The sequence below is a fragment of the Coturnix japonica genome, chromosome 7 (genome assembly GCF_001577835.2).
Source record: "Coturnix japonica isolate 7356 chromosome 7, Coturnix japonica 2.1, whole genome shotgun sequence".
Classification (NCBI taxonomy): Eukaryota; Metazoa; Chordata; class Aves; order Galliformes; family Phasianidae; genus Coturnix; species Coturnix japonica.
This window is the reverse complement of record NC_029522.1, coordinates 23043560-23307633: the sequence shown is the minus strand read 5'-3', so window position 1 is coordinate 23307633 and position 264074 is coordinate 23043560. Positions and strand designations below refer to the sequence as shown.

At 41.4% G+C, this 264074-nt stretch overlaps 7 protein-coding genes and 2 long non-coding RNA genes across 25 annotated transcripts; 6 read left to right on the top strand and 3 right to left on the bottom strand.

Moving 5' to 3' along the window:
• Positions 1–20719: 20719 nt before the first annotated feature.
• XRCC5 (X-ray repair cross complementing 5) lies at positions 20720–62653 on the bottom strand. The gene is made up of 21 exons (XM_015868686.2): positions 62563–62653; positions 61954–62067; positions 61675–61858; positions 60699–60747; positions 59705–59827; positions 58676–58864; positions 56012–56126; positions 54152–54290; positions 52084–52196; positions 48767–48829; positions 47378–47515; positions 45943–46033; positions 44511–44644; positions 42357–42553; positions 39017–39107; positions 37515–37584; positions 30351–30460; positions 29760–29856; positions 27708–27775; positions 22995–23066; positions 20720–22215 (listed from the first exon to the last, which is right to left on the bottom strand). The coding sequence occupies exons 1-21, from the start codon at positions 62578–62580 to the stop codon at positions 22201–22203; spliced, it is 2190 nt and encodes a 729-aa protein (XP_015724172.1). The 5' UTR covers positions 62581–62653; the 3' UTR covers positions 20720–22200.
• An 87-nt stretch (positions 62654–62740) lies between these two features.
• Positions 62741–77361, top strand: LOC107316803. 2 transcript variants are annotated; one of them, XR_001556588.2, is made up of 4 exons: positions 62741–62855; positions 64041–64141; positions 76279–76382; positions 76552–77361. It is a non-coding gene; the product is annotated as an uncharacterized LOC107316803 (long non-coding RNA). The 2 variants fall into 2 exon arrangements; XR_001556589.2 differs by lacking the exons at positions 76279–76382; positions 76552–77361 and adding an exon at positions 72308–72415.
• TMEM169 (transmembrane protein 169) lies at positions 68667–83096 on the bottom strand. The gene is made up of 3 exons (XM_015868694.2): positions 82993–83096; positions 74095–74529; positions 68667–72466 (listed from the first exon to the last, which is right to left on the bottom strand). Exons 2-3 carry the CDS (start codon positions 74396–74398, stop codon positions 71847–71849), a joined length of 924 nt encoding a protein of 307 aa, XP_015724180.1. The 5' UTR covers positions 74399–74529; positions 82993–83096; the 3' UTR covers positions 68667–71846.
• PECR (peroxisomal trans-2-enoyl-CoA reductase) lies at positions 82689–93932 on the top strand. Of its 2 annotated transcripts, none has more exons than XM_015868696.2 (8): positions 82689–82857; positions 85186–85319; positions 87520–87685; positions 88352–88433; positions 89904–90000; positions 91987–92097; positions 92563–92674; positions 92791–93932. In XM_015868696.2, the coding sequence occupies exons 1-8, from the start codon at positions 82818–82820 to the stop codon at positions 92877–92879; spliced, it is 831 nt and encodes a 276-aa protein (XP_015724182.1). In that variant the 5' UTR covers positions 82689–82817; the 3' UTR covers positions 92880–93932. The 2 variants fall into 2 exon arrangements, with proteins under 2 accessions (XP_015724182.1, XP_015724181.1); XM_015868695.2 differs by lacking the exon at positions 82689–82857 and adding an exon at positions 83141–83283.
• A 235-nt stretch (positions 93933–94167) lies between these two features.
• On the top strand, positions 94168–132628 carry MAP3K2 (mitogen-activated protein kinase kinase kinase 2). 6 transcript variants are annotated; one of them, XM_015868689.2, is made up of 18 exons: positions 94168–94736; positions 94815–94974; positions 108640–108709; positions 111334–111452; positions 113143–113183; positions 115180–115279; positions 115927–116040; positions 116636–116735; positions 117468–117601; positions 120127–120206; positions 120732–120799; positions 122044–122139; positions 123052–123258; positions 123924–124072; positions 124298–124429; positions 124824–124953; positions 125940–126117; positions 126697–132628. In XM_015868689.2, the coding sequence occupies exons 3-18, from the start codon at positions 108706–108708 to the stop codon at positions 126920–126922; spliced, it is 1878 nt and encodes a 625-aa protein (XP_015724175.1). In that variant the 5' UTR covers positions 94168–94736; positions 94815–94974; positions 108640–108705; the 3' UTR covers positions 126923–132628. The 6 variants fall into 6 exon arrangements, with proteins under 6 accessions (XP_015724175.1, XP_015724174.1, XP_015724178.1 ...); XM_015868688.2 differs by having other exon boundaries at positions 94168–94974; XM_015868692.2 differs by lacking the exons at positions 94168–94736; positions 94815–94974 and adding an exon at positions 96855–97206 and having other exon boundaries at positions 117471–117601; positions 122047–122139.
• A 663-nt stretch (positions 132629–133291) lies between these two features.
• On the top strand, positions 133292–146618 carry ERCC3 (ERCC excision repair 3, TFIIH core complex helicase subunit). Its single transcript, XM_015868685.2, has 15 exons — positions 133292–133385; positions 133465–133670; positions 133788–134024; positions 134242–134291; positions 135095–135230; positions 135422–135586; positions 136596–136800; positions 137603–137917; positions 138723–138907; positions 139042–139244; positions 140915–141011; positions 141254–141371; positions 142812–142930; positions 145353–145505; positions 145866–146618. The coding sequence occupies exons 1-15, from the start codon at positions 133367–133369 to the stop codon at positions 145998–146000; spliced, it is 2343 nt and encodes a 780-aa protein (XP_015724171.1). The 5' UTR covers positions 133292–133366; the 3' UTR covers positions 146001–146618.
• On the bottom strand, positions 138266–154673 carry LOC116653672. The gene is made up of 4 exons (XR_004307944.1): positions 154428–154673; positions 153772–154328; positions 147670–147782; positions 138266–140323 (listed from the first exon to the last, which is right to left on the bottom strand). It is a non-coding gene; the product is annotated as an uncharacterized LOC116653672 (long non-coding RNA).
• On the top strand, positions 147781–168012 carry LOC107316860 (cytochrome P450 27C1). The gene is made up of 9 exons (XM_015868842.2): positions 147781–154008; positions 157708–157898; positions 158217–158416; positions 160501–160710; positions 161739–161902; positions 163987–164153; positions 164925–165003; positions 165371–165574; positions 165899–168012. Exons 1-9 carry the CDS (start codon positions 153706–153708, stop codon positions 166013–166015), a joined length of 1635 nt encoding a protein of 544 aa, XP_015724328.1. The 5' UTR covers positions 147781–153705; the 3' UTR covers positions 166016–168012.
• Positions 168013–177969: 9957 nt separating this feature from the next.
• On the top strand, positions 177970–254225 carry BIN1 (bridging integrator 1). Of its 10 annotated transcripts, XM_015868791.2 has the most exons (18): positions 177975–178159; positions 206423–206503; positions 212252–212306; positions 213100–213194; positions 215036–215131; positions 218492–218599; positions 220746–220838; positions 224781–224866; positions 225337–225412; positions 227292–227374; positions 234226–234376; positions 236806–236934; positions 239671–239778; positions 241300–241323; positions 244178–244270; positions 245048–245158; positions 245868–245969; positions 248975–254225. In XM_015868791.2, the coding sequence occupies exons 1-18, from the start codon at positions 178076–178078 to the stop codon at positions 249080–249082; spliced, it is 1683 nt and encodes a 560-aa protein (XP_015724277.1). In that variant the 5' UTR covers positions 177975–178075; the 3' UTR covers positions 249083–254225. The 10 variants fall into 10 exon arrangements, with proteins under 10 accessions (XP_015724276.1, XP_015724267.1, XP_015724277.1 ...); XM_015868781.1 differs by lacking the exons at positions 236806–236934; positions 239671–239778; positions 241300–241323 and adding an exon at positions 229352–229402 and having other exon boundaries at positions 177974–178159; positions 220731–220838; XM_015868784.2 differs by lacking the exons at positions 236806–236934; positions 239671–239778; positions 241300–241323; positions 248975–254225 and adding exons at positions 229352–229402; positions 247057–247143 and having other exon boundaries at positions 177976–178159; positions 220731–220838.
• The last annotated feature ends 9849 nt before the right edge of the window (positions 254226–264074 follow it).

Genomic DNA, 264074 nt, shown 5'->3' with positions numbered 1-264074 from the left:
TGGGTGTTTAAGGTTGTTTTCTAATGAAAATATCCATAATAAAAAAAAAAAAAGAAAAAAAAAGAAAAAAAAAAAAATGAAAGGCTCTTGTTAATCTTTTCCTCTCCTTCTCTGTTAATCTGTACTGCACTGTGAAGTTTACCTCCTTCTTGTTTGCTTACTGCCATTCCTGGTCAATAAAAATGTCTTTCTTTCTGGTTACAATCTGCACAGGGCCGCATACAGTAAGCTTTCATCTCCTGCCTACACATCAGCAGTCAAGGCTCCATGTAAAGAATGTGGAAAAAAAAACCCTGTGGCTTAGCACCACAGCACAATGCCTTCGCACTTTGACTTCACATTCATTTATGTCATTAAACAGCAAATGTTGTTTACTAAACATTGCTAGAAGGTTCATACATAGTGCATACCCCCATGTGCAGGGAGAAGCTCAGCCATGGTAAGTATGTGCAGTACTGAAAAACATGCTGCTATTTTTGGAGCACCACTCTGCTATCATGGTACGTGGTTTTATCATCTACAAATTGCTGTGAGGGCTTCAAGTCACAGGGAGGGCTCAGAGTAAATACATACTGAGAAAGTGAGGCTGAAGGAAGCGCCAGCACAGGCTGCCCAAAGAAGCTGTGGATGCCTCATCCCTGGAGGTGGTCAAGGCCAGGTTGGATGTGTCCTAGGCAGCCTAATCTGATGGGTGGCAACCAGTCCATTGCAGGTGGTTGGAACTGGATGATCTTTAAGGTCTTTTTCAACCCAAACCATTCTATGAAGCAACCATCAACATCACAGCAGGAAGAGATTGGTAAAGAGCTAGGCTAGAGCTGCAGCTCCTCAAATGAATACCAGATACATGACAGCAAGATGTACTTTTCTTGTCCTGAATGTATTTTCTTGTTTTGGCAGTGCCTAGTAAATGCCAAATACACCACTTCTATACGACGTGCCCTAAAGTCCATTGCCACTAGCTGCACGTTTCCCATGGCAGGAGGAAAGCAGGGACAATGCTTTCTCAGTCTGACACAGGGCACACAAAAGACACAGGACAAGAAGCATTGAAAACTCTTATGCTGAAGGGTTAGTGAGCTTCCTCCATGGTTGGATATGCAACAATCCTGCTGTGGAAGCTGACAGACTTTATACCTCATCTTTCCCCTATCTGATCCAAGGTCTATTCCAGTAAGTCTGTGATAAAACACAGAAAGACAGAGAGAAAAAGGAACAAAAAGGATAAAAAGAAATTGGAAATGTAAGAATCTGATTGGAGAAAAACAGCTGTGCTAATCAGAAAAAAGGAACATACAGAGGACAGAAATGACAAGGAGAGGGAATGTGACAACAGGAGCAGGGACAGGGCTGTAATGTGGCTGGTGGCATCTATTGATTACTGAGCAATAACACTGATAGTTTGGAGAAAATAGGGCATGACAGGCTTCAGAGAATCCTTGAGAAAAGGAGGAAGGAGCTGTGGAGCACCAGCTTCATGAAGTCCAGTCCAGCCAACCTGTCTGTAAGTCCAGAACTAAATTGGGGTATTTCACACATTGCAGCCTGGTTTGTTTTATGCTGTGCACACACCATAACATGGCCTGCATCTGCTCAGACCAAAATTTCCTACACCAGCCAGTCAGAAATATGCCGAATTGTAGCAGCTGTAACACACTGGTCTTTGCCAACTCAGAAGAACTGGAATACTGAATTGCCAATTTGCTCTAAAGAGATAGAAGGTTGTGTGTAAAACAAGGAGGTTTGAGTGATTCTGCAGCCTGGATTCTCTCACACACAGGCAAGAGTGTTGCCAAAACATTGAGATCTGAGCTCAAACTGCAAAATTCACAGCAGAATTGAAAAAAAATAAAATAAAAAAATCACAGACTTGAGAGTTAAAAGAACTTCAGGTAAGGTGGCAGCATTAAGGGAATGTGAAACTATGTTAGTCTGGATACGGATGAACAATTCAAAACGTAACCTACAGTGATCACAGGTATATCTGCAAGGGGGATATATTTGCACGTGGCAGTGAGGCACTGGCACAGGCTGCTCAGAGAAGCTGTGGATGCCCCATCCCTGCAGGTGCTCATGGCCAGGTTGGATGGGGCCCTGGGCAGCCTGTTTTAGTGGGTGCCAACCAGCTCACTGCAGGGGCTTGGAACTGGATGATCTTTGAGGTCCCCTTCCAACTCATTCTATGATACTTACTTGAATCTTAAAGTGAAAATAATCTGGTTTGAGAATTTCAAGCAGTGAAAATCTTCCATCCAGAAGTGACACAACAGCCTTCTGCTCAATGTCCAGAGAACAACAGCCCCTGAAGAGGATGGCAAACAATTGTGTACAACTTCAGTGATACATTTCCCACTGTAATATAAGTCTATTAGGAAGTGGTTTATTAATTTTGAAGGAGATTGCCTAAGGGCCTGAAACAAACTTGGATGAAACCAGCAGGATTCCTCCTCAGACTGCAGTGGCTGAATAGAGCCAAGTGTGTGCCCTTATAGACACATTGTGCTCCTAAGTCCTCAGTACTCACATCCTCTGCTCTTACACCCCTCAGGGTTCATTAACTGAAACACTGTGTTCATAACCAAGATTGGTTACTTACACATACCCATAACCAAGCACAAGCCTCCTCAGAAGAAGCCTCATGCTTCAGTGCAAGGCACAGTCACTAAGCTGTACGTCTTATAAACAATAATTAAAGTATTCCCCTCCCTCTCATTTTGAACTTGGCTGGGAGTGAGAAACACTGGTTATTTGATGCAAACAATACCCTGCTTATTCAATGCACTAAATAACAACAGGCAAGTATAAACTCTCTTCTTTCTTCTTCACTTTTCCTCCAATTCCCCATGCCTTCTCTAGTTTGTGAATGCCACGAACTTCATTGTATTACTGAACTCTCCACAGAATCTCAGGGGTTGAAATGCACCTCAAGAGATCACTAAGCCCAACCCCGCTGCTAAAGCAGGTGCTGTACAAAGTCTCGTCAGTCTCAGGTCCAAGCACAATGTCTCATTTTCAAGGCTACATGCAAAACAAAAAGAGGGGAAATCACCAGATTCCCACTTTCCCTTACAGCCATGAAAGAAGTCTGATCTGGAGTTGTTTTAGCTCATAGCATTTAGAGTGACCCTCAAACCTACATCTGTCCTCAACCTCCAGTAAACACCCTCATGAGATGAGCGATACTTGGGCCATATGCACAAGGACGTATCTCAGCCTACTTAAAGAGGCATTTAACCTGAGCATCTAAAGATACATCTCACCAAACTGCGTGCATATAAAGGGCACTTGTCAATTTCTAAGCTGCCTTAGCAATCTTCAGAGAAAAATAGGTACCTCCAAGGAATTATTCATCCCAATTGTATTCAGCACCAAGCTGCCTACACAGTTGTCTAGTATGATTTGAGATGCTTGACTGGCCTCCAGTGTTTCAGTTTTAAACTGACACCCATCCCTAAAGTTAGGAAGAAAGCACCCACCTCTCTTCTGAAAGTACTGAGGAACCAGCAGTCAAACCAGGTGTCCTTCCCTTGAGTTTATTAGGAAATCAGTTCAGCTGTTAATCACAGATGTAAGTCATGCTGAACTTAAGATGCAGTCCCCAAAACACAAGTTCCTTCGATCACCTTGTTGAAAAGGGGAGAAGGAGAGCAAAAGGATTTGTGAGGTTCTCCTTCCATCTGCAGACTACAGCCACAGAACATTGTTACCCTGCAATTAACTGTGCTAATGGCCTGCAGCTCATGAAGCATTGCTTGCAGCCAACCTCCTTCTTTCAACTTTTGTTCTGAATTTGCAAAAAAAGATGCTTGATTTCAGGGATTCTTTTTAAAGGACGATCCCAGAAAGATGCTGTTCAACTTGTCCTAAAAATAAAAAATAAATGAAACCCTTGGCAAAAGTGAGGGTCCTCAAATTACTGCTGCCTCCTAGAAATTTAGGCCTGGATTTCTAAACAAAAAAGTGGAGAAGCAGCATATTTCAAACAGCAAACTCTGCAATGCTGTGAATGAAATCTGGCAAGAAGCCGTTTCTCTGAACAGTTCTGTGGCTGTCACAGTCTGTGACTCGTGATACTGCAGAGAGCTCTCATCATTACGGCGCATCTTGTGTCAAAAGCATCTTTTGGAGCTTTGGGGAATTGTTTGTTTGCTTGTTTGAAGGCTGCAGTAGGAGAAGAAAAAACCAAAACCTTGACAAAAGGGAGGAGGGATGGTTGAGCTCTCAGGCAGAATGGGGCAACTGCAGCCACCGCAGTCAGCTAACTGGCCTCATGCCTTCTATGATGCCTTTTTCCAAGAGAGCCCCTGGAATAAAAAGATCCCTGGAAGTGTTTAACTAAGCTATCTGCCTGCTAGTCAAGGCAAGCAAGAAGCATCTGAGGATGTACTGAGGCTTTAAAAGCATTCGGAAGGCTGGAAGAGGGGTTTAACAAGTCAGAGCTATCCACAGGTACTGTATATCTCAGAGCAGTGGATGTGTGATAGGGAATTGCCCACACCCTCACACAATTAACAATTAAAGACACTGACCTGCTAATAAGGGTCCTCTAAACAAGGAGGAAGGCCTTGAAGAGGGACAGTCCCACACCTGGATGACATCCCTTGGCTCACTGGTCTCACTACCCACACAGCAGGGCTCCTTTCCCATTGCTTGATCTTCAGCCTCCCATTCTGAAAAGCCAAAGATTTTCTGCTCTTCTGCGGAGCAGGTGTCCCTAGCTTCCAATTACCATCCCACCCCTACCTGCAAATGGGCCACAGGGCCTGAGCCCATAAGCGCCGGCACCACCCCTACAGTTCATATGCGCACATCTAAGGGGCTCAGCAGTCCTGTTCCTTTTCCTAGGCTTGTCTTGAACGTATCACGTTAGGCTCAAATTACAGCCCAATGGGCATTTGAAATGTTCACAGTACTTCCCTAAGCGCAGTGTTTATAAGCATGTCTAAAATAAAAATCCCATTGCTTTACCTCTCCAGAAAATAAAACTCTACTGTTGCCTTCGGCATCTGTCTCCACACTTCTTCCACACTTTTCTCTGGGCTCTGGAATTTGCTGCTGTTACTGAGATGCATGAGATTATGCAACTGTCTAGCATTTTGATTTAATCAGCTAGGGGAAAAAAAACTGTTCCAAATTCTATTAATAACCAGCAGCCAGCTCCCTCCCTCCCTCCCCACATTCCCACAGAAGGAGATCACAGTCAGATCCCTGCAAACACAAACTAGCAGCCTGACTGGATCAATACCATCCATGGATCCAATTCTGCACTGAATTCTGGGTAATTAATCTGCCAGGGGAAGAGAATCTTAATTAAGAAAAGCCAAGCTGTTCTTTTCCCCAACCTTTTGATTAATAAAGCTGCAGCATTGATTTGGCTGAGGATTTTGACTTAAATTTTCACAGTTTTTCTGTTCCCACTAAATGGTTTTGAAAATAAGGGAGTGGGAGAATCTTCAAGCAGCAGAAATGTAAATTATTTGCTTTGGTTTCCTCACACCACATTGATGATGAACATTCTCGTTATTCAGAATGATATCAGCGCTGGGGAGAAGCAATAATTCCACATCTTGGATGGACAGCATCACTGAGGGGCTGCCCCATCCTCATATAAAGGGGCTGCAGCTGGGATAAGACTGGGACCTTTCCTCCCTTTCTTCCCAGGAAGGGCATCCAGGACAAAAGGTTATCTTCAGAAGGCCAAAGCTTTCACATCTCGTTCATGAAATCCTGGAAATTCCTGGGAAAAGATCCTGAAGTGGCTGTCATTGGGAAGCCATCATAAATCCTCCCAGAAACACATGAAGTTTTAGGAATATGGGATATATTTCAGAGACAATGAGGTTGGAGTACTTTGTTCTTTTTCTTCTGCTTCTTCAGATTCCCCGTTACATGATGTGTAGTAAATGCCTTAGCAACACCTATCCCAGCACACTCAGGACCATCCTCTGGTGATAATGCTAACAGGTACAACCTCACGTGAGCCCAAATTCCTATTTTGCAGGGCAACAGAGGCCAAAGGGCACCACGGAGCAATTGCCTATTCCTTCAGGTCTGCATTTGTTCTTGAACCGCGCTGGGTACTCTTTGGGCCAAAAATACATCAAAAACTATGCTAACAACATAACAAAACAGCTCTGTGACTCTTCCCTGATATGGGTAGAGCCTGCATTACTTAGCCTGATGGGAAGCAAAGGCCATTATCTCATGGTGATATAAAGATATTTATGAACCCTTACTGTTTATCACGATTCATAGCAAAGGACATGTCTCAAACCACTTTGGCACAGCACATTCAGAAGGACACAAACTCCACCCGAAGTAGAGTTATTCCCCAGCAAAGACTTGATTAGCTGCAAGCAAAACCCTCCTGCATCAATTTGCGCACACAGTTCTGAGGGACTAAGAATATGTTTCTTCTTTTTATTTCCCCAAGATAAGAAGACTAGTCTGTGAAAAAATGTGATAATTGATTACATTTCTATTCTGACACAGTTCAAAGAGCCAGGAGAGCAGACAGCTCAATGAACTGGGTATTTTTGGAGGCCCTAGATGAGCTGGGTGAACACCAAGTGAACTCAGCTTCCAGCAGCCCCATTTATCTTTAAGGTCAAACTCCACTCACCTGTCTGAAGCCAAGGAAGGACTCACATACTTACTGCCAAAAATTAGCATTTTCCTTATTGGTATCCTAGATACAGGATAATTATGGTAAAGACTGATGAAAATCACTTAACTCCTGCTAAGGGGAAAGCATTATGGCAGCTAGATTAAAGATGTCCTTTATAAACCGTCACAGAGCAAGAGAACGTGATAATGAATGAGTTAATTACACCAGCATTTGGGGTTGATACTACCCATCTGCTGCTTTGATTAATTAAAAGTCTGACAGATGACAATGAGGCCTTCTCAGGTCTGAAAGTAATTAATTGCCAAAGTCCTCAATAAATCTAACGGTGTCACTGAATGAACTGGCAGAAGGGACCACTTTGAACAGCTCTCAAACAGAGGCAGCAAAGCAGATTATGGAGTTTGAAGTATCCTTAGCATGATGTAATACCGAGAGCTGTGGCATAGCAACTTATAATTTCTTGCTTAAACTCATCCTCAACTACTTTTCTCTCCTCCCAAGACTGATAAAGGAGTCTCACTAATAGATATGAACTTCTCAGGTGGTTGGTAAGAAGACACTGGCCCTTTCTGGCCTTTGTTCAGACTCTGTAAGCTATGGTGAATGGGTTCCAGTTTTTCCTCTTGAATGCCTGTTTCCTTAAACCAATTGAAATGAGTCCTCACAAAGAAATACTTTGGACCTAGGGGTACTGGTGATGTGAAGCTGGACATGAGCCAGCACTGCACCTTCAGAGCATAGAAAGCCAAATATATCATGGGCTGCATCAAAAGCACCATAGCCAGCAGGTCTGGGAGGTGACACTGCTCTGCACCATGAAACCTCACCTGGAGTACTGTGTCCTGATGTAGAGTCCTCAGTACGAGAGAGACATGGATGGAGTATGTCTAGAGGAGGGCCACAAAAATGACCCAAGGGACAGAACACCTTCCCTACAATGACAGGCTGAGAGCTGAGGCTGTTGTGCTCAGAGAAGGTTCTGGGGAGAACTAAGAGTGGCCTTTCATTATCTTAAGGGGAGCTGTTAGAAAGAAGGGGACAGAGCCCGTTGTGATAGAACAAGAGGAAATGAATTCAAATTCTAAGAGGAAAATTCAGATTGGGTATAAGAAAGAAGTGTTTTATGATAAGGGTGGTGAGACACTGGCACACATTGCCCAGAGAAGTGATGGATGCCCTGTCCCTGGAGATACTCAAGGTCAGGCTGGAAGGGCTCTGAACAACCCGACTGAACTGTAGGTGTCCCTGCTTACTGCAGGGAGTTGGACCTGGTGGCTTTTAAGGGCTCCTTCCAACTCAAGTGATTCTATGAAGTGGAATGGAGAGCAGAACTCTTCCAATGCTTTTCCTGTCTGTCATCCAAAGGATCCAAAAAGCAGCAGCAGTTACCCAGAAACTGGTGGCAAATCAATACTGCTGTTTGAAAAGGCCTAGGAGAGACTCAGCACTGAACTGGAACCTGAGGAACCAGGACATAGATGTGGGGACCAGGAACAAAGGCAGCTCACAAGGAACAGAAGAAGCCACTAATCAAAGAGTAAAACATATTGTCAACTAATCATAGGAAAAACTGGCCACAACCAGCAGAGAGGGGAGGAAGCAGTGCTTTTCACTCTTTGTCTACGCTGGACATCAGTCTTGCAAAATAAACCCAGCTGGAGCACAATGGTATTTTGAAGCAACACCATGAAAGACCACTAGCTCTCTTTTGCAGCAAATGGTGTTAGAGGACAACAGACCACCTTCAGAGCCAGTAGAGCTCAAACAAGTAGCCTGGAGCCCTTGCACTGTAAGGTGCTGCTTTTCCAGAGAGATGGGAGAAGATAAAAGTATTTCATATTTCCTTCCCTTTTTATCTTACTTATGCAGTGTTAAGCAGCTCTCACATATCACCTCAAACAGTCACAATTGAAGAACTAAAGATTCTTCATACCACAGATCCAAGACAATGATTAATAACAATTACCAGCAGTGATTAGCTAATACGACCATAATATAACAATCCCACTGCCTGCCAGTCATTTGCAGGCATCAGCACATTGACACATGACAGCTGTTCTTACTAAACACTGCCTTGTTCCTGAGGACATGACAAGAATCCTCTTTGCAGCAGCACCCTCAGCTGAATGTGAAGGAGGATGCAACTTCCCATTCTGGAATGGGATAGGAAAGTGTGAGCTTAGAGATGTTGAGCTCAGCACAAACATATTTATAATCACATTGGAGATAGGGATAAGTATATTATGGCATGCCTGTTTTATGTGTTTTTTGATGGCTCTTTGGTTCAGCAATCGAAAAAAGAACCACAAACCCTCAGTATAAAATGGTAAATGGGTAACTATGCAGAGGACAACAAAAAAGCTTTATTTACAGTATGTCTACTATAAATGACAGAAGCTGTTTCTCAGATGACTGCAAAAGTGTTTGCTAAGGAAAGGAAAGGAACTTCTAACATGCGAGTTAAATAAACAACAGACCAGCATTCCAGTTAGTGGAGAATACAACACTAATCCAGGAAAGAAATGGACCTGAAAGGGTGGCAATAGGAAGGCAGACAAAATGGACTCTTTGTCTCCATATAAACAAAGGAGAGTGAGAGACAGATGCCACATACATTACCTACATTTCCCAGGAGAAGAATGGAAGAGAAATTAGGGCAGAGCAGATGTTCCAGGAATTAAAATTTTCAAGAGTAACTCAAACAGAGAAGGAGCTGTTACTGCTCAGGTGAGCTCCAGCTGCCTCAAGGTATGACTATATCATGCAGTACAGAAGCAGGTGGATGTGCCCTGTGCACCTCAAAAAAGCCATTTAGGTTGAAGCCATACAAGCAGAGCCCAGAGGGCAAGAGCAGCTCATGTTCTGCCAGTCCGTTTTTAGGAAGCAGATAAGAAGGCAAGTCTCTGCAGATCATTTGATGACAGATAAGTATGGACGTGTGCATCCACTGCAGAGTGAATCCATCATTCAACCTATGATTTGGGTCAGGTTTTCTGACTCTAACTGAGACTTAACTGAAGACCACTCAAATAAAACAAACAAACAAACAAAACAATCCAAACCAGGGATGGGGGATAGAAAGAGGTGGCTGTTTTCACGCATTTTTGCTTTCTAACCTTTCCAACGACCACATATTTAACTCATGTTACCATCCAGAAATCCCTCCCCTGTTGCCAACAGAAGAACACATTTCAAGAAGGGACTTGAGAAACTATTCTTCAAGGGCAGGATATTTTTGTGAGCCTCAAGGCTATGCCCATTTTGCTTTTAATGTTAAATACATAGTTCTCTCCCTAAAAATAAATAAATAAAAATCAATTTAGAACATCAACATAAGAAAACAGCATTAAGACCTCACGTGACACTGTAAGAGAACCCATTGATCCAAGCTCCCTGCCATTTTTTTTTTTTTTTTTTTTTTTGGTCATTGCAAGGGAACATGGGGATTCAAGATCATAGAATCACACAATCACTTGAGCTGGAAGGGGCCCTTTGAAGTCACCTTAAAAGTCCACCTCCACAGATCCACAGAATCGTTTTAAGATAAGCCCCAATGTTATTATTTTTTCCACTGCACAGACCATGTGCTACAGAAGTTCCTGGTGTAACCTGACGCACTGTAAAACAAGTGTCACATTGAATTAGCAATTCTCTACCACACTTCTATCCCGTTATTTCACAAACAAGCACGTGGTAAAAGTGTAACCAAATACACGTATCTCTTTCTCCTATCTTATAGGGCAGTGAAGACCTCCCGTAGTACTATTGTCATGGATTGTAAAGAAAATCACTAATTAGGTTAGCGCATTAGATACTTGTTAATTGCAATCTTGGCTCTCAATGTCAGCAATCTCTCATTTGTACATTTATAAGCAATGAAAGGAAGAAGGATCCATCCTGGGGGGGGGGGGGGGGTAAAGAAAAACAGCTGTTTCTTGATACTGTGTAGTTTACAATGCATTACAACTAATCAGTGATTCTACCCTAACAAAAATCAGATGCTTTCTCTTTCTCTATTAATTGCAAGGAGGAAACATTTCAAGAGTCTGCATCAGCCACTGCCAGCCCATTCCAATGCTCTCTCTTAGTCAAGATACCTGAGGCAAAACAAACTGCTTAGCAACTGCCAGCTGCCTTCTTCCATGTTCAAACATACAAAGGAAAGTGTGGAAAGCTGCAGATCGCTAGCATGAGAACTAAAAGTTGGGTTTCACCTCTCCCAGGCCCCTTAGTTCCTTTGGCTAATAGCTTATTTCCAATAAAAACATCCACAGCATTGATCTTCAGAAAAATCCGTCCATCTCCTCAGTATTTTGGTCTGAATTATCAGAGTCCAGAATCTACCCTCTCTAGTTCTGCTGCCTTTGCTTCTTGAAATTACACGTCCTGAAGCGAAGCATTTAACTGCACATTACAAACCTCAAATCGAGAGCACAAAGACTCCTACCAGCCCACCAAAGCACAGTGAGATCACAGAAGTATTTCCAATTAAAAGGAAGTTGTGTAGAAATCAAACATTGTCTGCAAAGGGGATCAAAAATTAAAGGCGTTACTACAAACACATGTGACTGGAATCAACAATTCTCTGGCAACATCAACTGTCTCTCATGGTTGCATCCTTTATTCAGCTGGGGAGGCAGCAAGACGTGCTTACTTTTGAAGTGCATTTTGTGAGAGAATTTGCTATGCCATCCCCATGAGAAGATGAGTCGGTAGGAAAAAAAACGGGCTTAAATTAGGCTCAATAACATTAGATTAGAGAGCTATTAAAGGCTGGAATGTGACAGATGACAGGAGAATACTAGTCTCAGCGCAGGCACATTTTGAACCCACAGACACACATTCTGCTACCAGGAACAGCAAGGGTATTTTTGGAGTCACTCAGGATCTGCCTCGTAGCATGTCTTGTCACCCTTCTCTTCACCCTCCCACACTTTCTCTACCTTTCCTCCAAACCTGCAGTGCAGAGAAAGTTTGGGTTTTTGCATTGCTTACATCTGTAAAGGCACAAGACTTTCCAGTTGCCCCTTCCTGCAGCTTCCAAGTGACAAACCAGCACTGAAAAGGATTTGCCAGTAAGAGAAAGCCTGCTACCAAGCATCATCACCAAGGAGGAAGAATTCCAGTTCTTCTCTAAAGCTTTGGGTCCTGAAAGCTGACTTGGGTGACACCTTTTCCTTCCTCCTGCTGATCTGCAGATCTATATGAACCTCTTTATTGATCTAATTATGGCTGCAAGGGGCTTTTTGCAACTCAAGTGCATTTGTCTCCCTGTGATGTTAATACAATCAGGCACAAAGATCACTTCATTACAAGATCATCTATGCTTGATCTTATTTGAGCTATTAAAAAAACACCACTCCTACATTGTACAAACTGTGCACAGAAAGCACAGAGCTGCATGACTGCAGTTAGCCAGAGGAGCAGAGCTCAGCTCCCAAGAGCAGCTGGAAGAGGAGCTGCCACCCAGTTAACGTAACACTCCCACAATGATTGGGATGGAGCCGCAGACACCACACTCCAAGCCCCTGCCAGCTTCGTGCGAGGCTTCAGCTCACCACTACCCTGGCACTGTTCAATCACTAGCTGAAGACACTGGAACATGGTTTAGTGGGCACGATGATGACAGGTAAATGGTTGGACTAGGTTATCTTTGTGGTCTTTTCCAACCTCAGTGATTCCCAACACATATCCCTTCTGAAACGCACACTGTGGGTTTGCACAGTCGAACACTGTCCTCAGAGCAAAAGGGGCTCTAAGTAGCTGGTGGCCCAGACAGGATGATGTTGGCAAAGGAGGCTAAGAATGCCCCAGTAAACACAGCTCCATGTCTGTACTTTATGTCATCTGAGAAATGTGGCTCCCAGCACATCACCCAGTGGACACTTATATAAAAGAGCGTATCTTCAGCAGTGAAGAAGACTAAGAGTCCAAATTAACAAGCAAAAAGAATCAGGCAGAAGAAGGATTTCACTTTGAGACTTCAATATAGTCAGAAAAGACTTTAACCTCTTGGCTAGAGGAGGCATTACAGGAATAAAGGAGCAGCACAACCAGCCTGTCTTCACTAGTTTGTTTTCAGATCTACTCTATTTTTGCAGACATCATCTGAGGACATCCACCCCTTGGGCCTGTGAGCAAGGAACACTTTATTTGTGAACTCTGCAAAGAAAGCAATGCACCCTCGGGACATGAATGGCCGACCACGTGCACAAGCACAACACACATAGCCTTTGCTACTGTGTTCCCAGTCTGAAAAGGGACACCTACAAAATCCTTCAGTGAAACCATCTTGCCACGTCAACATATTTTTAATAATACTGACCTATTTATGTGGCTCACCTCAGGATCAAAGTAAGCTTACAGCGCTTTCTGTACTATTAAGTTTATTAATAAGGTCAGAAAACCCCAAAATCTTTTAAACCAGTTCTTGCATGCTCACCTCCCCTAAAACCACCATGCCTTCACTTCCTGTTGATAGCGAGACAGTGATGTTTACACTACAAACATCCACACTCCCAGCCTTTGGCAATTCACAGCCCACTCACTGCTTCTTATCCCAAATCACTGCAGCAAGCCTCAGCCAGGTCCAGTTCTGTGAGGAAAAACAGCACAAATGCCAAATAAAATAACCTCACATACTGTACAGGATTTGCCATCACTTTGATTTTTATATGGGCATGTTCCACCAAACACTCGCTCTGTCATTCATTCCACCTGATCCCTTTTAGCATCTTTTATAGAGGACTAACGCTACTTGTCCCCCAAGAGTGAGGGTAGGAAGAGCTCTACATTCTCAAGCATACACATGCAGAAACAGTGTGACAGCTACTGGCCTCAGGTGCTGATGGTAACAGACATGAAGCAATGGTAAGGGAAGAAAGAGAACCCATTAGATACTACCAACCCACCTCTGACAGTATGGAACGACGGTACTTTCCTGTCTTTTTGCATTAAAGCCTAGAGCTGTTCAAATACCAACCAGCAAAGGCACTCACTCAACACGTTGTCTTTTCCCTTCAAATATCCTCCAGCTGAAGTGGTAGCTTTGTTGCTTGTTCATTGTGTAAAATGCTAAATCTGTGAGCACACTTTGTGCCCAAAGGTCTGCTGAACTTGAGATAAGTGAGACTGCCTCTCCTGAGCTCTGCCTGTAAATATAAACTATGCATTTGCTGCCTGGGTACTAACAGTCAGCTGGTCAACAGAGAGCCCTATAAGGACCCGAGGGCACAAATGAAAGATAAAATCATACACTAACAGTATGGCACCTCAGAAATTACATAAATTACAGTAGCATGCAAAGAGAATGAAGGGATATAAATCATCTGTTCAGCATTTCAGAAATTGATCACAGGTTAGTTAGTGTTTCTGCTCTGTACTGTTATGGAGCTGTGTGCTTCTATAGGAACACTTGACATGTGTGCACCTGTCTCCACATGATCATTGCCATCACAGAGGCAACCTTTCCAAAGGAAATGAAGAGGAAACTAAGAATCTGATCCTGGGTTGTCAGTAAGTTTCTACCCTAATGAACTCAGAAGGAATAACATCAGCATTCTCATAAAGCATCTGCTCTATTCATTTCAAACAAGGACAACCACGTTGGGTACAGCATGACATCAGCATCATGACACAACACTTTGGGGTTCCTCAACACCAGTCCCCCAACCCTGGATCCCCACACCTGTATACACACTGGTCAGGCTTCTACAGTAATGCCAGCAGAAGTGATGAACTTGCCTTAAATTAGCCAAGTGAATAAAAGCAAGACAACTCATCTGTCTGGTCTAGGAAGTATGACTGCTCAAGAAAAGGTTGATGTAGTACAGAAACTGCATATTTCTGTACTGTCACTTCTTTGCAAAATGCCCTCGGTAAGCAACCCAAGCCAAGTAATCATTGTTAAAAGCATCCCATTAAGGGACTGCAGCTGTAGGACACATGGATGTTATCTACAAATAGCTAATGTGCATTAATACAGATTGGTTTATACATTACAAGTATTGACATGCTCCATGCACAGTAGCTACAACAACTCTCAGTTATCAAGCAGTACTTTAAGTTGATGATACACACAGCTAAATCCTGACAGCCATGCAAAGGGCAGGAAAGAACATATTTTTTTTTCCTAAAGTACAGTGCTCCTTAGGGCCTCCACTGGAGTGCATCCATTTAAATGAATCCTAAGGGAGTACACTTGCTTGGATGATTTGGTCACATACAATAGTAAATATTATGCTCTCATCTCCTCAAATTTTCAGCAGTTAAACCTAAGATAAAGACAACGTCATTTGAGAACTCAACATCTGCTCCTTTATGTAGCTGGGACATTGTCTCTACCACACTGGGTACTGTTCTGCCACGCAGAACTAGATTCTGCAAAGTAACCTTCCCACAAAGAATTAACAGCTGTCCAGAAGGTGAAGCTGGTCCTGCTTTCTGGCACACAGTCACTCTGTTATACACACGCAATGATTTAGTTCCCTTAATTTCCACTGGTCCAACTTGGTATGTGTATCAGTCCTGCTGTGTTTCAAGTTACAGTGACTTGTTGCAGGAAATCCTACAAGTTTTTTTCTTTGTACTGGCTTCTTCTCATGGCCTTGATCCCACTGCAGTTCTGATATCTGAGTCATCAGCAGCATTGTGCTAATGGCGATTATACACAATCTCACTTGTAAACCTTGAGGGGGAGAGACATTCAAATGCTCAAGCCCAATTGCTCCTATCTCCAGAGGACTGCAGAGAAAGCTCTCCCGGACAAGCTACAACCCAATTACATGATATTGTCTTTCTGGGCTAACCCTATTCCTTCTACAATGATTTTGTCACTGCCTGAAGGGAACTTTGTACATATTTGCATTTTTAAATAGGTCAGTGTGTGCGTCCAGAAGAAGAGTAAGTGGATGTTCATCGTGTAAAACAGCTCATTCTTTCCTGATCGTGAAAGAGATATAGAAAGTATATTCTTTCAGATAATAAGCTTTGAAACCTCATTTGTTTCCTGTCCTTGCTTTCCAAAGTCATTAAGTGAAATAACCGATTGTTACTTCTCAATAATACCTCAGTCTTGTCTCTTTAATGTCTGTCTCTTATACATTCCTTCTGCTTGTGAGACACTGGAATTCCCTCTGCTCCACTTCTCTAGACTAATGATCACATTCTCTTTCCATGCTCCCAGGAAGCATCAGAATAACTAGATGGTTTTTTGTCTTCAATTACTTCCTCCCCCACCTCTTTCTCCATTAACCTTTAGCACTTATATATCACTCCATATGAAGACTTTACTCAACCCAAGTCTCTCAAAAGTCTTTGAACTCTGTTCTCTAGGAGACAGCATGAATAAAAAACCCTCTCCTCATTTGCAGAGGAAAGATAATCGAGAGGTTGAATAAGTGGCCCCAGATGAGTCTTGGGTGGAGCTGGGATTAAAATCCTAATGTTGCTGTCCTCCACAAGTGAACCAGATTCTGTCTCTAACCTCTTTATGAAGTCGAGGAAATTTTTTTACTGATACAAATGGACAGGCATAATGCATTTCCCTTATTCTTCAAAGATTCCATCTGTAATATACATTGTCTAGACCACCTTTAAGTTCAACTAGCCCAGCCACCAGAACTCAAGTTTCAAATCATCCCTTTTGATCTGTCTTTTAACAGACCCACAGACTCCTCAGAATAAAAGTTAAAAAAAAAAACAAACCCTATCAGCTCAGTGATATGTATGGTCATTGCAAGAGCAAATCTCACCAAGCTTTCTTGTTTGCTAGGGAATACTCAAGTCTTGAAAGCTTCCCAGCTCTGTTCATGCTTGTCTCTAAAAGCCACGTTACTATCAGACTGGAGCATGGAATAACAATGGCTTAATAATCTATAGAACATACTGATACATCTGGTGTTTCAAATGGTAGAACACAAGCCAGCAGTTCACGAATCATGCAATTTCTACATCACCAAAAATGCTTTCCTTCCCAAAAATCCTTGCCACCCTTACTTTTCCTCAGGTATAATAATATGCCTGCTGACTGTTATATTTGATAAATTTCCTAACAAGAAAATAAAGTGAAGAAGCAAGCCTGGATTCTGGAGGATGATCAGAATGTAGATCCAAGGTGTAATTCTAGTGATAAATAAATTTCTACGCTGTCCAGATTGGTTTCATGAAAGGCAAATCAATACTATTTATACTAATCCTGGATAGCATACAGCCTTCTAAATATAAGGGCTGAACTGCAATGTGGAATTACTCTGACTGGTAACAGCTGAAAACCACTTCCTAAGAAGAAATTTTAAGGCGGATGCCCTATAAAAGAGATGTTCCAAGTCATGATTACTACTTACACTGTGGTGTCATTTCTTCAAGATCCAAGTCAGTTGAGCAGGTCTGCACGGCACAGAAGGGACTGCAAAATGGCAAATGTCCAAAGAAAAAAAAAAAACAACCAAAAAAAAACATTCACAATGAGAGTTAAAAGACACATTTTGAGGTTGAAGTAGGGTAAGGAACCCGCATCTCAAAATCACTAAGAAAGAAGGTCATGTTATTTCTTATCTCACATTTGCTGCTGAGCCGTTTTTTATTCTACGTAGGAAGACCAGTGCCATCTCATAAGAATTCAGGAATGCTGTGGGCTAGAAGATGGTATTTACATAGGATTCACACATGGTATTAAGGCATGACAAGGAAAAGCTTTTGGCTCACTCTTACACATTCAGATCAGGGCTTTCCATAATAACCTGCTTGATACCAAGTAAAACTTTTCCCCTCTCCATTTGAATACGTAAAATGTCCCTAAACATCCTGAATGAGTTGCTCTAATTCTTGGAAAAAGCTAACACTACGCAGAGGGCTATATGCTGTTTCTTCATGCTGGAGATATACCTCACTCACGTATCTCACCTCACGGAGTGAAAATATTTGACTGCTTGCACTATCTGATTTGAGAAGAGATTCGCACACATCCAAACTATATACAACTCCAACAAGCAAGTGCTTACAGCTACTTTATTTTACCTAGCATTATTTCTGATCCACATGCTTCAGGCAAAAATTCTTGCATCACAGTTGGTCTCCTCAGGGGTTTGTGTAGAAAATGTCTCTAGCTATACTCCACACTGCAGATATTTCTGCTTTCTGTTATATCTTGAAACCTGCAATATTTACTCCCTTCTGGAGGAAAAGGAAATGACAGTTATTGGTTGCTGTCCATCAAATTAGGAAGAATATGTTAAGACAGGAGTATAATTTAGTAAATATAAGCAAGAAGAAAAATCCTTTGGTTTGATAAATTTGATAAATAGAAAGCAATAGTAAATGTATGTCTATGGTCACTTCACCAATTCCACCACAGACTTTCTCAACTGTCCGTCATATGAGTCTATATAGCTGACTTGGTGTATACAGATTGGTTCTAAGAATTAGTAAACCAGAAAATGTACACATGATGAAATTTAAGTGTTATTGAATAACACCTTGTTCCATAACAGCAAAAATCAGATTATCTTATTTGCTGTAGAGCACATGAGCTTAGGTTACCTGGGCTGGAACTATTCATTTTGTGAAGCTACCTGTTTGTCAGTGTGATTCTAAGCACAGAGCCCAGCTCATCTCTACTTGGAGCAACATATCACAGCAAAGAGCCTCTATTTAAAAGGAGACTCTTTCTGACTGCTCTTCTGCAGGTACTTTAGGATGCTAACAGGGGGGATAGGGGGGATGCTTTTGAGAATCAATAGCTGAGAATGGTAAAGTGAGGCACCAGTAGAAACAGGACTTGTTGCACTGTCTCCTTTATATTGGCTTCACAAACTTACTGGGAAGCAGCAGCAGATTAATTTCTGCTCAACTCAAATCATGATTTAAAGTAAATGCTCAAAAAAAGAAGCAAGATGAATGAACTATTTTAAGGCATTCTTAGCTCAGAAATGCACTACATTTATGCACAGTCTATAAAAACAAGAAGAGACAGGTTTTATCAGAACTTACTAATTGGAAAAATACGGTTTAATTTTAACATAAGATGTATACCAAAGTTTTCTAAGTTTCTGGTGCACGTATACAAGAACACAGAACTACCAAAGCTGCTTGGCAGTATGCTTAGCTCACACAAGGGACAATTCTGTCTTCCAAACAGCACATAGAAATGCTACATATGTGAACTCCACACTCAAGAAGACGCGCAGCCTCTTGAATGAAGACACCTTGGCAAAAGGATCAACGCTAAAAGCTTAGTGGAAATGAGTTTTCCTCTTTCATAAACAAACAGCTAAAATTAACTGCTTACTACTTCCCACAGGAAAAAACAAAGCAAAACAAAAACAAAGAAACAAAAACACTGCTCATAAGCAATATGGGAACATCCACTGGTCTATCTGTTAGCTTAACAAAATACAGTTCAGCACTTCTCCAGTCTTCCCCAGACAATGGTGAATCTCCATCCTAATTATCTGACTCCAAAAAACCTGCCCCAGCACCAAACAGAACATTGTGCCAAAACCAAAGCACCACAAAAGTTACCAAGCAGAAAATTTGCCCTGTCACAGTAGAATGAGATCTCTTCATATCAGAAGTGCTTCGATAGCACACGTCATACTTTCATGCCACATTGTAAGGACAGATGAAACCTTAATGCTAGAACTCTCTAGGCAGGCTGATACTATACTGTTGACCCAATAATACATTCCAAGCCAATCCAGTCCCAGATGAATCAAGTCTCCAAACATGGAACAGTTTGGAAATTACCTTCCATTGCTTCTGTGACACTTTTACAACTGCCTCAAGCACAAAATGGATTTCTGAGCATTGAGTGAAAGAAAACTGCATTGCCAAATCTTCAGACCCCACATCTCAATGACAGAGTAAACTGCAGCAAGAGTATAGCCTGGCTGCTTAAAGATTAACATCCCATTCCTGTTGCACTGCTACTGGAAGAGCTTCACTTTTCCTCTGACACTCCCCAAAACACTATTTTGGTTGTTCCGTAAAGTACTCACGTGTCTATGCTGCACCCCCAGGTTCTATCTTATAAGTGATGCATTCCAATATATCACTTCCTGGCATACCTCTAGATGCTTTCCTCATTCTAAAGTCCTGCAAAATATCTTTTCCTGTCCAAGTCCTTCATCTAACCGGAGAAAAGAAAGACAGTAGCTTCTGACAAGGTAATGTATGTTATTGCTGATGCAACAGGATGATTAACCTGCTGACTGATCATTTCAGCTGCAAGAACAGCCAAACAGGGAGTAGGGGCTAAGAAATTCATTTCTCTCCCTTTTCAACCTCTTCACAGCATTAACTTTCATAAAAAAACTTTCAGAACACAATGCAGAAATCACCGCTTCTCCATCAAAGATAACATCCAATGAGTTAGAACAATATTATAGTAGTAGACAAATAGAAAGGCATAGACAATACATAAGCAAGCTTCAATCGCTCGGCTAAAAAAGGCTAACCAATATTGTTCATCCACATTGTTAGCACCAGAAGAGCTTTCCAGAGAGGTACCTTTTAAAAGGAAAAAAAAGAATTATATCAGTGATATAAAACAAAACCACAGCCATTAGTTTCCCTTGTTGGTTTTTTGTTCTTTTGTTTAAGAACACCTTGATAATCCCCTTCAGAAGTTGCAGTGCTTGCAAGAACACAAAATTGTATGGTGCATTACACGTGTTTGGTTTTACTTCTGAAGCAAAACCTATATAGGTATTGAGACACATAAAATATTGTGCACAATCCTAAAGGCTATTGTTTGACAGAAGCAGTACACACTAAAAACATGGCCAGATGGTTTGGAACAAATGGAAACCCCCAACCCTTACTTAGATTTGCAAAGTAATTATGTACCGTGTATGGTCATAAATGAAACTTACCTCTGCAGAACAGTAAAAATTATTTTATTTGGAGTGTTGTGAAAGTTTGTGTTTGTAAAGTACAGATAAAGTAATAACACCCAGCTTCTGTAGAGGGCTTTCTATGTTCAGTGTTTGCATTGTATGCCCAGAAAAGGGTTTTTTGATAGTCCTTCCAAAGTACTACATAGGTAGTTAATCATCTAACTGTAGCAAGAAAAGTTCCAAAGAAAACAAAAGCTATCCATTAAATCTTTTATTAATCAAAACAAATAAGAAAATGTATATTAAAAAAAAAAAAGCCAGTATTACACTCAATAAATTGGTCTATTGTACAATTCAGAAGAATACCGTTGTGTAACACAAATGCTCTGAAGACCTACAAATTCTACCTATTCCCTGCCACCTGCACTCAGGAAACCTCTTAAAAGGCTGCATGAACTCAATCAAGACAGGACAAAAGAGAGGAGAAAGCAGGTCTCTGTGTAGGGAGGTGAGGGAAAACACAATTGCTGTTTCCAACACAGGAACTGTACTGCACAGTCAGTCCATAGATACTCTTCAGCATAGATATCCTTTTTAATTACAGCTCATTGATCACTTATTTTTTGTGATATTATTACCACTTTGCACAGTATGTTTAAACACAATAACAAAATAATAGCTTTTAAAGGAATGAATCTGGCTGTAACAAATAAGCATCTGTGAAGGTGCCATTATTGTCCCTTCATATCTGTAAAACAAATCTGAGCATCTATTTCTGAGCAGTATCTGATTACTTCAGATTGCCTTGCATAGGTAGTAGCCTGTTTTGGTTATCAGTGTTCATCTGGATCATCAGGATCATCAATTATCTGTCACGGGTGTCGGCATATAGCTCTCATGGATTCCTTTGCTCTGCACTAGCAGTCACCTGCAGTGTAATGGGGATATAAATGATTCATTCATTCTTTTAGCAGCAGGAGCATATCTCCAGGAACCATAGTAGTTAAGAGTATTAAAACAAACACAACAGAATTCCCAGCATATGAAAGAGGAAAACATGTAACAGAGACAGAAATTTTTAGGAAATTAACTCTCTGTTGAGCTAACAGAAAAGAGAACCCACAGCACAGAAAGATGACCGTCAGTGCTAATTTGGGGACAGCGCAGCAAAATCAGCACACGTGATTTTGCTGTGTGCTTCAGATTCTGTCATTTCAACCAATTACTTTGTGACTCCCTGGCTTGGAATGATGGTTTGCTTGGTTTTTCTCCTCTTTTTTTTTTTTCCTCTAGGGAAAAGCATGAAAATACATTTGTTTTTCTTCCATAACTCCAAAATGCTATGGAGTTACATCCATTAAAAATTCTACATTACCTGGTAACCTCACTGTGACATTTCTATCTTTCTCATACAACATAAGAAGAATTGCAGGAGTCAACATCGGCTCTCAATAATTTTGTGGTTTTTAGATGAAAGAAGTATCAAGGATATGACTGAAAGAAAAAAGAGATTCCTTAAAGCTATCATTACTTCACAAATACTTTCAATCTTCTGTTCTGCTATTGAGAAATCAGATGACATTTATACCGACTGGAAATGTCTCTAGGACTTCTGATCTCATTCACAAAAATAAAGAAGATTTACTGCCTTCCCAGCAGCATCCCCTTTTGCATCCCATCTCAAACAGGGAGATCTCTTCCAAAACTTGGCAGGCATAGTCACCAAGCATTACTCGATCACATCATGTCCAGCTGAAATAGAAGCAACAGATTTAGAAGAGGCATTGAATGGGAAGAGGCATTGAATGCAAGTTATTTCTTATCTATGTTTAGTGCTTAGAAAATAAAAGAAATTCAGAAATCCCTACATAAGATAAGTGGAATTAATACCTGAGTTCTAATGTATTATTCAAATTTAACACTAAGTTGTTAAGTACAAAAACAAACATTAAATCCCATTTTTAGATAATATGTGCAATTCATAGATCCAAAAAATACACTCCAAAAGTAGAGATCTGCCTGCAGTTAAAACTTTATTAGAACTGTCTACACAACCAGCTTAAGTATCAGAGATAGATTTGTAATGGTTCAACTTGTAAAAAAGAAAAAAAACACCACCTAAAATCCTTATTAAAAATCCCTTGAAATCCTTGAAATACATCAAGCTTGTGTAAGAGAAAGTTAATTGAGAAGATTAAAATGCCTTTTTAAAAATGACTTTTAGTTTTCAACCCACATAAATAACTATTCTAGATTTACAATCTTTGTTAAATGCTATTATAGTAAACTACAGTCTGCTCCCAAAGAAGCAGCCGCATTGGCTCTTTTGAAATACAGAAGAGGACAGAATTAATCTGTGTAAGATTAAGGATGAAGCTAAGTAATTTCACATGGCACTTTGACTCAGTTCCTCAGGTGTTTTCTAAGCCATGCACTATAATCTACTGCTTGAAGATGAAGAAGCTCTCACTCTCTCCAGCCTTCAGCTAAAATTGAGTTCAAAAGGCACATTCTGTCTTTACAGTACTCACCAAGTCATCAACATCACCACCTTCATCTGTGTCAGGCAGAGTTTCATTATTCTTTTCTTTTGGAGCCAAGAACTGAAAATACAACGGTACAATACTTATGCTGCTGATGAAACTCAGGTCCTTAACATTAAATGAACAGAATATTAATACTAGCATCTTGTAATTAAATATCATGAATCAAATTTGTTCTGGTTTCCATCCTCCAAAACCATCCTAAAACAAAGGAAACTTCCAAATGCTTGCTTTTATAGGATTTTGTGGAGTCTGCTTAATGAAATAGACAAAGAATGTGGTTCTTCAGACAACAAACTCCAGCTGTAGAATGCCATGTAATGCTGCAAATATTAGTTCGTGGAGTCAAGAGGAGATGTGGAAAGCATATGGAAGAGAAATCCTTTGAAGACTACATCCGAAGAAGCCCCTCACGAACAGCAAGTACTGGAGATGTCAGTGGCTGAGCCAGGGACTGTATGCTTCTCCCGGCTCATCTGTTATAATCTGCTGACAACAAGGCGATTCTGGACTAGATGGAAACTTGTCTGTGTGAGTACAGCCAATTTTTGTGTTCTTAAAAATGTAACTAGAAGTAATAGATGACTACAAACTGCCAGAGGACAAAAAAATCATCTTTTCTATTAATACATATATAAGTTGACCAACACCTCGTTTAGTAAAGATCTTCAGTATGACATTGTAGCTCTCAGTAGAACTCAGTAAAGTTTCCCATTTAATTCAATGAACATTTAACAAATGAACAAAGACAGGAATTTGAAAAAAAAACAAAACACTCAAACATGCAAGATGGTTAGAATGCTGCTCTTCAAAAATAGAACATTCATTATGTAAAATTCTACTGCAATAGCTGCTCATACCAACTCGCCATATGCCCTCCACATAAAGTATGGCATCATTCAACAGAGGATAATGCTAACTTATTCACATACTGTAACTACTGAAATCAAACACAGCAACAACACAGTACAACCACCTACAAATTATTTTTCTCAGCCTAATATAGTGGGGGAAAAGAAGCGTCTCATCTGCAGTGGTAGAAAAAAAAATATATATATATGACTGAGTTTTAGTTACAGACTCTAACAATATAGAAACTACTAAACGTCTGAGTAGAAAATATTATTAAACACACATTAAGTACTTGTTAAGAGTTTAGGTCATTTTTTTTCCTGCTAACAGTTGACTTCTGAAAGCCAACTAAAGCTTTCCTGAGACTTTCAGGCTTATACAGCCATGCAGATCATGTAAAAAGCCATGGAATAGCTATCAGAGTGCTATCTACCCCCAAGATAATATACTTGCAGGGTAGCAAGCTCAAATGTTATGATCCTTTTCTAGAATAACAGTGGCATCTTTAAACAATGAGTAGAACACCAAGAAGTTGCCTGCTGCATTCTCCCACTGTATCAAGAAGTGATCTTATATTTTAATGTCTGAGGTTACAATTTAAAATCACTGAAAAAGGCACTCCATCAAATTCCTTCCACTAAGTAGAGCATCGATAAGTTAATTTTGTAGGAAAGTACTAAATCTAATATCCAAAAGGATGAAGAGCAAATATACAGTGGCTAACATCACTGACAATGCATGCAGCCAGGCTCTGCCTAGATGTCTCAACAGCCAAAGGTCAAACATTTCCTACATTCTGAAGAGCAACATCCAAGAGCAATGTAGAAAACCTACTCCACAGACAGCATTCATGTTTTACCATGTTAACATCCATGTTAACATCAACTTGACTTAGAAATATTTTAGATGCAAAAGACAAAGGTGACAGGGGCAGAACAAATTAGAATTTCAAGATGTTGCACACTTGTCTTTTTTTCTGCTGAAAAAGTTCTCAATCTGGTAGGAACACAAAGCACATAATATAAAACTAAAAGCTAATGACACTGCCAGCTCTGAAAGGCTTTTTTGTGCCAGATCGAATTTCCTTTTATGCAGTTAAGAGTTGAATGCTATTTACAAAAGTAGCACATTTTTTTGAAGCTTTCAAAATTAGCTTTCCAGTGCTAAATTAAGTAGAAAAAGCTGAAAGCTAAAGAAACATAAGATGAACTTTTGCAGCAAACTGCAACCTGAAGCTTCCATAAAATTCCAAACACCCCAAATTATTTTTTCCTAAACCTGTTTCCATTTACGCAAAAGCAAATTACATATAATAGTAGTGCCGAAATCCATTATCTTCCCCAAAGTAACCGGGAAAAGTACTTGACATTTGTGCTCTTTTAGCTTACCACTCTTACATCTAAAACAAGCATCTCTATTACAAGAAAAAGAAACCACCAAAACAAAAACACCTACATGAAACCATTTTTCTCAATGACAGAAAGTAAAGTATGCATGGATAACCTGCTCAGCCAAAAAAACAACGAAGAAACTTGTACATGCTGCCTGTCTAACCGACTGCCATACAAAGCTTCCCCTCCCCAAAGGACAGTTCTATGAACTTGGAATCGTATATCCAAAACAGTCCTGAAAATGCAACCAGCCAGAGATCTGCATATAAGAGAAAAGGCTTCTGTATCACACAGGGCCACAGGGACAGCCAATCCCTTGACCTCTAGAATTGCAATTATGACCATACAACCTAATATGGAGGTGAAGAAAACTTGTACTGCACTACTTGCTATTTTAAAAGATCCAGCACAACCCATCAGATACTGGTATCACTTTCATTATAGAAAATAAACAAACTTTTGCAACCTATTATAAACTGAAGAAAATGCTGGCCTGCCACACCAAAGGAAAAATGCATCACAGCTCAACTGGACCAGAGACTACATTTCTTATCAGCCCCATAAACTCACAACAAAATTTTAGTTTCTGCAGATCTTACTCCAACAACAGAGCTCTTCAGTTCCTTCTGTAAAAAGCCATGCAAACCTTTGACAGTGGCAACTCCACAAATCAAGATTCTGGTTTTCGATCTGGAGAGCAGGGAGGTTATCTAGTGTGCATCTGGGATTGCCAACAGCCTAGTTGCCAGAGAGATGCAACTCATTTATCTTGAAATGCAAGGTTAACTGTCACATTAGTGAACTCTTGTGCTCTCAGCAGCCCAGAGCTGATTCCACAGTCTTTGTTATTCCCCTAGTTACAGCTGTCAAAAGACCTTCAATCAATCACAAAAGAACTTCTTCCTTTACTGCAAAACCTGGCTGACTGCAGGATGATGGTAAAAAGAAAAGTCACTCTTAAGTCAGTCTACAAACATTTTGCAGATCCATCTTATCCTGTAACTCTACTCCTTGCTACTCTTCATAATTTCTGCTTCATCCTTACAAAACATTCCTTTGTCACCACGAGCTCATACTTAGGAGAAATGTAAACTCTAAGATCTTCACGGCTAGTAGAGATTTCCTTAAGAAACAGAGACTAATTCACACAGCTTTATCACTCTTTGAATGCCAACAACGGTTTCAGACTAAAAAGTGAAGCTATCAAGAACAAATTGCCCTATGAAATTCCCAAATAAATACGTAGCATTTGGAATTTATAACATTTTTATATTTAAAACCACTGCTAGGGAAAAAAAAGATTACTCTATAAATTTATGGGTGATGAGAAACAACCAGTAGGTCCTTCACGCTCACAAAACGATATTCTGATATTTGTACACAGGCTCAGCTTTTTTTGGACTCTTAGGAGCTTGCTTGTATTTTTATTTTCATGACACTTCTGTGCCATCTTTACCTTGAGATAAATTGTTATAGATTAAAAAAGCAGTTTCAAAAATACAACCTTTAACCTACAAATTAATTAATCTACAGAGAACCCACTTCAATCTCCTTAGGGTTATTGCTCATGTAGGTCTGGAAGTAACAAAAATCAATGTGGCATCTTGCAGAGAAGCAGCTTTGCTGAAAAGTACTTAGTGATTCTAGGTACAGGTTTACCTTGAGGGATCTGCAATACAAAGACTTCCCTTCTGAACAATTTAAAGTTATGGTGCTCAGCAACCTGATTCAAGGCTACCCATTCCTGATCCTCAATGCACAAATACAATTTTTGACAGCAAATCTGAATTCTGCCTTCTTTCAAACAGAAGGCATCATTATAATTAACTCCTTTTGTAACTATGACATCCTTCATTCATTCCAGCAAACACTTATTATAGTGCTTTATTTCCATAAAAAGAATATGTGCAAGTACTCTGATTTTTTTCTGTCTGAAAACAGGTGATATGATCACTGATAATAACATCAGCATAATCTACGATGCCCATCACTCCACAAGACTGATATGAAGTAGAAATTACTGATACGGCTAATTTTCATTATATATGCAGAGATAACTTTATATTGCTAGTTAGTTAAGTCTTTAGTGAAAAAAAGGCATGCTGGTTTTTGAACTGGCATGTTAACAATGAGAATACAGTTCTTTTTATGAGGTTCAAATAGCAGTCTTGAGTATATAATTTATTGCTGCTAAACTGAGTTCCTGAAATTCCTGTTCTTTGTAGGGGGTATTTTCAGATAATTATGTCAAATATGCTACTTCCTAAAGACTAATTAAGATGTACTGCTGCAGTACACACTAGGACATTATTTTTGCTCTGGATTGAGGCAATATTAATTCTATGGCAAAGGAACACTATCATTTCTTATATCCTATTTCATTTATACACATTATAAGTAATCTTCTGTGCCACAGCAAGGAATCTATACAAATAAATACCAATTAAAACTATGATACCTTTTGAGCTTCTTCACTAGTCACAGAACTTCCCTCTGCTTCATCTTTAGTGATCAAAGAAATTCTGTCTAAAAAAAAACATATAAAAATATCATAAGAAGGCTTCCCAAAAACACACCAAATTCCAACTTTGGCATGTGTCATCATCATCACCAAAAATAAAATAAAATGCTCAAGGGAAAATGTGACTTGCATAAATGAGTCAAATATGATTTAAAAATAAATTAATGAGAATATTCATATGCTTGTGGAAGTATCCATTTAGGAAACTGTTAATATTATGACAATCAAAAACTAATGAGACACTGAAATCACAGATGAAATGCTGGAAGTCTATCAGAAATTACACTTATAGTCATTCACAGCATGCTCGTCAGTCCTTAATAGCCTTAGAAATATTAACTCTTACCATACAAATACTGATGCTGTGGTTCTACAGTATGATCACCAGCACTGATTCTGCTTTTACGGGACAACTATCTTTTTGCACCTGCACCACCATTCTATGCAGCAACATTACTCCTCCCCTCTCCTGGCCCCAAAAGAAATTAAAATAAAAAATCCAACCACCACCTCTCAATTACATTTCCTGCCTAGCTCATCACTTGGCTACACGAAAGCTTGTGCCTATATAAAGAATTTGTGGGTATGAGAGGAAAGAACTGCATGCTCAGGAAGGTTGCAGCAGCAGTTCAATTTTAATTGTACGTTAATGTGTCTCAAGAATCATCAACACACTGACTCACATTACTCATCTTCTGGTGATTGCTCATGACAAGGCCCAATGCTATGGTAGAATAGAGGGCATAGGTCATGTCAAGAGAAGCAGGGAAAAGAGGACTTCTATGCTTGGTAGTAGCAAGTGAAAAGCTGTTTCAGCTACCCCATAGGGTCAACCTATTCTGATTGTGCATCGAGCATCATGATTTTATCATCTTCTCAGAAGATAATAAATTGTGTATTAAAATACCATCTTTGTTTGCTTTTTTTTTTTTTTTTTTCTTTTTTCTCTCTCAGAAACAGTCCAGTTCATTGAAAATTATGGTTTAAATCAATTAAAAATATTACAGTTCCATTCTCACATGGCTTTGGAAGATCCAAGTTTCCTAACTCCAAAGAGTTCTCTTGGTTGTTGTTAGGGTTTTTTGTTTTGAATCTTCTGAGAAGCCCCCCTACTACTATATAACAGTCCTTGAGAGTTGCCTTGTGTTGCTGCTTTGGACTACTAAGCCCATTCCAATCCTGTATTTTTAAACATTTGGGTAAAGCAGTCATTACACAGTTTGGAGTCCTCCATTATGAAAGGCACATATCATTGCATTCTATAGCATGCAGCCTCAAAATAGAAGGTTGGGTTCTTAACAGATTTCCCTAGTTCTAGTTCCAATTAAACACAAGGGTATGATGTAAAATGTGTTTTTTTATAGTCCACTATGTTTCAGATTTGTGAAAACATTCCTCTATTTATTGCCTGTGTAAATCTGAAGCTCTTCTAGAATTGCACTCCCTTCATCTCCCAGTTAAATCACAGGTAGATGTCATAACACCACATATTCTGTACTTCAGGTTACTTAAATCCAAAATGATCGGTGACATATTTCAATGCTATCCATGCCTTTTCTGAGGCTTAATTTGGAAATATTGTAAGCTGCATGAGTGTTTTTTTCATTTAGTTTAAAATTCATCTGAAATTGTACCTCCTTATCCTTTCCCTGTAACATTTAATTTGTCTCCTCTTACACAATTCATTTAACGTTTCAACAAGACCTGGCAAGGCACTATTAAATATTACTGGTTAGAAACTATTAGGGCAAAAAAGAAAGTTAGACAGTGTAAAAGAAAAGGGTTTTTTCTGTCGCTTGGGGTTTTTTTTTCTTTTTCTTTTTTTTTTTTTTTTGTGGTGGTAGTGTGTTTTTTTCATGTGTTTTTTTATTTTTTAAAATATTTTATATAGGCTACAGGAATGATCTGCATCAAAATGCTTTTCAGTGTCCCACTGCTCATGTAAGGTTTTATCTTACATAATGGATAAAAAGTCAAATGGAATCATACCTTGTACCACAATCTCCCAGAAATCAGCTAAGGCTTTATCTTCCACCTTTGATTTCAAGGCCTGCAGAAAATCATTAAAGCACTGCACCTTGGATAGCTGAAAGAAATAACAGCAATGATTATAGGGAAATATTAAAGTAGCTGTGAGCTTAATTCTTCATAAAGTCATCTAAAATGATGAATATGAAAGTCATTATATATTTTGACTGTATTAAAATCAAGAGTTCTAAGGAAAGGTGAACCACAAAAAAAAAATAAAAATCGAGATTTCCTCACAACTATCTTAAAGAAGGAATCTGCAGAATAGCTTATTTTTTTTCTTATAAATACTAAGTCACAAGTTTTGTGTGTTTATGCTTACAAGCATCAAAACAACAGTTAGTAACACCACAGAATTTTTGAGTTCAAAAGCAAGTTCTCATTCAGTTAAGAATAAAGAAAACACAAAATGGAAACATTTCTAAACTTTCCAACTGCATGAGATTCAAATCTATTAAATCTACTACTCCCAAAGCAATGAATACTTGTTCTTAATATGGTGAACAACCCCATCATGTCTTCAGTTAGGAAGTTTTCACATATTACAGTTACCTTCACAGCCTCCGCTCTGAAAACTCTAATACAATTGATGCCTTTCATGTAGTACTGTGAACTTCTGTTTTCCAGAAACTGGTCAATACGGTTTATCAGCTGCTGACTCACTGAAAGACAAGGAGAAATAAATAAGCAAACCAAAGAATCCATATTTTCTAGGAAAAAAATCCTTTAGATCTCTCTCCCTATTGCACCTTGACAAGAATCAAGAGTTAATCATACCCACATTGACTTAAATAAATCACTCACTTTGATAACTGAGTATGTAAGTGACTCTAGAACGAATAGCCTACAAACACCCTTTGAAATATAAGCTTATTCCAACGAAAGAGTTAAATTCACAGTGACAGTGTAATAACATCAAAATAATATCTGTAGGGTGATTGTAGTTCAGAGACCACCTTGTTATTGACATCACAGTGGATACTGTCTCTGCAGCAGTAGATTGATGATTTTTCAAGAGGTCAGTGCTGCTTGTCATCATGGAGACAAATACAATGAACTGGTTTTGCCTAACAGAAAAACAGTGGTGGCAAACAATGAGGCTTTGCTGACAAGAAGGGGAAACAACAGCTTTATCCTTGATTCTGAATTGCTTACAAAAGGTAGGTGGCTATAAAGCACTGCAAAATACAACTGAGAACATCAAGATGTGCTCTGAAAACCCAAATAAATTATCTGGGATTTTAGTCCTTTACTTTGTGTCTAATTACAGGTAATAAACCATTCAATTTTGCTTTCTGTTGGATACCCCAGCCTAGGAAAATATGCTTTTGCAGCTATTTCAGCTATGGAAACATCAGTGAAAATCATCTGCTACAAAGATGGGAAATAATGGAAAAGACGAGCATAAACATACAGACAGAAGATGACATCATACAAACACTACTTCCATTCTGCATTCAGCATAAGTACAAGCTGTTATAGCCACATTCTGTGACGTGCTTAGCTGAACTAATCTGAATGGAGTGAAACAGGAATTGTTTGATTCTCCCACCAACTTTTGACTCCTCCAATGGGTTTCAACAAAAGGAGGTCAGGAGTGGTCCCGTGCAACAGCAGCTGGCACACAAGAAGGTACGTTAGTGCCACTGCTCCAGAGGAGATCAGCTCACTCTTCATTTATATTACTGGAAGCTGACAAACTAAACTGAGGTCTTTCTACTTACGCTCCTCAAGTTAAGTCAGTCCATTTTTTCCATGGTTAACGATTTTCTCATTAAATGTTCTAATTTCTTAGGAATTGAATTAATAAAAGCAAGTCCTGCTGGTATTTTCAGTGGTGGTGGTGATGGTTTGTTTCTCTTGAGTTCTGTTTTTTGTTTTTCTTTTTAAATACTGCCTTTTTCATTGATGTGTTAAATTAAGACCCCAGGCAGTACAAGGGTGCAATAAAAGTCTTCATTGTCAGATTGACTCTAGCAAACTGCTTGGAATTATCACATACTGTATTTCTTACACTTTTTTTTTACTTAAGAAAAACCTTTTTCACTTGATTACCCTAGCAGGCATCAGAAAAACATTTTTTCTTGCTAATGACTGCAAATTCACTCTTCCTGAAATTTGTTTCCAAATCTGAAACAAATAAAGCCTCACACTGTTTTAACGGGCAAGAAAATATTATAATTACGCAGAAAACAAGTTACATGCTACAATATAGGAAGTCAAGATTCTTTTCATATCTTGAAATAGCTTGGCTAAAATTGGGTCTGTCCATTGGGTTTCCATTAAATGACAGATCAATGATTCACGAATCTAAAATAGATACAATGCTTTTGGTCCCCTGATGTAATTTGCTAGTCTAATCAGAACAGAGACTATACCAGAGACAGCAAAAAAGGATTTTAACTGGAAGTATAATCCACAGAAATTGGACTTTGTACACTTTGTAGGTCTGAGAATTTTTTCTCTTTTCTATCCATCATCTGCCTTGTCATGAATATGAATATTTGGTTCTGTAAGCTGCAAAAAGCAGATCTGTCCAGGTTTGCTAAAACACACGTTCTGCAAGAAGACACACCTCATTTGTGCACAGAAGCCTCAGTCAAATCTGAAGTTCTAAAGAGCAAGTCCTAGTGATGTGAACTGATTGCCTATTCAGAACACTACCATGCAATAGCCAACTTCTTCTCTTACAGCCCTCTGCACCTCCCTCCCACATCTAAGGAAATGAACTAATGAATTTCCATATTAGGCCTATGCTAAGAGTTCCAACACCCCTAATCAACATCTCATTCTACAGATCACCCCAAGAATTGCTGATCTTCTGTTTCCTCCTTCTACTGCATCTGATTGGCTATGCAACAAATAGAGCAATTATAGACTGGAGAACTACAAGTAAAAATGTTTCAATAAAAGATCCTATCCCCACTGGCATTGAGGTACATTTCCTACTCTAAAATGCATTCATCAGTGCTGCCACTTCTTGTGAAATGTGTCATGAACAATTATATTCACTTGTTATCTCTGAATAGTTGCAGTACAAAACCGTAGTTATATTTTCCTGTTTGTTCAGTTCAGTCCTAAGTCTTGATTACTATGCCAAACAGATGACACTTTAATAATAGTTGAGACTGTCTCATGGTCCAAGTTCAATTCCTTTCAGATAATTTTTTTTCCCTAAAAAAAAGTAATACTAAAAATACAGCTCCTTCTACAAACAAATGAATCCTATTCTTAGCAATCTTCTGACTTATCCAGTGGCAGTGATAATAAGTTACATTAATGGACGGTGCTTACAGCAAGAGCCACAGACAGAACAGTTCAACTACCTGACAATGGATTTTAAACTGTTGCTCTGCAAGGATGATCTCTTTGTAACTGACAAGAAGGAGCAGATCATAAACTCTGCCCTATTTTTAAGGACTTTATCAAGTCAAGAAATAAGAATTTTATCAAGAATTACTAAGCTACTCTGGTGTGCTGTGAGGGGCTGCTCAGTTTTGAAATGCTCTTTCCAAATGGTCATTGACAGTGGGTATGGCTCAGAATGATTTAAGACTAGATGTTGAAGGTATTCCGGTACAAATACCATTCAAATCGGGATCATGCTGAACCACGTGGTGTAGTGCTCTAAGCACTTCAGTATCAAAAAGCTCCAAATATAGAGAGTCTCCAAGTTCTCTGGGCCACTCTTCCTATGTTTGACTACCATAACTGTGATTTTTTTTTCCCCCCCCCATAATATCTAATTCAAAATTCTGTTTGTTGTGTCTGACCCAACTGCTATGCTCTTCAAAAGAGTCTGGCTTTATCCTTTCTGTGAAGTAGACACAGAAAACTTCAAAGCGATTTTTTTTTTTTTAATACTCAAGTATTTGGTTTGCAAATACTATTCTAATGATTGAATCATCTTCACCAAACCTGTCATCGCATTTGGCCTATGAAGCAAGAGTAGCAATACTCCCCAATACACACAAAGATATCCAGTAAGATAAAAACATAGACGCATATCTTTGCTGCTTGCCTGTAAAAAGTGAAAATAAATACTGGTTTAAAAGAATTATATTTATATATCTCTAGATAACTACACATTTCTAGAGAAAATCTAGCAATAAAATACCCATTTTGTCACAATCAGTACATTTTCATTGCATATCTGTCATACACAATTCTTTTATGCACATGAAGCATCCAGTGCAAAACAGCCTTGTTAGACATTTTATTTATGTGATCTACATGCCGTGGAAAAATTCAGTCACCTCAAGCAAGACAGAAAATTGACTGAAATCTACACATGCAATTATTGACTCTCTTAACCTTATTCTTCCAGAAACGCCTAGGAATAAAGATATTGACAAATATAAGTATAAAAAGTGGGTGTTCAATGCAGTTTGTCTTTGAACATTTTTTCTACTGCCCACAAACTGTAGAGCTATCATTGCAGGCTTATCTCTACACAGACGATCAGTACAAATTTTAAAAGGCCTATTTCAACTACAGGACTTCAGACACCATATTGTCAGACAAGAGCCCTGCAGGATGCGATGAAATCTGGAATACAGCTTCCACAGAACACATACAAATAATATGCATGTGTGTGTATATGTATGTATATATATGTGTGTGTATATATATGTGTGTGTGTATATATATATATATACATACACATACACTTTTTTTTTTACCACCTCCCATGAAGCTTTCCTGTCTTATACAGAATTACATGCAAGTTCTATACCCTAAATTGGACATTATCTCTCTAGATACACAGGCATGAATGGAAATCCATATCAATTGCACATGATGTAATGGTGGTTGTGTGGCTACTCCTCTGGCATAAAAGGATGGCAAACAGCCACTGTATTTGAGTCCTCTCTGCAGCCACATCACTGAAAAAGCTCATTGTGCAGCCTTGGGAATAACGATTAGATTCTACTTAGGGTAAATAATCTATTTTATTTGCATTCATTGGCAAAAATGTCAGAAGCTGTTATGAGAAGGCTGCTCTTTGTGATGACTGTGCACTTGTAACCTGCTCAAGACGAGACCTGCATAAACTGACATCTCTGCTGCATCGAATGCAAACAAGAAAGTAAACGTGTCTAGAGAGGAAACATAATATTAGTTATAAGAACAATGAATATTAATTTGCAAGTGTGCACCCTCACACACAACTGATCATGCGAACTGTAAGTACATCCCTACTGTAATAAACGGCACAGATGTCAATTAAAAATGAAGTCAATTACTATTTCAGGATTTGAGCTGCCAGTCTCAGAGAACCTATCCTTAACACCCTTGACAATCTGAAACTCTTAGATATATTTTTAGAAGAACTTGTTTACATATTAGCAGGTCAGTTCTTCCTAGGAGTAAATACATTATCTGTCTTGCTCCAGTCTGCTATGGAATTAGGTATGTAGACAGACCCTGCAGGTGCTCAAGGCCCTGGGAAACCTGATCAGGTAGGTGGCAGCCCTGTCCATGGCAGGGGGTTGGAACTGGTTGATTTTTGAGGTCCCTTCGCACCCAAACCATCCTCTGATTTTGTGATTCTAAGCTGCACACAAGGCTTCTATGAACAGCAAAAATCCCAGTCATCAAATGCCTATAAGGCCATTGCTAGGATGCCTTAATACTCATCTTTGTTGATTAATATACAGTTGGGACTTGCTACAGTTCATTATTATTATTTACTTTATCCCTCTTGCCATACTTTAAATAACTTTTTCATTTTGCTAAGAGACTTGTGGACTGGAAAGGATGTGTGTTAGTAAACTCACATCTTAATTATAAACTGTCACTCTTTAACAGCTCTTCCTATTGCTACAACAACAGTAACCCACCTCCGAGCAAACAGCTGAAGGAGGAAGGAACTGCTGCCTTCTTTCAATGAGAATGTAGGCTCTGTTCAGTTTGTAATTCAGCTCTGGATCTTTTTTATATCAGAAAGGAGAAAGACAGGATACAACCCAGTAGTTCTTGTCTGCATTTTGACATATAAAATGTTATTTTTTTCAATAAACTACTGGAATACTACAGATTATCTTTCCCTGCAAAGACATTTTTCATGTTCTAGCAAGGCCAAAAAAAAAAGTTTCCTCATTAAATATGATATAAAGCTATTTTTAAGAAAAACCTTTACGATTACTGAATAGTTTAAATACAGAATCTTCTACTTAGACAATGAGAATGCAATACAGCAAATCATTATAAACGTGCCTGCAATATTTTACGTACTGAACTAACTACAAGGCTCTAAAGCAGAAAAACAACTATGCAAAGGGGAAAAATATGCAAAGCGTGTTTTGATTTAGAGTGGCTTCTCTCATTCCTTTACATGGGTAACTGCACTATACTGTCTAGCTACACCTTATAATTACAGAGCAGATCATACATAAAAGCAGATTGTTCAGTTTCAGAAGCCACCCCAGCATGCACTGCAGTTATCTCCACAACAGCTAACAAGTGGACGTATTTAAGCACTTTTCACTTAAATGAAGGGTAAACACTATACTTACTTCTGCTTTAAATCCTTCCTACACGATAAAACCAATTACCATAACAAAGTAGTCAATCGTTTCACAGTTTCAGCATTCAAGTATATTGTACAATGTTTTTTACTGCAGCTTAAGATACCTGAGACTTGGGAACACAATTCTCAATATTTTTTCAATAAACAGAGCTTGTTCTGTATCTAACACAAAATCCACGTAAGTAACTGGCTAGCTGTCCAACAGCTCTAGAAAATCTGAAGAGAAATAGCCATATAGGCTTTAACAGATGATCAGAAATCAATACACTACCTAACACACTCCTAAAACCATGCCCAGAAGCTTAAGCCTGGCTGAAATAGCCAGCATTTCTCTTGAAAAACACTTGAAAATATTCCTTCGGGGGAGGGGGGAACGACAAAAAAACTCCACGCTACATTAGCAGCTACCAAGTAGGTGAAGCTTATCTTGCCAAAACACTGATGAAGGGCCCCGTTCATCTTGTGCAACCTTCTTAAGATGCCTTTACATTACATACACAATAACTACTTGCATTTTCTGACTTAGAGCATACCAGACCAATCAGACAGTGACTGACCTGTGCTTTGTATTTTCTTCCTCACCTCTCCATCAAAACCTTGACTATTTTTTTGTGCTGAGTGATAAATTCAGCACACACACAACCCACTTACACCTTGTGAGGTGCTTGTTGGTTACTGCAATTCAGCTTTACAAATTTTACCCATGCTTTCTTTTGCTCATAACAAGCTGTAAGAAATTATCTTTGCTTATAAATATTCAGATTTCAGGCATTTAATTCTTATTTCTTCGTAAGACAAAGTAAGTATGCAACAGAAGACAGGTTTCTCATACAGTTCCTATGCAATAAGGCTCTACTTCAAGCTAGAAAGATCGTATACAGCTGGACAAGAAGCTGATAAACAGCTTGAAGAAAGTAGCCAGCGCTGACAAGAGACCTTCTGATAGAAAACAGAAGCTGTTTGTTACTCAGATACCTCAGTGTCATTGTCTAGTGCCATCTTACATAAACCAGGGTGTCTGAGACAAGTCACATCCATCCTTGCTTTATGACAATGGAAACTAGGCAATATGCTACTACAGAGCATCTCACAACACTAGAAACTTGTGTTTAGGAAAATAGATCACTTTCACTGAGCCCTGAAGATGCTGGTAAATATAACGAAGATGGATACAGGTCACTTACCATCTCTGAAGTCAGCATTTTTCTGCCTCACCAGAATTTTGAAGTCTTCTGCTGGGTTAACACTGCCAACCTACAAAAGGTACAAAAATGACAGAATTGTCTGCCAGTATCCATTCCTCTTGGGAGGCAACAGAAATCTTTACATTTCTATTGATTTTAATATGGAAACAGAACTGGTACACTTCTTCACATGCGGATGCCGAAAACTTGAATTTTACAGTGTGTTGATGTACAGTAGTCCTAGCAAAGGTTAGTCATGGCATGCACAAGATGAATTCACTCTTACTACACAGCATTCTTATAAGCCAACTATATTCTCTGGGGTCTAAAGGTCAGAAGCATGGTAGTTCAAGCTATCTGCTAGTTCAGCTTTGAGACCTGCAGCACAGACCTCTCACAAATCTTGACAGACACTTGATGAGAAATGGGAGCTCCCAGGCATGGGGATACAGAAACATTGATTTGCCAAGCCAACAGGAAGCTCAAAATTAAAAGCTCATACTCAGTATATCTACTCCTTCTGGAGCAGACTGACATCTTAAAGGCTAAGTTCTATATTTGCATATAAGCGCAGAAACCTTAAAAAGGAAATAAAACCAGATCAGATATCAAAGTTTACTGAAAAGTGGATGCAATAGCCTTAGAAATAAAATTCACATTTTACTGTTTCCTTTCAGAAACCGAAACTTCTCTATTTTTATTTGAAAAGTTTATGTTCTGCTGTTAACATAACTCTTAGAAAGATCTTTCAGTAAACTTAGTTGGTCTCCTAGTGTTTCTTTTAAATCAGACAGTGTCATTTTTCTGCTAATTGCAGAAACTGATTATTAGGAGTACAGAATATTGGGCACAGCTCCACACCTTCCTTAAAACTCAACCATTCCTTACAATAATTAACTTAAAAGGGCAGCACACTTGAAAACAAGGGCAGTTATCTTCATTAATATTAAATCACTTATCCCATGAGATAAAAATAATCTGAAAAATTTATGATACAGGCTTTACCTACCCATTTATACAACACTTGAAATTAAGATAAAAACCTAGCTTAACATTAAGATGAAGATAAATAATTTTTTTTAGTATCCCAGCCAATGCAAAGAGCAGTCTCCAAAATAAAGTAAGACCTCTGATTAAGTATACAGAAGTAACTTTTATGTGGCAGAATACACGAAAGAAGAATAAAACTCCAGTACTGAACCACAGCTCTGTGATACCGCTTTCATCATATCCACAGGTCCTTATTTAGTTCTCAGCTTTGGGGGAGAATTTTGCCCTAAAATATCCAAGGTTGATGGAAACCCATGCTAACATTGACCTAAAGGCAGAGAAAGTTTGCTTTACAATATTTAGCAGAGTCAAATGTACAAGCAGAAAAAATTCAGTCATATCTATTTCAGCTAGAATTCCACGCTTCATCAGGAGTCCTGTTTACTGTCTACAATACACTTACAAAAATTGATGTTCCCTTTTTATAATAAGAGTTTTAAAACTTGACTTACAGAGGTGACATTGCCTTCAGCAAGTTTCATGATGCTAAAGCTGTCTTCCTCATCTTCAATTTTTCTTCTCTTAGCATTGGGTCCTTCTTCACTGAAGAAAATGAAGAGGACAAAAATGAACAAACACTAAATCAATTCCTGCCTGCTGAGCAGGGAGTCAGTAAGTTAACAAAAATTACACTGAAGACTGGATAAAAACTTCATTATAGAGAATCACAGAACTGTCCCCAACTTAACAGTAAACAACATTTCATTTTTCATCATCTTCACAAAGCACAGTAGAAACAGAAACCATTCATGTTATTCGTGCACTTCTTTTACAAATTTCAGAATACAGGCCTTCTCCAGTTATTTTATTTCAAACCTGTACATTGAGTTAACTTTGCTATTTGCTGCATACTGTAATCACATATTACATGATGCTTGGTATTCAGCTGCCTTTTAAATCTTCCTTGCAAATTCATGCTTAACACTTAAGCAGGAAATCCATTTACTCTTTAAAAGTTACTTGAAAGTTCCTGTTTTGGAACTGCTACTACATGTCTTGTTTACACAGTGACTTTTGAGTCCAATAACCCACATACAGAGAATCATAGAATGGTTTGGGTTGAAAGGGACCCTTAAGATCATCTAGTCCCAAACCTTCTGCTACAGGCAGGGACACCTTCCTCTAGACCAGGCTGCTCACAGCCCCATCCAGCCTGGCCTTGAGTGCTTCCAGGGAGAGGCATCCATAGCCTCTATGGGCAACCTGTTCCAGCATCTCACCACACACTCACAGTAAAAAAATTCTTCCTAATATGTAGAGTAAATCTACCCTCTTCCAGTTTAAAAGCATTTTCCTTTGTCCTGTCACTACATCTTCTAAAAAGTTCCTTTGCTCTCCATCAGCACACAAAGGGCTTTACATAATTGCACTTAGAGCAGTTAAAACATGCTAGACAAACCTCAACTAAGTAAAGATTATCCTAGGACAACCTTAAGCTACACCTAAATAGGCTTTCAAAATATTAGGGTATTTTTAAAGCATTATTTGTGGTTTCAGGCTATTACCTTTCTACCTTCACCCTCACAGAGAGCATAGCAAGGTTCATCCAAACCAGGAACTTAAACGCCAAACTCACAGGATTTTAGATCACATCTTGGCAACAGAATAAATCCAGATAATCACAAAAGAGAAGAGAAATCAGACACTGTGTCTTGTACCGTTTAATGTGACAGGCTACTGATATAGAAGAATCAATTTCAGTGTAAGAAAGGCCGAAGGCTACTCAGTGATCTGAATTGCAGTATTTGCCTTCAAGGAATCCCAAAACTAAACAAAGGTATTCTGAAAAATTCCAGTATGTCAATGAGGAAAAGAAACTGAAAATTTGGGACAAAAAACAGCGGTCAGTGACTGGGCCCCTTTTTGCATTCTTCAAGGTTACATCTGATTTTAAAACGTGAATTGCCTGCTGCCGAAGTTATAAGAAAGTTATAAGACTGCCTTCCTTCCTTTCTGTAGCACAGTCCTCCCTGCTTTGCAATCAGTGTCCATCCCATTTTGCTTCTGTGGTCTTCTCTGTTCTTTTACTTAATTTTGTCACTCCTGAAATGAAAATCCATCTCCTCAGCAACTCCTGTCATCCATCATAACTTTACATATCACTCCAGGTGAAGTGATGACTTTGGATAAGCCTCAGCACAAGGACAGCAGGACAGCCTGCTTTGTTCCCAGCTCTGCTCTTTTTGGCTGACCTTGAACAAGTTACTTTATTGTATTGGACAGCCAATATCCCCTCCATAAAATGGAGAAAGTGCTCCTTATCTAACACCAGTGAGTTCAGAACATCCACGTGAACACAAGTACTTGTGTGCATTGAGATGGTTTGACCTCAAAAACTGCTTTGTGATCCCTCGCAATGTCTTGAAATACAATATTTTGTATTTTCACTGATTCAAAATGCTTTGGGGCTAGATATAGGAAGACAACATAAATAATAATATGTATGTGTTTAAGTCCTGATCTACAACCATCATTAAGCAGAACAGTACAGCCAAAAATCATGAATCCAACCCATTTTATACCAACCAAGGATCTGACATTTAAAACGTGCTGCTGACAACGCACTGATTAGCAGCGTTTTCTTTAAATGTGAGACACGCAGCAACTCTGAGAATAGTTAATAAAATAGAAGATCAACTCAAAATATCTGGTTCTATGCTCAGATAGACGCCTCCCACATAATGCAAAACCAGGCAAGAGAACAGCCTCTCCAAAGTCTAACTAAGAAGAAAAATACATTTTACATAGAATTTAGGAAGTAAAAGTGAAGCACATTAATGCTGTCTGATAAAATTTATATTAAGATATCATGGATAAATTTATGGTGTTTAGCATTTCCTTACCCATGTTGTAGTGAATTATTTTCTCATTAAGTGATTTAATTCACTCAGCTTTTCCCAAACACAGATACAGTTACACAGCTTAGTCTCTCTCCTTCTGCTTACCTTACAGACCCTGCTCTTTTTCCTAAATCATTCTAAATGCCCCCACCAATTTGTAACTAAATTCTTTTTATAGTTGCTTTCATCTCCCCTCTAAATCAAATCATTTTTAAACCAAAACAGCTTCCCTTCCTGCTTGACAAATTGAAGCCTTTGGGGCAGTCCATTTTTCAGCAGCTGCCAGTAACACATCACAGCTTTTTGTGTCATGTTCCAGAAAGAATCCAGAATATTTTGAGACATCCGCATTTACTGCGCAGCAGATAATAATTAAGCTTTATTTCTTTTGATTTGGTATTCAAAATGAAAGCTGTAGAACAGTTAAATAGTGTATGCTGGTAGAAATACTTATCCTTACAGGTAGCTAAAAGTAAGGAACTGAACTCTCTGATTCCCCTATTTGATCTATTTTATAAATGTCAGTAGGACAAACTTCTTGATCACTATGCAATCAAGCACAGTAAAGGGCTTCCCCAAAAGTTTGTGCAGTCTCCATCATTGGATTTTCAAGACAGGATTGGAAGGAGTCTCGAGTTACTTGTTTAGATCTCATAGAAGGCTCTGCCTTGAGCAACAGGTAGAACTTCCTGAGACCTTTTCCAACCTCATGGACTCTGTGATTTTGTTACAAGTATAGATATGCAGACTGAATCCCAGCATGCCTTGTCCAACAGCAGTAGGACCACCACTACTCTCTGAACACCCCAGACATGCTGTGTTACCACAGTGTTCACTGTGCATCATGATTTTTTTCAGTTTATAATTTCTTATGCAAAATGTCTGGGCCTGCTACATTCAGCAAGAATAATTTAAAGTGCAAAAAAGTTTTTAAGAAAATCTTTCAACTCACTCATCTTTAAAGATATCTTGAGCAGTCTTCTCTTCTTTTTTCTTGCCAGCATCCTTTAGAGGGAAAAGTGCCTTTACTTTTTCAAGTGGACCTTTGCACCTTTCTTTTACCACATGGGGCACCTCCAACATTTCCAAAAGGTGTTGTTCAATTGGTGGCAATGGCTCATTGGGGTGAAAAGCCTTATGCTGCAAACACTGCAAGAAACAATTTAAGGAAAGAAACCTTTCAGATTACGTACTTTTAATGTAATACACTTGTATAGCATATACCTAGTATCAAATGATACATAAGCATTTTCTTTCATATTAAAGAAAATACCTTCCCATTGATAAGAAATATCTAGTTCACAATTGGACTGAAAAATCATGTGATCAGATGTAAGTAATAAAACTAAATGAGAACACTGATGCTGTAATATGTTCTAAGAATAGTAGAAAAACCCCAAGAAAAAGTCACATGAGAAACAGTCTTGCTTGCTTGGCAGCAAGACATACAGGACATACAATACAACTCAGTCTTGCATTCAAGTTGTTGTCACAGTTTCTTGTTCCTCAAAGGAAATATTTCTTCTTGGTCAAAAAAAAAAAAACACCAAACAAACACTAAACTTCATGCATATAATGATTAACTTTTACTTGTTTAAGAGCAAGTAGCAAGAGAGAAGTTGAAAACACGCAGGTAAGGCACTGAACACAAGTGTGTTTTCCTAACAGCTTTGAAAAGAGTGATGGAATGAAGAGGCCTTACAGAGGAACATAAAAGTTGAAACAGATGGCAGGAGCAACAGGGAGGGCTCTTGGGTACCCCTGTGTGTTTAGCTATACAAAATTAACACACACACAGATACCAATACATGCAAACACATGCATAGAAATACATTGGAGAATCTTTTTCCCAAGTACGTTGCACTGGGTGTATTAGATGCAAGTGTAGAGGTAAGTACCCAGTAAATTGGAACAACAGGAGAGATTTGCTCCCTCGCTGACTGTCAGACATGACCTCACATTAAAAACAAAACAAACTTCTATTTATGCCAAAAAGCTGCCATCAAAGAACATCCAGACCATATGCTGCACATCAATACTGATGTGCTTTCATGCTGCCATTAAGATTCCAAACCACATTAGAGCATATTTTCAAAAAGAGGCAGTGGTACAAGGCTACTGATTTGGAAACACTTGCAATGATTTAAAGCATAATTATTTTGAAAGAGAGTAAAAATCTTGCTGGAAGCTGCAATAACAGCTCCTGTGAGACAACAACAACAAAAAATAAACAAGAAAACTCACAGATGATTTGACAATATTAAAACAGCATTAGTATGAATGTTTGCTACAGGCTTTTGCATCTCAAATATCTACATATGTAGCTGCAAGAGCTGAGCAGCCTGTAGCCACAACCATCACTTGTTCCAGCTTTACAGAGTAGAACGTGACTTCAGAAGCCTGAGAAATACCAAGGTATAAAACCAAGATGAAGTTGAACCAATTGAACCTGAAGCTTTTTTTCTATGAAGATTTGAATTCCAAGTCATTATTTTCTCATCCTCACAGTTGCAAAGAAAATCTTCACGATATGAAAGGAATTTAAATCAAAACGTAGACAGCTTGAAACAGTAAATTCAAGAAGCGTGAATTGTTCTGCTTACCCATACAATAAATCAGACACCCCAATGCAGTACTTGAAATATCAACCACAGTCATTTATTACCTCAGACTGGTCTGTTTTGGAATCACTGCTCAATGAAATAATGAATAGAGAAGTGACTCTGCACAAGTCTCTCACTTTTCATTGCATTTCTCCTTTGCCCAAAACCTCAAGACTGATTTTTTGCCTACATCATCATCTTCCCAATACAGTGCTGAGAATCCCAATCGCGTTTTAACTTGTCTGGTCTAGGTACCTCTGAGTATTTGTGATGCTGTTGTGGACTTCCCAGCACAGATGTAATTCCCCTTTTTTCCTGGACATCTGACATTTTTAGGAATAAAATTTATATCAATGACAATAAGGAAATCTATACTTAAATATAAAAGCTTTTATTATTGGACTCTTCACCATGCACATCATCCTAATGTGAATTAGGGAGACAGAAAAACAAAAAGATGTAAGAAAATGCTTCTTAAGATGTTATATAATTCATGGCCTCACCTGATATAGCCTTTGAAAATGAGGGTTTGGGATTTTGCTGGGCTTAAACAGGTCCCCAAAAGTTTCTCCATCATCATCTTCATAAACCAAATTCATAGAATCGATCAAGGAGTCAATTGCAGACAACTGATCCGCTAATGGTCAAGTACAAAGAAGGATTAAATGCACTTGCAGATGGATGCATTTCTTGAAACAATTTACAAATGAAGATTCACTTCAGAATGTGAAACTCTGACCAAGTAATTAAATGCCATAGAACACTGCACATACAAGAAAAGCCCAAAATGAATATGGGTGGCAGACAGTAATAAAAACTCTGCTTTGTTTAAGGACTACAATGTAAAGTCATAAAGCTTATAGGGTTTTGCTTGGCTGGCTTTTGTGTTCTTTCTTTCCTTTGGAAGACCTCATTACTGATGCCTTTCTGCTTCCATTTTTCTTTTTCAAGTTGTTTTTATTTGCAACAGAAGGTTTATAGGACACTTAGAAAACGAAGAGAAAATTCACTTGAAGAACTAGACTAAGTAATAAAAATTGTAGAAGTTAGGTTTGCAAATTAACTTGGTTCACAATAGTCAACTATTACTCTGGTAAAACAAGTTTGAGATCTGTTCTCAAAACTGCTGGTTACAGGCAAGTAAATAGAAAATGTTTCAGAAACAACCCAATCATGCTATAAAACCCTGATGTGCAGATGCCCATTCAATGGATCACACCACAAACTGAAGTAAAAGTGGATTTCAAACTGCATCCATTTATGCTCATTGCTGTGAAAATTCACAGAACACTGAGTCAAGCTTTGCATGGCTGCATATTGTATAGTTCTTCAAAGATGCTCTCCCTTGAATCTGGACACAAGTAAGTAAACACTTCAAAAAAACTAAAAAAAAAAAAATTTAAAAAAAATTTTAAAAAAAAATACCAGAGCATATAAAAAACAGTTCAGATAGCAACCGAAGAACCACCTTGCTTAGAGCTATTCCTCCATTCTAGTCATAACTAACCAATCACACACTGTAGATCCCGCACAATTTGGCCATTTAGTCTCCCAAACAAGCTCAAGGGTCGTGGAGCACTAACTCTCAAATGTCTGCCACAGAAATCCTGTGAGACTAATGATTGTAAAATCTGAGTCAGAATTCATTCAACAAGACAGCTTTGAAAGACAGTCCACAAACCTCTCTAGTCTGCTCAGCCTGCAACTGAACTGCTGTAATTTAGACACTTGTTGCACACTTCAAGGTGGCAACACTAGAACTTATTTTAAAAGGGCTGTTGTAGTGGCTTTTTTTTTTCCCCTGCATCAAAAAAAAAAAAAAAATGACAAAGCATTCAATTTCATCAGAAAGCCAAGTATTCCAGCTGTTTTAACGTGTCTTAATCAAAGAGTATTATAGTATTTGTCCAGCTGCCCAAGAAAGGATTACCTTACCAGTAGGAGTGCATTTCTTATTGTTTTTCAAGGATGAAAACATGTACTGTCGAACATCTTCCATGTATGGTAGTTGCACATAGAAGAGACACTGAGACAGAAAACAGAAGAAAAATCCAAAAAGAAAAAAAAAGAGCACGAAGTTAAAAATATATATACATGAAGTACCCCAAAGTGATTCATTAGGGCAATAAAAACACAGATCCCTTACTGTGTAAAAATCAGTAAAATGCAGATTTTAAGCAGTAAAAACACAGGATTACTTCGGAATACAATGATGGCTACACTTCTTAACTTACTAAGGGCTGAATAAAGACCCCTGAGGTCATCCAACACCTTTTTCTTGCACAAGGTTCCATCCAGCCACGTTTTAAATACCCCATATGCTGAAGCTTTGGGTGGTTTTATCACAGCTCACTGTATTAAAAAGTAAGGGTTTTTTTGTTGTTCCCCCCCCCCCCCCGGACATTCTCATGCTAATTTTCCCTTTATTCAAATACCTCCTCCAGTGTATACTACCCTAAATAACTCCTTTCCATCCTTTATGTTTATAGCCTTCATAAGCCTGAAGACTTATGTCCGCCCCCACCTTAGTCATTGCTTAGCCATGCTACATATATTTAGCTCTTTCAGTCGTCTCTCAAGAAAGATCCATGGAAACATACATAGCAAAAATTCTAACTAACTCTGTCTTTTTGGGTCTTACAAAACTTAAAAAAAAAAAAAAAAAAAAATAAAAAAAATTCAGATATGGTGTGTTTCCTTTTTTTAATTAAAAAAAATAAATAGAAGTTTTATCTTTTTTCATCATCTTTAAGTATCTGTTTAAGTATTTTATGTAATTGCCTTCCTGACTCTCAACTTTAAGAAGCAGCTTGAAGAGCTGTTAGTTCCTCCCCTCAGTCCCAGTTGACTTAGAATTCTAATGACACCAGAGTAACTGGACTTGCTTGAAATGCCAAGTACATGCCTAAACTCTGCATTACTAAGCATTACTAACCTGGAAATAAACATGCAGTTAGCGTCAGAGAAGGAATCTAATACAACTTTGAACAGTACACAGCAAGAAAACAGTGGTAACTTGTCTAAATACCTGATTACGCCTCTTCTAGATATCAACAGACTGAGATTTCAAAAATAACAAAATGAAATAATTACTATTAAAAAACAGATTGATTTTATTCAAATCTTTAATGCAGAGAATGCTATTAGAAATATATATTACTTTTCTGTTTAATGTTCTCCAAAGACACTTACTTAAAACTATTTGTCACCTCCTTGTCCTAAGACTTGGCGTTATGTCATAAGAACACTAGTGTTTTCGTCTGGTATTATACAACACTGCAAATTCGCATGGTTCAATTATAATCATTTATTAACTGGTATTAGCATCTCTAAAGAATGTCTCTAAAAAAAGGTAAAGGTGAAAAGTTACCTCATATGTATCCTTAATGCATGGAAAAGCTACGCCAATTTGTGGGTTACATCTTCTATCATAGGCGTAACGCACTATAGCTACTACATTCAACTCATCCAGTGCTTGAACAAGGGCAGAAAAAGCAACTGCTGCATTCTGGAAAACAAACAAACAAACACAAAACCATACAAGTTCCTATTAGTATATTGAAAGATACCTTCCACAGTGAATTCAATTGCACTTTCAACTACAACTTCATGTTCACAAAACTTTTTTTTTTTAAAACATGAAAATTTTGAAAAAGAAACAAAGATCAAATCCTATCATGAGTGGGTCCATTCAAAGCCGAGCATCAGCTTTAGATTGAGCATGTACCACCATTCACACTATGCATGAAGAGTTCCCAGAAACATTATGAGACAAATGGAGAACAAGTCAGATCCTGAATCAAATACATCAAAGTACTACAGTGATGCTCTTACTTCTCACATTTAAAATAATTTGGAGGTCTGTTCTAAACAGCAGGATGGTCTGTGTGAAAATGAACTTAGTCACCAACTCCAAGTTCCCTGTGCCTCTGCACAAACAATATTTACAGGTTTCTCATTATTTATAAGACACAGTATTTATTTGAGGTACAAACTACTTTTCATTTTAATGGACAATGGTACAAGACAGCAAGTTGCATTAAGAATGCTTCAGTTTTACCAGTGCAGAAGGAACAATTTCAAGCACCACTGCTTTCTTTTGTATTCCATGGCAAACTAACCAAGAAGGTGAAGGACATCCTGGCTTGTATTACAAACAGTGTAGCCAGCAAGAGCAGGGAGGTAATCATTCCCCCTCTGGTGGGGCAGCATCTTCAATACAGAGTTCAGTTTTGGGCCCCTCACTGTAAGAAAGACATTGAGGCCCTAGAGCATGTCCAGAGAAGGACAGCAAAGCTGGTGAGGGGTCTGAAGCACAAGCTTTATGAGGAATGGCTGAGGGAACTGGGATTATTTAGTATAGAAAAGAGGAGGCTCAGGGGAGACCCTACTGCACTATACAGCTACCTGAAAGGAGGATATGGTGAGGTGAGGGTTGGCCTCTTCTCCCAGGTAACTAGTGGCAAGACAAGAGGCTTCAAGCTGCACCAGGAGAGGTTTGGGTTCAATATCAGGAAAAACCACTTCCCTGAAAGAGTAGTCGGGCACTGTAACGGGCTGCCCAAGGAGGTGGTTGATTCACCATCCCTGGAGGCATTCAAGAAACATGTAGACACAGTACCGAAGGGACATGGTTTGGTGGGCAATATCAGTAGTAGGTGGATGGTTGAACTAGATGATCTTAAGATGGTTTTTCCAGCCTTAATGATTCTATGATTCTTTGAAATCACTTTCAGTATTAAACTGGAGTTCATCTCACCTCATCACCTTTCGCTGCAAAGACCTTGAGAACCTGGTTGCCCATGTAACAGTGCCTCTGGATCTACAGATTGAAACAGTCAGAGGTTAGCTTGATGTAAAACAAATGTACCCAGACCAAGTAAATTACTGAACAACCAAAACATTACTCAAACAAGAAGCCAAAGAACCTAACCACTGTGCATAGAGGTTAAGGCTTTGTGTATATTCCATATTTCCATTTTTCACTCATTGTGGATATTCAGCCATATTCCACAAAATATTCCCATGTTCTTCCTGTCAATAGCAGGAATAAGAGGCTGTAGTAACTATAGTTATTGTGAGTCTGGATAACATCCAATAATAAGTCAGTGTGGAAAGCCGCAGTAGTTAATAAAACACATAACCTTACTGGCACTATGCTACTTCTATCAAAATTTTGCTAGCAAAAATAAACGAAAAAGGAACTGAAGAAAGTCACATCCTTAATTAATAAAGGTAGTTTAAGAACATTGTGTAGTATTTACAACTGTAACGGCAAAGCAGCACTTCTGTTAGCAGAGTGTGTGCTGCTCATGAACATGGCTGACTGAAAAAAGAAGTGTCACTACTGGGCATCGCTCCAATAACCAGAGCTGCAGAGGCTGAGACACGCTCAGAGAAACAGTGCAATAGTGCAACAGTTGTCAAAGAAAGCATATTGCACTTGTGAAAATGACCTTTCCTTGTTAAAGAAAATCTCACCAAATTATATTAGCTCCAAACTACACAGTTTCATTATTTAGCAAATTAGCATAATGCTGCTGAACTCAGTGACAACTTGGATCACAGCACATCTGTTTAACATGTTACAGCACAATTCTTGAACTCAATTTACTCTGCCTTCAATTATTCTTTGCCCTTCTGTCTTAAAAGGCTCAGGCATTTGTATGCTCCACATCAATATCTGAAGTGTGCATCACCTTTTTTGTTTGCCAAAGAAATGGGTCCTTTGCAATATTTTTAAGTATTATTTTTTGTTTTACACAGCACTGCTTATAAATTAAAAATCAAAGTTTAAGCGGCCTCTGATCTTTTTTTTTCCTGAGGGATGTGAATAACTAAGAAAATAATATGAGGTGGTTCTATTCCTTCTTTAATTATGAATTCAGAGCTGTTCCAGTTTCTGTAGTTATCTTTCCTCCAATTTTTTTTCCTTATATTTTTTAATAAAATTAAATTAAAATTAAAATAAAACCTACATTTGAATTGTGTTAGTAACACGACTTCAAACAATAAAACTCAAGAGTCAAAACATAAGGAAAGCAAATGTCTTAAATTCTACTCATCACTGAAAATCTCCTGATATCATTATCAGTACAATGTAACTTTAATCCTGCAACCCAAATAATTCCATTTGGTTGAGGTATACCCAACTATTATTGGGCTTAAATACTCTCAATTCCAGTTACAGAACCAGAGCATACATTATTTAATATGTAATTCCATTCCTGTTTGTCATGAAATCCATGGTAAAAAAATGTCAAAAGCAATACTATTTTGTGCACTGAAAAATACAAAAAGTTCTTACTTCCTTAAGGCATGCTTATGCAATCAAAAAAATTATTCCTGCAATAAATTATATGGAGGCAGTTCAGAAGCATTACTGCACTACCTGACCAACAGGGGAAAAAGACTGCATAGAAAAGGACTGCTCACTTACAGGAGCACGACACTTCTCATCTGCTTTCAAGTCAGTTTCTCTTTTCAATAAAAGAGAGATTTCAAGTTGAAATAGGAGGCCAGTTTCCAGCTAAGAAAATGCTGCCACATGGTACAATACATCTTACAGAAAATAATGCAGATAGTAAGACTCAGCTGTAAACTATTAAGATGCAAGAAAGATGCAAAAAGAAAAAAATAAATCTCTCTTGTGAATGTTGCTGTCTGAACAGAGGGTTTCAACATGTCAGATCCAGTTTTTGGTACTGCATTTAGCAGCTCCCACTCTCTCCCTGCCCCAGCCACTTTAGTGTGTATAAGCCCAAGCACAATGCTTTTCCTTAAACAATTACTTTCAGTGCATAAGTTATTGTGCTGAGGTTTGGTTTTTTTTTTGAGCTATTTTAAAATTTGAACATTCTTAAGGAACAGGCTGGTTACAGACCTTATTTAAGCTGGATTCTCATTTCAGTTCATCGGTCTAACTTCCTGGCTTACTCAGTCAATACGCTTTAGATCATCACACCACAACAGTCTAACAATATCTGTAGTAGTACACAGGGTTCTCTGTGCCAACTGTACAGAAATGTTTAGTTACAACAGGGAGACAGCTGCTGCAGAAACTTCCTCTACTTCATCAGCACCTTTTTTTCTTGGTAAAGCTAATGGTTGCTCAGCCTTTTATCAAGGGTTCTATTTTGTACAGGCACTGAGACTTTTCAAAAAGGAGCAAAAGGGCTAAAAACTTCCAGAGCAGAAGGTAGAGCTACCCTATGGCCTCACTTCAGCATTGAGCATGAAAAGGACTGGGTGCCGTGAACTCCAAGATAAAGTTCCAGTCACCCTGTGCAATATCTTGGAAAAGAAAAAGCAAAGGCAGCTTCAAACTTCTAGGAATTAATGGCATGCACTACTATGCATTCTTGTCATGTATCACATTTCCTTCTGGAAAAGTTTTGGTAAGCCTCTACCTAAGTTTTTCCAGGTAAAATAGATGTACCTGTAGCATTAATTTAGTCACAAATGCATCTATTCACAAACACTGAGGATCTTATTGAGATAATGGAAAGCTTTTCAATGATTCTACCTTCATTTTAGTTCTGTGAACTCTTCTACACTTAATTTTTACTATAGAAACCAGAAGAAAGCTAGAATTCATAACTGAATCCTTACGGAAATGAGAAGGAATGCTGTTAGTTCTCAGGCCTTCTTTAACATTTCTACAATGTTAAGGGAAAGGTTTCTTTTGTTTGAAAATAAGAACACACTCCTGGCTGGACAAATCCCAAGAAGGCTTCTGCTTCTTCCAAACAGAAGAGAAATTCATCTACTTTTGTAGATCACTATGTAAGTTAGTAAGATGAAATTAAAACTATAGTATATCTGTAGTCAGTCTGTGGAGATTTGAGGTCAGTGGCTTTTGCTTCACTAGAAGGAAGAATGGCCATATTTACAGATGTCTCTCCTTTACAAGACTACATTACCACCTGCACCTACTATAATCTGCTCCTCTATAGTTGGCTGCAGATGCCCCATTCCCTCTTCTGGAATCAAGTACACGACCACAATTTCAACAAATTCAAACAGAAATCAACTGTCTGCAACAACCCAGTAGACCGACTAAGTTTAGTACTGTACCTGAGATGATCTGCTGAATCCCAGAACAGAAAAACATTTTGCTTCAGTTTTGTATTTCATTTGCTCTTCATCTTCTTTGGAAAAAGGAACTATATCACTCCCATAGCGAAACCCTGGAAAACAAGAGAGGAGCATCTGGTAAGCATATGGGCCTACAATTCCATCACTGAAATTAGCTCTCTGAATATTTTAACAATGCACGCATACCCCACAGCTACACTCCACACGCTCATCAAATTACTTCTCCTGTTAACAAAAAAAAGCACACACCCTACAGAATCATTTAGTACTTCATAAACAGCAATTGCACTCCTTGCAGATCATTTGACATAACATAACTGCCCTCGTAGTGAGCAGAAAAGATGATAAAGAAACTGAACGTCTTGCCTAACAAAGTTATGATCATGGAATAGATTTAACAAATTGACTACAACACTCTTTGCAAATATAATGAAGAAAAAAAGCATGGCATAAATTATAAGAAGGAAATGACATGACGAGGGATTCAGAGAACAAAACATGTTAACATTGGTAGTGAGATACACCATCATATAATGGAAAGAAATCAAAATGTTTGTATGCATAAGTGGTCTTTCTATACATTTCTTTTTTAATTCCCTTTACATCACAGGGATACCTACATAAAATAGGAACCTGTTCGTTTCTCAAAGCTATCCTCTGTACCCATCACTCATTTCACCACCTGAAGTTAAAATATCCTCCCTGTATCATCATCAAATTATTATACCGACACAGACCAATGGCTGCATATCTTAGGTGAGATGAAAGCAGAAGGAACAGAAGCAAATCTCTGGATGAAAAGCCTATATGCATTCAAATTTTCTGGAAACTGAAAGGCAAACAAAGCAGATAAAACAAATGGTATTTTGGTATGGGTGTTTCAAATGCAAAATATTGTCTAATTATGCCATTTCTCAAAACATCCATGGGAATCTAAGCCATCATCTGCTCCTTAAGAAAAATATCATACCACTGATAAGAGAAATTTTTAGTCTCTTTTGTTCCTATTGAACCATTGACAACATACTTTTTGTTTCTTTTTACCAACACCCCACAGCTTTTCTCCAGCTGAGGCAATTCAAAGATACCAAAGAAGAGTCTAAACTGCTTCAAAATGTTCACTATAAAAAGTGGATTTTAAAAAAAGAATAAAAATTTTGAAAGAATACTCAATTTTACCTATCATTTCAGCTAAAGAATCAAATACACGTTTATATCTCGCACTGTTTGGGGGACATTTTTATCTGCTATTTCTATAAAACACTTCTGCTACAATTCAGAGATTAAAAGGTTAAATTAAAAAAGCAAACAAAGCACGACACGTCCACATTTTAAAGTTTATCTTATTCACTTAACAGCAAATTCCTTATTGTTATCTGAATAGCTGCACCCTTTTTAATTAATAGACTTGTCCCAATTATGCGGGACTCAAACTGCAATCTGGAAAAAAAAGAATTATTCAGAAACAAAATCTAGAATAAAATAAAAAAATAAATCACATATTTGCTTAATATTGGTTTTTTTTTTAAAAAAAGTTGATTATTTTGTTCTGCTTCTAGGACCTTCAGTCCTCACAGGAATTTAATGCATTTGGAAAGATACACTCTAAATACCACCGTTCCATACCATACCACTTGTGTGAGAAGTTAAGCTAATAGAATTGTTTTATATTTCTTTCTGCAGACTGTGTAGAGCAGTTGTTTATCTAGGAAAAAAAAGTGTTAGGAAAATATTCATGTTATCAGCACCACTGGAGATTTGAATAAAAGGTAACACCACTGACTACAGAACTGAGATTGCCTTCCACGTTGTACTGCTGAGGAAGCTGTAGTCCCCTCCAAGTTCCACCTGGTGGTATTATTACTATCATTCCTACTACTAGGAAGTAAGAGAACTTTCACAATGTTCGAAGACAGATGGCTTACAGAGCTTACATTTTTAAATCACATTTATACTTTCGAGTAAATCAACTAAGCACTTTTTAGTTCTATAAGAGTACAGCCATTATCTCTGGTCTGCCTCCAGGATGCACACAAAGAAGTCATACCTTGAATAGTATCGTCTTTCTGAACCTCTGTCTCATCATCATCGTTTAAACAGTAAACGGTTTCTCTCTGCACGTCTTCTTTTCTGAGGGTTTTAGCATCCACAACTGTCCAAATTTTTTTCACCTTCTCTTCTGTGATCTTGAGATTCAAATTTGAAGAAAAGGAACATTTAATGTTTCAGTTGCATCTAGAATTCTTACCATATCACAAACAAAAGTCTTAGACCAAGTACTAGTTTATTTTGCCAGTGAAAGAGAGCCCAAACATACATCCCTGATTGCTACCACACTGCTTTCAGCAAACCATTTCATCCTTACGAGAGCTGTCATTCAGCTTTATCATATAGACTGCATATTTGCTGTGGTTATTATAAATCATGGGTACATGATTTGTGGAAGTCATGCAACTTGCTATTTATTCCACTTCCTTTACTCGCACACTCTTGACAAAGTATTAAGGTGCATGTTAAAGATAAAAAGACAGCACTCATTCAGTTTGTTTGCCTGAATTAGGCATCACATTAATACATAGCAGTATAAAAAAACCAACAACAAAAACACCCTATCTTACTATAGCTTCTCCAAAAAGCAGAAGATACAAGCTGCATCACAGGACTGGACAGGGAAAGAAGGAAAAAAACATATAAATGCAATCAACAAACATTTCCTGACTACAAGGAAGTAAATATGCTTGCTTTCTTCTTTGAAACTGATGGCAAAGTTAATAAATGAGAAGAAAAATGTAGAGCTGGGTAGAAAACAGAATGGATTATGGCAGTAGATACCACAAGTCTATTTCTAGCTGTGCTCCAGCTGCTATATGACCTCAGGCTAGCAACTTGGTTCACATTGCTCACTCACAGGGTTACTATATTATGTATGTAAATACCTTGGGGAAGGGATTCTTACTGTGGACTCACACAGGCTTTGGAAGAATATCCCAATCAAAAAATATTTATAAGTTAAAAAAAAAAAAAAGATGGGCCCACAGAGGGCTCTTCCAAGGCTACACGCCTGTCCTTCAAAAATCAGATATATTTTAACTTCTTAATATGCCTTGACTCCTTACAGTTCCAATAAGACCTTTAGTCTTGGATTCTAATAACAAATCAACCTCCATCTCACCACCAGATTCATCTATACTGCCATGCTATACAGTAACCTACTTCTTCAGTTAACAGAATTTTGCACATTTTTTTGTGTTTAAATATATTTCTATCTAGCACTGTGAAGGATCAAAAGAAAACACAAACGAAACAGACCACATATAAGCTCTGTCCAACAGTATAAAGCAAACAAGTTGAACACACATCTTTTTCAAATGGGAAATAATAACAGATGCAACTTGAAACGATAACTGGTGTAACATTTACACTCATTTTACACACAAATGCAGGCCTAGGAGTTAAGAGAGATAAATAAATCTCATTGAGCTACAGATACCACTGATACCAAATGGATGCAATGCATCAAATGCTGCAGATGCACTGATACCAAATGGAAAGCTACACACAACTGCAGCATTCTTAAGTTCATCAACTTCCTACCATTATCACACAGCATAGGTGGCAATTACATCTATTTCTGCGCATCATGAATTTCTGTTAACACAGATACAACACGGTGAAGTTAAGAGCTGCTGTGTGAACCTGAGTTTCAGATACACTTGTTTCTATGTGCAAAATCTCTGCATTATTTTGGATGCTTTTTCAGGTTCTTTTTTCTTTTTTTTTTGGTGTTTTTGTTCTTTTGGTGGGTTTTTGTTCTTGTTGTTTTGTTTTCTGCCTTGAAGGATAAAAATTGCAGCTGCACCCAACTGGTTGCTAACATACAATAAAATATATGATTTTGTGGACTTACTGCTTTGTAGGCCACAATCTTTATAGACAAATCGGAACCAATAGTTAAGTTGCACGGCCAAGGTATAGGTCTTCTTTCTATTTTCTTAAACATTGCAAGACGCTCCATGCTCTCTCTGAACAAAGGAATCAAGATGACAGTAATGAACTCTTTGGTGAACTGTAATAAAATTACAGACAATACACTTCCTTCAGGGAGATGCAGGGGACTAATTGTTTCAGCTTAAATGGCGTGAAGCATTAAAAAATAAACTCTATGAATAATCGTGTCATTAACCATTGTCAGAAAAGAGAAGGAACAAAAGAGGTGGCAGAGTAGATTATTCCCATCTTGAGTCTTCATTATAGTGTGACATTAGGGCATAAAGACAGTACTATCGGTCTTATGAGGAAACTACACAATTGCTTATTAAGCATTTTACATTTCTCTATGCTCAGTCAATTAGGGCATGCAGTTCGCTGAACAACTGAAATTAGAAAAGACTTCTCCAAGTGGTGAAATGTTTTCTGCAATGGAAGCGAAGAAATAAATAATCCAGCTTCAATTAACGTGACTTTGTTTGTGTGGTAATTAACTTCTGACATTTTTTTTAAACACAGTGCTAATGAACTCATTCTTTTCCGAGCATTCAGCTAGAATGAAACAAGCTACTTCAAATATTTCTAGCCTAAACAGCATATGTGCAAGTTCATAAAATACAAGAAAGGGAATTTTAATGATCTCATACCAAAAAGTGTTTATTCAACTGCACAAATTTAAGAAATGGAGTCCAAAATTTAGAAGCTGGAAATAAAAGTGGTTTATAATACATTATCACAAAATCAAACAGGCTCAACTATTGCACTCCAGAACGGTTTCCAGCTAATGCAAACTCTATTAGATCTTCTGCTATAAAATTCCAGTGCCCAAGTGCTCAGAAAAATGTTATTTTTATTGGATAATTAGACAAACTAGTGCTGATCTCCCCTTTTTCACATTGTAATGAAGCTCAGAACGTACCTCTGTTGATTAAAAGAGTTTGTCTAGCAGAAACTAAGAACAACTCTTAAAAATGCTAATACGGAATTTCACTTATTCTACTTTTCAGCTTTCTTAGGATAAGCAGCTTGGCTTTATGTTTGTTTGCTGTATTTGTCTTGTTTGTATTTTGTTGCAGCTGTTGTTTACTTTCTTAAAACTCTAACAGAAGTATGATAAAAAGAGAAAATACACTAAACTTTCATAATGAGATCAACGTTAGACTTCCCTTTCCCTGGAGAAAAGAAGGGAGGGAGAAAAAAATGCCTTTTTTTTTTAAAGCAGAAGAGATGTCGATATGGGATTTTTACAATGAATTTGTGACAGCATCATTAAAACTACTTCAATGCACGTTCAAACAGGAACGTGAAAATCAAATACCTGAAAGTACCAAATGCCTAAAAATGTAAATTAAGCTCTATTTAAATTGTCTTTCAATCTCTTGTATTTACAGAATAAAAACACTGCCTATTATCAAAGGCTATTCAGTCACTAAAATGCTAGTAAATGCACACTTGTCTCCTCTACTCTTCAGTCATTTCTCCCAGAAGAATGGAAACAGAAGGACTCCTTGCCTGATAACCTGACTATCAAACCCTAAAACAAAAGAAGAAAATTATCTCACCTTCCTTGCATTACTAATTTATTTATAAATATTTTACCAGCAGAGATAATGAACATAGGAAAACAAAGAATCCATCTGAAATGGATTTGCACAGCTTCTTAAAGCTTGATAAGCAACTTAACTGCATCTAAAACCTCACATATTCTTTAACAACTAAAGCTTAAGTCCATTAGCTAAATGCCTATTTATCCAAAGATTTTGGATTACCCTTCCAAGTGTGGCACAAATAGAGCTTACACAGTAGCAGGGGCCTATGATAAAATACCTATGTAAAGAAGGGGCCAAGCCAGCAGAGTAGCTTCACGCATATGGATTATTCCAAAGGATAAATGGCCCCCAAAAAGGTACCGCTCATCTGCACAGTCTTTTAATGCAAAAACAAGGCCTGTTTTTTTGTTATTTTTTCTCCCCCCCACTGTAGGCTGATGCTGCTCTATAGAATAGCATGGATTATATACACAGTGATACACATTTCAGCACTAATTCACACTACCACTCAGATTATAGTTTAACTGGCTGCTGTAACACAAACCAGAACAGCGGGACAGAGTGAGGGAAGGAAACTTCACAAGTACAATGATAAATAACAATGTTAATTTAAAGGTTTGTGGTAGTTTGACAAACCAGTGAGTTACAAGTCACAAACCGAGAAACAAAGCTATCATTAAAAGCAAAGTGTTCTATCTGTATTGCGTCACAGATTCCAACTCTTTCAAAAACAACCCTATAAGATCTCATTTATAGAAGCAGTCCCTCAAAAATGTTCCAACAATGGAGATGGAGGAACACAAGTTCTTTAAATTCAGACATTAAAAAACAACATTTCTCCAGTAAAACCTGCAAGCTTTTCTACCTAGTTTAGAGCTACTGACAAAGCTCTACACTGGCAAGCAATGCAAGTTACAAAGTCATAAGATCACCTGACTTTGAAAGACATGTGGCTGTCTAATTCGTTTAATCTTTTTCGGGAAGAAATCAGAAAGTAAATTTAAAGCATTATAAAGAGGACTAATCAAGCTTACCTGAAAGTGTAAATTTCTTCCAGCCCTCCTTTTTCATCTAAAGTATGCATCAACTTCTTTACCACGTCAAGGCCTTCCTTTTGCTGTGCAGTCAATCCCTTTCTTGGCAATGAGCTTTGGTGTAACTGTGAGTATATGCTGGCACTTGCATCACCACGTCCATCAGCACCATCCACTGGAAATGGCAAACTAAGAACAGAAGCAGGAGCTGGTTTTCTTCTGAATTACAATAACCAACCAAAACAATATCTGTATCAAGAGTCACATTTTCTATGTACAAAAAACTGCATGGCTCACAAAACAGAGAAATATACTTGAGGCCTAACTGGCATTGGTAATGTCTTGAATAGACTGCTGCAGGTATTCTGGGCATCACACTTCAGACTGCCTGCAGCAAAGAATTAGGGAATAAAGACGATACAGATTTTAAAATAACAAGATCTTCATTATTTCCCTTCTCTCTTTCCTGTCTAGTCTTGCTGTAATCTTAGCTTTGGGTCCACAAATGGCTTCAATGAATTTATTAAGTTCACACTACTGTTCCTTAACCAACATAAGATAGAAGTGAAAATAAATAAGAAAAATCTTCAGAAATAAAATTGTAATTTTAATTTCCTCCACAAAATTGTTACCAGCAGCTCTTGTTAACACCCAAAGTTCTGCTTTTAAGAAAAAACTCCTATCAGAAGGCCTACAGTGTGCTTTTACCATCATGTGCAACAGCAAATACATCAGCATTACCAACAATTCCTCAGACCAAAGCCTACATCAGTACCCAAACAAGCAAGGAATTCTTGTTGTAACAGTGAAGACATAGTGTCATACATTTGCACCTCATCTAATTAACAGGACTAGGTTCACTGTAATTCATTGCACAGTTAATTCATGTAACTACGTATCACATATTGCTACACCTCTATAGAAACAAAGTACCAAATGATCACCAGGTCCTTCCTTCAAGATCATTATTAAGAATGAATACCTTCTTTTTAAAGTCACATCGTGCATAACAGTCACATCCATACTTACAAAAATTGAAGTGAAATTCCTGTTTTCTTCAAGTTAGCAACAATAATTTCCAGCTGATCCTCACTGACGGGACTACTGAGGTCTGTAAACAGTTCAATATGTATTTTCTCAAATTTCTTTCCTCTTAAAATACAAAAAAAATTACACATTTACACATAAGAAGTATTATCCATTAAGCTCTTTTCTAATTCAGTACATGTAAAACAAAAAGAGCTATTCTCTCTATCATTGCTCATATTTTGGGTAAATTTTAACCCGTCTGATTTCCCCAGAACACTTCAATTCCCCAAAATTCAGGACTCCATCTCTGTAACCGTAAACCACTACTTCTAAATGAGCAGCGATCATTTTGAACAACGGAGGTACAATGTTATTAAATACATTAAGGTTGAACTACTGGAACATCAGTTCACTGATCATTAGAAACAATCACACTTCCAGTCTAAGTCAATTTGCCCACAAGTCAGTAACACTTGGGGTGCCAACATTGTTCCTACAGCTTAGAACAGTGTTTCTGTCCTTGCACAAATTTATGTTGCACTATGCGTATTTAGTCATGTTATCTCCAACAGACTTTATTTTGCTAGACTGAAAAAAATCACCTTCCTAGTTTTTTTCTTCTTTAAGTCATGCCAATATTCATTTAAACATACTAGTCCTTTCCTATGCTTTTTAACATCTGATTCATTTTATTTTTTTTTTTTAAACAGATCACAAGAAAAGTGACACTATTTAAGTAAAGCACTTGTGCTTTGTACGATGGCATTAGTAGTTTCGGCCATCTATTGCATAGTTTCCAGTTGAATCAAAGCTTGTAGATTGTCCAGGGAAGACAGATGTTTCCTAGGGATTCTTCAGGAGCAGAATTATGTAGCATGATGCTTGTTTGGTTACTTTAAAGCAAAACATTTCCTATATTTACACAATTAGAAATCAGGTCAGCTCCAAAGCCCTAATTCAGAATTCTATTAGAAGCTTTAGGATCCATACTTACAATGTTTCCTTCTGAAGCAAGTCCATACACACAATAATTGCATCCAGAACTAAACAAAATTAAGGAAAAATCTCATTTGGAATATTAACCACATCACAGAGATTTTTTGCCTACTAAACTATCCTCTGCCTTCACCCACAAACGAAATTTCCTCCTAATTTCAAAATACTTTTATCATTTTCCTCATGCTAATTTACCTTCAAAGCATCTGCAGCTAACAATCCTTCAATAGGTTCCACTTCATCATAACTTTCAGCAGGAACATATTTTTATCATTGTGAGCAAATCAACTCACCCCCAGAAGATGGAACACGACTCTACTGCTAAGATACAGCTGACTGGCCAGGCCACACCGTTAGCTGAAACAGATTCTGCAGCCTGATGGGAATTTACAACTATCTTGATGTGGTGAGAGAAAGGAATGAAAAACAAAGAACTTAGAACAGTATTTAAGTGAAACACAAGGGAGCACTCTTCAGTCTGCTTTCTTTTAAAATTCACCTTATGCAGCTAATAGAACAAACAACTCACAATACTAAGTGACATTTGGCAAGATTAGAAATGCTTAGAGACTTGTCAGATTTAATTCTATATAGTCTGGCTTCTGATACTTCTGCTGATATGAGGTATACATGAAAAACATTTCATTTGATGCAAAAGAATAAACCGAGTGCTGCAATGCTACAATTAGAAATGCATAGCTTATTTGAGGCCTAAAACTACACTGTTACCTTCGTTCTCTTTAATTAAAAGAACACTCTATTAAAGCAATGATTCCTTAGGGCCAAGGCTATTTGTAATAGGTTAAAAGAATGTAGGAAAGTAGCTAATCTGCTTGTGACCAAACTTACAAACACAAATTAGCTGAACTTTTAACAGCCCTTATGCAGAAGCAAACCTGAGCCCACTTCACAATGCTGACTTCCACTATTCTCCTTAACTGAATCAGTTCAAGCCCTCTACAGCAAAAGGATACAGTCTGCTTGTTGAGAATCAAGCCGAATCGTACTTTGAATGTCTTCTAACAAGTCAAAATCTGGCAGCATTAGAGACCTATGTACAGTTATGTTTTGGTATTGATCCCCACTGGCGAGGTCATTCTTAGTACCACCTGTGCCAAACAAAACTACAGCAACTTCATCTTTACTCTCAGCAAAAACCTGGAACGAGAAAACACAAAGCAGAGGAAGTAACAGAGACAGGTCCATACACACCCACATTAGGCACACAGTGAGATGAACTGAGTCACAAATACCTGTCGCTGCAGAAACTTGGTTATAACCTTCTTGGCTTGTTCCAGTGAAGACTCCTCCCCTGGAGCAGAGCTGCCCATTGTGATACCTACATCCAGGCACAGCACTATGGCTGACTAGGAAAGAAACACAACCAAAAACAAGGCATTCCTTTCACAGCACCTGCTAAGGTGGCACAGAATCATTAAGGCTGGAGAAGCCCTCTAAGATCACCTCTCCACATCCCTCAGTGCCACATCCACGCGGTTCTCGAGCACCTCCAGAGTGAGTGCACCACCCCCCCGAGCCACCACATCACCACTCCGAGAAGTTATTTATCTCCAAGTTCTCATCACTAAAGTTAGTTACGATGCAGCTGACACACGGCTACGGCAGCTCTTAAGCCTAAAAACACACACGCTCCTCCAGCAGGTACTCAGCTCTGTTACAAAAGACACAACAACACAACTCCCCCACGCATCAAACGAACGAACTGCATTCGTACTACGGCAAAACCTCTCCACTAACAACACCGCAGGCCCAGCGGGAGGATGACGGTGCAGCCACTACCACACAAGGACAAGAAAAACCACCTTTCCTCCCTCCCCTATCTCTCCCCTATCTCCCCTCACCTTGCCGCCCCGCGCCATCTTGTCAGCGCCTGGAGCCTGGGCAGCGCCACCCAGCGGCGGGAAGAGAGACAGCGGGGCTGAGGGAAGAGGCGGCGCTGGACGCCATTCCGGTTCCGCGCTGCTCTTGGGTAGAGATGGACCCGAAAAAAACGAACAAAAAAACCCACCTTTTCCCCCTTTAGACCGCTAGATTTCCTCAGTGATCTCTCCAGTATTCAAAAGAACTGACAAACCATTTCTGAAGCAAACTTTAATTCCCGTTTCCTTTGGAGGTCCGCAGCGTCCCCTCACAGGTAATCATCAGGTTTGATTAATGAGCTCCATCTGGGGACGCTGGGGCTTTGTTAGCCTGGATTAAGACTTGAAGATCATCGCTGGTAAATGCTTGCCAAAATATGCCTGTGATTAATTGGCTATTTTCATTTTACAGAATGCCGGTCTCTGGGCATAAATAATAAATACGTAAAGTCCCCTGGGCACTCCCTATGCAAGGGTGATCAGCTGTCATCTCATTTGTAACAGAGTGAGTCAGACCTTGGTTTCGATGAGGTTCTCACTCATTTCTCTGCTTATTCTTTCTTGGTTACGTTTCTTTCCACCAAAATAATGAAGCCTGGATAAAAATGAGTACTCCCAGGAAGCAGCAACAAGGGGGCTGTCTTGTTGCACTTCACTGGATGCCTTTGTAAGACAGCGAGGAAAATGGCTTCCCTGTTTCCTTACAAGAAGCATTGTATAACCCAGAGAGTTACAGCTGGGCCCCAGCTGCTTGTGACAGCTCTGAGCAAATGTGAATGGGCTCAGTGTAAAATCAAGATGACTTTGCCTTTCTCCCTTTTGGAGAAACACCTGCTTGCAAACACAAGCCAGAACTATGCTGCAGACTGACACTACTTGTGATGTCTGTTTGGTAATTACTGATGGTTCCCCCAAGAGATGTATGTGTAACACGCTCTGTTTGCTTTGTTGCTTCTGTGGGAAGCACCTGCAGAGAAAAATCCCTCAAGCACTGATTTCATTCTCCTAATCAAAACTAGTATTTCACTGCGAGGATCAGCTGTAACCTGCTGCAGGTCTACAAGGTTTGTTCTCTCTCTGGCTATGACTCACAAATACTTAGAACATTGCAAAATTATGTCTCCAGTGAAATTAAAAATTAAGATATATATATTAGTTTATATATATATACGTGTATATTTTTCTGAGGACTTAACAGTTTTATCTGTTGGTCAACCTGCTCAGTCCATTTTCACAGAATCACAGAATAACCCGGGTTGGAAGGGACCTCAGAGATCATGTAGTTCCAACCCCCCTGCCTAGCAGGGCCACCAAACATACACATTTTCATTTCAGTTCATGCTATGAAAGGGAATGGGTCTGATAGGAAACACTGGAAAATTATTGGACAAGGAGAGTTAGAAAGCTAATCTCGTTTTTATAAGACAGAAGAAATAATGCATTTTATCCCCATTTTTCAGATCAGCCACTGGAGGGCGACATGATCCCAGTCATGCAGACTATTGGGCAGCACGCACCCAGCTGGCACCGCCGAAGTCAGCAACGAAATTTCTACCTAAAGGTATGGTAAAAAATCAGACAGTCGCAAAACAGAAGAAATCAAATTGTTTTATTTGTTTTTTTTTGTTTTTTTTTTTTTTTTTTATGTCGTGCTTCTTTTGGAAGCTTGATTTAAAAACTTCTTCATGTGTCTAAATCTATTAAGCTGTGTTTCTGTTGAGGATGATGTTTTCATGAGTTCTAAATCCCTGGATTAGCCAAAGCATTTCTAAAAGAGACTGTGTGAGGCCCACTCAGCCTGGTATCACAAGAGGTGGAATATTTCCCACTGCTAAATAACTGAAAACCTGACACATGTTCCTACTGTTGAAATAACTCTAGCAGACTTTTCTGGATTAGTTGTTAAATCCATTGCAACATATGATTTCTTCATTGCATTTAAGAAGACTATCAGCAGAGTATAGTTATTAGAAATAGTTTGGCTAGGTTGAACTTCAAAGCACCTGGATTCCTCAAGAGAAACCGACAGTTCGTGTCAGATACTCTCATGTCAGGGAAAGCAAAAACACAGTGAGAGAATATAAGATGGAATGTTTGAAAGAAAATAAAAGTAGTGCTTTATGAAGAGGTACTAAGTACAGAGTGAGTGTCAATAAAATGAAATGGCAACTCAGAATCACAGAATCACAGAATGACCCGGGTTGGAAGGGACCTCAAGGATCATGTAGTTCCAACCCCCTGCTTAGCAGGGCCACCAAACATACACCTTTACTAGATCAGGTTGCCCAGGGCCCCGTCCAACCTGGTCTTGAACACCTCCAAGGACGGGGCATTTATGATCAACTCAGAAAATAGGGGAAAACACATGTTGCTGTACAGAATGCAGCAAAACAATATTTTGCCCAGGAATCCTGTATTAGCTGCTACTGGGTTATCTCTGAGGCAAAATTTCATCTTGCTCTTGATTTCCCACTCTTTCACACCTCTTTTGTGCTGTAAGTTTGTGTTTGTTGCCAGTAGCCATCCAGCTGTGTTTTCTGCATCACTGGAAGGTGCTTTCATTCAGGGAGATTGTACTGGACAAAATAGCTGAGATAACTCTGTATGAAGGATTTGCTTTGTGGATGCAGAAGTATAAGCCTTTAGTGTCCTCCCTGTTTCACCTCTACTCCTCCCCCAGAAACACACATGTATGCACATATACACACTCTAGCTAATTAGCGGCCCAGATTAATCCTCATAATACAGGGGTTTGTTCCTTATCCACTCATCTGGCCCACATGAGTGAACAAGAGCAGTGATCAGCTGATGAACAAGCTGGGAAGAGAGGATCCCATTTTAAACTGCAGCTGGAGGTAGAATGAAATCAGACTGAAAGAATTTTGAAGTTTATTTAAAAATAGACAAAGCAGACGTTAATTTTCTAATAATTTTCTCTTGAAATAAATGGCAAATTTAGCCATCAGAAAAGGCCTGAGTTTTAACAGCCTCAGAGCAATCCTGCTTTATCGCTAAGATAAGTACAGTCACAACCACCAGGTGAAGCTCTTTCCTTAAAAACTGTTTTAATGTTCAAGTTCACTGCTTCAGTGGTGTGTAATTGCGCTGTAGTGGAGTCAGCATGACTATTTGCTTTCAGTTTCTAACAGTAGATCAACTGAAACATACTTGGTGAGAGCTGAAATGTCATTTAGCGGTGGCACTACACATACCCTGGGAGGATACTGCTTACTATATGAAATATTTCTTAAGGAGAGTTCATGGATGAAGAAATGAAGGTTAACGTTTCTTGTGTTTATTACACATGAACAACTCTTGCATGGATAAAATGTTAAGGAAAATGACCATTATAATGGAAGGATTGCAAAGTTAAGAGCAGCTCCCTACAAATACATCTAAATACATTCTAGAGAAAGACATTAGAAGTTGACAGTTCCATAGACAAGTCTTGTATTTTAGAAAGATGCATTGAATAGATGCCATATTCTTCCTAGCACAACTACTCCAGGAGCTGTTGGATTCATGCCCAGCACTGACACTGTAAAAATCATTCCTTTAACTCACAGTATTTGGGTTTGTTGGAATGTCATCTGCAGGTGATTCAGATAACCAGACTGGAATAAATTAAGCTATGCTTGTGTTCTGTCAAAGTGAACTAACTGGGGAAGAGAAGCTCCAAGGTGACCTGATAGCAGCTTTTCAGTAGCTAAAGGGGAGCTAAGGGAAAGAAGAGGGCAGACTCTTTAGCAGGGTCTGCTGTGAGAGAACAGGGGGAAATGGCTTCAAGCTTTAGGAGGGTAGATTTAGGTTGGATATAAGGAAGAAGTCTATTCAGTACAGATGGTGAGACACTGGAACAGGTTGCCCAAAGACGTGGTTGACGTCCCATCCCTGGAGACTTTCAAGGTGAGGCTGGATCAGGCCTTGTGCAACCTGATCTAGCTGTGCACGTCCCTGGTCATTGCAGCAGAGTTGGACTAGGTGACCTTTGAATGTCCCTTCCAACTCTAAGAACTCAATGATTTTGTGAATATGCTGTTATTTTGTGGTAAGAATAACTGACTCACCTTATCGCTCTAGTAGCTTTAAGGTTTTGGCATGTATTTGGAGACAGCAAATACAACCTTGAAATACATCAAGTTCAGTGTACTTTACTGACAGAGAAACTTGTAATAAACCAAGCCCTGAGGGAACATGTTAGGATTTTCCTATCACCACGGAGAACGTTATGAAATTCAATACTTGTCCTTTCTTTGCCTTGTGAAGTTAAATTTCTAGCTGAAGGAAATGGTTGGAAGAAAGATCCCTAAGACAGAGATCACATATGGGCAGAAACATTTTATCTTGGAGGGCTTCAGGTCAAATTCACCCCGGCATACCTGTGTCAGTGGATGCAAACCACAACAGATTTTAGCTGCTGTCTGGGGGGAAAGGCTTTATGTTGTAACACACGAAAAGGAAGGACATTTTTCAGCACTGGGAAAAATACTCTGTTGGTCTGACTTAGATGCTCTCTTTATTTTAATACATTCTGACAGACTTCAGCTACTGTTTAATGACAAGAAATTAAGGAGACTGAAAGTTAATGGAACTGAGTGACCGAAGGGGATCTGAGAGAGACCTTCAAGTCTTTCTCTGGGCAGCCTGTTCAAGTGCACTCACACTTCACCCATTTATGTGTAAAGATGCTTTGGGGCCTTTTTGAACTGCGTGGCAAATTCATGTTCTCAAACACAAAACAGAAGTCCTCCATCATTAAAGAGTTTACTATTGGAAGAGAGAGCATGCTTTATTGCAAAAGACTAGCAAGCCTTCATCTATACGATATCCCTTGTAACTCACCAGATTAATTGAAGGGTTGCTTCCATGGAGCAGCCCCCGTTTACAGTTTCTGAGTGAGGAATTGCAGGACCCCAGCCTTGGGATTCAAAGCCCAGGCCTGAGAGCTTTAAAGGGTGAATTCAAGAGACATAGTGTGGTTAAAAGCACAGTTCACAATGTAACTTTCAGTCACCTCAAAGAAATGGGGTGAGAAAGCAGCAGGCAAAATTGGTACCTTCTCCCCCCAGGGGAAATAATTCAGTCACACAGATGCATTTTGACTGGTGCAAAGGAAAGATCTAGAGTAGAAGTCTATCCTGCTAGTGACCGCTAGACTATAAAATTGTTACTATTTACCTCAAAGGTGAGAAATGCAAAGGTTAATGACTTAATTCTCTGGGCTCACTACCTCTATCTCACTCCACCACACCAGGAAGACAAGTCTCCTTCACCAGCCTCTTAATTTGAGATGGGAATTCTCCATTGTTCATCTGTTATGCACAGAGCCCTGTTCCTGGCAATGTTTGCAGTAGGCACCACACCAGGAGCACCTTGCTGGTATTTCCAGCTGTTGAGTTGGTTGTGGCACAGCCATTTTGGTGGGCCCTACATCAGTTTTAAAGCAGGCAGGTCACCCTTTAGCTTGAGGAGCAGTTACACTGAGGCTGTGCTAACTCTAAGCTAGTGGTTTCATTTGGGTTTTCCAGAGATGCACGCCTGCTTTTTAAAAGAAAAACCATGTCAACTACGTTTTGCTCTGCACTAGCAGGTGGGTAGGACTGTAGTAACTGTGGAAGAATGCTGTGGGTGTCAAATAATATTTAGACATCTCAAATAAAGAACTTTATCAGTGGATTCTCCTTTTGACTTACCGTAACAGACACATCTGGAGTAATGAGGGATTGTAAGACATCTTCCCAGCTGAGCTACAAATAGCAACTCCAAGTCACAGACACGTAGATCATATTTGTACAGTTAAATGTACTTCCTATTCTGGTGCGGAAGCCAAACAGATACACAGTCAGAGAAGTTAAACTATTCATTTGTGTGCTGTGAAGTAGAAACAGAATCCAGAGCTCAAAAGTAAGACAGTTTTGGGTAAGCAGAGGTTAGTAAGAGGTAACACAGAACCATTTCAGACACACTTTAAATTGGACCTCCAAAGATAATGACGTATAATCAATTATCAGCATAGAATGACAGTGTCCAGCTCATAGCGCTGTTTTTTTTAACACAAATCAAGAAGAAGCATAAAAGCAACACCCTTCTAAGCCATATACATTTTTATTCTCCACCCAGGCCAGCAAGGGTGGGAAAAGGGAACGCAATTAAAAATTACAATCAGCAAACACACACTATCTTTACTTAAAATTTCAGACTAGAGCAGCCAGTAACACACTCAACAATCAGAATTACTGGAATTCCCTGCAGTTTGGCAGTGGCACATAAGCAGAAATTATTTCTGAGTTTCTGAAAGCAAAGGTCGAACAAGACAAAAACTTGTGCTTTCTTCTATTACAAGTGATTATGATTATATATTTTGCAGCAGGCAAACAGCTCTGGGGATAACAAGCAAGAGAGAAAGCTATTCAGAGTTGCTTTGAGAAAAGTTTGAATAAAACTTTTAAAAATAGCACCAGAACTAACCCCAAGCTTAAACTAGCTCCCATTAAAATCAGTGGCAGAACACCCTGATTTCAGCAGGAGCAGAAGAAACTTGGTTAAATGTAATAAAGTAGAAAACATGTGATTAATCACTCAAGAATATCTTCACAAAGATGGCCTCCAAATGGTTTCGCTGTACTCAGAAGCACAGCTGCCACAGCACAGGGAAAGCAATACAACTTCTCTGGTGCTCCTTTGTGTTTACATAGCAGTAAGAGGCACAGATTTGGTTTTGTCTCCACTCTCACAGGCTGTTTCCAAGCTTGAGAGCAAATCCTGCAGCTCAGCAGACATTTCACATAATTGTATTCTGTAACTAGCTAGTATTTATCATTGGAGCCCTCTGTAAGCCGAAGGCCCTTTGTGCTACTGACCCCAGCCTTTCATCCGGCCTTGCACAGCTGCTGTTTAGCAGTGACAGCTGAATTGGGTTTTCTCCCTCTGCAGTGCTGCATGCTTACCAGGCATCCTTTTCTTCCCCCACTTATTTGCCACGTGCTGGGGCCAATGAACACAATCCATTTCTTCCACACCAGCAGTGTCCCTCCAGTCAGAGCAGGAACACTTGCCAATGGGCCTTTCTCCCCATTAATACTTACTAAGCATCACTTCTTACCCCTCTCCAGCCACATGGGAGCCTGCTATTTCCATGGGGAGGAGTAGTAAGCAGAGTGGCTGTGGTGGGTCACTAGAGACTGCTGGCACTGACGTTGCTTATTCTCAGTTTCTCTGTTATTTCAGAGGCATATCAAGCTCCCTAACTGAAACAGTCTTGTGAAAGGTACTTCACTACTTGAGACTCAGCCAGTTAAAACCAAGAGCTGTACATCAGAAAGCAGCAAATAGCCTGGCTGTACTTCAGCACAGGAATACCTCTGCTTTGTCAGAAAAGCATAGGGTCAAGCCCACTCTTGATATTTGACTTGTACACTGCTCACATTAGTAAATCTCAAACCAGCACTAAAAACATTGCTTTGGCAGGACCTCCCAGACCAAGGATGCAACAGCAACTTCACCTATTCCTTAACATCAGGCCTAGAGCATCGATGGACTTATCTATCACATTCCCTAATGTTGTAGACAGGACAGTCAGTCAGCATAGCTGTGGGATCATCCTTTGAGTGCAACACAAAGCATTAACTCCTGTGACACCCCATTTCTAAATGCTTCTCTTAGACACCTAACAACTAAGAGCAGCTCCCCTTCTGGAAGGGACACTGCAGTAGTAAAACTGATACAGACATGAGTGACTGTACAGTCTGCATGGACTGCACACTAATAAGTTACCTACCTATACACATGCAAATTGTGGGCCCTTCTGGGCTGGGCTTGAGCCAGACTTGCTAGCAGCACCAGCTGAACTGGAGCGCTCAGGAAGTTTGTGATGTTTCACACACTTAACTCAAACCCCATTATAGTCCATCAATCCTCTCCTTCAATTTCCTTGTGTACTCTTCAGGCCAAAACTTCAACAGACAACTGCAGTCTGAACAAAGCATTTCTTTGCTTCTGATTTTTTTTTTTTTTTAATTTTTATTATTTTTAAACAGACTATTAAAATTTCTCCAGCCTATGGTGACCACCTCGGCCTGGCAGCCCACTAACAAAGTCCCAAAAAGAAGGAAAATCTGTTATGAAAGTGAGACACAAGGGGAGGAAAATATACAATCTATTGCTCTTCCATGTAATTAACGAGGAAGCAGGGTGTGGTGAGGCAGATTTCTGGAGCTGAGGCACTAATGCAATTTGCAGGGACATTCACCATGTTCAGGGTTGCTCTCTTTCTGAACTGGATGGTTCAGCACCTCCTCCAGAAGGGCCACTTGAAAACAAGAATGCCTTTTTCACTGAGACTTTCTCCATCTCAAGCAACTTTCAGCTTTACCTCCATAAAAAACAGGTGTCACCAATCAACACATACACTGCAGTGACATCCAAACCAATCACATTCCTCAGAGCAGCTGTTTTTTCCTGTTTTCCCTGCATACCCAGCTGTTCCCTTGCATAAGGCTCCTGTAGCCCATTCCCCTTTAGGAGAGCACTGAACAAAGTCGAGTGTGTCCTAAGGACATATACACCTGTACCTACAGTCACCTGAGGGTGCTTGGTGAATGCTTATCCATTCCCTACACAACACATTATTGAGTGAGCCCTCCACTGCACATGGTTATAGGCCAGCAAAGATCTCAGTGTGCCTTTGTCAAGAGACCATGCTGTGTCCTCCCAATGAAAGACTGGGCACAACTGCTGCAGTGCTGTTTTTTCATACTGATGCTGTCTAAGAAGCTTACCTGCAAGGTTTGTTTATTTTTTGGAAGAACTGAACAAGGCCTCTTTTGAGGAAAACTGCACATATTTTGCAATTTAGCCTTTGCCTACAAATGAGTTCCTATCTCCTGAAGTTCATCCCCGGGGTAGAAACTTCTCTGGATCAGGAGGTCCCTGTTCTTTTCCCTCAAAAATAATGTCTCATTTTACCAAAGTGAACTTCTCAGCTCATATCTGCCACCCCAAAACAGCCCAAGCCCCACAGACCTGAATTTTCTCACTATTCCCCAGAGCTATTGTTAGCTAAGATAGATGACAAATCACTGGAGAACCATGCACCTCCCCACCCAGACCACACAAAGCTAGCACACTTGCATTCTGCGACACTTAAAGAGCACTCCCAGCCCAGCATTTTATTTGTTTTTAAATATATATATATAAAATCAGTGTCATTTTCTAGATGAAAACCACTTGTGTATGATAAAAATAGTCAGCCCAGTGACTCAGTCAGCTCAGACTGCTGAAGTATCAACCCCCTGTGCAGAGCTCTTGCCAGAGAGACTACCTGAGATATTGTCAGAATCTAGCAGCTCAACAATGCTGTATGGAGAGCAATCTTCCAAACCCAGCTTGCTGCAGAGCCAGCCACAGAAGCCCTTCTCCATATCCCTGACAGCATGCCACCAGTCCCCAAAGGACCACGATACCTGGGTCACAGCTGAGTACAGGCCAAGGGAAAAAGACACAACCATGATTATAATTGGGTAAAATATGATCAAAAAGGGGCAAAAGGTGATTTTGTGCCAGAAGGTCCTCTCTTCATTGTACACTAAGAAGATGTTGTACCACGTAATGGTTCCATAGTAGAATGAAACCACAAAGGATACTACAAAAATGACGGGGAGGCAGATGATGGTCCAGAGGACAATGTGGGGTCCTCTGTCCAACCCAACATCACATTTTTTCTTCTCAGGTACATTTTCTTTGGGAGGTTCCTTTGACTTTGCCAGTTCCTGCAGCTCTTTGTCTGTCAGTGTGACATGGATGTCCACCATCTGACCCTTCTTCTTTCCTCTGGTGATTGTTCCAGTCAAGGTGACGTATCGGCTGTCTGAAGGCATGTTCCAGACACCTACAATCACAGATAAAGTCATCCACATTAGATTTCTTTTTGTGTAGTTTATTTTGTGCATCTCCCCGAACAGAATTAGACAGCACAGATGGAGTAATAGTTAAATAAAAAGATGGAACACAAGAAGCAATGCATTTTAATGAAGATTATCACAGAAAAAGAATACCCAGTAAGGAAATAGACAGGAATTCTGGATGACAGAAATCACAAGGGAGAAGACTCCAGCATATGCACTGGGGACAACATACAAAAGAAAAGTACTGTCGGAGCATATGGGGAAGAGACAAAGTAAATGAATAAAAAATAGTAAGCCTATTTTCTCTGCTAGACTCCGACTTGTTCCTCAACAACATGAACATCTGAGGTGAATTAACAAAATAGAAACAAGACCTGGGAATAAATACATGCACATATGGAGTTATACTTGAATAGCTATTATTCCCTTTTACATTTGCACTATCTCAATCTAAATCAATTTTCAACGTTTAGAAAACCATGAAGTCTCATATTCATGAAGTCTCATACAATTACATCTGCATTTTAAGGGATCAAGAAAGGCACCAAATAGGAAAGCGTTGGGATGTGTGTTCAAATAACAAACACCTTAGCTTCCAAGTGATGTTGGTTTGGGACAGTCCCTGTAGTGGCGCTGGGTATAAACTCTTGTGTAGTTCTAAAAATATACTTCCTCCTGGACTTAATTCTGACTTGCCTGGAAGGAAGTAATCAGGTTCTTAAAGGGAAGCTGAGCAGTAGCACACAAAAACAAAAGGACGGCAAAGAAACACAAAGGTTGGGGTTAGGATCATGGGGAATGTGGTATGGCTGAAAGGCCACGAGACTGCATCCACATTTAAACCCTTCTCAGTCCACAGTGCTGACTCATAAGAGGATTAGCTGTGGGACCTGCTGCCCGCAATTCTTTCCCACAAGGGTAACTGTGACAGACATCAGAAGTGAAAGTGGCTGAGACATCCTACGATGACCTTGCAAAATAATCAGTCTTAAAGAGGAAGCTGTGCTGAGACTACACAAACAGAAGGCAAAAGCAAATCTGAGATAATGAATAAAACTTCTTATTGCAGGTAGAGCCACTAAATCTAACTGTTCCCATCCTTTCCTTAATGGCAGTTGTTTTAGACACAGAGGGGTATTTGACCACTACAGATGTCCCTCCAAGCATGTAGACACATTATACCCAAATGTAAGTAAGGGATGTGCCTTCATTCTGTTGGGGTGCAGGATTAAGAAGATTCCCTCCCACATCCGGTGCTGCTTCTTAATACCACATTGGTCTTAAGGAGTTTTATTTGAGTCAGGATTTGTCTGGCAACAGCTGGCCATACATTCCTGCCCAGGTCTACACTGCAAGGTACCCACAGACTGAGGAAGAGGACCCTCTCTTTCTGTGGCTCCCACCATCAGCCTCTGTACCAACCCCGGTAAATCTTGTGAATGCAAAAAAGGGGCTTAACAAAGCATTAATTCCTCCAAATGACGGTATTTCGGACCTTCATCCTTTCTGATCTTCAAATGGCAGCAAAAGTTCCAACCTCTTTTTGTAAACCTAACTGCACTGCCAGTGACACTGTGATTTAAGGAATGTGAATGTTCCCAGGGATACATACCATCAGTCACAGACTGACCCAGGAACTTGGAGCCTTCTTCAGAGCTCCTTTCCCCTCCTTCTTCATCTCCTTGCTCCTCTTCCACTTTATTCTCATTCTCTGACCTATACACTATTACTGACTCAGGACGGGACTCTTTCTTCTTCTTTTTCCTCCGATCCACAGTGGCTTCTCCATCGAAGGTGACAGCGGTTGTCACAGCCCTCCTCAGAGATCCATGGCGAGGGCTGTGGCTTCCAGGTTTGCTCTCTTTTGGCACTGTGTCCTCCAGCCCACTACTGCTCTCAAGCACCTCACTTGGCATCTTGCAGCACTTGTTTCCAGCCTAACAGCTCCTGCACTTAGAAGTCATTCATGCGACAACAGTCCCACAGATGCTTTGTTTTGGTAAGATGTCCTGCTGCCGATATCCAAATTATGCTCTCCATTCCCAGCCTAAAAAGAGAGAGAAGGGAGAAAAAGGGTCTATTTCCTACCGAGCGGAAAAATTTGACAGAACTTTTGTATAGAGTGTTACTTCCAATGGGTTTAAATGTCACCTGCTGATCTAATTCTTCATTACTGTCTTGGATGCATGTTATGTAACATCACCTAACCTTGATTCTTAGATTCCATTTTAAATATTAGGAATTAAAAAAAACGTATTGGGAGGGGAAAAGAGTTTATAACATTGATAAGATTAAACAAGCACAGCTTATTGTATTTTTTTAGTATGCCTCTCCAGTGCTGGAAGCAAACAGAAGACAAAGGTTTTGGCCCACACGCATGAGAATGAAATATTGAAGCCACAGATAAAAATTGAGTTAACTGATTTACAGGACCGGCCCAGCTTAGAGACAACAGCAGCAGACACGTCCTACTTTACAATAGCTGTATTGGTGCCAGCTTGTCTTCTGATTTACTGCCCGTTGTGAGGATATTGCAAAAAGTAATCAAATGATGTCAAAATGAATGATATTTCAAAATTTACTAATTTAGCATCATGCAGAGCTGTCAGACTTTAAAATATAGCATACAGGGTAGATTTAAAGTAAATTACTACTCAGATGACTTCACTGGGGGAAATTCAGAGTGACAGCAAAGTCTTCTGACTGTTCAGGGGGAAAAAAAACAATGTTTCATAAATATTTATAACAATTATAAATTATTTCTCACTCAAGCAAAACTACCAGTAATACCAAGTGACATTTATCTATGGGAATGCCACATAAGTAGAACTCGCATGATTAAACATGCATCAGTGCAGTCAAGTTCTGCTCCATGAACCTATGAGATGCAGGATTAACACTTCTCAGGATTCTTAACATTTAAAAAAGCAGCTGTGCCAAATATTCATTAAGTATTTAGGTACAAACCCGACTACAAGGAATAGCGTTTCAACAATGAAGTACTGCGTTGAACAATTACATATGTAAAAGAATGTGTTGGCCAAATGCTTCTAGAACTCCAGCAGTTTGGTTCTGTGGCCACTGCCTTGGAGAACCTGCTCTGTGTCCAGCCACCCTTTGCTGAAGAGCCTGTATATGTCTTACACCTCCCTCCCCCCCCTCCACACACACAGATACACAAACTTTTAATTGTATCATGTTAATGCTGAAGACTATGACCAATTGACAGTATATAGCCCTTTGTGGCTTTAAGAAACTCAACGATTCAGATTGTTTTTTGCATTGCAGGAAATAAATCTCCCATAGTGATCAGACAACACATAAAATGAAACCCAAAAGTCATTCTGAATATCCTAGAAGTCAGACTGCTTCTAAATCATTGGGCACAGGAACATCTTGGCCAGCTCTGCAGTATGACTGGCAACAGACTGTTTAGATTGCCATCTGAGATCACACCTGCCATGCAAAAAGCGTATGCCTGAACATCCACAACCCCAATCCCAACAGAGAATGGAGGAAAACCCATAAGGGAATTTTGCCCCTTTTGAATGCCTGTGAGAAATAACATCTCACCAAAAGAAATAACCTGCCCTAAAGCCACATAGAAGCTGAGAAGCAGCAGTTCTTTACGACAGTCTTACATCTCATCTGCCTGAGGAATGTAGCCTTTACATCTGTTTTGAAGCAGTGTGCAGATAGCCAGATTTTCATATACCACGGTATGAAAGAGCAATGGCATATGCAAGGAAATCCACAATGAAATTTAACACTTGGCTTCCAATTTCTCTCCTTTTAGCTCCAAAGCACGTCAGCCATTGACTTCAAAGACAGCAAGCTCTGACTCTTAAATAATTAACATCAGCAAGACTTCATGTTTTCCACACGTCCATTGGAATTCATGTAAGTTCCCATTTAATGTTTTTTTAAAAATACCTTTATGGGAGAAATTGAATTATTTTATTCTATGCAATAAATTAACTCTTTGTAGTAAATTTGTGCAAGACGTACAAATAGGTTCTAACATTTTCCTCTGAGGATCAGCAGTGTTTTTGTCTGTATGAAATTGCAGAGTTACCTGATTGAGCCTAACAAGTCCGAGACCACAGTGATATTCCCCTCCAGAAACTGGAGAAAGCAGACACAGAGTCACCATGAAATTGAAAGCATCACTACCTGAGTGGCCTTCTAAGATTCTGGACACATGAAAGTTAATTTGGGATTAGATTCCCGAACTTCCTGACTGTAGTTTCCATGCTCAGCTCCTACTACCTTGAATAGGAGATAACTTGGCAGTAATATTTTTAAATGCCCAAAGTTAAAGGCAAAGTTCTGTTGTCAGGTTTTTTTAAAAGAAAATGTTTACCCAGCCGTGATCTTCATTAAGCCACAGCAGACAGTAAACTAACATCAGTTCTCAGCATCATGCCAACACCTAAAGGACAATGTTAACTTTGACCATGCAAAGAGGAGAAACGTGATAGCACTTTTCAATTTGGCACAGGTACCATTGCTTCTGGAAATCTGTGTCCAGTTCTTATCCTCATCAGTCAGAAAGAATGCTAATTACTGAGCAGATGTGTATGTTCCCTACATCACAACCAGAACAAAACCAAATAGGATGCAACAAGATAAAAAGATGACAGATAAAAATACACAGCAGACATTAGGTAGATGTTTTAACAAATACATCCCTGAGAGCTTTGGAGAACTGAACTATCACCAGAAACTTCCAAATCTAGACTGGCTACCTTGGCAGCAGTTTGTTCACTTGACCAGAAGAGGTATTATTGTAGGGAAGCTCTTTGACTTGTATTAGGGAATTATCAGATTAAAAGAACACAAGGATCCTTCCTGATCTTAAGCTTGTTTTCACAGTAGATGTATTTCTTCTCCCAGCTGTTTCTAACAACACAGCAACAAGGATACCCTCTGCTGCCCAGTCCTGACCTCCTGAAGATAGCACCTCAAAACACCACTACCAACCCCACATCTCTCAGAGCTGCTGCTAAATCAAACAAGTCCATATTTGAGTCCCATTTTCGCTGAGAATATTTTCTTCACAGTTATGAACAAGAAATGTGTTCCTGTAGCGTGTCACAGTAGATATTAAATACAGTCTTCCACTGTTCTTTATGTCCCCTAAGAATGAGGCAAGCCCTCAGCACTACAGAACCATCCATATCACCAAGCCTGATCTCCAGCCCTCAAAGCCTTGCTGTGGGGTTGAAGCATGACAACTGCTGTGCAGCTGATACAAGTGATGATCATTGCTGAGGGCACAGAGAGAGACAGGAACCAAGTAACTGTGTAAGAGAAGGAAGAGAAATGGTGAAATTTTAAAGACAGTTTATTAGCCAAACAATTTGTTATTAATCTCTGTGTGAAAATAGATGGAAAACCCTGGGGAAGCGGCTCTGCAAAAACACTCTGTGGAAAAATTTTTAGAAGCACAGTCTTCTGTTACTATGCAGGAAAGCTACTGCTACATATAATTCCCATGATAGTAGTAGTCTTTGACATACAAAACAGGGGCCTAAAAGCTTGGTCTTGCACCACTGAGGTCAAAGAAAGCTTTTCCACTGGCTTTTAGGGACTGATGCTGCTGCTAAGAGAAATTATCTGTAGATCATACCCCTGAGTCTGCATCAAGGCAGGAGCAGAAGTCAAGCTGGACTGCCAAAACCACTAAGCATGAGAGTAGAGAGGACAATGCAGTAAAATGACCTCTACTACCAAAAACATTATGGGTATTTGCTAATGGAGTTCCTTACCAACCCATCAGGATGTGGAAGCGCTAAAAGCTTAAGCTAAAAGCGAAAGGAAGAGCAAGCAAGTGACACAGTTTGCACACTCAGGCATCCTGATTTATCACAGGCAAATGGCTCTGTCTGTCAACAGGCAGGATTAGTGAGCAGCTTCTGGACCAATGCACTTAGTGACAAGAACCTGGCCAGCAGAGATGCACCCACGCGGAAGCTGCAGTTCAGCAAGATCAGTGTTGCCCAGATTTGGATGGAGGGCTCGCCAACTGCGCTGCCATGCTTTATGGCTCAGGACCATCACTCTCCTTGCCATCCTCCACTGTTTATGTGAAACACCCACACAGTTGCTGATGGCATTCTACAGATACAGCCAAAATTAAAATAACAGTGAAGAGGAGCTTTCCACTGAATTGTGTTAGGATGACAAGACAGCAAAGCAGCAAGGACTCAGGCCACAGCAAATGAGTATCCACTCAGATACAACAACAGCAAGTGCGGATATTAGAGCAAAAAATGGCGTACATTCAGAAGGCTTGTAAGGTCTTCAGGTAGGCACAGACCTGCAGCAAGACACTCTACGCTGCCAGCCTTAAGTCTGGAAATGGAGGATGGTCTGAAATCCACAAAGCAGTCTAAGTGGTTTAGGTCTACATTTTGAATAAATCTAACAGATGTGCCTGAATCTCTAGATAAAGAACAAATGTGCTCGCTCTCTCTTCCCCTGTGCTATCCCTCACTTCAGCATTTGCCCATACTGGGTCATCCTGCACCTGGAAACAGCACACGCCTGTTGTAATTCCTGGCTTACCTACCTGGACCTCATTGGACTACATGGTACCGTAGGATGAGTGGAAACAAGTCAGTCACACCAGCGTCCTGCTTCCATAGCAATGTCCCACGCTGGGGTTGTCATAGCATCTGTTTTTGTGATATATCCCCAATTGGAAGGCTTTATATTAAGCAGGATTCGAAGATGCACCAAGAGCTTCCTCCACACACCAAGCTGGTGCTGTGCCTCCTCTAGGCATTCAAGCAGATGCCAAGAAAAGAGTAACAGAGACTCAGTAACCAGAGTAAGGATGATCTGAAAAATACTTTCCCAAAACTACATCTTTGAGTTCTTGTTTGGTCAAGACATTTAAGGGCTTCAGATCAGAGTTTTATCTGAGTAACACTCAGCTTTATCCCAGAAGATGCCAAAGAGGCAGACTGAGAGAGAGAACTGGAAGGTCCCCTGGGAACGATTCAGGATTGTTTAATGCATTGCACAGTAAATATAATCTAAGATACTCAGACAGTATCTCCAGCAGCAGGAATTAGTTGGCTCAGGGGACTCTCAATTGGATACAAGAGCAGATACAGATCCATGATGCCAGCATATTAAAAATGCAGCACTTTCAATTGCAGACAAATGAATGCTTCAATATCACATGGTGTCAGTGGGGTGTGTGATTATTTAGAACATGTAGCTACAAACCAATTTCAAGCTATTTGATACTGGCACTCTACATCTTGTATGATTACAAACTCTACTTTCAGTATGGTCTCTTTTTTTTTAATCACTGGGTGAAATTCCTAGGGATACTGAAGAAAGAGGATGTGCTCTGAAAATCCTGATTATCTCCTAATTAGACTGTCATCCCCCGAGATATCCTGGAGAGCAAAGTCCCTTCCCAGTGGGGAAGCTCATGAAAAGATGGATTGGCCAGAGAACCTGACCATCACATGGGACTGCCCAGGAAACCAGAAGTCGTGATGGGCTCTTATGTGCCAGCAGGAGACGATGAAAAAGAACAACAACCACAGCAGAGAATGCACAGACAGGAGGTGAGAATGGCAGGGACTTCCAAAGAGGCACTTTGTGTGATTCCCATAGAAGAGTCCAGAGAGGTAAGAGAACAGAAACTCACACTGTTTTTCATTCAGCTTGGGCTCAGTCCCGATATTTCTTGTAATAAGCATAGCGGGGTAGAAACGATTGTTGTTATACTCTATAAACCTGGAGTATCCATAGGAGCGGGGTCTGGAAAAGCAGCAGCAGCCAGAACTGGAGCCTGATATTTCTTCTGCAGGCTAACTACCAGAAACTCTGTCATGAACCATTTTTGACTGTAAGGTTTTATCTCGAGCACTAGGATATTTTTCATTAAATCTCCTCTGCTTTTACCACTCTGTGGTACTACTGGTCCGGATTTGGATCCCACTGAGGTTTCTGTCCTGTTCAGAGCCCATATCAGGTTGGTATTTAACAACTCTGAGACCTTCCTCCTTGCCAACAGAGATTATTAGATGTTGGAGGGCACAGAGTGACTGCACAAAACCACCCGAAGGACTGCAGGCTATAAGGAATATTAAAGCAGTAAATGCTCTGCCTGGATTTTTAAAGCATGGCAGAGCGCTGGACTGGCAGATGTCATCAGCTGAATAGCTGAGCCATAGGCTGGCAAAGCACAAAATCGGCTTTAGACAAAAGCAGCCTTTTCTGAAAATGCAGAGTTTCCTATTCATCTCAACAAACTGAACCGGTTCATTCAAAGCTGAGACAATATGGGAGCAGAAAAAAAATAGGAGAGCTAGTTTTTCCCGTTGATCTATAAATATGAGAATAGATGCTAAAGAATGATGTGCTAATTGCACAACTCCAAAGAGCTGACAAACAGAAACAAAACAACTACTGATGAATTCTTGTCCCTAAGAGAGTCATTTTCAGTGCTTAATGTTGAGGTGATGGATGCACCAAGGAAAATTGAAAAGAAAGCAGGTTTTAACATTAAGAAAGAACAAGAAAGCAAATGAATGCTTTGAGGCTTTAAATGCAGATTTATTTTCTCCCAGATGCAACCTGACATATTTCAGGTTAGAAGAAAAAAACCAACCACAGAAATCTGTCTAATCAGATGCTATTTTCTAATACACAAAAATCAAGAATCCACACACTAAATGTATAGAATAATATAGAGGAGTCGCTTTCTTCTTCCTGACTTCACTGCTACAGCTGCATAGTGACATACCATCATATTTTAATGCAGCCAGCAGAAGGAAATGAACATTTCTTTGTGAATAAGAAAGCACAAGTGTAAGAGAAGATTCAAATTGATTTCCATTAATAAGATTTTCTTCTTTTCAGCTTAAATCATTCTGAATTTAAAACACAGGAGTACAACCAACACACGCAAAGATACAACCTGAATTGTTGTTTCAAAGGCAACCCACACAATGCTGCTAGAAACCACTGACTTGCACAAAACCTCTGTGAACATTGGTTATCTCAGCTCAGCTTGTGGATTGATCTTCTACCAGAAGGGGCTAAGCGCTAAGGAATGGCTGCCTCCTTTTCTTGCCCCCTTACTCTTAGGTCTTTATTCCTTTCCCCTTTATCCTCCTGCCCATCGCTCACAGAACCTTACCTAATGTGTTAAGCCTCTTCTTTATGGCATTTCTATGGCTATTGAGAAATTCATTCAAAACCTCATAGGAAACAAGTTACTTACCTCAGCGTGGAAGAAAAACCCTCTGACTGGGCCCTCCACAAAATCTAACAAGCAAATACTACAAACCGTACCCAGCCAGATTTTCCCTGCCAGCATGAGGCTTGAAGATCCATTTCACTATCACTAGTGAGTGCTTCTCCCTGGGATTAATTAAAGATCTCTCTGCTACAGCCTGCCTTAAATATGTAGGGCATCCAGATACAATTAATGGGGATCTGTGGAGCCTCCAGACTGAGGAAGTTGATTGAAAGAGGGGGAAAAAAACAATCTTGCAGTGTCACTCACTGTGTCATGCCTCCTGCATGTAACGCCTTTAGGACATCAAAGTACTCTGAACATTTTAACCCAAACCGAAGGCAGCTTTGGTGCCTCACTGGGCTAAGTCACTATGCAGAGATCTGCTTCTGGCTTCTCACCCTTTGCTGGGTGAGCATGGACAGGCCGCAACTTCTTCATGCCTCTCCTACACACGTCAAAGGAGGGAATTCACCTTCCTTTGAAATCAAACTACAGGATAAAGGGCTTATCTTGCAATTTTCTTTGATTATAAATGTGCTCTGGGAAAAATAAACGACACCACTTAACAAGTGAGTAAAGCAGAAGAGACACGGCAAATCTCCCGCTTCATCAATACACATTTCTATCCTCTCTCCCCACCTCTCCTAAGGGGAAAGTGACAGGATGCGATCAAAAGATACACTTTGGAACATCTATTGAAAAGGACACAGGAGATGCGTGGAAGGACATACATCACACACGTACCCGTGAGTATATCAGCGCTGGTTAAAGTCACCTGCAAAGCACCAAGATGCTCGGTCACCTCATCACGGGGCAGACTCAGACTGCTGCCCTCTGTGCCAGCTGAGCACACCGAGCGTTTTTCAATAAGAAAACCCGGCTGTGGCATCAGAGCACAAGATGGCTTTGTTGGGGACACTGCGGGCTTCAGGAGACCTAAAACAACATGGAAGAACACGCAGAGCTAGGAAAAGTACACTTTCTTCGCCAATAAACAGAAACGCAGCACAATGGGATAGAACACAACACAATAAAACGCTTTCTCTAAAGCCAGCGCGCTACGGATGGAGCCAGGTGGAGGCTTTGTCGCAGGGATGCAGCAAGGTACGGGTGACCACGAGTCACCGGGATGCTCGGCTCGCTGATCGCCACGCGGTCCTACCGCCAGACGTGACCGCGGGGCCACCCCGGGGCCGAGAGGTGCCGCATCCCGCCCCGCAGACACCCGCAGCCGCTTACCTGCCCGCTCCGCCCGCGGGGCCCCGGAGCCGCAGCACGGCCCGCTCCCTCCCGAGCCGCCGGGGCCCCGCGCAGCGCCGCCCGCCGCCGTCCCCAGCGCTCGGTCTCGGTGCGGGCGGGGCCGCGCGTCACATGTCGGGGCGGTGTCGGTCCTCTCTGATTGCAAGGGGGGGAAGATGGCGGCGCGGTGCGGGCTGCTGGCTGCGGGGCTGTTCAGCGGGAGGGTGGCCATCGTCACCGGCGGCGGCACCGGCATCGGCAAGGCCATCGCCGCCGACTTGCTGGCGTTAGGTGGGCGGGTGTGAAGCTGTAGGGGTGCGGGATTTGAGCGACGTGGGGATTCGGGTCAAGGGGTGTAGGGCGTTCGGCGGTCGTAGCGCTCGGTGAGTGGGTTTGTGGTGTGCTTACGGGGTGTAGGTCTGTCCTGCTGGGAGCCATTGAGTATACCGTGCACTTCAGGCTGTTGTTTTGGAAGAAGGGCTGGTTGGACAGCAAATACCTGTGAGCAGTAGCAGACCAGCATTAGCTGGTCACAGCACACGCTGTTTTTATAACCCGCTTCCTTCAGGGACTTTTGTAGAGATTTAAACCCTTTGTCTGCAGGTGTATCTGTCCCTGCCCACCTTGGCCATGGCAGGGAATGTTGTGGTCATTCTTGGTTGAAAATAAATACAGACTTCACTGAAGCAATAACAGTTTGTGCAATAGATGCTGTTATCCTTATGAGTTAGAACCTGCCCCCTCCTACATCATTGTACTGAACAAAAGTTGGCTTCTGCTGGGCATTACTCTGCAGAGTGGCTATAAATTAACACTGACATGCTATAGTAAGTTAGTATTTTGTGTTAATAGCTGATTATATGCGCTACTTTGTGAACTCAGGCTGTTGTGCAGGTGGCTGAGTCCCTCACATACAAAAAAAAAACAGGAGACCTCAGTCTAACACCTTCACATGTGCTATTACAAGATGGCTGGTGATCAAAGGTGAAGGCCCTTCTCTTAGAGATCCACAGTTGCAGCGCATCCTTCTTTTTTTGTTGTTTGTTTTTGTTTTTGTTTTTTTTAACATAAGTTTTATGTATAGTTTCAGGAGAGAGCCTGAGCCAAATGAACAGCTTGCTGTTCTGTACTCCCACAAGTTATTTTGAGTTGATTCTGGTGTTTGTTTGATCACATGAGAGGCCAAATTCCACTGCAAAATAGCAACAAAAGGAAAAAAAGCACCTGGCAACATGTTAACTTTTTTTTTTGGCTGGTTTAGTGTTTTGAATTCATTTATGTTTAAGCAGAAGAGCACCAGAAAGGATGGCTTCTGTTGGAGTGCTAAGGCTATATCAGGGGGAAGGTGGGAACAAGGCCTCCCACCTTGCCAAAATGGCACATCTAATAGATGTGTACTACGGGTTAATTTGGTGGGATCTGTTTTAGTCTGTAGTGATGATTATCAGACTGGACTTTATCTTTAGTCCTCTGATGATGGCAAACTAGTCTGTTTGTTATGTGAGTGCTTACTGGTAATTACATGCATGAGTCCTGCTTCCAGAAGCAGAAAGTGAGCACCTGACTAGGCTTTTTTTCCTCTCCTTTCTGATCTGGGATTATACAGCAAGTGGAAATGCCCTGGGGAAGCCTCTGTTCCTGCTGTCTGTAATCTGCATATAACAATTAATCTCACAACTGTATCATGCTCTGCCTTAGAGACTGTAGGGTTATAAAGCAGAGCATTACATTTACTCACCCCTGGTCAGAATTATGGATAGAGTCATAGTAAGATGATCTTTGTAGTTTCAGGAGCAAGGTTTTTTAATTAAGACCAGCTGAAACATCTTTAAATCACATAATTGTGAAATGAGACAGGCAAGGTCATGTACAAAAGCTACTTTGACTGCAGCTCACAGGCTGTCTTTCCTTTTGCAGGAAGGAGAGTGAACGTTGCCATTTTTATCTTGGTTGTTCTTTGCGTGGCACTCTGGATCTTGTTGCTAAGAAGCGTCTTGCAACAGTCATTCCTTTCTCTCTAGCAAGAATTTCTTCATTGTATCTTCTACAATGTAAACTAACTAACAACAGTAACTAACTAACAACAGTAACTAGTAAATGCATATCCTACAAGATATCTCCTCGATACTATTGGCATAGGATAACCTGCAATACTGACTGCAAACTGAAAGGTTTTTTGTTCTGCCTCCACAGGTTGCAGTGTTGTTATTGCGTCTCGTAAATTTGACCGATTAAAAGCCACTGCAGAAGAACTGAATAATGCGTTTTCTTCAGTGAGTCCTGCCAAAGTGACTCCTATACAGTGCAATATCCGTAAAGAAGAGGAGGTAACAACTAATAATCTTGTTCTGGGGCTTAACACATAAGGAGTACATTGTGTCTATAAATCCTCAGACCTCCAAGGTTACTTGCTGGGCTTCAGAAGTACCTTAGATCAGGGGACAGGTGCAGTAAAACACTTGAACTGATCTAAATAAAAGTGTGCTTTCTAAGAGAAGATAATATAGTAACTAAGCAATAAAGCATTTTTAGTCACAGATTTTTTTTCCAACTACGCATACTTATTTCTACTATTTCATGAGAAGTGTGCTTTGGAACTGTTATGTTCTTAGAGCTGACCCAGAGCCTACTTCATGGGGTTCTGTGCCACGTTTCTGTGACACCAGTGAGAGAGCAAATAATTGTGAAGGTGGAGACATTCAGAGTTGTTCCTTCAGACAAAAGTTAGAGTGTAGTATCTCAATTCTTGTGGCTTGACACAAGGAAACCTGAGGTGTACCCTGCATTTTCAGTTTTGCCCATGTTAAAGGGAAAAAATACCACTTTCTTATCTACGTTTCACATTTGGTCACAATTTGAGGTGTGCAGAACTTTTGCTCTTAGTCCATAGTAAGTGCTCTCCTAGTATTGCAGCCAATTTTTATTTTCCTTTCTTATGCTACAAAAACTGGAAGATCAGGAGCAGAAGTATTTCATCCAGGTTCTCCAGAAGTCAGCATTCATCTTTCAGTTTTAATCTGTGCAATTAAACATTTAGGAATCCAACATCATGCCAGGCTTAACCTAAAACTGCTATAAAACATTCCAGTGATCAATTGCTACTATTTTCTTAACCTTTTAAAGCCTCTGTTAAAATCTACCAGAATTTAAAGAAATATTAATGACCTTTAGAAGCTGTGTGGATTCTAGAAGTATCCTAACATACAACCATAAACCAAATAAAAACTCTTCCCTCATGGAACAGTTCAAGCCATAAAATATTTACAATGATATTCTTAGACTTCTTTTTCCTGAGGGAGAAGAGCCCTCAGGCTGTGCAATATGTCACTTCACCTACCAGTGAATTTTAAGTTTGTATTTACCAGCATCAGCAGCATGATATAATAGGTTGTGACAGATGTCAGAGGGTAACTTGCATGATTAAAGCAACAGGAAAGAGAAGAGTTTCTTTCCTGAAAGTGTTCTTGCAGAGAATAGTCTGCTATGCTTAACAGCCTTCTGCACGTGAATCTTACTTTTGCATTAACTTGAAAATGAGTTAATAGGAACTATAACATTATATAAAATAGAAGAGGGCTTGGATGGTAAAGTGAGATATCTGTACCAAACAAAACACTGTTTTGTTTTAATTTAAAAGTAAGGATTTGTCATAACAACTGCAGTAGCTTTAAAGGGGTTCAAAGCCATTTTTTGAATATCCTGTTAAAGCCCTTTTTTATGTAGTTCTTTGTGAAATATTCAGGTGTAGGTTCTGTATGCTTCCTACAGCTTTAAAACTTGCTATCTGCTTTCAGTTTATTTCAGCTGAGGAATATCACCTCGAACATTCACTAAAGCACGTGGTTAGGTAGGGAGGACAGCCTCTAGTAAGTATTTCTGATGAGTCGTTACGTCTTTCTCAGCTCTTACACCAGATACTAAGGAATGATTGAGGGAAAAGGACCTTATACATGTCTCAACATAAGTAAAAGAGTTCAAGCTTGCTTAGTTATCAGAACTGTTCTATCACAAGTTGCAAAACCCAGGGAAGTTCCTGACTAGCAACATCATTTAGTTAATTTATCCTTTTCTTTGGGATTTTGTTGAAACTTGCATAAATCTCTTAAAAGAAGACATTGCAGTCACCATTAGGAACATAGGCATATGGGTCAGATGAAAGAAAATCCATAGGTGCCTTCCAGCATCTCGTGTAAATAATCCTTTACTTGTCGAGTACATCAGTAGATCTTAAACAGCAGAGTTTTTTATTTGCTTTTGCAAGTCCTCAGCAGTGAAAAGCCTCTTCTTTTAGTGCTGATATTTTATGTAGCACCTGCATTATTCCCGGAAGTTTTCCTAAGCAAATGTAGGCATAACCCAATCCTTCTTGGCTGATTAAACCTGTCATACCAAGCTTCTGCCCTCTCTGAAGGCTACTACTGCCTCCCTACGTGTAGAAACAGATATGAGAGAAAATGTCTGAGAATGAGATTGGATATGTAGCTTAATCAGCACCTTGCCACACTTAAAAAATATATTTTCTTTTAGGTAGAAGCTTTGGTGAAGACTACACTGAATCTACATGGGAAGATTGACTTCCTGGTGAATAACGGAGGGGGCCAGTTCGCAAGTCCTTCTGAAGCCATCCGTGCAAAAGGCTGGAATGCTGTGATAGACACAAATCTGACAGGGACTTTCTATTGCTGCAAAGCAGGTGAGGACTGAACATTATGCATAATGTGATTTTTGTTGTTTTCTTATTTTTCTTTTTTTACAGCAATGTCTGAAGGCAAGAAAATGTAGTTTCTCTGTTTTCTTTTTTTCACGTACTTATCTGACAGTGGATATTTGTTTTCATAAATGTCATATCGATCTTTACATTAAGCTGTACATCATTCATATAAACAAATGTATGGTTAGACATGTACGTGCTTAGGGGAGGAATAATCTCTAGTTTAAAGGCGAGGTTTGGAGGCATCAGTTGGTTTGGATACTCACAGGTCTGTGGGAAGAACACTTAACTTTGGTGGCCAATATTTTCTGAGTAAAACAGAAGTCTTTGCTCTCATCATGAATATGAAGTGTGTGATTCTCAGAGACTATTAGGAAAGTGGAAATGTGAGTAATTTGCATGGAAGGTACAAGGTCTTGATTTCCACAAGAAGCGTTCTTGGCAAACACCGAGCCTTATCTAGACTGTACCTGCTATCTGACTGATCCGGTGATGAGGCTGTGGTACAAAGAGCAGATTGTGTATCTAAATGTGCACAGGAAGTCTGTAGCGTAATTATAGTTGGACTCCAGATTTAGTGTCCAGTTAGCAGGTTTGTTTGTGTGCACTTCTTCAGGTATTTATAGGTTATCTTCCTCCTTCACACAGTGTACAATGCCTGGATGCAGGAACATGGAGGAGCCATTGTCAACATTACTGCTGCCGTGAGAAATGGGTTTCCTGGAATGTCGTAATATACATATAATTTTTTTTACATTTTCCTGTATTTTCCCCATAGAACTATTCATTACTCCTAAATACTGTGATTAGGAGAGGTGTATAATGTGCAGCAGCTGAGTAATAGAAATACAGTAGTTAATGTCAAGAAAGCAATACTTGTCTGAATGAGTGGGAGTCATTATTAATTCAATGGAGCCTGCAAGAGTGAAGGATATCTCTGATCCTTTCTGCTACTTTGTAAGAAACTGAAGCAGAACTTGTTAGCAAAGCTTTCATTGGGAACAAGGTGCTAGTGGAACTGGTTGCCTTGACATGGAACCTTTACTTGTTTTGATGGCTTTGCAAGAGCTTGGCATCTGGTGGTTTTTTACTTCTGCTGTCAGTGCATAGATCTTGATGACATAATTACAGTAAATGGGTGCGGGATAGGTGTTGTAGTAGGAACATACATAGCATTTTACTATGTTTGCATGGAAAGGTCTCCAATGCAGGAAATTGTTTTTTTTTCCTCTGCTATAATAATAATAATATAAAAATAATATATATAATAATATATATAATAATAATAATATAACAATAATAATGATTGAGTGGAGGAATGGTACAGAAAATGTCATGTTTGTAGTTCATCTATACTGACAAAAAATGATCACAGCTGTCTGCATGAAAATAGAGGGTCTTCATAGGCAGATGTTGATTGTATTTGTTCACGTTGTTTTTTACCTTCAAAATGGATGTAAGCCTTCTGGTTGAAGCTTTTCCAACAAGAGCTTTAACTTGTGTGAGAGAAATATTCTTCAGAAAACACTGGTTTAAATGAAAATTTGATGTAGTGAGAATGCTATGCATTGGCATTTTCCAGAGGGGAAGAATTCTGAGGTTTGAGTTTCTTATTTGAAACTACTTTTTCTAATTTGACTCTGTGTGTATTCACTTGTATTTTCTTGAATAGAATTTGAACAAGTGTTATATTAACTTCCCTATGCCTCATTCAGGATTAAATCTTTCCAAATCTCAGTTTCTTACTGGCTTATTCTTAGCAGTACAAAATGTGAAGATCCACATGGTGGTGCTGAAGCTACAGTCATTTGAGTTTCTTTGCTCTGGATATATCTGTTTGAATTGTCACTATGAATAGAATATGGGAGAGTTGAACAAAGAATATAAGAGTAAAAAATTAATTCTAAATAACTTGGAGAAAAGTTCACCAGGTAACTTGTATATAGGTATGGATGGATAGGTAAGACTACTTTCAAACTAAATTCTTACATAATTGACACTCGTTTAAGGAAATTGTAGCATAGGTCTGTTAAATTTGACCCCAACTTCACTGTTTAAGAACTAGAAAATTGCTGTGCCTCTTGAGTGGTTGGTCCAGCCATGGAACACTACTCTGACTTCCTAGTAAGGCTGCAGGGATATTAATACTGAGCATTTAGCTGAGGGAAAAGGTGCTTCTTTTGCTTTCTTTTCTTAATAGGCACTCAGGAGCTGCAAGAGCAGCAGTGGATAACCTGACCAAGACTTTAGCTTTAGAATGGGCCCACAGCGGGGTGCGAATCAACAGCGTTGCTCCTGTAAGTAGCGGCAAGTGATGTGATTCAACTTGCTATCATATGTGTTTATGGTTGATGCTCCATAACTGAAAGGGATTTCAAAACGTAGAGCTTCCAACTGTTTATGGATTTTTATTTATGAATTTTTAGTTTCCTCATACATTTCACCCACACACTTTCCTTTCCATACATGCCCTTTTTTCCAAGGGGCTTTGTGTGTTTTGTGTTGTTTAGATAATGAGATAAACGTGGGGAAAATGGTTTACAAATTTTTTTTGTATATGGTTCATCTGTGCTTGTGGCTTCTGCCTGCATTCGCAGTTATGTTGAGAATCTCTGAATGTGTTCTTTCATGTTTCTATCTTCTCCTTGTCAAGTTAGGTTAGTTTTAGTTGTGAAAAGACAGTGTTGGAGATGTATCTTCACTTAAAGAAATTAGAAAACACATTTTTACATCTGGAATTCATTTTTTTTTTCTTATGAAGTATGCACAGATAGGATGCCACTACATGGGTCAGCAAAATACGCCTGCCATGTTTTTGAGGAAGTAGTTGAGATGTTGCAGTTATAAGTAACTTTGTGAAAACACCAGTTGTATTTTTGTTGCATGTGATGCAGCAGTTACAGGGCTATAAACAGGCCCTAGCTTTGAAGTCTGAGATGATGTCTAATGTGATTAAAGTTATCTTCACTCCTAATGACTGTTTCTTTTTCACATTTGCTGTCTTGAAAACTAAAGGGAAAACATTTAACTAGCTACTGCCACATTTGGAATTTCTCATCTTGCAGTTTAGTAAATCTCAGATTTATTAGTATCTTTTAAGGAAGATCCCTTTCCTGTCAGTGTAGGAGGTGAAGCAGGGTATACAGATGTCCTGCACTAAAATACCTCATTAGCTTTCTCCTGGCATAACACAAAATGCTTGATGGGAGACCCAGGAAGTGGCTCTTTTTAATAGCCTCTGTGAGGCTACTCTGGTGACTTCTTAAATATTAAGGTCTACTATCTTGTTTTTCCTGTTTGCTTTCTGATTTATCAAGACTTAGGGAAATAAGTAATGAGGACAGCATTAGTATGTGTGCATATTTTTAATGCATGCTAATTATCTAATGATTCATACTCATTATACTTTATAGCATCTGTCAGATGAGATTTTTGGCAGGCAGACACTTAAGTGGTTTGGCTTTTTTGCTATTTTAATTATGCAAGTGACAAAAATCTATTTTCTAGTTAGGGTGATACTTGACACCTTTGTGAACATACTTTGTATTAACCATGCAGAACTTGCTGTCTCACATGGGCATAGTAACATGCAGGGCAAGTGTGCGTAGAGAAGGAAATAAAATAGTTTTACAAGCGAGCTTCTTCCTTAGCTCCCGAAACACAGTTGTTCACATCTTAGAGAAATACTGAAAGGTTCTTAATGAACAAATTCAAATGCTTTTGTCTTATTGAAACTTGAGTCCGAAATTTTGTATCAGAATTCATCTGTAGAACCCTTTTTCTCTTACTATTGCATTCATCCTCTCTATGGAGTTTAAGCTGGATTTTAAAATCATCAGAACAAGGATTTCTATAACAGCTCAGTAGGAAGAGTTTGAAATCTGATTGCAAAACGCCTGTGTAATTCACAATGAAGTCAATCTAGTATTATTGCAGACTATATACAAAAACAATAAGAACTTGTTCTTGGGGTTCCTGTAGCTTTCTGTTGCAATTTAATTTGAAATGTTGGTTATTTCAAAGCAGTTGTTGAGTTTCTTAAGAGTTGTTGGTGTGGCGGTGAAGGATTAGAACAATGTGAATTAGTGTGTTTGAACAGGGATGTAACTATCTGTTCAGTTGCCTTCTTTTGTAAATTATACTATTTCATCCAAGTTAAATACTTGCATTCAAGTCGTGTTGGGATTGTTAGTGCCATAGAAAATCCCAGTAAGCTTAAAATTTAATCACAACTTAACATATGAAAGCGAACTTTTTTTGTTGTTGTTGTTGTTTTAATGTAGGGAATAGTATTTTCAGAAACTGCTGTTGCCAACTATGGAGAACAGGGTGTAATTATGTGGTTGAAGAGCATACCGAAGGTTCCTGCTAAGAGATCAGCAGTTCCTGAGGAGGTAACGTATTTCTGAACATTTGTGATGTTCCTACTTCTGTGTCTCTGTTTTAAAACCGCTTCATTATTTGGAGACTATTAAGGACCTGATTTTCAACTGGTGTAGTATAAAGAAAAGAAAAAGCTTGTAGAAATGTGCAGTAGTGTCAACTGGGGGACTTTTATTTAGCTGTTGTAGCTAAAATGTCTCGTGGTTGGCCTGTGTTTCTGGGAAAGTTGACTTGGTTTTTTTAATCGGGGAGGATTAATGTGAAAAGGTGTATCTTAAAAGTACTTGAAAGCTCACCGTTGCTCAGCTTTTACCTTGTTGGTGTTGGTAGCTGGAAGTGTGGTTTTAAGATTGTTGGGACTTTGATAGTTGAGTAAAAATCAGAGCTGTGCCTTGCCTGTGTCCATTTTTAGGAACATCTTGGACATAACTGATGGCCAGAGGTTTAAGAAGGACTGAAATTGTCATTTTTGTTAGATTTCTCCTGCAGTGTGTTTCCTGCTATCTCCAGCTGCTTCTTACATAACTGGGATAACCATGGTTATAGATGGTGGCCAAAGTTTATATGGCAGTAGCTTAGAAATACCAGGTAAGAAATGGGCTAAAAATAATGCCCCTACCGTGATTGAAGTTGGGCAATGGGAGCATGCAAAACCAAAACGCCCACTTTCTTTATCAGCTAAACCCACTGTTTTGTTTCCTCAGATCACAACAGATGGCCCTCACCACCAGAAGGAAGAAATTCTGAAATGCTTAAAAAGCTTATTTCTGGTGAATTCAAGCCAAAGCTGTAGTAGAACGAAATGTCATTTTATTCCTGGTTTCACAGTTGCTGATAATCTCACTTTGTAACTTGGTATTACAATTACCAGTAACATGATTTCTTTTTCCCCCTCACATAACTACATAGGTTTTCATTGTCTCACATTCTCCTGTTTAAAACTTGAGTAGGTCCATAGAACATCTTCACTAACAAACACTTGCTGGCCCTTGGAAGGTGTAAAATCGATTCTTCATTGACACTACTAAGTAAGGAAGGATCTCAGTCAGGAATGGTTAAAAGACACCTACTTTGAACTGAAGGGACAGGAAGAGAATTTTATAGAATCATTTTACACAGAGTGATTTGGGGGAGGAAGTTTAAGTCTTTGTTATTGGTACCTGCATCAGTAACCCTTGCAGTGGCTGTTAGAAGTATATAGTTTCAGTTCAGCCACAATCTGAATGCTCACAATGATTTTAAGGATTGATTAAAGTGCTTATCTGAGATGGGAGGAAATAAAATAAAGCAGAGGCCGGTTAAATAGCGGAATACTGTTTTTACAGCTTCAAACTAATGAAGCGTATCAGATGTTTCCAGTTGTTTGCCGATAAAATGACTTCAGGAGATGAGCAGCTGCCACTTAAATTCGTTGATAGAATAATCAAATAATAAGCTGTACAATACACTCTTGGAAAACTGTATGGATTTGATCATCTCACAGCAAAACCTGGAAGCATAGGTGCAGTGTATATTGCAGTGCTTTGTGCAATTTGCTATACTGGTGAAAGGAAAAACTTATGAATCTTACGTTTATCAGTGTAAATGCTTTCTATCCACACTGTCTTCTCTACTGATGTGCTGTTGAGATACCAGCTTTTTTCATCAGCATTCCTGAAACAGGGGTGATGCTTGTTCTCAATGGAGAGTTTCCATTAAAAAAAAAAGCCAACAAATCACAAGCAAATAAGTCTTAGAATATATTACTTGAAGAGGCTGGTTGTTGTAATTACTTTAAGACAAATGTTCTCATGTCTGATAACTTTGATCAAAGTATTAAAATAAATGACTGTTGTAACAACTGAAATTTGTGGAATCGAGTTGCTGCTACAGAAGTTACCTCGTCAGTACTGAATTTTGGATTGAATATGGGAGTGTCCACCAGCTGTGTGATCCCTCCAAAGGTGCTCGACTTTCTGCCTTTAATTAAAGTGCTGGAAAATACATGAAAAAAACAGGTTTGTTTATGAAGACTTCAGGACTGATTTTGGGGGAGGAGGGGGAAGGGAAAGTTGAGATGGGGAAGAGGGGGTTGTTGAGATGGGGCTGGAGCTCAAAACCAGAATGAAATAATGAAATAAGCTTTTTTCAAACCTTGTGAGTGATTTATTTTTTATTCTGGTGATTGTAAATGTTAATTCAGGGCGCACAGAATTTCTGGAAGAAATGTACCTTTGGATAGCAACCATGGTAGCCCTTTGAATTTAAGTCAAATGAGTTTGTTGAGATGTTTTTCTGTGTTCTTAAGTCTTAACCCTGTTTAACCACATTTAAGATATTAGAGAAGCTGAATTTCACATTTGACTATGAGTTTCTATGACACATGAAATGTAGGTGTAACATGAAATGGAAGTGATTTGATAAAACAATTACTTCTATTACATCTAATAAATGTTCTCTACAGGATTTGAGTATAAAGGTAGAAATCAAGTATTTTTAGCTTGCAAATCTCTTCTTTAACTTTGGAACGTGAATATTCACGAAGAGGGGAAGCTTATAAATATTGATGATGAAATGCATCATTTTCATCTGTGAAATGGAACCTTAGGAAGGGCAGCATTCTCTGGTGTGGGAGACATGTTCAGCTTGCTGGGAGTGAACTCCTTCACAGGTAAGAACTGTAACAAACATTTTGGGCCATGCTGAGTAAAACGAGCTTTTATTTGACCTCATCTTCTTTAACCTTCAGGCAAAGCAATAGATGTCTTCAGATCTAAGCCAGTTCTTTAGAAGACGCTTATTCCTGCGTGTGCTTTTCTTTCCTGACAAGAAGCTGAAACAGCCGGTGTGTGTGGAGCCATAATGCACTGCAGCTGGCTGCAATAGGAGACGTACTCAGAACACTCGGGGTGAGTACAGCATATGAATACAGAACATACACCCTTGAAAGGTGAAGGGAAAACATCAGAGTGCTCGAGTGCTTTCTGCAATACGTTTTACTATTTTTTAAAGCTCTCTATGTGTTGAGGTTCGCTGTGAACAATATCAAAACATTCCATTATATTAGATATTACAGAAGTGGCTGCCTTGCTGTAATGGTTTTGCAGTGCTCACCCCCAGCTCACCACTTCTTGCATCAGTAAGAAGATGAAATAATTAGTTCTCCGAATGGAGAATTGTATTGGTCCTTGGCTCTTTGGTGACTTTGTATGCAGATTAAAACTATTTTCAAATTATTTTTTTAAGTTTCGCAGCACTTTGTAGAAACCTGCTGTTTTTTCAGCTGGCAGCACAAATGTTTCAGATTTCTGCATAGTGCAGATAATATCAGCTGAAGCAGAGCTCTTCCTATGCTTCTGTGACAACAGCTCTTGATCAAAGGGCATACAGAGTTGTGTGGCTTTTTCTTTTTACTTTGTTTTCTTTAGAGGAAAAAAAGGTGTGATAACAAAAACATTGCTGACCTGGACAAGATTTGGGTGTCTCAGACAGAAGTTCAGAGATTGTTCTGTTTTTATTCATTTCACAACGGAGGGGAATGTGGGAAAATGGCTGAGGAACCTCAGGAGGAATCGAGGAGACTGATGGATCAAACACTTAAATCTGAACATTTACTGCCCAGTGCAGATGAGCAGAGAGTAGAATGTTACAGCCCAGTAACAATCTCCTAAGTTGCTTTAACATTTACCTCTGGCTAAACCTTCTCCTACTCTGCCTACCCGCTATCATATAATCATTTGACTGATAAATGGATGCTTATCAACTGCTACCTTGCTGCATGGGCTGGTGTTTTATCTGAATATGCATCGTAGATCTTGACACTTATGAAAACAGCTCCTCAAAGGGGAATTTTCATAAGCCTTATGTCTATGCATGTTCCTTTGCCAGTTCTTACACCTTCTGATTAAATAAGCGATTTCATAGGTCTGTAACTGTATTATTTTCTGGTTGTAGTACAAAAGATGGTATCAACGTGGTAATGTAGTGCCAGCTATAGGAAGGAATGGCAGGGAGACTGACCTGGAAGGAGGGGGAGTGAAGGACGACAGTGCAGCCACTAGAAGGAGCTGGTTTATGCCTATTTAAAGTGTTTGAAAGCGATGGCTTTAGCGTTAACTAATACAGGCACTTGTCTGAAGCAGCATGTCTAGAAGGTGAGAACCTCTTAGTGCAATGAGGTATTGATCCTGGAATCAAGATAGAGCCGTGCTGCCAGATTGCAGTCAATCACTTGAGCGGGCTATCCTGAGATGTGCTTACCCTGTCACTCTTCGAAAGGGCTGACAATAGCAGGACACGGGGAAATGGTTTTAAGTTAAAAGAGGGAAGATTTAGGTTGGATGTTAGGGGGAAGTTCTTCACTAGGAGAGTGGTGAGGCCCTGGAACAGGCTGCCCAGGGAGGTTGTGGATGCCCCGTCCTTGGAGGTGTTCAAGACCAGGTTGGACGGGGCCCTGGGCAACCTGATCTAGTAAAGGCGTATGTTTGGTGGCCCTGCCAGGCAGGGGGTTGGAACTACATGATCCTTGAGGTCCCTTCCGACCCGGGTCATTCTGTGATTCTGTCATTTCCTCCTCCCAACATCCATTGCTTGCGTAGTGCTTGCACTGCATGCATCAATAACTAATATGCTTTATTGCAACTTCTGCCATTTATTTTTATCCTCCGGTGAGGGCAGACCCTTCCGCCTTTGCCCCTCCGCCCCATACGCAAGCGCAGAATGATGCGGCCGCCCTCGTGCCGTGACGCGGTGCCGCCTCACGTTGGTCCCGTCCTCCTCCTCCTCCTCCCGGCGGCGACGTCACGAGTTTCGGCGGAACGTGAGGCGGAGCTCTCGCTTGGCAGCGGCTGCGGTCGGCGGCGCCTCACGTTTGACGGGACCCCCGGACTCAGCCCGACCGCGGCCCCGTCGGCGCCCTCGGGCCCCGTTCCCCCTCGCTGTCCCGCCGCTCCGCTCCTTGCTTCCCCTTCCCCACCGTGCGGGCCCGGGGCCCCTTCCCCCCCGCCTCCCGGGGGGGGGTGGGCTCCTCTCCGGAAACCTGGCCGCTCCCTCCGCTCCGCCTGCTCGGCCGGGCCTGCGCCCGCCGCCGTGGGGCAGCGCGGGGGGATCCTCGCTGCTTCCCGGCCATCGCCGTCACACAGGTCGGACCCGCGGGCGGGGGGCTGCGGGGAGGCGGGAGGGGGCGGTGGGGAACGGCGGGGTCCTGGGGGGGTCTGAGGTGCGGGGCTGCCGTAGCAGAGCTGGAGATGTGGGTCAGAATCCGCACGGTATTAACGTCGAGTACGGTGGAAAAAAAAAAGTGAATGCACGGTAATTATTTTTTTCCCCCATCTTGCCTTTGCGGTGTACTGTGGCACCCACGAGGGTTTTTTCTCTCTGGTTTCCTCGGTTCGTAAATACGGTTTTAGTTCACGGTTGTGGAATTATTGAAGATGGAAGCGTTAAACAAGCAGGGTGCTGCTGAGCTGCATTGTGTCCTCTCTGTGAGGATGGTGGAAGGCGACAGAGGCTGCCCTGAGAGAAGCGGCCTTCGGACCATTCGGGAAGCGCTTCTCAGTTCTCAGATATTTTTCTCCCTTGAACAATGCAGCACGTTGCGGGGTGCAGGAGGCCTTGAGAAACGTGTTGTGTGCCTACGGCACAGCCTGCGTGTGCAGAATGAACGTCTGCACGCCGAGCTCACACAATGTCTCTGCCTCCTCCATTGCGTGGTGCTTATTAGCAGAAAACCAGAGCAAGTGTTCTGTCCTATGGAATTCCTCCAGGGATCGTTTGATGGGGATGGGCGCTGATGAGTTGGGGTTTATGTGACACTGCAACACCTCGGAGCGATTTTCTTGTGTTTTTAGTCCTTACATTTTATTGTCATTTGGAAATAACAGAAATACTATATGAAAGATTTTTGCATGCTTACGGTGTTTATTTGATGCCCACTATCCTCCCATTCTATTCAAAGATGAGAGCTTAACTATATTTCTGTTTTTTCTGTGCACATTTTGTTCTGTCACGATTGCCACCAAAACGTATTGAATGTGGTTATCGATTCAGATAATGAGGCCGTTTGTCATTGATTTGGGTTTGGGTTTTCTTCAGGGTTTCATTGCATTTTGATAAAGGAGAATAGCAAAGTAATATCGGTCAAATTGACTCATTTCTGGAGAGGAATGCGTGCAAAATCTGTCTTGTTGAGCAGCCGGTCCATGAGCCGTCCGTCTCCATGAGCTGTCAGTGGTTTACCTGCTGCTAATGGAAGACTATGGGGAAGAAAACAGATGTTCCCAAATTGCTTGCCTTGGCACGCTGAGGCTTGTAAACTGTCAGAGGAAACTTTCTCTAAGAGAGCTGTGGTATTCGGGAACCACGGGAGCTCTCCTACACGTGTAAATAGGCAGGTGCCTGGGATGAGTGGAGTTTCATTTAACACAACGTAAAGGTTAAAAGTTATGGTGCTTATTTACGTTAGTTACCTTCATTACCAAACGTTACATTTGCTGTCCCCAGTGTTTAGGAATTCAGTTTAAGCTTTGGGAATTCAGCCATATAGCTGACATAATATCACATCTAAATATCTCAGTGACGTTTTATTAACCACGCCAGTTTCTCTGTAGGAGTGAAGGTAATTTTATTTTTCAAAGCCATAAATCCTGCTTTGCTGTTGTAGCATTCTAATATTTGGTAGTGTTAAGAAATAGGTCACACGCACTCATTGCACTTACGTTCCCAGTGCTATTTTACAAGATACAGCTGAGAGCAGCAGTCTGAATACAGTGTGCAGGTTGTGCTTCTCACCAATGCATGTCAGCGTGAGATCTTGATTTTTGTACTGTATTAATGCAGACACAAGCAGCTTGTGGGTGCTCGTAAGCCTTAGAACACTTTTGCATTGGTTTTTTTCCTGAGTTGTTTTAAATGCATTCACTTTAACTGTATTTTCTGAGGAGCTGCTGAAGTTTTGGTACCAATGAATGGAGGATCCTGTTGGGATGTTGCACTTCTCTCTGCTCTGGAGGCACTTTCCCCACAGATGCACATACAGCCCAGCTTGGAGCCCAGCTTTGTGAGGTTGCTTGAAGTTGGCCTTGCTTAAGCCAGGCTGAAGCAGTGGTGCCTGCAGCATGCTTTAAAACAGCGCTGGTAGATGTCACCTTGTTTTTCATACATGAGCAAAACCATTTTCTTCAGACTGATGTTTTTCCTTTGCTGTTGCTTTGTTTTCAGCCTCTGTTTCCTCATTTTCCTCACTTCCTGGTCTTTCCTCACTCGCTTTTTGCCCATTCAGTCACGTATGTGTCCGCTTCGGTGCATTATTTGCAGTAGTAAAATAGGCTGCTTACATGTTCCTGAAGTATTTTCTGCTAAGTACAGTAACAGTTTGACAGCAGTGGTGCTTTCAGTAATAGAATTCAAATGTTTCAGCAGTTGAAGTTACAAAGGCTGTAATTCTGAAGCTCAGGAATGATAACAGACATAAACAGATTTCATTGTGATAAAAGAAGGAATGGCAGATGTGTAAGAACGGATTTGGTGAGGTCACTCCCTGCTCTGAAGCAGAAATAAATATACTGAAATTATACCTAACAAACATTAGTCTGATCTGGTCTCAAAAACCTCCAAAGAGGGGAATACCACACCTCTTTACTGCTCTAGTTATAGGTGCTACGTAGCTGCTGGTACAGTTAGGAGGCTTTTCTTAATATTTAACTTTTGCCTTGGTTCTAGTTAAGCCAGTTAGTTCCAGTCCTCCCTCAATTACTCACACAGGATAATGATTTCTATACTCTTTGTGCCATTTGTTGATATGAGGACTGTTCCTCTGTCTCTTATTTCAGACTTCCCTAAACTCCACCAATAGGCCTTTTCTTCACAGACCCTATTTGCTCACATTGTCGGCAGCTCCCATTGGACTCTGATTTGTCTGCATCTTTCTGCAGAGTTCCCCAGTCCAAGACTTACTGCAGCAGAATAAATAACTTACTCTAAAAGTTACATCAGAAGTAACGTGGCAGCCCCAATTAAAATGTCATTTCAGGGTGTGCACACATTTTGGTTTTGTTGCTCTAATTTGGGTTTTATGTGGTTTTTGATGGGTTTTTTGATTTAGTTTTTTGCTGGTTTGGTTTTCAATAATGTCAGGATGTTGGCTCCTCCATTTGTTACAGTGGGAGCTTGTATTAGTGTCTGTAAAATTAGGTCTCTCTTCCTTCATAAATGGGTATTTGAGTTACCTTCCGGAAGGGTAACACTTTATACTGCTGTGAATTTCATCTTCAGGTTAGTTTTCTTATACAAAGCATTTCTAGGTTGTACAGCACCAGGGCTCTCTGTGTTATTAAGGAGAATGGGCCTTTCCTGTTCTTCCACATCTACTTCCCAGCACTTACAGTCTCTTGTTTGGAGTGCAGGTCTGCTGTGTGATGGGGAACCTGACTGAAAACAAGTTCTGGGGTTCCATGTGGCTTCTGTTGGCAAAAATATATCATAGCATATAACAATTTGATACATCGTACTTCTTACAAGTAAGTTGTGGTGGTAAGGTAGTTTATGTCAGTGTTACCGTACCTGAACTGGCCTTCTGCCTCTTTGTCATGCACTATCACAGCCCAATGATAAAACATTCTCTTTAGAGAATATTTGTTAAGTCTCAGTGCCTGTGGGATTAGCACCATCATGAATACCAAGTGAGACTTTCAAAGGAGAATTTACACATTACTGGTGCTTTGACTGACAGCTTTTAGGGAAAGCCTTAATCCATAATGAAGTCAGAAAAAACACTCCAGCATTCTTCCTCCAATAAGGAGCATGAGCGGATGCTTAGCGAAGGGTAAGAACAAGGAAAGCTTATGTATAAGAGATAACTTGAGTATTCCTTCATCTCTAGCTGTTTTCATTGAAGAGCTGTCCTAGATTTGGGTAGTTCGTTGTTGGTTTCATGCAACCAACCCCTTTTTTGTATGCAGGCAACCAGCTGTTCTTTGTAAGAAGTTCTATGGGTGCGCTACTACTTATGTTCAAATTTACCTTCTCTTTCTTCAGAATTTGGCTTGTGCTGTTTTCCTTTGCTACCACATTCGTTGTGGAGGGGAGTGAGCAATCCATCTCTAGTATGACAATCCATCTCTAATATGACAATCCATCTCTAATATGACGATCCATCTCTGGTCCTGCCATGATTTTGTAGACCTCAATAATTTCTTCCTTCTCCTGGAAATCGAAGAGTCTTAACTTACCTATTTGTACCCTACTGAAGAACCCATTCTTATGTCTTTGATCATACTTTCTAATCTTATCTGAAGCTGCTCTATTTCAATACATCCTTTTCTGGAGCTGAGGTCCCCAGAGCTGATAGTTGTAGTCAAGATAGGCAGTGTTCTGTTTTGTACTTATTTCATTCATAGTAATTCCTAATATTAAATTTTCTTTCTGAGTTCAGGTAGACTTTAGTCTACCCTACTAAAATTATACATATGTCTATTTGTTTTAGTCCATTTGGTACAGGTCAGACTAAAGTATTCATAACAGCCCAGGATCTCTGTATCACACGTGCCGTCTTTCAAAAGATCTTTTAAAACCCAGGGCTGCTCGTTGGGCAGCTTCAGCGGGAGTCCCTGCTCCTGCCTTTGTGTTGGTGATACAGTGGTGGCTATGTGAGGTTTGGCAATTACGGCATGTTAATGAAATCACCTGGATCACTTCTTTGCCCTGGATCTGCTGCTTGGAACCGGGGCTCGGCTGGAAAGCAGCAGTTACAGAGGGCAGCAGGCTGCTCCTTTGCAACTTAACTGCAAACTTAGTGGAACTGTAGCCATAAATAGTGATATGTGCTTTTGCACAGTGAACCCTGATATCATCTCCTGACTTTAGAGTCTGTAAGTTACCCCACTGACTGTCCTTATGAGGATTTTTTCATTTTCTCTGTCGTGGAAAGGATATAAACACGTAGGATCTGAGATGTTACTTTAAAGGTCGGGTTTCTATTGCTGAGCTGTGTGCTGTGGAAGAAATAGGCAGGAAATGTCATGTAGCTGCATCGTCTTCATGTCTTTGCTTTGGATTCTTGGATGTGCAAAGCAAGGTTTTTTTGTTTGTTTCATTTGGCTTCAAATGTTGTGAAAAACTGCAATGAATTAAGTTCTTTTCTGGTTCATGGGAAGTGCTGTTACCAAGGCACTAAGTGAGGAAAGACTTCTGCACTCGATAGCTCAGTAGTATTTTAACGTATTGGCTCATGTGGGGCATCCAGGTTACAAACAGTGCAACAGGTGAACACAGACAGTAAGCAGACTTACACAGTGCATGGCATCACTGTGAACTTTGGCTTAACCAGTGACCTTGAGTGCTGTCATAAGGAAGTGAGAAGCACCGTGTTCTTTTAAGGTGTGTGCTGTGAATTCTCTGTGATAGTAGGAGGAGAAAAAGTAAGGTTTTGCCTGCTGTCCAATCTTGGATACAGTTTGGATACAGTTTAGATACAGTTACAATTGTGGCTGGTAATGTTTTTAGTTGTAACATCTTTAGCCCCTGTTTGTAAATATTTTGACTTTGCAGTTACAAATGGAGCTGAAAGTAACCTTGGTGCCTCTCCTTAGAAGCAGCAGGTGGCTCCCAATGGGAGCAGCAGCTGTCCGGAACGCCCTGAGACTTTTCAAGACGAAACAGAAGTGTTTAAATCCAGCTGTAAAAGTCGTTAGGATGCCAGCATTCTACCTGGCCTGGTGGGATTGTAAGGGTTAAAATTTCACCTGTTTTCTTTGGGAAGTCTCTTGTGGGGGTGTCCAGTTCATTTCACGTAGTAGACCATGAGAACATCACCAACATCCCAGAAGTAGTTTAGTTAGTGTAGGTGCAGTCATTACAGTGTTATCTTGCTCTACTCAGTATCAACATAAACTTTTGTGTGATGTTAGCAGCCTTAATCCATTTGGGTAATGCACGTCTTTGTTACTGGTGAGGAATTACTCTCTGTAACACTGTGATGCTGTGAGACCTTCCATCCCTGCGGTGATAACAGATATCAGAGACACTGGAGTGAATTGGTGGCAGTGATGCAGATCTCTAGGGCTACAAAAAACCATGTCTAACTGCCTTTTTATCATGTTCTATGAGCAAATGTGCTCTCAGATAGAAGTAGAACCAGGCAATGAATAGGAGCAGGAGCAGTCAGTTCTAGCTAGTATGTCCTGGTGCAAAATTAGAAACACTAAAATGTTTTGCAGGGAGTCACTGTGGCATCTGTCCAGGAGTTTCATCTGTTGTGGCCTTTCTTTAAATTAAAATGTATGTATTTCATTTCTTTAAATTTCATTTGGTTTTGTTTGGTTTGTTTTTTTTTTTGAACTGTGAACAGCTCTTAGGAAAGCATTGTGACTATCCAGGAAGACTTGCTTGAAGTGAAAGCAAAGTCCTTGCTCAGCTGGGTTGAGAAATTAGTTGTTGAGGAGGGTACTTTGGCTGCTGCTGAACAATAACAGGTACAGGAAATGGAGTTCTGTACAAGTTGAATTAGGTGAAGAAAGAGATCTTGCGGAGGAAAGTAAGTGTTTTCTGTCTGAGGCCAATTACTGCCTTATCTTTTTTGTGTGGGTTTATGAAAGGCCACAGCCAACAGAGGCTCTCAATGCCGTTTGGAAAGAAGAGGTTCATTCGAAGCAGGAAACTTGTATTTGAGTGTCTTGGTACCCTCTAAATATTCCTAGCTCCACCTATCAACCGTAAAGGAACCGTAGAGAGATTAGCATTTCTAGACTGCAGTTACTCCATGGATATTGCTCTAAGTGCTGAGATGTTTATCTCAAAAGTATCACTTTTCCATAAACTCATCTGGAACTAAATTACCCATTACTTTGCATTTTTATGAGAGCAGTCGTTTAAAAACTGTGCCCTTGCTTCTCATGTCTTCCAGGACTTTTAAAACTCTTTCACATCGCTATCGTTGTTCTTAGAGCTGATCAATGGTCTATGAAGGTGACAAGTCACTCCATGAACCAGCAGGTGGAAGTCTGACGTGTGTCAATGACCGTTGAGTCTTCCAGTTTATTCTGAAGTTTGCTTTGCAAAGCACCTTGAGACACGAGCTTCCCTGATGGTGCTAAAATGGACAGCATCATTTTAATAAGGCACAGCAGTACGACACAACAGCATCTCCTTGTTTCTGGCTGCCTAATCATTGCCCATCTGTAAGGAGTCCTCTTTATTGGGATTTTCTGCTAAATAGGAAAATTGATCTCAAAATATTTTATTGTGATCTGAGTGTTCAGTTACTTAATTCAGATTTTTAAGCAAATAATTAAAATACAGTGTGGAAAAGCACTGAGCAGGGTTATTGCTGCAGTTGGTTCTGTTAACTGATCTCTGATCATTTCAAGGAGCTGTATTTTGCTCAGTAGTACTAGCAGTCCTTGAACCAAAACATTTACTGCATTTTTTGCTTCTAATTTGCTGTAGATACCAAGCTAATTATTATGTTGTTTTACTCTCAACTGATGTGGGGCTAAATATCAGCTGCTCTTGGCCTTTTCCTTTACCCTTTATACAACATTTGCAGTTTTCCAGGTATATGCAAATATTTATAGGAATGGTCCAGTGTTGTATTAGGGGAGTAAACTCTTGGAAAGGGCTGACAATAGCAGGGCATGGGGAAATAGTTTTAAGTTAAAAGAGGAAAGATTTAGGTTGGATGTTAGGGGGAAGTTCTTCACTAGGAGAGTGGTTAGGCCCTGGAACAGGCTGCCCAGGGAGGTTGTGGATGCCCCGTCCTTGGAGGTGTTCAAGACCAGGTTGGACGGGGCCCTGGGCAACCTGATCTAGTAAAGGTGTATGTTTGGTGGCCCTGCCAGGCAGGGGGGTTGGAACTACATGATCCTTGAGGTCCCTTCCAACCCGGGTCATTCTGTGTGAGTGCTTCAGTGTACACAGGGACATGTAGCAGAAGAGCCTAGGAGGATGATATTCCTTTTTTAACTGCTCTTTGTTTTTTTATGAGTCTTCCACCTGTTTGTTTGCAGTATCTTTTCATTTTAAGGCTCTCATAATGCTGCGTGTGAGAGAATATTGGTTATTTTACTCACCATTTAAGCTTAGTTTCGTGTTTTCAAGAAGGGAATTTTTCTAAAACTGAGTTAACATCTGATGTGTAATTGTTGGACTCCGGTTATTAGCAGAGCTTTATTTTAGCAGCTTGATATTTTTCTTGTTCCTGCTCTTTGCTTCGTTTTTTCCTGCCCTTTCTGATTTTGTGTTGCAGCTCCTTTGGAAAGGATGTGGTGGAATTTTGTCTGATATTTGTGTTTACATTTGTAGCAAATGTTCTCCTCTACCTCCCGCTTGTGCAGTTCCCTTTTTTTTGGGTAGCTTTAAGAATTTCAACAATGCTGAGTTTTCATCCATGCTTACCACACAAAGTTCGGGTCAGTTGCGCCAATGGATGTTTATGATTTCTCTGGGTGACTTCAGGTGATCTTGAACCGCTGGTTCCTTGTCTCTATGCAGCTTTTATGTTTGTTATAATTGTTCTCTGTATAATTCTGCTGAATGCACCAGGACAGTTCATAGGAAGTAGTATTGGAAGAGTCTGTCTTGTCTGGATTCTCTCCCTGCCCCACAGCAGCTCTCAATGACTCATCCCTGGGTGGCTGATAGAATCAGTGTGTGGTGGTGCAGCTTCACAGAGGGGGGGCAATACACCCCCCATGGCCCTCGTGTGTATTTCTGTACAGGTAGAGAAGGAAATAAAAATGGAGGGAAGAAACTATGAAAACAAGAAAAGAGCATTAAAAAGTGCTCATTTGATTTGAAATTTAAAACAGAAATGTGGTAAGCAGCACTGCACATTATTTTGGTTTAGCAGGCTTATGCCTAATGTCCAATTTAATGTTAACCTGTGATTAGAATGCTTGCAGTGCATCTCCTTTGGAGTTCACACTACATCGTTTTACTTTAGTGCAGCAGCAGGAACTGTGAATTTGTATCTTCTGACTGACTGATATCAGCCCTGCTAATCTTAGTGAAGATCTGCAGGGTATTACCATCTTTGAGTGCCCTGACTAGTGGTTGGGGGTGTTGTGGGCTCCACAGGCGTAAACCAGCTTTCTGTACAGCAAAAGTGTTACTGTGTGCATTGGTTGCTTCTCTGTTTTTCTTCTTGACTTTTAACATATAAGGCACCCTGAACGCTCATAAGATTTGAGAGCTTATGCACTGCCTTTACAGTTCCCAGCTGAGGAGCTGGTAGCTCTTATAGCATCTATAGCTAATGGTCACTCTTTAAAAATTGAACTTGTGCTATGAAGTCGGATGTTGTAGAAACCATTTCATTTCTGCCCATTGGATGTCTGTGTGTTCCACAGGGCTCAAACACCCCTGCTGGCTTGTTTAATACAAACCTCTTACAGCATTCTCCCTCCACTGTGTGAGGTTAAAGCTTTTTTATTTTATCCTGGACTACAAGTTGTTTTAAGGTGACTGAGTAAGCCCTGAGAGATCATAGGGGGTATGTATGCCACTGTTCTGCAATTATTGTAGAAAACCTAAATACATGTGGACAATTAGCACCAGTTGTTTCAACAGCTGAGTTACCGCCCCATGACGTACTTGCCTTCAGGCTTTGTGTCCTTTACCATGAGAAAGCTCAAGGCAGTTTCTGAGCATCACCTGGATACAATATGTTTTTTCCTACAGCAGCTCTCCCAAATCGGGACAGACTCCCAGGCTCTGTGGAAGGTGGATGAGGGGAATTGAGTCATGATTCTGAATGGCCTTCTCTCCACCCTGATATCCCAAATGCTATTGCTAGGATATTCTTTGTTTGCCTTTCTTATCCCATCATCACCTTTTTAAAATTCACTCTGTCATCTTTTCTTTAATTACATTCAAATTTAAGCTGGTTGCGGTTTTCTGTGTGGCCTTGACATGATCTTATTTTGCCTTCCCATCCGCTGCTGTATTTTGCTGCTTTTGCTTCTCCGAAATCTTTCTCTAAGTTCCGTTTTTCCCTACTTATGCTTCCTTTTTTTGTTCTGGATTGTCACCATAGGTTGTGTAGGTAGGTAGAGCCAATTAAGGAGGCAAAGCTGATCTCCTGGCATCTTCCAAGAGTGAGGCTCAGCGTGTCCGTCTTGATGTTGTGGGATGTGGTTACTGTCATTTCTGCAAATAGATAAAAATCCATCCCCTGCCTCTCTTTGTAGGTTGGTTCGAGTCCATTTCTTTTCTATCTTCACAGTTTTCTCATTCTGTTATGAAATAACTTTTTGTGTTTGTTTGTTTAAAATATTTTTGTTTCCTGTTGGTGGATGCATGGGGAAGACTGGAGCTGAGGTTACCTGTGAAGCTGGGTTTGCTGTCTTGAGTCTGAGGGCAGCCCAGGCCAGGTGCTCTTCTCATACTCTTGCAGGCTTTAGTATTTTCTGGAGCACCACAGGGTAACTTCTTTCCCATAGCACCTGAAAGCTCTTTCAGGTACTGTTTTGAGGCTGTCCATGGGCTTGGGAGTACAAGAGAGTGCTTGAGAGCCTGCTTTCCTTTTGGCTGTTATAGAGCTTGAAATAGACACCAGCAGATGTGTCAGTCATCTGTTATGTAGGAAAAAGGCGTTACATAGGGGAAAACCTCCTATGGCTCTCCAGTGCAGATTTCTTTCTGAAAAAGACAGTCTTTGCAGGTGCTGCCATAAGTACATGAAGCTTTCGATTTTCCCTAATGAAGTGAATGCTATTTCTGTTAAATGAGTACGTAAGAGACATGATGGCAGAAACTCAGAATGAACAGACCTCTCTAACTTAACTGAAATCACTTTGAGATCCAGAAATAGGTTTGTTTTTTTTGGCGCTGAATGTGTGTATTAATTCATTTAATCATTAGGGCTGCTACAAATATGACAGATATTCTCTTCCCTTGCTTGTGAGAATAGCAAATAGGTAAAACCCTAAGGTAAATCACTTCTGCTTTTGGTGTTGGAAGTATCTGTAATGTTCTTTGTTCTGATTAGTTTTCTGGTTCATATAAACAGGAGATACTGGTGGCTCTTGATTTGTCCTCTGTTTCCTGGGTTTCATGTGCAGGTAACAGAACTGCATAGAGGGTGAATTTCAGAATGGCTGATGTTGGCGGAGGGACCTCGGGAGCTGTTTGTTTTGCACGCTCTGCTCAGAGCACAGCCATGCAGGGCAGGGCTCAGCACCAAATCCAGGCAGCTCCTGAAGCTCTACCAAGGCTGGTGCCTCCTTCGATCCGTTATAACCTGGAGGGGTGGATGTCTTGTGTAGTAGAGTGATAGAACTAGTTAAGCCGCTAGTTGTCATTAGGGAATGTAGATAGAAGCTATAGCTTAAGTTCAGGAGAATATTTAGGTCTTTGTATCTACTAAAAGTCTGTATGTCTTACTCTAAGACCAAAGAAGCTTTGGGGATGGTACCTTTCTTTTGCATGTCATATCTGCATATGTGATCTTGTTTGTAGGTTATATGTGTGCTTGATATGTAGGTTATTAGGGGAAAGAAAAGCCTGTGAAAACTGAAAAGCTGACTGCATTGTGTTGCTTTTCCACTTCAATAATTGTGTCTTTTGGGTTTGCCTTTTAGGAAATAAAATAATGCTAACGAGACAACCGCATCCCTGAAGTTCAGGTTTTCAGGCTGGCTGCCATTATGGGTAAGTTCTGAGTGTAGCTTTGATAAAAAAATCAGTGACTTCTCATTTCTCTTGAAGAGCGAGAACATTCACATCATGCCATTTTTATATGTTCTTAGGAATTGTTTGTCTGTGTTAACTCATGTAACGTCTACGTGACAGGCAGTGCTCAGCTGCTCTGCTGCTGTTCAAAATACTTCTCTTTTCTTTGTTTCTTTCATTGGAGTAAAGCATTTTATTCTCACCGTGTGATAAATAAAAAATCCAAGCATGGGAAATAGAGCTTCATGGTATTAGAAACTGTGCAATCCTTAGTGTGCTCTGAATGGTGGTGACTGGGAGAGAGAGAAGGGAATGACAACACAGAGTGTGTGTTAAAGCATGTTATCGTACTGCCTTGTATCACGGTGATGCAAAGCCAGGGCTCAGGTGCTGTAGCTGTGGTTTTGTAAGTCTGTAGCGTATTTGGATTACCTGAAATTTGATGCCTGTTTTTCACATCATAGTGGCTTTTTTAAGGAGTTCACTGTGTCAATCTTGGCATCACTTTGTTGTGCTCACTCTCAATGGGGAGACAAAAAAAGAGTGGGGAAAGCAGAAGCTTTTGTCTGTCTTTAATTGTTATGTGAGTGAAGCCTACCTGATGCTCAGTAGCAAGGTAGTAATTAGGATTGTGATGGTTTCTGTGAGATGACTATTGAATCACACTGGGTATTCTGTGAGCTTTTCTTTCCTTTGTATGAAATATGCTACCTAGTGAATGTTAAGAATTCTATCTATGCCAACTAACAGCTAAGAACTTTTTTTACCTCACTGGGGGCTAGAATGGGCTATAACACCATGAAATAGTTGGTTTGTGGCAAGTTGTGAAGAGCAGATTTGTTTGAAAAAGGAACAAGCTGTGAGAATGCCACCAGTTCTGGCATTGAATATTTCTACTAAAAACTGATTTTATAGATTTACGTATCCGAGTAGTTATGAATAATGACAATGTGACTAGTACTGAAAAGCTACTGAATTTCAGCTCAGCTTTCTGATTTGTTAGGAATCTATTAAATGAGAACACTGAAATCCCATCATTTCCTGATTTGACAAATTTGTTTACTGATTGGATTTGTGTGAACTCCAAATCTAACCTGCATAGCACCCTCACTCCTAAATTCCTTGGTTCAGTGCTTCTGTTTTCCCTGTGACTGTCTTGCTTTAGATTGGACCCACCCTACATGCAACAGGAGTACATGGGACTGGACATTTGAAAATCAGTGTAAAATAACAGTTTAACAATAAGTTCACTGTTGATAAATTAAGATAGACCTCTCTTAATCAGTGTTTCGATGTGAAACTGGATCAGTTTGTTTTTAGACCAGAATAGTAGTAAGTTAGTCATTTCTTCAGTGTGAAATGAGGTGAGGTGAAAGACTGGGTTTTCTACGGAACAAGGCATGTTTCTCCTTTAAGAGAACACGTTCGAATCCTCTTGTTTTTGTTTTTTACCTTAATGAAGTTCTGTACACAAATGAGGTGGGTGTGCAGTTTAGTAATATTATAAGAGTAGTTGTTGAGATTGTTGAACTGAATTACCGTTCATTAGTATTGACGTTTCCTTAAAGTTGAAGTTCTAGTAAAGTTGTCATTCCTAAGATGTATTGTCAAAGGTAACATTTTCTTTGAGGCTTTGCATACTTACACAGAACTACTGGAACCATTTAGATATGTACATCTGATAATCTGCTGTGGGTCTAACATAGGACTGAGACATTATCAGATGCCATCCATTGCAGGGAGACTCTGACACTGCTTTTATTAAGCAGTCGATGAGATCATTCAGCCTGAACAGCTAGAAATAATCTTACTTGTGCCTTTCAAGTGTGAACTTCCAAGAGCAATGACATTGTAATGTTTATACATCACATGGCTAAATTAATTATGCCAATGGTGAGAAAATGCCCATAAAAATGGAGAAGTGTGTATGTGTGTGTGGGGGGGGGGAAGAAGGAGAAAGTGAGAAAGAGCCATGTACTCTGGAGCACTTCCCCAGGCTGCAGCGTTAGTCATCTGTTACCTATGTTTTACAGTTTCTTAGGAATGAATATTAAAAACCAGAAGCTCTGCTATGTCACCGTGTAGTTGGAGCAGTTTGAAGAAGTTTCTCATCTTTTATTGCTTCTGATGTTTGCCCTTTGAAATATCACTGCAAGACTCAGGAAGCATGGCTTTTGTTTGTCTCCGGTTTTTAAACAGTGTTATCATGATGCACAATTCTGGTTTCTTACCATAAGGTTGTGGTCTTTGTGATTCTTTAAGCCCTCCCAAAAAATATGCAGTCCTGCAGAAGAGGAAGAAAATTACTCTGTGGGTCTTCAGATGGTGCTCAGACAATTTAACTGTGTAGGAGTCCCTTGTGTGATGTGGCCCTACTTTTTAAACCATCCATTTAAGTATATTTACTGATCAAGCTGTTTATTTCTTTAAGCACTGCTAACAATAGACTGTACATATTGCAGCACAGCAGTAATGTTTAAAATTTGGCAATTTTATGCTGCAGTATAGGATGGAGTTTGGAATCATGCCTTTCTGACTGGGAAATAAGTCAGTGCCATACTTTTGATTTAAGTCATTTACATTTCTCTTTTTCTTCTGAGCAGATGAGCAGCAAGCTTTGAATTCAATCATGCAGGATTTGGCTGTGCTTCATAAGGCCAGTCGTCCCGCACTGCCCCAGCAAGAAACAGGAAAACCAAAGTCATCTTCACCTAAAAAACAGGTACTCTTCAATATCCTTACTAACCCAATGAAACCTAACTGGCCGTCTGTGACTTCTGTAGTAATTCTTTCTGCCAGAATGAGCTATTGGTCTTTTAGCTGCCATTTCCTTTGTTCATGTTCTTAAATTAGCAGCAAAAGGAAGCGATAGGGTTTCAGACCATATGCAGCGAATGCTTAAGTGACTGATCCTGGTAAACCCAATGTCACAGAGGTGCTCTGACAGTGTGTGGAGATCCAAACTATTTTTAGAACATTTTAAAATGTTGAGTTCTGGTAGCATCTTCTACTGGGGACACTTGTGTAGAATGGATTTTACAGGCATAGTGGGTTGTGCAAATGTCAGCTGGGCGTATTAATGAATGTCAGCGCTGCAGCTGAAACATTCTTACAGTTCTTTACTCCATCTGTGGTCTGAATATTTTGTGAGTTGGTTCATATGCAGGGGATGCAAATTCTTCTCAGCTTTAGTTTTTTCTGCATGTTTCTCCAGTTGTGTTGAATACAGGAAATTATGGATAGGTTTGAACTGCTGTACAGAGAGGCTCAGAGAAGAGAAGTGAGGGCTATTACAAAAGCATGAGTAAATATCCAATTAGCTGTGTGCTTGTGTGATTGGACCCTTAATTGCCAAACCACAATTACACGAACCATTAATTGGCACAGGTCTGTTTAATCTATTACAGATGAAAGTATCTGAGTATTTTTGGTTCTTACACTGTCAAAAAAAAAGCCATGTCTTACCCTTACCATTTAAGTTCAGTGTGTAACAGTTGTGTATTGCTGATATCATGAGAGTTACTTCTCAACTGTGACTTTGTGTATTGAGGTGATATACAGACATGGTCTGTAATTATTTGGATATAAAAATATTTAGAAAGTTATGGGAATACAGCACGGATGCTAGCTTAATGTGGCTTTAAATTGTAATGTTTATGAAACAAGTTATGTTCCTTACACACAACATTCAGTGACATTAAAAACCCATCCTGATAGCAATGACATCAACTTTTTCTTTCAAGAAAGCAGTAAGCAAGCAACCAATGGTGATGTCACATGTAGAGAAGGAGTTTGTCTTTGTTTTTCATTTTGAAATAATGTTACCTTCTGAAATGAAATAGCTGATGTATTGTTCAGCTTGAAACTAAAAAGAGCAGGCAGTAAGTAGTTAAGAATATCCATCAACTGCACAACCTAAACTTGAAGGAGCTGTTGTCTTCTGACCATTTGCAGAGAGATGTTGTGTTTGTGCCCATGCATCACTGAGTGTGGAAGAAAGGCTGCAACAGAATGGTTTAAAAATATGGATTATTTCCTGTTCCTTCTCATAGCAGTGATGTCAGTGTGTTCATGACAGATGATTCCTTGGGACTCAGTTTCATGCTGAATTTAAACCTATGCATCTGTTAATATTCAAATATGTTAAAATGTACTGATTTTAAAATAACACATTAACTTACAGAAGCGTTAATTGTACCTCAGAATTGTGGGCGTTTTACACATTTTAAGCCTCTCCCGATGACTTAGCAGAAGCAGCTTGTTACAATGCTTGGTAAATCAGAAAGAACAGGAAAGTCATACAGTCTGCTTAAAGGTTTTGCTTGTGACTTAGGATTATTAAATGACGTTCTGTGGTTTACAAAAGACAGCAGCAAACTAATAGTGATCTTTCTGTATCCTTTTTGTTATAGAATGATGTTAGAGTCAAATTTGAACATCGAGGTGAAAAAAGGTAAGCTGGGGGCATAGGAAACAATCTTGGTTGTTACCGTGATTTGTAGACTTCTGCGGAGTTCCTGTCATAAGCTTTCAAATAAACTGTTCTGAGTTCTTTAGGTTCCTGAATATATTTAGGTTGATACACAAGTTGAGAACGAACTTGTTTAGTATGTTGGGTGATAAGTGTACATAAAAACAGAAGTGTCTTACTTTAGCTAAGTCTCATAGGTCTTTTGTACTTATAGTCTCCAGGTAGCTACTTGTAGAGTAACATCTTAAATGTGAACAGAACAGCAAAAATAGAAGGTCTTGGAAAATACTTAATGGAAAGGGAAATAACACCGTGCTCACACTGTTTGTCAACAGAGGTGGTAATCCCTTTAAGCAAAGATTGATCTGCAGTAAAACCTCTTCTACTTCTGGCAGTTATTACTGGTGTGCAATAGAAGAGAGTCTCCATGCTGGTAATGGTGTGCGATTCCTCATTAGGCATGTTAGGAAGAGAACTGTAAATTCCCTGGTTATTAACATTCTTCAGTATCATTCTGTTTTGTTTTTGTTTTTAACATCGTAGGTGGCAGACTTGGTAATGGCTGAGTGTTATAAGTACTTTGGAGGAAATTAGCCTTTAAAATGCTTTTAAATGGGGGACTTTTCTACCTTGGGATCTCTTGTGAAATAAGTGGAAGTTTGTGTGTAAAACAGAACCGCTTATCTGCGGCGAGCCTGCTCAGCCATGCATTTTTCTATTCCACCTTAACTCGCTTTGACAACATTAAACAATTCCTTATGAATGTAACATGAAGTGAGTGCGTGCAGCAGTGCATTCCCCAAGCCTTGGTGATAAGTCTGGCTGTGCTTGGGGTTGTTTAAAGCAACTTGAGTCTGCTTGTCCAAGGGTGCTGGGCAGACCGTGCTCATTGCATGAGTTGTAGTGCTTTTGTTGCCTGAATATGTACATCTAAAGATAGCTTATTTTTCTTGCATCATTTCATTATTTTATGCCATGGCTTTCTCACTACTTATTAAAAGAGGAAGTAGGAAAGGGAAGTGATTCCAGTGTTCCTTTGAGTGGTGAGTGTGGCACTGTGTACCAAGGAGCACACACTGTGATGGGCAGAGTTCCAGACCTGCTAAACAAATGGTTAACCACAATGGCAACTGATACAAGTTTTGTTTCATTATATTGTTGTTTTGTTTTTTAATAATAATATCTAGTTGCAAATGGCCCCACTTGCAGGCTTATTCCAATAAGAAATAGTTGCCTAACTAATGTACCTGTTAAAGCAACAAAAGAGACAGCTACGTTTGCTATGTTTTCTGCCAAATAAAATTTCAGTACTTTCTACTCTAACTGTGAGTGTCCCTCATTAGCTTAGTCACTTGTGTAGTAGTGTTCTGTTCCAAATGATAACAACAGTTCTCTGTTGTAAAAGGTCAGGTAGATGCATGTGGGGCTTTTTGGTTTGGAGGGACATCCAATTAAATGAAAATTGGAAATTTTGACCCACGGCTGAATCATTCTTATGGGAGCACGTTGGCACAGTTACTGATGAACTCATCGTTTCAATGTGTAATTCATTATTGTACAAATAGCGATCTTTAATTATCTTCCTCAGATGAGAAAATCTTTTTAATCTTCAAAAAATGAGGACTGACACTCCTGCTTGTCAGCCTGTCACAGTGTGTTGGCTTGCTTCATTTTCTGAAGTAGGGAACTGTAATAGTTTATAAGAACTTACCTTTGAGATGGAGGCAAAGCATTAAGAGAGAGGTGAGGTAGAGTGTAGGCAAGTTAAGTACTTATAATTGAGTCGCATTTTATGCTTGTCTTTTTCACTGTTTTTCATTCTTTTAGTAATACAAAATATAAAGAAAAGGGAATAAAGCAGATCTTCTTTTGATCCTTTTAGCAGTAAGTTTTATTGTAAGAATATTCTTAAGTAATGAGACAGCAGATTTTCATAAGTAATGGATGAAAATCCTCTGTAACTGAAATTGTGTTTCAGGATACTCCAATTACCCAGGCCTGTCAAACTTGAAGATCTTGTAGCTAAAGCGAAGGTTGCTTTTGGACAGACTATGGATTTACATTACTGCAATAATGAGGTAGTGGTTTGTGTTTTTTAAGTCCTCTGTGAATTGTGCACTGGTTATTTTAAGGCAGGGATTTGCCCTTGTTAGCAATGACAGCCACTCCTGTGACAAAATCCCAAGTTTTTAACGTGTGTGTTCTCAACTGCATGTCTCTTCTAAATTATCATAGGCACGAGATAGGTGAATTATTTAATGCTCTGGGACATCGCTCAATGAATCATGTCTCAAATACAGCTGTAATATTGTGCAATAGAAAAATATGCTCTATAGCCTAGAAAATAGGACCTGTTCTTCTTATATACTTGCATAATTTTGATTGAGATGGAAAGTAAGTGGACACTGTTGCACACATTTCTCTGGAACTGTAGGAGCGGTTGTTCGTATGTGCAGTGGTTGTTTCCACACTGTGAAGGCTTGTTCTGGCAGGCTGTGGCTGTTGAAGGCCCTAGAAGAAGAGTTAAGGTTGAGCTTCAGGCTTTTGTTTTCTATACATCCTGATGGTAACTCAAGGGATTGTTAGTGAATTTTACTGCCAGGTGATTTGGAATGAAAGGAAATAGTTCCATTTATCTGTTCTCCTGTATGTGACTCGTTAATTTCTTTCTATTGCCCTGTTTAAGGCATCTGTTTATTTACTATTTTTTTTTCCCTCTTTGTAGCTTGTAATTCCATTAACCACACAGGATGACCTGGACAAAGCTGTTGAACTGCTTGACCGTAGTGTTCATATGAAGAGCCTCAAGATATTGCTTGTCATACATGGAAATACACAGGTATGAGTTGACATTCCTGATGCCTTTTTCCTCAGTTTTTGTACCAGAGTTTAGTTTGTCTTAAGGATGAATTGTTTCCAGTTGAAAATATACAGGGTTACTTCTTCAGTTCAGTTAAAAAGCATGTATTAGTATTTTGTACTGGGCTGGTCTGAACTTCTCTGTAGGTACAATTCCTTCTTTTCTGTGTGCCTTCTTTACAGTGGTTGAAAAGTACTCCTTAATAGGATAATGATGTGACACAGAACTGAGAAGTGCATGGAGTTTAGATGCTGTTGTGGTTATTTGAAATGATTCTTTAAGTTACGTGGTCTTGTATGACATGGAGCTGCAGACCTAAATGCCGAGTTATTTTGTTAATCTCTAACAGATCGCAGCCACCATATTGATAGGGTTCTGTGTAATGGTATATGTTGAAAATTATTGCAAGTATTTAGGATGAGCTACAAAAATTGATGATTTTTGGCATAATTTGATTTTTTACTTATTGAAAAAAATGAATGCTTTGTACAAAGGCTTTAAAAGTTTGTGGAGTTTTTTGATTGTTAGGAGTATAAGGTAATAATTGCAGTCCATAATATGTACTCTTTTTCAGTCACCCAGTGTAAATAATGTGGAGCCCCTACCCTCACTGGAAGATTTAGATAATACAGTGTTCGGCGTGACAGAAAGGAAAAGGCGGCTTTCTGTATTAGGTGAGCTGCAGTTTTTAATAGCTGTGCTTGTAACAACTTTGTTAATGTTCTCTTCATGAAGATCTTGTTCTCGGCACAGCCTGTTTATATTTCTCTTACTCATCAACAAATACAGTCCTATAGGATATGTACTCTGAGGAGTTTATATGGTGGTACATTTTCTTGCTCAAGTTAAAACTCCCCTATTTTTTAATCTTAATACATGAACATTTGTTTGAGATGCATTTTCTGGCATCAGCCTTAACATTTTCATGTTTTTAAGTTGGTGTGATGATAACTTCTTAATCTGACTGTGAAACTAGAGAAAGTTTTTCCAGACAATTTATTATGTTTGCTATGAATACAGCTATTCGTGTTGTTGAAAATAGAATGTTCTGCAAAGGAAAACTGAAATTCTCATGAGGTAGAAAGGATTAGTTGGCATGGAAAAATAGTGGTGAAGAGGGCTTGGCTTTTTGTTTTGTACCAAAAAGGAGATGTAGCTGTGTGGGCAAATCCAATTTCTGTTCCTGTATAATGGGGGGGGGGGAAAGTTAAATGTAATTGAGCCAACCTTGCCCCACATGTTTCATAATTCCTGGTTTACAGCTTACAGAATAAGCATTTGGGAAGTTTCTAAAGCAATAAGTTATCTAGGCAGGCTGGATCATTGAATACGTATCCAGGGTTGTTTGAATAAAGCCTCTAGATTTTGTGTTACTGAAAGGACACTTACCAGCCCTTTTCTTTCAGTAGGTTCTAATAATCGTGATAGGAGTTCGCCTCCCCCAGGATACATTCCAGATGAACTGCATCAGGTGGCCCGAAATGGGTCGTTCACCAGTATCAACAGTGAGGGTGAATTCATTCCAGAAAGCATGGATCAGGTACTGTGTGATTTCTTGAAATTAAAGATTGATTTACAAAGTACTGCTGTTCAAGAAGGATATGGGATTGCCAGCCCTAGAAAACAATCTGTGAGAGAAGGTTAAAGTGTTTACTATTATTTGGACTGGTAGGAACCTGTTTTTTCTCTGTCAGTCTCTTAAATAATTTAAGTTGTTGCTAGAAAAAGATTGCATTCTTTATTTTCATGACAGGTGGGAGAGTTACTAAAATAAAAATTACAACAAGAGGTGCCCTTGTTAGGAAGCACAAAAACGTGTATTAAGAAGGATGTATAAGCAGGAGCAGTTTCGCTACTTGCAGGAGTAATCAGGGTGTTTTAAAGAGAATTTTGGATCTGTCTGAATTATTTGGACTCAGCTGATAATGTTTTGAGGTAGAGACAGAAGGAAGAGCGCTGGGCCTGGTACAAATAACTCTAAAATACTTGTAGTTCTATTTTTGTGTGAGGATCACAAATGTTTGTTCTCCTCAGCTCACTTGCGTTGTTGGCGTGAGCTTATTAGCACACTTAGCATTTATGGAATCCTGCTCTGTGAATCTTAAAAACATCAGGAAAGGAGGAAGGTAATGCTTATCAGAATTGATGATTGAAATATTCTAAGGAGAGAGAATAGTGCTTCATATCGAAATCATTTCACGTTCTTGTTGGTGTTGGCGAGGTATTTGCAAATGGCAAGAGGCGGTGGTTTAAATGAGCTGAATAAATGAGAGACAGATGACAGAATAAAAATAGAGGCAGAGATTGTGCAACTTGTTGCACAATTTTCATGGCTGAACTGGGAGTTGGGGCTGAATCTTCTTATTCCAGTCCAGGATGCTATTCATTATTGTAACCACATGGTCACCTCCAGCCTGAGCCTGGATTCGTTCAGTGAAGCGATTGCTTTTGGCCCGGACAGAGTCATTCAGGTCACTGACTGGCCTAGTGGATGAGCTCTGAGGACCAGGGAGGTCTCCTTTCACTCCTGAGCACTGAAGGAGCATGGAAGCTGCCGTGTAAGCGCTGCTGTATGAGCTGTCAGCAGGGTTTAAATAAAGGAATTTTACTTTCCTAGGATGTTAAGTCATACCAGGCCGCCTCCAGGACTCACTCCTCAGCCCGGTAAAAGAGCATGTAATCGCTGAACTGTTGGTGAATTTTATCCTTCCAAACAAAGAGTTCATTTTAAATGCCTGAATTTGTGACGCACAAACTCACTTTCTGAGCACTGTTTCTGCAGCAAAACCTTGATGGGTGCTTAGAGAAGTTATGTACCCAAGACCTTTAAGAGGCGGCACAGACCATAGAAATTGGAGGAGCAACTGCTTAATTTACAGCAATAAACTGTCATCCAATTCATAGGGAGCAGCAGATGTTGTATAGAGTACCAAAACAAACTGTATTTGAGGAAGAACAACAGATGAGCTGTTTGTTATTTGTGAGAGGTAGGCTGGTAAAATGGACGTTTGTGCTGCATTCAGGATTTAGATGCTGCTTCTGCAACTCTTGAAAAAATATGAAAATTTCAGATTGCTTTGCTGCCAGAGAGAAGGAAGTAATGTTTGCAGGAGTTCTGATTAGGGCTTAAGGGTGGTTGTGTGAGATAAACAAAATGAATATCAGCCGGGGGAAACAGCTGCTTGTCAGGAGCACCCTTCTTATTTTTCTTTGGATTTGATTTGAGCAATGAGAAAGTGCTGATTTTTGTTTTCATTACGTAATGGATCTGGCCTAGATACTCAGTTTTATCATTTCTTTCCACTGATTTCACAAAACTTGGGAGCGCCGCTTACTGGGAAACCAGAACTGTTTGGGTACAAAGAAACCCTCTGGTGTTTCTGTCAACTCCTGATCCAGGTGGAAGTTTCTTTTGTATCAAACATGATATTGATTTGGGTGAAAAGAATTTATAAATGTTGTATTTTCTCTCTTATCTCCTTTTCTTTACTGTTTGGTTGTATTTACAATTCTGCATACCTTGCTTGGGGTCCCAGCTAGAGATAGATGAGTTAAAGCTTTTTTTATGGTGTTCTATTTCTGCTGTTTTTTGTGGGTTCGGGTTGGCCAAACTGAAACCACTTTGGAGATGATATAAACTGCATTTGTTACAGGTTGTGTCGTATTTGAGGCTTTTTTCTCTGATAGCAACAAAATCCACCTTTTTTCCTTTGAAGCTGTTTCAGCTTTCTGACTCCTTGGAGGCCTTGTTGTTGTTCTGTCTTGGCCATAATATAATAATAGGAGTCAGTGGTTTCTACAGGAAGAGCATGTGTTTGAGGAGCACTGTTGAGTATGAAATGCCTTCACTCAATTCTGCTCCATAGAACTGTGGAATCCTTTCAGGGAAGATTATTTGATGTAGGTTAAGCTATGGCAGTCATCCTTCTCTCCAGTAATTCCTGTTTGTTACTGGTGGTGTCTTATTTCTAATTCAGAGTTTCAAAGCATGAATATTCAAGCCATAAAAAGAAAAAAAAACAAACAACAAACCTTTCTGATCTTTATCTCCATGGTTTTTATTAGATGCTGGATCCACTCTCATTGAGCAGTCCTGAAAATTCTGGCTCAGGAAGCTGTCCCTCACTTGACAGCCCTTTAGATGGGTAAGAACTGCTTGCATTCATTAGTCATCTTTATTAGATTGCTTAACATGTTAATTAGTGCGACCAAAAAATTCTACATCATTCTTTAACTCATTAAAATGACTAACTTAATCCTATGGCTTTTGTGGAGAAAAGAGGAAATATTTGGAGGCATTAAATTCTGCACTTGTTTGGCTGAATTAGAGGGATTTTATAGGTTGCATAAGAGATTTTTTGTTTATCAACTGTGTGTTCAGCCATCAAGGTGTTAAACTTCACAGTGTTCCTTTGTGGCTTCATTGGTGCGAATGGCACAGCCTGCTGCTGTCTTACCACACTGAAGCCAAAGAGCAAGGATTTCCATTGTTACTGATCCTGAATGATTATTGTCACCTAATAGACTTGATGTTGAGATCAAGTTCCACATTTGCGAGCAGCAGCTTTATACAGTATAAAGCTTCCATCATCCATAAAGCATTGTAACACAGTGGGATCGTTTTGTTACGGTAGTTGCCATTTTAAAATACTTTGCTTTCACGTTTCTAGAGACAACTATCCCAAATCTCGGATGCCGAGAGCACAGAGCTATCCAGATAATCATCAGGAATTCTCAGGTAGGCAAAATTGGCTGGCCGTAATAGCTTTCCCAAGTACTTTCTCTTGCAAGTCATAGAACTTGAAAGGGAAGCTCATACTAAGAGGTGTTACCTTACACAAGCTTGTAATGGTAGTAGAAGACATAGCACCAAGGTGCAATCCAAATAGATACAGCGAAAGATGCAATTAGGTGTATCTTGTAAAGGTTTTCTTCAAGTTAATGTGTGTAACACCAGTGCTGTTGTGTTTAGTAAAACATACCTCTGATGCTAGAGGAAAAAAAACAAAGGCAAATAATGCATGGCCTAATGGCACACAGGTTGGTTAAAGTGAACTGCAGTGTCCATCTTTAAATGAGTACATAATCCTTCATTAATTTACTTCATGTTTCAGCTGCTGTTTCATCCTTTATGGAAAGAGAATCATTTTTAAGTGCTCATAACTGCTGTAACTGAAAGCATTCCAAAGTGCGAGCATGAAGGAGAGCAGTTTGCTGTGCCTATAAATTAATGAGTCATCACCACTAACATTGCTTTCATACCACACTCTGGCTTGAATCCAAATTGCTGTGCACGATTCAGGACACCAAGTGCAATGGGTGACCTTGAAAGTTTTTTCAGGTATCCTTATGGACGTGCTTCAATAGAACGTATTTATAAAATAATTTTGTCACCTCGCTATTTGTTGCTCTGTCTGCAGAGTTCATGTGCAGTTAAACTGCATGGGTTGTAGCCCAGATTCCTGTGGAACTACTCACCACTGCTGCCATCTTATATGCTCATTTTCTAACCAATTATTTATTCAGGAAGGAGTTTCCCCTTAAATATCAATACTTAATAAATCAGAAAGGAGAACTTATTGGCTGTGTTTTAGTAATTGAGGATGTGTTGACTCATTTATCAGCGTTCTGTATTTGCTCATTTTTCAGTTTTAGACTAAACTGAGGTTCTGTCACTTTTCCTGTTGAGCTGTTGTTTTCTAGTAGGTCTCTACTAACGCCTCTAGTAACAAGGCACGCTGCCATCCTCTGGTGCTGTTTTAAGCAGGAGATGGCAAACAATTTTTGTTAGATGATTGAAATCCTTCAGAGCTTTGAGTTAGATTTGTTGGTTTTGTGTGCATTTTGTTCTGTAATATTCTTTGCTCTGCAGTATTCTGTTTTCTGTTTTCTTCCCCATGTTTAAATGTACAATAGCAGAATGATTGACATGGAAGCCTTGGTTGTGTTTTTAACTGTGAAATGTTTCTCTGTATTTTCTAGTAGAGTACGATATCCCAATATTTGAGAAGTTTGGCAAGGGGGGAACTTATCCCCGAAGGTACCATATTTCATATCATCAACAAGATTACAACGACGGTAAGTGTGAATGCTGTAGGAGTCCTACATAATTAACTTGCTTTTCTCCTCTTCACAGCTAAAGAAGAAAATCTACCTGGTGAAATCTTAACGGTGCATGTACAACAAGTAACAAGTTACTCCTTTGTAACAGAGTTGAAAAATAAGTGCTGCCTGTTTGTAAAATTCAGTCTCACAAATATCTGTTTTGTTTCTCCTCAACTTTCTTCTATCAAACCTTGATACATTCCTTAAAATTTTTTTCAAGCATTTGTGCAAGGCCCTTATTTTTAGTTCTCTTCAGTCTCATGGCAGCCAAAACTTCATGAGCTGGATTGAGGAAACGTCCTCGTGAAATGGGTACATTGGATTAGCTATGTGTCAAATCAATTTTGGCTGCTTTATCACATAATCTTCTCAGTGATTTTATAACACTGCTCAATAATTTGTTCATGTATTTATCGCAGCACTGAAATTGGCCTGACTAGTGTGTAAATATGAGTCCACTCCTTCAAGACATTTCACTTGCCTTCTTCAGTCCTCTGGGAGCTCCATCTCTGGTGTAATACTTAATGACTCAGATATTCCTTTGGCAATTTATGCCGAAGCTCCCCGGGATGAAAATTCACCAAGTTGTGCTGACCTAAAAGTGTTTGTTATCTAAATATATTGATGTTATTCTAAGCATCTGGATGTAATTTACCTTTTTGAATATCAGTGTCCTTTTTTATTCCAATGCTGTCTCCATCGCTGAGTCATGCAGTGTTGATGATGTTTGTTTTGTGGTTTTCCTGTTGATTCCAAGGGTAGATCTTTATCTACTCAATTTTTTTTTTCTTACTTATTTTCTTTTAAAAATGAATATACCAACCTGGGCATCACTGAGATGTCAACTTGTAGTGTAACACTGGTATTCTCTGTGTAACACTGAAGGTCGTAAAACTTTTCCGAGGGCCAGGAGGACGCAGGGGAACAGCTTCCGGTCACCTGTTAGTTTCAGTCCCACTGATCACTCACTGAGCACCAGTAGTGGGAGCAGCGTCTTCACACCAGAGTATGAGGATAACAGAATGAGGAGGAGGGGGAGTGACATTGACAATCCTACCTTGACTGTCATGGACATCAGCCCACCCAGTCGCTGTAAGTTAAGGAACATTGTGACCTCTGCTGTAAAACTCTTACCTTTCAATGTGTCATGTCAAAACTAAGCATGTCATCCAAAGAAATGTGATCGAACTGTATGTTGTTCTCTCCCTAATAGGAAAAAGTCAAGAGTTCATGCTCTGTATTTTTTTCTTTGCTTGCTGTGCCAATCTGCATTTAGATTTTTGCATGGAATAAACATCTATGATAATAAATCACTATAGAAGTATTTTCAACATGTTAACCTTTGGAGGACATGAGAAGGCTTATGTAGGTTGGAGTAACTTGTTGGCCTTTGTTGGTATTGTATGACCGTGGAGGAGCAAATACACCTTGTGATGATTGCAGTAGTCAGCAGGTTTTGATTAGGCCTCCATTTTTAAAACAGTGTGACTAAGTTTGCTCAACGTGCTTTGTCTGTTTTGCAGCTTAGCTGTTACCAGCTGCATAAGTACGTGCATCTTTACTAGAAATTCATTATTTTGTAATAAACTTCCCATCTTACAGAAAGTTTTATCCATGTTTGTAAATTACATAGAGAAGTGTGATCTTCCATTGAAAAAGGTGGCCCTTGAAAAAGTTGTTTTCTATGCGTTGTTTTTTCCTTTAATCAGCTGAACAACAAGCTGACATTAAAACAGAAATCTTGTTTACCTTTTCAGCACCACGAGCTCCAACTAATTGGAGACTTGGCAAACTGCTGGGTCAGGGTGCATTTGGCAGAGTGTATCTGTGTTACGATGCTGATACCGGAAGAGAACTGGCTGTTAAACAAGTACAGTTTGATCCTGATAGTCCAGAAACCAGCAAGGTATGAGGTACAGTGCGAACGTGCTGCGACATAAGTTGAACTGTTCCTTCTTTGTTTTAATACACGTTTCCATGTTGTCATTAGGAATCCTGTTTTATTAATAATTGAAAAGAACTAATTTGGGAACCTGATTCCAGTGTCACACCACATTTTAAAATTATTGGGCAAATCCTCATTCAACGAATGTGTTTGATTTTGTTGTTGTTTTTTGCTTGTTTGGTTTAGGAAGTAAATGCTCTTGAATGTGAGATTCAGTTGCTGAAAAATCTGCTGCACGAGAGGATCGTTCAGTACTACGGCTTCTTGAGGGACCCACCGGAGAGAACACTCTCTATATTCATGGAATATATGCCAGGGGTAAGCGAGAAAACCCATCCACTCATCATTTCTATGTAGTGTGATAGGCACTCAAGTAGGCAGCTTTTACAGAAGGGCACACAGATATTAAGGAAATCCTGAATTAAAACAAAGCAATAGCTGGGTACCAACAGGTTTTTGTAGCAGTCCCTCCATGTCTCCTCCTTCATTTGCTTTTTCAGGATTGTTGTGGTTTGTGCAAAATGTCCTTCTGTGTCCTTTTCCTGTACAACACACTGTTGCTGTTTAGCTACTCGATAGTTTTAGAGTTAACGGCTTAACATTGTAGTGCGTGACTTCTCTGTTCAGCCTCTTATGTAAATGCTTTGTTTCTTTTTTTTAAGGGACACAAAACTACATCTACATTACAGTGTTCTGTGCTTGTTTGCCATAGGGTTCCATCAAAGACCAGTTAAAATCGTATGGAGCACTCACAGAGAATGTGACTCGCAAATACACGCGGCAGATTTTAGAAGGAGTTCTCTATTTGCACACAAACATGATTGTCCATCGGGACATTAAAGGTAAGGAGGGCAGTCCTGGGCACAGTTGGGTGCTGTTTACTTCAGATTCTTTTCCAGTCTTGTCAGCCAGGTGTGAATTGCTAAAACTTTGTTAAGTTTGAGATACCAAAATGCTGACTTTGATGGAAAGCCATAATGATTCTTCTACTTCTTGTTGCTGTTGTAAACTCAGGGTGTTCTAACAGACTTCTGAAAAGGTTTCCCTAGAGTCTGTCTGCAAAGCATTCATAATAAAATCTCCTTCTGAATTTAAGTAGCTTTGAATACACCAGGAGATCATTACAAGCGGTTGAAATATACAGAGGAAAGCATCAAGACATGAAACTATTAGTTGTCACTGAGTTTTGTTTCTATCAGCTACACAGAAACTGCAGCTTTTCACTATTCCAGAAATGCCTGGCAGAGGTGACTCCCCCGACCTCAGTGAGTCACACTGCTTGCACTCTTCTGCCAGGAAATCGATGTACTTCTTGCTGATAGATACAGAGGTCGTGTAAGAGCTGCAAAAGCAAGTTACAAATATGTAGGAAGATGGTGGTGATGTGCAAAATAGGTGTGTAGAACAGCCTTTGTATCCTCCAAAACTCTTAGGGATTTCCTTTTGCTTTATATGAGCAATGTATTTCCTCCCCCAGAATGGGGAAAGGTGATGTTTTTGTTATGCAGGTAAGTATTGTAAGCAAGTCTACAACACAGTCTGAGATTTTGCTTTAGTACCATATTGAGGCCTTTTCTGTAGTGTGAAAAGAGAAATTCCTATTTCAGGTTGCTGCCCTCACATGGCGTGTTTCTTTATCAGCAGGGTTTTACAAAGTAACTGAAGCTTTCTGGGGAAGGCCTAGGATGCAAAAGGCAGATAACAGTTCATTTTACTCAACCTCCAAACAGAGGAATGAGCAGAGAAATTCTCTGGGAGCACCAGAACTGAATCTGAAGCTTTTTTTAATGCTGCTTTCTACACCAAAGCTGCATTCTTTTCCTTCCAGGAGCAAATATTCTGCGAGATTCAGCGGGCAATGTGAAGCTGGGTGACTTTGGTGCCAGCAAACGACTGCAGACCATCTGTATGTCTGGGACTGGGATGAAGTCCGTCACAGGAACTCCATACTGGATGAGTCCAGAAGTTATCAGTGGAGAAGGGTACGGCAGGAAAGCAGATATCTGGTATGTTACAAAACTTCTCTAACAAAACTCATGATTTCAGAACGGGTGGTTTCTCAGCAGAATGTGAGTGTTTGTCACCTGAAGTTGGAGTGTTTTATTCTGAGGTTTAAGCTGAAGAGATAACACGTGAGAGCACTGGCAATCCTATTTACGCATTTGGAGAGTGTAACACTGAAATGTTGGATCTGTTGCTTTGGCATTTCATGAGCCCATTGGTTTAGTGATCACAAGAGAATTCTTTGAAGCAACATTGCATGAAGGGCTGTGTCAGCCTGCTGAGCACTGAGATGTCAATCAGGATAGTGGCCATCACACAATCAATAGTGCCGAGATAAATACCTCCTGAGTTCTTCGCTGAGGTACCAGCTTTTGGCCCAGTGAGGCAATGCATTGGAGATGCACGGGTAGTGATTTGCTTAACGCAGTGACAGTGAAGAGCTGCTTTCCATCAAAGCTGCATTGTAGAGATAAGTGGACGCTGCTTCTTGTGGTACTTCAGAATCTACTTGATATTGCTTGTGTTCCTAGAAGAGCGCAACTCTGTTGTAACCTGCTGTCTCACTTTTGCCTCTGTTTCAGGAGCGTAGGTTGTACAGTGGTAGAAATGCTCACTGAGAAGCCCCCGTGGGCAGAATTTGAAGCAATGGCTGCCATCTTTAAGATTGCCACTCAGCCAACCAATCCCCAGTTACCACCTCATGTCTCAGACCATGCTCGGGATTTCCTGAAAAGGATTTTTATCGAGGCCAAGCTGCGACCATTTGCAGATGAACTGCTAAGACACACGTTTGCACACTATCACTAACAGCCTGCCTCAACTCAGCTTGCGTCTGCTGCGTTTATTTTCTATTTGACTGCACTTTTATTTTTTATTTTTTACAAAAAGGAGAAAAAAAGACAAGAGAGAGAAGGCGTTCTCTTGAATCTTTGTTTCACTTAGATTGTAAGCAATCTAAATTTTGTATCTAAAATGAGAATCTTCCCTTCCCTGCTCCCACCGGGACTAGAACTCCTTGTTTCTATAATGTACTGATGTGGTTCATGTAGATAAAGCACTTTAGTACATATTTGCTCCTTATTTAAAGAGGGAAAAATAATAGAAGTGATTGGACAGTCAGGAACTGTGTGTTTTTTTTTCCGACACCGCTGACTGACTCAGGGTGCAGGGAAAACAGACATGCAGCCAGGGGACGAGAAGGTTACTCCTCTGTGATCCATTGTTACGTTACAGGTACTTGCAGCGGAGAGTTCTAAGTTCTTATATGTTAGCAGTTTAATGAGTTTCTGCCTTGTGTAATTTAAGCGGGATCACATGGTTCTGAGAGTTAATTTTAACGCTGGAAGAACTTGGAATTCTTCGTACAAAAGCGTGTTTTGACTGGTACTTCTGTGTGACCAAAAGAAAAAGAACAGCAACAAAAAAGAACTCAACGCTGGTGACCGAGTTCTACACCAAAATCTCTATCGTATATTCTTAACAGGAAAAGAATTGCAGGTAAACAGATGATGGACCCGGATCCTAGGAACTACTGTACTGCAAGGGGAATATTTCCATAGTAGGAAAGAGTCAGCTGCTGGATGTAAATATTTAGGAGAATGTCTCCTGCTGTATCTGCCAAAGAAAATCCTCCGTTACATACATTTGCAGGGAGACTATCATGTTAGATAAGAAATATTAGAGGTGTTGAGAGAGAATTCTCCTCCATGGTGCCATGAATGTCTGGGGGAAATGGAGTGACTGATCCTTCTGCAGTATGAATTACGTGATTCATAACGACCTGTAGGAAATAATGGCTTCAAAGCTGTTGAGGGGCGCTAGGATGGAATGTATGTCAACATCAAGTGCCTAAAGAATATCAAATCCTTCCCCTTATGCACTCTAAGCATCGCTTTAGTAACACAGTTCAGTCATCCAGGATGTGTTTTAAAAAGTCCTACAATAAAATTGAACTTCTTTTAGCATTAGGAATAAGTCACAGAGAAGAAAGACCCCACTTTATTTTTCATAAGGTAACGATGATCAAGGAGGCACAGCACAAAGCTGTGTGAAGGAGAGGCTCGAAGCACAGAGCCCCAGCAATCAAATAGCGTGAGCACGCTTACCCCAGCCTGATAACCCGGCTATCAGTGTTCTTCAGCTTCCCAGCTGTCACGAGATGAACATTAATCAACTTCTTCTTTTTCTCAAAGAAAATAATAAAAGAACAAAGGAGAAACTCTGAATTGGAGCTTCTCAATCGAGAAGTCCTGGTACTGATGAGAGGCAGTTAGTGACTGAATTTCATAGCAGAAAAGTCAAACTCTCCTATTTCTGTGGAACACAACATAAATAACTTAAAAAGGGAATTTGGAAATAAACGATTGGACTACAGAACTGAGTTAATGTATACGGCTTGGATGATTCATTGTTTGCTTTTGTTTTATAACAACAGACCAGGCTGACACTGTGAACCTTGTCCGCTCTGACAGGGCTGTGTTATTGTCCCCAGGCCCTGCTGTGTTTGACATCTTTAGAGGAACAGAAGAATTACGAAGTGCATGGAGGCAGAGTAGTAAATTTGCCCATCCTCACACTAATAAACTCATGGGAGTTCTGCTGACTTCCAAATTCGGTACAGGCGTGTGAATCTATCCGAGCTGCTTTACCTGTAGAGGAGGAAGGATGAGTTGTTGGCCATCTCCTCTGAGGCTGAGTGGTGCCCTCTGCCATTTCTTAGAGCTTTCCCCGACTTAAATCGTTCTCAGCCAGGGGACACAACCACGCAAGGTTTTCTGAGCGTGGAAAGGACAGTCCTGACCAGGGACAGTTTAGGAGGTTGAAAGGGAGGTCTGCTCATGCTGACTGACTTAGGATTTCTCTGTCGCTGGATAAAGGCTGTGAAAGCAGATTGTGGGAAGAATTTGTGCATACTCTGCTGTAAAGGACCTTTTCTTTATGAGCAGCATTTAGTGAAAGCAAGGGAGGGAGGTTTAACACAGAGTGTAGCTTCTGTAGCTGATTTAAAGATCAGATAATTGAAACGATTGCTTTTGAGCTGATCGAGAGGGTCCTGAAACAGAGTCGAAAATACATGGGGAGAAATCAGTTGTGGACAGTGATATCTGCAAAGGCAAGGAAACTTTGTGTTACTGAAAGAGGACTTTAAAGAGAAACATAACCAGGTTTATCTGTAACATTCTTAACGTTTGAAGATGCTCTTCTGAAAGGATTCATTGCTCTCTGAAGCTTGAACATTTTCAGAATCCTTTTTTCTAATACCGAGTCCTTTTAGTGAGACAGTGCTGGCTCGTGTATGTTGCAATATCACTTCTGTTGTTGTGATCTTAATACTGAGTAATCCAAGTTGCTGCTTTTGTGCCTTTCCTCCTAATGGCATTCAGTCATGACAATGGGGAGCGTGTTGGAACTTGAAAAAAAAAGAAATCAATTTACACAATGCATTTCCCTTAATTTATTGAAATACCCAGACACTGCTGATGTAGAGACAGCGCTGTTAAATGAAGATGACTTGTGGTAGTTCCAGCAACGTTAGCAAAACGTTACTGACTTAGCCAGGATTAGGCCTGAACTGTTCTATTTACCCTACGGAAAACTTGTCTACTGACCTAAGATTCTTGCAGTGAATGGAGGTGATGATTGCCACATGTATTTTGAGCTAGAAGCTAAACTAGACTTTGCCCACGAGGTTGGCTGATACTCGTACCCTTGCATGTTGTACTTCAACGCTGTTGCGTTGTGGTAATGTGGTAAGCCAGTCTGCATTAAATCATGTAATTCGTCTGTATATAGTGTCTGTAAAGCGCTTCATTGACTACTGGCACGATAATGAACAAACTTCAGTTGTAACTGAGCGCATGGAATGGCACACGTACAGCTCTGTTGGCAGAGGCTTGCAGAGACTAAGTCCCTTCTCACCACTTCTGGTGTCTTACGTGTGAAAATGGCAGCGTTTTAGAGTCCTCAATTGTCTTTAATTGTCAAATCCAATTACCAGATAATGCCAGTGACAATAAGGCTGCTGCAGGGTTACGGTCTGTTTTCCTGTAAAAGCTGTTGCAAAGCCGTGCTCACCAAAAGTAAGAATCCAGGTTCACAGTGAGTGTTTACAGAGGGCTGACTGATCTGCTGAGGAGCTTCAGTGTCATCTGTTCCATGTTATAAGGAAGAAAGGTTCAGCTGCTTCTCTAATTTGGCTTTAATGGTGTCACTCTCAGTCCTGTTAAGCAACAGGACTCCTCTCTCCTGGTAGAGCAGGACTGGAAGCTTCAGTCATATCAGAGCAAATGGTTTTATTCTTAGTTTGGGTGATGGAAATATCTGTGCAAGGACTTGCTAGATCCGTATCTTGTTAAGTGAATAGGTGCATTTACATTGACTTAGTCTTACTTTTTCAGCTTGATTTGCAGTTCTCGTTGTAGCTTAACAGCTACAGAAATGGGAAGTTACTTCTTTTCTCAGCTACTGCCGATTGAAGCTGGGCTTTGATGGTCCTTAGAGGCCCCTTCCAACTCAAATGATTCTCTGGTTCAGCTGTCTGCCTTAATTCCATTCAAACCGTAGTTTCACATCGTTACACTGTGGCTGCCGTACAATGCCATGACTCCAAAGCGGTATTGGAGCATACCCTGCGCTGCCCCGAGCTGTGCTGGGAAGCGTGCTTAGAGTTATCAGCTGCATCCCACTTTGAAATGGAGAACTTGTAAAAGTGATTTTTGGAGCTGTTCCGGAGGTTTCAGATGTGCACATTGCAGACTGTAGGCTGCTCTGCAGACCAGAAAATGGCTTATCTCCAGCTCCAGCAGTGCTTTACAGCTGGCATTTAGCCTGCCAGCTCAGGGTACCGGGCTCTGGGTTTCCTCTGGACTTCATAGCGGGTGCGAAATCATAGTTGGTCCATTTGTAAACGTGGTTCTGTGTTAACGACTGCCTGCTTTTGGTGCACAAGGAACATTATCTACCTAAAAGCAAATCAACAGATTTCTCAGCAAGGCTGATGCTGTACTATTAATTCACTTCCATTTCTGTTTGGATAAGTGCCAGCCCTGCCATTGTCCTGACTGAAAGCCACCTTGCAGCACCATCGGTACAGTGCAGTGTGTGGCAGGCAGGTCTTTCAGGCAGCACAGAGATTGTGTGACTGCAGCTTCAGAGCCTTGAGCAAATTGGGCAGAGCTACAGTTAGTTATTGTTATCTTTAAGATCTGTGCTGCATACAGGGAAACAGAACTTGTGTGCTGTAATGCAGCTCTGTACGGTTACTGCAAAAGCCAAGTATTACAGCCAGTACCATCTTCCTGCTGGTAACTTGTCTGTGTCAGTGACGAGGCTGCAGTGCACAGCCACACACCATTACCAAAGCTTTCCTGATAGTGACAGCCTGTGGGTTGGTGCTGCTGTAGGTACACGAATATCCACCAGGTACTGGTACGTGGTGACAGACACCTCCCGCATTGAAAAGCTTTGTGTTAGATGCTGCTTTGGTGTGCAGAACTCACACACCATTAAAATCAAGGGTTTGGGGTTTGTTTTTGGTTTGTTTTTTGTTTTTCTTGTTTAAGCTCTATTTAAATTAATCATATTGATGTATACTGAAAAAAAAACGCGTAAGCAGGGTGACTAAACCTGGTGCCTTCTGTAGCCAGGCCTGAGCTTTGGGATGTGTATGGGACACCATAAGGAAGGGGCTGTGACTTGCACTGCTGTGTGCCACAGCATCTCCGAGCTGCTGAGAAGCAGCCTGACATGAGAGCCAGGTGTCACCCACAGCCACGTGGGGGCAGAACTGCCACCAAGCTGGCTTCCAGATCAATACTCTTGGTCAGAAACAAAGGAACTCCTCTCTCTTTTTAGCACTGAGGAGCCGGGCTGTGCGAGGTGCAGCTCTGGGGCTGCACGGGGTCCCCTGTGTGGGTTGAGTCTATCAGTGGGTACGTGTGTGTGCTCTGAAGGTGCAGTGCTGGCAGCCTCGCTTGGGCTAAACCTTTAGGTTTTTGTGAACTTACTTTATGTTAAGGGGAGAGGAACTGGATTAAAACACATGGAAATTGTATCTCATGGTTCAGTCCTTACTCTGAGTCCAGTGACGAGGGCTGCAGGTCAGGGCCCGCTGTGGGAACATACAAGGATACTTCACTCCAAAGTGGAAACACATCAGAGGTTTCCATGTCCCTTCCTTACAGCCCATCCTCTTCCTCAAAGCTTATCTCACATGGGTTTAAAAACGAGGGTTATCTTTATGTTGCTGAGCAGGCGTTAGGCTGTCAGTCCCCAGTGCTGGTTTCCCATCCATCCCAGCTCACAGCCTGGGTTCAGTGCTTGGATGTGGTGGTTCCTTGAAGCCTCGCCTGTCACCTCAGCCCCCCACAGCCACACGATGGAGAATCACTGTAAATACTCGAGGAGCCGTAGAGCAGTCGGAGCGTAGACTTTGTTTCCATGAAGCTCTGGATACCAATTTGTATATTCCTCTTGTACATTTTTACGTAGCCATTAAATCCTCTATTTAATCTATCGGTTTCTCACTGTAAATGTTTTTACTCAGTTGAATGCCGGGCACAGTTTGTAAAACGTATGTAACACCAAGGTGTTTTTTTCTATCAGCGTTGACTTTTTTGCACATTTTTGGAGCTATTTAATTTGTACTGATTTACTACACTGAGCGGTTGGCGATGGGTGTGTGTGAACCGTGTGTGTGTGTGTGTGCAATGTACTACTGCTGGGTGTGTGGGGTTGGGAGGTGTTGCTGTTAATAATGGTGTTGCTGGTGCAATTGGGTGTCAAACCAGGAGCTTAAAGGAGGGATGTGTGTGCCTGGGGTGGGCAGCTGGTCTTATAAGGGTCAGAACCCTGCCCTGTAACTGTGTGTGTGTATGTATCCCTATGTATGTCTGTATCCCTATGTCTGTATCTTGATCTTACTCCACAGTTTCATTTCTACATGTCGACGGCCTTGTTTTCTAAGGGCGCGCAGTTTCGTTCTGGTAATGAACTCTATGAAGCTCTGAGAGATGATTTAGACGATAAATATATTTTCAGCTGGCTGATGTTCAGAATATTTTTTTAAGTTTTTCGTTTTTAAACCATTCGAAGATGTATTTGTATTTCCGAACCGGACACGAGTTGTACGTAGCGATCAATTAAACACGCTGTAGGGACAACACGCTCCGCCTTCTGTCTTTATTACCACTCCCCGCCTTATTCTCTCCCCGCCTTAGTGCGGATGTGACGCCGAGGTTTCCGTCGGCCGCCATGGGCAGGAAGGAGCGGGGTAAGCGGGGCCGGGAGGAGAGGGGTTGGAGGGGGGCGGCGGGCGGAGAGCGGGCGTGTAACGGCGCGGTGTGCTATAGACAAGAAGAAGGGCAAGAAGCGGCACCACGAGGACGACGAGGAGGAGGAGGATGAGGCTCCCGGGAAGGACTCGCAGGAGGCCGTGCCCTCGGCGGCGGGGAAGCAGGTGGAGGACAGCGGCGCTAAGCTGGACGAGTACGGCGCTAAGGACTATCGGCTGCAGATGCCGCTCAAGGCTGACAGCGCCTCGCGGCCGCTCTGGGTGGTACGTGCGGGGCGGGGGCGGAACGCAACACAGTGATACGTCCCCACCTAAACACGGGAGCCCCCAGCACAACCTTGTAGGAGAATCCTCATCTGGCGTCTCGTTGTGTCGCTGTAGGCTCCTGACGGCCATATCTTCCTGGAAGCCTTTTCTCCTGTTTACAAATACGCCCAGGATTTTCTAGTTGCCATTGCTGAGCCCGTGTGCAGACCGACCCACATCCACGAGTACAAGCTGACCGCATACTCCCTGTACGCTGCCGTCAGTGTGGGCCTGCAGACCAGCGACATCACCGAGTACCTGCAGAAACTCAGCAAGACCGGCGTGCCAGAGGGGATCATCCAGTTCATCAAGGTCAGTCTGCATTGATGTAACACCATCTGACGCTCTGCTCTATCTGCATTACTGCTGTTTTATATACATTTTCTTTTGCTCAATGTTTTACCACCTTACTGTATTCTGTTATAAGAGAGCAGAGACTTTTATCTTACGTTTTCCCTTTCTCTGCTGTATGTAGCTCCATAAATGTTGGTGTGTTCTATTCCTAATGACTGCTGCTGTCTTTTTGCAGCTCTGTACGGTCAGCTATGGGAAGGTGAAGCTGGTGCTGAAACGCAACAGGTAAAAGCTGCTTTTGGCATAGTTGGTGTGAATGAAGAGATCTGCCAAGAACCCTTGAGAGTAGCCCTGCTGAGAAGAACGTCAGGGTCCTGGCAGATGAAAAACATAACGTGAGCCAGCAGCGTGTGTTTGCTGCCTGGAAGGACAGTGATATCCAGGGCTGCAAGAGAAAGGGCTGCATGGATCAAGGGTGACCAGCGGGGTGAGGGGGCCGATTGTCCTTGTAAGGCTCCATCTGAAGCATAACATCCAGGTCTGGAGTCCCAACACAGGGATGACATCAAGCTTTTGAAGAGGGTCCAGAGCAGGGCAACAAAGATATCCATCATAGAATTACCTAGGTTGGAAAAGACCTTGAAGATCATCAAGTCCAACTGCAGCCTAACCAGTACCCTAACTCTAAAAACCCTACACTAAATCATATCCCTAAGTACCACATCTAGACGGCTCTTAAACACAACCAGGGATGGCGATTCAAGCACCTCCCTGGGGAGCCTGGAGCACCTCTCTTCCAAAGACAGGCTGAAGGAGCTGGGCTTTTTTAGTCAGGAGGAGAGAAGGCTGCGGGGAGAGCTCATTACAGCCTTCCAGTGTTTAAAAGGAGTTTATAAGCAGAAGATAAATCAACTTTTTGCATGGGTAGATAGTGGAAGGACAAGGGGGAAAGGTTCTAAGTTGAAGGAGGGAAGATTGTTACATTTGAGTGCTTCTGGGCTGTAGATTTAAGCACGTACTGCTTTTTTCTGTAAGTTATTGTATCAATTAGTTCGTAGAGATGTGGAGTTTTTGTCCTTTTCTTGTAGGTATTTTGTGGAAAGTACCCATCCTGATGTCATCCAGCAGCTTCTGCAAGACCACGTTATTAAAGACTGTCGCCTGAGAAATGCCGAAGGTGAAGAAACGGAGCTCATTACAGAGACATTCACAAGTAAATCAGCGGTACGTGCGGCGTGTCTTAAAAGGATGGAATTCATATGAGATAAGCTGCTCGGTAGCTTGGAATCATTATTGTGCGTTAGTTATGTCAGCAGTTGTTTTCATTCCTGTCAGCCCTGTTAATGAACCCCACTTCAATGAGTGTCCTGGGGAGCATCTCTAGCGAATCTTTTGGTCTTTTCTGTCTTTTTCAGATTTCCAAGTCCAGTGAAAGTGGCTTTGGTCCATCCACGTCACAAGAAGCAGATGTTCAAAACAAGCCGGATGTCCCAGCTGATTTATATGAGTTTTATGAGCAGATGGACAAAGATGAGGAGGAGGAGGAAGAAACACAGACAGTGTCTTTTGAAGTCAAGCAGGCATGAACACCTTTGTTTCTTAGCGTGTGTAGCTTTAGGGGATGTGCCCTGGACTCTAATAGGTGTAAGAGATAATATCTAGTGGTTCCTTGTTTAACGTAAGAGGTCACTGGAAGCCAATAATGTTTCTTTCCTTTTGCCTTCCAAAGTCTTGGGATATTCCTTCCCGGTACAGAGTGAGCAGATTGCAGAACGTTCTTTTCTCTGCCCACAGAGTGCAGTCATTCACAAGTTAGAGAGGTTCCAGAAGCTCAGGGAGGTTCTGTTTGTGCTCGGCTTGATGCTGCTTTGTGCAGGGCTGATGAGGATTCAGTGGAGAGTAAATCTGCTGTTAGTTTCAGAGCTTTTCTTCCTCACAATTGATACTTACAGAGGAAGCTCTTGGTGGCTCTGTTTTCCCAGCTTGAGAAGCCGGAGGTCAGAGCACAGTCCTGACTTGGCCCTCAGAGGAATTTTGTAAGGCCTGTCTTGTTGCTGCATGGTGATTCTAATGATGCTTTTCTGGGGAAGACAGAAGTAATGAAAGGAGAACTTTTATCATAACCAAAGAAGTACTTGAGAACTGGAAACAACTTCTGGTGACTGAATCAACCTGTCATTGTGGAGTAACTGCACTGTCAGGGTATGAAGTTCTTCCCTATTACAGGTGTGCTGCTTTGGCAGGGCTTTCCATGCAGCACACGGGACTTATTGTGTTTGTTATTGAGCTTTTTTTTGTTGCAGGGCTTCAGAGTGTAGTTCAGTCACTGCCAGATGAGAAACACATTTCAGATGAATGTGTCTCACACTTCCATCTGTCAAAATAGCTCTCTGTAGTACGGGCTGTTGTTTCAAATGTTGGAGCAGGTGGGTCGTCACAAAGTTATTGAAACCAACTTCAACTCATGCAGACTTAATGAGCGTGAAATTAAACGTGACTTCATGTAGCACTGCGTAATCAGTAATTGTTAAATGATGTAATAATTCAGATGTGGAGAATTTAGCAGCTGAAGCTTTGTCTCCTCCTCAGGAGATGATTGAAGAACTTCAGAAGCGTTGTATCCATTTGGAGTACCCCTTGCTGGCAGAATATGATTTCAGAAATGATTCTGTGAATCCTGATATTAATATAGATCTGAAACCTACAGCTGTCCTCAGACCCTATCAAGAGAAAAGCCTGAGGAAGATGTTTGGAAATGGACGAGCCAGATCTGGTGTTATTGTCTTGCCATGTGGTAAATTACTGCATTGATTATTTTTTTTAAGGGTTTTCTTCCTTAGAGATTTTGTTCTTTACTTGCCTGCAATAATGTAACTTTTAAATCTGACAGCTGCTTGGGCTTCGAACTGTAATAGGGACTGATCTGGGTACAAGTATGCCAAATCCTGATGGCTTTTAGCAAGTGGGTGATGAGAGCGGTGAGGGTGTTTTGTTTCTCTAGTGGCTGAAGAGTTCCTTAATAGCTGTGATAGATCACCATTAACGTTTTTCTTTGTGCCCTCCTAGTCAGCTCTGCTGATCTTCCAGTGAGATGTAGAACTGCTGGCGCTGGAATCATTTCATCCTTGGGTGAAAACGGGGAGGTGGAGGAACTGGGGGTGCAAGCAAGAAGGTTGAGACAACCCATGGGAAGCATTTAAGGAGGGAGAGAATGGGAGACTGCTTGTGGCAGTGCAGGAGATACGAGGAAGGCCTCAAAGAGTGTGTAAGGGATGATGGAGGAAATTTGAAGCAGGAATGGGAAGACATAAGGACTTGCTACGTGGTATAACGTACACTGCTTGCAGGGGCTGTATGGGGGATGGCCTCTAGTAGAAGCGTTCTGTAGCCACCTGGAATTTATCCCATATTTGAAATGAAGAAAACAGTCTGATTGCTTCAAACTGGCAAAAGCAGCGTTTGTGATGATTTTCTTAAGACAACAGCACGTGGTGGGCAATCCAGTGTGATTTCATATTCCCTCACACAACTGTTGTCCTTCACTCTTTTTCTTTCTATTCCAATGATACCCATAATGAATATTGCTCCTTCCACAGGTGCTGGCAAGTCTCTAGTTGGAGTGACAGCAGCGTGCACTGTCCGCAAGAGGTGTCTGGTCCTTGGTAACTCTGCAGTGTCTGTAGAGCAGTGGAAAGCACAGTTCAAGATGTGGTCCACCATTGATGACAGTCAGATCTGTCGGTTCACCTCTGATGCCAAAGATAAGCCCATTGACTGCTCTATTGCTATCAGCACGTATTCCATGTTGGGACACACGACTAAAAGATCCTGGGAAGCAGAGAGAGTAATGGAGTGGCTTAAAAGTCGAGAGTGGGGCCTTATGATACTCGATGAAGTGCACACTATTCCTGGTAAGTAAATGGTGTGCAGACCCTCATGCTGTATGTACTGTATGTACGTACAGGAGTTAATATGCCATCTTTGGTTTTGAGATGCAATTGCACTGTAGGCTTAGGTGTTACTGTCTATTTCTATTCCATTAAATTTGAATAACAGTAGTAGTAACTGTCCAGAAATAGCTGTTGTAGTTGCAGACTATTGGAAGCAGTGATGTGCTATTAGAGTGTCTGTGCAGTTATCCTGGCAGTGTGTACCACCCAGCTCTTCTTTGCTGCTGTCATGTTTTAACTTGAATATAATTTGGTCTCTACTGGAAATGATGGATTTCTGGGGTAGACTTTGATGAACCAAGCAGCACGTTGCTGGTGCAGCTCTTTCACTTTTATTCATTTCATAAAAATTAAGGTAACAGGATTTGAAACAATACAAAAGATAAATGTTAGAAATTAATATTAGTCCTGAATGTGGCAAAGTCAGCCAAGAGTTCTTGTGTTAGCATCTTTTGATGAAATACAACATGGCTAAGATAAGTCTCTCTCTATTACTTTTCTTCTTGGGAAGCAGGAAGTAATACAAATGCAAAAGGGTTTTTTAGAGTACATTAAAGGTGCAAACTAAAGCTGACATCAATGTGAAGTTTTGCCGTGACACAGAATACTGTTAGAAGTGTATGTAAAATGGGGTGATAATTCCTAAGACCATTCTTGCTTTGTGTTTAGGAGTTAATGATTGATTTTTTTAACTTGTAAGATTGCAGTGCTTGTATTCTAAACCCGTTCGGGAAAGTAAACAGAAAGTGTGTCTTGTGTTTCTCAGCAAAAATGTTCAGACGTGTGCTCACTATTGTACAAGCTCATTGTAAGCTGGGACTGACTGCCACCCTGGTCAGAGAAGATGATAAAATTGTTGATCTGAACTTCCTGATTGGACCAAAGCTCTATGAGGCCAACTGGATGGAGCTGCAGAACAGTGGCTACATTGCTAAAGTCCAATGTGCTGAGGTGATGTTCTGCTTTTCAGTACTACTGGTGTATATTTAACATGCTTATAGCTTTAATTTTTTAATATAGATTTAATTTCCAGTGGAATTAAGTGGATAACTGGGATTTACTCTGTGTAAATTGTCTAATTCTAGGTTTGGTGCCCAATGTCACCTGAATTTTACAGAGAATACGTAGCCATCAAAACAAAGAAGCGGATACTGCTGTACACCATGAACCCAAATAAGTTTCGAGCTTGCCAGTTCCTGATTAAGTTTCACGAGAGACGGAATGATAAAATCATTGTTTTTGCTGACAATGTGTTTGCACTGAAGGAGTACGCCATCAGACTTGGGAAGTAAGTGTTCAGTGCTAACGATGATGCTGTTGCTTTCCTCCTTCCTGGAAAATCAACTTGTGATCTTACAGATCTTAGTAACCTCTAGACATTAGTTGTAATACTTCAACTACAATTCTCACATGAGAGGAGCTCAGGAAACTACTCTTTGAATGGATTTTATAGGCACTGGAACATTAATTCCACTGTAGAACTGTTTGAAAAGAATCTCTGTTTAGCACTTGGCTCAGAGGGGTTTTCATCTGACTTTCTCCATTTATTGATTTATTACTGAAAGCCACTTGGCAAAACTAGGGAGCCTTTAGAAATCTTTTCAGAGCTATTTCTATAATGGACTGTAGCTTCTCCTGTCTCTCTGTCAGGAATCTTTTCAGATGTGCACTGGGGATCTTTCAGGATCGTCTGCCCTAAATGTCTATACAATTATTGTGACTAGAGTTGACTGAGGGGTTAAACCTCAATGTGTTTGAGTGGCTTGGGAAGGGATGACCAGGGAGAATGTTTGTGAGGATCAAGTCATACAGCAGCTCCTTGGGGAAAATAAGCATAGGAGCTGGCCTTGTGCTTTCTGCGACAAGCTCAAATGATGTGTTGATTACTGGAAGCTGCGGGGCATTTTGACTGTATGATTTCACATCTATTGAATTTTGACAGTACTCAGCACAACTGCTAACAAATCTTTCTGCGCTTTCCGAAATTAGTGATTGCTTTTCACTCTAGTTTAATGGCCACGTTGTTGTGGCTTAGTGTGCATCTCACAGCAGAGCTGGTAGTTCTGGATGAATTCCAACACCCGTGGTCTCTTTCATCATGTTTTAAATCTGTCTGGACAGAGATTAGCTGTAATGATGCCTCTGGAATGTTGCTCGCAGTGTGCAGTGCTCCGCAGAGCAAGAGCCTTTAATAAAGGCACACGCCTGAAAGGGTGCTCGCAAAGTAACCTAACGGTTTGTAAGTATGGGAAATGCTGCAGAAGTACAGCAGGAGAACTGTCTAAAGAAATATTAGGTGCTTGCCTTTCACATTCTTGACTCGGTTCTCCTTCCCACGTGATTTGTATGGATCTCCAGTTTATACAGCTGTAAGAGATAGAAAGAGGAGTTGCAGTGCTAGATGAAAGAGAACATCATAACAGAAAAGCTCTCTAACCGTAGTTTGCCATGGACATGCTCAAAGTTGGCTTTGGGCATAAAAAGGGAACTGCTAGTTTGGGTGTGGCAGGAATTATTGGTTGTTGGATGCTGCAGTAGTAGCCCAGGTTGTGTCTGCCTGGCTGTGCTGGTCGTTGGTTCCACTGCCTGGTTCAAACATGTGGGGCTGGTGGGCTCACCAGTGCAGGGAAACTGGCATTGCCTGGTGACTGCTGCTGCACCAGCTCCTACTCTACCCCATCCCGTTCCCTTGGTACTAGCAGGGAACGGAACATGCACGTGACAGGAATTATTTTGACTTTAACTTTTGAGGCCTCAGAACTCAAATTTATTAAGCCAGTTTTTACTCTGTCCTGAGTCTGCCATCCAGAGTCACGTAGCTCATGCTGTTTTTTCCATTCGAGCTATTAATATGTTTAAATCACCACGTAATGAGCTCCCTGCCATGATATCTTAGTACCTGTTAATAAATGAGACACTGTAAATAGGTTTAATTTGCATGTGTTCTGTTTTTTCCAGACCATACATATATGGTCCTACCGCACAAGGAGAAAGAATGCAAATTCTACAAAACTTCAAGCACAATCCAAAAATCAACACCATTTTCATTTCAAAGGTGAGGATGCGGTGTGTTATTGTACTCATCTTCAGAGTGAACCTTATCTAAGAACATGCTATACACACACATTGGGCATTTGACGTTTTATTTATTTGGACTAGATGATCTTCTAGGTCTTTTCCAACCTTGATAATACTGTGATTCTATTATTGCAACTAATAAAGGTGTCCTTTGTACAAAGCTGTTGTTGGTGATGCATGGAAATAAGATGCTGCTCAGACACCGCTTCTGTTTTGCAGGTGGGTGACACATCCTTTGATCTACCTGAAGCCAATGTTCTGATCCAGATTTCATCCCACGGCGGATCTCGAAGACAGGAGGCTCAAAGACTGGGGCGAGTACTGAGAGCCAAAAAAGGTGAGGTAGTTGTTGGGCTCTGCTCTTTGGAATACAGTACGGCATTCAGATAATTACTCAACTGTTTAGGATACTGAAACATAGACTGAATAAACTTCAGTATCATGAGTAAGAAGGTAGTTGTTGGGTTTCCTTTTCTGTTGTAATATGGATGCCATTTTATCTTTCACTTGCAGCATCTCTTATTTCCTTTCTCCACTTTTTTTTAACCAGAACTGAATTCTTTCTTAAATACTTCCTTGCATTTTATTTCCCCTCCTGTTACAGTGGTTTACTATGCCAAAGTAGCATTTTTCGCCCCTTTCTATTTTAAGAACTTACGATCAGCTTGTATCAAATCAGCATAGCATTAGTAGAAGCATTTGCTGTTCCTTTTATTTTTTTCCTCTAAACTTGTGAATTTGTATAAACCATGTTAGAATAAAGCATATAAATCGGTTTATGTTGCAGCCTGTTGGCACTTAGTTTAGATAGAACGAGTATTCCCTAGGAAGTGGTCATATTTCAGAGGAAATTATTGATAACTGTCAGGTGGAGAATAAATTTACAGTGCTTCAGTTCTGCATTTGGCTGTTGGGAAAATGACTGATGAAAGCAGAATTTGGGGTTCCCTTTCTCCCACCTGTTTTCATGTGATGGAAAGTCTCTCTCTATTGTGCTCATACAGAGGAGAATTGCTGCTGTTATCTGTAATTTTCTTCCTACCAAAGCACACTCTATGGTTCTGTCTTGATGTAGTTCAGCAAAGGCCGTTTTAAACAGCAAAGCTTATTTTCTGTGCAGTTTATACTTCTTGTGGCTGAAGTTTTGTTTGAAAATGCCTACAAAGCCTGTGTTAGTGAATGAACAGTTAGTGAGACCTTGGGTTTTGCAAGAGAACACAGTGCTATTCGAGAGTAGATCAAATAACTATAAGGTTGGTGGGCCTATTTGTTTGATTGGTTTATTTCCTTGTTGTTTTTTGTTGTTAAAGAAAATTAAATGCACAGGCTGGTTTATCCTTTTATCCTCGTTTTAATGCAGAAAGATTACTAACTTTGGGTTATTTCTGTTTGATTTTTTTGACATCTATTACCATCTTTGTCCTTGACTTCTTACCATTTGTGTGCAAACTGTTACGTACATGATTTTTTCTTGTAATTTGTTTTGCCTGGTTAAGTAGCAGGTTCTTCTCAGGGTGCCAGATGACTGGGTTAGTCTCAATTTCCTTTTCCATCTCCTATGCTCAAGTTATTATGAACAAGAGTAGGAATTTCAATGTGCTGTGCTTTGTCACTGTGTTTACGTAAGGTTTGGATGCAGATTGTATTTAAGATACACTTTACAGATTGACTTTGTGGAGATAATTCTTATTTGAACACCTATTTTTACAACTTAGTCCTCTTTTCTTTGTTGTGGTGATGTAAATGGAACTAACTGTGTGGTGGCTTTGTCTCCTAGGCATGGTTGCAGAGGAATACAATGCCTTTTTTTATTCTCTCGTATCCCAAGACACGCAGGAAATGGCATATTCAACAAAGCGACAACGGTTTCTCGTGGATCAAGGCTATAGCTTCAAGGTAATTTGTCCCTTCTCATGATGAAACTGTGGCCCATGGATATAACTTTAATTCTTTCATTTTATGGCTATGTGAGATACTTAAGAATTACAGTTGTGAAATGTATCGATGAAGGTTTTGCTTGGAGGCAAAAATTTTTCCAGCATTATTCTGTTAACTGTATTACTGTGAGGGTAGATACAAGTAGTTTAATGCAACTTTTAGGAAAGTGAGTATTCTATGAGTGCAGATCCAAAAGTAATGCCTCCTATTTTATCATGTTGGCCCACAACATCAGAGGTGGGTGTTGGTGGTGTGGCAGTAAAGGCTGAATCTTCCCACCAGTATTGTTTAACAACATTGCATGTTGTTGCTGTGCGACAGATGGCAGCAGAGGGGCAGTCTGACAAAATGGTATTTGACATGGAAGTGCATACAAAGCAAAGGTGTGGAATTGAATTCCTCCATGCAGAAAAAATGGCACCCACTGACGTTCACTGAAGCTTGCTGAGCACTTATGGAGACCAAACAGTGGATGTGAGCACAGTGAGGTGGTGGGTGGTGTGTTTCAGCAGTGGTGACAGTGACGTGAAAGACAAACGATGATCCAGATGGCCATGCGTCACACCACAAATTGCACAAGGGGAAAGAGCAAGCAGCCTGTACTAGACTGCACTTGAACGTAGATGTTGAAGATCATTAGAGGCATACGTACATTTTGAGGCATCTCTGAGATAAAACCTGTATGAACTGCAGGTACTCTGAACTAAACTGCTCTGTTATCAGTGGCCCAGTTGAAGAGGTCTTTGCATCAGAACAGACATGTCATTGGCTTTGCAAGTAAAAGCCTCATTTTGCTTTGTAGTGAATGTACCTTGACAAAACTGTAGATCAGTCAGCTGCAGGTGATTACAACAGATGAGTCTATGTGGCTATAGCCATGAAAGAGAAATCCTTATGCTTTTGTTTGAGTGTAAGTCTCGGATTGTAGAACTAAGTAAGAGGTTAAAATAGAAGAGTTTTATTTTGCAAGGAAGACTTAGTCCTAGGAGTTTGGACTTCAAGGGAATAAAAGTAGTGCAAATGGCAGCTGAGTGTCTGGGGCAGAATTTTTAGCTGCCCAGTACTGGAACGTTCTTTGTTTGAAGATTAGTAACAAAATGTTAGATTGTCTGTTTTCTTCTGTTTGCTGAACTTTAAGCTTTAGTCATAGCTGGCATTGAACAATAATAGGGTTGGAAGAAACTTGAAGAAACCATCTAATGTTTCTTCATTACAAGCCAGAATCAACTGTGTATGTCATTCCCGGCAGATGTTTGCCTTTGTGACTCTACTTCATCTCTAGGCAATTATTTCAGTGCTGTTATCTTTTCCTTTAGAATTTTTATTCCTGATGCCTAATACTACTAAAAAATTGGTACTCTCTTAAAAAGGTAAAAGTTTGCATTTTTCTTCTAGGACTTCCTTCTTTTCATCTATCAGTCGCTCATTTCTCTGCCTTTCAGCAAAAGGGAATTAGGATAATTGGTTGCTACATCACATGTTTTGTCTTTGTTTCTTTTATACAGCCTTGTCGGTACTACTTGCTGCTTGGAGCCTCAGTTATTTAGGCATTGTTTGGTTTGCTAACCAAAGTTTAGTTACTGCACTGTATTGGTTTTTTGAGATTGAATGCAGGATATATTGAATTTTAAACCAACTGGAGAAGAACTTATTGTGTCAAAGAATCTGATGACTTTAAACTTGGCATCTGTTCAACAGCTTAAAAAAATTGCGATGCAGTGGAAATTCTTTCTGTTTTATGAAATACACTGGCACTGTTTTGCAACAACTGCGAACAACTACATGCTAATGCAGTTCTTCCTGGGTTCCATTTCGTTTTTGAGGTGATCATAGCACATGTACTTCATAAGCAACAAGAGGAATCATAGAATTCATTTGTTCATGTAATAGGACAAGTTGCTTCTCTGAATAGATTCTTGAAACTGCATATTTCTTAGAGAAATACATTTTTTTCAATTTAGAAATTGCCACTGACAACAGTGATGCTGCTGACCATTTGTTGCAGGTTGTTGTGCAGTCTCTTAACAATTAATTGTGAATATTCCTAAATGTGTATGTTAAAATTCTTGGTGTCTGCAAAGCTAATTGATTATTTTTATGAAATACAAAGTACTTTTGCATGATTATACTTTATACTATATAAAGGACTAGTTCTTACACTGAACAAAACCTGAAGTTAAAGCGTAAAGTCAGCCTTCCAGTAAGGTTCCTGGTCAAGCTGGTATGGAATGACAGTGTTTGGCGTGCGTTCTTTGTCTAGAGATACTGCATTTCCAGACAGAATGTAACAGCAGATTGTGGGGTGGAGGATACATTTGCACGTGCACCATAAGTAACAACAGCTCAAAAACCCTGCCTTTTACTGTGCTCTGTTTCTTAGGTAATAACAAAGCTTGCAGGCATGGAAGAAGAAGAACTTTCATTTTCAACCAAAGAAGAACAGCAGCAACTTCTTCAGAAAGTACTACAGGCATCTGACCTAGATGCTGAGGAGGAGGTTGTTGCTGGAGAATATGGTTCAAAGTCAGTTCAGGTAATGAAAAATACTTTGAAAAGAAAGACCGTAACTGCAGTAGAATAGAACCATTCCACTTGAATTCTGAATGTGAGGCCACCACTGATGCCGTAGTGTCTTTGTAAAATACTGGAAAACGTATCTTTTTTTAAGTTGTGTTAGCACTTGACTAATTAATTCACTGATTTCCACATACCCAAAGGGCAGAAACTAAAAGGCCACTTTACATTGATAGGCAGTTACTTTCTTAGTAGAAATTCTCCTTTAAGGAAAATAAATACCAGCTTTGAAGGCTTTTTGGTCTGAAGGTCTGTAGGTGAGAGCTGAGCTGTCTAATCATACACTGTAAGCATATGTTTTTTCTCTCCATATTTACAGATGTCACGTCGTACAGGCACAATGAGCTCGATGTCAGGAGCAGATGATGCAGTTTATATGGAATATCACTCATCTCGGAGTAAGGCGTCTTCAAATAAGCACATCCACCCGCTATTTAAGCGTTTCAGGAAGTGATGTCCTTCATGTGTGCGTTCTATAAGAACTGTCCATCTATGTACATCTTTCCACAACTAAAAATATGGCAGGTCCTCTAAAAGGCATCTTTGTGTGCATCCGTATAGCCACGTTTTTGTTTAGCAACATTTATGTTCTTGTGATTGAATGTGAAAGAAGAACTAAATCTCATCATGGAGATATATATTATCCAGTGACTGGATCCTGGCTGTACCTGTCTGGTTTTCAGCGTGAACAGATCTTATTTTTATTGGCTGAAGACACTTTTTCAGGTGAATTCTGGAAAGGTTTTGTATATGAGCTTTGTACTGATGTTAGAAATATTTATCTGATTACTGTCTACTTAGCAAAACACTGATGTTTAAATTGCTTAAACAAAAGTTATTGAGTCTTGTTAGGAGCACTTTACATAATGTTTTTCAACTGGGGCTAGTTGATAACCATGACTTAACTTGTTTTAAAATCCTACCAAATTGGCTGAAATATTTCAAAGTTTCAGGATGAAGAGAAAGTAAACTAGAGGAAAGCGTTCGTAAGTACAAATAAACTGTGCTCCATTTCCCTTATTTTTGTTGCTACTGTTGAGATGTTTCTGAAATAAAAGCTGTTTCCCTTGTTCTTTATGTTCTGTTTATTAGTTACATAATAAAACCATAACTGCTAAACAGTGCAGTGTCACTGTAGAAGTTACTGTTGGATCAAAGAGTGTTTTGACTTGCCAGTGACTAGGAGGCAGATGCATGAAGGAAGTAAATACAGTAACGTTCTAGAAAATGTGTGGAGAGGTAGGAGAAACTTCTGGTAAAGAGCACTCATGAAAAACAAACAAAACCCTTCAATTTAATATTGTAGCAGTTAATGGTTAGAACAGTGATGCGGTATTCTGCAAATCTTGGCTGTGATGTCTAGTGATCTTACTCTAAATAATGGTCTATGTGGGATGCAGTACTTCCAACATTATGCAAAGAAAAATAATTGTAAGAGGTAAGAATCCATGTTCCAGTAATGGCGTGTTGGTGTTCAGTTTAGATCAGTAATTTGATAGAATTACTGCAGTAGTTATTCCATACAGATGATTGTGGCTGCAGGTGGCAAACAGATGTGCTGTTAGTATAGAACAGTTGCTGTCTTGTATCTACGCTGTAATATACTCACTCAATTCTGCCTTCCAGACAGGAATCTGTTGCTAAGAAAAACTACTTGTTCCTCACCAACGGCATGCATTAACAATTCTCTAAAGCATGACTCCAAATGCAACGGGCACAACATGCTGATCCAGAATTAGTCTGCAGTGCCATTTTGTAGGAAATGAAGCTATCTTGTTCAGCTACGGAACTCAGCACTGAGTTTTGTCGCACAGGTATCTATTTGAAGCAGTATGGGAGGCTGCAAGCACGATGTGTCACAGTAACTGCACAGTGTGTGGTGGGCTCTCACTGCCTTGTGGCCTGAATCCCAAGAATCTGGGCCCTAGCTCTCTAAAGTTGCAGTCAGGCGCTCACGTTCTTTATCAGATGCTTGCTGGCCAGTGCTTTTATTGTGCAGATGGATTGTGAGATTGCTTGTTACACAAACTGCAGAAACAAAATGTCTGAGATCTCTGAGCTTGTCCTGAGGAAGTATGTGAAGGAAACCCTTTTTTTCTGCCATTACACTTCTGAGTACGTACCTTTCCGAGATGCTGCCTGTATCCCTGTAGGAGTATTCTGGTGTAACACTGCATTGTTTAGCAGCAGCCAACAAAGTGCAATGCAGTTCTGGATCCTGATAAACCGTTGACACCTGCAAATGATACAGCTTGATGATATCCTGAATTCTCGTTAAGTGAGAGGCAAAAATAACATGAATTTGTATAGCAAAAGTGTTTTCAGACTGAGCGGTGGCAGAAGCAGGTGAACTTTAGGGTAAGTGTGTTGCTTCTTGGAAGTCGTGAATAGAAGTGCAATTTCTTTGGACATAATTCAGGATACTCTATTCCTGGTCACCTCCTTAGCTCGGCTGAATTCCTTACTGAGAAAACTTGCACTTTCTAACTTCTTCATGGAATTGTTATTCTCTTTGTGGTTCTGGCAGTCTACAGTACTGAAATTCATGTTTGTGTTCATCCCCACAGCAAGTCAGCAAGTGTCTGTGAAAGGATTAATGCTTGAAGAGTACTGCTGTTCATTAGAATGACTTACAGGACTATAAGGACACAGTGACATTGGTGTTCTAGTTTCCAACAGCATTTCAGCTCTGCAAAGTACTGCAATAGATGCTGTTTCTATTCCTCTGTGGTTTCCTGTGCCCTCATGATGCTCACAGTTTCTAGTGGTACCTTTTTACAACCTGTTGAAGAACTTAAAAATGGGAATTGAAGGCAACTACTTCTCAGGTACACCGTTAGACAGGATAAGGATCTATACCTGCTACAAGAAATCTACATGTAGAGCTGAATCATTTATTTATTGCAGTCGATTTATGTTTTTTTTATTGAAGCGTTAAATAGTAAATAATACACAGCGCTGTCAGATGCTGGGACAGGTTTGATTGTTTGGATCTGTGTGTTCTTTTATCCAAATTTGATTAAGATTTTAAGTTACCGTATGGTAGATGAAACCAAAGACAGAGAAGTAGTTTACATTTGTCTCTTAAACTAAAGCTGCTTCATGAGTAAGTTACCTACAATACCTCCATTGTCATGCTTGTTAAGTTCAAATTTGTCCTTTTCTCAGGAAAAAATAATGGGGATTTGGAAAGCATATAGAATTCCAAATAAATGATTTCACAACTTGAAAAGGTCTTTCAAAATATGCATTTAAGAGCGGTCAGAAGAAGCACAAACCGTGACTAATGGCATGGCTTTGTCAGTGAAAAGACGCTTCAATTTGCACTGAAATTTTTTGCTGAAATTTCTGACATTTCGGTGCTTCAGCTATTCATCCTTTTGACATTTCTGACCTCTCTTTATCGTGTTACTTGAAGGTGTTACTTGGGCCAAGTTAAATGCCTCCCTTTTGCTTCCATAGATGCCTTTAGATGCATTAGCTATTTGAACACTGGAATGTTTTATATGTAGCACAACATTTATGATACTGTTCAAATAATTACAAGCCAGATATAGCCAAGGCTATTGAACAATGAAAATAATTCTGAGAAAACAGAATTCCTGCTAAGATGATAATGTAACCACTATCCGAATAGCAAAGCTATTATGACACAAAGAAAGCTTCAGATGAACTTTGTCGGAGTTCATGCAAAGAGGAGGGCAAGTTTAAATTGGATTTAGAAATAACTTAGTGAAGGTAACAAAGTACAGTTAAATATGACCCCACCAGGGGGTCTAGACTGAGAGAACAGTGTGAGTGGATTTCCAGGCAAGCTGTCCTCCAATAATAATACGCAATCTTAAATTGTCAATAGTCAGGTTTAGTTTAGTGATACCATTACATACCAGAAGTTAACTAAAATCAAAGCACTTTTACTGTGGAAGAGGCGTGTGCTCCAACTGGTTTGAAATAAAAGATGTCCAAACTGACTAGTTACATAAAACAACTTTTCAGAATCAGCAGACTGACAGACTAGCACAAAAGTCATGGCTTAAATCTGAAGAACTGTATGTTCATTCAGGTTTCTGTTGAGTCTGATGAATTCATGTGCTGGGAGGTTGTGGAAGTAGGAGAAAATGTTAATCTTCCAAGTCACATGAATGTGTTTTGGTTGGCTAGAGCTGACAGCATAACTTCTCCTTTACGGTTCAGTGGGCTTACGTGGATTGGAATGAACAAGTTTTATGTTACTGCAGCTACATTCACCATTTTTTTGTGGGAATTCCTTGTTTCTCTGACACCACTGGAAACATGTGACTGTATTTCTATGGAAAAGGGGACCAGACAATGCACATCCTTCCACAGGCCGAGCTTTTACCATAGAGCATGTGAAACGTGCTGCTGCTCTCTCAAATGTAGGTAAGTTTCATTCTTTATCTTTTTCTAGTCTGCTCTAGGAGACTTATGTCAGCTTTGTCTCTTGGAGCATAACTCTGGGTTTTACTGATGATGCTGATTATTGAACATGTAGTTGGTCATTCTGACCTCCAAATTGGATTCTGCTGTAGTAAGGATGCAAAGTGTGGTGGTAAAGCAGCAAACAATGATGAATGCATTAATAACTCTTATTGTGTGGTTCTGTTTGACTTTCAAATTATTATCTGGCACAGCAAAGAGAAGAAAATAGTGTAATTACATATTCAGTGCTGTGGTAGCCCACACAATCACTCACATTCTTAAGTATTCCATTCCTGGTTTTCACTGTTTAACCACAGAATAATTTGGCTTTTATAATTCCAAATATTATTTTTCAATAGTTTAGCTAGGAAAACTAGACTGTATCTGTATTGATAGATTACCATAGTAATTATGTACCATACACCATAGTATTATTGATAATTATTGATGACCAGGTTCAGGTCGGATATCAGGAAGAGGTTCTTCACTGACCACATGGTCAGACATGGAAGTGGTCACTGTGCTAAGCTTACTGGAGTTTAAGAAGCATCCCAACAATGCTGTCAGATGTGTGGTCTGATGTTTGGGTGGTCGTGTGGAGCCAGGAGTTGGACTCAGTGATCCTTATGGGACCCTCTGAACTCAGGTTATTCTGTGATTACTGTACAGTGTTATTGTATAACAGCATTATTGTGAAAGTCTATCTGAACTTGTATCTACTAGCAGATCTTCATTTCTATTCCATCTAACAAACCTCCTACAATTATCTATCATGTTCCAAACATATTTATAAGATGATGATATGACTGGGGTTTTTAGATAGCTTACTTTGTGACCCATCTGTTATTATTACAAGCTGCAGTGTACAGGCCTCTAAGCCTCTGAACATGATCTTTAAATAAATGATTAAGAAGTCTATCCACGTAGCAGAGAGAATATATATATAGGTGTTCGTTTTTTATTTCCTAAAACTAGGTTTATTGTGATTCCTGTGCTGGGACTATTGCCACCTCTAGAAGTTCCTCTGAGAAAAACTAGGTGCTGTTCTGATGAAGTGCTTAGAGGACAAAACTTCTGGAACTCTTTTTCAAGCAGGCTGGTTACAAAAAGTCTCTTACAATTAATTTTGTGGAGAAGAGGTAATTCATTGTGAAGTGAAGGGTAGGGGGGAGGGAACCAAATGCCCAAATATGGAATTAACTACAAAAATGTACAAGCAGAGAAAGCTAGTGCCAGCTGCAAGACTGAAGGCCTACAGTGTACAGTATATCTGAGTTTCTTACTAGTGTATGAATAGAAGCAGCTGCTTTACATGATGGTGTGAGACTGGTAGGAAATACTTACCATATTAATAGATGTGAGAAGCAGTTACAGGAGGAACATATATTATCTCCATCCATCTAGAGATTAGAACTTGAAAATCAGTTGTTAAAGCTGGAGAGCTACTGCATAAACTTAAAAACAAAATTGACTTTTAAGTTTCTGGTACTGATCCTAATTTATTTCTAAAGTTCTGATGTAACCTTTATTATGTATAGCTATGGGGTTATACCGGTGTTTCTGGTAAAGTGAATTCGTGCTGTTTTCATGTTATTTGTTGATTTACGATCTAGGGACATCACTGGTTATTCAGTAGCTTTAAATATCTCAGATATTGTTCTTAGAACATGGCAAATGTAATCTAGTTGATTTAGTTTAGGCTGTCCATCCTTTAGGACTACTGTCCATCTTCCTGTTCTTTTTAAATCCCCCTACAGGTATCTCTTAGTGCATCTACTATTTGCTTTAAGAGCTACTCCCTGTTCTGGTTTGTTTTTTTTCTCTCCTACGCTGTCTATAAGCAAGACATGGAATTAGCTTTCACTTATAAAAGTCAGAACAAGTTTATCATCACATCTACCTGATTTTTTTTAGTTATTATTATTATTTTTTCCCCCAGAACCACTTATTTCGTAAGTAACTGTGTCTCCCAAACCATCTTCAGACAAACATTAAAGAAATAACATATCTACACCAGGCATATACATAGACAGATGGGAAAGTCCAAAGGTAATCTAGAATGTGAAACCCCCAGTCTGCGCCCAACAGATGTGTATCAAATCTGCTCATCCAAAGTTAGTGGGAGCAATTACATAACGTGGTGAGGTAGCTTGGCAGTCTGAAATGTGCGAGAGAACCCAGAGACATCTGAGGTAGCATTGCTATCTGAAAATCTACCCGGGACATTTGTAGCTGCAAACTAAGCCTATTATTTCTTTTTCTTCTGATATGCATCTTAACAAAAGATGTGTATATCCGTGTCATGCTTCTGGCACTCATCTTTACCACATGAAATAACTCTCTCAACCACATCTATTTATCATTTTTAAAAGCTTCTAATTTTTTTATGTTGCTTTTCTCCTGACCTTTTTAAATATATAGAAGCCTATTTTAGAGGCACTGATTTAGCTTAAACAAGTGTGTACTTTATGGAGGCTCTTTATCCTGTGCATTTTATTCCTGGATCGCTTAATGCTGTGCTCACAAAGACTGATGTCTTATGGGAGGTGGGCTTTCTTCATCAAGCATGTACACACATCTTAATTTGTTAGTGTGCCCAAATATAAATGTACAAAAAACATAGAGGATATAGGGAAAACAAAGACAAATAACTTTGAAGCTCACTAAACTTAGTCATGACTAAATTGCTGGGAAAGTAAGTTCTAGAAATGTAGATCTTGCCTTAAAATTTCCTCTGTCTTGTGGTTTTACCAGAGCTCCTGATCCACGTGTAACTGAGCTGGATCTCTTGTGCACCCTTTCTGAAGCTACTGAAGTTTATACAGAATATTGTTGTGTTGGGGGATATGATTTAACTGGGAAGTATTGGTTGGACTGGATGATCTTCTTGGTCTTTTCCAACCTTGGTAATTCTGTGAATATCACTAGTACTTCTGTAAGAATATAGAAATGGGTATGAAGGTAGAACAAAGGGCTTCAAAACTGTGCAAAACAAGCTGATCTACAGGTTGGAGCTCAAGTTCTCTGTGTGTGACTATAGACCTGTAGAGCTGAATCAAGCAGAAGCTGAGTGAAGGTTGTTGGTGGTTGAAAGGTACTGGATATTTTCTGCTAAAAGAAAGACACAAGGTATATGGTTTCACAAACTTACCCCTCCGTAACACAAATAACATCTCTGGATATTGTAATAAGTTTGTAATGTTACTGTGGAAAACCACTGCTGTTTTCTGTGAATGTAGGAACGTTTCCATATATGTTATTGGATGATAAATAGTACTAAGAGAACTTCTCAAACAAAACGCTGTGTTTTCTAACATATGGGAGGGGGGAGAAGATTAAAAAGGCCCCAAACTCACCTTCTTAATGAAGGAGAAAGTTGGGATAATCCGCGTGTGAGATTTTGCCAACGCAACTGGGGAAAGAGGGGAAAAAGTAAACTTGGACTGCACGCTTAATGGGCAAAGTTATCTGATTTGAATTATACGAAATAATAGGTTCGTTCTATTCAAGTCTCATCCCAGACCCACCCCCCTTTTCCAGCCCTAGGGGAGGGAGCGTTAAATAATGGTCTGTGTAAACTGATGCTCATGCAGTAAGAGTTTGGAGTAGTGCTGCTTGTACAAGTTAAAGCAGGCAGCGAAGAAAGAGCAACCAAATAAAAAGCAGCTGCGAGGGGAAAAGAGAATAAAAAAGAGGGAAAAAATAATAATAATAAAGCCATGTCTTTCCTCACGAGAGTCCTGACAACGAAATACAAGCAGACACTTGAAGCCGAGAGGACTTACTTCCAGCACACGCTTTTTGCCAGCAGGTTTCAGCAGGCGGCCGGGCTGTCGGGCGGTCAGTCCCTGGAGGTGCGGAGCGGAGCGGGGAACAAAGCGGCTCGGCCGGGGGAGCTGCTGGAGCCCAACCCGCAGCTGGGCAGGGTGAAGAGCTTACACGAAATGCCCGGACCCAACACCCTCTACAATCTCTATGAGTTCTTCTGGAAGGACGGTTTCGGCCGCATTCATGAGATCCAGGTAGGGTTTAGTTGGTTCTTTCGGGTTTTATTCACGCCGGATTACCGAACCCTTTTTCTTTCTTTCCCTTCACAAAACGTTGCCTAATCGCCGCGTTACCGCATCGCCGCGTTCCTGCTGTTATGAAAGAGCCGAGGCCAAGGAGGTCCCCGTTCAGTTTCCGTGTCCCTCAGCTCTCGGAGCTTTAGCACTTTTGTTTCGGGTTGTGCGGGAGTTCCCCTTGTACATGTGGGGCGACCTCTTCTCCGGCACACAGGATTTCAACTCTCCCCTATCTCACGTTTACGCTTTTTGGGGGCTTTTAGGTGTGTGCCACGCTCCTAAGGGAAAAAGGGCTTGTGCTTCCCCCGCACTTTTGGCGGCGGAGCTGGGAAACGAGGCTTTTCCTCCAGCCTGGAGGTGAGGCCGTGCCGAGGTACCTCAGCCCGCAGGGGCTTCTGCCCATCCTTCACCTCAGCCCGGAGTCACCCCGCTGTGCCTAGAAACCATTTTTCCTCTCCTCCCCTCGCTTCTACCCTGGCCTCTCCTTATGTAAATATACTCGGGCTATACCGCTCCCCTGAGGGGGGCGGTGGATGCGCCTGGCCCCCAGCAGCTGCGGAGGGGCCGCCCGCAGGGCCCTCCCCTCAGCGGGAGGCGGGTGGTTTGAAACCTTCCCCTGGAGGGGCCGTACAGGGGGGAACAACGGTCTGTGGATCGCGCTGCCCGAGCCCTGCCCGCATCTCCTCCTCCTCTGGCGGCCCCACAGGCGGGAATAGGGGCGTGATGGCGGCGGGAGCTGCCGGAGGGTGGAGAGAGACCGAGAGAGACTCGGGTCCTTCCTCAGAGAGCCGGGCCGCTGTCACCTGGAGTGGGGGTGGGAGGTTGGGGGAGGAACCTCAGTCCCATCCCTTGTGTGGGGGCAGCCCTCAGTCCAGCTTTGGAGACCAGCAGGAGTAGAGCTTAAAGGAGCTGGAAAGTGGGGTCTTCAAAGGAGCTGGATGTAAAGGAGGGTGGGGGACAAAAAGTCAAACGTGTTCCTTAGTTTTGACTCTGTTGCGTTTGTCACTTGGATCCCTAAAAAGAGCTGTCAGTCTGTCCTGTGATCTGAGCTAGAATGCTGCTGGTGAACTGACTGCTTAATTAATAACACCTACGTGCAGATGAAACTTGATTGTATTTGCTAAAGGTGTTTTGTTATGCTGCCTTTCTTATTTCCACTGCTGCTGTGGTAGTGCCCAGTTTGTGAGGCGCTCTCTGTGTGCTGCAGCACCACAAAAAATAGCTTGTATTTTGAATTCAAGATTTCACTGTTGTGAACATGAAAGTCGAAACACTGAAAAGCATCAAAGTATTGGAATGGGTATAAAAATAGGTGAATGGTGTATGCTCTGATACAGGAAACTTCTGCACCGAATCTTATTCATAGAGGGCAAAGTGGGAGGAAGGATGAGGAGGAGCTGTAAATCGATGCTGGTTTTAATCCTGCATAGTCTCAAAAATCACTTTGCAAATCACAGATGGCCTATTTGCATACACGCTGCATGCAAGCAGGCATTAGCTGGCTTAATAACAGTCTGTTAAATTTAACAATACAGTGAACATCAGGAATGAATTAATTTGAAACCCTTTGGTAACCAGCAGAGCTACTTAAGCAGTGTCCTTTGGTGTGCAGCAATGCTCATAGGCTATATGCAGGAGGGGTGGGGAAAGCTGGGCTCTTCACAAAGGAGGTTCTGTTCTCTGTAACATGATTCCAGTTAGTCCTGGCCAAAGCAGCAATGCTTACAGCAATTATGATAAAGGGAATGTATTCCTAATTTGACAGGATCGGATCTTGTGTCTCATCAGTACTATTAGAGTATAAAGGAAATAAAGGAGAGGGGAAAGGAATTGGATGCTTACAGAATTTATGACGTGAAAGAACATATGGTGTGAGAGTGGTATGCGAGACGTTAAACTGTAATATTTTTAAGGTCTGGAATGAGGGAATGAAAACCTGTGTTGTGATAGAAAATATGGAAGAGAAATTCCAGACATTTCTTTAAACATCAGGTTAACACTGAGCACCATTCTGCTGAAAGCAAGAGGAGGCCAAACACCTTGTCCTTGTCCGTTTCTGTTTGAGAACTGATACGCCATTTATTTGATTGAACGGTCCTCTTATGTCATCCTCACCATCAGTGGGAAAAACAGACAACTCTATTACAAAGTTTGATGTGCCTGATGTTCTGAGATTGGTATCCCCCTCCCTGTATCCCCCTCAAGCCACTGCCTTTTCTTTGCACCATTTGTGCCACAACATGGCTACCTTAAAGACTCGTGGTCTCAGTTCTCTCCCTGCTCAGCTTCAATATCCCTTGAAATTCCTCTGGGGCAAGATCTGCTTTGGATTTTGGGAGTGTTTCTTAGTTGTACATTGGTCTGCATGAATGTTTGGTTAACAAGAGACCAAGCAGGAGTGGTCATGGTTGAGTTCCTACTGCAGCACTTCCTTTGTCAGGGTGACAAATGTACGTGTCTAGTTTGAATCAAGATGCTGTTGAAGACGGGAAGAATATGGTTGTAGGAGATTTAACTGCCTGTTTAAACTTGACTGAAATTGGCCAATGTGTTTCAAAAGTAGTTAAGCGGAGACCACAGTTGTGCAACTCTTGTTTTGTTTGGAAAGCAGGCAGAAAGAACTACATTTTTATAGGCACTCAGTATCATATGGTAAGAAATGATTCATGTGTCTTAAATTTACTTGTGGCAACTGAACATTGCATCTCTCTGAGCAATGCTGATTAAAACACCTCATAAATTAATCTTGGTCAGTGCTGGACTTTCACTAGCTTAATTGTTTAAGATCTTTAACACCTTAATCAGTCTTAAATCTAAGTCCTCATATGGTTTTGACTGTTCCTTTGTAGACTTATTTTCTCCCCTAGGATGATGCTGAGCCTCTGTTCCAAACAAGTTCCTGGTTGTTGTGTTTCATTTCACAACATCGGAATTAAACTTGTTGAAAATAATCAGTACATTTCCTCAGACAGTGATGCATCACTTTATGTTTAATGGCCTGTTGCTCGCCTCCAGCTTGAATCATACAACTCGTGGATCAACCACTAAACAAACCTCCCTGCTGGAATAATGCTTCAACTTTCTCTTCCTTTTTCAGAATTAATCCATGCCATGAATTGGCTACTCATGAATGTGTCCCAAAGCAAAGGGTGTTTTTTTTTTTATTAGGCTGTTACACTGTCACTATCCTAGGTTAGATGGAAGAAACTATAAGCGTTTCTTTGTAAACTGCTACAGTAGGTACATTAAAGGCATTTAAAGTGAATTAGGGTATCTCTCTGTTATACCTTCAAATTCACATACTGCCCTGTTCTTTTCATCCCTCCCCCACCGATATTCTATTTTATTTGATCTGAAGATACTTGTGTTTTTAAATGCCCTGTGTACTTCCATCTTTTCAATAGTTTATTTCACCAATGGTTTTGTGCCCTAGAGCTGTATTTTCAGTCACTGTGGCCCCTGTATTTTCCTAATGGGTTTTCCCCAGTAATACATTGATGCTTTCTTGTGATATTTCAAACCATTCCATGACCAAAAAATCCAGGAATCAAATTCTAGGTGTGATGGGTTGACTCGGTTTGTGACTAAATCTCAGCTTCCTTCTCAGTTTCCTTAGTAATATTTTACTTCTGTTTCTCTTTGTTGGTGACGTTGTAGCAAAAACACACTCAGGAATATGGAAAGATCTTCAAGTCTCACTTTGGTCCCCAGTTTGTTGTATCCATTGCAGATCGAGATATGGTTGCTCAAGTGCTCCGGTCAGAAGGTAGAGCACCACAGAGAGCTAACATGGAATCGTGGCAGGAATACAGAGACTTACGAGGAAGAGCTACAGGACTAATTTCAGCGTAAGTTCTGTCATGCCTTCATTTCTTTAAGTTTTGTTGTAAGATTTTAATCATTCTTCTGAAAGACTGCGCAGGTCATTTGAGAATCCAGGCTTTTCTATAGATATCCATGTGGTTAGCTGGGGGAAGCTTGCGTAAACTGACAGTGCATGTATGAGTGTGTGGTTAGTTGCCACTGGGAGTTGCCCACAGTCAGCACTGACATCGCTTGTTTATTTAGAGGAAAAGTGATTTTCTGAGCCAGTCTATTGCTTCCATGGTGGCAAAATGCAATAATTTTGTATAGACATTATTAATGATTTATTTTTTTTTTTCTAGAGAGGGGGAACAGTGGCTAAAAATGAGAAGTGTACTGAGGCAAAAGATTCTGAAACCCAAAGATGTGGCAGTTTACTCTGGAGGAGTCAATGAAGTCGTCACAGATTTAATTAAAAGAATCCACACCCTCAGAAGTCAAGAGGAAGATGGGGAAACAGTGACCAATGTTAATAATCTTTTCTTCAAGTACTCAATGGAAGGTAAGTCTTGGCTATGTAATACCCATGAGAAAAGATTAATATAAAGCAACATGGTTATGTTTAGCTATTTTTGTCATATGTTACTGCTACCTTATTGTGATTAATATGAAATGGGGACTGTGATGATTTGTGTTTGTATGCAGCTCTCCCAGCTTAAGGAAATGGATATTGATAGAATTGCTTTGTACAATCCAAAGAGGTACTTTGTATTAAGTAACGTTTCACGTGGAAATGCTGATATATAAGCAAGACATACAGTCAAGGCCTTGACTGCTTTCCAGTATTCCTTGTTTCTATCTACATCTCAAGAATAAAAGTGTAAACCTTTTAATAGTTTGTATTCCAAGATATGTCAGTTTAATACACCGCTGGCCAAATTGCAGATAGGCAGTCACGGTGTGATCTATCTAAATTCTTTTCATAGCATACTGGGAGAAATGATACTGTTTTCCCCAGCCTTCAACACACCAAGTGTGAGATTGTTATGCTTGCCTTAAAATAACCTGGCACCAGCAAACAGTAGAGAGATGATATTGTGCTAGATTGAACTTCAGCCCAAGCTGGTATGGGATGTTGTGTGTTCTTTCAGAGATCTAATGGTGAGATGGGTTTCACACATTCCTTTAACTGACTTCATACAATCTGATCTCATTATCACAGAATCACAGAATTACCAAGGTTGGAAAAGACCTAGAAGATCATCTAGTCCAACCACTACCAATACTTCCCAGCTAATATTATATGTCAAACCTTTAAAAAACACAGGCACTTTTTGCAGACATGCAGCTGAATAACTTGAGTTTTGCAAGAACTTTCAAGATGCAGCATCAAATAACTGCCTGTTTGGCAAAAAGAATCAAGATCTGTTCTACAGCAGTAATATCTAAAAATGGTGTTCAACCGGGTTACAAATGTTATGGAGTTTTAAACTCTGAGCTTAAAGATTCACTTCAGCTTGTAGATTAGTTTTAAATTCCTCACATTCTTTTAGCTATTCATTTATAATGTGCCTGACGTGCTTATTTCTTATATCAGCTGCGTTTTTGACTGAACTCGCTGTCAATTGTTCAGGGAACCCAATATGCCAGATTTATAATAAAAAAGAGAGACTATCTAAGCAATAAAAGAACGCATATGAACTGGAAGTTGCTAAAAGACGCCTAGGAGAAATAAAAGACATATGAAAATATCTCAGATGGAGGAAAGTTAAGGAAAGAAGAGTATGTACAAATAGCCAGATTGCAGCAATTATTTTGGCCAGAAAAGAAGAAATATGAAGAAAAAACAAAACAACAAAAACCCACAGCAGAATTAAATGGAAATTGCTGAAAATTTCTGTATCTCTCTGTATATTCTTGAGGATTCATGGGGTCTTTGATGTAGGGCAGGACAGAGGTTAAACATCATATTGTACCCATTATTAACAAGAAGGATGGGGGTGAAAAAGAGATTTCTAATGGCAGTTGCTACAATACAGCTAAAAAACCACATGAAAAAATCATAGTAAGTTCTGAACAAGAATCAGTATTGTCATTTGCAATATTGTCTGACAGCTGCTGTTTTTCAGGGCCAAGTGGAATATATTTATATGGAGTGCAGTGAAATCACTGTGGTGTACTGTATGCTCATTATCTGTTCATGTGTACTAATTATCCATTTACTACTGTCTTATCAGGATCATGAAAGGCATAGCCACTACTAGAAACTCCTGCATTGTCACCAGTTACCAGCAATATCTTTGGACTTATATCTCGCTATGTGCTCAGAGGAGAGCTTAGAATTTGTAGTGTAATGGGAAAAACAGCAAACGTGCTGGAAGGCTGCTCTGCTCCTCTTGTAATTCCTGAATATCTTCTCATGCTAAATGTTATTGCAGAAGGACAGTGGCTGTTGTGTCAATATTTAGCTGGGATTTTATTTTTTTTTTAATTAATATTTTAACTTTTTATATTTACCTATAGCTGCAGTGAGAGTAACTGCAAGTTTTTTGAAGGTAGTTCCCTTGTGTTAGAATTCTAATTCCTCAACTTATTAATATATGTATATGCAAGTGAATAGCAAATTCTTTGATCTCGTATGTGCAGGTGTGGCTACTATTCTGTATGAATGCAGGTTGGGCTGCCTGGAAAACAACGTCCCACAACAGACTGTTGAATATATCGAGGCTCTGGAGTTGATGTTCAGTATGTTTAAGACCACTATGTATGCGGGTGCTATTCCCAGATGGCTTCGTCCATTTATTCCTAAACCCTGGAGAGAATTCTGCAGATCCTGGGATGGACTCTTCAAATTCAGTAAGATTTAATAGTAGAGTTAATTCCCACTGTATTTCTGCAGGTGCTATGTGTGTTTGAACGGGACTTAGTACATTCCTCTTCTGCAGTTTAAAGGAGGCAGAAGAAATGCTGTGATAATACAACAAAACTCCATCTGAAATATTGATTAATGATTAGAGTAACACCTCTGGAGAAATTCAACAAAATGTTTAGGCTGTATATCAAGAAATTCTTGATATTATTTGGATCTGTGATAAAACATGTGTAGGTTTTGTATTAAACAGAACAATTTTTCAAGAAAGTGTGTTGTTTAAAAAGAACTTTACCAGTGTGCTTTAAATATACCCCTATATTATAATGCTCTTTTATTTGTCTACATCTGTTTCAGTGCTCAGTCTTCACTCAAGGTCTGAGTTCTCTGCAAATATTTTGTCTTAAGCCACTCAGGTTTTAATGAGCCTAATTAGCTTTGACTTCAGAAAGATCTCGTTCAGACACTCTGAATGATGGCTGCTAAAACTGACTAGAAAGTAAAAATAGAGAGAGAGAGATTAATTAAATTCACTGTGAAGTGTGTGTGTATATAGATATATATATAAGCACAGAAGCTGGCATAGAAATATACTGCTGTACTGCAGTATGTTGTTTGCAAATTAAACATTCTTTGCTACTTGATTCATAAAGCTGCAGTCATCTGAGTTAAGAAAAAGTGAGTTATCCTTGCCATGTACTGTCTTATTCTGCACTTGCTGCCCCTCATCTTTGCCTTCACTGTGATTCAGTTCTATGGTTTTGAACTCCAAATTGCTGCTGTATGTTGATCTGCTGGATGCTCTGCATGGTTTGCCACTTCTTGCAGTCATCAGAAAACAAGCCACTTAAGTAGGCATAGAACTCAACCACAAACTTCCTTTGCCTCTGCAAACTCTTGTGTCCATCCATCAGAATCTGAACCCTCTTGTGTCCTTTCCCCATGCTGATCTTTACTGATCTGAATCAGATGAGAAATAAAAACAGAAGCTTAACATTTTTTTTGAATCCCAAAGGTCAAATCCACGTTGACAACAAACTGAAGTCTATTCAGTCTCAACTGGACCAAGGAGAAGAAGTGAATGGTGGGCTGCTTACGTATCTCCTCGTGAGTAAGGAGCTTACTTTGGAGGAGATTTATGCCAATATGACTGAAATGCTCCTGGCAGGAGTGGACACAGTAAGCTGGTTATCATTTCTCTTGTGCACGGTGTTTTTATTAATCAGTACCTTTCACATCTACCTTTGGGACTATGAGGGTGGGGTGGGATGGGAAGGTACGTTCTTTTTAAGGGCATAATTTCTGATGCATTCATGTCATGACATCTTGTCATTTTGGATCTGACACTTTATTTCTGCTGAAGTCCATAAAGCCAGCACTGATGTAGGGAAGCTGTGAGCTCACTTTTCCTCTATTTTCGCTGGCAAGTTTCAATCAGTGTGAGGCAAAGAGCTGTGGTGATGGGACTCAATGTTATTGAGGCTGGAGTACAAGGTATGTTACATTAGAGAGAACAGTTTGAGTGGGCTAAGCTAGACTAACCAATGCATTTGTTCTCCTGAGTATTCTAAGAAACTATAAGGTCATGCACATATATTCCCTTTTTCTCTGCCCTGCCATGGGAAATCAATGTGTTAACTTCAGTGTGACAATCAGAATATAAAGGTAAAAGTTACTGTATTGTATATACAATGTATAAGGTGTTATATAGAATATCAACGAACAGTGTTACTATAAAATACTGTAAACATATTAAAAAGAATGAATTTAATAAGGTACTATGCAGGATTGTGTTTAATAGACTTAAGGTAAAAATGATTAAATAGAAATGATATGTATCTTTTAAGGCTTTTATTTTTTTTTAAGAAAAAGCTTTATAATTGAATGCAGATTTTTTTGGTTTAAGAAAGTTTATGAGGTTTCTAAGGAAAACAAAACAAAAAAAACCCCAATAGTATTACTTCTGAGTTCCAAAATAAGGAGCATATGTAAAGCTTATTTATATGTTGAAGATGGATCTGTTGGTTAAATATCCCAAGGGTTTATGAGTTTAGAGGGCTTTCTGATGTTTGGCTCTTAAGTAAAACACAGTTACTCATTTTTTGATCTTTCAAACTTCTTAATTTTCCATTTCCAGTGTGTAAGAGAGTTTTCATTACATTAGAAAGACAGCATTCAAATACACACCAGTGAGAGTCTCTCTTTCCATTGAACTCAGTTTTCTCAGCTGGCAACAATCATTCTGTGAGAGGACAACACTTGTGATTTCCTCATTTCTAAGTACAAGGCAGAAATTAAGGGAACTTTTTTCTCCCAATGTTCTGCTGTCATTTCAGTTCTCCTTTTGTCATAGAAACTGGAGGGTTAGAAGATTATAAAAGCTTTCAAACAAAATTGTAAGGCTGCTTTTGGCTGCAGAGCATTTTGGCTGTCCCTAGAATTTTTAAGAGTTTATGAAGGAGCTGGGAACCTGAGAAGAAACTTGTTACATCACAGGAGTTTTGCACGCAGTTGGCAGAATTGCCAGCTCCTCTGAGCTCTTAGAATAGGGTAGGGTTGTGTTTTAGCAAGGGACAATCAAATCACTCAGTATTACAAGGAGAAAAAAAGAAAGTGTCTGTGAATTTCTTTTAGCGTTATATCCCTGTTCAAATTTAGGACATTAATGGTTCCCTTTGTGATGAATGTGCATTCTAAATTGCTCTTAATTGCAAGCCCAAAATAAAACATTTCCAGAACTTTCAAGATGTAGGAGGTACTTCTCATGGTATCACATCATTTACTGTGGTAATAGCAGTTGTGTTTTGAGGATGGTGCAAACAGACTATTCAGTGCTTACAGTGGGTTGGTAGTGTTCTGAGCTGTATTCTGTTACCCTATTTCCCATTAATTTTTTAGCTGGGTGGAAATATGGAACACTGAAAACAGTTAATTTGATCTGTTGCTGCTTAGAGGGTGTTGATGTTTCAGTATTGTTTATGTAGTTTTGTTTGCATTTGTTTTTTCTGTTGATATGTAATACTTTACCAGGGAAATATCAGCATGGATTGTTTTTATATGTGGAGGATTTTTAGGTGCAAAAAGGGCTGAAGTGAGGGGGTGGTGAAGTCTGACAGCATCCCATGGAATCCAGATGTTAGTCGTTGCCAGTCTGTTTTATAACTGCAAACACAAAAAACACACAGCTGAAAACTCATTGCTTTTCTTGACTTGAAGTTTTAACCTACTCCTGTTGGATTTGATGGTAGTGATTTCTTTCTTAGACTTCTTTTACTTTGTCCTGGGCAATATATATGTTGGCAAAGCACCCTGAAGTTCAGCAACGTGTTTATGAGGAAATAATCAGTAAATTGGGGAAAGACCAAGCTCCTGTTGCTCGTGATGTGCCCAAGTTGCCTTTGATTAGAGCTGTGCTGAAGGAAACTCTGAGGTAAGGGTTTTAGCAACCATTAATTAAGAAAAATAATTTAATGTGGCTGTAAGGAATTCTGAGTCCGTGTTAATATTTGTGTTAGTATCCACTGTGGTTTGCTCCTTCTGCTATTAGTTAATGTGGCAGTATTGTGTCCAAGGATACCCAAACAAAGAGATAAGATAGTTTGTATAGTTGTTAAATACTTTTTCAGTGTAGTAAAAGTAGTATTGAATATTTTGGAAGTGTCTGTTAAGATGATTGAAAACTTGAGATTTACACTTTATTATTCTGTATGTAGGACTGTAACAACCTACTCCCCTCAACCCCCTGCACTACAGAGTGGTACTTCGCACTGCCACTACAGTCATTTTTAAGCTTCTTGACTTAAATTGAAGGCATGTGACACAATTGTTTGTGGTTTTTTTTGTGTTTAAACCAGATGCTCATAGTGAGGTGAGAGGAGTAAGAGGATTCTAAAGAATTCTAATTGCTATTCTAATTCTAATTTCTATTGTTAAAAATATCTGCAGCTTGAATGACAGATTGTGTACTTGTACGTATATGTAACAAAGATATAGACAAAACAGATCAACTTCCAGTTGCTTGTAAATAAATTTACTCTGGTATTAATGATGTTTTCACAGATGCTTCAGGGTCTTTTTACCTCCAAGGTTATCAGTATGTTCAAAGAACCTTTGTCCTCTGAATGTATATTGTACTGGAAACCAAATGCTTAAAGTTGTATTAATTACTGCTCTTGAAATTCTTTTAAATATTTTTTTCTAGGTTATATCCAGTATTGCCAGGAAATGGAAGAGTGACACAGAAAGACCTGATTGTTGGAGGATACCTAATACCTAAAGGGGTAGGTTCTGCTGCAGTTTTCTGGGAAGAACTCCAGTGATGCACTGCAACAGGTTGCCCAGAGAGGTTGTGGATGCCTCATCCCTGGAGGCATTAAAGGACGTGGCTCTGGGCAGCCTGGTCTGGTGGCTGGCAACCCTGCACGTAGCAGGAGGATTGAAACTGGATGATTTTTGAGGTCCTTTCCAATCCAGGCCATTCTATGATTCTGTGAACTCATTTTCATTTTTGTATATGAGATGTGATCTGTTATGTTTACTTGCCTATATATTTCCACTGCTGAAGGATCTGAATTTACTTAGTTATAAATGTTTTCTTTTTTAATGTATATTGGATTTGATACATACAAACAACATTTCCTTCTTCAGACGCAGCTGGCACTATGTCATTACACTACTTCATACAGCGAAGAGAATTTTCCAATGGCCAATGAGTTCCGGCCCGAGCGCTGGCTGCGGAAAGATAATCTGGACAGGGTAGACAACTTCGGTTCCATCCCCTTTGGTTACGGCATTCGAAGTTGTATTGGAAAACGAGTTGCAGAACTGGAAATTCATCTTGCACTGATCCAGGTTAGAAATGTGTGACCTCATTACAGGGTGAAAAATATATTGCTGTGGTTCTTTTTTTTTTCTATGTACCATTTCTCAGTATGTTATTGTGCACAAAAATATTGCTTTGGAGTGTTATCTAACACTCATCTTTCAAAAGCTTAAGAGATTGCAAATGATCATGCTTGAAGTGTAGCATAATAGTTAAACTACAGTGCAGACGAAAAATTCTTTACAGAACAGATGAAGTGAAACTAAATGTAACATTATTAAGGATATATATGGATTTAGCACAGAAGGTTTCTTACTTTCAGCAAAAGTTTTTTGTCTTATTTGTCTTCACAGTTGCTTCAGAATTTTGAGATTAAAGTTTCTCCCAAAACTGAACCAGTTCATGCCAAAACCCATGGACTTTTGACTCCTGGAGGCTCCATCAATGTGAGATTTTCCGACAGAAAGTGAGACTGAGATACTTTGGAAATACTTGTGGGATTTTCAGGGGAACAGGCTTGTGTCTGATGGACATTTGATCATAACAGGTTCTCTGGTTTGTAGTTCCTTCACAATATGACCAAGTATTACGTTCTGCCTTATACCTAGCAGCACATAACAAAAGTTACCTCTCTTGTAATTGCTAATTACACATTTGAAGATACGTGCTGGAACAGTTCTTTCTTGCACTGGGATTCTCTCCTGCTTGTATTTCAAGTTGTAGCAGCACATGCATTGGGGGAAAAAAAAGAAGTAAAACTCAGACATGATTTTGTGATTCAGTGATTTTGTTACGCTATTTTACAGTAAAAGTCAATTATTCTTGTGAGCTATTAGAGAGCAAGAGAATTGTTATCTGGTATGTGCAAATTAGCTGCATTTAGGAGTTCGTGTTTTTGTTTCTCATCCTCCAGGTGTGTTCTTAAAAAATTTCTACATAACCTTAAAAATTAGGTAATTTTCCCTTGTCTGTAAAAACATTTACACCATGTGTAGTTAAAATATCAGCACAAGAATACGAAATGTAAAGACTGAAAAAAGTACTATTTGCATCAGTTTTAGTCTCCAAATTCAAAAACAAGTTACAATTTATCTGAATTACAGTGTCCATAAAACATTGACATATAATTTCCTTAAAAACAAATCGTAGTTTAAACAATGCATTGTAGAGTTATGAACCTAGACATTGTTTTATCACCAAAGCAAAAGATGAGTGGAATAGCACAAGCCACTTTCACTGTTCTAGCTGATATTATGCCAAAATCAACTGTAAATAAGAGAAATGAAGAAGTTGTTACGTTTTTATCATGTAATGAAAATACTACTATTAAATATCTTCACAGTTCTTCTACAGTAAGAGCTGGAAACTTCCCATTGTAGTGTGCTGAACTCACAGGCAGATACACAGTTGTGTGCTATAAGATGCAGATGTGACTACTGAGGTATTCAAAGGCTTTTAATTTTCTTTTTCTGCTGTCCAATATGAAGTGTGGACAACACAAATATTTTTCTTTTTGCTTTATTTTTTCTGTACCAGCTAACAGAGAAGTCTCTTGCGTAAGACTTCAGATGAGTTTTCATGTCTCTGTAACAATAGCCCTACATTCTCTTTTTGAGAGAAACCTTATACCTTGGGACCACGTTGTGCCTTGAACAACACTCAGACCTGCCTATCCTAACATGATATTATCTATATGATAATGTGTAGTTAACTGTTTACATGTCAGGCTTTGACTGTTGTTTGTGAGGTAGTTTACATACTGATAATCATAGATATCCAGATGTGCCAAGATAAAAGCTGTGCAGCTCAGTATTTAAGGTGACATTTTTCTTTTCTCATCTGACTATAAAATGGCAAAGGTAAGTTATGAATGGAACAGTCCGCTTTAGTTAAAATGGTGTACATGACATTTCATGTAGTTAACCATTACAGTCGTATTTTTTGTAGTGCTTTGATTAGTTTTTGTAGTACATTTTCAAGGTCTTGACAGAAGAAAAGTATTCCTTTAAAATGATAATAGTCAACAAAACTGATTTGGTCTGTGAGAAGTTTATACGTTTACGTTACTTTAAAATGTTCGTATTGCATTGAATATATACATGCATACATGTACTGCAGGATAAGCAGGTAATATTGGGAAGTGTTTTTTTTCTTGAATGAGCTGGCATTATGATGATGTTTGTTTTTTTTCCTCCAGGAATTCACATTATTTCCATTTAATTCCTGTTCCATTGTTATTTCTAATATGAGGTAGAATGGAGAATATTTGCCAGAGCTGACTGGCTTCTGGAAGGGGATGTTTTTTGCAAAGATTTGTGCAGTCAGTCAGTTGAATATTTGTTTAATTACTGCCATTTCATGTTGAGCTGAGGACCAAAGCCCCAAACCCTAAATCCAGATATCGATTCCTCATTGGGTTTTTGTTGTTGTTGTTTTGCATTGTCATAGCATTTTTGGAAGCACCAGCCATTGCTATGTTGCAGTATTTTCTGCTTGATACCAATTCCAAACTAATGCATCACTGTAAAAGAGGAAAGAGGCATTCTAAATTGATCTTTAAAGGATTGCAGTATTTTCACGAAAATCTGTAATTTGTGTTAACAGAGCATCTATCCATGTAAGTTGTCTTTTTTTTAACATAATAAAGTATTTATACTGAATATGTAAGTTCTGGTTCTTATTTTATTGCTAATTATAATTGTGTTTTTCTTTAGTATCCTGTAGTTTTTAACTTCCTAGATAGAACTGGAAAGTTCGCTATTGTATGAGAAATCACTTTTTCAGCTAGAACAGAAGGGGATTAATACGAGAATTAAAGGTATTTAGTGACCCAGTTGTAGGAGAGTTATATTAAAAGTACTGCCACGATGGAGGAAAGTTGCTGTCAAAGTTACATAATTAATGTGGACTGGTCATGATGTCATATTTTGATTAATGATGAGTGCTTAATACCAAGGAGAGTGTAAATGATATAAAGATCAGTGGAAGAAATAGCGGGGAAAAAACAACATAAAGATGGAATGGAATTCAATAGCAAAATGTGTTTTTTGGGAATAAAAAGGTTTATCTGAGGAGATCCCCAGTTGAAAAAGAAGTGCGCAGACATGGCTATGAATTGTAAGTATGTAGAAATGGAGACAAAAATGCGACCTCAGAAGAGGTATCAGATGAAAATGCCTGGTAGAGATGAGGAAAAAAAAAATAGGTGAGGCTGCATCTGAAATGCTTTGTACAGTTTGATTATTTGTTCAAGAATTATGGAATTTGAGTTGAACAGGTATTGTGGCTTCTAAGATTATCGGGTTAATAAAAAAAGTTTCTATGTGTGGAGTAAGGGTTACATCTATGATATATTTTACTCTGCCTACCTGCAATTTAAGCAGACTAGAACAGAAGCTTGCAGATCCAGCGCTGGTGCATCTGAAGGCTATGTGACTTATTAGAACTTGTTTCTTTGGGCATGAATCTGTACTAGCTTGTACTGCACGTTTTCAAATTGGATTTGTTAGGAGATAGAGGAGCCATGGATATCTGCTAGCAATTAATTGTATCTTAATAAAAACAAAACAATTCCAATGGGCAATCGAGAGAGTAGAAATTGAGAGAGGAGAGAAAACATTCTCTTCCAATACCTGCGAGTGTTTATCCCTTAAAGTAAAGGGCAGTGCTGCCCAAAGCAGGTATCTCCAGGTGGTAAGCTGAATGAATGAAAACACTGCAATTGGTTATTAAGAAACAGAATTCCTTTGTTGTCTCTGTAAGAAATTCCTCTTTTTTTTTTTTTTTTAAACATAATTACTCTTTTTATTCTCTTTTATTTTTTTTATTTTTTAATGATAATCCATAAATTCAAAATCAGAATCACTGTATTCAGTCAGTCTGTTCTCTGTTTTTTCCCCCTCTATTGTAGGTACATAGACCTGAAAGGAATCTGAGTGCAGTGGTGAAGTAGTCATACCTCAGCAAAATTTTATGTCAGTGGTGAGTGAAACTTACAGGTTCCTTGAGTATCCAGTGCTGATGTGGCTGTGAAGATGGAGAGTAGCGTGGCTGGCAGCTATGAGATTGAGAGAAGAAGGCAATAGGGGGATGTTGGGAGGTAGATGGATGAGCTGTGTTGCTGAGCACACGATTGGGTAACGGAAGTAGAACTGTGCAAAGGGAAAGCTTTGGGGCTGTGCCAGACAGATAACCAGTGGAATCATGTGTGAGTTTGAAGTTAAGGAACAGTAGAGGTGAGTTAAGGGCTTTTTGTTCATAGGATGAGGGAGAAAAAGAAATGGAATAAGTGCAGTGTGGGTATCTGATGTGTGTACAATTACACCAATACAAAAATCCCATGTTTTTTTTTTTATAATGGAGTTTTTCCTTCTCATGTTATGTTTTCCATTGTTAATAATGTCTAAAAAACCAAGCTATCATGTAATTATTAAAGATAAATATATCTGATACACAAAATCAATATTCCCTGTGCTTAGTGCACACGGTCTCACCTTTATATTTTCAATGGATTATTTTTCACAGAGCTTGCAGGTGCCTGATTATTTCCCATGTTCATGTTCATTCTGAATTGAAAAACAAACAAAATAAAGAAAAAAAACCCGCATGTATGACATACCACTATCTTAAAAAGAACTTAATCTGGGAGTTTCACTAATTGTCTAGGCCATTTTCCTCAAAGAAAGCTCTGAAAATCCTTTAGTGTGGTTTTAGGTACCACTAGATGGTGCTGCTTTTCTAGTATTCCTTAGTAAATGACTGGTTTTGTACCTGAGGAAAAATAATAGTAGAAATGGCTAAAAGCCATGGACTTACTATAGCTCCCTAAAGATAGAGGGCTTTTGTTAAATATTTCACAAACTCTCGGCCATTCTATATGCAAGATGTGCTCAAATGGTGTTTGTTTGTGTGAATACTTGCTTAAAAGAGGACTTCGTAAATAGCTTGTTGGATGGTATGCTCAAAGTTTTATGTAGGTTTCCTCAGAGAAAATCCAGCCTATGCAGTCCCGTATGCCTTCTGCTGAAGTTTCACTTTAAGGGAGTTTGTTAATCATTAAGCTTTGGCAGTTAACCTGTTATCATGCAAAACTGGAAATAAAAACAGATGCTGCTCTGAAGAGATTACGTTGTAGCTGAGATAAGAGTAAAGAGGGCAGAAAATATTTGAGAGGGATATTTTGCTAGTTTCAGGTTCCATTGTGAATTTCAGGCCTGCATTGTAGTAAGCAGTGGATCTTTTGACAACATTTAAAGGATGTTGCACCAATCTTGGCAATGCGTGAAACAAGCTATTTGCTCCCAAGTGTTTACCTAGTTGGGAAACAATTAAATTGAAGTGTAAACTCACTCAAGTAGCTCCCCCTGCTGAGATAAAAGGAAATCAGGGATATTGGATGTGTCTGAGGGATAAACAATTCCAAGAGAATATTTGCTGCAGTGGAGTTTCAGGATAAAGTCTGCTTGTATCATTTTAATATTTCAAATCAGCCAAAAGCAAAACTTCTGTATAAATCAGTGGATGAAAGGGATGAGCAACCTTGTTCAGAATGCATTGCTTTGGTATTTCTCAACTGGACTACAGAATGGCTGGGTTGCCTCTTAGCCTGTCAATTAAAAAGCAAATTAAGTAACCTGAAAATATAAGAGAAATGGCATTGCTATAAGCCAGAAGTGTTCATGTAGGCCTTTATCAAACTGACTTGATATGCATTATCTTCATTGCTTGTCTGAATATTGGCATTTAAAGGAAATTTGAACAGTTTCAAGTGCGTGCTGAAATATAGATTTGGAAAGGTATCATGTGAGATAAAGTAAGGCTCTAATGAAAGTGTTTCATACTGATCATGGAAAAAGAAGTCAAGTAAAAGCAATCAACTGTTAGAGTTGGTATTAAAAATAGCATCATATGGCGTCTTTCTCTATAGAAAATGATGATAAAATTACAAAGCATTCCAAAATATAAAGGTCATTCATGAAGTGCTTCTGGGAAATGTCAAAGAGCTGTAGATAGTGGACTTGACTAGCATGATAAATGTATTATTGATGGAAAAATGTATAATACATCAACACCGACACATCTACAGTTACATTAGTCTGGTCTTAGAATAGAATTGTAACATGGAAAATCTGGGATTTACACAAAGTGGAATGAACACAATGATCATTAGAGATGCAAACGTGTGTTAGAAGAGAAATCCTTGACCTGGATTTAAGGGAAACTGATAACAAGGGATGCTTTAAGTACTTTCCTGAAGGAAGTTCTTAAGTCACGTTTCAAACATTCCAGGTTTCAGCCATGTTTACATTAGCAATCAGATTCCTTTTATCAACCGGTTATCAACTCCTAGGCTTTGAATTGAATTAGTGCTTGCCTTGGTTTGCAATTGTGTGTGTAGACAATGGGAAGATTAAAAATCCTCATTTGAACAAGATTCTCTTATTCTCAGTAGCTCAGACTGTGAAGATCTTTATCTCTTTGTGCAGACAGGTAACCACCTGAATTTGCAAAAAAACTGCTAAATGCTACAAAGACATCATACCCCTTGAGAAGGGAAGCATAAACTCTAAATGATTAGAGAATAGGAAAGGCAAGTGAGGAATTAGTAATACATATCTTGGAGTGGCTTGGTCTAAGATACTACTGAAAAGTAAACCGGTACTTCACTGTGTCGTTTATAGATGCATTTTCTTTGTTATTCCTCAAATTTGAAGATACTAAAAGGCATGATAATAACAATACCTCTATCAAACACCAGTCCGTTTCAGATGAAGCAGTGTGAAATAACACCTTTTGCACCAAATTTGTGCAAGAAGTAATCGTTTGCCGGTTGCTAGTCAGCTTAGTTTTGCAATGTATATAGGTCATCAGTGCCAGAAACAGCAGGCAGCCTCTCATCTCACTTCTGTCTGACGTCATATTTTAAAGGTGATTCAAAAAAAATCCCATTGGATGCAGATTTAAGATGCTAATCTTTGTTGGCAAAGGCTTCTAATTCATATCGTGATGCAGGAGATTAATCAACTCGCCAGCTAGTGCTGCAGGGAATGTCTACATTTGTCCATTCATTTTCTATGTGAGATTAAGTTGAAACATGAACGGTCTAATCTAGCCATGCTACTCTAAGGAAGCGAACATCTCTTAATGTTTGTATGTTTGTGAGACAGTAGATTTTACATGCCCTATCAACAGTTTCAGAATTCTGAAATGCACTTTCTGAATCTACAGTAGAGATTAAGGTCTCCACTACTTCAAAAACAAACAAAACCAAAAAAGCACCATTTTTCTTTATAGAAAACGATTATGAAATTTCAGCAGGAAATGATTGCAGGACTTCTTGGATTATTGTATCACTATAAGGCTGTGAATAGCTGTTGTACTGGTAGGATTTGCTTCTGACTCCTACCTATTTGTGGCTCTATCTAGGAAATGTAGGGTTGCTTGCCTTGCTTGCTAAATGTTCACCATTTTAAGTCTTGATAAATTTGGAATACGTTAGCATGCAAGGAAGGAATATTCCTTTATCATTAATTTATGATCTTAGGAGATCTGACAGCATGCATACACCCAGAAGATAATGCTGTGCAAGATTATTCCTGTTGGGGCAGTTTGCTTTTTCTTCCTGTGGCTGAACTAACTGTGTGTTATGCAGGTCGAAAGCCTTGCACAGCAGAGCTCTGGTGGTTTCCAAGCAGTGCATTTTTGTAGTTTAGAGACCAAATTTTTCTTCACCTCTAAAAAAAAGTATTGTGTTTCATGTCTTCTTTTAGCTTATGACTCAATGTTACAATCATCAGAGCATGCTGGGAAGGAAACTACCATGGCTGCCTTAAAATATGTGAGAAAAGTTGAAATGGTGGTTGCCATCTTTGGTTTTTATTTCCTTCCCTTCCTTCCCTTCCTTCCCTTCCTTCCCTTCCTTCCCTTCCTTCCCTTCCTTCCCTTCCTTCCCTTCCTTNCTTCCCTTCCTTCCCTTCCTTCCCTTCCTTCCCTTCTTTCCCTTCTTTCCCTTCTTTCCCTTCCTTCCCTTCCTTCCCTTCTTTCCCTTCCTTGTTTTTGGTCTTGGTTTTCTTTATGTTTTTTTAATTCAGACTTAGAAGTTTTCTACCTGTATTAAAACATATTAGTGTGATTCCAAAAGGTAGAGTTTTTAGAGTACATCCCTTGTTGCAAAATTCCTTTTTAAAATGTTGAGATACTGCAACATTTCCAAACTTGTTCTTTGGCTTTCAGTATAGAAAAGAAGAAATAATGTGCATTTCTCTCACTTGTACAGTGTTACGGTAAGTAAAATTTCTGCACTTTAAGATGGTCAGTTGGTAGGTTTATGTGATAGAGCTGCCTTGCCTCAAAATAGGGTTTTGAAACAAAACAGAGATTTAGCTTGACATGTTTGTTCCTTCTAGCACGCTGATGACTCTGCTGTCTGTGTACACAAGACGGTGACTCATTCAACCATCAAGGATGCTTTCTTTAAGAGTCGCAATATTGTCTGTTAAATTTGGCAGGGACACTTCAGGATGTCAGAGTATTCAGTGACATCTAAAAATGTCAGAGAACCCACTTGTGAAAAGAGATAAATGCATGTTAATTAGGAGACTCTTCATCTGAAATCTAAATCTCAATACTATTTCAATGTCAATCATGGATCAAATATTTATCTATAAATAAAAGAAGATTTGATTGACTAAATTCAGAAACAGAGACATATTGGCAGCAATTGAGTAAAGTATTTAGAGCTTAGGTTAGACTCCAGAGTGGAACAGCAAAGAGTTATTCACATTAAAAGCCGTTTTGATGGGATCATCCGCTCTTTGTCCTCAGAACTGCCAATGCATCACTCTTGATTTTCCAGACATATGCCTATGCTGATGATAGAGCTCTCGTAAGTTTTTTTGTAGTGAAGGAGTTGCTCAGTCTTGTTGTCAAGGAAATTAATGGAGGTTGTCAGTAAGGGGAAGCAGGGAGGAAGACATTGCATCTGCAATGAACATCATATCGTGATATGATATCTCTTGTGAGACTGTGTGAGGTAGGCTATGTTTTCTACTACAGTTGTAAACTGACGTAGGAATATGTGGAGTGATTTAGAATTAATTTCCATTTCTTAGATATTTTATTAGCATGTAGATGAATTCTCAGAATTCAGAGCTGAGCTGGGTTTGTTTCATCTTGGTTTTGTTTTAAGGAGCAAAAAGCACAATCAGCAAGGCCTTATCTTATGTTAGGGCAACAACTTCCTGATCCTTCCCAGCATCTTCCTGCAAGAGAACAGAGGAAGAGTTTGCCTAAGAATACAGTCAGTCAGAAAGGAATGCTAGGAATAACCAAATTACGGTGGAAGTGATGTCTGAATTACCCTTGGCAAATGTTCTTATCAAGTTAAACACAGAGATAGAAGTGATGTCTTTCTGAATATTGTCCCAGAAAAGCTCACGATTGTAAATGGATAGAAGGCAGTGAAGAAGCTGCTTAAAGGCAAGGTTGCTTTAAGTTGATGAGATTTTGCTACATAATCTATTTTATGTTATTTCTTGTTTTCGAGTGTTTTAAATAAATCCCTCAACTGGCATCATAAAGCAAGGAAGTGCTGCTGGCACTCAGGCCATCTGACTTCTAGTGTTACTGCCAGAGTCGGACCAAAACAAGACCATGACTCTAAGCAGCCAGTCCTTGAGGTAGTTTAAAATGCAAGCCTCAGCTTTGAATACTAACAAAGAATCATATTTATAGACCTATAATGTGTTATATTTACTTGGGATTACTTAAACAAGAAACACATTCATTTAGTTGTATGAATGTTAGAAATCACTGAACAGCCAATTTAAAAATCTCTCATTGAAATGAACTGGATTCTGTATTAACCATGTTGCCACCAGCAGCAGGGAAGCAGATATGTTTTGATTATCACAGCTTGTAGCTCTAAATGCACAAGCTGCAATTAAAGGGTTCAAGTCAGAGATGCTGAAAGATGTATTGCTGAAATCAATCTTTAGAATATAATATTTTATACCAATTTATGTTAGGATTTATTCCAAAAAAAACCAAACCATTTCTGCTCCCAGATGGACAGATTTGGCAAAAACAAGAATGAAAAACAAGTAACAATTTGTGCCATGAAGGCGCTACATTTTATCTAACCTACAAAGTGATAGAATCCAACCCACAAAGCACTTAAACATATGCTTAACTGTAAACAGGTGAGCAGCTTGTCTGTCTTTGATGAGCGAGAAGTGAAATGCACTTGTGGGGCTTAAACCTAACGCAGGCATTACTGATTAGAGTATCAATCAATTTAGAATACAATAAAAAAAACCAAAAGTATATCCTGTAAATACCTGCATTGTGGTGTTGTATTTGTCATACTTCTTTTCTTGCTTGTGAACTGTGTGAGTCATACTATCACCTGGGAGATGGACTGCAGGCAGGTTTCATAACCCAACTGGCTTTCTTCAGTTATCTGAGCTATTTGTCTTATCTCCCTCTGTAGCTAAGGGGGGTGGGAGACATTCCTAGAAGATGTTTTATCTGCTGCTTTGGCAGTACTGATTTCTCAGGTGACTATAGATGCTTATCTGACCTCAGCTTAGATCAGCCTAGATGGATTCAGCTGGTTACAGCTGGGAGAAATGAAGTGTCCTAGGGTCTCAAATTAGACAACTATGCATGTATTGAACCTAATGAATCTCATTGCAGGAGCTGGATGTATCAAGTTCTATGCTTTTAGACTCCACTCATGCAGAATCTAATTTGTAAAAATGAGATCAGACAATGGTGGGTAGATACGAGACTGAAAACCTCTCCTGTCCACAAAGCAAAATATTTCAGCGTATATCAGCTGGTTAAAAAAATGGCTTATATAAATTTAATTCAAATGTTTGGCCTGTTCTAGTACGTGATGTTCAACTGGATCATGCTGGGGGAATACCTCTTGTGCCACACCTGGAGCCTGGCAAATGCTTTGCAGCTGTAGTGCTGATCCAATGGAGCACAGGAGCAACTGGGAAATGACTCATGCTGTGAGATGGATGCTTGCTGTTAATCCTAGCTTTAAAAACGTACTGGGTTTGTCATCAGTTTTCACTGTGGTGAATGTGGGTGTCTGGCCACCTTTGTTTCACAATTGTCTGTTTTTCAGCTTATGTGCTCTTTTCACTTGAAAGGACACGTTCAAACAAAAATCCTTCAGAAAGAGAGGACATAGACAGGAGAAGCAAATACGTGAGGTAGAATACAGAGGAATGTGTTCTGTCCCTGAAGCATCTGCTATTTTATATTTGATGTGGCAAATACTTAACCACATGTGCATCTTTCTCTCAGGCTCTCTCTCAAGTAATCACTGTTAATATTTTTCTGTTGCTTCAGATTGCAATGGTGAGTACTGCACTAACTCCCTGCGTGCATGAAATTCTGGAGGTAGATATTTTCATCTGGCAAAATAAAGACTCTGAAATCATCTGGAAACACAGGTCAGTTTTACTACCATCTTTCTATTAAATTAAGCTTAAGAGATGCACATCTCCTTAAAGGAAAAGCAAATTCCTTCAATATCTGAATTGTCTCTCAGGTGTGTTGGTTTGGCCGATATGCTGGGTGCTGCATCCATATAGCAATAAGCCCAGTGTACAGATGCAGCTAGGAAGGAGCCTATTGTGAGGAACTGGAGGGAACTTTGGGGCTGAGTATTAGGATTCCAGTTTTTCAGGAAGCAGAACTTTGTCCTGTGTTGTAAAGGAGCAGTGTCATGGAATGTATTTGCACAGCGGGTGGGTATAGGAGGGCAAGATGGAGGCCTGGCTGGGTGCAGGCTGTGGCATGGCAGTGTGTGCTGTGCAGTCAGGAGTACAGGGCAGACAGGAGGCACGGTGCACACCTGGATCAGCCATGACAGTGCTAAAATACTGGTTGCAGCTACAGAACGATGCCATGCAGACTAAGGTACTGTGAATTCCAGGGTTTAGGTGTGCAAAGTTGTGCCCTGCTTGGTTTCTTCTAGTAGGTGTGTAGCACCTTCTGCAGCGGTGCTTGACACCAGTGTTACTCTGTGATGGGAGCAATGAACCACTATGTGTGGCTATGCTGAATCCAAATTGCTGTGCACAAGTGAAAATAGTGCAGATAGGCATCCATCCCAGCGTTCCTATGAACACTCTGGTCAGTTGATTTTTTTTTTCCACTTCTGAAAGAGATGAGAGCGAGGTGAGGGCATTTACCTGCCCTCACAGCGGGCTGGTACATAAAGAACCAAACATATGGATCCAAGAATATAAACGTCTCACGTTAAACAGCCCACACCATCACGTAAGCTCCATGTGCAGCCGTACAATTAAGGCAGAGCTTCCTGCGGGCAGCGCCGCTGCTGCCCCCTCCCGGGACGGCGCTGCCCCTTTAAGGCGGCGCGGCGCTCTGTCCCTTTAAAAGGCGGCTCCGTGGGCCGGGCGCTGTTGGCCGTGGCCATTGTCTCCCGCCGGGTTTTCCCCCCCTTCCCGCCGGCCCGGCGCTCTCAGCCGCCCGTTAAAAGAGCAGGCAAGATGGCCGAGCTGGGCAGCAAAGGGGTGACGGCCGGTAAGATCGCCAGCAACGTGCAGAAGAAGCTCACCAGGGCGCAGGAGAAGGTGAGGGAGCGGGGCCGGGTCTGTCGAGGGCGAGGACTGACGGGAGGCGATGTGGGCGCTGCCGGGGGAGGTGCGGAGCCGGCTGCGTGCTTAGGGAGCACCGCTGTGTTCTATGGCATCGCCAACGGAACCTCGGGGTTGTGCCCGGGGTTGTGCGGCTTCTCGCAGGGCCGGGGCTCGGCTGCTCCGTCAGCCGCTGTGAGCGCTCCGCCGCGGGGTGACATTGACTGAATAAGGACGGGTGCGCGTCCGAGGGCGGAGGGTGATCGGATCAGAGCCGCGCTCGTGTTCCCTGCGGTTATCTTATTCCCTGCGGTTATCTTTAGCGCCGCGTTTAATCCGGGAGGTTTGGGGGTGGCTGCTGCGCTGGCCTCGGCCCCGACGGTGTTACAAAACACAGCGGAGCCCGGACACGTCGGGCCTAACGCTGTCGCTGCCCTCGGTCTCTCCCTGCGGCTTTCCGTGCCGCAGCTCCTGGCGGTGACAGCAGACCTGCTCGCCGTATTCCCTCCCTGCCAGCCACAAGGTGGCAACCATATTTTGATCTGATCTCAAGGTGGGTGATGCAGGCTGAGCTCCCGGCCTGCTGATGGAGCGCGTACCGGTGCAGCGTGGCTGCCGGGCCCTTCCTCGCTCTTAACGTGCAGGTTCCCTTCCAAAAGGAAGAGCGTTCACCAAGTGCTCCCACCAGGACGAGTAGCTCCTTCCCTTGCTTGTTCCCTGATGATGATGGGGGATATGGGAATGACAGTAAGAATCGAGAGCACAGCCATATCTTGTAGGGAATTTGCTCAGTCTGAAATCAGTTTTTTATCACTGTACACAAAAAACAGAGCTATTTTCCCTTCGAGGAGGAAAGGAAAGCAAAACATAAAGCACTTAACCAGCGAACACAGTTTCTAGGCCCTTTAGCTGTTATTATCCTAATACAAACAATGCAACTTCTCTCTCTTGGCTCTCAGTAAGAATAAAAGGCATTGATTGCTTACTTTGTCCCCTTCACACATTGCTTGTAACAATTCCTCTTTTGTGGAGTTCCTGGTGTTTCACCTTTGTCTTGAAGGGGCAGAGTGTCACTGGGCAAGCACATGGATGTAGGTTTCCTGGCTTGTGAGGAGAGCTACCACTGAGTGGGAGAGAAGGCATCAGCGTTCATAGCACAACGCTGGTTATGTGCTGTTATGTCATTTCCTTTTAAAGCAGGCACACTGTTTAACAGGAAGGGTAAACCTATCTAGGAATAAGGACCAGGTTTAAAAGCAAAAACAAAATATCACTAAGTAGAAGCTTGCATAGGTGTACCTGAGTGCCCAGCAAAACAAGAGCTTAAAACTGTATTGGATGTTTCTGATGGAAGCTGAATGAGGTTGAACTTTCCTTTTCCAGGCAAGTACAAATTGACGCTTAAACAAGCTGACAACGTTCCTTTTACGTATCCTCTTTCAACTTCAATTTAAGATAAAAATGGTTCTCTTCAGAGGGATGTCTCCCTCCCAGCTTGAGCCCAAAGGCTTTGACTTCAGCAGTTTCCTTCATGGTGAATTTAAGCCTTGTGTTGAGCAAAGAATGATGTCTTTTTGTTCAACGCAGAATTCACACTGGAACACTGTACACATCCTTTTTTTCTCCCTTCTGAGATGGCTATTATGTAAAGTATGTAAGATATTCCTTCAGAAGTGCTGTTTGTTTTGAGCCTTTCAGCAAAACTATTGGCTATTTTTGGAAGGCGGTTTCTCAATTCAGCAGGAAATATGGGGCAGAATGGTTGACTGTGCTGTTTGCAAATGGGCTGTGCACCCTTTTAATCCCTCTTCAAGAGTAGCCCCAAGCATAATGCTTAGCAATAGTCTTCCTTTTATCCTATGAAATGTATGAAGGAAGTTGAGAGCAGCGCCTTGGTGCTACATGGCAGCTCTGGTGTGAGGAGCCTCCTCTGGGAGATCCCAGGAGTGGGCTGAGCTCATGGGGTGGGGTTTTGTTCCTTGTCTAGCAGAGTCCTCATCCCAGGGATTCAGAGATGGAAAGAGGGGATGGGCTGTGGGGCACAGACTGGGGGATGTGAATTGCCTGGAGATTAACAGGCATTTCTTAGGGGACAAACTGTAAACTTGGTGTTGGGAAGAGAGTTCTCCTCAGGAGCTGTTCTTGTTTGTTTGTTTTTTGTGTGTGTGAGGAGTAGAAAGGAATGAACTTACATTTCCCTGTCTGGGCTCTGACAGATTCTGTCTGATTAGAGCAGTGGGCTCTTGCTCTTTTCATTTGAACCAAATGGAAGGTCTGAAATTAGCTTTCTGTGGAGTGTGCTGCAGTGCAACAAAGCATTTCAATGCCAGTAAACCAGAGGTTTTCACTAAAGCATTGCGGCCCAACATTGAGAAACAACCAAGGACGTTGGCCTTGAAAAGGAAGGCAGAGGAGTGCTTTGTGCTTTTGGCAGCGCTTCTTGGCTGTGGCTTGGTTTCCCAATTCTTCTTTTTCCAATTAATTTGTCTGATGTAACAATCCTTTCTGGATGCTGCCTGTGCTGCTGGTATACCCCAAGTATAGTTACAGTTGTTCTTTTGCTGATCTGACCTAAAACCTTTTTTCCTAGAGAGCTCCATGGGAAAGCACTTTATACTTTCTCAAGAAGATAAAGCTTATGTGACAGATAGAATCTAAGAGGTGCTTTGTGTCTAGGTGTGGCTGGAAAACAGGCAATGGAGAGAGGAGGGAGAGCTGAATGAATGCCCCTAATGTACAGATGGTTCCAGTATGAGCTCAGACTGTATTGCTGGATATTGGATAATCTGCGTGGGGCAGGGAGGAGATGAAACAGGACACTGTGCTCCACATGTTTACTTGCCAATCAAACCATCATTGTCCTGCTGAAGGTATCCCTCTGTCTGTGTTGGCAGCAGGTTTCTTTTAAGCAGAATCTCACTGATGGATGGTTTTTCTGATTAGAAAAGGCTGAGTCCAATTCCTGGTTGCTTTACGTTCACTGTGAGTTCTAGTCTTACAGCCAGTCCTCTTCAGTGCCATTCTGTGAGATCACGTTATTAAAGTGGCTGTAAGGTTTCTTTTCAATGAAGAGCTTTGGTGAGGCTCTGGGCAGGGTATAGTTAGTGTTGGAGAACTCATTGGTTGAATTGGTGCTATCAAACTAATGTCTGTGCTCTCCATTCATCATGCATGCTGGTTCTTTCAGACACTGATGTTTTTTGCAGTACTGTAACTTCGGGAGGAAGATAGAAGTAAAAAGTAATGGGTGCTTTCTTCAGTTCCTGACCCTTTGGGCTGAGCGACAAGGTGCTTTGTTTGGAACCAGATGGGTTGTAAAGCCCCAGTTCTACAAACTTTTTGCATAACAAGAGGGTTTCTTTGGTTGGCAGCTATTAGAGTGGCTATTTTTTCCCTGTAGTGGCGGTGATAGGACACCTGAGCTGCACACTGTGTGCATTCTGCAGCTTCTCTAGGATCATCTTGCAGCCCTGGCTCCTACCTGTGTTACATGCCATTAGCCCAAGCATAACAAGTGGGCTAGCAAAGTCAGTGTGTACAGATCTGCTTCTGCTTTAAATATGAATAAATCTTCCTAAGGGAGCTGCAGGCATGTGGAATAGAGTGAAGCACTGAGGTCCAGTTTGACGTCAGCCTCCACTTAGGATTTCTCTTGAGGGACTTTGTTTGCTGTTCTTTGACATCTGCAAGATTGGGTATGTGAGCACCAGCGAACCTGTGCTGCTCTGGTGTCTGTGCTGAGCTACTGCTGGAAGGGGCCAATCCTCAATAAGGAACTGGAACAGAGAATGTCATTGACATGGCACTGTAGTTAAAATCTGTTTTAAATATGGCTTTGGTTAACTGTTTGTCAAGACAGAAGTGCAAAACCTTTGCAGGAATGCTTGTGCTGTCAGCCATGGTGCAAGGAATAGTCCATCTCAGCAGGTGGATCTCATTTCAGCTGTCACGTGCTACATCTGCTGGCTTTGCTGCCTCTGCAGCTGCTTGACCTGCATCAAGCTAGCAGGTACTGCAGGGTAGGCCCAGTCCCTCTTATTCCTAGAATAAGAAAATAGAGTTTTTAACAGAAAGCAGGATCAGTGGATCTTTTCTTCATATAGGTTACTTTTATTATGCCAGCTTGGTTATGTTTTTGTCTCTTAGCTGCTACTCAGAAAGTAAATCTCTTTTAATTTGTACTTCTGTGCTTTGAAGCAACAGCTGTGATACACGCAAATAGGAGCAGCGCAAGGTGATCAAGTCTCATGGTTGCTTAATATGTGTGGGTTGTTTTTTTTTCCCCACAAGTTTCCCCTTGGCTGCTGGTGAGCGCTCAGGACGGTTTGGGACACTGGGTGTAATGGGGAAGACTTAGAAGCTGGAGCTCAGGGAGCTGCACAGACCTGGACAAGTCTATGAAACAGCTGTGTCATGCTTGATGAACTGAGGATCAGGCCATGTTTGCACACACCTGTGGAAGTACACGTGCATAACACATCTTTTTCTGTACAGAATATGGTGGGGTAAACCTGCTCGGAGCTGGTGGCTTAAAGCCTTTGCTGAAGTGTTTCTAGAGAGACAGGGTAGTTGAGACAGCAATTAGGAAATTCTTGAAGGCCAGACAGTGCTGTGTTTCTTTCTGTTTCTTTGCTCAGAAGAAAGGAGAAGTCTGGGTGGCAGTTTCTTAATATAAGCTTCCAGACAAGATGGAGAGTGTAAACGTTACCAGTAAGGATGAAAGGAGGAAAATAGTGATTAACAGCAGCTAATCCTGTTGTAAAAGCCACGGGCTGCCTTTAATCTCTTGATGATACTTAGATACCACAGCCTGAAGCACTGGCCTCTGCAGAGGCTTGATGTGCAGACTCAGAAAGCTGGTAACCTGTTCTAGAGTGATTTAATTTTTGGCCTCTTCCTTGCCGATGCTTCAACCCTGCAGTAACTAGTGTGTCTGAAAACACAGCTGAAATGCTTATGATTTTAACTTTGTGCTACTTGGCTTGATTGCACCTTGGATAAAGCCAGAAACAGCACCAGTTGACTTAACCAACTCAGAGCTGAATATCAGGGTATTTGCAGAATGAGTGATTGCATCCCATTGGATTCATTTGGGATGGTGCCAGTGATGGATGTGCACATATGCATAATATATATAAAGATATAAAGAAATATGGAGATGTAGAGCTGTGAACCTTTTGTCCTTAATGGAACTGCTGATCCTGAAGCTCTCTGCTGCCCTTACAAGTAACGTGACACGTTCCTGTAAATGAGAGTAAGTCTTGTGACAGTACCAGCTCTGAGAATCTGGGTGTGGACGGACTACATTTATTTCCATTCCTCTTTCCTCAGCTACTATGGGGGGGAAAAAGGGCGAAAACTTGAGGGGAAAGCATTGTATTTAAAAAACATGCAGGGAGTTAATTAGTTTAATTTGGGTTTTCAGCTTATGGATTTTGAGTTGTCAGGCAATAGGGCAGTGTCTGAAGGTCCTTTCATCCCACTCCATCTTTGGGTGGAACTAATTCTCATTCCAACGTGACACCGAAAAGGGGAGCGAGTTGTTGTGGCAGGGGACAGCGTGTTTCAAGGATTGTTTTGGAAACACACTTTGAAAGGGATGCCAAGCTCAGAGACAGAAACAATGCTCAGGAAAAGTTTATTTGTTCAGATATAGAAATACGCTTGGGTTCTGTGTGGAAACACAAGGTTCCCTGGTGTAGGACTGAGTCATTGTCCTCGTGTGTATTGAACCGACTCGTCTTCTGGACTGATTTTTCTCCTTTATTGGCTTAGGCTGAGTATCATTGCAGAAGATCAAGCCTAGCTGTGCCTTAATAGGCTACAGCCACTGAGAGACCATAGCCATGCTGGTAATGTTTCCCTCATCATGATGTACAGCCATTATGGTTGTTTGTTAGCACCAGTGGTGAGATCAAATCAGATGTTACTCAAAAAGGACGTTTGCTGTCCTGCAGCAATTCCTATATAGATATCAGACAGCCTCAGTTGAGACACTTCTGTTTTATTTCAGAAGAATTCCAAGTTCCAGTGCGCTGAAAAGGCTTTGTAGGTAATTTGTGCAGAGGTTCAGTGAGGATGGTTTTAAAGACAAGGGCACAAGGCTATTTTTGAACACTGGAAAACTCATGAAAATACACTGAAGCTTTGGAAATTGAAAAGAGAGACTGACTTTCTTAGGGGAGGAGGAGCAGGTGAATGTGCAGGGTCTGAGAGGGAGAACTGGAAGACTGACTGTGGTAGGAAGGGCAAGGTCAGAGAAAGTCAGTGCTGATGTGATGTGTCAACAGTGGATCCTGCATTGCTCTGGTGCATCTGGACTCCTCACAGTCTAGGGTTTGTCTGGACACTAGAGGCTGGACTGGAACTTTTTGCCAAGCTGGGAGCTCTTGCTTTGTGTTCCTTGATCTTCAGTGAACATACATAGTTCAGGGAAGAAGCGAGTGTTCTCCAGGCTGGATGCCATTACAATGTGGCTGTGGATATTAGTAGGTGAGAAGAGCTGTGTTGCTCTGCTGGATAAAGACTCCTTAAAAGCCAGACTGGATTTAACTGGGGTGTCTTCTAAGCTGCCTGTCCTGCATCTCCAACTCAGACTTTTGAGGAGTCTCTTTTAGAAGAGCACTGTGATAATTTTCCTCTGCAATGACAGCCTGGCCCAGGTTCTTGTTAAGTACATTGTCACAAAAGCCAGTGTGCTTACACCCATTCGTAGAGGAGAGCATTGCCCATCAAGCCAAGTTCTTTTATTTGCTGTTACTCATCCTTCAACTACTCTGAAGCAGTGGGAATCCTCGCAAATGGCAAAAAAAAGCTCCTTGCAAGCTGGATCCTTCAGATGTTTTACATCCAGAGGATCATTTTTTCCCCCTCCAGTAGAGGACCTTTGACTTGCTTGAGAAGGATGAGTAAGAGATGATCTGTGTTGCTCCATATCTTCCAACTCTACTGGGACAAGCCACACTCAGTAACCCAAACTGTCCATGGAGGAAAGTGTTCCTAAACCTTTCTCCCTGATCCTGTCTGATCCTTTGCTGCTCTCTCCCTCTTCAATCAGGCAGCCCCAACTGCTGAAGTCTGTCTTTTCCCTTTGCACAGCTGTGTGTGTTACACGTTCCAGATCTGTCTTGCATTTGAGAAACTCCAATCCTTGTTCAGCAAGGCAGTATAAGCCCTTAAAGGAGCTCCTCTAACCTCTGAAGGACTCTTCATCTCCTGTGTCTTCTGGAGACCATTTGCTCATGGCTCTGCCTTATGAGAGTTCCTCTGCACCGCTCTCCTCCAGCACACACCTGCTCCTTTATCTCTCTCTTCAGCTCAGCTTGGCCCCAGATGCCTTTTGTGTGTTGTCCTGATTTGGTTACTTCATTTTGTATCAGTGCCTGCATAAAAATAAAAATACTTCTTGCAAATGTATCAGCGTTTAAAATGAGTGTTGCAGGGGAGGAGGTGGAGGACATGAGAAGGGGGATTTATGCAAACAGAACTATTTATGTTATGTGTTCCTCTTACTAGTGTTACTGTCAGCTATAGATAGGGTTTAATTAAGCGATGTTAAATGCCTGCCCAAGTAATAGACATTGATGTTGCTCAAGACCTGCTGCCTGGAATGTCACATTGATGCCAGATGAATTAAGAGATGCCATTTGGCCTTATTAGCTGCATGGCTTCAGTGTAGCTACTGCCCAGCTCAGTAGTTATCTGCTTTTTTTGGTCCCTGATTTGGTATCTGCATAAGGCTGAGGCAGACAGAAGCTGGGGTGGAAAATTACCTGCTCTCTTGGTGTCTGTTAGTAGTTACCTGCTTCTTTTTTTTTTCAGGGTAGTTATAGATACACCTTCTCTCTGATTTCTGCTTTGCTAAAAAACTTGAACTCTGGGGAATCTGTTTTACCTGCCTGGTTTGAAAAAGAGCAAGCCAAGTTGGGGGGGGAAATACTCATAAAGCTATAGTTTTGGTGTACAAATGCGTTGCGACAAAAGTAACTACAAATATACCTCTAACATTTGTGTGCAGTGGCCAATTGTTTGCTCTGTTATGCATTAAGAGTTGTATAGGTGCAGCTCCTGTACCTCAGACTCAATGAACCAAGGCTGAGTGGTTGTGAAGAGGTTACATGTCTTCCAGCAGGGCTGTGGATTTTCTGTATCTCTTAAATCAGCCCAAAAGATGTCAAGGTTGAAGCGTTGGTGATCTGAAAGCCATAGCTTGAACTGCAGCTCTATCAGCTGTAGCTTGAATTATTAATCTCCCATACTTCTTAAGATAGGTGCCTCCTTCCTGTTCTGGCTTTGTTCTGATGGAGGAAGTCACCGCTTCCAAATGGTTGCCCCTCAGTCCTGTATTTTCTCCTCCACTTATGTACTTCTGGAACAATCTCTGTGCCTTTCTATCTACTCACCACTAGACTGGCTCTTGGCATTCTGAGATCAACAATTTGAACTGACCTAGCTAATCTGACTGGGGCTACAGTTTCACATCTCCTATAACACAGCTATCACCAACATGAGTCTCCAGCTGCTGCTTCCACTTTCTTTCTGTATATTGCTGCCTTGTTACTTACACTTACTTGCTTTTCTTTCAAGCTTACCCCCACAAATAGGTGCACTCCATCTGAAGGATGTAAGATAGGTGAGGAAAAAATTGAAACTCAAGTCTAAATGATGTTTTCCAGTTTGTTTTTGTTACTGGAAACTTTGATAGAAAACAATAGGACGTTTCCAGGTTCACCTTAAACATTAAGTAGAGTGCGGTGAATAAGGATGTAGGATATGGCAATATTTGTGCTTTGTTTTTAATTGCTAAAATCTATCAAAAAAAGCAAAATAAATAGAGAAGTGCTGTGTTTTCCCAATAACTTCTTGTTAAGCAAGGCAAACTCATGCATTTTTTTAGAAAGGGGAAAAGTGTGCTTAATAAACTGAGTTGTACGTGGAAGGGAAATGATGTATTGGTCACCTGTATGGGAGTGGGTTTATTGATATCTCTGAGATAGGAAGAAGCAATTATTGTTTCTGTTTGTTGTATACTGTTGGTTATATTAAAAAATGATCCTTCACCCTCTGATTTATGGTAAGGTAAGTGCTTGGTACGCGAGTTGTAGCTACTGCACAGAACTGACGTAATGGGGTGTCATATAAACAGATGAGAGAGATTCAGAGGTAAGGTAACAAGGCTAAATCGCAGCTAATGTAGTAGGGGCCTTTAAAAGGAACCTGAGCTTGGGGGTGTTTGAGTGGTTTAGGAATAGATGCTGAACTGGCTGCAGTTATGTGAGCACAGCACAGAGAGGCTGCAGAGGCTGAGCTATGCTGATGTATCAGTGAGAAATGTTTTCTTTCCATGCTGTTACAGCACCACTCCTGCTGTATTGTGATTTAACTTCAATGTGAACGATGCGAGAAGTAAAAATGCAAAAAACAGAGGTAGAGAAAAAGGGAGAAACAATCTGAAATGTTTAGCCAAGGTGCTAGGAATCTTTTCTTAAAGAACTTTATTACTTTTGGGATTTGTGTCAGTTCGATGTGCATTCTGGGGACCCTGATTCAAGACCTGATTCTTTGCTAAATGCCCTCCGTGGGAGAGGAGCCTGGGATTACATACACATAAGAGACTAATACTGATGTATTTCCACATCTGACTTTTTTTGTGTGTTTTCATGTGGTTTTGCACCAGTCATCTGCACCATTCTCATGTCATTGTGAGAGCAGTTTCACATGGATTTCTATTTCATCTTGGTCACTTGGGTAAGTCACTTGAGGGTTTTTCATCTGTAGTTAAGATACCACATCCTTAGTATCAGCTACCTTAACAGATGAGGCTGTCTCATCACCTTCTGTTTTATTTCACTTCTCTTGTAAGCTGCATCAAAAGTTGTTACGATCAGATGAAATTATCTTGTCTTTATTTTTCATTGCCAGACTCCTAGCTGCAATCACAGTAAACCTCACAGCTCAAGCTGGCTCTGTGCAGAAATGCTCTCCCCCCCTGACTCATGCATGTAGTAAACTGACTGGGATCTCATGCACTTAAAGGGAAGAGAGGAGTGAGTGTACAGCTACACAGATAATGATATTTAGCAGATTTGGGTTTAAAAGAGAAAGAAAAATGATGCTGCAGTTCTTTGCCATCTTATCTTAATGGCATCTTTTTCACTGGTTCATTTTGCAGCAGCATGATTTCTTCTGTGATGGATGCCAAAGCCTTTTTCTCCAAAGCCTCTTTTTTGGCTCCTGCTCAAAGATGAGCATTATTCACCCACTGGTTACTCTTCAGAATTGCAGTCTTTTGTGATGGCTAAAAGTTTTCTCCTTACGTGTCCTAGACTATCAGCTTTGACATCTGTGGTGCAGTATAGGTGCCATTGACATATGAGAAACTTGCCAGGACATAAGGGGAAAATCACGCTGCTAGATCTCAGGCTGACTTTTTTCCACACAGGCTAAAGAATCCACCCCAGATTACTCTTAAATTTGGTGAAGAGATGCACAGAGTAGTGGAGGGGAGAAAGTACACCATTGCAGGACTGCAGTAAGTTGGCATATCCAGCCAGGTATTTGGCAGGGAACTCTCCCAAAGTGCTCATTCTGCTGTGCTCTGGCCCTGTTCTCAGGAGCCAACTCCATAAGCAGAGTATCTGGAAGCTCTGAAGTATAATATTCTCAATTACATTACCTGTAGGGCCACCGTGCCTTCTAACAGAGCTTGCAGCCAGAGTGGCTTGGCCCCATCATATGCTTAAAGAGCATTATCCTGCTTAGCCAGGTGGGTGGATTAATGGCAGCTGATGGAGAGCTGAGGTGAATTTGGGCAGACAGACTTGTTATGCAGAGCAGTGCGGCCTGCTCATGAAAAAATAGCCAAAGACACTGGGCTGGTGGGAATGACCTGCTTGAGGAACCCAAGGAGGATTTTTCATGTGGGAAGATGGTCATTACATGGTCATACATTCATAAGTGAGTGGTGGTGTTTGAGTTACTGTGGGAAACAGTTTTGGAATAGAATGTGGATAAAGTAAAAGACCCCTCCATACCTTGATTGCTAGATATGAATTACTCTAGCCATGTGTTTTTAGCTCCAGTCCCCTCCCAAGTAGTCCCATGCCATGGCACGTTGGGATCACACAGGATGAGCAGTTGTTTCCAGCCCTCTTGGCTAGGAAGGAGCACAGAAATGTCTGTACCTGTGAGCTGTGGGCAGAGTTGTTATGGGAATTGGTGCCTCAGAAGGGGTAATGTGACAGGGGGAGATGAAGGAATGGCCTTGCCATAAGAAATGTTCATAGCTACTGGATGAGAATGTAGCAGTGTGTTGGGAGTTGTACAAACTAAGTGGTGAAGAGCAAGATGGATGTGTCCTGCTTGTTGCAGGAGAGTAACTGAAAGTACAGAAGGAACAGATAAGGAATTTTAAATAACTGAGAAAAATCCAGTTGTATTAGCGATAACGAGGTAAAGGAGGGAGGGCAAAGGCTGGGATGGGGCTTCCAGAGAGGAAATGAGACTTTCTGCAGTAGAAGTGACACTAGTGCCAGTGCTTATGTCAGAGTGCTGCTTTAGAAGAGCAGAAGAAAGGGACTGCCAAAGGAATCCCAGGAGAGTGGTGGGCTGCCTCGTCTTTCTGGAGCATGTGTTTGTTTGCAGGGTGTGAGATCCGCCCTGTGTGGACGCCTAAGATGACCCCCATGTTGGCAGGGCCGAAGTATGCAGTGCTCTATGTGTCTGTCCTTGTGGCCCTGGGACACAAATACATGTGCTGCCTGGCCTGGGGAAGTAAAAGTAGGACAGGAAGGTTTCCTGGGTGACTTAAAGTTCACCATCACAAATGGGGCTATGAATGAAAACAAGGATGTGGGGGGCTGTGCATGGGGGCTGGAAGAGTGGCAGGTTTGGGAATGAAGTACTGGTAGACAGCCTGCAGGAGCCGCCTGCCAGCCCTGCTGATGGGCAGCCCGAGGCCCAGGGACAGCTGGTGGCCATGCTGGGAGGGGAAGCCTCAGCACGTTCTTCAGGCCCAGAGGGCGGCACGGCTCTGCCCTCAGTCACACTGTAGGCACGGAAGGTTATCAGAAGTGTCGTTGGGTATTTTTAGGCATAACGAGGAGGGATAGAGGTTGAAGGGGCCAGAAAAATGTAGCGCTTCTTGCATTTTCGGTGCCATGCTGTTAAGGAAGTGAAGGTCCTCATCAAGAAACTGTTAATTCCTTGTTTCATGGAGTGAAACAAATTAGTTTTTGTTTTGTTATTGTGGGGTTGCTTATCAGAGGTAGACTCTGAGAGCTCTGGTTTCTAAGCCTGTTCTGTTTCTTTCCCCTTCTGAATTGAAGTCTTTGCTGCAGTGAAGTGTCTGGGGAGGATACAGGAAGGGCAAACTTGAGGTCTGGAAGTAATGTGGGCTCTTGAGCTTTACCTGAGTGCTCACCTGTTTAAAAAGAAAATCTGTGGATTAGGAGGTTAAAAAAGAGAAGAGGGTGTATATGATGAGATGTTCTTTATTTCTTCCTCCTGCCACCACCTTCCTTCATTTCCTGACACCATAGCAACCTTCTGATGATATTCTAATCAGAGGGTATTGTCTCCAGCGATCATGTTTGCTCTTCTCCTAACTCCATGAATGAGTACCAACATTGATAGGATTAGAATGTGTTATTCCAAAGCTGTGACCAGGATAAGCAGCGTTGTTAACAAGTGGCTGGAAGCTTCAGGAATATGTATGAAAACAATCTGTTTTCATGGCGACAGGCTGAGATGGAAATTCAAATGTAATGCTTTCTGTTGCTTACACTGTCTGGCTCTACTGCTGCTTTACTTAAAATCCCTTGATGTGCTTTCTGTTGGATGCTATCATTCTCTCTAGTGTTTCTTCTAGTTGTCAGTCAGGGATGGTTGGATTGATTTTTACCATTTGTTTAAAAAATAAGATAAAATGTGCCAGTCAGGGTATCCTCTGCTGAATTTGGCTGTAATGCTCTGGGAGAGACTTGCAGGGAAGGAGGAGGAAGTGAAATCAGTCAGCTCCCCTGTCCTTTGGTTTTTCAGTTTGCTGGACTGATGTAACTGGGTTCTTTGGGCTTTGGCACTAACTCTTGTAGCCATATGGGAAGGGCAGAAAAAAAGGAGAGGTTCAGAGGCGTTACTGTGTATTTACCTGTGTTAATATATCTTGGGACCAATACTTGCCCTGTAAACTTTAATCCTGTCTCCGCCAAGCAGCAAGTCTCACTCTGAGAATTACTACACAGGAATGCCTTGAACCCTTTAGATTGGCTTTTGCTGTGCATTTAGTGTCCTTGCTTTTTGGAAGGAAAAGACCCTGCGTGGCCAGATTCAGCCTGTGCAAAGCTGCCTTGAGGTTAGCAAAGTATGCTGTGTTTTTCATTCTGACATCACCCAGCTCCTGGAACCTGGAAGGCTGAAGGAGAGCCAGAACACAGTCAACATCTTTGTTTCCTCCAGCAATAGCTGGGCTTGACTATGTGTCAGAAATCTAATCTTGCAAATGTGTACCGATAACACAACAGTCTCAGCAGTGGTAAGGAACAATGTTTAGGAGCTGTGAAATCATACACTTGATTTTTATCATGCTTCCTCAAGCACTATATGAAAACACAAACCCTATTATGAGAGAAAGGAGAGGTTCTGGTACAGAAAGGTATCGTGAACCGTATATATATATCCCTTTGTCTGCTTGGCAAAGCACCCTAGTTCCTGCTAACATCAGCTGCACATCTTGGAGGTTCCTCCTTTCAACCACTTCTTCCTTTATTTCCCAGACTGTAACCACCAGTCATTGCTGGACGTGGTAGGAAGCCAAGTGCTTCAAGTCTGTGTGCCCTTCCCAGGCAGCTGGTGAGGAGAGATTTTCCCAGTGAGATCCAGGGGATCCTGGATAGCTTGCTCACGTTGCTGAGGTCCCAGCTCCCTTCTGTTGTAGGAAAAAGTGCTTCTGCTTTGGGTGTTTTCCTACTCTTACTAAAACTGAGCTGCTGGAGGTGACAGCCGCTCTTTGGATTTTCCTTCCTCTCATTCTAGGAATAAAATAGGCAAATGTAAGCAACCCTACCTCTTCCAAGCTAACACTTGCTTCTCAGTATTCATGTTGTTCCACTATAGTGTTTCTAGTAGTTGTTTTTAGTTCATTTTGCTGTATTTTTTTTCCTCTTTCCAGCTTTTTTAAGCTTAGCCCATGGCAGTTCTGCAACCAGGCCGAGATCCAAATCAGGCTGTCTCTGCGATCCTCTCTTGCATTTAATAACAGGCCTCTGGTTGTTAGTGAGGAAATAACGTATCAAGCTGCATTGGATCTTCTCTCATCCAGAACTTTAATTAGGGACTGGGGCAATGTACAGTAGTGTCTGTGCACTGGAGTGGTTGTATGGAATTAGGGATGTTGGATACTTGGGTGTCTCAGCTGATATCACCCTTTATAAACTCATTGTTTAATGCCTGTGAAGGCCCTGGATTCTGCATTTCTCTCAAGTACCTTCATCCTGGCAGGATTTTAGGCTTTCTGGTAGATGATCCAAACAAGATTGTCTGTCCTGAAGGTGCACGATTATTTAACTGGAGCTGCTAGATGGAAGCTAAGCACAAAGAAGTGCTTCAGTGTTTTGCCATTACAGATTTATCTCTATAATTTTGGGTCTAGCATATTTAGTTTAGAACAGGAGATTCCTGTGTTGTTTTATTCCCCTCACTTGGACCTCTGTGAGTCATTGAGGCGTTATAGAAAGTGCAAAAGCTGTGGTTTGGAAAAAACTCTTGGTGTGTGAAACCGGAGTTTTCAGTAAGTAAACCTGTTCCTAAAGCACTTAACGATTAAGTGGGGTTTATCTGAGAATGTGGCTGGCTGATTTATTTCCATCTCTTTTGCATAAATGAGTGTGGGTGTTTTTGGTGGTGGTGGTGGCTTTTTAAATAATTTAAATGCAAAGACCAAAATTGACCAGCTTGTGTTTGAACAGAAAAAGATCTGGCTGTGATTCTTCCTCGTTTCTAAAGAGAGCGAGTTTTCACTTCTGTTCAAATATAAGTTTGGCAAGTCTAAATCTTGATGTTTTGCAGGGCCTTCATGCATAGAAACAGGACGTGTTCTGTTCAGTCAGCCCAGACACTGCATCTGGCTGGTTAGCCAAAGATTCTCCCTTGCAGTTGGTGAGACTTAGTGAAGGCAATGGCCCAGTGCTTTGTGACAAAGTGTGGATAGGCAATGCTGCTGAGGAAATCACCTCCATCCCTTGTGAGCCAGACTGGGAAATCAGAAACAACTGGTTTCTTCTGACCCAGGTCTGTATTGCTATTTTTCCCACTGACAGTGGTGTGGCTGTGATGGAAACCACCTGTAGACAAAGGCTCCTTGTGCTGGGAGCTGCAGCACAGTGTGGATGTGCTTCTCAGCACTTGCCTGGTTCTGGGGTATCACGCAGGGGTAGTGCTGCCTCCTCGATGTTTGTCCCTCAGCTCAGGGCTGCTGCCTCAGTTGGGAGGGATTCTGATTGTCATCTGCCAGGAGAGGGAAAAGGATTGAGCAGTGAGCAGAGTGATGTTGGGATGTTTGTAGAAGAGGAGGCTGAATATTGTATGAACTTTTCTATTGCCACGTGTGGGTAGTGAGCTAATGGACTTTGTTCCCCATTCTCTTCTGTCTGCATTGTTAAAGTGCTTTGTGCAGCCACATCTAGTTTTATCTTGGTGTTTTCTTTTCCCTAAAACCTACCTTCATTCAAGCAGTCCTAGCATTTAATGCTTTCAAAGCTCTACAGTCTGCACAGCACTAATACCAAAGTGCGATGGTTGCTTAGGTGAAGGGGCTGAGGAGCAATTTGGGAGCAGGAGCACAAGGTGAGGAACAGCCCCAGGTACAAAGTGTTCATTCTGCTCAAATTTCTGCTCTGTCTGGTGGTGGGAGTCCCCTGGTTCCTCTCCTTGCTTGACTGCAGTCACAGGGCTGTTTGAGGAGGGGGAAGTGAGAGCTGTGGGCAGGGTAGGATGCAGCAGGGAGGTTTTATTCTCTGGCTGATGGGGATGGGAAGTGGCAGAGCGTGACCCTTGCCAATAAAATATCAAAAGCTTTTGTTCAACCTTTGAAAGACCATCTCACCTGCCAAGCAGATACTGCAGCATCATCCACTGTGACTGGGGAATCAGGCAGCTATTGAGAGCAGCCTCAATGCCCTCAATGCCTACACCTCTTCCTCACAGGTGATAATAGAAGAGGTGGTACTTGCCTCATGGAGAATGAAGACACGGAGCAGGGTGCACAAGCAGCATTCATTTTTTCCTGAGCTCCTGGTGTAGATAACAGCAGCCATGGAACACTTACTGGTTGCTGTCATTATTCATTTCTATTAAAATCATGTCAAGCCAAAATTAGTATGTAGGAGCTGCCCAGGAGGCTGATGTGATTGTGCTGGGAAGACATCTGCGTGGGCTAGCACGTGTTCTGCTGACACCACATGCTGAGCAGGGAGGTGCTTCCCTGCCTGCTTGCTGCCACAACACGCTTGTTACTGAGTGTGGGATTAATGCCCGGTGCAGGACGTCACTGGAAGCATAACCTGGGATGTGCTGTGTTCAGACAACTGGCCTACCATGGCTCTGTGGTTGGGAATTGGGAAAGGGAGCTTGCTTTCCATAGTTGTACGTGGGTTGTGAAGTCTGCAGACCACATGCTGAAAATCACAGAATATTCTCCAGTGTTTATTGCCAGATCTGTGAAGGGTCTGTGGTCTCACAGTAAAATGTTTCTAGGGGTTACAAACCCTAAAACTGACCAAAGCACTTGCAAAGCAAGTTCAAGCTCTTATTTGGTTCTTAAGGGTCTCCTGTATATGTGTACCCTATTTGATAGTAGCTCAAAAGCTCAATGGTTCCTTTCTTACCATCTGGATTTCACGTACGGCTTTGTGATGATGTATGTCTCCCAGAGCTACAGTAGAACCAACTGAATGGATTTCTGGCCTTTTACATGTTCCATTGTGAATCTGTGTTGGGATCACAACTTGGTGCTTTTTTTGCTGCAACAACAAGATGCAGTTGTGGTCTTCTTCCCATAGGAGTTGCTGGCTCTAGAGATATACATGATTTAACCACGGAAGGTCAGCAAGGCCTCCAGGCTCTGGGCAGGCTTTTGACTTTATTGTTAGCACATATAACAAGATTAGCACCAAATGACTCACAGAACAAGTCAGGTGGTGTTTAATCTGGTGTTAACTGGGTTGATATGAAAGCATTTTCATTATTATGACAATGTGGCTGAAAACCTTGACAAAATCAGATCTCCCTACAGAAAGAAAGCACTGTAGCAGACAGAAAGCAATGCTTTCTCCTTAGCTCTGTGGTGTGCCCAGAGCTGGCCTGAGCTTCTGGTGTGAGGACCATGGATGTCATGGCTGAAGCTACAAAGTGTATCAGATTTTCTCATGTAAAGCAGGTTCCTTTCTGACTCTGGAGCTGTTGTCACTCGTGTATTTATAGATTGCAGTTATTGATCTCAGGATCACTCCAGCATGTGAACTTGCTGCTTTATGGTGTTAGTAGGTAGGTGAGTCTCCATAATGAACAAAATCCATGCTAAAGAGGTGTGTTGCAACACAGACATTAGCCTTTCTCTTAAGCAGCTCTGTGACAATACTGCAAGTGTGGTGTGCACAGCAGTTTCCTGTTCTAGACACAGACTAGCATACCTTTATTTCTATTTATTTCAAGCTTCCTATAAATAAGGCAGCTATCACATTCAAAGGAATAGAATAAGAGTCACCTTGCAAATACCAATTTGTATGTCATCTTGATAATATTCAGGAGTTTTCTCTGTTCTGAAACCAAACAAATCTTCCACACACCCCCCTTTTTCTTTTCATTTAAAGAAAAACAGTAACCCGTGTAAGTACCAGCAGGCTTTAGTTTATACAGTAATGGCATGGAAAAGGGATTTGTATTTTAAAAGTGAAGATCTTGTTAATGAGAATGTAACTGGAGTTAATTTCAGTCAAGGCAATTTAGCTTCTTTGTAACTTTTAATTTCTCCCCTCTTGTTTATTATCTGTCTGTGATAAGTGTATGGGTCTGCGTCATAGCAGCTCAAGAGGTTTAAAAGGGACTGACAACTGCAGGAGAAAATGAAGAAGTCCAGGCTCTAATCCTGTTGAATTTCCAAAAAGCCCCTTAAGCCCCTTCAGAAAACATGCAAAGGACTGAGTTATCCTTGTAGGAAGGGTGAGAAGTGCATGCTCAACTTCATCTGCAGGAGATGGGATCTCTCACAACTGTGGTGGTTCTAACTGGATTGCATGATAGAAGTCTGTGATTGCGGTGAATAGAGATGGGGCCAGGAGACAGGATGTGGGTGGCATCACTTGGGACTTTTGTGCAGCCTTTCATGTCTGTGGTGCAGGCAGAGTTGAGGAGGCTGGGTTTTGTCTGCACGCACCCTCATATACACGGATAGTTTAGCCAGTAGCAATGGAACTTGCTCCCAGCCTTTGAGAATCTGTTTCCTAAAAAGTTGTATGTTTTCTGAGTCCTTTTAAGAGATGAAAGGCTGCAGGTGCAAGGCAGCTTCTCTCCCACTCTGTAGTAGGATGCAGTTTGTGGGGAGGAGGCAAAAAGCAAAGGTTTGTAGTAGATGTCTGAGTGAATCACTGAGCTGTGTTCAGGCTCCGCTAATTCACTCCTGTGTAGCATTCTGCAGACTGGAGACAAGTGCACTAATTCACATACAGGATGTTCCTGTTTTTCACAAGTGATGCAGGTCCCCATAGAGTTTTAATTCTCTTAGAGGCTGTGACATGGAGTGGAAGTGTGGGGAGTGGGAGAGCTGCAGGCTGATGACAGTTCCCCTGTTTATTAATGGCTGCAGCAAGGATTCATTGGGCTCTGAGAATAGATTCTGCATTTGCTTTGGAGGAGACAGCTGACAATGGTGTTTGATACAGCAATATGTCTGTGCCTGACTTTTGACTGACAGCAACACAAACTCGCTCTCCTCCCAGCCATGGCTTAAATCTGATGACATTTACAGCAAAGCTGACTTCTCTGGTCTAAGTTTAGATGGTGATTTCTGTGTTTGTCTTTGTGGGTGTGCTTAATAAGATATAAAAGCAGGAGTGGACCTCTGCAAATAAAAATGGAAGAGGAATTTCAAACTATGGCTAGATTCTGAAAGAGGGGGGCATTCAGCTTGCATGCATTTTTTTATGTGGTCATTGTGCACTGTTGTTGAAGGTATCCGTATGTTGAGGGATTATTAACTATTTTGATGCTTTTGTTTTGCTCTTATGAAATACCTGATAAATATTTATAGCTTTAGGACTGTTTAGTGTTGTCTTTTTTTGGGCAAGCTGTGCTTGGAGCTGGCTGGTGGCCTTAGCCCCAGCTGTGTACAGCTAAAGACACGTAGTGTGGGTGTATGTCAGTAAGTCATTTGGAAATAGAATGTGATCTGAGCTGACTGCTGAGGCTTCTTGTCTTTCCATGCATCCATATTGCTCTTTCAAAAACTTCTCTTCTTGGTGAGCCTCTTCTCAGACTTGGGTGGGGGAGATAAAACGTTCTTTCTCTTATTACCTTTCAGCCATCCATCATAGGGAAGGAAAACTTGTGAGTTCCTCATCAGAAGCAACTGACAACCTGTGTTGGGTGGGGGAAGATTTACTTTTCTTGCACTCTTTCCAATTTCCTCCCTCCTTCCATTGAAGTTGCAAAGCCACAGTTACGTAAACTGTATTAGCAGTGTTTCATGCTGCTGCTTGATATCTTTCAAGTGAGCTGCATCTTTTGTCTGCAGGACACTTGAGGATTTTCAGTCCCATGTGCTTTGCAACCCTTCTGCCCTTTGCTAAGCCAGACGCATAGTCCAGATTTATTTCTTTTAGCATAGCTGTGCATTAGTGCTGCAGCAAGTCTGAAGGCAAAACCCCAGGCTTAGAATCCTGCTGTAATGAAACATCTGGAACAAGAAAGCCTTTTGCCTTGAGGTTGCAAACAATGAACAATGATGCAAGCAGGCCAAGCATGAAGCAGCACTGATAATACAATCAGTGGACTTTGATTTTCTGGATCATGGTATGCAGGTGTGTGGAGAGGAAGGAGTCAACCTGTCAGCACAGCGGAAAGTTTCCTCAGTGTGCCTTTCCCTTCACTCCTTTGGGAGTGACAGCTCACGTCCACTTGTCTGTAATATATTCAGTGTCCACATCCACTTGTCTGTCGTATATTCATCATCTGTCAGCACCCAGCGTTGGGCAGAGAGCCTTCTTGGTCTAAACTGGTAAGTGAGCTCTGAGACCGCTGTCAAAAATAAAAGCTGCTGAGCTCAAATCAGATCTGGTTATCTGAGAACTGGAAACTGCATGAAGGACAGAAGCGACTGGGCTGATAAGTAGGAGCACTTCATGTTTTGCCTTGGTTGGGAGATGTTGATGTTAAGGTTTGAGAGGGGAGGACAAGCAGGACAAATGGCTTTCCTTGAGTTGCTGCATTCTGTACTTATGGCTTTTGCAGGCTTGATGCTGAGCTGGAGTGTGAAGGAACCCTCTATTTTTTGTTCCTCTTTTTCTAGGGAAAATAAGGCACTTTGAGTTGCCTTTTTAATGTGCCAGACTAGCAGATAGAGGTACAGCAAACCCTACTGCCTGATGCAGGTGTGACAGAGCCGCCGCATAGCACTCTTTCTGTCCTCAGTAATGTTGTCAGAGCATTCAAAGGAGAAGGAGCTGAGCTGGATGAGTTTGGCCTTTCCAACTTCTGCCACACGTGAAAATGACACCTGAGAAGTCAGCCCAGAACTGTGCTGGGAAGAGGGAGCAGCTGAACTCAGTTATCATCACCTGCTCCAGGCACACAGACGTGACTGGCAACATGGAGCCAGCTTCCCCTTTCACACTGCCCATAAATGCATGCCTGGTGTAGGCAGGACGGTGAGGTGTGGGAGAGCCCTGTTCCCCACAGCTGTGACCTCGTGCAGTGTGAAACTTGTAGTGTACCTGTTTAACAGTAGTCCTCGTGCTGCTCACTTTTGAATTGTGCTTTTGGCAGAAGACAGTGAAGCACTCTGGGTCTGGCCTTTGAAGAGGTGGAAGCATTTGCTTTGAGGCTGGCCAGGTGTCCTAGCATAGAGCTTGTGTGGTACCTTCCGTCCAGACATCATCCAACTTAGTGTCCACCTTGCTGTTAACTAATAGAGCAACCCATACTTGTGTGGTCATGTTAACAGTAATTATTGTTGGAAAGAGTTTTTTTAATTACTCTTTGAGTTGAAGAATATGTTCATGGTTGAGTTCCCCAATATCACTGGGCTTGTCGTTTTGGGGACAGTTGAGGCTTTTTTTCTTGTTCTTGAACCTTTTTTTCTTTATAATATAGCTGTTCAAATGTTCTGTAAGTGACACTTCCCTGGTAAGAGAAACAGAGCCCTCCAGAACTTGCCTGTTTCCTCAAAACGCCATGTTATTTACAGGCTTTTGGCCAAAGCAGGTGCCATGAAAATTGACGGATTGCTTACAGTTGAATGTCATCTTTATCTCCTTAATGAGTCTGTACAAGGCTAGAATTAGCACAGATTAACTACCTGGTATTTCCTGTGCCCTTTGGTTTCAGAACTCTTGGAGAGAAAGAGTCCCACTGCTTGTCTATGGTGATGAGTTTCTGAAACTACTCTCCTGACTCCGGGAGCAAGGAAGCAGGATGAAGCTGGTGGAGATTATCCTCTGTCTTCTGTGTTTGCCATACTTGATCTCTCTTAGTGGTCCTTCTTTCTTCCTTTATATGTTAATACGTTGACAATATACTATAGTTGGAGACATTAGCAGATCTTGGTAACCAAGGCTGTTTTGGAGTGAGTGGCATTAGGGCGGGGAAATGTCAGAGCCCAGTTTAGAAAAGTGATTTGATCACAGGTTGGAAACTGAAAGCAAAGTACCTCCCTTAGGAAAAAGTTGGTTACTGTAAGTGAGGTAGCAGTGGGACTTGGTTGGAACATGCTGCAGGCTACAGAGACAAAGAAGCTGTCTGTGCTGATTCTCAGAGATGCTGGTCTTTCTGGGATGGAGAGTGGGTCAGAAAGTGTTATTTTAAATGCTGACAGAGCAGTAGGAATAGAGAAGTGGGTAACCTGGGTGATTAAAATCATCCTGGCAGTTTTCTTTGTGCAGAGTGTGAACAAGGAGAATCCAGGAGGGATTTACTGTGTGCTCAGATCTCTGCCCATTGGTATGGCAGAACAGCAGTTCTCCTGTGTGTGGGAGCAGCCTGACAATTGGGCCTAACTCTTTTCATTGTGTTTGCCTACAGTCTTAGGACACTCTATAACGATATGAACAATGAGCAATGTGAGTGATGTCAATCCCTTGGTTGATAGCCTGTAACTTGAGAAAAGCATCCCCAACCCAAAGGGAGCCAAGCACTGAGGGAAGAGTTTTAAGAGGGGAGAGGTCAGGAGCTTGCTCCAATTAGTTTTCATAACAATTATTGTGAAGTAATTGAATTACCTTTACAGAACACAGAATGCAAGTACAAATAGTCTTTCATCTTGCTGTTACTGTAAGAAAGCAGAATATCCACTCTGTACTGGTGTTGATGAATGTGTTTCTGCATCTTTCTACTTCTGTTTTCGAATACTGTGAGGTGTTTCAGTGCAGCAGCTGGGTAATTCTTCTCATCAGTTTAGGATGGGTGTTAGCTTCATTGGCCCACAAGGAGAAACTAAGCACGGTGATTTTAATTTGTTTGAGGTCTTGTGTGAAGTGCATGGTGCAGTTAGGAATCGCTCACCCTCGAGGGGCCATCGCTGCAGGCTGTTGCCCTGCAGTTTCATCAGTTAAAACCTCTGACTTTGGATGGAGGACTGCAACTGCTACAGAAAAAGAATCTGTTGCAGCCAAACAGTCCTCTTCTTATGCTTCACAAAAAGAAAGAAAGAAAAAAGCCTTCAGCAGAGTATTCAAAGGAAAATACAGAAATAAAGCAGGCATTCTTGGACCAGGATGGTGCAACATGGAGCTACAAAACCAGAACAGGTCTTTTGTGTACCCTTTTCTTAGAGATATTACTCAGTTATGACTCAGCTGTAAGGATAAGATGACAATTATTTCCAGCTACAAGACTGAAGACAGTCTTGCACCTGTTGTGCATATTTCTACATCATATTTTATACCTGGCCTGCAGAGATCAGAGTCACGGGTATATCCTTCAGGTGCTAACTTCAGCCTGGTGGAACTGATTGCCTTGAACTGCTTCTTAGCCCATTCTGGGGTAGTTCCAGTAATTGAGAATGAGATTTGTTTTTTGAGAGACTATTTGTCAGAGACTGAGTGATGAACCTTCTTTTGTTGTCATCTTCTAGATTCAGGAACTCTAGCTCTGGTAGGGTCTTAGTAAATCCTTCTTCTGTGCAGAGTGGGATCTGCCATGCTCAAATCGCACCTCAGGTGGTCATCTAACTTCCTGATTTTTTTTTTTTGGAGAGGTCTATAGTTAATCTCTATTCAGTCTGGGGTAGTGCTTGAAATTCCTCACTGTGACCATATTTTTATATTGGTGCTGTTGAAGGCTCAGAACATCCAGTGTGACCAAAATGTTTTTAGATGGTTGTTGTTTTTTTTTTTCCTAGTTAAACTCAGTTTTGGAGTATGGCAGATCAAAGCAAACTCTCACAGACTTCAGTGAGGTGGACACCTGTATAATCATAAACAGGATAACTTGAGCTGAGCACTCAAAATCCTGGTCGTCTCACCTCTGTGCTTCTGTTTCCCGTTTGCCAGCTGAGGATGCCAGGGATAAATTTGGTCACTCTGTGACATGCTGAACAAACATTCCCCTTTCCAGCTGGGTGGATGTGACATTGGATGTGGATTTCCCAGGTCACACAGGAAGTCTCTAACAAAACGCCGTATTGAACCCTGATTTCCCCACGTACTGCCTTTGCAGGATCTGTTGAACTTTGCCAGCAAATAGAAGCACAAAGGGGTGTTCTGTTCGTGCTAGGCATGAAACTGCCCTTTCCCATCATCCAGTGATCCCAGGGTCTTGCTGATTGACTAGCCCCCAGGAATAACTTCCTCAATTTAAAATGCAATTCTAAGGCATTTGGAGTGTCTTCCTGCCCATCCCAGCCTCCTTTGTCCATTTGTTCCAAAGAAAGGCTCAGTTGTGCTGGGCCTGGACAGGAGGCCTTGCCCTGCTGGGCCTACCTGCTGGTTCTCTCCCTGAGCACAAAGCTCAAGTCCTCCTTCCCTGTGCTTGGCTGAACAGGTCGCATCTCATTGGGGCAGAGGTTTAAACAGCACATGAAATTTCCTTTGTACCTTAAGTTACGTGGCTTTGTGCTTTGCATTTTGACTTTTTTCTTTTTTCTTTTTTTTTCCAATCCCATGTTAGTGTCTTCATAGAAACCAGGCTGACAACAGAGAAGATTTGTTCTGCTGCTAGTTGACCCGCTCCCACTGGTGCATGTGAATTGGTTGCAAATCAATATTAGTTACTGTTTTCTGGCTCTTTGCCCTGTTGATAGTTGAAGGTGCTGTATCTGTTAACCCCAGTGCAGTAGAAGTCAGAGGCATTTGTGAGGGAGGAGAGGTCATGAGATGAAAGAGGTTAGGAACAGAGGGCCTGTATCAATAAGATGTGACGGCAGCTTCTTTGATGCAGTGTGAAGGAAGGTGCTGTCCCACAGGGTTCAGCTCCCCTGGCTTTGGGCTTAGCAACACAGCTCTTTGTCAGGGCTGGACTACCCTAAGTTCTGGTGTTTGGGGTGGAAACTTTGCTCAATTTAGGATCCACAGATTGGATTTCTTGGTGATTGCTGTTCTGCATTGAAGAGTTGGTTCATGAAACTGATCTCTATTCTGTGTGCCCAGTGCTCAAAAGAGAGCCTGGGAATCTATGTATGAGGTGGGGAGTGTGGTTGTTTGCCTCTTACCTTTCTGTAATGGTCACTTTCATTATACAGGGTTGGGACTTCTCAGGTCAAGGGCAGACCAAGGAGTCCAGCCATGGTTGCTGCTTAATCTCTTAAATGCCATGTCCATGCTGCTGCCTGGTGTGGTTTGCTTCCAGACAGCAGCTGTCAGATCACACCATCTCTGATCTGCCCTGAGATTTGGGAGCCGCAGTGGGGTTCTGATTCCTACCCTGGTAAATCTGCTCCATTAATAGCTATCAAAGAGCCTGAAGTTTCCATCCGAACCTCATCTGGCTTTGCAACAAGCTGGGGGATTAGAGACCGTCACAGGGGAAGGGAGGGAGCAGCCGTGGCTCACTCGGAATAGCCTGACCTATGACGGCATGTACCAGTCCAGGGACGGGAGTTGTCCTGTGAGCTCACTGGTTATTAGCAGAGAGAAAAGGCATGCCTGCAGTCAGCAGCACACCCAGGGCCATCTGCTTGGTGTAGGGACTCTGGGGGGATCTGTTGTCATAGCTTGCCTGCTCTGCTCTCTTGGAAGAGCTGGGAGTAGTTGCGAGGGCCAACCTTGTGGAGCCATTGTTTTATACAGCTCATATGGCATTTGGATTTGACATCTGTGTGGGTTGTGCCATAGCATGTAATAAAAGAACCAGCAGGTTGCATGGCTGGGACTTGTGTATAGGGCCTGCAAGTGTGGGGCACAAGCCTTTGTGTAGCAGTGAGGAGAAATTGAGGAGAAGCCGGGCTGTGTGTTGGGGCCCCTTCCAATCCTGACTTTTTCAGGACCTGTGCAGAGCCTGATCATCCCAGCTGGTTGAATGATCCCGGACTGATGCACTTGCCCCCCTGACACCAGATGAGCTCCTTACACATGTGGGAAGCAGGAAGGCAGGCCATCTCAAAGAGTGCTCTGTGGTATGGATGCACTGAGGCGGTTCTAAGCCTTTGACCCCCAGTGGCATATTCTGGATTCTTTCAAGTTAAACAGTCTCTCTCCCTGCAGGCCTGAAAGCATCATGTCTCCTGATTAGCCAGACAGATGTATTGCCTCATACAAAGCTCCTTTATATGTGCAACAATTCTCTTGATCTTCTCATTAGAAACTTCATTCTTTGGACTTTGCAGCTTATGTTTTTGCTAGGCACTTACCATTGCTGATGACACTTCCAGTGTGATGGTGTATCACGTATCAGACAATTAGAAAGTCACTCATTTGTTGGGAAATCCTTGCCCTATAGATCTGGTACCATAAGGAAGTACAGCTGAGCACGAGACCTTTGAGCAGTAAGTATGGTTCACCATACCACTTCTGGAAGACAAATCCATACTCAATCCTTCTCCTAATTGTTAGAATGGCAGAGAAGCATCTAGTCTGAACAGCAGCACCATTCCTATGGCATGTACCCACTTCCACTGATGCAGATGAGCAAAGGAGAGGTACCAGTAGCTGATGTGCAGGACTCTGCCTATCCAACCAGTACTGCTTTTCTTCTGCTTTCCAGTTAGCTCTTGTATGGCAAGGGTTTGAGAGGAAGGTGGGAATAACCATGCTGCCTGCATCTTTCTATGTAGACAGTTTAGAAGCTCATTAGGCATTTATAGCTGTGGTGCTTTCTGCTGTCACTTGAGTTAACTCAGAAGGTTCTCAATGTGGTCTTCATATACGTATGTGTGTCTCCCTCTCACCTTTTGCTGGCACATGAATATCTCAAATACTCCTGGAGCTGAGGAGGGGCTGCTGAACAGGAGAAAAATGGAAAACAGTGATTCCCTCCTAGACGTCTGATCCCAGACTAAATAAAGAGATTTATGAGCTGAATGACCGGACTGATTTCTCGTGCCCAGCTCTAAAGTCAGTTACTGCAGTCAGGGATAAGCTGGGGAATGTGTGTGTTTATGTAGGAGTGGGGAATTGAGATTAGGCTCACAGACTTAACACAAATGCCCTCCTCTCTGCCTGTCAGTAAGATGAGAGTGGGCCAGTAGGTGAATGTTGCATCCTGTTGCGTGGACCTTTGCGGTGCCATTTTGGGAACTGAAAATAGAAGTCTAATCCCTGCCCTGCAGGAGGATAATCCTCTTTACGTTCTCTGAAAAGATCCATGTGTAGTATAAGGGGTTGGAGGAAGCTGATTTAGGTGGCTTCCCTGAAGGGGAGGGTCTGGAGGGTCTGACGACAGAAAAGCTGAAGCAGGTTCTTGCCTTGGTCCTTTGAACATGATGATTGAGATCTATGGGTAAAGGTTTGCTGTGTTCAGCAGAGCAGGATACTTCTGCTTTCCAGTGCTTTTTGCCTCTCTGGCAGTCATGCTCTCAGCAGCCAGCCCTCTCTTTCTTGTCCAAGCATTCTCTCAACACTCTTTATTTCCCACCTCTTGCTCTTCAGAATCTCATGTGACTGAGGACTGGGTAGGCTTTTCTGTGTTTTTTTTATTGGCACTACAAGACAAGGCTTTATTTTTGATTAACGACGATGTTGTAATCAAGCATAACCATCTGTAGTTTGTATCCTTGATTCCCTGCTGCTGGAGTTACTTAAGGCACAGCAAATAACTGCTGCCCTCCTCTGCAGCTGCAGTTTGTCTGGGACTTGCCTTCCTGCCCAGAAAGTGAAGTGCTTTGTTCATGGCACCAGTGTGACCCACTTTGCAGCTGCACAGAGTTCACTAACACTGAAGTGTGATAAGGGAAGTACTCTGATAAGGAGTTTTTTGCAGGCTGTGTGGAGCTGTGCTGTGCTGAGAGGTGATGAGAGGAGAAGTGCTGGGTGCTGACGTTCTCAGATGTGATGGTGTCACACAGGTTCATGGTGTCAGGGCCCCAGATATTCTCAACAGCCAGCTCCTGCCAAACGTGTGCACTGTGAGAAAAGGGGGGAAGAATATGAGACTTTCACTGCTCCATCTATTGTCTTTTTTCCTAGGACATCTCTGTGCAGCTTTCTGTGTTTTAGGGCAGCACAGTCCAGCTGTTCCAAGAGCCAAAACCCACCATGTCTAGACCAGTCTCGTGTTAAGCCAAAAAGAACGTAACCACAGAAATGGAGGCATGTTTGGGATGTGGTTTGTCTCATGTTGGTCCAGGAGATGCATTAGACCTGTGAAAAACAAGCCTCAGTCGTGCTCTTCCTTACTGAAAAATATTAGAGGTCTGAGTTCACCCTGAGTCATCTATAAATCCTTTTTCAAACTATGACTATTTAGAGAAATACTGCAGAAATCATAAGTACAAGAATAAGGAAGACTTTTTTAACCTTCCTTCTTTGCAGCTTCATGAGCAAGAGCTTACAACGGCTTCTGTTTGTCTGCTTTGCTCTATCTGTGTTCTAAGTCTCTAATCTTTTCCCTCTCTTTCTACAGGTCCTTCAGAAGCTTGGGAAAGCAGACGAAACAAAAGATGAGCAGTTTGAGCAGTGCGTGCAGAACTTCAACAAGCAGCTGGTAAGATGATTAGAGATATGTAATTTCACCCTGGGTTTCAGCATTAGTTTTTAATTATCTGTTACAATAGGCAGTTAGAGCATGTTACATTAAGTGGTGCTGTTCTTATATTGAAGTGACCCACAACTCTTAATTGTCCACTTGTGAGAAATCACACTCTCTTCCAAATCTCCTATAGTGGAGTGAGTGTATGCTAAAAAATAATGTATATTTTGGACCAAAGTTTAGGGAAAAAAATACATCATCCAGAAAACTTCCTTCAGTTAGCAGCTGCTTCATGGTGTAATTGGTTTTACTGGGCTGGACGCAGAGGTAAGGGAGCAACGTCATTGTTTCTGAAAGATGGATAGGAGAGGAAACAGAAATGAAAAAATAAACTGGAACAAGGGTAAATTAAGTTCCTGAAGTGCAACAAAAGGTGGAAGAGAGAGGAACAGAGCAAATGGAGACAAAGAATTGTCCTTCCGTGGATAAGATCTAGGTGCAACTTTCTCTCTGTCTTTGCACAATGATTAAGTCAAGCTTGAATCCTCATTCTGTTATATTTCTGCTTCTAACTTATATTCCAGCACACAAATATCTCAGTAGTGTAGCAGTCCCCCCTCCCATAGGCAGGAGCAGGATTACTTCTTGACCTGGGTGTGTTGTATCTGTAATATTCAGGCACCCAAATGGGAGAAGGTTACATCAGTTGCTCCAGGGAGTTTACAAGGCTGACTGTAGCTTGGTGGGCTTGGTGCTAGGGAAATTGCTGCTCTTGGCTCACAGCAGGAAGCACATGCCACCCCAAAGTGCAGGTGGTGCTGGGGAAGGCCTTTAGACTGATTGTGCCCTGGCATACTTGGGGCTTTTTTTCTGGAGCTGTAAGTGGCAGCTGTATCGTATCTGTTAAGACTCAGCAGATTTGTGGCCCAAAATTGTCTGAGATGGGATTATCCACAGCTGAATATAATGAAAACCTTTCAGTCTGACTTGGACTTCCATCTAACCAGAGCTGACTACAGATTCCTGGAGACTGATGATCATTCTCTTGGCAGTGATAGCTGCTGTTACTTCAGAAGTACATGCAATATTTCTGTAGCGTGTCTACTCATTAAATTCTCTAGTACACAGAGGAATACAGTTTGGCTACTTTCTGGGGGCATGACATTACCAGATGTGACTTCTCCCTGTCATTATTGAGACTGTCAGCAATTAGGAAATCTACTTTTTAAGAAAACCTGAAAAACTTAGATTCAAATCTGTCAGAGATGGATTTTCAGTTTCCAAAGCCATCAGTCCAGGGGTGCATTGAGAAGCATATCAAAGAACCACTGCCTCTATGCTCCTTACTGCTGAGTTTCTTTTCCCATCTTGTAAAGACAGTCCAAAAAATTTCTTGGAGGATCCCGAGGCTGCTGGGCATTTCCTGCATGCTGTCTGCTGGTTTTGTTTTGACGTGCAATTTCCCTGTCAGTAAAATAAATGCAAGCAATACCTATTCCACGGGGGCAGATCATAAAAGTGAGTTATCTGGATTGTTATCTGCGATTGAGGACTTGTTATACTGATAAGAAAGGGAAAAAAGCTTTAACTGTGTATGTGTGTGTTTATACAAACTTACTTTGAGTTTTAATGTATACACTACATGCACGTGGTGTGGTGTGGCTGTGCGTGAGATCTTAGTGTCCTTTCCATACAGAACGTGCTCTAGTTGGAAGCATTAAGTCTGGAGGAAAGATGATCTTTCACTGTAGACCTGTAACAGAACAGCTGTCCTGTGGGGCTCGCTGGGTTGCAACCAGAAAGTTTTTAAACAGGAAGGGACTTAAAAAAAAAAATAGCCATGTGGCAGTAGCCTTGTTTTCTCAGTTGGTTAGAGGCTCCTCTGATAATAAAGACTGTGCTGGGTTATGCTGGCACATATTCTCTGGTGGGGACTGTCAGTGAATGGTGAGCAGATCTAAAAATAGTTTACTCATTTTGTAAGGCATCTTGTAGTTCTTCCAGATTATGGATGAGTGGAGAGAAGGGAACGCATTGCATTTTCCAGATCATTCTCCATTCAAGTTCATAAGAGGTATCACTCTGAGCTCTGAGTAGTGGGAGCTTTTTAGCTCAGGCAGATGGATTTGCTACGTGACAAGTGAGCTGAACATAGCTGTGCTTCTGGGCTTCAGGGCCTACAATTGGCCCTCACAACAGATTCTCTTTGGCAATAAGCCTCCCAGCTTGTTTATTGTAAGGCTCCCCTCTCCTTCTTTATCCCAGCATTACTTGTGCCCAGGCAGCAGCAGCACACATGGAAATGGTCCTTGGGGACCTGGGAGCAAGACACCTGTGGCAAAAGTGCAATGATTGAGACGTGCCATACGTTGGCTTCTCTTTGCCTGCAACTGAAATACTCAGCAGTGAGCAAGCAGGAGGCTGGTGGCAGCCCTTACACCTGGCACTGCCTCAGGTTTCTGCCTGGCAGAACTGCTGAGTTCTGATACCATTCAGGAGCTGCCACTGCTGTGGAAATTCAGCATTTCACACCAAGTGCCTGAGAGACGAACTGCTGCTGGTGTGCTCTGAGTCCTTCTCTGCCCTGCTCAACCTCAGCAGGGCAGGCTGTGCAGTCCTGAGTGTCCCTGCAGGGTTGCAGGCTTAATCTTTGCTCTTATGCTGTAGGGTTGGTTGTGTTGCAACTAAAAGCTTCCTTATGGTCAGAGAGAAAGCATGCCATACACATAAGTAAGTCCAAGAACGTGTTGTTTGTAAAATTGCAATTGTTATTTAGTCCAGATCTAACTTGCAGAAAGAGAAAGAATAAGAGTGCAGTTAAAACTGTTACACACACACACTACTTCCTGGCATTGTGCTTTCCTTCTCACTGCTCCTCTGTGTCCTGAGGTCAGTGTTTGTTCTGGCAGTAGTGGGGTGTCAGGGTGAGCTGCCAACATCTGAAGTCCAGCACTGCCAGCAGCATGATGCTCATCTTGATGATGTCATCATTCTCTTTCTAGGATCTAGTTGGGGTCGTTTTTGTATTTATTCCAATGTGTGTTTAAGTTGCATTCCATGTCTCCTGTGAGACTCATAAGCCATTCTGCATAATGTAACTGCTTGTTATTGCCATGTTTACAAAACATAAATAAAAACCAAACAAAACCCAATGATACTGTACCAATGAAGGTAATAGAAGTAACGCAAAGCAGCCCTACCTACCCAGTCAGTTAGAGAAGTTGCTGTTGCTGCTCAATCCTAGGAAGAGAATTATGACATCTTTTCTTTTGAAGCGGGGGGGGGGGGGAAATGTTTTAGGAAATCTGACAACTAAGAAAAGGCTCTACTGAAAATTGCATCCTTAATTAGTGCTGAGTGAAAGGTATTATGAATGAAAGCACACATACACTCCCCAAATAAAACAAGGAATTGTGAAGAAATCCCAAAAATACTCTTGTTTTTTATCCACAGTTATAAGTAGTAGGTGTTTCGCTGAGTCTTTGAAGATAAAACTCTTCCATTCTTCCCAGCATAGCTCTTCTAGTTTTAAATATGCATCTTCCTACATACTTCCTACATACGTACTGCCCTTTGTATTTTACCTGGTTGTGTTACAGGCTCACAGGTTGAATTACACTGTGGTTGCAAGCATGGCAGTATCTGCTCAAAACTATGGCTACACCTGGATGTTGCAATGCATCAGGCTTTTCACAGTGCTAATTTCTTTCATGTTTGATTAGAATAACTCACTGTGCTCACATCTACATCAAAAGTCAATGCTACTGTTCTGGTGCTAAGGTTTTAAGTTGTCAGTGAAAGGATGAGGAATGAATATGTTAGTCAGCTAGAGTTGGCACTGACCTTCCATTTTTGTCCTACTTTTTCTTGCCTTTTGTGGGTTTTTTTTTAGTTGTGAGATATGTGTAGTATTTATTTCTTATTTCTTTACATTCTACGTTTTAAAATGACCGCAGTGATATTTCTTTCCTGAACATCTTCAAGTTCAACCATACCTCCGTAACTTCCCTCTTCACGCACTTCAACCTTCTGTTCTTCAATACCTCCAAAGAGGACCTTCCCTGCCTTTAAGCTTTTTATAACCTCAAAACTCTGTTCAAATTCAGTAGTTCTTAAAAATGATACAGCTACATTATGAAAGTATATAGAACTGAGGTTTTACTTGTCCGTTTCTTTTGTGCCATTTCCTCTTGTGAACTGACATTTGCTAATTCTACTCTGTGAGTTTTAGAGACGCTTGCCCTTAAGCCTTTCTTGCTTTGGGCATAATTTATTGAGCTACTGGTGGTCCTCCATGTGTGGTCTTCAATTACTGTGGCATTTCCCCTCTGATGCTTTCTGATTGCACCACCAGGAAGTTTCATCTGCCCAGGTTTCCACGTTTACCTTAAGGTAGCAAAGAGCTCTGTGTTTACTTGCCCTGTATTGTAAGACCCTTCTAGGACTTTAGCAGTTGATATGACCACTATTCCTTTATTCTTGTATGCTCTTTGAGTCACTTCCCTATGCTTTTCTTTCCAACTAGGGTCTGACGTTCTTTTTAAAAGGTGAACAGCTTTTTGCTGTCCCTCATTTCCTCTGCTGACGGCAAAGTAGGAAAATAATGAATGTGAATTCATCTAGAGCTTTTGAGGCAAGGAAATCAAATCAGACACGGTGTTTGGAAGCAGATGGATTTCTGCACAACACTATGCTAGCAGAGCCATTTCAACAGCTGGGCAGATTTAGCCTCTGCTTAGAAAGCACAGCTGCACCAAAAGCACAAAGGATCTGGGCACAAACTCAGTTGAGTGAAGAGGTGGCTGCGTTGTAGGGAGAGCTGATGGGAAACATCTGCTTGTAAAGCTGTTAGCTCTGAGACAGCTGTCAGAGAAGTTCTGTGAGCTCCTCATCTCTGGAGTTGTGTTCAGCTGTCAGTGTTCATTGTGCTGGGGGCCCCCACTGGGAAGGGAAATGAGGAATGGTTATGGGGGCCATGGATCTGACTGTGCTCAAAATGGAAGAGTGATTGTATTGAGGAAGGTGTACATGTATGCGTGTCTGACCTAACTTTGCTGTAAAAAGTTCTTTGTAATCTGAGTTCTTCTGCAGCACTTATCTGTTGTCTGAAAGCTCCAACAAGCAAAACTCAGACTAGTGTCTGGTTTTAATCTTTTGTTTCCCAGGGTGCAAGGTCTGCTGTTGGAAGCCCAGCTCTGCAGTAAAGCTGAAGAAAAAGATTATTTCTGTATTTGCAAGCCCTGCGGTTTAAATAGGATATTTGGGCAACTCAGAGACCCCCTGTGCTCATTTTGCACTGGAGATTTTAATTGCAGTGTTACAGGAAAGGGGTGAACTAAGCTGCTCCCAAAGCAATGTATGACAATCAAATCTATCTCCTAAAACCTGCAGACTCCTTTTACATTTGTTGCACAGAACTACTAGCCCCTTTCTTACAAACTAACTATTGTCTTTTGGACTATGCATAATGATCTGTACAAAATTGAAACATTAAAGCTGACTCAGCTTCAGAAGCAGCTCACAGCTTCACTGACACAGAGCTGATCAATAGTCTGGGGGCACTGCATGCAAGTTACCAGTTGTGGACCTCCCAAGAAGATCAGAGGATTGTGTGGTCATCTTGTTAATGTTTGTTCAGGCTGGTTAGAGGGCTGGTGTTTGGCCCACCTGCAGAGTGACTTTTCTTTCCTTAGAAATGCTAGATTCCTCTCTCTTACTCTTTGAATGGGAAAATAACTGATGGTCTTTTCCTTATATTCACAGTCTGAAGGCACAAGGCTGCAGAAGGATCTCCGAACTTACTTAGCTTCTGTAAAAGGTAAGATTGACATATGCAGAAGGGTTTCCTATCCTCAGTCAGGGGTTTTAGGATGGAAGGAGTATTCATTTGGAAGGGACCTTCAAAGACTAACCGGTCCTGATCTCTTCAGAGCTAACCAAAAGCTAAAGCATGTTAAGGATGGTATTGCCTCTTGAACACGGACAGGCACGGGGCATCAACTTTCCTTCTCTAAGGAAGCCTGTTTCAGTGTTTGACCACCCTCATGGTAAAGGCATTTTTCCTAATGCCTGGCCTGAACTTAGTGTATGTTCTCACTGATTCCCAGATCCAACGGCTTGCAAATGGCAGTCACGTCTACCCAGCTCCAAGGGGATGCTCTGGAGGCAATGCTGTGTGGGTGCTCACAGCACGTTTAATTACTGAAATATATAATAGTGTTTTCATGATCCTGAGGATCAGTGAGGAACTGTACAGACTAATGCAGAAGAGGTCACCCTTGTCTTGTTGGGATTCACTCATAGTTCTTGAAATCTTTCTCAGGCAGGATGGGTTTGTGCTTTAATGCTGAGCTGGTGGTGCTCTCTTAGTAGACAGACACTCATATCTTCTGCCTGGGGAGAATGACCGCAGTGTATTTGATGTAACTGCATTCTTAGTTCCTTTTTTCCTATGATTACCTTCTGTTTTTTTTGTTATTAGAGGGCACACATTCAGCAAGTCCCATCTTAGTATTTGCTGAAGCTTATTCAACGCTTCTAATTTTCCCATTCCTTAGGATAAGGGATTAACCATTTCCTTGTTTCTGAGGCAGCTACCTCTTCTTTCCTAGCTATGCATGAAGCCTCCAAGAAGCTGACGGAGTGTTTGCAGGAAGTTTATGAGCCAGACTGGCCTGGGAGAGATGACACAAATAAAATAGCAGAGGTAAGACTCAGCAGAGGATGTGGACTCACTGGACTTGATCTATAAGAGGAGCCAGGCTTTGGAAACTACATCAGAGAGCTGAATTTCTTTATAGGTGCATCTTTGCAGTAGGAATCAAAGAGAAAAGGTATTGGGAAGAAGGGATAGCTGAGGGGATGTGGCCTGTATTTGTTTCCCAGATTTCTGAACACTATGAAGAGCCCTGTACTCATGCGCACAAACAACTTTGTTTCCTCAGCAATGGCTAAAAAGGGACAGAAGAAGCCAAAAGAGAGTCTGTAATGAAATAACTAGGTATGTTTTTCATTCTCTCTGTAAGAGTAATAGGAATATAAACTGATTCCCAAAGCATGATCAGAGCAGCTGTTGTGTAGCTGCAGTCAACCTCCCACTTACAGCAGTACCACCAGCTACCATATTTTGTCGCTTCGTTTGACTGGGCCACGTGTCACCCCAGCCTGCTCCTCTCCTCATCATTTGGTGAGGTGATGCCTGTCCAACTTGCCCAGGTGTTTTCTGTGGTACGTGGGGCACAACCCATCATTTGACAGCTTGAATCTTCCTTGGCACATATGTACAGTGGTCCAGCTGGAGACAGACATCCTCTACTGTCTTGTTCAGCTGCTCAACTGAACAGCAGCTGTGGCAGTTCAGTTCTGCTATGAGGCTGCAGGACAGGGCTTAGCTGCAGCTGTTTGTGGCAGCAAGGAAGACACAGGAAAGAAAGCAAGAGAATGATTGTTCACTTCCCTGGGTTTTTCCTGCAGAATTATCTCTTGAAATAACATTTCCATCTTACACAGGAAATACTGACTTTAAAGCAGATAAAAGAAGCAAAACCAGACCGTTTCCAGGTCAATTCTTTCATTAACTTGGAAACTTTCTATTATGATGTGCTATTGCAGTAAATGGAGTTGTAATTCAGCTGGTTTGGCTTCACATTCTCTATTGGCCTCGTTCCTTCTTGAGCCACCATGGTTCCTCCTAGGGGACTGTCCTTTCTGAGACCTTGAGCCAGAGGGGCCAAAAAGAGCAAGAATCCAGAGACCTAAATGCAACTCCTCTGAGAGTCTGCAGGAGTATTTCCAGCTTCCATCTTTCCATTTAATGTCTGTCTTGGTTTCTCTTCTTCAGGAAAAGAGAGCTGGAAGAAAATTACTCTTCCTCCCCCCCAAAAAAAAAAACGCCCAAAAATTCCTCCATAAAGTGGGAATTTTTCCTGAATAGTTTTTCCAAAACCATTTGGCCAAATGGAAGAACAGGAAGTATAAGTAATTTCCATCTAATCCTGGTTGTTGATGGGAAATTAGAAGAAAAGTGAAGGATAATATATGTGTGGGTTAGAGTGCTAGCTTTGAATAGAACATCCAGGAGGCTGTGGAGGCAGGTGGTGAGGGCTGATGATAGCTTTCTGCTGTTCATTATCTTTCGGAACTGTGTTACAGTGAAGGAAAAAGCAATGCAGTGGTGTCAGATGTCCCATTTTTGTTGCTGCTGGAGGAAAGTGAGGGAGGAGGATATGAGGGCTGCCCTGACCTTCATCTTCCTTTCTGCTGTATGGATTTGGACTAGTGCTGATGAGGAAAAGGCAGACCCTAAAAGGGAGGTTTCTGAAGGATGTTGTGTCCTCCAAGTGGCTGCCTGAATTAGCAGCATCAAGCTGCCCTTTCTGTTTCTACGTTTCTGCCATGACCTCAGTTTTCATCTTATTTCTCTGCTTCTTTGCTTTTCCAAGGAAATGACTGTTTAAGAGCTCAGGGGTCTGAAATTATTAACTGTAGCACTTGCAGAAGGCAAAGTTCTGTGCTCCTAATATTTAATTCATTGCATTTGTTTTTCAGAACAATGACCTGCTCTGGACGGATTTCCATCAGAAACTGGTGGATCAGGCACTTCTGACCATGGATACGTATCTTGGCCAATTCCCAGATATCAAAGTAAGATTCTCTTTAAGTCTTTTGATCTTGAGTCACAGCAGATGAAACCTAATACGCATTAATTCTTTGCATCCCCATGTTTATTTAGAAAGGTGTGAGTGCTGTTGCAATCATTTCAATTAGAGCCGCCGAGATCTTTGCAGCTCTGGGTTGTGTGAAAGTGCCATTTTCTCCTTTGGGTTTGAATGAAGAATCCAGGGGAAAGATGCTGATGAAAAAACCATTAAATGTAAAACAAGAACCTGTAAAAAATCTGATTGTATCGCAGTGCAGGAGGGTGGTGTCAGGAGCAGCTCACCAAGCTCTGTTTTTTCAGTCCTTTGTTATTTTTTAACTTCCCTGTAAGTACAAAACACTGAGGCAAATATGCTTTATAGATTGAGGCAGTGTGAAGGTCAGATTTCTGTGTGTTCCCTGAAGTTCTGCTGTGTGCGTAATCAGCTTTTTGCAGGGAAGAGGGAATGCTGAATATGGTTCTTTTGGTGGGTGATCAGTCTGGGTTTGAATGGTGTCCTGTGAATTCCCCTTTACCCACTGTCATCTCTCCATTTGTTTTGGGAAGGTTATGCAGGAAATGTCTTCGCCATATGGAAGCGCTAGTAGTGATACCACCATATGGAAATATCAGATTGGCTTCTTCCCAATGAAAACAACCCTTTCCCAACAACGTCGCTATTAAAGAGTTCATCAGTATTTGTTGCTTCAGGAGGATCATGCTGTATCAGAGTGGGGCAGAACATTGGCTTGTAAAATGAGCCCTAGACAGCAATGTCATTGCCTCCTGGGACTCCTTGATTTTGCTTCATTTTTCCAACCTTTTCTCTTCCTGGAAATGTGAGGTGGGGAAGGGCTGTTGCTTTCCAGCTGCTAAAGACTGTAGTGCTGATCATACCCCTCAGTGTGATTCCCACGTACCTCAGCAGCTCAGAGGTTTGTGTGCTGCTGCTTCTTTAGTGGGTTCTCTGTAGACTCAGACTTCTGCGCTGCTTCTGCCTAAATTGCATTTTATCAGCCTTAGTGGCTGTGCACTGGTTAGTAACATCAGTGTCGTGATTCATAAAGCCGTGCTTAGCATCTTTGGGATTTCATAATTCTGAGTGTCTACAGTGTGATTTTAAAAAGCTTGAAACACGGGCCACCCACATTCCACCAAAACTCAAGGGATGAGGCAATGAGCACACACTGATCCTTTCTGACTTTGGAATAGGTCACGAGATAACTGTTACTAACATCACAGTCTTCAGGTGATGCTCTAGAATATCAGGTGTTAAAGTTCTTAACCTGCAGGAAAGAAAAAGCAGTCATATATAATTAATAGAATCCTTCAGTTGTTTTAGTTGCCGTGGTAATAGTTTTGTTTTCCACAAAAAGCAATTTTATTTTATTTTATTTTCCTGGAATTCTGCTGTTAGTGTGATCAAGAAAGATAATTTGGAGAGAAGATTGATTTTAATTTGGTTAAGGGGAAGGCCTGGTTTTTGTTAATGACCCGGTAATTCAAATGTGCGATGTTAGATCGTGCATGTGTTACTTGTTTAAGTTCTAACGTGTTCTGAATCTTCTTCCATTTAAAGGGGCTGGAAAAATTCCCTTGAGTTTTATGGGTTTCCTACAGGGTCCACAGCAGAAATGTGAAAACATACTGTTCCTTTAGGAAGGGATTTTTGTAAGCTTTAAAAGAAAACGTTTTTAATGTTTGGCGGGTGTGAAATAAAACAGTCTCTCTGTCTTTTGTAACTTGAAGAATGGGGGGTACTAAAAGTACCGGATCCTTTCTGTGCAGGTCAGTATTTCTAGCTTCCTAGTGTAGGACTTTTGTATAGTCTGATATTTAGTGTTTGAGTGAGTTTCTGATTGTGGTTGCGGAGCGCACAATGATAGTTCAGCTGTCATTGGCTACTCCAGAGGGCCTTGCTGGATACTGATTCCTCACAGCACTTCCATGTATTCAGAATATCCTTGCCATTCTCACCAAAGGAGAGTATTCATTCCCACAGATCTCCCGTCTGGCCATGTGCTTAATCTGGACTGTGTGGAAGATGCATTAACTTGTGTCTTGGAGACATCAGTGTTTCTGGAAGTCTCCTCCTACAGCCTGTCTCCGTGCTCAGCTGGCAATATTGCCCAGGAGGAGTTCAGGCTGCCACCCTGGTGGTGCTGGGGAGGTGTCTTTTGCTGACTGTGGCTGTGGAGTCGATCATCTTCTTCGTGATTCCATTCTTGGAGCGAGCTGAGTGCTTTGAAATTGCCTGGGTTTGCGTGTGGCTGAGATCCTGCAGATTTCTGTGAGTCACACAGTGCTGCAGCAGTGTTTGCTGAAAGCTCAGAGGAGCATGTGTGGGAGACGTGCAAACTGGTCCCAGCTGGTCTGGCAGAGAGATCGGCCCCGAGCGTGGTTTTGCAGTTTATCTGCAGGAGCCTGGGGAGAGAAGACCACATCTCTCTGCCAAGTGCAGTGGGGGAGATTTTGCTTTGCAAGTAAATCCCTGATGCTGATTCTTCATCTTGCAATTTCAATTTCCCCGAGTTGTGTGATTAATTTGAAACCTTCCTGGCTCCTTTATGTGTCCTCTTCTTTCAAGCTCTTCAGTCAGTCTTTGGCTTGCTGATGGCTGGCAGGGCACCTGGCTCTCTGTGCTGCAGTTAGGCTGGGAAGCTCCGTGCTTTGACTCATATCATCTGGGTTGTTTGTAGGGGAGCACAGGGGGGAAGAGCAATGGATGGTTTAAAGCAGAGCAGCCTAATGGGTCTGAGTCTCTTTACACTTCTCTTACTTAATAGCTGGTTACAGCAGACCATTGGTCATGACTGTGGTCACGTCAGCTGATCCACAGATCTCCTGTTGCGGGGTCTGAAATGCTGTGCTAGGCATATCCTGAACATGTGGAGGAACACTTTTGCTGTGTTGGCAGCAGAGATGCCTTCTTGTGTTGAACCATTTTTGAGCTTCCGCATGAGCTGGTGCTATGGACTGGTTAGTTAGAGAGTGGCAGCAGCCTTCTTGGCCCTGAAAATGAAGAGACAGGTACCGGTAGGATGCAGGCATCTGCTAGCACTTAGGCAGCACTTGAACTACAGTTCTAAAAACATTAATGTCATTCAGAGGTGGGGCTGCTGTATAGATCTGTTCATCTTCCCTGGCTGGATATTCCGAGCAGCTCCCTCCTGGGTGGTTGTTGCCCAGGAGCAACATACAGCAGCTTTTGTAGGGTATCCATTGGAAGTCCTTATGCAGGCAAAGCACGAAGCTGGGTGAACAGGTACAAGCAGGGTGAAGCTGAGGGGATAAGAGGGGGTTCCTAAGATTGTGGTTTTGGCTGCTGGAGGAATATTGTCCTAACTCTTTTTTTTCCTTTGTAGTCTCGCATAGCAAAGCGAGGAAGGAAGCTTGTGGATTATGACAGTGCCAGACACCACTTTGAAGCACTGCAAACTGCAAAGAAGAAGGATGAAACCAAAATTGCAAAGGTAAAGCAAGCAGAAGGATGTGCAACTATTCTTTCGTTTGGGAAGTCTGCTTTTTGCTTAATGAGCAGGTGTAAAACAAACCTGTACCACTTCATTGGGTATTCTTAGTTCAGAGAGGTGTTGTGGTTAGGTTTGGCTCGGTGTTTCCTTCTTGCCTGTTCAATTCTCCTAGAAAGCAGGATGTGTTCTGGTGTCTCAGATCACACCCACCATCATCAGTTGGGCATCTGTCAGCACCGCAGCAAGGCCTTGGCATATGTTTCCTCAGATACTGCAGGACCAGTATCCTCTGTTGGAAAAGCACGTGACCCTCTGGGGGAAATAAAGCCTTGCTTTCAAAGCAAAATTTGACAGTTTGATTCTTGGGGTTCTGTCTCCCCATCTCAGTGCAAGAGTGACTGTAAGAGTCTGAGTGTTTCTTGAGGTTGGTGACATTTGTGAAGTCCTTTGATACTCTAGCCTGTATTTTTAACCAGGCTGAGAAGTGTTGTCCCCCTTGCTTTGCAGTTAGTTCAGGTGGGAAAGATTAGGGCTTCGTGAGAGGCAATAGTTTATCTACAACATGGAAAGAATAAAGATGCTTCTCTTCCCCCAGGCAAAAGATCTGTGTTTAGTGTCTGACTGACAGTATTTTATTTTTATGCTGCCAGTCATCGGTCACCTGCTCTCCTAGCACATGCACTGTGATTAATCCTGGCAAACAAAGAGGAGAATGATGGATGGCTCAGGTGTCATTGCATCATTTGTTTAGCAAAGTGATTCGTAGTTATGTATGCAAGGCATGAGGCCCAGCCAGTCGTGTTGTCTGCTGAAAGCCATACTCCAGTGTGTTCAGGGGTAAGAGAGGAATTTCCATGGGGTGTGGTATTATTTTTGGTATGTGCCTTTGGGATCTTTGCTGCAGTGGCAGTGTGGTAGGAATTGTTTTACTCTGATTGGTAGCTGGTGATCTGCACTGATCTTTGCCATTGCTGCACTCTCTCATGTTGCCCCAAGTGCTCGCAAAGAATGTGTTTTTACTGAGGGATGGTTTGTTGCTCTTTAGTTAACATATGGAAGCAGTAGTACAGGTTGAAGGATGCGGTGTTGCAGTTTAGTAGATGGTGGTCTGTTCCTGATTCAGCCTGTGCAGGTTCCCCTTAATAGTTTACTAGACTTCCCATGAGCAAAAATGGGTGTTAGATCACATCCTTCTCCCCCCGGTGCTGTAGGCCTTTAATCCAGGCAGAGTATCATCTGTGATGCATCGCTGAAGCCTGATCCTGTAAAGAAAGAAGCACTGAAAGTGCCCCAAAGCTACGTGCTTATGCTTTTCCTTAAGAGGCATCTCAGCTTCTTGATTCTACAGCTGCTGTTGCACAGCTCTGTTGAGCCTGCCAGGGCTCATTGTGTACTGTGATTGTAGAGAGTTCACCTCTTCATCCCCATCACTGTGGTTTTGACCTGTGAAGTAGGGGTGTTTCAGCGTAAGGTACTTTGAAATGTGGTGATGGGCCCAGAAGGAAGATAAATCTTGTTTATGACACAGCATATGAAAGCTGTGATGCTAGTTGCCTGATGTTTCATTGTATTATAGTAACACAAACAGCCTTGGGAATGGTTTTTGGAGATAGGCAGTCTCTTTTTATTCTTCTCCTTTAATATACAATGTTCTTCTCCCAGCCAGGACTCCTGCCACTTATTGCTAAACTCACAACATGCCATTAAAATAAATTGCTATGGACTTTCAGCTGTTGCAAGTCAAAAAACAACATGATTAATTAATCCTGACCTCTCTTCAAGGAGCTCTCACTTCACAGCCATGGCTTGGAGTAGGGTTGTCTGTGTGCTAGGCCACTAACAACATTTATCTGTTGCTCTTTGCAGCTGCCCGGCTAGTCTACAAGTATCCCAGCCCACACTGGAACATTAATTACTGCTAAACTTGGCATGCTTCAAAGGATTCATAACCGATCAATTCCAGGATGTTTGTTTTATTCCTACCGCCTTGGTGATACTGGTTTGATCCAGCCTCTAAATACAGTCTCTGTGATTTTATTATTTTTTTTTTTATGCTAAAAACAAAATACATGTTTTGTCTCTCTCTCTTTCGTATTCTCTTTATTGTTTTTTTCTCTTTTCAATCAAACATGCTCCCATCCCCAAGCCTGTTTCGCTGCTTGAGAAAGCTGCGCCTCAGTGGTGTCAAGGGAAGCTACAAGCTCACCTCGTTGCACAAACTAATCTGCTCCGAAATCAGGTGACTGCTTATCTACCCGGCTCTAACCCTGCATGCGCTATCTTGGCCTCTAGATTGTACTATGCTACTAATGTCTAGGCAACGTTCACTCTGGTCCGTGTGTTAAGTGTGTCCTTAATGCTCCTGAGCTGCAGTGGGCACATGGAAGTTGCTGACTGGTGACTGAATCTGTGCCTGCCCTGTTGATTTCTGACCAAGTGCGTTAACACTGGGCTGTTGTTTTCTCCTCATAAAATGAGGATGAAGAAAGGCTATGGAATAGTGCCAAGATGGAGGGGGGTGTAGTGTAGTTCCTCCAATTATTCTAAATGAAGCAATTGATTTTTACTGTTGCTGTTTAAGAAAGAAAAAAGAGGAAAACATTGAAAAATTGGCTTCTTAACTTCTGCTGTTGAGTAAAGCGGGAAATAAAGCATTGCTTCAGAAACAGTTTCTGTGGCTGCTGAGTTGGGTTGCAGTTTGGAAATACATGAAAAAGGAAATATACCTTGTAGAGCACCTGGGTTTTTCAGTCAGTTTGTGATGGACGATCTAGGAAAATACTAGGTTACCACATAAATAAAGCCTGGGGAAAGAACATCTGTGAGCAGTCCTGCTTAAGATGCATAGCAAAGTGAGGAAATAAGTATTCATTCTCGCTGGAAGGGAGCAGGACATTTGGCAGGATTCCCAAGGCTTTCCCTGTACCTTGGAATGCTGGGAACGATCTGTTTGGTTCTGGTTCTTGACTGATCTGTTTAGCTGGTGGTGCTTGTGGAGGACTAGAAAGGAGGTACAGGATATTTTACAAGCCACAGATAAATTGGTTCTTCCTCTTCTCAAGCTGGATGTTGTGACTGGGAGCAATACCACCTCCCACAGATTTACCAGCAGAAACAGCATACACAGGGGCTCCCTCATTCATTGCACTGTGATCTCGGAGTACTGTGAGTTAGCTGATAATTTTAATCTGCTGGGTGACTTTGCCCTAAAGCAGGTAAGAAGGGGGATGTATGTCATCTTTCTTGCAGCTCTATTGTAGCGTCTTTAATCTGCTAAGTAGCATTAATATCTTCAGTCACACTGTATATTTTCAAATCAATTTAAGTCCTCTAAGTTGTTCCTCTTTTATTCCTTAAGCAATATTATTGCTAACCTTAATTTTTTGTCTTTCCAGTTATGGGAGGCTTCATTTTTCTTAATTACGTGTAGCCTAAAAATTTCAAGAAGGATGATGTGTTTGTATTCTGAAGCTGTAGGTTTCCAGATCCAGGCAGACCAGGCAGAGAGCTCAAAAAAAGAGAAAAGCTTCAGTTTTTGTATTCATGCAACTCTTAAGACTAAAGGTGTTAATAGCAACCCTAAATCTCATTAAGCTCATAATAAAAGCAGAAGGGCTGATGACACTGCATTTGTTGAAGAGCCTCAGAGTATTAAGCCCTGCAAGGATTGCTTCTGTTTACCAGCAGCTGTGTTGCTTTCTCTTCTCTGATAATTCCTCTTACATTGCAACCTTTAAACAAAAAGGGGGGTAGCAAGACTTATTATTTCTAATATTAAGTTTACAAAAAAGCTCCTTCCAGCATTCAGACTTCTGGCTTTTTGGGCTTTTAGCAGAAAGTCAGTGAGGGATTACTGTAAAATCCACTGGGAGGTTTACTACTGCAAGCTCTCAATTACAAATTTTGGTGACAGTACTTTTTGAAACAAAGAGGAAAATGACTTAGAACAGCAAATTCGTGTCTTTTTACTCAGCACTCTGAAATGCTGGCTTCAGACCAGGAAAGCAATGTTCTGGGTGCTGTTGTAGTAATAGCACAGTAGTGTTTCTGCCCATAGGGTAGAGCCAACAAGCCTCAAGGACCAGGAAATGGAGCAAATCTATGATCAGTGATTGAGCTATAGAAGCTGCCTGGCTTATCCAGTGTCAGGACTATTGTACCTAAGAAAAATAAACCATAACTGGGTAGGGAGTGCAGTATCTGAGAACAAGAGCACTGGCTGAGCCGCAGGATTGCTGATTCCTACAGCTGTGCTGGAGTGAACGTTGCCTGTTGCTGATTTTGCCTTTACCTTGGTACGCCACTACTGATATATTGCTTTCTAGGTTCTTTGACCTGAACAGGTAAATGAGAGGGGGAAAGACTGATAAATGTTCAACAGATCTAAAAAAACAGACAGAATACAATAGTGTTTTATCTCCCAGCTAGCCCATCTCCATCTCCTGTGTTGATTCTGATTCTAGTCTAGAGTTAAGATAAGCCAAAGGATGGACTGGGATTTTTTTCCCCCCCTCTTTAAAATGGCATTAGAAACATTCAGTCATGGAGGGGTTTTAAAGAAGAACAAGTCATTGTGATGATCTTTTCTGATCCAGCATGAGTTATGTCTTTGTTTAAACGGGCTTTTTTGTTGTTGTTTTGTGCAAGCTTTCTCAAAGTGCTGTTCTTCAGCAAGTATAGCAGCATATTACAAGGGATTCTGGATGGAAACATCTTGATACCTTCTCCCCCTGTCTGTTCCTTACAGGGTTTGCTTAACGTTATGGTAGACTTTACACCACCCATTGTGGTGTTATTTTCTGGGGGAAACAATCTCTTCCGATCTTGAGTTCAAAAGAGCCTTTGGCATCAATGAGTGATGCTCTGACAGGCAGAGTTAGCTGGAAGGTAGGAGCTTCTGTGGCTCAGACAAGAGATGGAGAGCTTGAGGATTCCACGCAGCTCTCTGAGAAACAGGACTTTGAGCCACATGGTGTTTTTTAAGTCCTTTCTTCTATCAGTCCTATCCTTGTGTAGACCTGTCTCTAAAGAGCAGTAAGCTGTGGGTTTCTTTAGTTAAGCTGACACAAAGACGGTAAAGTACAATTTCATAGAAGGTGTGAGAATCTGACTGGAGGCACAAAGAGAGATCCAGTTCTCACGCTGTTTGGGGCATGTTGTGACATTCCTGCTGTAGTCACACACAGAAGTAGACAATCAGAACAGCTTTCCTAATTCCTTTTGCTGTTGTGAATCAGATAATACAAACATTTTATTTAGCAGGCTTAGGGTTTTAAGCCAGGACACTGAAAAGAGGAAGAGGCCACCTAAGACAAATATGGGAAGGGGAATGTATTTGTTGCTGGTGCCTGCTGTCATTGACAGAAGCTAGGATCATCATTTTTTGTCTCTGGAATGCAGAGGAGTAATATCATGCAGTATCACTGGGATCTGTCCATATATGGGCCAGATAGATCAGATCAAATTTAAACTTTCAGTTGGAGCAAGAGGTTTTGTGCAAGGCAAGTTTCCTTTAGTGTTGGTAGTCAACAGCCAGAGTTTGCCCTTGTATTAGAAATTTACCAGTATGAGTATGTTATGCTGCTGAAACCAACACCTGCTGCTCAAGCAATCCCCACCTAGTCTCCTGCTGCCACAGCTCATGCTTTACGTACTCTTTGCTTCTCTGCTTTAATCTATTAGAGAGATGTCTCAGTCAAGATTGCAGACCTCTTCCCTTCCTCAGATGAGGCAGTGCTTTGGAACACCCTTACTTAAGCAGTCTTCACAAGGAAGGACTCTTCTTCAGCACCCACTGGGATGTGTTTCAGCTCTTTCAGATCCACTCCATCTTCATCTGTGTTTGAACTGGTGGCTGAACTGCCTGACCAGTTCCATTCAGTTTTTGGAACCAGGGAAATTTATAGAACTTGGAACATGTTAGTAGATGTTTCAGTTCTCTTCTGAGTATCTAAACAGGGGTCTCCATTGAGAGAAACGCTGAGGGTAACCCAGGCAATCTGGAGGGGCATCAACTTGCTAGTGATGCAACCCTGCTTCTTGGGAGATCCATCTGGAATGAGAATTACTTCATGCCAGAATTTTGCTTGTTCTCCAAGAAAAGTCAAGAGTCACTATTATCCCTGTTCTTCAGGATAGCTGTCTGTGCTGGAGTTTACTATCTCCTTTCTCTGTTATCAAGGCTGAAGAAGAGTTAGTAAAGGCTCAGAAGGTGTTTGAAGAAATGAACATTGATCTGCAGGAGGAGCTGCCTTCACTATGGAATAGGTGAGTTCTGGAAATCTTCTCAAGGGCTGGTTGGAAGGATATGAAATGTAGGAGCTGACATACAGGGGAGGCAGGGAAAATCCACCTAGGAGTGCCCTAGCTTCTTATTTTCAAGTGCAGTGGCATTGTCTGGGTCAGCAACGCTGGTCTGGGGGAGAGGGAAAGAGCATGCAGCAGCTCATTTATTTTCTACTCTGCACCTGCCTGTCCCATTTGCCAGCACAAATTCAGGTCACACCCTACCTGTCCTCCTCACCTTGAGCACATTTGCTGCATGCCTGGCTTTTGTTCCATCACCTTGTTCACACTTCTTTGCAACCCTTCTATTCCTTTCAGTACCAGACCTGACAGAGTTGAGTTCAGGTGGCAACAACAGTGAGCAGGAGGTGTGAGGAGGGGCGTAGCTGAAAGCGTTTAGGAGAGCATTGTGTGTCCATTAAGCTCTTCTCTCTTTCATTTTCATTTGGCAGTCGTGTTGGTTTCTACGTCAACACATTCCAGAGTATAGCAGGCCTAGAAGAAAACTTCCACAAAGAAATGAGCAAGGTAAGGCAACTAACAGTTCGTTCTATTAACACACTCTGTCCTCACTGTTATTTAAAAAGCTGAACAGTATGGAGAAGAAAAGAGCAGCTGTTTTGAAAAAAAAAAATGAGGGTTAACAACACAGGAGAAGATCTGTCTGAGATAGTAATATGGAGGGATAAAACATGATTAAGAGACCACAAGGAACATGCTGAAGTGGGAGTGTGTGACTTGTCTCATTTGATGATCCACAGAGGGAAGGGTGGCAAATCTTGGCCCTCTCTTGCTTACTTTCTCTGTTTCCTCCAAAATCTGGATCTGTAAACTAACCAGGGCACTCAGAATGGCATCTGTCCACTCAGCCTACTGCCTGGCAGTGAGTTGCTCTTAACCCTTAGTTAGCCGTGGGAATAGAAACTTCAGGGAATCTGTCAGTCTGTGTGTCAGCACAACACTGAGACTGGGCTCCAACTCAGCCATTAGGAACGCACATCCCAGCAGTCATTTGTCTTCTTTCCTGCCCTGTGACCCAAAAGAAGGCATTTGATAGTTTAGTGTGGCCCTTTCATGAGCTGTGTGTCATGGGTTGGTGGTAGTCCAGATTTGTGTTGTGTGCCAGCACCCAACAGAGACCTCAGAAGTAGTCTGTGGGAAATCCTCCTAGTGCCACTTTCATTTACAGGTATGTTCTTATGTTACTTCTCTTAAAAGCTGGAGAAGTCTGGAGTTCCTTAGGCCTCTTTGTTGCACCAAAGGCTGATACACTCTCTGTAAATGTTGTTCTGAGCTTGTTGAACAGTGGAGAATCCAGCTGGAAAACTTTTGTATTCCTTCCTCTTTGCTATCTTCCTAACAACAAGATAGCCGCTAAGCACAAACAACTTTATAACGGTCATTGAATTCCCAGCAGCCAGGGGCCTACTGCTGTGGTGTGATGCATCAATTCTGAGCTCTGCTGACATTTCATGGGGACCTTTCCAGTTAATGGCCTGTTCTTCTCCACTGGGAGATGAGCTGATAGTTAACAATAGGGAAGGTTATTACAATTAGTAGTCTGTTACTGCTAAGTTACGTTCTGAAGGAGGTGGGAAAAGAGCCTGCTAGACAGGAATTACCCTCTTATATCATGTTGTGGATTTTTTTTTCCTTAGGACTTTTGTATAAGAACAGGCCTTCTGCTTTGTTCTGTAAGAACCATCTGTTTCTTATTACTGCAATAGCATCCAATTAAGTGCTGGTGTTACTGACATGATGCCTCTGAGATAGAATGCATCGAATCCCTCCTCCTACTGATGATGAATTTGGCTTCCAGTCTTGTTTGTGAATTGGCTGTTTCAGAATAGGAGTGTCCGGAGTGAATACTTCAGCCTTTGGTATCAGGAAGGGTTTAACCCCTAACATTGCATTTCTACCAAGAGATCCAGGTTCAGCCTAAACCTAGATGGCCCAGGCAGCCTGCAGCAGGATCAAGGCTTGCTGTTGGCTTGAAGTCCTGCTGCCATATCCCTCATTCATAAGGAAGTATAAGGAGCAACTTTGCTTTAAATCTAGAGTGGATGTTCACTTCCAGCACATGGAAGACTCTCAGTTAAACAATCTGCCTGTTTCTACAATGGTGTCTGGCAGCACGTGGGTGGGGGTAGATGAGAAAGAAGCAAAGGGGATGGTTTCTTCAGGAGACTGTGTTCCCGTGAGGTACCAGCAGTTTTTCAATGGTTTCAGTATTGTTTTTTTTCCCCACAAAGGACTAGAAACAGATGTAGAACTGTTCCTTCATGGGATAGCTAAGTATATGCACATATAGGCACAAGACTGTGCTTTGTCAGCTTGAGCAGGCCAGCATAGACACTACTTGGGCACTTTTCTCATTCTTTTTCTCTTTTGTTTTTATATTTTACAGTTGAACCAAAACCTCCATGACGTCCTGCTGGGTCTAGACAAGCAGTACTCCGGCAATGCCTTTCCCATTAAAGCACAGCCCAGGTCAGTAACTAGTAACTGGAAACAGCATCTTTCTCCCAGCAGAGGAGGAGGGACAAGCTGTGGAAAAGGGAGTGTTTCTACTGGGGTCTTGAAATCTCCATGTTGTCATCTGGGGAGTGATTTGGTTGCCTGCATTTAGCCAGACAGTGCCCTCCTTGAAAACTGCTAGAGTGTGTCTGGAATTCCTCTTGGGCTGGGATACATGATGCAATACCTCCAGCCTTTGTAGGATAGCAGCTGTAGGCCTCAAGTTCTACTGCATACCAGTACTGAGGCAACTGAGTGGCATGGGTATGTTGTTTTCAAAGTCTAATTCCATGCACCACTGACATAACACTGGGTCTGGTTGCCCTGCAGACCTCTCGTTTTTACCTCTTCTGGAGCTTCCCCCACATACCTGCAACTTCTGAGCTTGAGGACCAAGAGCCTCTTTGTTTCCCCAACCTTCCCTTTGGCCCTCCAAACTTGGTACATCCTCTTCAAAGCCCCGTGTCCCTTCTGTGCACTGAACGGGGATGCATTGCCTCTGTGTGTTGTGGATATAGTTGTAGCCTCACTGTAATGAGGCTTTCTGATCTCAGGGCACTTCCCATCTGTGTGGATGCAAGGAGCATGGGTCCTCCACAGTTTCTGGAGTTTTCTTTCTGCAGTTCTGAGTTTTCTTTCTGCAGCTGGGTCCAGTCCATGTAGGTTAACTGCAAATCTGCACGTTCTATGGCACCGAGAGGGGAGGGGAGAGGTCAGGCTCTGGATGAGGCTGCATCTGGATCCCATCCAGATGTGTGAGTGATGAAACAATGTAGGACTCTGGCTTCCAGCTGCTGTTAATCCCACGTGCCGGGTGAGCAGGAGCACAGCCCATGTCCTCGATTGGTGTATTAATGGAGGGAGGAGGTGAGAGGTAAGGACAAGCTACAGTCAGAGTACATTGATTTGGAAGGGCTGCATCAGCTGTTTAGATCTCTGTGCTCCCTTGGCTCTCCTCCCAGCTTAACCTCCAACTGCAGTCATGCATAGACGAGTTGCTTGTCTCATTCTGGCAATGTGTGGTGTTTGCCAAATTTAAAGAAAGACGAAATTTGAGTTAAATTTGGCCTCTGAATTTTAGATTACTAACACCAAATTCTCAAGGTGCATCTTGTGAAGCTAGTATTTTCTATTTAAGTTAGCACATGATGTCTGTTCATAATCACCAACAACTGATGTGCCTTATGTGGGGCAGAGGTGCCCATCCTCTTGCTGTTGTGCACCATATTATCATGATACCAGGATCCACTTGGAAGAGGATAAGATAGCAGGACAGATGAAGGCTGGAGCTGTTGCGTTCCCAGCTCCTTCCTCCTCCTTTCTTTCTTACTCCAGCAAGTGACTGCAGGCTGTTGTGACAGCATGTCCTAGATGTGTCATTGTCGTGGCATGAAGGTTTTGGCACAAAAATTTACAATGAATTTATTACCTTTTGTCATGATTCCTGCCCAGAAACTGCTGGTTTCATCTGGGTGTGGAATGGGTATTTCAGCTGAGATGAGTCTTTCCCCAGAATGACAATGTAACCCTTTGCTCAGGGGAATTATAAAGGACTTATATAAAAGTTTTCCAGGACAATAATGCCTTGCAGGGATCAGGAAATACTGGGAGGCACTTATCTCTACATCAGTCCCGTCCTTGTGGTTCAGGGCATAAGCGTGCAGGAGGAAACATCCCTCACCTCTCTGATTGCCTCTTGTGGCCTATGTTAGGAAGAGATGCTTCCCTGGCCCTTCTCTGCTGGGAAAGGGATTAGAGATAGATACGGTGCCAGGAAGTTAATGACAAGGTGTGAGAAGAGGTGCAGTTATCCTCCTGCATCACTCTGGCACCTCACTGACAAATGGGTGGAAGGAGGGTGCTGAATGGGTGCTTGGAAGCTTAACTTTTCCTCCCCGGTCTGACCGTGCTGTTCTGTAACGGATATGATTTGCGTGCCATCCTCAACAGAAAGAAAACTAAACTGTTCGCCAGGCTGAGGAAAAAGATGAGCAGGTACCGGTACGGAGAGCAGCATTTCAATATGTGTTTGATTTAGTTCCTAAAACTGGAGAGGCTGTTGCTGGACTCTTTAACAGCCTGGCACGTATTAACCCTGTGATGGGAGAGGGATCCTTTGCATGATGTCGTGTGTTCATGGCCTGCCGGGACCTGCTGAGGTCTGTGTCTGGATAATCCCATTAACTGCTTGTGTGCCTGGTTTGAATCCTTGCTTCCTTTCCTCCATAAGAAGGTGGTGTGAAAGCTCAGGTGTTGTCTGCTTGGTTATTTTTATGCAACTAAAAGTGTGATACTGGGCTGTATGGGGGAAATAAGGTCTAATTTGGTGATTAACAAGGTTTTGTTTTACCTAGCAGGGCTTGCCCTTATGAACAGCTCTGAAATGCTGCGTTCTCATTCCCTGCCTGGCCCAGGAGGACCAGTAGGCAGCTCTCACACACAGTCCTGTCCTGTCTACCTACTGTCTGTCCTGTCCTGCAGTGAGAGGACAGTGATGTGGGAGGGGGCCACTTTCAGCTTTGCTCTTTACTTGCTCTGTTCCTGAGGATCCTCTCTGTCTTATTCCATCCATTTATGATTTGCGCAGAGCTGCAGGAAATGGAAGCCTCTGTTGTCCTGTATAAAGGCTAGTATCAGCAGCTTGCCTTTCAAAACAGCTGTGGCATTGAATAACTTGTTTGCCACAATGCCTAGAATTATTGTAGCCAAGGTCAAGGACTCTGACAAGAATGTTCTGGGGCAAAGCAGGGATTGCTGTACAGTGGCATGGAAACTTCCCCTAATTCCTTTTTTTTTTTTCTTATTCTTTCTGTTGATATTTATTCCATGGTGTCCTTTTAGAAGGATTTTTTTTTTCTTTATATTTCTCAAAATGATATTTCACCAGCAGTAAGAGCCAAGTGCTGGTATTGGGATCCTTGCTTTCTGATCCTGTCTTCCCACTGACCCTTTTCTTTGTCTCTGCTGTACATCCTATTTGGAGGGAAGAGAATGGTAGTTTCACAGAGAATCTGATGGGCAAATACTGTTTTTTTTCCTCAAGTATATTGAATGATTGTCTTGTGAAGGAGGAGGATTCACAGTGCTCCTCTGTATGTCTGTCTCTGACCACGAGCCAGCATTGCTGTGACTGCATCAGAAGGTGTAGTAGCACTTCCAGTCATTGGTTGTCAGCCCCTGCAGATGCTACAGCAGAGGGAGAGCTAGTAAATCTCTTGATGAGCTCTAACCACAACATCCTCCTGCTGTGCACGCAAAGTCTGGCTGGTGCGACAGTTGTGGTTCTTGACCCAGGCTGTGCTGGGGGTTCTGCTGTCAGACCAGCTGCAGGGGTACAGAGAAATGCACAAGTAAGGAAAGTCAAGGGCTCAGTTGCTTTTTGATCTGCAGTAAGAATGTACATTTGGGCCAAGGGACACCTGAGTGTGTAAGTGCTTCTTTCTTTTTCTGTCTCCCCTGCTGCCTCTTTTTTGATGCGGGGATAATTCTTGAGCGTTCAGCCAGCTTTGATGCTTAAATAAGTAAATAAACAGAACCCAATTACTTTTAGCTAAAAGACCCTATCTGAGCCTTAGCTGAGATGCCAGACTTTTTTTTTCTACTTTTAACCTGAGAATTTGGCAGGAGGTGGCCCATCTGTTTCTACCATATTGGAGATCCATAGTGGATATCTGGTTCCATCCTTCAGTGAGGGATTGTTAAAAGCACATAGGAACCCCATGTACAGATGTTAGTCTGCTCTTCCAGAATAGATGACCTGTATGAGGAGTCTGGAAGCTCAGCAACACTAAAAGAGACTGGTGGGATTTGGGGTTTTCCTTCAGTTGTGGTAACTGCATTAGACCTTTTTCCTGGCTCTCAACTCGCAGAAGAAAGGTGACACCCCCGTCCATTCCCTGCCTGATATTTCTGGATTTGGCATTGCTTCTCAATTGCTCATGGGAACTTTAAAAAAAAGAAAAAAAGAAAAAAGAAAAGGCAACAACAGACTGCACTGACCTTGTTTTGACTTTCTTCTTCTGTGGTACTTAGATTTGGTCAGTCCTTTCTCATGCCTTTCCCTATGTTTTTTTGGAGCAAGACCCTGCTCTGTGCAGCACGCAGTGTGTGGTTTCCTGTGAAAGCTATGGGATCCTGGTGGCATGCTGTTTTGGTGCTGGTCACATTAGCTGAACGCATGCAAAGCAACAAGTGCAGGAATAAAGGTACTGCACAGGGGGCTGGAAAAGGCTCAGTCAAAATTAGCACTGGCATTTTCCTAGGGGGATCAGCCAACACATCAAACAAGCTGTAAATAGCAGTGACTTAATGAGGGCTTTGGTGTGGGGCCCTCTCAACCCTTGTAGGACGAGAGGAAGAAATTGGGCTGCTTCTCATGTGGGAGTCTTTCACCAATAGATCTCCAAATTAAGTCACTGCCAGACACCACAAGTAAGTCACCAGAAAGTCATTTCATGGCCTCTAGAAAATGTCTGTGAGCTCCTTTCTTACAAGGAGAAACCATCTTTTCAGTTGCGTAGTTAGAGAAACCTGTCCTTGTGTTGGATAGGCCAGCTGGTAGCCAGGACTCCCAGCACTGTCTGGGTGTTTGAGAAGTCCTAGCCATCCTGCTGCAGGTCACTGTGCTCTCTTACTATTTCCATCCTTCTGCAGCTCTCATTGTGATAAGGCGTTGTGGGACCCCCTCTGAGATTCCAGAAATGGTGTATTAAAGTTCAAGACCCATCTCTTCAGTGAGGCTGAGCTCAGCAAGGTCACTGTGTCCACCTCAGATGATGCTGTCTGTAATGGTGTTGCTATGGAAATAGTAACAAGATAAGCTTCTGGTGAAATCAGCTCAGTATTCCCATGCTGTGAATGAGCTGTTCCCTGGTAACTCTCACTTAGAGCAGGACTTTTTCTTACCTTTGCTCTGTGACTGTTGCTACTCAATCTGTTGTGCAATCATGGCAATGCCACAGAATCTTTCATGCACCCCACTGTGTCAGAGTGATTTCTGGGGATGTTTTAGGAAGGATGCTGGGTATATCCAATCAAATTGGAGAGCTGCAAGGGTTGATGTATGTGTTTTTCAGTCCCTCCTCTTCCTTTCTCCCTGTTCTTTTCCCCTTTTCTTTCCTTTGTGTGTATGTGTGCCCCTGGTTGAGAGCTGCTGGCATAGAACATCACTGGTTTTGCTGCATCATGTTTGTGTGCTGCTGGTGTCAGTTATCAGAAACATCTGACCTGCATGTGGACCTGAGAGCAAGTGCTTTGTGGGAAAATGTGTGTGGGCTGTATGTATATGAGGAGAAAGTGGCTGGGGGGAGGAATGGTTGAGGGCGAAGTGAATGGGGTGGGAAGCTTGAAAGCTGGAATGCTGAGCAGGGGGATATGCTTGCTTGGGAAGGGAGGTTTTCTGAAGTGCCTTGCTGTCCTTCCTCTTGCTGCCCCTCTATTTGTGAGTGTTTAGGAATGAGGCCATCATGCATGTTAGCCAATGACCACCCCAACTCCTGCATCAAGGGGTGAGTGGATGTACGTCTCCAGGATGCTCTTGGGAAAGAGTAAAGAAATAATGTGTCCCTCAGGGTCTACTTCATTGCAGTTCTGAATCTGTGCCAGGATTTATTGTCTCAGGTTGTAGGAAAACATGCCCTTTAACTTTACAAGAGCTGCAGCTTTATCACTGTAAATTGAGGCAGATATTGCTGCTTGTATGTGATGTTGCACAGCCCTTTTGAAATATTCTGTAATATTCTCATTTCAACTGTGCATAGTTTTGCCAAACTTCTTCTGCTGGAATATCCCCTGTTAGCGTGAGTGCTTCTACATGACTTGAGATAAGTTGCTTTTTGGGGAGCCAAAGTGTTTCAGCTTTTCTGGAGAACAAGGCTGGGAAAATAGATTTACCTTTATCCTCATTTAAATTCTCAGATACCCAACTTTTAGCTAAATATCTAATGACTCCACAGGTTGAAGCACAGATTTGACAGTCAGGCCATGCCTTTAGGGAGAGGCATTTGCCTATTGCCATTCCTCTCAGAAATCCAAATCTGGCCAAATTATGAACCAAAAAACACCATTGGCATATGCTTCTTGCATCTTAATTCCCTGAGGAATCCTCCTTGACTGTGTCAGAAATGGTCCCGGAACAAGGACCAGCTGGGAAGGCAAAGCATAAGGAATTCATCATTGAAAACAGGCTGAGGAAACTTTCCATGACAGAGCTGATTAGCCAAAATCTTGCTGATCCTTTGCTGTCTGGAATGATCGTTTCTCTGTTGCAGCTTAGGCAGTTTGTACCACGTATCTTTTATTATTGCCTTCGTTCATGTGTTGTAGATGCATGTGGATCTGTTGATCACAATCCATACAACTGTCAGTACGACACCACTCAGAAAATATTTACCTGGAAAAGTTATACAATTACCTATGCAGGATTCCTTTCCCCCCATGCTTCCCTGGAGGTATACTACTTAAAGACAGGCACTTAATATATTATCAGTGAGAATTAAGGATGGCTGTGCTTTTTTTCTTTTCCCTTTTTCACCGATACCTGATGCAAAATATATTGATGCAGTGGGAACTTATTGGGTAGCCTGCTGCCCAGTAATCCTGATGCAGTGTGTTGGTCAGCAAGTGATTTAGCAAAGATACTTGTTAGAAGCTTGTAGAAGCTTCAGGTATTCTCATTGCATCCCTAGGCAGTGAAGCAAACAGGCAGTGGAGACCAATAGTCTTTACTGGTTAGCTCTACTTCTCCTAGGCCTAGCTCAGACTCTTCTTTTTCTCTCCCCCTTTTTTTCTCTCTCTCTCTCTCTCCCTCTATTCCCTTCCTTCAGTGACAGCACCCCAGCGAAAGCAAATAAAAGCCCTTCGCCTCCACCAGATGGATCTCCCATCACCAGCCCTGAGACCAAGACTGTCAACCATGAGCTGGAGCCGTCCACTCTGGAAGCGCCTGGGGCGAGCATCCCGAAGTCACCATCTCAGGTAGCATCCCCGTGACATTGAATGTGTCTCTACTGTATGACCAGTGCTGTATGAGTCAAAGACATCCATAAGTTGCTTTTATTTGGATCTCTTCCTGCTACTGAGCACAGAATAGAATGTGACAGTTGTTCTCCATCGATTGGGAGCAAGCATGAGATTTCTGAGAATGCAGGTTATTAATTGATTATTAATTGGGAAGAACCAAGCTGTCTCTGAATGAAAGTAATGCAGGACTTCTTTGCTGTTGTGTGTAGTAGTATGATTCCAAATCCAGGCCTGTTGCAGGGCTGTCTCCCTTTTCTGGAATAGCCTCTCTCAATGTTTTTTCCCCCCATTGTTTGTCATGATTTTCAGAGAATCTAGAGACAAGAAGGGATATTTATACATTGGCAAGAGGGTCTCTTCCAGCATAGATGCCTGGCTGTATCTTTGCGGGACTTATCCATGGTCTCTGCATACCCAGCATTGTACAGCCTATAAATGTAGGCCAGGACCTCAGAGTGGGGTTTGTGTATTTAAAAGGAGAAAATAGTGTATGTCTTTCTAGAGCTGCCTTACTGGTTTGTTTTTTTTTCAGAGATCATCATAACTTGGTGGAAATTTGGAACAGTGAATGGTACAAATCTATTGAGCTTTTCACTGCAGACTTCACTCAGATTTGTTTTCCCTTTCCTTTAAATAGCGCACATAAACCTTGTTTTCGCCAAGCTGCAAGTGCTTGCTCATTCACTTGCTGCCTTCCTGCCCGCAGGAATGGGGCTGGAGGCTGCCTTGTGTTGAGCAAGCAAAATATTCCAGCAGAGCTTTGCTGGAGGGTCAATGCAAGACTGAAATGGCGTTTTGCAGCGTGTGCTGCCACCGCCTGGCAGCTCTTTTCTACACTACATTTAATTCATTTTCCTAGACCTCAATACAGTGAAGAACAAGAGCTCCACTCCGTGCTTCCTAAGTGCCAAGAGATGGAGCTGACTCTACAGGGAGGAAAAACAGCTGTTCTGGAGTTTCTGTGTTTGGGAACTTGACTGCAGCTCTCCACACCGAGTGGTTTGGCAGTGACGCAAGGCTTGAGGGGTCTGGGAGATGGCAAAGGTTCAACATTTGCTCTCAGTTACACCACTGAAATACTGTAAAGGCACTCTGAAAACAGCAGAGCTGTATTGAATTTTTAGACAGATAAAGCTCTGTGGGACCCAAATCAGCAAAAAGATTTTAGGGGATTTATTCTAGTCGGCAAAGTTCTTTGTGCTTTGTGAAGTTTCAGGTACAACCCAACATCAATATGCAGTTCCACTGTCTTTGAGATGGTATTAAACTGCAGTTGGAGATGATGCTGCATACTGTGGAAGTCTCTGAAGACACTAGCACGTAGGAGAGGATAGGGGACTATTTTAGAGTAGCAAATCACAGGAGTGTTAGGATCCTTTTAGTTTTGAGTTTGTAATTGGAACCTCCCAGTCTGCAGGGAATATGTATGGCTGCTTTGTTCCAACACAGAAACATCTCTTCAAGGTTTAGTTGGAGCTACAAGGAAGCACTGAGCCCTGGGCACAAGAAAATGTGAAGAGGGCATGGATCATTTGATCTACGGAGGGTCTACCACATCTTCCCACTGGGACTGGATGCAGTGTCAGGCTGAGTCTTTTAGCATGGCAAAAGAATATTAGGATGTGTTAGAGTCACAACACCAGTCTTCATTTTGCTTTCTCTGGGGTCTCCGCTTGGGATACACTTGTGACTTTGGTAGTGTTGATGTGCATTGGTGAAACTGAGAGCAGAGTTGGACCCACAGCAGTGTCTTGGCTTCTCAGGAAATTCAAGTTTTCTTCCCCAGAACTGAGATACATGGTAAGATGCCATGAAGAATTCCTTCTGACCTTGTGGTATACTCTTTAACTCATTGCTGGGCAGATCAGAATCTGGCCTCATGAGCATCCCACAATAAAACAGGCTGAGTCTGGGCTCTTATTCCTTTAGGTATGGTAAGTATGGCCAGTGGAGGCAGAACTGGCCTGGTCTATTGAATTGTGTTCTTAGTAACTTGTCTGCTTTCTTCCCAGTGTTAGTTGGTTGGGTTTTTTTGTTTGGTTGTTTTTTTATGGAAGGTTGCACATGTTCTAATTACGTATGCATGTCCTGTCAATGCATATTAATTGTGTTACGCTTCTCCTCTGCAGAGGGAAACCTGCCCATAGCTGAAGTGTAACTAATGATGCCAAACCTTCTCTGGAGGCGTGTGGTTGTTTATTTTAATTTTGTTTCATTCTACCCTTCTCCCTCCCTCTCTCTCCAGATGGAGTTGATTGGACCAGTCTCTGTGCCTGTGGTTGTGATTTCCCTCACCTTCAATTTTTGTGGCTAACCTGGTTCCTGTCTCTGGTTTTTTTGGGTGTCGCCGTCTGTGCTGTGGCCGTGTGCTCACTTGCATGCAGTTGAGGAAAGGGCCTCCGGTGCCTCCGCCTCCAAAAGTCACCCCTTCCAAGGAGATCAAGCAGGAGAACATCATTAACCTCTTTGATGACAACTTTGTCCCAGAAATCAATGTGACAACTCCATCACAGGTTAGCTGCTATGCCCTGCATTGTATTTGTCTGCCTCTGACCTTTTTCTTTTGATCTTTCTTCTCTCTGGAGGTGTCAGGCCATGAAACCTGGTCAGGTAAAGCAGGAAGGCAAGCTCAGCATTGGACTTCAGAAGGCAAAGTGGGAGATAGAGGGCTATTTAAGAAGGCAAGGTGACTGGAAGGCAGCCTAGGCAAACATGTAGTCCTTTGAGAGCTTTGGCCCATAGAAGAAATGCAAGAAATTTAGCCAGTGGAAGATACTAGAATGTTATCAGTTTGTTTGTACAGCAGCAGTATATGTGGAGCATGGTTTCCTTTGCATCCTATGATATGCTCTCTCCAGGAACAAGGATCCTAGGTGTGGATGAAGCGTGTCTTGTCTACCCTACCTACAATCCCAAACTCTGACCCTGTCATTTTTGTCTTTTCAGAAGGCAGTTTTGTGCTTTTTAGATGGGGGCTTTGTGTTGAATTTTAAAGCCCACACGAGCACAGGAAAAGCCAACAGGAATTGGTGACTGCAGTGTAGACAGGCAGGACTGTGCCTGCTGTGAATTCGGGGCTCTTGACAGCCTGTCAGTTTTCACCAGCCAGCAGTTCCCATAAGAATACTTTTTTTCTGCGGTGTGACGCCTTTTGAAGCCCTGAAAATGGGAAAAGCATTTTCAAGCAATGAATTTTCATCTTTACTTACCTTATTATTAACATCACTAGAAGAGAGGATGCCCACTTGGGGAATTCATTCTGTGTTGGATCTAGGAGATGTTCTTATGCACATAGGAGCCTGACCAGATTTCTGGCTGCATCGTGAGATACCTGCATCTGTATTTTGTATATATATAATATATATATATGCATGTATATTGTATATTATTTTCCCTAAACTCTTGTTAAAACACAAGTAATGCCTGTAGCAGTTCTCACCTGTGACTCATTTGCAACCTTTTCTTCATGTCATGCTGCTTCGTTGCCTCTGGTTTGCCACCTTCCACCTCACTGCTGGGGAGTCAAGGTAGAGTGGAGAGGGAAGGATGATGTCAGATTTTGCATTGCAGTAGATAAAGCCTGCAGAGCAGAGATGATTTGACTGCAGTGCTGGAAGTGTGGGGACCACAGGCAGCTGAGCAACTCTCATTCTCTATACTTCTTTCTCCTATATCATAATGGACAGCTCTGTCTGCCCCATGGTTTGCATCTTGTATTTCCATGTGAATGCCTGCTCTTAGCCAGTCGTGTTCTGCACCTGATCAGTGCCCCGACCCAGGATGGGATCTGCGGTGACATTCAATCAGATGAAATTTCTTAGGGTGGACTCTGGTTGCCAGAACAATCTTTGCCAAAGCTCTCAACAGGCAGTAGTGTTCAGTGCATTGCTCAGGGCTGCTCCTGTCAGATGTCTTGGCTCCAGTGAGCTTTTTTGTGGGAGATCTGGGTAAAGGCAAAGGGTGCTAGGCCTCGCACGTAAGTCTTGAATGACAGGTAAGATACTTCTGTGACTGTCTCACCATCAAACAAAGCTGAAGATCAGGGTTTGAACCTTCCTGATGGCCTGAGTGCACTGGAGGAGTGTGCTACAATGCCGGTTTTACCATACTGGTCAGGGTTTATTGTTGTGAGAGGGGAGAACTTGGTTTGTTTTTCTCATAGAACTGTGCATATCAGAAAGAGGAGAGGATGTTCTTAAGGGAGGGAAAAGTCCAGAAGAGAATTGCTGTTAGAGAAAATAAAAGGAGGGAAACATGATGGTGGTATGGGCTGCATGTAGAGGACTTTCATTTAAATTGTATTGCTGTTTTTGCCATGCTCTTCCATGGTGTAGCTATGATGTGATTGTGAAGACCAGCCTTCCAGATTTGTTGTGTTGTTGGAAAGGTAGCTGAGGTGGCATGGCAAGTAAACTTCAGAGATCAATGGGAATGGAATCAACTCCTCCTGGACTTTAAGCTTCCTCTGAAGTGAAATACAAGGAGAGTCTTGTGATTATGCTAAATGTAGAAGCAGACGTATTGACTTGTTTTGAATACTCCCTTGTTGTGACTGTTTTATTAAAGGCAATTGGTGAATGTGCTGTCACTGTCTTCAGTTGCTGCGTGAATCAGAAAGTTATTCTGCTGACTTGGAAGAGATCAGCACATGTATGCTTCTTTGGAAGACTTGTGTATGCGTGTTTTCTGTGTACCTGAAATGGAAAGCATTGTAAATAGCATTTTGAACTGGAGAGTAACTTGAGTACCTTAACTAGGGTGAGCTTCTGTCTTAGGTGTTTCTGTGTCTGGATGAAATTAGGAGCTTGAGAGTTAGTTCTGAGCCTTAATTGTGGTGGGTACGTGTTGCTGAGATGTGTGATTCAGTAACTCTGTCCTGGTTATTTCAACACAAAGGCAGCTGTATGAGCTATAAGGTGCAGAAATAAATAGAAGATCACCTGAGCTGGTTTGTGACAGTGATCATTCTGGCTGTAAAAGTTCAGATGCTTTCACCATGTGAGCTCATTTGGTCAGATGAGAAGGTGAGTGAGCCTTGTGGAAAAGGCTCAGGTTTGGTTTACAGTGGAGCCCTGCTTACTGCCCATGATTATAGGCATTCCAGTGTCAGGAGCCACGTCAAGTGTTTACACTCCCACACTGTCTTCTACGCTTGCAGCCATAGCACCTGGATGTTGCATACCTTGTCTGTACTGTACATGTGTGCGTGTCTAACGCTCGTACTGCTTTTCTTCCTCGCTGCTGCCAAGTTTGATGCCCCTGGGCCCTTCCAGGAGGGAGCCAGCCTGTTGGATCTGGATTTTGATCCCATTAAACCAGATGCCACTATGGGGAAGACCCCCACACCTGCTTCTCAGGTTGGTTTATATCACCATTCCCTCTCTCTTTAAAAGTGAGTTGTTGCCAGGGGGTGGCGTGACCTTTACCCACATCAGTGACAGTTTGGACCTGAGCTCTGGGCTGGATGCCGCCAACTTCTGATGCCTTTGTGGATGGGCACCTTGGTCTTCTCTGCTGGATATGTGAGTCCAGTGAGAATCATGTGGCTGTTAGCCAGGCCACAGTCTGGCACTAGTTGTCTGTGGAATGCTTGTGCTTTGTTTGGATGATGTATTGACTGACAACATGTTCAGCGTAATGTACCTCCATCCATAGATTAACATCCTCTATATACTACGTGGATTTAGACCATGCGTAGGCGTTCAACCTCTGTTCTGTGTTCCTGCTGTAAATTGCTCTCAAAGAGATTTTTAATAAACAGGTTCTTTCATAGTCTGCAGTTACTTAAGATGAATAAAACTGCAGACAAGATACTCAAGTGACACGAGGCCCTTCTGTCTGAGTATAACATAGCCTCTGTTGATGGTAAAGAAGTAGCTTCCTCCCTGGACATATTGCCTCACAGTGAAGTATTAAAAAGGAAGATTCATAGTTCTGGTCTGACCTGTACCTGTTCCTGTCCTACCAGAGGCAGGTGGGCTGCACTTTGGTTTCTTTCTAGCAGTAAAATCTCTGTTAAAACTTTGATTCTTCCAAATTAAAATACCGTATCTGCAAAATTCTAGTTATTATCATAGCTTGATACGCACCAATGTGCCAAACTGCCACTTATGGGAACGTTAAATGGACAGAGTGGCATTTCTTGACTGCATGACTGCTACGTACCCCAGAGTAAGCTTTTTTGTTGTTCTGAATCACTGTTACAACTTGAATAACTGGGTATGTTGCCATTAGATATGAATTTACTCTAAAATGGAATTATTTGCAATAAACGTTATGCTGAGTGGGATTTTAAAAACTGTTCGACAGTAACATGTTTGGTGTTGTTACACATTTATTGTTAGTTTCAGAAGTCACTTAGGAGTCTGAAATCAATACTTTATAGTGGCGTAACCACAGTATTAAACCTAGCACAAACCTCCCCATTTTCAAAGGAGTTGGATTTGTTTCCCACAGGGTGGGCATGTGGCAGAGAGGTTAAAATATTTCGCTGCCGATCCAAAGATACGGGTTGAAGTCTTGCTCTGAAGTGACGCATAACTCTGATTGGGGAGATAGATATTTAACTCTGATAGACCACAGATCCATGTTGTTTTTCCTGTCAGTACTGCTACCATTATCTGAATGTGGCTGAGCTATCTCCCTTCATACCAGAGCAAGGAATAACCCTTTCTCAGATATCCTAGTGCTTAACTTGGAAATGAGGAGGGGATGAGTGCATAAATTTGCGCACTTAAAAAACAACAACAAAACATGCAGAGGTAAGTGCTGTTGAATGTGTATGTCTGCTTCAGACTGATCAGTGTCTATAATTTTTTACTTGCTGAAATAATTGCATATAAACATGTTTTGTTTCTGTTGCTCTTTGACATGCATAGTCTTTACCTTGGGATTTATGGGAGGTAAGAACTTCCAATGGCTTTCACCTCTCATCACATACTGTGCATGTGCCTGTGCCATCCCTGCTTGCATCTGTCTTGTTTTCTTCTCACCTCCTTTTTGCACACCTCAAACCAAAGTTTCTCCACTTCTATGCCTTCTCCATAAAGCCCTGGGGCAGCCATGTTTGCCATGTCTGGCACTGTAGCTTAATGCCTCTAGCATAAAACCACCCCGCTGCCTTTCCCTGCTAACTCACTTATCTTTCCCTTGGCACGATGCTGTGACCTGCTCCCCAGACGTAGTCCCACTATGGCGTCATCCTCACCATCCACCCTTCAGTGTATATATCCTGTTGGTCTTGTGTGCGATGCATAAATGTCTCAGGTGCCCTTGGTGATGAGAGATTTGTCGGACGATTATGTAGTCCCATATGTTATGGGGTTAATAACTATAGAGATTTAGATGCAGGAGAACTTGCTTAATTCTGCAGACAAGTAAACTCGTGCTTTGTTTGTGTGTTGCTGCAGTTGGAATAAACAAAGCTTTCAAACCTGGCAGCAGCAGTGAGCAGCTCTCCCTCTTCTTCCCATGGCTGCAAATGTTTTTATAGAATTTGGCATGCCTACAGGTACATAAAATAGAAAAATAAGTAGCTGACATGAAAATGCCTTTTGTTGAAATCCGGGGAGTTAATTAAGTCCAATTTCTCTGATTATTAAATACTGCTTTTGCGGATCAGCTGCTTTAAGAAGTCTGTGGTTCAATATGAGCTGCTTTTCACCTGTCTGCATAAAAGCCATGCTTGGCCAGATAGAGTTGTGCTGGCATCTGTCCCAATTCCGGTTGCACTGAGTCCAGATAAAAGGCAACCGGGGAGCAAATCTAATTAAACAGGAGAAGCCTTTGTAGCATTTAATATGCATACGTTTACCTTAGCACTGCCAAAGCCGCTCTGGGAATCATCTGCTGGATGGGAGCAGGTCTGCTATTTATAATATCCTCCTGGCATTGTCGGCCTGTGGGCATGCTGATGGGGGGATACAAGGAAGGCTGTGTCAGGAGAGGTAAGCGTGTGTTAAATGGCACTGTTGGAGCAGCTGAAGTTTAGTAAGTGATTGCTTTTGGTTCAATGAAGGTATTTCTTTCTTGATTATTTCTGCTGTTATTAGGAAATCACTTGGAGAGTTGTACCAGTATGTATCCAGTGCTCAGATGAGTATGGAATTAGAGTTATCATGGCTGTTGCTTTACACAGTGTGTGTCTCCTTTGGCCTGGCCAGGTTAATTCAGAGAGCATTGGGGTTTGCTGGCCTGAATGGTGCTGCGCACCTGCTCCAGTGAAGGCACAGGCAGCTTGGTTTGGTGTCAGCCCAGGTATGATGAAGGAAGATGGAAGAAAGGTGTGGTGAAGGAAGGATATGCAGTGTATGGCTTAAAACCTGGTGGATCTGTGCATTGTCTTGTTGGACAGCTTTCTTATGAGGATGAAGAGACCTCGTTCTCTGAAGGATGAGTTTGGAATCAGTCCTTCAGTCACCGTGGGTTGGCTTGGAATGTCTGCAGAGCTCAGATTCAACAAAGCTACCTGGGTTCCCAGGGAAACTGCTGAAAGCTGGGGGTTCACTGATCAGTTGAACCTGGCCAGAGTGCTTGTGTAGGGCTGGGACTAGGAGAATTGCAACAGTGGGAAATCTGGACAGTGCTGTGCTTTGAACATGGTTGTATTTGGAGGTACGTGTGTTTACTAAATGTATGAATCATGCAGGATGTGAAAACTTTTTTATTCACGTGTTAAAAATGAGGAGCGTCTGTATTAACAGTCCCTATTGTGCAAGTTTGAAGCAGGAAATTAGCTAGATCATACAAACAGGTGTCTATGCTATGATTGAATAAATATAGACTGGCAGTGAAGACTTCCAGGCATTAAATTAGAAAACAGACCTTACTAGACACCCGAGACTCTTGTCAGGAGTCTTTCTAACGCTGCCTGGCTGGAAGCATTAATGCTTCCAGATCCAGCTTAATTCCTGCGCTGCTGCAGTTTCTGGGAGGGGGCAAATGAATGTCTTTATTTTTGCATTAAAACAGAGCTAGCCTGGCTTCAGGTGGGAGATACCAAAAGCTTGAAGCTCTGGATGAGTGCCAGAGCTCATTCTATGCTGTGCATGGAATTCAGTCTTCATTCTTCCAGGGGCAATCTCTGCTGGGCAGTGGTTTGTAGGTGATGCTGAAATGTTCCTCGCAGTGAAGATAGCTTTTGTGCATTAGATTCATTCAGACACCGTGCAGAACAGTCATAGCAAATTCTTACAAACGGAATCCAAATTCAGAACTCTTTGGGCCTGTCCAAAATCAAACTGGATTAAGATTGGCATAGTTTTCAGTTGATTTTCATTCAAAAATGCTGGGTCCACACAAACATCTGGACAAGTTATTACCATGCTTTTCTTTTTCTGGGAGTATATGAAGGCTTAAATGTACCTTGCTTGAGAGATCCTTGTCTGCTGGCACGTAAGCAGTGCTGTGTGTTCACATACCAGTGGAAATCTAGATGTAATAATAGCTACTATGTATGTAAGTCAGTATGTTAAGTCCCAGAAAGAAAGGCATACAGGCTCTGGGATTTGAATTGTTTCTTCTGCAGTATTGCTTCTTGTGTGGCTCAGAGGGGATTCAGGCTTTACTGTGGTTTCTGTAGGCTGCAGAGAATTGGGGAGGCAAATGTAGTGAGAACTGAAGTTCTTCACCTGTTTGTCAGCAGATGGCAGCAGTCAACCGTGTAGAGAGCACTTGGACAGACCGAGCTGTACTTTCTGCACACAGACATGACAGTAATGAGAGTAACTCTCCACTTGAATGGCTTCTGTATTGCAGCCTGCAGAAGCAGCCCATGCAGGAGCTGAAGCAGCTGGATCTGAAGCAGCAGCTGGAGCTGAAGCATCTAAAACCGAAGGTGATTCAGGATCGGTAAGTACCTCATGAGAAAGTAGTTGCTTCTCTGCACCACTTCTTTGTCATACAGCTGACATATGGGAAGGTAGGCTGAGAAAAGAGGAGTGCAACAGCTTGGAAAAATGCATCCCTGCCGCTTCAGCAGTTACAGTGGTCTTATTCAAAGGCCAGAGTTAGCTGTTGTATTTTCCCTGTGTGATACTCAGGGATAAGCTCAGCTGGAAGATCTTCAGAAAGAACCATCTATTTGTTCATGTCATGAAGCCAGCCCACAGCCCCTTCTGTATTAAGCCTGAATCATCTGATGGGCCCCTCCTTTCCCACCATTTACTTTACCTACTCTGAGCTCTCTATATATCTCCTGAATAACCAGGTTTCATCTCTTTTGACATTATCATGTTTCTAGGGGCTGGAGTAGGTCCATCTTATGGCTGCTTGGTTCTTATAGATTGTCACTTGTGTTCAGTTCTTCATAGACTTAACAGGAACTGCTTTGTGACTTCATTAAATGGGAAATGCTGCAAACGTGGTCCCAGAAAAATGCTCTAAATCCTCCTTGATCTTTGTAGCCATAAGCAAAGGAGGACAGCAGTCATCTCCTTTGCCTTTGCTGTCCTTTGGAGTATTCTCATCACTGTTGAGAAAACCCTCTGAATCTTTGGATAGAGTTGTGATTCCCAAGTAGGTTATGGATGGTTTTGATGCAAATCCTTCAGTATGGATCAATGAGCTGCCTGTCTTTGATTCTCCTTTCTCAATGGTCTTTCTCTTTCCCTGGCTGCTGCCTACCAGAGCTCTCTGCCTGCTGTCGTTGTGGAGACTTTCCCTGCTACAGTCAATGGCACCGTGGAAGGAGGCGCTTCCTCTGAAAGAGCTGACATGCCCCCAGGATTTCTGTTCAAGGTGAATGCATGCTGGTGGGACACCACATTCCTGATGATTTTATTCCTGCAACAGTTAAACTGCATTCATTAAGTGTGACCATGGCCTATGTCTCGCTGAAGGACCTTGGTAGCAAGTCAACACAGATGCATCATGCCCTTGAAGTGAGAAGCGATGGTCTCCTTTTTTGTTTGTCTGATCTGCTGTAGGCATTCTTTTTTTTATTATGTCCTCATACTGCTTTTTCTGGGATATCCACCAAAAGCAGGAAGGTGGCTAAATTTGGGAGAAGAATAGAAGGGTCATTACATTTTGACTGATTATGGGCAGAATTACAGTCTGTTATAGTAGTTGCATATTATTGTAGTAGTTGAAGTGAAGGGCTTTGGCTTGAAGCAGGAAGTCTATAACACAGGTATTGATAGGAGGCAGGATGGAAGAAAGAGAAATACAACAGGAGAAAATAACTTGGAGTTCCAAACTGATGCTCTTATAGCAAACAGGGAGTAGACGAGGCAGAGCGGGGAGGGTATGACCTCTAATACTTTTGAAGTCCATTTGCTAAAAGAATACAGGGCACGACTTGAGTTAATGCAAATCTTAGACCCACACCATGGGAACACCTGGAAACGCAACCATCTAAAGGAAGGATGTGCAGGTGCTGATGCATAACTAGTTGAGTGCAGATCAGTATTAACACGTGTGTGGCTCTCCTCTCCTTTGTCTATAGGTCCAGGCTATGCATGATTACACAGCTACTGACAGTGATGAGTTGCAGCTGAAGGCCGGGGATGTGGTGCTTGTGATTCCATTTGAGAACCCTGAGGAGCAGGTGAGCAGGGAAAACTGGGTGGTGTGCTTGGGCTGGGATGAGCCAAAGGGATTTCTGAAGCTGCTTCTTCCTCCACTAACAGTCTGGCTTTATGCAGAGTCATTGGTTTGTGGCTGGGAGATGGCTGCAAAGCCAGTTATTCCTGTTCTTGTCTGCCTGCAACAGAGGAAGACTCTGCTTGTGACTGAAAAGCAGAGACATTATCCTGCATAAAGCATGCAAAGCAGACATGGTTTCTTGCCCTTATCACAGGGTATCTGAGCTAAGGCAATGACTTTCTTGATTGGGAGCCCAGCAGAGCCCATACTTAGCTCCTGATTTTCATGCACAGTATCTGTGATCACTGCAGTGTAGACTGTGGCACTGGCAGGAACCACCCAAAGTTTTCCAAAAGATAGTGTGTGACCAGGAGATGGCAGCAGAACCACAGGCTGGAGCAGGATGCCCAACTCCAGAGAACATTCCCCCTGTCCATCTCCAGCCTGGATTTAATTGGCAGTGTTTTTCTTTAATCTCAGCTATTTCTAAAAGCCTTGAGTAAATCCTACTCACTTGCTATGTTTGAGGGCTTCCAGCTGATAGAGACTGCAGCAGGTTTACTGTCTTGGCTGAGAGAAGTGGCGATTTCATAAAAATCAAGCTCAGACCTCAGATTTTCATTTGGAAAAGGAAGGGAATTCTTACAATTGATTCAGAAATCAATGCCTCTTTGGGTTTGACAAGGTCAGGATTCCGGAAGGGGTAAAGGAACAGTGTAGCTCAAAGATGATGTGGTTCTTTGTGGCTCAGCTGTTGACTTTGAGAGTTATAGAGGGAGATCTTGCTGCTGCTTGTTAAATGGGATTTGTAATATGTTGGTATTTCCCACAGTGCAGAATGCTCTGTGAGGAAGGGTTGTACGGGGAAGAAGCCCCATACACAGACAAGACTCTTCAGTGGGTGGGACTGCCCCTGCACAAGCATTTATGAGCATTTCCATCTCATAAAGCTTCTTGGAAGGGAAATGAAGGGCAGCTCCTCTGCTTTCAGTGGTAGGAAATGGCATTTACGGAACAGAGTTTTTCAATGCCCTATGTTTGCACTCTAGCTGGATGTGGGTGCAACAGCCATGAACTCGAGACTCTCCAAGCTGCAGAGGGTGAGCTCTGAGTGTTCCTAACAAATGCTGTAGCTGCACTGAAGCCCTCTAACCCTCTACAGTGTATGATATGCTACAGCTCATTTCCCTAACCCTTACCATACCCAGCCAGAAAATCTTGGCTCTTAACATGTGCATGAATTGTGCACGTGGGTGGAGCAAGCCTAGGATTATAGACTGTGAGCCATGTCCCCATCTTGCAGCTTAGATGTCTGCATTCATCAGGCAGGCTTGGAGTCATCTCACTTGATAGAAGGCATTGAGGGCAGCAGCGCTTCTAATCTGGCACTTCACATGATGTACAAAGTAGTCAGGAGTCAATCTGGGTCTTGGTGTCTGATTCCTATAGCTGAGGAGACCCTTTTTGAAGCCGGGTGCTGCAGGAGTGATGCATGCTGTATGGCACATACACTACATGTAAATTGATGAGCTTTTGTGCTTGCTGTGCTGTGAGCTTGGAAGCTGCCTTCCAGGCGCTTGCGCCCAGTGCCTTCTGCCTAGTTGTTTGTCTTCCTGATTTATGGCATGTCAGTCTGTCTGCAGCCCCTGCAGCTGGCTGCAGCAGATGGGCTCCTGACTCACGTCGTTCCCTTGACATCCACTGAATGCTCAACTCTAAGGCAGCAGCAAGGGCTGTCTGAGCCTACAGGCACCCAATGCAGCCTGCATGGAGCAGGGAACTAAGGTACAGCGGTGGTCTGAGCTGCTGCCGCTTAAAACACACAAGCATGAGAGCAGAAGCAATAATGTGGCAGTAGAAAGCAATACATACCCCATGGATTGCCTCTGGTGTGGGCTGCATTGGCCCTGCACTGTGCAGGTATGTTTTTAAAGATTGTTTGAAGGGAGGCAGCGCGTGTCCTTGGGAAAATTCATAGGTAACTCCTGCTGGATTCAGGAGTGTCAGAACAACTGTGTGAATTGCATACAAGCATGCCCCATTTCTCCACAGCTTAGAGCATCTGGTTGCCTGAGCATTTCTGCTCTGGCAAGTTATGTAGCTGAATGTGTTGACATAGCTCTAAATGAGCCTGGTGTATGCTTTGCCTAAAGGAGCAGATGCAGAGCAAGCTGTTAAGTTTGCAGAGAGCATGGAGATGGAAGGAAGTCTGGTTCTCCTCCTGAGCAGGTTCTACAAGGCAGGACTCCGTTTGCTTCAGTGGAAATTCATCCCTGCTTATAGAGAGTTGGGCTTAATGTCTGTGGGGTTAATGGCTAGGGAGGATGCTTGTGTCTGGGGAGTTTTTCCAGCCACATTTTGCATCAAGCCCAACAGCTTGCTGGGTTTTGGGGATTAAAGGTTGAGCTCCTCAGTTCTCTGAGACCAAGTTTGCATTACAGCAAGATTCATTTTGTCTGCGTAAGCTGCATAAAATGCTAATCAACCAGGTATCTTCACTGGAACAGGGGATGAGCACTTCCAGAGCACCAGAAAATGGGTCTTTCTGAAGACCCGTGCCCTGTGGAGGTGCCCATCTTTTTTTTTGATGATGAGGAACATCAAACCCATTGTGTTTATGTGGTGAAAGGTAGAGCAGTTGACTGGATCCCATTGCTCCAGAGAATTTCTCCTGCTGCACTGGATGTAAATAATGACATGTTCCTATTGCACTTGTGGGCTGTGTACGTTTCACTGCTTCCAGACACTCTGGGTCAGACAAGTTTTAGTGCTGACTTTGGAATGTGGCCTTTTCTGTTTAAAAGGAAACACAAACACTTATCTCCTTCTCCCCAATCCTCTACCCGGATCATCTCCAAGCCAACCATGAGCATGGCTTCGATGTGCCTTGACATCTCCTTGGCCTGTACTCTGAGAAATATCCTTACCCTTATCTCCTCCTCAGTGTCTCATCTCTGTCTTCTCTAGGACGAAGGATGGCTGATGGGTGTGAAGGAGTCTGACTGGATCCAGCATAAGGAACTTGACCAATGCCGAGGGGTTTTCCCTGAGAATTTCACAGAGCGGGTGCAGTGAAAGCCCAAGCCCGCCAGCCACGTTTCTGCTGGAAGAAAGCAAGATTTCTGGTAGATAATTGAAAAAGAGCAGTAAAAAAGAAAAGAAGAGAATTTTAAAGGAACAGAAGCCTGAAAAAATTGTCAACTTAAAAGGGTGTGTGCTTTTCAAAGGGCAAGGTTTCAGAAGTAAACTGCAATTCAAAGCATTATCAAAATATATAAATACTACTACTACTAAGGCAGACCAATTACGCTCTTCCCCCTTTGGTTTAACAGTGTTTGAATTCAGAGGACTGACACAGAAGCAACTCAGTGTGGTTCTTTAAATGCTGCGTTGACTGAACTGACGCGATGTCAGTCCGAGCCCTGGAAAGTCAGCATTTGTCTATTGGCTTGAGAGCAAAAGCTGCATTTGCTCTTGGGTGGGTTCACCTGTTTTGTCTTGAAGGTGGCTTGCATGGCAACTAGAAAAATTCAGCCTTCCCCACAAGGTCAACCTACAGTAGGCCAAACTTCTGTGATGCTGTTGGAAAAAAAATATTTAGTGTATAGTGTTCAACAATACAATGTATGTGTGTGCGTATTTTATTTTCTTCCTTTAAAACAGTGTTATACAAACTAATTTTGTATGTGTAAAGAAAGGAGAAACTATGTGGTAATGACACGGAGGTGAAATGAGTCAAGCTGTGCTCAGTCCAAAGTTCTTTCAACTGCAAGCACCTAAATTCTCACAGTAGTGTATTGGCCTGTGAAAGCTAAAGGGAATGGAGGAACTGAAGAGGATGAACAAGACAAAAAGAGCAGATGCCATTTAGATGGCTCTGAAATTTCGGAGAGGGAATGCCCTGCCCCCACAAGGCCTGTAGGCACTTTCAGAAGAGTTTAAATTTATGTAGATGGAAGATAGATCTCGAAGCTGAAAGGAAAATGTGTTTTTAAAGAAAATGTAAAGGAAATTTTTCTTCTGAAAGGATGTCTAAGAAAAAACAATGAGGGAAAAACCATTTGCTTTCTGTCTTTTTAATTGGCATTGTTATCTGTGGAATGGTATTTTTTACTTTCCTTTGAAGACTTCTGTCAGTGAACTCTTATTAGATCAGCTTTCTCCAGTGCTGTGCTGGTGATGAAGTTAACCTCTAAGAAAACTGGACTCTCAAAATATTCATTTAAAACGACTGCATGACTTCTTGATATTTTAACGCATTAGAAGAGGAAGACAAGAATATCAAAGTGTCAGTGTCAAGAGGACACTCTGCAGTCTAATACTGATGCTGAGACCTTTCCTAGACCTTTCCTATGCTCCTGTTTGTTTTTGAGTTTTGTTTTTTAGTTGAAACAAGCAGATGACAAAGCTGTTTCAAAGTGCATATTACACTTGTTAAAGTAAGCTGGTCTGACCCTCCGAGACTCTGAAGTCCCACAAAGGTACTTTAAACTTTACTTGAATACTGATGCAGCTGGCAAGCAGGTCAGGCTATTATCTCTCTCTCTTTTTTTTGTTTAATGGCTTCCCACCCTTCCTCCTCCACAATCTTTTTGCCTTGAAGGGATTTTTAACAGTAAGGTTAACTCCTGCTGTAAAGGGACAGGATCAGTCGTGGAAATAATCTTATTAGGAGCTGGCTTTTGTCAGAGATGTGCAGGGTGCTGACACACACTACTGAGAACCCCACCTTTCCTCATCTGCTTTAATTACTTGTAGGACAACAGGAAAAAAAAAAACAACACAAAAATACGTTTTAGGGCAAAAATGCTTTTGTTTTGTTTTACTTTATTCTTTTTTTAAGCTTTAATTCAGAGCAAAGGGTCAGATTTTGATCGGAAGTTTATTTTTGTAAATGCAAGAGCTGCCAGAGTTCTTTCTGCTTTCACCTCAGAAGATGGCTTGTGTTTGTTCTTTTACAGCAATATAACAAGCATCAAAATCTGTCCTGTATATCCAACCACTTTTTTTTTTTTCTCCTTAAATAAACTTGCAGGAGTTTTTGTTTCTCACCCCTGTTAAATCCCCGCTAGTATTTAAGAATAATTGCACGCAATAGAGAAGGACTGGACTCCACAAGTGGCCGCACGGTGCGCCATTGCTTTGCAATACTGCGCTCTTAGGGTTATTGGTTTTTTTTTCACCAGGGTTGTCGTTAGTATTTTTCTTTCCAAAGTATCTATTTTTATGCATTTGTGACTCCCATTACTCCTTTAAAGAATATTCATAGAAGAAAAATATACATTTAAATATACATAGAAAAAAAAAGTATATATATATATATATAAACGCGGGTTGATCCAATTAACATAACGCCGTCAGCTTAAAATGTTTATTTTTATGCAAAACCTGTGGATTATTGTTTGTTTTTTTTTTTTTAAGATAAGATTCTAAGTACCAGAGCTGTGGGGTTTTTGTTTGTTTCTTTTTGTCTTGCAAGTAGTTGTTGTAGAACACTTAGAAAGCCGTGCTGATATCTAATTTATTGTGGGTTGGTTTTCTTTTTTTGCCGTTGTTGATGTTGTCTTCTGCTGTGTTTGAACCAGATGACTGTCCCAACAGAAATCCTTGTAAGGCCTTTTCCTTTAATTGAGCTTGCAAAGCAACTATCCAGTACTGTATTATCCCTGCAGAAGTGGTAACGCTCTGCAAAGAAGGGATGTTGTTTTCAGGTCATGTGATTGACGCTCAAGTATTGCCAGTGGAGAGGATGGCGCATCTTTCTCCATTTGCTTCCTTGCAACCACAGCGCCCATTTCCCCCCCCAGCTTTTAGATCACGTAGCGTGGGTTACCTAGATTTTGCTGTGCGTGCAGTATCACATCACAGATTCTAAAAATGCAGGATTGGGCCCGCAGGTTGTAAATTGCCTTATATAAGAGTAAGGTGGCATAGCAGGAAGCTTGTAGATGGCAGTATTCTTTGGAATCATCTCTTTATCTCCTGGGTTATGTTCAGCCTATAAACAGGCGCATCTCCTCTGATTTTCAGGGTTGTTTTTTTTTTTTTAATCTTCTAAATACTTTGATTTTTGGTTTGCTTTACCTGGTGAAATAAACTTCCCATTTTCCTTTGGCTTAGGACTGGTTTAAATAGAAAGAAGGACAGTATAAACTCCCAAGTAGGCTGTGCCCACAGTGATTTTTCAGTTTGCAGGCTGAACTGAAAAATCTGGGGAAAAAGATGCTGTAAGGGTGGCCTGAAGCTGCGAGGGTGACCTGAGACAAGTTGATTTTGTTTTCATTTTCTTGGTGAAATGAAGAAGGGAAAAAAAAAAATCAAAACAGGGTTTGCTTTTTCACTTTATAAAAAACATTCTGACTCGGGCTATAAAAAGTTGATTTGAGGCGCAAATGTGAAACTTGTTCTGAAAACGCCGAAAGAAAAATGTTTTATTGTTAATAGTCTTTTCGCCTTTGCCTTTTTTTCTTAGTCTGACACATAGTTTCAATTAACCCTTATTTCCCTTTTTGGTGAATACATTGTTTGTCCACTGAAGAGATCCCAAAGAAGCTTATTGCCCAGTACTGCTCCAATGACAGGTACACTGGATGCATTTCAAGGATTACCTGGTTATTCATCCCAACAAAGCTGCTGTTTCCCCATCTAATAATCTTCCACTGGATTGTTTTACTGTGTGAACAATAAAAGCATCTTTCAGCCCTTGCCATTGACTGGTATTGTAACTTGATTTAAACATTTTTGCTCTATCAGTCTCAGTTTGGAATAGATTTATAACTTTAGATTTATAACATTTCTCCAATTTGAGCCTAATCCCATTGTGCAACAGGAATTCTCATTTGCCCAAGTGTTAAGAGAAATTAGGCATTATTCTTTCTCCTTTTTTCTCTCTCTCAGCAACAACAGTAATAGACATTTACTAGACAGAGTTAGGCAAAGAGGTCCTGGGGTAAAGATGAGTATATTGTTCCATGTGGGACTCCTGCAGGCTCTGTGTTGCTTTCCATGGGCATTCCTCAGCTGTCTGCTTTTACCACCTTTGCATTTCTTGACTGTGGAGGTCATGCATTAAATGAGATTGTAGGGGCATCGTTCCAGGTGCCCGAAGTGATCTGTTTGCCACAGTCGCTGGCTCTGCATTTCCTGTTGAACTGTCCAAAGATTGCAGCCAAGGTAAACAGCCCCAGGTCAAAGGGGTCTTTCTTTTATTATAGCCTGGAGCATTGTAAGGGTTCCATTTTTCTGCCTGGAAACAGGTGTTAGCTCAATTTAGTTTTGCAATGGTGTTTTGAAGGGAAAAGGCCCAAGGCACTTTCTGCTTCCTTAGTGTGGCTGCTGACCCTACTCATAGTCTGACTTTGAGGTGCAGTTGGCAGGAATGCTACAAAACAGATGAGAGCAAAATTACCACAAGTACTGGGGTGCCTGAGGTCCTCTTGACTTCAGTTACCTCCCGTGTCAGAATGCTTCCCAGCCTCTTCCTTTGCTCTATAAGGATGGCATTAGCATAGGGCATTTCCCACCAGCCTGAAGCACAGAACTGGAAGATGGATGTACTTGTGTCTGTCAGCAAATCCTGTGCAGTACAGCTTGAGGATGCTGATAGCAGGAAAACTAAAAAAAACTTTTTTTATCTGGGCCACCAAAGGAAGCCGTTTCTTGCCACAGCTGGCACAGGTGCTCGCACATGGAAGCTGAGAATCAGAAAGTCATTTCAGAATTTATATTGATGGAAATAAATGGAGAAACTACAGCTGTTAAGACTTGTCCGTATGAGCTTGTATTTTGATGTGTCTCACAGCTATAATTCCTTCATGTGTTTTTAGAGTGTATTCTGCTATTCCTGTCCTTAGTCTGCGTTTCATGTAGATGGTCCCTACATGAATCTTGCCAGATGCACTTCTGGGCTTACTGCTTCTCTTTAACTGAATCAAACTGCAATGACTTTGGCAATGTACTGGCAATCTCTTCTGTTAATTCAGTCTCTGGGTTTAACCGTGATGACATGAGAAATGTTTGGTTTTTTGGGTGGTTTTTTTTTTTGTGGTTTTTTTTTTTTTTGTTTTTAATTATTTTAATTCTTATTTTATTTAAACGAAGCTGAACAATTCCCATTGTATTCAGAGCTGTGATGCCCAGTTCCAGTGATAAGTACTAGATGGATTTGTCCCATTTTGTTTCTTGGCAATGTTGAGAAATATAATTTGTGTCATCTTAAGTCCTGTGTCAGTTTTTCTTTCTCTCTCTCTCCCTCTTATTTTCCTTAGCAAGTAACCGCACGATGTGATTTTAATCACTGAAGGCAACTTTGTAGATAGGACTAACGCTGTTCACAGCCAACTGCTTTGGGGCCGTTCTGTTTGTTGCAGCCAGGCCCAGTGCATGTAAGCAGTGAGGAGCATTGGAATTGGTGCAAAGTGGTGTCAGTTAGCACTTAATGAATGGACTGCTAGGCTCTGCTTTAGCACCTGGGTGTTGTAGACCTCAGAGCACGTGCAAGGAGTGGGCGGGGAGCACTTGCAGAGCCGGTGTAAGGATTGGGCCGGGCAGCACGTGCATCATTCCTAGGTTTCCAGATGGCTCGAAGGGTTTAGTGCATTGAGCCTCTCACCTTGGTGGCACGTGGTTGGAACTGAAACTAATCCTGCAGCAGGTGGAGGGAAAGAGGCTGAGGCTGCTGCTGTGGCTGGCGGCCATGTGCAGGCTGCAGCTGCATGAACCCTGGCAAGATAATGGGGCACAAACAGGCTCATGAGCCCTCAGGTCAGCTGTGAGGAGCCCTCACCATGCAGGCTGGGAGCACAGAAGGAGGAGGAAGGCTGCACAGATGGAGAAAGGTAAGGTTTAGTGCCTGGGAGGGAGGTGAGGCCTAGTGCCGGGGAGGGGGCAGGCAGGGGCCTGAGTGTTGTTGCCATAGTAAAAGGTTGGGGTGTTAGTACCCAACTTGCTGAGTGCAGCTGCTCCGTGGTGCCCTCTCACGAATGGAGGATAAATTGTCACTAGAGCTGTCCTTGAGCCCTGTGACACCTGATTTGAGCCCAGATGCTCCTTAGTGGAGCGGGAAGCCCCTCTATGATCCCACGGAGGGGTGGATGCAGGGTGGCGTTAGGGGCAGCTCTCCACAATGTCCCCTGTGTGCTGGCTGGGTGCAGTTGTGTCCTTTGCAGAGCAACACTGCTTCTTCAGCAGGTGTGGAAGCTCCATCCACCCTCCTCAATCCACACAATCATTAATAACAGCACAGGAATTCAGCAAGTGCCTGTGATTAATTAGCTCATCACGGGCTGCTAATGGCTGCCTCCTCCCCTAGGCCCTGTGGTGCAGGTAATGGAGTTGGCATCGCTCATGGCTGGGCTAGGAGGCAGCCAGCTGCCAGGAATGGCAGGCAGGGTGTGCTGGCTGTTCTGATGTGTTGCTGATAAGCATTTGGTGAAGATTCTCCCTAAGTCTAGGGGTACAACAGGTACCCAATTCACTCTGCTGTTTGTTTTTGGAAGTTCCCATCTGTGTTCCTTGACTTAGGAGACTGTGGTGCTCGGCACCTTGGGATGGCAGAGCAGTGCCATGAAGATGCCATGTAAACCAGGCTGGTTTGAGAAATTTAAGTGGTCTGAATCAGTCTGTCCACAGGTGGCCTTGCAAGGCAGGGGCTAAAACCCCACCACCCGTAGGGGAGCTCCAGTGCAGTAGCAGAAGGAAGAGCTCCATCAAAAGTGCAAGGTGTTAAACTGCACTTCTTCACACTGTTTGCACAATGTGACGGTCTGAAGTGTTAAACAAATGTGATGGGAGCAGTGCTGCTTCTGCACCAGCAAGAGGAGTGGTACAAACCTCTTGTGTTACATCCTGGGCTGGAGTAATTTCTCATTTCTCCACTTCACAGATGTTGAGATGGAGCAGGGCTGTCTATTTGCAGGCCTCCCAGTGTGACTCCCCTTTCCTACACTCAGTGTTGCCACTGTACATTTCTATTAGAGATTTCCATTAGAGCCCCGACTATTGATTTTGCAGAAAGTGCTGTTTGCTGCTGAGGGAGATGCTGTGGTTAAGTATACAACGATCCAGCCATACAATGACACTTCTGAAAGCTGCTGAGTGTTACCCCTCCATACAGAGCATCCCACATGCCTGATGAACATTCTAAATGTGCAAAATTTGAAGAAATCTGAAAAAAGCTCATATTTGGGGCATGCATGCTGGGAGCAGGCAGCACATTTTAGCCACTGACTGGGCCGTGGCTTCTTTTTCACTCATCAGGAGGGATCACACTAACTAGAGACACTTTCAGCCCTCTAAGAGATTTCCCTACAACTCACACCAGAATCTGGCTTCATTCATCTGACAAGTGATCACTTTCCTAAAACCGCAGCAATTTGATCCTGGAGCTGTCTTGTGAAGTCTGAGGCTCATGTTCTGCCTCCTAAGCCCTCCGTCCCATGGGCAGGTACAGAGAAAGCTGCATTTCTACCCCCATAATGATGTGCAGCTCCCAATATTGCTATCTGTGTCTCAGACTTTCTGTTGTGTCTGCAAAGCAGATGCTCTTTTCCACACGACAGACATTGTGTTGTTTGTTTGTTTGTTTTTCTAGGCTGTAATTTGCTCCTATCCAGTAATACTAGTACGAGAGGCATTTTTTCTGCACATTAAAGAAAAATGCATCTGAAGCTGGCAATTAAACGTTTACTGTTAAGTACTTTATATATTATATATTATAGATCATCCCATCCATTAAACAAACCATTTAACTTCCTTTACTAGCATTATTGTCTATTATTAGGTTAATCAGCATTCACATCCTGTAACTCTGCATTTTTATCTAATTGGCTTTTGTTTCTTACTTCATATTTCTATTTAATTGAGCTCAGCATCAGAGCTGGATTCCTTGTATTCAGCACTAGGGGAGCAATTGACCCTTCCAATGTTTGGAGTGGAGGGGTGTTGTGAGCAGCCCAAATTTCAAGCAATTTGCTTGGCTTCCTGCTAAGGTTTCCCCCAGTGAGTAAACCACTGCTTAACTCCAGTGGTATTTGCCTATGAAGCTGTAGGCTCCACACTACCTCGATTATCAAAGCTCTCCTGTCACATCACTGAATCATCACTGACCCTGCTCTTAATTTACTATCACGGTCCTTTAAGATTAACTTAAGGGACCACCATTCCCTACTATCTATGCTTATTTTGGGGTGAAATCTTGGCATCTAAAGCCAGTGTTGGCGATTGACCCAGTGTCCCCTCAGAGGAAGACCCACCCTGAGCTCCTTTGTGTCATTTCACTGGAGATTTCTTTCAGGTATGTGTTGGGCAAGGGATTTCATTTCTTTCTGGCTAGAAAGGCAATTTGTATTGTGAGGAGCACACCCTCTGGACATCAGGCTATGGACCACAAGTGGGAACGGCTCACATAACCAGAGCTATGAAGGTGATGCTGGTGTGTTCTCTTGCTCTTGGCCTTTGGACTGAGCTGTGAAATGGAAGGTGTGAGGAGGCTGCACGCAGCACACCGGGCTGTGTGAGGCTGTGCTGGGTGTTTAGCTCTGCTGTGGCACCGTAGCTTGTCTTGTTCCTGTTGATAGCTGATTTTGCTTATGAATGTGCTCTGCTGCAGGAGGCTGCCAGTTGTAATCTCTCCCCTACGGACATTTATGGGGATACCCAAGACACACAGTGTGACAGGATCCACTGGAAAGGAGATTAAAATGCAGGCAGGGAACACCTTGCTTGTCACTACTTAGCGTCCAAGCTGCTTTGAGGAATTGTCTGGGCCTCTCCAGAGTCCTTAAGTGCTCCTTTTGCCAGTACTGAGTCCAGAACAATCAGCAAATAGAGTTCTTTTTAATAACTTTAAAAGAAGACATTAACCTCAGCCAGGAGAATAAAACCAATGTATGAGGCAATTAGTTCTGCAAAAACATTTCAGTCTCCCCAGAAAAGCCATCTGAGGATCATATTCCATCTGCCCAGCCTTTCCTGGCCTTGGATTCACAGCACACATTTATCATAAATAATAATAACATATAAGCAAATGGCATCCTAATGGGTCACTCAGCCATCCCACACAGTTCCACATGGACGGCCAGCAAGGTCTTCTCCGCCTGTTGGCTTCCTCCCTTCAGTGTGATTCCTGTGCTCTGGCACTTGATCATATTCACGTTGATGCTGAAGCATCATTTAACATAGACTTTTCATGGGATCTGCTCAAGGGTTCGTTACAAGCCAAAGGAGCAGGCTCAGAAAGCTGTACGTGTGTTCTCCAAGTCCCTTTGCAGGAACTGTGACTTTCTTAGCCTGCAGTAATTGTCTGTTAATGCTGGAATACCATCCTTGGAGCCATTCAAGAAGATGTGGATTTGAGGAACATGGTTTAGAGTCATTGCAGGTATGGGCTGATGGCTGGACTGGATGATCTTAGTGGTCTTTCCAACCTTCATGATCTATGATACTGTGGTGCTATAATTCTATTCTCAGCCTTTAGTGACCACAGAAGTCTTTGGCCCCTGGATTAAAGATACGATGCAGATCAGAAGGATAATAGGTTCTGTTTGATTCCAGCTGGTTTGGGGTTAAGCACATAGGTGGTTTCAAGTGCTGCATTAATGTGGTAATGATTTTCTTGCTAACAGCTGGAGCATGAAAAGAAAATGTTTTTTTTTTAATACTCCATTATTCTGATATGCAAGAATTAGCAAGAAAATGGAAATCTCCAGTTAATGGGGATGGTCAGGAAAAAGTCCACATCACTGGGACCTCCCTCCAGCAGAGTCTGTTTCTACTTCATGGGGTCATCCAGTGGCTTTTCTAGCTTCAACTTAAAGGAGCTTAGTAAATGAACTTCTCAAAATGTTCCTGTGCCAGGGTAAAGCCCTATGGATTTTTGCAGCCTTCTGGCAATAGGTTTGCTTTTGCTAGCTGTTTTTGCTGGTTAATTGATGCTTCAGCTTTCACCCATGGATGACTGGTGAAGCCTCGTTCACTCAGCTCCTCATAAAGCTTTAACAAGGCATCTACTGTCCCAGAAGAGCATCTGATGTCCTTTCCCACCCAAATACATACCAACAGAACTTGCAGAATCAAAACACCAGGTGTGGTATAAGCTGCTTGGAAGGGGACTGCATGATGGCCCAGCACGTACATATATATTCTTTGTACACTGTTCTGTAGGGTGTGTGGGATTTACAGCCATTTATAAGTCCTGTTAGCAATAACTAGACCAGCCCAAGTCTATCAGTGGCTTAGGAGGGATTTTTTTCTCTTTATTTTTTCAAAAATCCTCTCCTGCCCCACTTCTTTCTCCATTATTGCGTTAAAGGTCTGGGTAGCAACTTCTTAGGAATATTTTTGCCTTTAAATTTTGATGACTCAGTGAGTCTAGCCAAAGCTTTTTAAAAGCTTTTAATTCTAAGCTTTGGGGGTTTTACACAGCCGGTTAAATCCGTAATAACTTTTCTTCATTCCCACTTGAATTTTCTGCCTTTTTGGTTCTCTTTAACTCCTAAAAGACCTTATTTAGGACCAGGTGAAGCACTTGAATATGGAGAAGAATCATTCCAGATCTCTCTTGTTAAATGTGATTGTATAAATCATCCTGTCACAGAAGAGACAGAGGTATATTGTAGGATACAATGTTTTCAAGAATTAGCAATAGTAGCCGCATTATTCTCTATGGATGCTTTAGCAATTAAAACACTTCCTCTCTGTGTACATGTGCTTCACCGTGAACAGATGGCACTGAAGACATTCCTGCCTCTGTCTTGTTTAAGTCTGTGAATGGTGCTGTTTGTTTATATTTAAACAACTCTGACATGTCAGTCTCTGTAACCAGGGACATGGAGGTTTCGTGTCAGGGAAGCATCGCTGTCTTTAAGGAATGTGCACCCAGTCCAAGTTGTTGTTGTGGTCAGGGCTGATGCAAACCCTGTGCTCAGCAGAAAGATCTTGAGCTGCAGATGTCAGAATTATGCTCTCCATGGCTAAAGGGGCTCAATGACATGATAATCTTACTATCATTATGATTGGAAAGACAACTAAGATCATCCAGGCCAACCATCAAGACATGCCTATGACTGCTCTAGACCATATCACTCAGTGTAACATCTACAAGGTTCTTGAATGCCTCCATAGACAGTGTCTCCATCACCTTCCTGGGCAGCCCATCCCAGTACATCACCACTCCTTTTGAGATTAAACATCCTAATATCCAGTTTTTCCTAATATGCAACCTGAGTTTTCCCCGGCACAACTTAAGGCTGTTACCTCCTGTGTTATAAGTAGCAAAGAGACCAATATTTCAGCAGCCCTTATCTGCAGGACAGACAATGAGGACAAGTCTTCGAGACAGGATTGCTTCTTACACTTGTGCAGGGTCCCACAACAGTCCTAAAGCACATCTACTTTCAGGTGTGAGATGGTCTCTAGATGGTTGCTTACATAGGGGAAAGGGAGGGAGGGAGGAAGGAAGGAAGGGAGGGAGAGAGAGAGGGAGGGAGGGAAAGGTAAGGTGAGTTAATCCATTGAGTCACACTTGGAGACTATCTTCTGTTATCTCTGTTGTTACATGCATCAGCTTTCATAGGCTGCCTAGTCGTCTTCTGGCCAAATATTTCTGTGCTGATGTACAAAAGCTGTCCCACTTTGGTACTCAGTCATACAAATGTTAGCGCTGCTGTTGTGGAAGCATCTGTCAGCTGGATAATTGCATGGAGGCTGCTGGGTTTTCATACCTATTATGAAATGATTCAGACATCCTAGTGGGAGGCTGCAGTGTGGCATTTGGATTTGGTTTTTGAAGGTGCCTAGGTACTGGAAGATTCATAAAAGCACCTAAGGAGATTGACAGTGTCTGAGAAGCCTCCGTACCTAAATCTTACTGAAATCAGTGGGTGTTTTGGTGTCTGAGCTGTTGAGATGCTTCTGGATCTCTTCTGGCTAAGTCCCAACCAAGAAATGTTGGTAATATACCGTGTGTCATGGAGAGCTGGCAAGTACAAGAATACTTGGTGCTAAGGTAAGGTAAACAAAATAAATGTATAATCTGCATGTCTTATCTGTGAAAAGGGATTTGGATGAGATGCCTACAAAGTCTTAGAGATCATTTGCAAGGGGGGATGGATGGGTCAGGAAATGAAGTTCAGCTGGAACAGGCTTCAGGAGTGCTAATTTGAGTTCCTCAGGGCGGCTGAGTGATCACAGGAGATTGTGGAGGCCCAGGACTTTCACAGTATAGGTGCTGAGGATGGTTTAAAGGTCTGTTTAGTCCTCTAACCAGGTTTTGATCATAAAATGGCTTGGGTTGGAAGGGACCTCAGAGTTCATATGGTTCCGATCTCCTGCTGTAGACAGAGATGACAACTACTAGATCCAAGCACTAGATCATGTTGCCCGTGGCCCCATCCAACCTGGCCTGTTATGTACTCATTCCCCAGCTCTGCTCAGCCCTATGCTAGGGCTCAGCTCAACTGGATGTATACAAAACCTGCACTTGGTACCTACGTGCCTACAGAACAGCCCTGTGTAGCATTTCTCACTGATGCTTTTGGAGGTTTTGCATCCAAGTGGACATGGTGTTAATGGCCACTACCATGCTGGATGCCTGTTGCAGGTGCTGGCTACTTCACTCTCTGCCAGCTGGCATTGGGAAGTAGCCAAGGGCTTCCAGTGAGATGAGATGGGCTTCTATTTTGTTGTAATTTCCAGAAGTGATACTGTCAGCATTTCTCAGCAGGCAGCCTGTCACGAGATCATGCCACAAATCATGTGAGGCTAATGGAAGTCTCCTTGGGGTTCGTCTTCCTTTCAGGGCAGGCTGGAACAAACACGCATCTCTTGTAAACGCTATTGCAGAAAGGATGTCTTTCAGCAGTATCACAGACAAAATTATCCTCCCCTTCTGGTGTCCTTCAGGCTCGATTCTTGCTTCCAGCATTTAGGTCTTGCTCTCTTCCTTCTACAGCCATGGATGTGGCTAGACTGGGAGCTTGACTGTGATGGATATGAGCCTTTGCTTACAGGTAGTTCCTTTGCAGCTTGTGTATGACTCACCACTACTACATTCAAAGCTTTTGTTTTGATCCTGGTGCCGCTGCTATGTCGTGGTTGCCTTCCTTCAGTACAAATAGCCTGCAGAGCCTTCAGATCTGCAGTGCCTCAGCCCAGCTCTGGGTTTTTAGGGAAAAAACTAATCCAGCAGAGCAGGAGGGAGGCTGTGAAGCCCCTGTAAAAGGCAGCTCCCTACACTCAGCCTCATGCTGTGGCTGGAAATTGTCTTGCAGGTGTTACTGGTCTATGGGATAGGATGGAGGAGAGCTAACAGGCCTCATCTCAGCTGGGGAAATGAGCTCTGTAATTAGGATAAAACCCTGCAGCTGCCAGCTTTGTAATTTCTCTTCTGTTTTTCATGCTTATAAGGAAGTAAGTTGTGTCCTCTGCTCCTCAGAGGATAAGAGTTTTGTTATGTGAGGCTGGGTCATCCCCAGGAGTGCGGCCAGGCCATTGGATGATGAAGGGCATAGGATAATGATAGCTGTGCTCGTTTTGCAGCAAAAAATAGAAGATGAGGACATATTTTCCAATAAAAAGGAGAGAAATGAGGAGCTGGGGAGAGTGTGTAACAGTCATTAACGCAGAGTTTAAAAGAACCAGCAGCAGCCTGCGTTTTAAAGTCCAGTCGGTAGCACTTAATAGCCTTGGCTTCCCACAGAAGTCCCTTAGCCTGTTTGCAGTTGCTCTTGGCAGCCAGACTGGTAGATTTATATGATTTTACAGGAGTACAAAAGAGTTGCTTTGCAGCGCTGAACCGTTTCTGCTTAATGGACTCTGTGACAAAACAAATTTTAGTGGTGTAAAAGTGCCTGGGCCGCTGGTCCGGTGCAGTCCATTTGCAAAACCCCATGGTGAAAGAAAGCCACAAGACGGCTTGTAGCCATGCTATGAAAGATAGCAAAAGTGCTGATCAAAGCAACCATCTATAAAGAGACAAATTTATGGTAGCGGCCTGTGAGTGTTAAAGAATATCATTCTTTTTCCTTCTGAATTCAGCCCAATGCTGGGCACTGAATGGGGGTTACTGCAGGCAGGGCATCTTGGTGCCTCCATGGACCACCCTATGTGGAGCCTGCACGTATGGCTGACACGCTTGTGCAAGGGTCTGTTTCATCCTTCTGAATGTCTCAGCCCCTGTGAGTGTGCAAAATCATACTTGAGAAGTGGATAGTGTGGCTATATATCAAGGCAACTTGGTATAGGGGAAGTTGCAGAAGGCAGGTCATGATGTGTCCTTCAGAGACTTTATTCTGCTGCTGCTTTGTTGTGTGAGAAGCTCTTTACAGCAAAATTCTGTGTAGCAGAAATGCTGAGTCATGTCCTGAAGCAGTGATTGAGCACCTGGTGGGAAGGCAGGGCCAACCCAGGGGAGCTCAGGTGCATGCAAAGCACTGAGTGACCAGAAGGGGTAGAGCCAGGATCCACCTCTTCCAGACCTCATTTAAGTGAGGGGATCTCACTGGAGATCCCTGTGTACCTGAGGCCTTCTGAAGGTAAGCAGCTTCTTTCTTTTATTTCTTTTGCCAGGGCTGTTGTGTTTGAGCAAATCCTTACTTGTTGCAGCATTGGACCATGCTGCTCTGCTGTCATGGATGTGCTTTTCATCATATTACAAGCTGACACTTGACAGCTGTGTGTATGCAGCGAGGATGTGGTTGTAATGAAATATGACTTGGGATTTAGTAATGAGCTGCATCTAATTCACCTTAGTAACTGATAACAGAAGGTGATGGAGATGAGATGAAAAGGGTCTGTTGAAATACTTTTTGACTGAAGAGGAAATGAGCCAGTTAGTTCAGATATAACAAGGTGCGTTGAGTTAGGTGAGAGGTGCCAATTTGCACCTTGTCTGGACAGAAATTGAGTTGTCCTATGAGCTTAAAGGAAGGTTGAAGTCTCCCACATTCAGGTGACACCTTCAGATTCTCTTAAGTACGTACATTCACACAGAACACAAGCGTGGTTATACTACTTCTGTGGGCACAAGACAAAAGTAGATTTGTCAGGTCCAACCAATTCTAAAAAGATT

Bases quoted from the DNA above. Each gene is read 5' to 3' on its own strand.
- ERCC3 (XM_015868685.2), top strand. The intron at 141,012-141,253 runs GTGAGGATGCGG...TCTGTTTTGCAG, and splicing joins ACACCATTTTCATTTCAAAG to GTGGGTGACACATCCTTTGA. The intron at 145,506-145,865 runs GTAATGAAAAAT...CCATATTTACAG, and splicing joins ATGGTTCAAAGTCAGTTCAG to ATGTCACGTCGTACAGGCAC.
- XRCC5 (XM_015868686.2), bottom strand. The intron at 60,748-61,674 runs GTATCCTTTTGC...AATTTTGTTTAG, and splicing joins TGATTCTCAACAAGCAGACT to TTCTGGATGCAATTATTGTG. The intron at 56,127-58,675 runs GTAAGCTTGATT...TCCTTTGTTCAG, and splicing joins GAAGAAATTTACACTTTCAG to AGAGAGCATGGAGCGTCTTG.
- PECR (XM_015868695.2), top strand. From the start codon at position 83,169: ATGGCGGCGCGGTGCGGGCTGCTGGCTGCGGGGCTGTTCAGCGGGAGG. The intron at 83,284-85,185 runs GTGGGCGGGTGT...CTGCCTCCACAG, and splicing joins CGCCGACTTGCTGGCGTTAG to GTTGCAGTGTTGTTATTGCG. The intron at 92,098-92,562 runs GTAACGTATTTC...CATTTTTGTTAG, and splicing joins GATCAGCAGTTCCTGAGGAG to ATTTCTCCTGCAGTGTGTTT.
- MAP3K2 (XM_015868689.2), top strand. The intron at 123,259-123,923 runs GTAAGTTAAGGA...TTACCTTTTCAG, and splicing joins CATCAGCCCACCCAGTCGCT to CACCACGAGCTCCAACTAAT. The intron at 124,430-124,823 runs GTAAGCGAGAAA...TGTTTGCCATAG, and splicing joins TCATGGAATATATGCCAGGG to GGTTCCATCAAAGACCAGTT.
- BIN1 (XM_015868791.2), top strand. From the start codon at position 178,076: ATGGCCGAGCTGGGCAGCAAAGGGGTGACGGCCGGTAAGATCGCCAGC. The intron at 178,160-206,422 runs GTGAGGGAGCGG...CTCTTTCTACAG, and splicing joins TCACCAGGGCGCAGGAGAAG to GTCCTTCAGAAGCTTGGGAA. The intron at 245,159-245,867 runs GTGAATGCATGC...CTTTGTCTATAG, and splicing joins CCCCAGGATTTCTGTTCAAG to GTCCAGGCTATGCATGATTA.
- TMEM169 (XM_015868694.2), bottom strand. From the start codon at position 74,398: ATGCCAAGTGAGGTGCTTGAGAGCAGTAGTGGGCTGGAGGACACAGTG. The intron at 72,467-74,094 runs GTATGTATCCCT...CTGTGATTGTAG, and splicing joins GGGTCAGTCTGTGACTGATG to GTGTCTGGAACATGCCTTCA.
- LOC107316860 (XM_015868842.2), top strand. From the start codon at position 153,706: ATGTCTTTCCTCACGAGAGTCCTGACAACGAAATACAAGCAGACACTT. The intron at 154,009-157,707 runs GTAGGGTTTAGT...GTGACGTTGTAG, and splicing joins GCCGCATTCATGAGATCCAG to CAAAAACACACTCAGGAATA. The intron at 161,903-163,986 runs GTAAGCTGGTTA...TTTCTTTCTTAG, and splicing joins TCCTGGCAGGAGTGGACACA to ACTTCTTTTACTTTGTCCTG.